This window comes from Tursiops truncatus, chromosome 7 (assembly GCF_011762595.2).
Source record: "Tursiops truncatus isolate mTurTru1 chromosome 7, mTurTru1.mat.Y, whole genome shotgun sequence".
Taxonomy (NCBI): Eukaryota; Metazoa; Chordata; class Mammalia; order Artiodactyla; family Delphinidae; genus Tursiops; species Tursiops truncatus.
The window spans coordinates 65,393,605-65,669,933 of record NC_047040.1 but is presented as its reverse complement, the minus strand read 5'-3'; the positions used below and the strand labels follow the sequence as shown (position 1 = coordinate 65,669,933).

General features: G+C 36.8%; 1 protein-coding gene and 1 non-coding gene across 2 annotated transcripts; one reads left to right on the top strand and one right to left on the bottom strand.

Annotated features, from left to right (window-relative positions):
- Positions 1–123,336: 123,336 nt before the first annotated feature.
- SCN9A (sodium voltage-gated channel alpha subunit 9) lies at positions 123,337–272,262 on the bottom strand. The gene is made up of 27 exons (XM_019923191.3): positions 272,023–272,262; positions 206,557–206,864; positions 201,556–201,674; positions 201,117–201,206; positions 200,423–200,551; positions 198,891–198,982; positions 197,691–197,900; positions 191,724–191,787; positions 190,005–190,146; positions 187,737–187,943; positions 185,685–185,972; positions 184,474–184,845; positions 181,598–181,727; positions 180,160–180,398; positions 177,968–178,141; positions 176,865–177,221; positions 173,364–173,840; positions 155,566–155,686; positions 145,963–146,117; positions 144,269–144,442; positions 141,470–141,592; positions 137,533–137,814; positions 136,690–136,743; positions 135,644–135,781; positions 129,776–129,880; positions 127,894–128,164; positions 123,337–124,825 (listed from the first exon to the last, which is right to left on the bottom strand). The coding sequence occupies exons 2-27, from the start codon at positions 206,812–206,814 to the stop codon at positions 123,633–123,635; spliced, it is 5,964 nt and encodes a 1,987-aa protein (XP_019778750.1). The 5' UTR covers positions 206,815–206,864; positions 272,023–272,262; the 3' UTR covers positions 123,337–123,632.
- On the top strand, positions 129,981–130,088 carry LOC117313126 (U6 spliceosomal RNA). The gene has a single exon (XR_004527587.1). It is a non-coding gene; the product is annotated as a U6 spliceosomal RNA (small nuclear RNA).
- Positions 272,263–276,329: the final 4,067 nt, after the last annotated feature.

The following is a 276,329-nucleotide window of genomic DNA, read 5'->3' as shown; positions in this document are numbered from 1 at the left end:
GAGCAACTAAGCCTGCATGCCACAATTACTGAGCCTGTGCGCCTAGAGGCCGTGCTCTGCAACAAGAGAAGCCACTGCAGTGAGAAGCCACTGCAATGAGAAGCCCATGCACTGCAATGAAGAGTAGTCCCCACTCACCACAACTAGAGAAAGCTGCGTAGCAATGAAGACTTAAAGCAGCCAATAATAATAATAATAATAATAAAGTCAGCAAGCTATGATACAGTTAATTGCAGCTTTGGTGTATATGAACTGCAATAATAAAACTGCTGCCATAACTATCTTTTGAGAGGTCTTATAGGGATCTCAAATTTCACTGAAGGAGATTCCCATTGCTGTGAGGTTTATGACCATATTTTTTAGGGGGTGACCAGAAACAAGGAGGGATGGAGGTCTAAATTTGTACTCTCTATCCATTAAGTGAACTAACGAAACTTTCAGAGGTTATTACAATCTACCTGCAATTCAGCTTAGGGCCTGGAAGAATAGAAAAATTAAATCAGTAAATTTAAATCAATGGAAAAAGAATATTTTGCCTTAAAATTTTACTGCTCCCATAAGGCATCAGAAAAATACTGGCATTTATTTATTTGGAAGTAAAAGTTTAGGGATAACAAGCATGGTGCATTTTCTAAGGGAAGTTTTATAACATCAATGTATGTATGGTTTTATTTTTAACTAATTAGTTTTTTGATAAAAAACGTGTAAATGATATAAATTCAAAACATTTAAAAAAAACAGTGTAAATTTTCCTTTCCATGTTGTTCTCCAACAATCAATTCCTGGTCCAGCGGTAACCACAGTTATCTGTCTACATATATTTTTCCAGATATGTAATAGGTATGTGCCAATCACATGGGTGTATGTATGCTCACACATTTTCTGTTTAAAAACACATACATAGAATATCTTGCTATACAAACTTTTCTGCACCCTGCATTTTTCACTTAAAATATATATTAGAGTTCATTCCTTATCAGTTTTTATAGATTCAACTCTTTTTATCAGCTGCATGGTTTTCCATTTTTTGTACATACTATAATTTATTGAATCAATTACCTAGTTATGGGTATTCAGGTTGTTTTCAGTCTTTTGTTATTATAAATAAAGCTGCAATTAATATATTTTAAACACATACTTTCACATATATGTGAATATGTTTATGGTATCAATTTCTAAAGTTGGAATTTGTGCAAAAAGTGAATCTTTAATTTTGATATTATCACAAAATAACTCTCTCTGAAGGCTGAACCAATTGATTCTCCTGACAACGATGTAACACGGTGCCTGCTCATCTCCATCCTCACCACATAATGTGTTATCATACTTTCAATACGTTCAACCTGACTGAGGCAAAAATGGGGTCATATAATTGTTTTAATTTGCATTTGTCTTAAAATGAGAAAAGATGAACTTATATGAACTTATATGAGCATATGTTTAAGAGCTATATTTTCTTTTCTGTGACTGCCTAGTTAAATAACGGTCCATGTTTTCATTTTCATTTTCTTTTCCTTTTTAATCTATAGCACCTTTTAAGTACAACATGAACCATTTAATTTCGGGATATGTGGGCTTTTAAAAAACATACAGTGTATGTATTTTGACTTTATGGTATTTTATGCTACAGATTAAAAACATTTTAATTAAAAAATGTTTAATGTTATGTGATGATCAAACTCTAATTCTTCTTTGGTTTCCAGATTTTGTGTCATGCTCAGGAAAGCATCCACGTCCCTCTGGAAGTGTGGAAGGACATATCATATATCATGTTTTCTTCTTGAATTTTTGTCATTTTTATGGCTAAGTTTTATAAATTTAAATCTTTGATCTATTTGGAATTTGTTTTCTATCTGGAGTGAGGTAGAGATCCATTTTTTCTAGTTGTCCCAACATTAATTACTGAATAAGCTAACTTCTCCACTAATGCACTATATATATATATATATATATATATATATATATATATATATATATATATAAAACCCCAAAGTCAACAACAAACTTTACAAGCCCTAGATATATTTTCATTAAAGTTAAGAAAAAAATCAACACTATACAAACCAATCCAATTAGATGTGAGAAACAATTATACTATTTAATAAGGATGAAGGAAGTAAAATACAGTTATTTGCATATTATATGATTGTATGCCTAGAAAACTCAATAGAAACATATGAAAAATTCCTAAAAGTGGTGAAAGAATTGAGGTGTCTGAGTTCAAAGGTAACATAAAAAACTCAATAGATTTTCTTTATAGGAAGAACACAAGTTTAAAAATACAATGGAAGAAACTAGAAGCTTTCCCACTCAGATTAGAAACAAGGCAAGGATGTCCCCTCTCACCACTTTTCAACATCATACTGGAAGTCCTAGTTAATGCAATAAGCTAATAAAAGGAAGTAAAAGGTATACAGATTGAGAAGAGAGAAATAAAAATGTCTTTGTTTGATTATCACACAATTGTCTATATAGAAAAATCCAAAAGAATTAACAAAAGAACTCCTAGAATTAATAAGCAATTATAGCAAGGTTGCAGGATAGAAGGTTAATATACAAAAGTCAATCGCTTTCCTATATACCAGCAATGAACAAGTGGAATTAGAAATTAAAAACACAAAACCATTCAGATTAGCACTCCCCTCAAAGAAATACTTAGGTATAAATTTAACAGATTACGTTCAAGGTCTAGATGAGCAAAATTATAAAACTGGTCAAAGAAATCAAAATACTAACTAAATAAATGGAGATATTCCTGTTCATAAGTAGAAAGATTCAATATTATAAAGATGTCAATTCTTCCCAAATTGATCTCTATTTGTCCATTGATCTACTGATCAATGAAATCTCAATCAAATTATTTTGTGGATACTGACAAACTGTTTCACAAATTTATATGGAGAAGCAAAAGACCCAAAATAGACAATAAAATAGTGAAGGAGAACAAAAATGTTGATAATTGACAGTATCTGACTTCAAGAAGATACAGCAATCAAGAAAGTGTGGTATTGGTTAAAGAATAGACAAATAGATCAACAGAACAGAACAGAAAGCCCAGAAACAGACCAACATGAATACAGTCAACTGATCTTTGATAAAGGAGCAAAGGCAATACAATGGAGCAAAGATAATTATTTCCAACAAATGATGCTGGAACAACTGGACATCCACATACAAAAAGAAAAAATGAATCTAGACACAGACCATATACCTTTCACAAAAATTAGCCTAAAATGGATCACAGACCTAAATGTAAAATGCAAAACTATACAATGCCTAGAAGATAACATAGAAGAAAAAGTAGATAATCTTGGGCAAGGTAATGACTTTTTAAATAAACACAAAAAGCATGATCTACGAAAGAAATAATGGATAAGCTGTACTTCATTAGAATTAAAAACTTCTTCTCTATGAAAGACAATATCAAGAAAATGAGAAGACAAGCCACAGACTGGGAGAAAATATCTGCAAAAGACAAAAGCTGATAAAGGACTGTTATCCACAATATACAAAGAACTGTTAAAACTCAACAATAACAAGCAACTTAATTAAAAAATAGGTCAAAGGCCTTAACCAACACCTCACCAAAGAAGAAATACAGGTGGCAAATAAGCATATGAAAAGATGCTCCATATCATGTATCATCAGAGAAGTGCAAATTAAAACAATGATGAGATACAACTACCTATCTATTAGAATGGCCAAAATCCAGAACACTGACAACACAAAATGCTGGCAAGGATGCAGAACGACAGGAACTCTCAGTCATTGTTATTTGGAATGTCAAATTGTACAGTTTGGAAGAAATTTTGTCAATTTATTACAAAACAAAACTTACTCTTCACATATGATCCAGCAGTTGTCTTCCTTGGTGTTTACCCAAATGAACTGAAATCTTATGTCTATACAAATACCTACACATGGCTGCTTATAGCAGCTCTATTCATAATAGCCAAAATATGGACACACCAAGATGTCCACAACCAGTAGGTGAACGAATAAACTGTGGTACATCTAGACGATGGAATATCATTTAGCACTGAAAAGAAATGAGCATCAAGCCATGAAATAACATGGAAGAAACTTAAATGCATATATTACTAAGTGGAAGAAGCCAGTCTGAAAAGGTTACATACTGTATGATTCCAACTATATAGCAATTTGGAAAAGGCAAAACTATGAAGACAGTAAAAATCTCAGTGGTTGCCAGGGGTTAGAGAGAAAGGAAAGTTGAATAGGTAGAGCACAGAGGATTTTTAGGGTAGTGAAACTGTTCTGTATGATATTATAATGATAGGTAAATGTCATTATACATTTGTCCAAACTCATAGAATCTTCAACACCAAGAGTGAAGCCTAATGTAAACTAGACTTTGGGCGATAATGATGTGTCAATGTAGGCTCATCAATTGTAACAATTGTACCACTCTGGTGTGGGATGTTGCTAGTGAACAGTGCTTGTGTGGGAGCTGGGCATATATAGGAACTCTACTTCCTGCTCAGTTTTGCTGTGGACCTAAAAAATAGTCTATTTAAAAGGAGGAAAATACAATTGATGAAAATTTCCTAAGTATGGAGTAAGAATTTCTTAAAAACTTTGAATAAACCTAGAAAGAAATATAAATGGATAGGAAAGCATATCCTATTCTTGGATAGGAATACTATATAATAAAGATACAAAAATTCCCTAAATTAATAAGGTAAATGCAACCCCCACAAAAATAACAAGAAAATTTTAGAATTATACAAATTTCTTTGAAAATTTATATGGAAAAATAAACACACAAAAATAACCAGAGAATTCTTAAAATGAACTTCAGTTTCAAGTTCCTCTTTACTGTGACAGCTGTGTCAGATAAAGGTGCTTAAAATTTCCAAATGATAGATTTTTTTCAGTAATTTGTTTATTTGTGTTTAGTTTAATTGCATTATAATCCAATAATGTAGCTTGTATCATTTCTGTCTGTTGGAATATATGATATTTCCTTTTTGTTGTAATAAAGTTTATTTTTTAAGTGACTTCACCAAGAACACAGAAAACAAGCTTATTCTTTGTTTTAAAGCTATAGAGTTCAACATATCTCAATTAAGTTTACCTTTATTCTTACTTACTTAGACTTTCTATATGCACATTTTTTTTGTTCTAGTTGATCTATTATGAATTGTGAAAGGTGAATTAAAGTCTGTTTTTAATGTGTTTCTATTCTGCTTGTAGTTCCTGTAATTTTTGTTCTATGAATTTTAATGCTATATTATTTGATGTGTAGACATTGCTTATAATCCAATTTGCAGTGGATTGAAGCCTTTATTACCTTAAATAGCCCTCATCTCACTTTAATTTCTTTCCCTCTGAAGACATCTTTGTCTGACATCATGTGGTATGTCTTTGCCCATACATTTGGTTTCATCCATTTCACTGCTTTAACACTTTCCTTAATGTGTATATGTTTAGGTTTTGTCTATAGGTGTGTTTTAAATATATATGACCATTTTGGACAACCACTGCCTTTCAGAGGGAATGCCACGTTAGAGATCATTGTCCATGAAGTGTGTGGACAGAACAAAACAGTGACTAAAAGCCTTCCTCTTCTCCAGAAATAGTCCATTTGAGAAAAGCCCTCCAGGAAAATCTCCCTGATTACTGGCTGTTAGTGCTAACTGGAGAAGTAAACAACCAGGAAGATAGAAGAAAAGCATTTTACACTGACAAATATGATCACTTCAAATGCATTACATAAAATTACAAATTAGTTTAGACACTGGAATTACATTTATATATGAGCAATTTAACCCATATTATAATGACATCATGCTGAGGTTAATGAAATTGTTTCTTCAACTCTAAGTAGACCTTATATTCAAATATTGTCTTAAAAAATTTTATATTACATTAATTACAAGAATAAAAGACATTTTAAAAATTATAATCTATCCCATAAGTTTACTTGTGGAATATCTAAAAACTGCCAAATATAATTAAATATTAATATTTTATCAGTAACATTATAGAAAAAGTTCTAAATCATATTTGGAATCTGTACATACTTTACTAAAAAATAGAGAAATAAATCATGAGTTTTTCATTTACCCTTGAAAGGGAACTTCACTCTTCAGTGTAAACATTTATAACTGAATACTTCAAATGGCCCTAATTTATGAAATTATACCTCATGAGATATGGGGGTAGGAACTCACAAAATCCGTGGTTGTAGTTTTAGCTTACACCTTTCTCTTTACATGAGAACCAGCATTTAAATACATCTTTGGGTTGACAGAGGAGCCCTTTCTCCTTTCAAAAGAGACAAAACAATATAACTTTCTTGGTGAGAAAAGACTTTGAAGAGACATAAATATTTTCAATATGAATATGCATTTAGACAAAATGAAAAAGAGAACTAAAAAAGAAAGAGAGAGAAATAACTAAGTAAACACAGCTGGGAACAAAAAAAAACCAGGAAGTGTATTATAACAGATAGCAAATCTGAAAGAATTTTTTTTAAAGTTGGGAATAAGTAGTGTAGCAGGCAATAGAAAAATGGAAGAAGACGAATTCTTTAGGAAGATAAGCAAAACAAAAGTAGAAGCCAATTAGATAAGAAATCCTAAAGAAGATAAGAAAAATCCAAAAGAAAATAAATGCAAGCCAGAGGCTGTGAAACAAAAAAGGTTGTAAAAAAGCAAAGTAGAATTTGTGAGTGGAAAGAAATAGTCAAGTAATAGCAATAGCGTAAATGATATTAATTAATGTGGGTGAAAGAAGAATAAGGGGAAAATTTATTAGAATGTACAAATATAAATGAAAGAAATGATACATCCTGATGACTCCAAACTGATATAAAAAGGGGGAGCTAAATCAAAAGCATTACAATGACATTTTAGTGAAATATTACACATTCTTGGAGGCCTTTGTAAGATTAGAGAGTTAATGATGATAATATTCTATACTAAGATTTTCCTAATTCATTACATATATTATTATAATAAGTTTTATTACTGGATGAGGTTTTGCTTCTTGATGCTTCATATCTCTCTTCCCCTTAGAAGATAACACATGCATTGCATATTGGACTTGAGTAAGCATTTATCACAGCCAACATATTTTCCTGAGGTAGCTTGGACTTGTGACCAATATGGTTTTGGTTAGCTGCATAGTACAGATAGAGGAGCTTCAATTAAAATAAACTTAACTCATGACATCTCACAGTTCAGACATCTTTGGGCATCTGAATTTTTCTACCCAAAGAGAAATATCTACAATAAGTTAAATCAAGCATTTCATTTTCAGTGTGGCATTTCACATAAAAGTCTTAAACATGAAGGCAACCTTATCAATGCTTTGTACTTGAGGAAATTTGGCCTTTTATAAGTTAATTACTATGCTACTTCTTTTGGGGAGCACCTCTGTCCGTGACTACACAGCTCTGCCCTCCAAACAAACTTCTATGAAGCTATAAGGTGATACTTTATTACTTATCTTTCTTAGTCCTCTGCTAATTTTTCTCTTTGGTTCAGAATCTGGGTGAGAAAAAGAGATGTTATTTAATGTCCCCTTAAAAGATTCCCAACTTCCACAGCTTTTCATTCTGATGCTATTGTGGATTTAGGTGAGGAATATATAAATGAGGTAACTTCTCATGGAATTTTTTTGGTTCAACAACGGTCTTAAATTCCATGTTGTTTTTAAAGACTAAAAATAATTCGCCTCTCCACTCGCTGTGCCCCCTCGCCCCAACATGGTAAGACAATTTTCTCACCTTTTCCTCCAAATTTCTACTGCTGCCATTATGATCTCTTAGAATAATTACTATTATTTTATGCCTTATCTGACCCTGGAAGAGATTTACAGGGGAAAAAAATCAATTGACTAATTGATGAGTAAACTAAACATACAGCCTGATGTTTTCTCAGGTTGTTGCTTTTAAGTTTTTCCTGACAGACAAGTGTACATACTATATGTAATCCTTCAAATAATCATATTTTAATGTTGATGTGGAAGAGGTCCCTCGAGTTTACAGGACAGGTTTTCAGGCAGAGGAGAATTAGTTTGCCTCAACCCCTGAATTTTTCTGAAAGGTTAAGTAAGTTACTTTAAGACCATCAAAGATAAGTAAATCATAAAATCAAGAAATAGCAAACGTTGAAAGAAAAGTTAGAAATCATCTAATCCATCCCTCTCATTTAATAGAAAACAAACTGCATCAAAGCAAAATTGACATTTCTTTGTTTAGATTTTGCGTGCTTCTTACTATCAAAATAAATATATGATTTGTCCAGGTCACAAGGTTATTAATGAACTGGATTCAGAAGTTTATTTCCTGATTCCCAAACCAGTGCCTGCCCATTTCTAATAGTTATGAGATAACTTTCAAGTATATACATGATTTTAAACTTAAGTAAAATGTATGCAAATATAATACAAGTAGCCATGTTAAATTAGTATTCATTCAATGAATTACATTTCTTGGAAAAACCCAAAACAAATCTAGTAAATGAAGTATTTTGGCAGAAATGGAAGCTGTCTTTAAAAATCTGAAAAACATGAGACACCAAAAAAAGGCGATCATAATATTTAAATTTAGAAATTGTATTATGCAGGTTTGAAACTTGATGAATTATCTTTCCACAGTCAATTTATATTTTACTTCTGTAACATTTTTATGTTTTGCTAAACCTATTTCTATTTACCACTGAGCAGATCACTTTGTATAATTCATCAGCCCCAATCAAAGGTTTTCTAACCAAAATTATAACATAACTATCCAACATTACGTGCATAGTTGATGTGTCTTGACCACCTTATACTATATAATATGAAGTGGGGAAAATTCATATATTTGCAATTCTGTCTTTCAAATGGTTTGATTCTCGAACTGAGGAGAAACCAAACAGACGCTTGTCAAAATGACTGTCAGCTCCATACAGCGTCCCATTACTATTCTGGGGACATAATTCATCTGGACGTGGCAGTTCGTGAGGAAGTGTTTCAGTTGATTTTGTGGTGTTTCTGCCACTCACTTTACAAGAGAATGTTACTGCCAATAATAATAAAAATAACTAGGCAAAATGTTATTCTTACGGTTGTGATCTCACATCATTATTTCTTAACACCCAGGAAAGAAACTGCTTTTACATAGAATTTCACAAGCCTAGGAAATATTGTTTTATGAATTTATTTTCTAGAAATAATTGGGTTTGGTATGTTTATAATTAAAGTCTTTATTTCATGTGGTTTTTAATAAGACCCATTTTTAGTATTACAACTGGGATTAACTACACAACATATTTCATCTACGTGTTTAAAACATTTACATTCTTTCAAAACTTTATTAAGCACCCCTAAATTTTCATGCTATATGCAGATTACATTTAAAACAAGGTCACATACATAACATACATCTACATGTACATTCATTCACTTCAAGAGTACTTTTCAGAGCATCCTAATAAAATGAACTACAAGCTACAAAATTCAGTAAATTCCCTAGTGCCTTTGTTGATCCAATATCAATAAACTACTTTGTTCAAACTGACAACATCATTTCTTGTTGTGTTTAATATTTTCTATATTTCTATATTTACTTCAGATGCTAATGCAAAGTTAACACAAAGAGTGCAATTAACACATGCTGTATGTTGAACTAAAATAAAACACTGCATTCTAGGCATGTTTGGAATCAAGAAATATATAACCATCACTTTTTATTAATAAAATTGTGCAATTATTGGGCATCTTTTGCCTTGAATTAACATTGAATTAAACATTGTTTAATTAATTAATGTTTAATTCTAAACATTTAATTAAATGTTTAGAAATACAAAAAACGAGACCTCATATCACATCAGTTGGAGTTAACTGAATGTAATACCAGTTTGGCAATAGGTTTGAAGCAGTATTTGATAAATTTAAAAAAATACATGGACTCATTCGTGTCAGTTCCCGTAATGTGCTTGACCACACATATACTCCTGTAGCCCACAGGCTTATACTCTTGCCCCACAGAGAACTCACCTACTCAAATTTAGCTCTAATAGACACCATCCTGTCTTTAATCCTATCTTTCTTTGCCCAGTGGAAAACTTTATTTGGCAAAATAATTTATTGGGTCTAGTCTTACAAGCAATTGCTATTTCTGGACTATGCCTTTATACCATTAATTTGTTTCCTAACTTCAGAAACCACTACCTAGTATAAGACATATCTTGCACTTAGTGCATTCCTGAGTAACAAGATACTTTAACAGTATGAAGTGCTGAAATGTATGTGTCCTAGACTTGGGCTGAGAGCCTTAGCCATTAGAAAACTCATTATGTGATGGCATAGTTTAGTGAAATATAAGTTTGTGTGTTCTGTTTATACATTTTTCTTTCTCTATCATTTCAAGCAAATTGAACTGTGAGGTCTTTATTACCTCAGGAACTTTAGTAGAGCAGTAAATCGGAGCTGCTTAAAGTCCATGCTCTTGGTAGAATCTTAAAGTCTCGTGGTAAAATCTTAAATGCATTGTAGACAAGAGGTTAGAAGTTCCAGAGCAGAGGAGACAGGGGAGAGAGTTGTACAGGTGAGTTGTGAGAGTCTCTAGACAGGGAAGGGGATGGCAGTGCCCCAGGCAGGTGATACAATCTCAGAGGGGACAGCTGGGAGGCTAGATCCTTGGCAGGGAGGCTCTTAGTCTTACCAAAAACTCCTGTACTAAGCATGGCACAGAGTAGCAGATTTTGTGAACTTGAAGGGGTGATTTGGGCACCATGATGGTATTCAGTTATGGTAAGGGGATTATACATCTCCACCAGCTGCCATGTTGCCTGCAGGCCCTTCCAGTAGGTGGGGCTCCTGGAATGTACTTCTTTGCCCCATTGTCCATTTGATCATGTGACTTGCTTTGGCCAAAGGAACATGAGACAAAAACATAGCCTTCAATCAAACAGAAGTTTTCACAGCAATGTTGTGGTCAACCCAGATTCTTATTCTTTTCCCTCTGCCCTGAGACTGACATGTCTCAAACAGGGGCTGCCCCTTCAGCCTGGGTCCTGGGATTGGAGGACACATCCCAGAACCGCCAGAGCCAACCTGCAGCCACTAAAAAGTTTGTAAATCACTGAGACTTCGGGGTTGTTTAACACAGCAAAGTTAACTAACCTGTCTGTGAGAGCCGCTAATCAATGGCCAGATTGCTAAATTGATTAAACAAATAATAAAGAAACATGGTATCTCTTAAACAACTTTTGACTGAGATTCAGCCTATCAGGCTCTACCTGTAGTTCTGTCATGAAGAACATAAGTATCATTAGGATGCTTTTTTTTTTTCTTCCTCTGAGAGATGCCAGTTATAAAAAGTCAGATGGCAGATAGCCAAGATTATAAACCTTGTTAAATTCAGGTTCTCTCTTTTTTTTTTTTTTTTTTGCGGTACGCGGGCCTCTCACTGCTGTGGTCTCTCCCGTTGCGGAGCACAGGCTCCGGACGCGCAGGCTCAGCGGCCATGGCTCACGGGCCCAGCCGCTCCGCGCCATGTGGGATCTTCCCGGACCGGGGCACGAACCCGTGTCCCCTGCATCGGCAGGCGGACTCTCAACCACTGCACCACCAGGGGAGCCCTAGGTTCTCTTTTTGATAATCCTACTCAGAATAACTGAAGGGAATTCTTTGGCACAGCTTTGATTCATTTGTATTAAGAATACAGTAACAGCCCTAATTATGAACAAATTATTTAAGTTAAAATTTCCATGTTAGAAGTAATCTTATTTTGGTGGGTGAGTGATCTGGTCACAGAGATTTGGGTGGATACAGAGTAGAAGACTCATTGCTCACAGCTGTGTCTGTGGTTACAGATTTGGACAGACTGTGAGGTGAAGGGCACTAAGAGCCTAATGTGTGTCTCCCAGCCCCGCTGAGCTGGGAATGGCGGAGGCATACCTCAATCCAGGCTACACACAGCAGGTTTTGAACACAGGGGATTCGTTGGAGCGCAGAAGTGCAGACGCCAGTCCCGTTCCTCTGCTCACTCTTCCCTTTCTCGTTGCTCATCTTTTCCGTCCCAACTCTCCTTGATTCCCCACCCCCTTCCTTTTCCTCAGCCCCCATCTCACTTCTGTTGCTCATCTTCCCCACCCTCCCCCTCCTTTGCAGAAATGTCAGGAGTCCGCTCAATTTTTATTTGAAAACCACCACCAAAAAGTAATTTAATATAAACCCCACAAAGATACAGACAGAATGAATGTCATTATTCTTGTTGCTCTCTCAGGCAGTGCAAGCCATTTGTGCTGACAGCCCTCATCAAAGTGGGAGTTCTGTAGCTGTAAGTAGCAGCCAGGGGACATGGTGCTAGAGTCGGCATTTGTCCTTTTATGGCTATGGGACAATAATGGGAGGAAAAAAACATCAGGCTTACTTGGTATGATTCCCTTTGAAGGAAAGTAGAAGCTGGCTCTAGCATTTTAACATAAGATGTCGGGGGTGGGGAGGGTGGGGGAATAGTTACATTCCCTCTTTGCAAATATCTACCTTGATCATTATTTCAGTGAAAGAATGCAATGTTTTCTTTCTTTTTTTTTTTTTAGTAGTAGAAATTTATTTCTATTTATTTTCTATTAAAATATAGTATGTTGTGCTGATATTCATAAAGGAACTACAGCAATGAATGGGTATCAACTATGAATATTACTTTATGGGGATGTATACAAATTTTTTTTAATAAGGATGTAAGATCAGAATAACCTGAAATCCACTGTTCCTGAAGACCATTCAAGCAATGACAATATTCTCTCTCAAAAGGTTTTTCTCTTAGGGATAAGACTGCTCTTTGTTTAGTGAAGTATCTTGATGAAATGTAACTATCAAGATAATATAGAAAAACAACATATCAGGTATTACTATCAGATACCTGATGAATGTATTTGTACAGACCATCTATTATTGCCCTTGTCAAACTGCCTTATAATTATTTGTACGTAATTATCTCTTATACTCCCCACACTTCAGACTATGAGATACTTGAGAGCAAGGAATGGGTCTTATCTGATTGTATATATTTAATCCTACCCTACAAATCAAACCACTCTTGAAGCTAGAAAAGGGTGGAATCAGATACTGAGTGGCAACGCTACGGTTACTAGCCCTGGAATACCATTGTTTTTGGTTTCCCTGCATTGTATCCACTTCTTCATAACCAGTTCTCATCATTGAGTTATCCTTGAATTATCCTGATTTGTGTGGAACATCATTTCCTCGTGGGACCTTTACCGGATCAGCTCAGAGGAGTTGATCCAGCTGATAGCCCCTTTCCAAGAATGCAATGTTTTCAATCAGTATGTAAACACTTTCAGGACTCACAGCACACATGATTAGACTCTGTTCCTCAGAGAAATAGAGTCCACCTCTTCGGTCGCATCTTTACTGAATGTCTAGGTGTTCTTAAGAATTCATAGTTATGTTTATTTTTATTTTGGGAGGACTTCCACCCTTTACTCCTAGGAGTGTTGCCTGACGGCTCAGGGTATGAAATAGTTCAAGAGAAGTCCCAGAGCTGCTGCAGCCAGAAGGGTGTGGAAATGGTGTCACACAGGAAGTAGGCTGGAGGGTGGAATTCTGCCCAGGGGGCTCCTCTTTAGCGTGAACTCAATTTGAAGTTACTCTTCCTGCTCAGAGAATTTGTATGGTACCATCTCTTCAGAAAGCAAAACTGCCAAGGGCAGAGCAGATATATTGAGAAATATAGCGCAGAACTGAGGGGCAGCTGGGTAGAGGCGGGATGGAACTACAGGGGGAAGAAAAAGAGAAAAAGATGGCGGAGGAGGGAGAGAAGAGTGTTGCACACAAATGAATGGCCCTGGGGAAGGAGGATTTGCTGATGGACACTTTCACTTTTCCAAACGGCTTGAAGACAAAGGGAACCTCCCTGTGTTTTGAGGAACCGAGACCAGGAGTATCAGAGCTGCCGAAATTCAGTTGAAAGAGATTCTGTCTATATAAAATCTGAACATTGGACACTTATAGACAAAGCAATAACATTATGTGCAGTTATTACTATGGACTCTTTGTTCAAAGAAAAACCCTACCAGTAGAGGGTAAGCTGAAAGAATTTACCGAAAATAGATCTTTAAAGATGAAAGATGGGGATGATTTCCTGATTCAAGGATTCACTATATTAAATTTTCTTTATATGTTATTTCTCATCTGTGACATACAATTATGATTCACTTATTTTATATACAATTATACTTATGTTAGCTGCTTTACCTTTCAGTCTGTGGTGTGAGTTCAGTCATTCTCACTACAATTCCTTCTGTAGTGTACTGGTCTGGGTTAAAGTGACCCTCTAGCTATTGCTATAGTTTTATCTAGATTGAGTGCCCACCAGCTGATGATTAGCACAGATTTGTATAGAGTGGCTATGACCAGATGTCCAGAACATCTGTCACAGCAGAGCCTTAGCCGGGACTATTCCTGTCTCTCTGTGCAACACATGATATGTGCGATGAATTCTGTTCATTCTTCAAATGTTTATTGAATGTATACCAGGTAAAAGTCACTGAGCAGGGCTGTGAAGGATATAAGTTCGCAAGTGGAAAAGAACAATATTGGGAATACTGGAAGGTAAGTAAATTCCCTTTATATGCTACTTTATTAAATAGACTTTAGGCCATTTGGCCCTTGAATTGAGAATTAAGCATTTTTTTGACCTTAATGAATTCACTTTTTTAGTCCCAGAGTGGAGGGAAACAGATGTTGAACATTGAAGCAGTAAAAACTGGACATCTCTCCCAACCCCACAAGTCAAGAGACTCTGTGTGTGTGTGGCGGGGGGGCAGTGAGCTGCAAAGCTGTTCTGAATTATTACCGATAAACCATGTTTTAATAATTGAACAACCATTGTGCCATCTGTATTCACAGTCTCACACAAAATTATCAGGCCAGAGTGATTTTTCTCTAATCTAGATGTTCATTTTAACACTCATTTCATTTAAGGATATTTTTGGTACATCAAACTGAATGTTAATAAACCTGTGAGACAAGAAAACAAAGTTCAATGCATGTCCTGCATTCTTTCTACCTAACCATTTTCGTGGTGCCAATGCCTTTTATCCAGGTGTCAGTGAAGAGATAGTTAAAACAAAAATTCCTAAAGAAAAGAAAAAAGCATGCTTTTTGGATCCATTTCTGCTCTTGCATCTCAATATATTTTTTAACATTTAAGTGCTGAGAAAAATGTCCCTTTTTGTTATCCTCCAGAGCAGGTGGCAGCTGAAGTTGTTCAATTATATGCTTTGTTAAATAAAACCTTATAAATAATGTAAAGATTATTATTATATTCAACTAAAGCTTACACTCAAATTATTTTTCCTTCGGCTTCAATTCCCAAATACATTTCACCTGCTACTTCACCCCCAGCCCCAGTAAAGTCCCAAAGCCCCTGGGCTAGGCACGGTATGATTGTTTTTTAAAAGTTATAGGGTTGGTCTAGATGAGTGCTTGACTTGTTGAGAAAATTGCTCACTTTTCTGGGTAGAGTGTTGGGTGGAGGAAACATAATGGTGTTCAAAGATCAACTCATCACTGGGGCTGGGCTGGCAGATGGGGGTAGGGAGAGCCAGGGCCAGCTTAAGCCATGGTGAATACTAGTAGCCGCCATGATGATTTAAGGAATCTGAATAGGGCTGACAGAGAGAATATGTGACACCCAGTTAAATCTGAACCTCAGATAAACAACAGATTCTCTTTTTTAGTATAAGCATACCCCATACAATATTTGGGGCATACTTCTACTAAAAAATTATCCATTGCTTATCTGAAATTCAAATGTAACTGGGTATCCCACATTTTTACTTGTTAAATCTGGCAACCCTAAATCCAAAGTCTTCTCTGCTAAAACTTCTTTTCACATTGCCTAACATTCAATTAATTAAAATTTTTGGGTCAGTTAACAAGCATTCTCTTTTAAAAGGCCAGTATCTCTGTGAAGTATATGAGTCGTTCATATGTCACTGTGAATTAAATTAAAGAGACTGCTTACTTCTCAATGTCTAGCTCATTTCTCTGAATCAAAATGGGTCAATCAGTCAGACTGAGGGGCTGGGAATTCTTTTTTTGGTGGGAAGAGGTCAAGTGTGTGGTTGGGTAGATACTGTTACTTTCAGCAGGAGTATACTTATGGATGAACCAATTTTAGTGGGGATTTTCTGACGGAATTATCAAATGCCAGGGAGAGACTATATAAAAGGATGAAATGGGGCTAAGAGTATAAAGTAGTAGTACCAGAGAAAGCCCACTTACTCTAGAATTTTTCCTGAAAACAGTGCTTAACTCCTGAGAGGAATCAGTAGTGGGATTTATTTTTCAAAAGTGGATAATGGTTAACAATAATGTTATTTAATTAATAATAATGTTAAAACCAGTGGCAAGTAGATTTTCACAAATGGTGAAGAGATGGCAATAAAAATAAAATTGCAAGACAGATCAAGTTAACTAATTTCATTGTGGCCTCAATATGTGTAAATAATGATGGTTATATTAAAAACACTGGCTTCCATTTTAAGTGGACTTCTCAAATAGAAGGTTCTGAAAACCCAGCTTTTGGTGTGGATGATATCTGCTTCCTCACATCCTGTATAGTCAGATCGCTAAGGATGAAACCAATAAACCTGAACAGCCATAATAACAAGGAGAAAAATGCTCTTACACATTTGCGTGAGACATAAACCTACAAACTTTTGAGAGATAAAGCAATTATATACTCCCTTCTACCTTAGATGTGGGACAATACATTCCCAGCAAAAATCAAAGGATAATATGAATTTGGCAACATTTAGCTCTTCTTAAAAAGAGTCTAGGCCATAAAGCCTTCCTCAGTCACCAGAGTCCACAGCCTGTAGAGTCTTTACCACCTACTGGGCACAAGACAGACATTTTCTTATAAAATGTAGCTAATATGCTATACTTTTAATTGTTACAAATCCCTTTCACTTCCCATAACACCCAGAAGAGTAATATGTACTTAACAGCCTTCCAAATTTTTTGATTAATTGAAAAATTGTTCATTAAGTTACATATTTTAAAGTGAAATCCTCCATATTCTAAATTCCAAAATCTAATATTTTATATTATCTATTGGTTTGTTCATACTGCTATTTGTTACTTGTAACCAAATAATCCAAGTTTAAAATTTCATTTCCCTAAGATTTGTGTTTTAAAATAATGCAATTTACCAAAACGAATTCAGACTACAATTACATTCTATTTCAATTACTAGCATGTTATTGTACCACAATCTGCATGAAACAGATGTTAGAACATAATGGTCTATCCTGCATTGGGGTTTTGTTTTTTGCCCCCTCTTGAACAATGACTTTTATGGGAAACGCAGTGAACCAGCTGTCTGGCTGACAGGGAAAGGTATACAATGAACAGCTTTGCAACACTGCAGTAATGCAGTACAGAGATGCTGCAAAGAGGCTGGAAATAAAATCATTTCTTTCTGGAGCAGCACTGCTGGCTCTCGGCTGAGATGAAAAAGAGATTTGCTTTTCCTTTCTTTCTTTTTTAGAATTCACATAAATAATCTAACAGTAATTCCCTTAAACACTGCCTACAAGGAAAGAAAATTGTTTGACAATTTTTAGAAACTAGAGACACAGCAGTTTTAAATACTTTTATCTATCTGGTAACCAAAGCAGAGGGTCCTTCAAGAAGAACTTAGATGCTACTGATTTGAATAAAGGGAAAAAATGGATAAATTTATTGTATGCTTTATTTAGTTTCAGCTTCATTTCCAGCCTAGAAACAGGTTTATAAAAACATCAAGGATTCAACAGCACTGGTAGAGGACATTAACTGAGCTGTAGGGATGGAGTTGACAGGTCTGATATAAGTGCAGGCTTTCCTCAGCACTCTGGGCATCTTTATAACCTGACAAATCTTGTTGGCTGCGTAGATAGGTCAAGACCCTTTTTGTTACTGCTCAATTGTTGTTTTTTCTTTTCTTCCACCAAAGAGAAAGGCAGAAAAGACAACTTCAGCATTAAGGAAAAAGGCATATTGCTCAAACATCCAATAAGAACTAAATCCCTTGGATCCTATGTTTTCTCCCACCTCTTCTAGAGGTATAAGCAAAATCATTCTATCTGATTTATGGGAGAACCAAAATGTGTGCCATTTACTGCGTTCAGTAAATGTTTTCTTGAATGAATGAATAAACGAATGAATTCAGAATCAGAGGCTGACCTCAGGTCATCTGCTCAGTCATAGGTCATTAGAAGGGTAACGCTACTGTCCTTCTCCCACATCTCATTCTAACATAGATGTCATCACCAAACTAAGGGAACTCAAACATAGAGCGATAATAAAAATTTTCATTCAGAGCTTCATTCATTCTCCTTTCTACAAAATTTAAGAATGTAACATTAAAGTTTAATTAAGTAAAGATTTTTTAATTTGTGGAGAACTAAAATAATATGGCATATTGCTTATGTATCAAACAGACACTGATCCTTGAGGATATATATGATTTTATTCATAAAAATCACCCGGGGAAGCTTTTTGAAAACACAAGCCCAAGGCCCACCCCAAGATTTTGTTTCAGAGGTCTGAAGTTGGGCCTGGAATCTGTTTTTAAACCACCCATCCAGGTGATTAAGATGGAGGGCTTATACTTAATCAATGGTCAAGTGTTGAGAAAAATTGGTATGGATGAATGGACTAGGTCAGGCATACTTTATAAATATCAAAAGCAAGCATTTGGAACCTAAGGAATTAAGTTAATTCATGCGAGTATCTGTTTATTGATTAGAGAGGAATCCATGATTCAATAATTTAAATGGAGGAAGGGTCGTTTATAACCTGGAGGTTTATTTTGTCAACCATGAAAGTTTTGTGGTGAGATCACAGGACCTAGAACGAGGATATCTCAGTTCAAATTTTGGTTCTAATCCTTAATAAAATTGTGACATTAAAAATAGTTTCATGACCTCCTTCAGTTCAATTCCATCACTTATAAAATGTGAATAATTCTTATAATAACACAGTTGGGGTGCTTACTCAGCCCCACGTGTAACCTGGGCTGAAAGATGAACCTAGACGAACATGTTTGCACCACCTGACTTTCCCATCCCTTCCCCACGGCCATAGCCTAGTAAGTGAAATGATCCCCCACTGATCACAGGGGGATCAATCCATAAGCTTAACTGAGCAGATAGGATTCTCTTTCTGGAGAATGATTAGATTGAAGTGGACTGAGTGAGTCAGAACATTATGGGAACCTGAACGGAGTGATACAGAGTTGAGGCTGGGAAGTACTATCTGGCCACGAGCAAGCAGAGGACAGCAGCCAAAGCAGCAAAAGACAGAGAAGCAGAGACAAAAGTAAGCATGCAAACACTGAGAAAGAGGGAGCTGTTGTGATCTGGCTCCTGACTTCTCAGTTCAGTTTAGTCTCTTTACGGCTTGGCTGTATTTTGGTCTATGGGATTTTTAGTAAATAACCCATTTGACTTACACTACCTTGAATATGTTTTTATTCCTTGAAAACAAGCGTTCCCTGACCCACCCCCTCACCAAAAAAAAAAAAGTAAAAACACTTTGCACATAACAGATTCTTAAAATTTTAACTATCTACCATATAGAAGAGAAAATGAAGGCTCAATGAAGTTAAGTATCACATATAATGGGGTGACTCGCCCCAGTCAGAGAGTTTGTAGGACATTTGAGATTTGAATCTGGGTCTACTGTTTCATAGTTCAATGTTCTTGTTATAAAACCAGAAATTTAGGCAACAGGGCTGATATTTGGTTAGAAACATTTATTGTCTCAACATGTTTTCTCAGTGAGAAATTGAGCCATCCTAACTTTTCTTAAAAGTAGACTAAAAGAATCCTTCCAGGCCAAATCTTCCTCAAAACATGGTCTAACATAATTTCAAGCACTTGGACAAATGCCTATTTGGGATATCAGATCTCTATGTTATAAAGAATGGATAAAAATCTTGACCAGAAAAAAAAAGCCTGCCGTTATTACTATACTTTAAACACTATAAAAGAAAGAAAAGAATGCCACTTAGAGAATGACTGATTTTGAAGAGACGTGTATCCTGATAGGTCTGTTAGAAGGGGTTACCTGCAAATGGCATCTCTGGGTCACTTAATGACTTGAGTGGTTGAAAGTGTCCTTTTCAATGATCAATTTAGACTTTGTAGAATGAATATCTGTCAGAATAAGTTTTAGTGCAGGTGACACTGAGTTGTGCCCAGCATATTAAATTGAGCCAAATTTACTTTCCAAATAAAGTCACAGTTTTATATGTTATTATATAATCTTTTGGCAGAAATAAGGAACAACATCCAGAACGTTGCACTTCAAAATTCAAAAAATCCTAGTACAAAAATATCTAGTGTTTTAGATGTTTCAAACTAGGGCCAAATGCAGAAAATAAGTTGGAGATGATAAAAATACCAGAAATTTCTATTCAGTTGGCAGAGACATAGAGTTGCTAGGCATATAGTAGAATGGAATTCAGCAACAACAAGAAAGATCACTAAATACCAATCGACCAATTAATCAAACACCAAAGAAACTATTAAACTACAACCATGCTCAGTTACATACTAGACATTGTAGGACTAGCAGAGATTTGCAGTGGGCTCCCTTTTATTAACTTTCCGGTGTAGACACGGGGGGTTATCTATGAACCCATTATAACCCTCCACCCCTCCCCTTTAACTATTAGAAGCACAAAGCTAAGTTGAGAACCAAGTAAAACTCATTATAACACTTCAGCGTTTGGGAACATCTAATTCACCACTCCTTTTAGCTTGTTTGGTCTTTACTATTTTGATTTATATTGTATTAGATTTTGTAAGTCAGATCAAATTACTTTTGAAAGTAGAAAAGAAATAAACAAATGAAGTTCTCCCTTGCTACAGTTTATGCCCATTTCCAGTGATTTATCTTTCCACAGAGATAAAAAAATCCAATCACATCTCCTTGTGACAAAGTTACATATATTTGAAGACAGTTGTCATTTTTATTCCTTGAAAACAAGTGTTCCCTGACAAGGGTTCAAATTCCCTGAAAACTTTAGTTTTCTCTTTTCCAAACTGAAAAATTTTCAACCTTTTAAGTCCCTATCATGGATACTACGTAATCATTGGCATTGCTCACTTGCTCCTTTCCAATTTCTGCCCAACTTCACTGATCTGCTTAGAGACTCTAAAGGAATAATAGTAATAAGAATAGCATAAAAATGATTCCTGACTTTTGCATACATTTTCTTTACAAATTACTGGGTCAAGTGTTTCAGTAATAGGGTATCTTTATTCACTTAACCTGTATCTTGCACAAATCAATTTGACATTAAAAAAAAGGATTGAAAAAATAAAATTGATCTTTAGATATAAAAATATCCTATGATCCTCTTCCTGCTATTAATCAGCAAAAACAAATATTTACTGACTTCCTGTTAAACATAAGGGTCTTGATTCCACCAACTTGTGACTAGTTTTTCTACCATCTTTTGATTTGTATAGTTTGTTCTTGATTCACAATATATTACACCTTGGCTGAACTTTACACTAGAATCTGTCTTGCTTTAATGAACCAGTTTCTAAAAGTTTCAAGGTTATTCTGTGTCCTATTCCTGTATCCCTCAGAGCTATTAATATGATTTACTATATACCATTTAAACTTTTATTCCCAATTTCAACATTGAGGTCAGTGAAAAGTTATTAAACAGTAATGATCTCTGGATTGATTTCAATAGTGTAATTAATATATTTCTCCCTGATATCATGGAATCATTCTTAACCATCTTGAATCACTTGAACATTACCCTAACAATTAACTTTAAATTAAATTAGATTAATAAGGCAATAATTGCAGGAAAGCAGATTCAGAGTTATTCTAAAGATTCTAAGACTCTATGAGTTTATTCCCCACCAGGGAAGCCCCACCCTGGCTTTTGATTCATGCTGAATACATGCCGTGTACACATTCATACCATAATCTCTTTTAATTGTGTATGGTAGTACTTAATAAAATATAAATTCTTTCATAGATGTCTTTTTTGACAGTCAAAGTGTATTGTTACCATCAACAGGCACTGAAAGTTCAACTCCTTTCATGTGGTGGTCCTTCATAATTCTTATATGAAAGTTGGAAATTAATGATAAAAGATCATGTACAGATATACAAAAGCCTCCCTGAAGCACAGATAAGTGATATCTATTATTTTTGTCTTAATCAACATGACTTTTTACTTTGTCACAGAAGGAAATTAAATTGGTCTGACATAATTTCTATTCACAAGGTATCAGTTGTTTTTATCTGTATTATTCTAGGTGACTATCAATTTTAATATATGTGTGATTTTTATTGTTCTGTTTTCTCATTTTTTAAGGCTATCTCAAGATATTGAATTAAGTTGAAGGTCCTAAAGTTCATTAATCATTTTTCTCAAACACCCCCAAATTTGCCCTTTCACGGAATTTATGAAATACTCTACATATTCACCATTACTGATGGAAATCTTCTTAAAATATTATATACTTTTTCTCTTTTTATTTAAGAGTTTATAAATATATGGTAATTACACTTTGTTTCTACTTTTAACTTATTTCCCCTTCTTGCCTGGAAGAGAATGCCTAATTCTGGATATCTCCGTCTCTGCTTCATCCTCTAGTCCCTATTAATTTGTTCCTTCCAAACGCCAGGGTTTGAAAGAACTGTTTCAAATAGGTGTCTATTAAAAATTTTTATATGTGAGGCCATCTAGATTTCAATTTGAAGCAAAAGATATGAAAAGATATTTGGAATGTTCAAAAGCCTATATATTCAATTGGAGGTTGAGTTCTAGAGGTTTGGAGAATTAGAGAACTTATATCCAGATAAATGGAATTGATTGTAGAAATATTTACGTGCAATCTGCATTGTTTAGATTGTTTTCTTCTCAAATGCATATAAACAATTCTCAAGAAATATATATGTATATATATATCTGTGTATATGTTTGTATGTACACTGAAATTAATATTAAAGTAGAGAATTACATCCTTTGAGTTAGTAATGTGGATGTGAGATTTGTAAGCCATTTACTAATTAAAGTTACATGAAAGAGAAATCTTATTCAACCTTTCTCATTTATAATTACAAGAGCCAGTAAGTAAATTTTTATGTTGAATATTAAAACTATTTGCCAACCAGAACTTCCCTGGTGGTCCAGTGGTAAAGAATACGCCTTCCAATGCAGGGGATGCCGGTTCAATCCCTGGTGGGGTAACTAAGATCCCACATGCTGCGGGGCAACTAAGCCCGCGCCACAACTATTGAGCTCAGGCGCCTCAAAGAGAGAGCCCGCGTGCTGCAAACTACAGAGCCCATGCGCTCTGGAGCCCACGCACCACAACTAGGGAAGAGAAAAAAACCTGTACTCCACAACTAGAGAGAGGCCCATGCGCCACAACAAAGAGCCCGCACGCCACAATGAAGAGCCCGCGCACCACAATGAAGAGCTCGTGCGCCACAACGAAAGATCGCACATCCCTTAGTGAATATCCCGAGTGCCGCAACTAAGGCCTGATGCAGCCAAATAAAAAATATTTAAAAAAAAAAACTATTTGCCAACCAAACATCTTTTCCATTTCTATATTTTAGAATATTGACATTTCAAAAGTTTTATATTGGCACATTACATAAAATAATAACAAAAATGTACCATATTAATATTCAAAATGAGAATGACTACATGCCTAAACAGCAATCTGGCTGGCCAATCCTTAACTTGGCATATATGTTAAAAGCTAAGAAAATGTTGTCTAAAATTTAAAACAGTGATATAAATAAGAAATATTTGAGTTTTAAAAAGTACAACAAGGGCTTCTCTGGTGGCACAGTGGTGGAGAGTCCGCCTGCCGATGCAGGGGATGCGGGGTCGTGCCCCGGTTTGGGAAGATCCCACATGCCGCGGAGTGGCTGGGCCCGTGAGCCATGGCCGCTGAGCCTGCGCGTCCGGAGCCTGTGCTCCGCAACGGGAGAGGCCACAACAGTGAGAGGCCCGCGTACCGCAAAAAAAAAATACTTTTGTATTACTTTGTTAATTTAAAGACAAAGTTTGAACATTTTAATGATAGTTATCTTTAAGAAAAGTATGTAAAACACTTATTCATAATGCAAAACATATATATTTGTATTCAGAAGACACAATTAAAAAACAAAATTTTTGCTAAATATATGCAGAATTATTTAGATAATGTAATAATTATAAATACATTATACCTCGTTATTCAGATATATATTCAGGTAGAGAGAAAACATTCAACAAATAAAGCTTCAGTAATTTTTTAATGCTATTTTTGTGTATAAAGCAAGACTTTTGAACTTTAAGGCGTGGTTCAATTCTATTTAAGAATAATTAATTCTTGGGTTGCCTAACAAGTTCCAAGTCTGATTTCGAGTTTAGGATACACATATGAAAGAATGGCTTCTGTTCCAGAGAAGCACACAGTCTACCATGAGAAGTATAACAGGAAAGTTATGTAAGTTGTGTTAAGTATAATAGGAAATTATCTATGGGACACAGAGGAAGCACAGATGAGGCTTCTTTGATCAATTCTTTCAGGATAGGGGTAGGAGCAGAAACATTGCTAAGAGAAGTTTCCCAGGTAGGTGAGAGCTGAAATGAGTTTTCTAAAATAAGAGGAAATTTGCCAGGAAGACAAAGGAAAAGGGCTAAGAACATGTAAGCCATTTAAAATTAATATGGTCTTTTTGATCACTTAGAAAGAAGTACAAAGTAGAAGGCTAACAGTGATTTAAAGCATCTATTAAGTCATGCTATGTACTTGATAAACATGAACTTTAGACTTTAGGAGACAATTTGCAGATATGTATTAGTATCATACTTTATAAATGAGAAAAGTCAGTAAAATAAACCTTAATCAAATTGATACAATATACAACTAGAGCTGGGATATGAATAATGACTCATCTGAGTCCAGCCCCTCGGTTTCTTCCACAGTACCATATTTGCTGGAAATATATCTCTGTTCGTGGCATAGTGACTAGCACTATGCTTATAAATATCTGCTGAGTGAAAGAATGAATGAATGATTTGATATCAAACTCAATTTAGTCAGTTAATTTTATCAGTGATACTTATGGGTAGTAGAGAGAAGAACTGAGCAGAAAGACAAGAGCCATAAACAGGTTTGTTGCAACTTTCTAAAGAAAATGATGAAACTAGATATTAGTAAAACAGGAATGTTTTCATTCTTAAAATGCAACAGTTAATTTTTACAGAAAACAAAAGGAGTAATCCCCATTTTCTAGACGACAAAACCGGGGAAGAAAGTGTAAGAGACAGTGATCGACATTGTTTAACATTACAGCATAATCTAGTAAAATAAGAACAGAAAAAAGTTCATTTGATTATCAGCATGGTTGTCCTTAGGCACCTTAGTGAACATATAAAAGTTCTAGAGTGCTAGAAACATAAAAACGATTGTGGTGATTTAAAAAGTAAATGGGCGGGCTTCCCTGGGGGCTCAGTGGTTGAGAGTCCGCCTACCGATGCAGGGGACACGGGTTCGTGCCCCGGTCCGGGAAGATCCCACACGCCGCGGAGTGGCTGGGCCCGTGAGCCATGGTCACTAAGCCTGCGCGTCCGGAGCCTGTGCTCTGCAACGGTAGAGGCCACAACAGTGAGAGGCCCACGTAACGCAAAAAAAAAAAAAAAAAAAAAAGTAAATGGGCAATGAGAAATGGAGACACTGACTGAGTCTCTCTTCAAGAAGCTCAACTATGAATAGGACAAGATGTTACAACAGCGAGAGGGCAAAGGAGCATTTTGATAAGAAGGGAAATACATCTTATATGCTGGAGAAAAAGAGCTAAGTAGAGGATCAAGACCTCTGAGAACATAGGTGTGGAGAAGACAGGGGAATTGGGAGGTTTATATAGAAGAAGAAGAGATGGTTCAAAATTCAGATCTTTATTTTGGAGAGCAGAGATACATAATTTCACCTCTCCTAATTTCTTCTTCATCTATAAAATGTAGGGTTGGACTATATAGGACAAGAGGGTTTCATAAAATGAAGGGTTGGATCAGATCATCTCTAAGACTCCATTTAACACCCATGTCCTTTTAACATTTTATATTTCTCCCCCTTAGGATAATCCCTTTTAAAAGTAAATTAAGGTGCATTTTATGTTTGGGATCTTCAACTGATGTTTCTTGGTCAACAGCCCTTAATAGAAATGTTTCTTCATCTTTAAAGTGAATTGGTCACTTTGTCTTGCCAGCCTGCTCTTTATAAGAAAGCTCAGGGCTGCTTATGAGAAAGGAAACAATTAATATCATGGTCCTGAGAAAGTAATTCCTCTGGGATTAAAAATAACAGAAGATACTTTATCTTTGGTGAACACTTCTAAAAGGAAATGAAACGATTTCTTGCTTTATTTCTGACATGTTTCAAAGAACTTCAGTTAAGTCCTGAGTAGAATATCTTTTATCTTCTATCTTATTTTTTAGGAGTTTTGCTATAGAGGAAAGAATATGAAGTTTTCTTAATTTAATGTTTTGTACATATTTGCTTGGTGTACCTCACCCCTAAGATAGTGGGCATTCTTCAGAAAATGGTAAATATTTTCACTTTTAAGAGATCCCAGAGTTAATGAAATTGTAGTCTGCCTATTATTGTTTTTGTTTTTAAAATCTTTGAGGTATGGCCATTTGTGAGTTAAAAGAAATCAATCATAAAAATTTTAAAACTGCTTTACCCAGGGTTCTCCCCTTTTGCCAAAGGATCATAAAGTTAAGAATGAGGGACTCCACTTAGTTGTTAACATGGCTAACACCAGGCCTGAATGTAAACCAAGGCTCTGGCAATCAACAAACGATTTTGTGAACTACAGATATCATGTATTTTAAAACTTCTACATACATAGTTATGCATTATTGAAAGCCTTTACATGAAAATAATCGTCACATACATGACCATAGGAAAATAGTTTAAATCTATCTCTTTTGGTTTACTTTGGCCAAAATAATCAATCCCTACAAAATCTGTTATATGGATAACTCAGTTTGAAACCAAGCACTTACTTGAACTGGAAATAGGATCAACAACACTTAATTTGGTCAATGAATGCCTAATATTTATTTATGAATGGGATGCTAGAACATATCCAATATTCACTAGTGAAAAAGCCATCTTCCATGATGCCATGTGAGGAGATATGTCACACCTGTCTAATTCTTTTTCAGGGATAGTGGTGTGAAATTAAGCTTTTATCACTCCTAAGGAACTGAGGAACTGTAAACTCAATAATATTAACTGAGCAAAAGATCTTATAGCAATAGGTACCAGTTGGGGAGCCAATCAAGGGACAGAAACCACATATAAATTTAAACAGGAAAACTTTAATATGAAGGATTATTAAGTTATTATAGCAGAGTAACTATAAAGATGTAAGGAAAGTCTAAAGAGTATTCTAGGGATGAAAGAGAGCACTCAAAGGAAGATAAACAGAGAAGCGTTCCCCTTCTTAAGGCTGTGGTTCAGACCTCATTGGAAAAGGGGTAGCTGAAGCCCTCTTCTGTACGGCAGCACAGTTTGCTGAGGTGTTCAGGCCAGGGCTGGGCCATAGTTGTCAGGCAAGCAAGAACAGCGCCCCAGAGCTCAGCCAACTTTGGTAGATGGGCCCTCACAGCTGTAAGCATGAGTCCTGGAGCAAGTGGCCTCTGTGTTGGGAGGGCTGCGGCTAGGTGGTCACTGAGCCCTCATATGGGTTCTGAAGTCATCATGGACTGCCCCAGCTGGGCTGTGGCTGGGGAAGAGTACCACTACATGTCACCATACACGCACATCTCTAATAGGTCATGCACCAGGAGCAAGTAAAAACAAAATGTAGCAGGGAGAGCAGCCCCTCCCTCCTGCAGTGTTCCTTTCAGTGCCCTCTACTGACAAAGCTGAACATCACGCTCACTGTACAGGACAAATGCTTAGGGAGCCCAATGCACAGTCACTGGCTAGGTTCCAAGGGGTGAACTTGGAGCTGAGAGACAACAAACAGGTAACTGGCATGTCATGTACAATGATTATTATTATTTGTAATTATTTCTATCACAGGCCATATTTCTTAATAGCTACATATGTTTCATTTATATTCATCAGTCAGATACTTACTGCTTATTCTTTGTGATCCCCTTAACTATTTTTATAGGCCACTGTAGAGCCAAATTTGCTGTCACATAGACTGTTAATCCCTTTATCCACCGGCACTTCTCCAAAATAAACAGCAAGTCATCTTTAAATTCCCATAAACATTTATCTGCAATTCTCACGTTACTTGCCAACTTCGACTTCCTATTATATTTACTTGCAAATGTCTCATTTTCTGTCTTAATTCATAAACACCTTGAGAACAGCATCCATCTCTACATTCTTCACTATACTATGCAAAGTGCTTTACTTGTGAGAGGCACACAATAAATAGTTTCTGAATTAATCAGTAATTGGAATAATAATGCCATCTCCCAAGAGTGAGAGGTGCAAGCACAAGAGTTAAAAGCTCAAAACCTATAACAAAAATCAAAACCTAAAATCCAGAACATTTTATAGTAAAGAACACTGTACGGTGAAATTTATGATTTACTGGAAGGTCTCAAAAAGTGACCAAATAGTTTTCTTAATATATAGACATCTGATATATATAAAGTAAGTAGCAATGGTTTTTATTCTAAGTCACTCTTGAATAAATAAGAAGAGAACACAACTTTAATAAAAATTGTTATCAATTCAGCTTTTGATTAGCAACTAATAGGACATTGGCCAATTGATTTTTGAAAAAGACGCCACGACAATTTGATTGGAAAAGAATAATTTTTTCAACAGTTGGTGCTGGACAAACTAGATACCCACGTGCAAAAGGAAGAATTTGGAACCATGCATAGCACCATACAAAAATTAATTGAAAATGAATCATAGATATAAATGTTAGAGCTAAAACTGTAAAATTGTTTGAGAAATACGAGTAATTCTTCATGACCTTAGATGAGGTAATGATTTCTTAGATATAACACCAAAAGCACAAGCGATCAAAGAAAAAAAATTGATAAATTGTACTACATAAAAATTATTTGTCGTTCAAAAGACAACATCAAGAAAGTAAAAATAAGCTAAAGAATGGGAGAAATCATTCACAAATTATATAGCAGATAAGGAATTGTATGCAGAATATATTTTTAAAAACCTCTTACAAGTCAATAATAAAAAGACAAAAAACCCAATATAAAAATAAGCAGAGGATTTGGATAGACGTTTGTTCAAAGAAGGTACATGAACAAATAAGCACATCAAAAGATGTTCAGCATCCTTAGCCATGAGGGAAATGCAAACCAAAACCACAGTGAGATACCACATCACACCCACTAGGACAGGTATAATCAAAAAGACAGATAATAACGAGTGTTGCTGAGGATGTAGAAAAACTGAATCCTCATATATTGCTGGTGGGAAAGTAAAATGGTACCTTTTGGAAAACACTTTGGCAGTTTCTCACAATGCTAAACATAGATAAATTATATAACCCAGTAATTTCACCCCAAGGTATCTAAGCAAGGGAAATGGAAACAAACATGCATACGAAAACTTGTATGGGAACATTCATAGCAGCCTTATTATAACAGCCAAAAAGTATAAACCTCCCAAATGTCCATTAACTGGTGAATGAATAAACAAAGTATGGTACATGCATACGATGATACTGATACATGCTGCAACATGGATGAACCTCAAAGACAGCATGTTAAGTGAAAGAAGCAAGACACATAAGATAATGGATTGCATTATTCCATTCATATCAAATGTCTAAAAAAGGCAAATGTACAGAAAGTAAATGGTGGTTACCTAGGATTGAGAATGGAAGTGGGAAGTGACTACAAATGGACATTAGGTTTCTCTTCAGCTCAATGGAAATGTTATAAAATTAAGTTGTACTAATGATTGCACAACTCAGTAAATATACTGAAAACACTGAATTATGAAAGAAGCTCATACCACACTGATAATCACGTAAGCAGTGATAATTATTGATTCCCTTTCTTTTCTGTTTACGAATCAGAAGGTCTCGATCATTTCTTTATCTTTTACTCCTCTAAAGGAGTTCAAGAAGAATTTTATAGAAATAATAACTACAATATTTGAATGATAAACATATTTCTTTACATAATTTTCTTTTCGCCTAAAGTCAAAAATGATTGTTCCTCATAGAATGTCTATTAATTACCTTTGGTGTTATGTTGCTATTACAATAGAGAAAAATCTTTGTTCAAAATTTAAGCTGGGGCTTCCCTGGTGGCGCAGTGGTTGAGAGTCTGCCTGCCGATGCAGGGGTCACGGGTTAGTGCCCCGGTCCGGGAAGATCCCGCATGCCGCAGAGCGGCTGGGCCCGTGAGCCATGGCCGCTGAGCCTGCGCGTCCGGAGCCTGTGCTCCGCAACGGGAGAGGCCACAACAGTGAGAGGTCCGTGTACCACAAAAAAAAAAAAAAAAAATTTAAGCTGAAATTTTGAATCCCATTATGACCAATCAAGGCAAATGTACAGAGACAGAAACAGTGGTACTGAATTTGCATTAAAAGAGTAGTACCTATAAATAAGAATATTGATTTTCTTAATATCAGTAGTATTGAGGTTTAGGGATGATATGCAATACGTTCAGTCTCAAAGAAGCAATGAATTCTATGTTTTTAAAATAATTTTTATATACCCAGTTTATATTTCTTACTTAGAATCCAAAAAAAAGACAGTATCTTGAAACCTAGGGTTATACATAGTCGGTCCTCAACACATATTTGTTAAGTGACTGAATAATAAGTGAGTGAATGAATGATTGAGAAAATTATTTCTTGCTCTGACCAACTTCCTGACTATTCTACTCCAAGGCCCAATAACTATGGATTCTAAAACATTTAGCATTTACAATGCTAAGACAGTGTTATTGGTCAGTTGCCCTCATTTGTCTATCAGATTGAGCAATCAGTATAGATGTTAATCATAAATATAATATGGAATTGATTTACTATAATTTTAAATAACTTCAGACAGTACTATAAAACATTATATTTTATATGCCAACCAGTCCACTGTTTTGTGGATTTTTGGGGGGTTTTTTTTGGTTAGGGAGTTTTTGACTTCAAGATGGCTTAAACTAAGGAAGTCCATAGGAAGAGAAGGCTTCAGGGTTGGTTCATTCAATAATTTCACCAAGGACCCAAGCTCTGTTCAAGCCTCTATTCCACCACCCTCAGTGATGGTTGAGTAAGGAGGTCTGCAGCAGCTAAGGGTGTCACATCTAGAGAGGCAACACCCAGAGGAAGAAGAAATACCATCTTTTGTTGTGGCTTTTTCTTAGGTGAGAAGTGAGTTTTCTTAGAAGCCCATTGGTGGATGTCCCTTATGTCTCATTAGTATGAGATAATGAGCTCACTGCTAAACCAACTATTGTCAATGGCAATGGGATCACCCTTAGGCCAATCAGTCCACTCCTAGAATTGGGAGAGATCAGTTTCCCCTGACCCTTGAATGTCCTGGGGAGAGTGGCACCTGCACAGAATTAGAGTTGTGCTAAGAAGAAAGAAGTGTCTATTACCACTACTAAATTCAGGAGAAAAAATAAATTTTTCTCAGGTCATTTTGAGTGACCTTGAAAATAACAACTACTTTCAAATCTCTGACGTGTAGATTATGTTCTGAGAACTAGATGCATACGCAGAGGTTTATTGCTAGAGGATATAAATTACTAGACTTTAAGACAAAATGAGTTGTTTTTAACACTGTAATGTTACCCTGGTTTGGGGATATAATGTGATTCTTCCATATCATGGAAGATATTAATGATTCTTTCTTAGATAATATCAAACCTATAACTACATACATTTGAAGATAAAATGAGAACTGTAAAACCATTACCATTTCCTTACCTCCCTTCTAAATCTCATATTATTCAATATGCTCGTTAAAGACATATTTTAAGGGACATTTTAAATCTCTTTAAAACTATATCTGGATGTCTAAGAAGAGTGTTATTTGCTACTGGAAAGTGGTAGAAAAATCAGAAACCAGTTAGACAATGCAATAGTTTTTGTATAGTTGTTCAATGTTAATATTTAATTTATTTTGTCTCTATTTCTAAAAGTAAGGAAAAGTTTGGGAAAATTAATAAACTAACGCAAAAGGATATATCTTGAACAAGTGGTGAGAGGAGGAGTGAATAAAAGTAGTGAGCCAAGCCCTATTTTCAACCTCTACTCTCAGTGGGGACCAGGAAGAACCAAAGGTGAAAGCTAAGGAGCCCACTGCACACAACCACGCACCTGAAATTGTTTGTCTCACATGTAAGTGTTAGTTGACTGTACCTTCTTCTTGTGTGCACTATGTGGACATTGTGCGAGTTCTGTTTCCTAATCAAGAAAAGCATAAGTTTTTGGCTCTGTTTTATACAACAAAAGATCTAATGACTATTAATAGAAATGTAAAATGCTTGGTATTTTTAATGTTTTATTTAAGTTTACCTCAAAAGTAATTATCCAATTAGAAAGAAACTAAATTTCTATGACCGTTGGAAAAATGAAACAAATGTAAAACACTATGATGGAATATTATGGAGCCATTAAAATTATCTTTTTGAATTATTTTTGACAGCATGAAAAAGATGTTTAAGATATAACATCTGATAGGTTAAAAATTGCAAACCACCACAGGAAGCCCAAGAAACAACAAAACAAAATCCCAAAAAACAACAAAAATAAAAATAATTTATAGGAAAATATTAAATATCAAAAGCAATACCTTATTATTCTTATGGGTAAAACATCACATAAAAGATTATAAGATTGCAAATATTATTTTCTTTATACTTTTAAAATATTCTAAGTTCTCTGTAATAACTATTACTAACTTTTATAACTATAAAAAGCTAATAATTGCATAATTTTTTTAAAAATTTGACTCAAGCAAAAACCAAAGTATGACTCCCAATGATTAAAAGAGAAGTAATAGAATTTCTCAGAATTGAATCATCATAAAATCGAAAGTTAAAAATAAGAAAATAAAACATATTCAGAATTACTTTGAAAAGGAGTGTTTAATCATAGCATAAATGGGCTCTGTGATAGGATTTTGGAATTTGCATAAAAATATTAAAATTATTATGTGCTTCTTAAGCATATTTTTACAAAAATGGTATTTACAAAAACATCATTTAAAGTCTAGAATTGTCAGATATTAAAGGTTACCCTGAAATGTTTTTGTTTCGTCTCATTTTCATTTAGCAAACATCTATTGAGTACTTAGGTGCCTCCCAAACTGAACTAGGCAGTGATGATGATCCTTAGTCACATCAGAAAATAGATGGCACCATACTGCAGAGAAGGCACAGTACAGCTTAGGGAGGCTGAGAAATAAGCACAGTAAAGTGCAGTTGGTGCTATTATCGAAGTCTGTACTGGGCACAGCCATAGCACAGAAAGGAAATGAATCATTCTTGAGGGAAGAAGAGATCGTGGCTTTTCAGGCAGAGAAAGAAGCAGTAGCAGAGGCTTGGAGACAGAAGCAGCTTCAGATATGCACAGAAACACAGTTATTTCTGCAGGACTCATAGTAGAGTAGATAGACCATGGGGAAGACATAAAACTCAACAGCTCACAGAAGCCAGCCATTCTGAAGAAACTGGGTTTTTACCCCTGGACATCGCTTATAAACAGTGGAGATTTGATGTGTCTGTTAGGTCACTCGTGACTGTGTGGAGGGCAGATTCTAAGAAGGAAAGGTGGGTACTTGAAAAAAGGCCAATAGAAAAATTGTACATTGTTTTAGTTGAGGGATGATGAAAACCCAAACAAGTAATGGAACATTTATCTTTCATAATATCTGATTTGCTTTGCAACACTTTTTACTTACTTTTACTAGAACTTACTGAGTTAAACTGATATGTGCAGCTCATATTACAGTAATGGCAAACACACGAGTATAATATGATAAATATTTTCCTTATTCAGCATAACTTCAAGGGACTCAGTTACCTGCATTATAATAATTTCAACTAAGGCATGTCCACAGTGCCACAGTGTAACAGACATAAATGTACCACAGAATAAGATGAATTATCAAATTCGTCCTTGTCATATAAATTTTTGGTCTCAGGACCTCTTTATATTGTTAATATTATTGAGGACCCCCAAAAGCTTTTGTTTATATGGGTTAAGTTTATTAACATTTACTATATTAGAAATTAAAATAGAGAACTCATGAAAATATTTATTAATTAATTTATAAATAACAATAAGAAAGCAACAGCATGTTAAAATAATATTTTAGGTGAAAAATAATCATAGCCCTAAAAGAAAAAATCTACTGAGATTTTAAAAATATTTTTTATTTATTTTATTTTTATTACTTTACTATATTTCATAAATTTTTAAATCTCTTTAATATCTGGCTTAATGTCTAGGTTCTTAAATTTGCTTCTGAATTCAACGTTATAATTTACATTTGGATGAAGAAAATCTGGCCTCACATGGATATGTAGTTGAAAAATTTTAACAGCCTTTTCAATATATGTTCAATATATTGAATATATTCAATATATATTTCAATACGTATTCAATAATAGTCTTGTGAATAGTCTTCTTTGATAGTCTACCAAAACTAGGCAAATGGAATCCAAAACCATATCAATGAACTTGTGCTCTGCTACATTAAAGTCTGTTGCTTTATCTTGCACTTTGAATAGATCTATTATCCATGTGTGATTTTGTATCATTATGCACTGCTCATTTGTAAAACATTGGTTGACTGAGTTATGCAGATCTTTGAAATGTTTGTTAATATCACCACTCATCACATCAGAAAATCCTTTAAATCTTGAGACGCTGTTGAACTTATGGTGGCAGATACAAGTTTTCCAAAGTTCTAATTTTTCTCTTGAATGTTCTCTTGAATGTTCCTTGGTAACAAATATCCTCAGTTATTTTTCTTGAAATGACAGGCTCACTTCACTCAATTTCAAAAATTCATCTGCCAGATATCCAAGCCTAGGTAACCACAATTTGTCTGTCAGTCATTTTTTCAAGTAAAAATGGTGTTCCATAGAAAACTGGCTAATTCAGCTTGCAACTCAAATAATTACACAAGTGCTTTTTTTTTGAGTCAATCATCATCATACCTTGGTTTGTGGAAGCTTTTTTTTTTTTTTTTTTGCAGTACGTGGGCCTCTCACTGTTGTGGCCACAGGCTCCAGACGCGCAGGCTCAGCGGCCATGGCTAACGGGCCTAGCCTCTCCGCGGCATGTGGGATCTTCCCAGACCAGGGCACGAACCCGTGTTCCCTGCATCGGCAGGCGGACTCTCAACAACTGCGCCACCAGGGAAGCCCGTGGAAGCTATTTTTTTATGTGTACTTCCCATTTCAGCACACAGAACATTTAAAACAAGTGTACTTATGTATCTAGATGAAATAGAATCAATACCTTTTCCTGCTTCATGTTTAGTAAAACTGGCTTTTAATTTTACTTATATATTTACTTACTTATTTTTACTGGGGGTGAATGGTACTGAAGAATACCACAACTACTAGTACAGTTTGGTGCCTTTGTCTTGATAAGTGTTAAGGCTAAGAGTTTTAATTGCTCTTGCACCCTAAGTGCAAACGTCAATATGGTGAAAAAGGCAAAAAATGTTTTTTCTTATGAAAATACTCTTGCCCTGAGGGACACCCTAAAAGGTTTCAAGAGAACTCAAGGAGGTCTATGGACCATACTTTGAAAATAACTGCTGAAATTGTGTTAATAATTTTTCTATTTTTTGGACTACATTCTATATGCATCAAAGGTTCTGAACATACTGAGAACACTACTGTGGAAATATTTTCACATAACCCACTGAATGGAGGGAGGGTCAGAAATGAAATGTAAAATCCGAGGATAAAACAAAATGCCTAGTAATGAAAAAAAAAATGAGAGTAAGGGAGAGCAAGAAAAATGTTGGCTCCAGAGAAGAGAAATCTGAGATTCCATTATTTGTCATCTTATAGAGAGTTTTATGGAGATCACCCTCTTCTTTTCTTTGCTTACTGATTTCTATTTAACTTTTTTACTATGTCCAAACTTCCTTTTCGGAATTTCTTCAAAGGACACTCTTGTCTTCATTCATACAGGTTGATCTATAATCCTCTGAATGCCTTAAATATTGCTGTGCAATCTGCCAGGCTCCTCAAATCACCCAAATCCTGAAACACCAAGGGCCAGGCAGCACAGAAATTATGGTATTCTAGACCTGAAACCAGTCTGTTGCCTCTTTGGTTTTGTACCAACACACTGACATACATAGCCCAAAATATCTGGCCTTTGTAAATGGCATATCACATTCCAGGGTAATATCAAAACTGCTGCCTGGGAACATCTGTCAAGTCTCAAAGTAACTCTTCCCAGGATTTTCAAATCCACTGAATTTCTTAGATTGAAATATTTCATGTGACAGAATTCTCTTAGTTTTCCCTCCTCTTTCAATATACACTTAGAAACACTGAACTCTAGTTCCTTTTTGTTCAATATTTGTCTGTAATTTTTAAATTATTAATATGTGCTTTAAAATAATCTAGATAGTCCCGAGCTGAGGTGCTGGCTCTGCCATTTAATGAGGAACTCTAGTCTGAAGGGCCGATAGCAAGGCCTCTGCGTGGGGCCAGCTATGAGCTAGTGAAACAGACTAAGCACAAAGGGCAAAAAGGTGGATGGGCTAGGCCTGAAGTGAGATTGCCAGATTTATGTCCTTTCCAGATGAAATGTGGATCCACTAGCAACAGGAGGTGTGAAGAGAGAGGATCTTCAAGATGGCAGAGGAGTAAGATGTGGAGATCACCCTCCTCCCCACAAATACATCAAAAATACATCTACATGTGGAACAACTCCTACAGAACACCTACTGAATGCTGGCAGAAGACCTCAGACTTCCCAAAAGCCGTGTGGCTGACAGGGTCTTTGTGTTCCGCTGGCTTTCAGGCCTGAGCCTCTGAGGTGGGAAAGCCAAGTTCAGGACATTGGTCCACCAGAGACCTCCCAGTCCCACAAAATATCAATCGGCGAGAACTCTCCCAGAGATCTCTGTCTCAATGCTAAGACCCAGCTCCACTCAATGACCAAAAGTTCCAGTGCTGGACACCCCATGCCAAACAACTAGCAAGACAGGAACACAAACCAACCCATTAGCAGAGAGGCTGCCTAAAATCATAATAAGTTTACAGACACCCTAAAACACACCACCAGATGCGGTCCTGCCCACCAGAAAGACAAGATCCAGCCTCATCCACCAGAACAAAGGCAACAGTCCCCTGCACCAGGAAGCCTACACAAACCACTGAACCAACCTTACCCACTGGGGGCAGACACCAAAAACAATGGGAACTACGAACGTGCAACCTGTAAAAAGGAAAACCCAAACACAGTAAGTTAAGCAAAATGAGAATATAGAGAAATATGCAGCAGATGAAGGACCAAGGTAAAAACCCACCAGACCAAACAAATGAAGACGAAATAGGCAGTCTACCTGAAAAAGAATTCGGAGTAACGATAGTAAAGATGATCCAAAATCTTGGAAATAGAATGGAGAAAATACAAGAAACGTTTAATAAAGACCTAGAAGAACTAAACAGCAAACAAACTATGATGAACAACATCATAGATAAAATTAAAAATTCTCTAGAAGGAATCAATAGCAGAATAACTGAGGCAGAAGAATGGATAAGTGACCTGGAAGATAAAATAGTGGAAATAACTACCACAGAGCAGAATAAAGAAGAAAGAATAAAAAGAATTGAGGACAGTTTCACAGACATCGGGAACAACATTAAATGTACCAACATTCAAATTATAGGGGTCTCAGAAGAAGAAGAGAAAAAAGAAAGGGACTGAGAAAATATTTGAAGAGATTATAGTTGAAAACTTCCCTAATATGGGAAAGGAAATAGTCAATCAAGTCCAGGAAGTGCAGAGTCCCATACAGGATAAATCCAAGGAGAAACACACCAAGACACGTATTAAACAAACTATCAAAAATTAAATACAAAGAAAAAATATTGAAAACAGCAAGGGAAAAGCAACACATAACATACAATGGAATCTCCATAGGGTTGACAGCTGATCTTTCAGCAGAAACTCTGCAAGCCAGAAGGGAGTGGCAGGACATATTTAAAGCGATGAAAGGGAAAAACCTACAATGAAGATTACTCTACCCAGCAAGGATCTCATTCAGATTCGATGGAAAAATTAAAACCTTTACAGACAAGCAAAAGCTAAGAGAATTCAGCACCACCAAACCAGCTTTACAACAAATGCTAAAGGAACTTCTCCAGGCAGGAAACGGCCTACAATAACAAACCCAAAACAATTAAGAAAACGGTAATAGGAACATACATATCGATAATTACCTTAAATATAAATGGATTAAATCCTCCAACCAAAAGACATAGACTGGCTGAATGGATATAAAAACAAGACCTGTATATATGCTTTCTACAAGAGACCCACTTCAGACCTAGAGACACATACAGACTGAAAGTCCGGGGATGGAAAAAGATATTCCATACAAATGGAAATCAAAAGAAAGCTGGAGTAGCAATTCTCATATCAGACAAAATAGACTTTAAAATAAAGACTATTAGAAGAGACAAAGAAGGACACTACATAATGATCAAGGGATCATTCCAAGAAGAAGATATAACAATTGTAAATATTTATGCACCCAACATAGAAGCACCTCATTACATAAGGAAAATGCTAACAGCCATAAAAGCGGAAGTCGACAGTAACACAATAATAGCAGGAGACTTCAACACCCCACTTTCACCAATGGACAGATCAACCAAAATGAAAATAAATAAGGAAACACAAGCTTTAAATGAGACATTAAACAAGATGGATTTAATTGATATTATAGGACATTCCATCCAAAAACAATAGAATACACATTCTTCTCAAGTGCTTATGGAACATTCTCTAGGATAGATCATATCTTGGGTCACAAATCAAACCTCAGTAAATTTAAGAAAATTAAAATTGTATCAAGCATCTTTTCCAAACACAACACTATGAGACTAGATATCCATTACAGGAAAAAAACTGTAAAAAAAACAAACACATGGAGGCTAAACAATACACTACTAAATAACCAAGAGATCACTGAAGAAATCAAAGAGGAAATCAAAAAATACCTAGAAACAAATGACGATGAAAACACGATGACCCAAAACCTATGCGATGCAGCAAAAGCCGTTCTAAGAGGGAAGTTTATAGCAGTACAATCCTACCTCAAGAAACAAGAAAAATCTCAAATGAACAACCTAACCTTACACCTAAAGCAATTAGAGAAAGGAGAACAATAAAACCCCAAAGTTAGCAGAAGGAAAGAAATCAAAAAGATCACATCAGAAATAAATGAAAAAGAAATGAAGGAAACGATAAAACTTAAAGGTGGTTCTTTGAGAAGATAAACATAATTGATAAACCATTAGCCAGACTCATCAAGAAAAAAAGGGAGAAGACTCAAACCAACAGAATTAGAAATGAAGAAGGAGAAGTAACAACTGACACTGCAGAAACACAAAGGATCATGAGACATTACTACAAGCAACTATATGCCAATAAAATGGACAACCTGGAAGAAATGGACAAATTCTTAGAAAAGCACAACCTTCCAAGACTGAACCAGGAAAAAATAGAAAATATAAACAGACTAATTACAAGCACTGAAATTGAAACTGTGATTAAAAATCTTCCAACAAACAAAATCCCAGGACAGATGGCTTCACAGGCGAATTTTATCAAGCATTTAGAGAAGATCTAACACCTAATATAGATCAATGGAACAGGCCAGAAAGCCCAGAGATAAACTCACGCACATATGGTCACCGTGTCTTTGATAAAGGAGGTAAGAATATACAATGGAGAAAAGACAGCCTCTTCAATAAGTGGTGCTGGGAAAACTGGACAGCTACATGTAAAAGAATGAAATTAAAACACTCCACTTCCTAACACCATACACAAAAATAAACTCAAAATGGATTAAATACCTAAATGTAAGGCCAGAAACTATCAAACTCTTAGAGGAAAACATAGGTAGAACACTCTATGACATAAATCACAGCAAGATCCTTTATGACCTACCTCCTAGAGAAATGGAAATAAAAACAAAAATGAGCAAATGGGACCTAATGAAACTTAAAAGCTTTTGCACAGCAAAGGAAACCATAAATAAGTCAAAAATACAACCCTCAGAATGGGAGAAAATATTTGCAAATGAAGCAACTGACAAAGGATTCATCTCCAAAACATACAAGCAGCTCATGCAGCCTAATATCAAAAAAACAAACAACCCAATCCAAAAATGGGCAGAAGACCTAAATAGACATTTCTCCAAAGAAGATATACAGATTGTCAATAAACACATGAAAGGATGCTCAACATCACTAATCATTAGAGAAATGCAAATCAAAACTACAATGAGGTATCACCTCACACGAGTCAGAATGGCCATCATCAAAAAATCTATAAACAATAAATGCTGGAGAGGGTGTGAAGAAAAGGGAAACCTCCTACACTGTTGGTAGGAATGTAAATTGATACAGCCACTATGGAGAACAGTATGGAGGTTCCTTAAAAAAACTAAAAATAGAACTACCATATGACTCAGCAATCCCACTACTGGGCATATACCCTGAGAAAACCGTAACTCAAAAAGAGTCATGTATCACAATTTTCATTGCAGCACTATTTATAATAGCCAGGACATAGAAGCAACCTAAGTGTCCATCGACAGATGGATGGATAAAGAAGATGTGGCACATTTATACAATGGAATATTACTCTGCTATAAAAAGAAATGAAACTGAGTTTTTTGTAGTGAGATGGATGGACCTAGAATCTGTCATACAGAGTGAAGTAAGTCAGAAAGAGAAAAACAAATACCATATGCTAACACATATATATGGAACCTTAAAAAAAAGTGGTTCTGAAGAACCTAGGGGCAGGACAGGAATAAAGATGCAGACCTAGAGAGTGGACTTAAGGACATGGGGAGGGGGAAGGGTAATCTGGGACGAAGTGAGAGAGTGGCATTGACATATATGCATTACCAAATGTAAAATAGATAGCTAGTGGGAAGCAGCCGCATAGCATAGGGAGATCAGCTCGGTGCTTTGTGGCCACCTAGAGGGGTGGGGTAGGGAGGGTGGGGGGGAGGGAGATGCACGAGGAAAGAGATATGGGAACATATGTACATGTATAACTGATTCACTTTGTTATAAAGCAGAAACTAACACACGATTGTAAAGCAATTATACTCCAATAAAGATGTAAAAAAAAAAAAAGAGGGAGGGGATATGGGGATATATGTATACGTATAGCTGATTCACTTTGTTATACAGCAGCAACTAACATAACAATGTAAAGCAATTATCCTCCAATAAAGATGTTAAAAAAAATAATCTGTCACCTAAGGCTTGTCATTAACCATCTCTTCCTCTTCACACAGATCCCTCCCACTACACCTTCAACACAAATAACTTCACATCTCCAAATGCAACAAATACTAATAATTACCTTCACTGCTCCAACCTGCCACCTCTGGCTCAATAGTGTAAACTGTTAATTTACTCTTGTCATCATTCTATTTGGTAATGATGATAACCTTATAATTTGATTTTCCCAGTTTGAGAAGCTTTATTCTAAATAGGTAAAAATTTATGTACATACTTGTCAGTATTTACAGGGATTTTTGTTTGTTTGTTCTTAGTTCTCAATCTGAGGTCAGTTCTTACTAAAACAATCCATTGAAAATAGTAGATGCTCCAAGAATATAAGATGACTTCCTCCAAATTTTGCTGAATTCTGAAGGGAGAAGTTATATTACCAAATTACACAATTTTCTGGACAATACCCTTTTGACACTTCAAAACTAACTTTATGTTAGATCCTTTCCCAAAGGTAATCTATTTGTTATAAATTTTTCAAAAATACTATATTATACATAGTATATAGAGGAGTTTTGGGCTGATGAAATATTCAAATACTCAACTGTTCCCCAAATAACTTTGAGTTTACTATTTTGATTAGAGATACAATAAACATCTTTGTACAAAATAGACTAACCCATTTCCATTTGAAAAATAATGTATGCTAACTTTTATGCTGATTTTGAAAGCAATACATGCTTATTTTAGAGAATTTGTACAAAAAATACTTTGTTATGTAAAATAAATTATTACCACTGATAATTTTTCATTGTAGGGGTCATTTTATCATTTATTCTTTAATACTTTCTTTTTTGCTTTATGTAATTAGCATGTATTAATTTGTTATTAGAAAAATAAGATGTAATATTTTATTTTTTTAAAAGAAAATTTTTACAAAAGAACATTGAAATTGCAATCCCATAAACTGGAGATAACTATCACATTATTTCCAGGTTTTTTTTTTCTAGGCAAAATATACTTTTTTTGTTTTCCACTGAAATCTAGAAATTCCATTGAAATACTAGATATCTATGTTTTTATGGTACTTTTTAATGTACCATTATATCCTGAATAATTTTGCATGGAAGTAAACACTCCTTGAAATATGGAAGCTCTTTAAGATCTCATTATTTGCACGGACGATGATTTATTTAACCTTTCTTGTAACATTGTGTATGTAGATTGTTTTCAGTTTTGTTTGGTGGAATCACTCTTTCCAAATAGGGAATAGTTTGGTGGGACTGTCAGTCAAGGGACCCAGTTCACCCTTAACTAAAGGGACAGAGTCACAACTAACTGTGACCAATCAGATGGTCACTTCCTGGAATTTTAATCTTAAATCTGAATGTTTAAAAAAAAAACAAAACTGAAAACAGTTGAATTGATTCATTCCAGAAGATAACAGCTTGTTGCAGAAACCACCAAAAAGTCAAAAATCTGGGCTACCTGACTGTCATAGTTTTCCTTACTCCTGTCATTTCCAGTGTCTAGATTTTAGCTATCCCTCGAGTATGTGAGCTGTAATAACTTTACAAGACATTACTCATATACTTAAATTAACCTCAGTCTCAGAGTCTTAGGTGTGTCCCAAATGAAACTGAGGTTACTTGAAACACTTTGAAATTAATTATTTTATTTATGTTTCTCCTGAATACCTAATATTTTATATCACTTTTTGTCACTTTTCTCATTGAAACAAATAAGAGCCTTAGCTTAGTAAACTTATCATAGATTGTGAAAATGAACATGACATTGTAGGCATACAAGTGAAATCAATGTCACTGCCATTTTGCTTCTGTGGACTTTATTATTCATCTTGTCTCGTTAAATGCAAACCTCATTAATTGCCTTTATTTGACTATTAACAAACACACAGACAACTCCATATTATCCAGTGGGAAGAAGGCATGAATAATGAAAGACTACCATTAACAACAACAACAATTTCATTGACAATAAAAAATGACTTATCAGTTTCAATCATCTTTGCTCATTATTTTAGCAGTCATAAGTATAGCCAAAGACGACTGCTATTGGCTGCACTGTGACCCCTTCAAAATTCATGTGTTGAAGCCCTAACCCTAGAACCTCAGAATGTGACTGTACTGGGAGATAGGGCCTTTAAAGAGGGAATTAAATTAAAATGTATTAGGATGGCCTCTATTACAATCTTACTGGTGCCCTGATAAGAAGAAATCTGGACACAAAAAGAGACACTAGGAATGCCCGTACACGCATGCGCACACACACACAAAACAATATGAGGACCCAGCGAGAAGGCTGCCATCTGCAAGTCAAGGAGAAAGACTTCAGAAAAAAAAAAAAAAGCCTGCAGACAACTTATCTTGAACTTCTAACCTCCAGAACTGTGAGAAATAAATTTCTGTTGTTTAAGGTATCAGGTCTGTGGTACTTCATTATGGAAGCCTCGACAAACTCATACAACAAGTAACCCTATTTGAAAGGCACACCTCCACCTCAAGTTCAATGTTTTCCCCTCAACGGTGCTTAGAAAGCAAGAGCAGACTAGCTACATATATTATACAGATAACGTTTGTATAAGTTTGGGAGAGCACGTGCAATACAGTAGAGATTTTCTTTAAAATAATTAGTAAGTAATCTTTCTCCCAAAATGTTAGCTCATTACTGAACTCTATACCATCTCCTTAAATTTCCAGTAGAGTCATTAATGAGTATGCTTTCAATTATAATAAAAAAATTTGACATGAAGTTAGGTCAAAAAGCATTTAACAGTTAAAGGCATATGGGACAATTTTTTCATACTTTAAAGTTATATGGATTCTCCAGAAGGGAGAATCTTACTGCTCATTTTTAAAGAAAAAAGTCACCCCTAGTACCCAGCACATGAAATTATTGCTAATAGTAACATGCTAAAAACACAGACGCACTTAAATATGGCATGGCCAACAAGATAAACAAGACAATTCAATGGGGAAAGAATAGTCTTTTCAACAAATGGTGCTGGGACAATTGGATGTCAACGTGCAAAAGAATGAAGTTGGACCCCTACCTCATATTACATATGAAATCTGGCTTGAAATAGATCACAGCCCTAAATGTAAGAGATAAAACTGTAAAACTCATAGAGAAGAAAGAGAAGTAAATTTTCATGACGTTCGATTAGGCAATGGTTTCTTATATATGACATCAAAAACACAAGTGACAGAAGAAAAAAATTAAAGCCAAAGATTATAGACACTTCATCAAAATTAAAACCGAGGTTGTAGGTGGAGCATCAAAGGAGGAAGAGGCCATAAGAGAGGCAAGGACTTTTCACCATTTACAGGGATAAACTAAGAAGCAAGGTTTATTCTAAGTTAGAAGAGAAACTCACATTTGCTAGAAAGGAGTGTTAGCAGGTGACTGAGAGAGTGGGAGCAAATAGTCAGGCAATAAAAAGATAAACCATTAGAATGTGAATTTTGAAACAGAAATATAACAACGAAAGGTTTAATACAGATAAACACGAGAGCTGATGCTTGTGTTTTACCGTATTGTTTTTAAATCCCATTAATATGAATTCATTTGCAAAAAAATGATTTGTTCAAACACTCTCAACACCTACTGTGTCGTGACCCCTCTAGGGGAGGTACAGACTGACTTCCATCCTTAATGTCCACTCCCAGCCCACACCTCCTCAGTTTGGTCATTTCAGGGGGAAAGTCCTCAAGTGCAAGCAAGACTGACTGGGTGACAGGGGCTGCTTTTTATTTTAACTGATAGTTTACAGCAATCTAACCAATGATCTCATTCAAACAGGTTTTTTATTTTTTCCACCAAAGAGTGTCTTTTAACTACTTTTAAGCCACTTTCACTGCATACCAGGAACTATGGCATTTTTCACAGAACTTTACAAATGGTTAAAACTTTGTGTATGTGTGAAAATGACTTGGCTTAGTTTTTTTTTTTTTAACCTAGTAACTTATCATTAAATATGGGACTTAAATTGACTTGACATTGCTCCTGGATATGTTTTTTATAAACGCCAGGGACAATTAGAGCCCTAAGCACACTCACTGAGACTCCACAGATCTGGCCCCATTTCCTTCCATTTCTTCTGCTCTCGTGATCACTCATGAGGCAGGTGCCATTCCTTATACCTGTCAGACACTGTGCCCTTTGGGACTTGTGTCTTCTCCCTTCCCTCTTCCCAGAATGCTCTTCTCTCACCTCATTCAGATAAAAATTACTTTCTGCACCTCTTGAACATTGTTTTTCTGACTATAGTTGCTCTGAGAATCAATCTCTTCCCCTCCCCTACCCTAGAGCAGTATCATCTAAATTGATCTGTGAAACATGCTTAATTGACTAATCAGAATTTCAAAGGGAAGTGATTACTTCACAGATCCCAGCCCCAAATAGCTGGGATTGTCACTCTGTCTCCACCCTCCCTATAATCTCTTCCTGCACCCCACTACCTCCACTTCACAGGTCGCTGAGAGATTGGGCCTATGCTCTTGGTATTTACAGGGAGGGAATGATGGGTTAGGCCTCTCCAACGACCCAGGAGGAAAATAATACCTTGTATGGGACCCCAGGCTAAAATTTGCAGGGATGCGTCCCTGTGTGAGCTCATACAAATATAAACCTGTGAGGAGTGCTTTCCCTGTAACATCCTAGAGGTAACTCCAAAAGAATCCCCAATTTTTCCCTTCCTTGTCTGCAACAACCAGAGAAGATGCTCGTCCGTTTTTCCTCTCTGAATCAGTGCCCTCTACACAAGGAACTAGAATGTTTCTTACTGGACTCCTCTTGTGAGATTCCAGAGTTTTCATTCCCTGTGTTGGTGGCAATCGTTTACTTCTGGGTCTCTCGTCTGTCCCTTTGCCCCTGGTATCACTGGTTGGTAAAGCCGAATCCTGGCTGAGATCCCCAGTGCCTTCCTGGATACTGTATAATTAATTAGGCCTCCAATTGTGCCTTCCCCTCCCCTCCCATACATGGAGAAAACCTCTCAACCATGACTTAAAGGGAAACTGCCCTAATAAATGAGTCTCCAGATACCAAATTTCCCAGCAGGAGGGGGCCATGTAAACGGAGACTATTAGTATTGGCAGCAAAATCCAGCATATTATTTTTACCAGTATGACCATTCCGGACATACTGGCCGCCTAGAGAGATATTTGAAAAAACAGACCAGCAATGTGAAGAGGGAAGAAAGAAAAAAAAGCCATACAGATGAGCTACAGTGAGTTTCTTGGAAACTAATTCCATTGCTCAGTTCATGTGATATAACCAGCCACTGGTGCTCTGTGCTGGTGGTTTTTAACGTTACCTCACCCTCTCCATGAAATTGTTTTCCTGTAAATCTCAGTGGCCATCCATTCCTGTCTACACATTATGTTCCTAAAATAGACACCATCTAAAAATCTCTTCGAGGAGCTTTGTGGAGGAAGGCCTAAATTACAACACTGCTCAAGAGGGATGCGGTGGCTTGACAGCAATTACAAAAGCAGCAGCCGCAAAGGAGAGGCTTAAAAGTTTTTCACCGGAGTTGTTCAGCTTCCCAAATGCACAAATGAGGGGAAAGAAAAGTGTCAGACACTGGTGAACGTGCAGGAGCTCCAAGATGCATCACCCTGGCGTGCCAGGTATTGCAGCAAATAGGAAAGGTAAGCGACCTGCCAACTGGACTGGAGAAATGAGAGCAGGGATCACCAACCTCAGCATGGAATTTTCCTATTTCTGTTTGGCATCAGCCTCTTGGGATGACTGAAAGTGCTTAATGGAGAAATATGTTCCGTTACTACACTAGCACATCAGAAATACCACGTGAACCTGGAAATCCATAGAAAAAAGGGGCCACATTTTATAGGTGTGATAGCAACAGCATTCGGCAATTCGCAAGTTTGCTACTGCACCTCAGAAATATTTAGTCACATGCACATATGGAGAGAATGTTACCCTACTTTGGCTTTAATCATTTCATGGGACATGTGAAAACGCACCTAACACAACTCTTTTTGGACTGATTTGCTAAAGAGGAGTGACAATTGTCATGAAGTCACTGAAGGGAACAAAAAGAAATGAGGGAAGTAAAGGCGGCGGGGGAATGGGGAGTGCCTTTAAACAAATACCTCAAACAGGTAGGAGAGAGGGGATCCATGGTAACAAAGACCTCTGAAAAAGCCTCACGTCCACCCAGAGACATCTTTTTTTGTGCTGTTTGGAAAAGCAAGACGGTTCACACTGGGAACTGAACAGCATCTGCAGCATCACCGTGGACAGTGACCTCTGTGCAATTAACAGTAACTCAACCTTTCCCATTTGGCATTCCAGGAACAACGGATTCTTTCCCACTACCCTCCAGCTCCTTTGTTAGCCTGCTCAATCGGAGTTACAGAGATTAACTCATTGTCACCTTCTGATCCAAGGCATGAGGCTTTCCTTCTCAAAAGCCCAGCCTTTGCCGTAGGAGCCTCAAAGCCCTGCAGTGCTCCGACCCCAGCAGCTGTCCCGCTGCCTTCCTTCTTCCTGTGGGGTTAACACTGAGATCTAATTTTTGCTCCATCCTTAGGAATACTACGACCTCTATTCACAGCTCGGCTAGTCCAGTTCTAAAGCACCAGTGAAGGAGGAGGGGGCGTCAAAAAGAGACCTTGAATAGGATGCAGGCAAGCAAAGGCAAGAACTGGCCAGGTGCCAAGCTATTTCAGGCCAAAGAATCCCATCTCGTATCAAAATGCTGAACTGCAAAACAAACCTGATTTCAGTTCGTGGAAGGTGGAGACAGGAGGGGGGAGGGGAAGGGGAGGAGAACAGAGGGAGGAGGGGGACCCGTTGGTCCGAATTCACATGCAAAAATGGACTTCCTGCTCTGCCCAAACTGTATTTCCACGGGCTCTTTTTTTCCCAAAATAACCGGAACGAACGTGCCTAAGATCGCGACGAAACAACCAGACAGCTTACCTGATAAAAAGGAAAATTACCCATCTGCAGTGAGGAAGAGCATCTCCCAAAGACCAGATGATAACAACGTGCCTTCAGTTGCAATTCAGATCCTTCTTGCAAAAGGTGACCAAGTATTTACAAGGGCTGCAGTCTCACTGGGGCAGGACACACATACACAAACACACACACGCACACATACACACATGCACCAGAGACCTCTGCAGTATCCTCTCGGCTTCATCCTCGCCTCACTCTATGGTACCTAATACAAATCAGCAAATAGCTTGTGTTTTTTTTTTTTTTAAAAAAAGGTCGAGGTAGCACCTTACATTACATCGCCATCTAGTGGCCAAACATTAAATATTTTCTCACCAGCCGGATTTCTGTGTTATTTCTCAACCTCTTTTCTCTCTCAGCCTCATCATTTCCCTCTTCCTTTTGACTCTCTCACTATTGCTTCCTCTGTTTCCCCTTCATTCCTAATTGCTCTATCATATCAAATACCTAATGACTGAAAGATGAAAACGTTTAAAACTAAATATAGCTATTTTCAAGTGTAGAAAATAACTTGAGTGTTGTTTTTGAATTTTTGTTAAAAAGTATTACTTTATTCCTACTCTGAATCATTATTATCTTTACAAATTTTAGAACTTGTGAATAAAACTTTGTCTTTTTTATTCCACCAGAAGAAAATTGGGAGGCCCTTTATGACAGATCAATGGCTTTCCATTGGGGATCTACTTGGAATTTTTCTCATTTTTAATATTGTTTTTTAATAGCAGGTTGTTTGTTATAGTGAAGAGCCCAGAGTGAGAGGATGTGAGCTTTACTTCAGCACTCACGAGCATGTGCCTTTGAGCAAGTCCCTGAACTCTTCTGTGAGAACTTACATTTCCCCACCTTCATCTGTGATTAGAGGTTAACAAGATTATTCTCCCACTCTGTCTATGGTTCTATTATCTTTTACTGCAATATATTTCCCCATTTTGTGGACACAACCTACAGCTTAGTTATAATAACATGTTTTAGTAAGCAAATATCTATTTTGACTCAAATTAAGTATTACCTATTGATAGAATTATGAAAGCCATGTGTATCAGGTTTTCCTAAAACAGTGGAGAATTCATGCTAAACTATTTATAACTCCAGGAGATGAGAGTGCAGCTTTCTGTGTTACAAACTGTACTTTAAAACTGAAGCAGTCTTTAGCATTTGGTCCTGCATATGCTCACAATTAACTATGTGTAGATTAATCATGTGGCATAATTTGCAATAAATATTTCATCCTGGTTGTCTTCTATCTAACCCACTTATTGTTGATAACTATTTTGCCTGTGCTTTACCATTTATTAAATGACATCACCTTCAATATTTAATCGTTCTATTCCTTACTATAGGACAGTGTGATAGATACTATTAATATTATTATAATTATTCCCATTATACAGTTGGGAATACTGAGGGTTTTCAGAGCCTTATTGAGATTTACTCAAGGCCACACCTAGCTTGCAAAGCAATAAAACTAAGGCTCTTGGTCCATTTGTTCTTTACAACATACTCAAAAGGCCTCCTTTCTTTCCCTGTTCTAGAATCACAGGAATGTAATTTGCATGTCTCTGTTCGAAAAATATCTACTAATCCTTATTTATAAATTACTCATGGGCCCATCTCCTTATCTATAAAAGAAAAAAATTAAGATCATTTCCTGTGCCAGCTCAAAAATCCTATACTTCCACAAAAGCTAGCCAAGGTAGCATGAACACTTAAAGCTATTCAGAGAATCTCCTGGTGGTCCAGTGGTTAGGACTCAGTGTTTTCACTGCTGGGGCCCAGGGTCAATCCCTGGTGGGGGATCTAAGATCCCGCAAGTCGTGAGGTGCAGGTAAATAGTGTTCTTCAGTCTCTGGTAGAGTCTGGGCAATGTTGAAAGGAGCTGGAGAGACCAGTGACCAATGGACCAATGTTTGGTAAATAATTACCAGGATGTTAGAGATGAAGAGGAAGTGGGAAATATGTGAACTAACAGGCAGTACTTTTTTAAATTTTAGACTAACATGTTACATATGAATGGTCCTTATAGTTTAGAGAAAATAAGAACACCCCTGACCACATGCTTTCATGCCTTCTAATTGCTTATTGCAGAGGTCAATTTTTTGAGTATCTGCTCATAACAGTCATCCTCCCAACAGCTCTCCCTCCCTGATCTCCAGAGGTGAACCTGGGCTCCTGGCTACAGAGGACCAGGACAAGGAAGGGTGCGACATGTGATTCTGGCAGCTGTGGGCGCCACTTCGCCCTCCCAATGCAGACTCAGGGCCAAGCGGGCCAGGGCGCTGAGACAAGGGAATCATGCAGGTGTGGAAGAGGAAATAGTGACAAAAGACAGAGCCAGAATCATCAAAAAGTCTACAAATAACAAATGTTGATGAGGGTGTGGAGAAAAGGGAACCCTTGTACTCTGTTGGTGGGAATGTAAATTGGTGCAGGCACTGTGGAAAACAGTATGGAGGTTTCTCAAAAAAACAAAACTAGAACTACTGTATGACCCAACAATACCACTCCTGGGTACATATCCGAAAAAGACAAAAACACTAATCTGAAAAGATACACGCACACCAATGTTCATAGCAGCATTATTTACAATCACCAAGACACGGAAGCAACCTACGTGCCCATCAACGGATGGATAAAGGTGAGAGATATATGTATACTCAGCCATAAAAAAGAATGAAATTTTGCCATTTGCAGCAACATGGATGGACTTGGAGGGCATTATGCTAAGTGAAATAACTCAGACAGAGAAAGATAAATACTGTATGATATTGCTTCTACGTGGAATCTAAAAAATACAACAAACTAGTGAATATAACATAAAAAGAAGCAGACCCACAGATATGGAAAAGAAAATAGTGGTTACCGGTGGGGAGAGGGGGGAGTGGGAGGTACAAACTGTTGGTTGTAAGATAGACTCAAGGATGTACTACTGTAAAACATGGGGACTATAGCCAATAACTGTAAATGGAAAGTAACTTTTAAAAATTGTATAAAATTTTTTTTAATAAATAAATAATTTTTTAAAAAGAGCCAGCAAACTCCTGATGACTTCCTGTTTCTGGCTCTAGTCTTTCCCCAAGTCAAGATACTTTCCTGATTTGGGGTGTCATGATAGTCACAAATAAACTCCATTGCTGCTTAGCTGAGCTTGGTTTCTGTTCCCCTAGGGAATCCTAGTCAGTTCACTCAGACTGCAGGAATCCAAATGCCCTAGCCCTTGAGAACTCTCAAATACTGCTCATAGTTTGGGCATCTGACACCTCACCTATTCACTTCTTCAAGCACCGGCTAGAAGCCAGGCACATTTCCAGATACAGAAGTTACATCAGTGAACAAAGCAGATCAAATTCCTCTACTAGTTGAGTTTCTTTACTCTGACACATCAGATAAATGGAAAGCCATGCTGTTTTCAGTGCACGCATCACCCTTCCACCTCTGTATCTTTGTTCATAATCTTCACTTGACAGAGCTTCCTTCCATCTGTTCATGGAAAATTCTACCAATGTTTTAGGTCACATATTCTTTTTTCTCTAATGTCTTTCTTGTTTTCTCAGTAGGTAGAATCTCTTTTCTCTTGTTAATTACAGAACAACTTCGTGTTTTATTTTGCAGAATGTGGTTATTTGTTAAGTCGAAAGCATTGGGAGTAAGAGAATAAATGCCTATTTTGACAAACTCTGGGGAAAAAAAAGGCTGGCATCACACCCATTGTACAATGAGTATATTTAACGAGTAGCCTGTCATTCTGTACACAAGACATTTCATTCATCAGAGCTGAGCCAATTTAACAACAATGGTAACTTTAAATATTCCTTATATTAGGCCTGGCATAAAGGCAAAGTATGAGATTTTTATTAAGTTAGTATAGTATACACTTAAACGCACATATTCCTAAAAGTTGGCAAAAGATAAATTAAAATGAGTCTTTACCTGTGTTCCCTTATAACACTACTGCTCTTGTCCCTTTTGGCTTTGTGGGAGAGTTTTATGTACATATTTGCCTCCCAGATTCTAAACTCCCTGTGGAACCAGTCCTGTATTTTATTTACCTTTGAGTGGAAGTTAATTTACTTAGATATAATTTTCTCTTTCCCACTATTACGTTTCCAGTTTCAAAGAATGAGCAGGTAATTTCCCCCCCTTTTCTTCCCACCCTGAATGTTAGCCATTCTAGGAGATCCTCTGTAATTTCACCTTAGAAGGTGGAAAGAAAGTACTGGCCCTTTCCTATGTGACAATACTTCTTAAACCTGTGAATACATGGACTTACTAAACTGGCTAAGAGGCTTGGGCTGTGCCTTTCCTATGAGAGAATTCCTAACAAGGCAAAGAGAATGAAAGCATAAGATGCCCTTTAGTCTTTGAGGCATCCTCTCTGCCATGAGGACTGGATTGTTCCTGTGGCACAGCTTTCATGAGGGCTAGGGGCAGCAATTCGCTGCTCAGAGCCCAATACAGAAAAGGAATATTGTAATGGGACATCATCACTGTCAATAAATCTTAGGTGTTAAAGAGGAAGAGAAGTCACTCAGGTGGAAAAAGCCATGCCATGTCTTTTTGCCTGTTAGTACTGAGACAGCATGGAGAATCTCCTGCTGCAGTGAGAACTCTGAAAGAGTTCAAGGACAGAGCTCAACATCAGAAGGCTGAAGAATCAGTGCAATTATTACTAATATTTATTAAATATTTATTGAATATTATTTAATATTTTCTTATGTAGAAAATAAAGGAAATTTGTTATTAAAACATGCTGCCTGATGTCCAGCTCTTGGAGTTCTGAACATTTTACTTAGCTGCCTTACAAAAAGTGTTAATTAACTCTTAAATTAACTTGAGGCCTGGCGGGAAGAAGGGGATCATCCTTGATCTTTGGCCAAAAATTTCCCATTATGTTTTGAATTTTGGATTCCCTTGTTCAGGTTTATAAATGACATTAGAGTTTTAAGGCAGAAAGTGTTTCTAGATTCTCCTGTAATTTGTTTGGGAATCTAGGCTCACTGAGCTGGTTTCCTTCTTGAAAGAAAGGGATCAGGATGCTGGTGTCTGGACAGTGGTCTGACCTTGGGATGGTGTCCCTTAGATATAGTGGTGTTGCCACACAGGCTGTGGGTGGTGACAGGCCTTCTGATGGAGTGATTTAATGATTCCAACATGGACAGAAAATACCAGAGTCAGAATATGAACCCAGACTTTATGATTCTAAATCCACAGGACCACTGTGTTATTACCTGGCTTCAAACCCTGGCTTTGCCCCCTGTGACTGAAAAATGGAACTCAGCTAAAGCACAGTACTAATGTGATACCATGGTAAACATCATTTTCCACTCCAGGGCTTTGCTTTTATAGGTATGAGTTTCCCAGTCCTTTTTTTGAACATGCAGCATTCTGCAAAGATTTACTACCAATTCCTTGCTCTCTCCCAAGCATTCACTAACACAGTGCCTTTAGCAGCCACTATTTTAGAAATAGAAATCACTTCCTAGCAGAAAATATGAACTCTTATCTAACTTTTCAGGTTAACTTATCCTTTTGAAAACGAGCCAGAAATAAATGTGGAATTTACTGACTATTAGATAAATAAATAAATAAACTTTAATTAAGAACACTCTTTTAGGAGGACTAGAGCCAATGAGTTTTTCAGCAAGTTTAAAGTTACAATTTCTTAACAACAGAAAATTGGCCTTTGGTTTCAGAACATTTTGTAGGTACTAGAAGGTAAACATTTAACACTAGTAAAGTCCATATGTCCCACTAGGAAAGAAAATCAACTATTTTTTCAAACATGATACCAAAATATTTGAGGGCCCCCCATTTGAACTTACTGAATCAAAGCTGTATGGGCTTGTGATTTCCCACTCATAGATTGTCATTTTTTAAAATCACCTACAATATATTGACCTTATATAATTGGAATTGTTTTTATTGCCAATTTTATTCTAAGATGTTTCTCAAATGTCTATAGAATCGATGTGTTTGTGGGCACACGAAATTTTATTAAAAGTTTCTAAAAAATTGTTAAAATTACTCCCAACTCTCCCTCTGGTAGTGGAGGAAAATGAACAGTAAGGGTTTTTCTTACCTCACCACAATGCTGTATTTTAAAGTGAGAAAGTGAGGGAGGGGATTATGATGGAGATCATCAGATTCTCCCAGATCACCAGATTCTCCACTCCTTCCCTGCTATTCCATCCAAAGCAATGAAAGCCAGAATTTAATCATAAATCCACAGAGGATTATTCCCAGGGTGGCAGTTACTTCTTGTTGGAAGGTTCACTGCAATTTCCTTTCAGCTACGTAGGTAGCCATTGGTGGTGGAGAAGGAAATAATGGTATTCCCACACCAAATAAACAGGTTTTACGGACAAGACATAATAATGAACAAACCTGATTTCTCAAAGGGAAATTAAATATATAAATATAAAGCATCTGATGAGATCAGCATTGTGATATTGTTTCAAGATGGGTATTAAATTACAAAACTACTTTTTATCATTTCATATAATATTATTCTTCCTCTGTTATTCAACCATCCAAGCAACACTCTTAAAATAACTCCATCATTTTACATTATATACATATATCAAACCATTATGTTGTATACCTAAAACTAATACAATGTTATATGTCAGTTACATCCCAATGAAAAAAAGCACTCTAGTGTTCCGTGGAAATGTCAATTTACAATCTTTTATTATTTGGGGGCCTGGTTTATTTTTGGTCTTTTTTTCCAGCTAAAGTGTAAGAGTATGCTATCAATATTTACTGAGGACGACCTCAATGTCATTTTTCATAACAACAAACTCTTTGCCTTTCCCTAAATAAGCCAGGAGCCATCATGTCTTCAATACTTTGCTTCCTTCCTTTCCTCTGCTTAGAGACCTCCTCTTCTCTGCCCACAACCCCTCCCTCTTTTATCTGTGCACGTCCTCATTGTCTGACCCTACCCCATAATCTCTTTGAGAGCAGGAACTGTTTTATTATTTTATTTCCTAAACATATTCCAGTGACTGTGGTTGAATGACCGTATTTTCTGAAGATGAACTGATGGTATCTGCTGATTACTGATGAATCAAAATTCCAGAATGAAACGTCACTATAATTTACAGGTAGGACAAAATAACATTTTCAAACCTCATAAAACAGAATGTCAACTGACATAAATATTATCTTCACCACTTCTCTACAGAGATGATAATTTTTGAGGAAGTGTGGAGCTGGCAAGTTCTTAGAGATTACTCAGACAAGGGATTTTACTTGAGGTATGAGGAATGATGTCAAGAGAAGTGATGTGACTTGACCAAGGTCACCTAGCTAGTTTTATCCCACAAGAGTCCATTCAATTGTTTTCCACAGTCTAACTATGAAGGAAATTAAAATTGAGTAGGTGTATCAGCATATAAGAAGCAAAATGGAAGTGAGTGGAGTATTTCTAGATACACCACAATTGATTTTCACTCATGTTTTGACAGATGGATGTGATGAAGTGTATGATTGCAGTTACTGTTTAAGAAGGTGACAGACTAACCAACATTGGTTTAAGCAAAGGATAAAGAAAGTGACCATCCTTCAGTCTAGCTCCACATACTGATCTTAAATATTAACCACAAGATGTTCAAGTTCAAGGGCGTGAGTATCAGGTACTCAGAGTGTAACATTGACAGCTTTCAGAAATGCAGACCCAAAAACAGTGCCAGGAAATATCCAAGAAGCAAATGGTCTTGAAGCTGTATAATTTCTTTGAAAAGCCAAAATGTAATCTAAAAGTATATTGTCTGTTTCTTTAGGCTGATAAACCATATATATATGGCAGTTATCTTTCATATATGAAAACAAAATTTAATGTTTCACATGCCTAAGCTTTATGCCTCTTTCTCTAAATATATAAAGGCTTCATAAAGCTTTGACTCTTGAAATAAGATCAAAGATCACAATATTTAAAGCATTATGTCCAGATCTACTGCCACAGGAGATTAAAGAGAGAAAAGAAATATCAGTGTAAATTAAGAAAATGCATGAACAGTTATAAAAAATTAAGTTACTGTGCTGGGTTCTCTTCTGTCTCTTTCCATCCTCTTAAGTCAATTAAACATTATGCTTGGTTTTCGCCTGATCTATTTCATACAGCAATTTCCCCCTTTGTAAAGATGGGTCAGTTAAAGCTAGTGTTAAGAAAAATATGCCTGATTACTTATTGGAACCAAAACATGTTTGCCATTTTAATATATCTTTAAATCAACCACATCACTTTATTTATTGAAGAGGTTTAATTAGATTTTTTTATAAAGAGGACTTTATTTAAACTAAAGGAAACAGCTGATATTTATGAAGACAACTCTTTATTTACAGAATAAAACTGAACTTTGCCAAAACTTAGCATAAGCAAACATGTAGTTCCTGTTCCCCTAAAGGATTCTTACTAACATCTTTTTCCTTTCATGTTCAAAGGCGGAAAGCCACTGACTTTACCAAAGAGCATAGCAAAGCTATTCATAATGTACGCATGTCATTAGGATTAGGTGCTGCCCTGTTTCTCTGGGAAATTTACACCTTTCACACAGTCCTAAGCAGTTCTGATCTTTAGAAATCCATTCACAAATGCACACAAATCACATACGATTACATCTCTCCTCCTCTCTTCCCTTGGGAAATGCAAGAATTCCACCTTAGGCCACATAATGGACAGAGGTTCTTCAGGGCCCACTTCAGGGCTTCACACTCTTTAGAATAGATTGGCGAGTGACTGGGGGAGAAGGCACATGAAAGGCCAGATGGTAATTACATTTAGCCTAGTCCTCCTAGAAGGCCTAGAAATTTTGTGGCCCATGAACTGAGTTACTACTCTTGGGATGGTCCCTATTCATATCAGATAGCACAGCACCGGACACCTGGGATCCTTCGGGTCTCAGGTGTGGGAGAGAGGTGCTGGGGAGCTGTACTCCCATGCCTATGTGCAGACTCCTATACCTGGCTGTCTACAGTTGGACTAAAGACAACCGGATTCATCTACTCATTATGGGATGCTAAAATGACGGAATCACTTTGTCTCAATGTTTTCCATGGCAACTGATACATAAGGAAGCTCAAAGACTGACACACTTGTTTCCATGTTCCATTCAGTCTCTTTGAAAGTCTTATATTCTGGTTGTTATCATTACCTCACAGTAACCTGTATTCCTCCTCTCTGCAGGGAAGAACAAGCTGAATAAGCAGGAAAGGGCTCCTTCTGGGTCTGCACCTTTTTAATGAACATATATGGGATGTGACCATTTACATTTACATTTCTGCTCCCCTTAGTTTTGCTGCAGCTCAGCAAATACAGAATGTGGATCTTTCCATGACTTCAGCAATGATAAAGCTCAGAAAACCATTTGCCCTACTTCACGTGGTAGCTGCTGCCCCACAAGACAGCAGTACCTTTATCCATAATTTCATCTGCCCAGATTCTCCTCTCCAGGGTGTCACAACAGAGCCACACTTCCATGAAACATCTATTGCTTTAAAATTGTACCTTTGATTTAGTCAGGATCTTGGCAGAAAATAGAGTCTACACTCAAAAGGGGCTGAATGAATACAATTTGATGGAAAAAAATGCTAAGTAGGTTCAGATGGTTGATGAAGCACGCAGGAACCAGCAGTGGAGAGAGCCAGACACCCCTGGGTTTTAACAGGCAAGGAGGTGAAAGCAGCTCTTTTGCCCTTTTCCTGTTTGCCCATTTAACGATTCACTGAGATTCTTCTCCCTTTTTTCCCTTTAAAAACTGCTGAGCAGAATCTTAGGAGTTGGTCTTGGGACATATGTCCAACTTCTCCCCAGATTGCCAACTTTTCTGGTTAAGGAATCTTTACTGTCTATTGACACTTGCCTCTTGAATTATTGGCTTTTGAATGGCAAGCAGCTGAACCCGAGTTCAATAACAGAGGAAACGGAAGCCCCAGCTCCCAGTGAGAGCGGGAGCTTTGGCAGACCTCAGCAGGAGGTTTACCAGAGGAGAATGCAGCCACCTAGACTAGAAAGTAGGGGGTGGGGGGGGCAATCCCTCAACTTTCCATCAATGCCTTCCTTGGGCTAAACTCAAAAGAACCCAGAAGACAAGGGCTCCCAGATTATGTCTAACTATGGAAAGTGGCCTTTGGGGACTGAGGGTCTTTCCGGAGACTCGCCCCTTGTTTGACTGCTACCTGACATTTCACCACTCTCACCATTCCCTTCTCTGGACTTCGCATTCTACAGCTGCTGCCAGGGCTCCAGCTCTTGCTGGGCTCTGGAAATGCTCTCTCTCCATTTGCATATTTAGTCCTCCCCACTGGTGCATGTCCCTGGGCCTCATCATCTTGTTTTGGTTCCTTGAACCTACTCTGTATATAGTCCCTTCATTCACATGCTCCTGATTAAAACTTCCATTCCTTTGCATGCACAGCAAGGATGACTTGCAAGTTCCACAGATGTGAAGGGCTGGTGGGAAGCGGGGAAATAACAATGTGTCCCGTCTTATCTCTAAAAAACACTTCTTTCTCTTTGCGTAGAAAACAAATGAAATTAAACTATTTTACGGAAGTGAATAAAATCTTCAGGATAAGAGATTCTGTTTAATACCCTAACCCTTAGCACAGTGCCTAGTATATGGTAGGTACTTAGACGTTAGTATTTTCAAATCAATTCTGATAATGATTTAAGAGGAATAATAATGAATATATGCCAGGACCTTGAAACCTCACGGCAATCTCATGAAATAAGTACTATTATTATTATCATTATTTTATAGATGAGGAAGCTAAGTTTTTGTTTTGTTGCTACTTCAAACAGTGCTGGTGCAGACATCACTTTACAGATGGTTTTCCCACTCGTACAGATACTCGTATCTGTAGATACATTCTCAAGAAATGGCTCTGCTGAGCGGAAGGGAATGTGCCTTTTAACTCTGGTGGCTATAACTAGATTTTCCTACAAAGGCATGGCACCATCTTAAACTCCAACAGCAGCGTAAAAGCCCTGTTTCCCACACCTCTGCCCTCATTAGGAATTATCAAACTTCTTACTTTGTTAACCAGGAAGTGAAATCTAGGCCAAGTCTTGACTTTGCCTGAGAGTTTCCTATAGGACTTTACTAGGAGAAACACAAAGATGTGTGGAGGAGAAAGAGAAAATGTGTTCCAAGAAGAGGAAATATTGTGTACAGACAGATTTCAGGTTGGGACTGTGGAAATGGTTAGAGTTTGGGTAGGTGGGTAGATGCCAGATCACATAGCGCCCAGCACACCTGCTACAGAAGGAAAGATGGAACCATGTTCACAAGGAAACCAGGAGAGTATGATGTTGAAATGCTAAAACCAAGTATTTTGGTTTTTCTTTCCACCAATGTGAGGGAGCCATCTCTTTCCTGTCAGAACACTGACAGTACTAGTAGTCCTTATAATTGGCTTATTTGCTCCTAAAACCACTTAAGTCAAGGTGGATGTGGGTATGAGAGGGCTGACTAATCGTCAGGAGGACAATGGTTAGAAAACCCGGAGACCAAAACATTTCTTTTCCTTCTGATGTCCTGATCGTGCTAATATAAAGTTTTCTCTAATGCTTTTACTAGAAACTGCACATTTCCCTTATCCCAGTATTATATAATCAGAGTAATAGTCTTTAGAAAATTTCATACAGAAAATTGATACCTCTTCTATTTCCCTTGTATCCTCAAATGAGACAATCCCAAGGAAACACTGACAACTCTTTCAGATATCCTATTTCACTACTTCACTTTTTGGACATAAAATATGATGTCACTTTATCAGAAAACCATAATTTCATTTTACAGAACAAGAAGGATTAACTTTTCACAAATCAGCTTATTTATCAGACAAATTCCAGATCATGAGACATATGTGATTAGTGATGCATTTGTAGGATAAATGATTAAAATGGCAGTATTGAGTCACTTATTTTTCTTTAATTATTAATGGATATATGAAATGGGTCTATTAAATCTAATCATCTTGGATTTGGTTGATATTTGGATGCTCATGTTCCAGAGTTAATCTCATTTACACAGAATATTAGAATTAGAAAAAAATCTGAGGAATTATTTAATTTATGCTCTCAATTGTCAAAGAATTTAACTTGGCTTGGTAGAAATTTTGTTTGGCTTTATCTTTAGGTCCAAACCATTTCTCAAAATAAATTAAGTAAATCAGTGTAATTTTAAGTTTCTTTTCCAGTCATAGGTACTTTCTCCCCATAGTTGTTCCTTCTACTCTGAAGAAAAATGTCTACATTTCCTAGGCTTTTCAAATCCCTCAAAGGATTATAAGCCTGATAATATAATTATGTAATTATCATATAATTAAATTATATGTAATTATATATAATACAATGATTGTATTATATTATTCAATATATTATGATAATATATGATTATATGTAATATAATGATTATTACCCTGATAATATAATTTTTAAAGAATAGGGGCTGACATATTAGAAAAAACAAGTAAAAATACTAGACATAGGGTTGGCTAGTTATCTTGGGATACTGCAATTTTAAAACTATCTTTAAGGGCAGGGTGAGAGAGTCCAGGTAACCATCCATCCTTGGTTATCCTTGTCCCACCTAATCTCCAGTTCCTGATGCCTCAGTTCTTTGAACATTTGTCCTTGAATCTAGCATCTTTTGAGTCCCAGATCCTGATATTGATATAAATGTCCTCTTTGCTCAGAAGATATTATACTAGGAGGACACCCTGGGACAGCTTGATATGTTGGGGACCGTCTGATGCCAAATATTATTATAAACGATTATTTTCTGAACACGTTTAATATGTGAACGACACTGCAATGAACCACTTGACATACATTATCTCTTTTGAATTCTGACAAGGGGATAGTACCATTCTCACCTGGCAGCTAAAGGGATTTTCAGAGAGGTTAAATAAATTATCCATGGTCACAGAGCTAACCAGTGATAAGGAAGGGGATTGTCTGACAAGACATTTATACCCCTAACTCTGCTGGGGTAGGGTGTAGCTTGAGAACTTCCACTCTCAACAGAAGACTCTAATATTGAGCTGAGTCACAGCTTCAGAAAAAATAGAATTCACATATACTACCCGTTCATTTGAAATTCATTGTATTTAACATCTATTTAAATTATTCTCTATTGTATAATTTTTCCCTGAATTAATATTCCAAAATGGAATAAAAGATCTTTTAAGTTCTTCTCCGGTATTTACTTTTAAGATCAAATAAAGATGGAAGTGACTGGGATCCTGGTGTTGAGAAATGAGTCATTTAAAAGAAGAATTTATATTTGATGTTCGGAATAATTTTTCATGCTGTAAATCTGAGAAACTCTGTATATCAAACCCAAAAGATTTCTGCTCAAGGTAAATAAAGAAAGCAGCATGAATGATTGACAGTTGCAAAGAGTTCCAAATGTACTGCAGCCATAAGTGAACCACTTCTTCCTTTTGGAATTTGATTTTTCCTTCTAGATCTCATTGGCAAGTTGCTATTTAATTGACCTGAGTGAATAGTTATGTAAAGTCCAAAATACAAAGGAACTAGGTAGCATTAAGTGACATAATGCAGGTGCCTATGATGAGTATAATAAATGGTGTGTTGAAATCATCCCATAAGCACTTTAGTAATACATATGAAGAACAATCAATTAAGCATATTATACAAATAAATGTATGATAAATTGGGGAAAATGTATTAATCCTAGAAACCGAAACAAAAAATTGGTAGTACATCTCAGTCCTTACACTGAGTGCTTTGGGGCAGGAAGACCCTTGAAATAGGTCTTTATCAGAAAACACTTAGAAATTATACTCACCAATATGTTGAAACTACATACACTAGGGAGTCTTGCCTCGTAGAATAGTAGAAAGAGAAGTAGATTTGACATCTGGAGATACTGAGCTTTTATTTTCTTCTCTGTAAAATGAAAACACTAATGGGACCTATCTTATAGGGTGGCTGTGGGTCTGAGAAAGGGCCATGTCTATAAAATTACTTGGAAATACAGATACAGTCATTCAAACATAAGATATTATTATTTTGATTAATCAAAATGTAGTTACCTGGCACATTTTTATATCTACGTTTTAGATTAAGTCCCTTAATTCACAGATATCTTAGAATAACACAATTTGAATTTTTAGTACAATATGTTTTGAGAAGAATTTCTAACTCTTGGGGGGAAAATGTGTGTCTGTGTGTCTGTGTGTCTGTGTGTGTGAGTGTGTGTGTGTGTGTGTGTGTGTGTGTCTCTGTGTGTGTGTGTGTGTGTGTGGCTTATCTATTTCCACCACGCATATCAGCTCCAGAAAATGCCTGGACTAAATTGCTGAAGTTTGAGGTAACAATTCATGGGCAGATATAATTTAAAATTCTGAAACTCTAGCATGCAAATGTATAATTTTATGGGCCAAGAGCGATCATTCAGTATGACTTCTAAAGACATGTAAATGAACTTGTTCTATACCTGTTCCAGCCCCATGACTTTATGATTTTGTGATTATAGAACATGACCTCAACTGCCTTCCAGGAAGAGGAGAAAGTCCTAAACTGAAGGTCCTTAATCTTCTAAATTCTTTGATGGGTTTGCGCATTTACATCCAGATATAAGAGCGTGGAAAGCTGGACTACCAGGCACACTAGAAGGAAAAGAACTTGCAGTTCTCAGAACATCTTGCAGGGAGGGGGTGGGGAGCAGAGATGGTAGAGAAAGGAAAGAGAATACGGGGAAGAGCAGCCCAAATCCTTAGTGAAATCTATTTAACTCAAAAGATGATTGGTATGCATAAATCCCTGGTAGAAACTAGTGACAGATGGAATCTGGGTCACTTTTTTAGAGTGACGAGTATACATGGAGCTAGGACTCCAGGACATAGAGGAGGATGCAAGATTTTAAGTCCCTGAGAAATTGCAGAAGGGTTTGGGGACCTCCACAGACTATGGAACTGGTAGGAATTTGAGACAGTTATGCCTAACTCTTCAAGGGGACAAAGAGCCTATAGCTGAGTTATACAAGTAAGACATATATCTATTTATTCATTTGGAATTTTTAACCTGACTGCTTCCAAAAGGAGAAATTATACATTGTTTTATTATTTAGTATAATAGAACTTTATGTAGAGGAGTTAACAATGGTTCTCAAACACGGGGAGGGGATGGTTAGGACGTGAGGAGGTAGGAGGGGCAATTTTGCCCTTAGGAGAGACGTGCTCATGTCTGAAAATATTGTTGATTGTCATAACTGGGGGTTGTTGCTGGCACCTTTTGGGTAGAGGCCAGGGATGCTGCTTCACATTATATGATGTACAGGACACACCCCACAGCACAATGTCAGTTTTGCTGAGCTGAGAAGCCCTGACTATGCCAACCTATCATTTTACAAATAAAAAACTGAACATCAGAGCGGGTCAGTGACATAGGCCAAGTCACACAGCAAGCCAGCAGAAGAGATAGGCCCTCTAGTGTTTTTCCCATCACACTATGTAACTTCTGAAAGCTAAAAATGGAACTGTTGGAAAATAAAGCTTCTTATGAACAAATTTAGGTTTAAGATGTACTAAGTAAATGCATAAATCTTTAAAACAGAGTACTGCTTACACTGGGAAATCTGGGCCACCAGGGAAATAGAAAACAATTATGTAACATATCTTTGAAATATATTCAATAATATAAAAAGGACCTATTCGAAATATATTATAGTAAGAACTATTTTTTATGAGATTTAACCAAAGCCCTGCCCAGCATAGCGGTTCTCAGCCTTTAGCAGCTTCACAGTCACCTGGAAGGCTTGTTAAAAGACAAATTGCCCCACCCCAAACCCAGAGGTTGTGACTCAGGAAATCTGGAACAAGGCCTGAGGATCTGCATTCCTAACAAGTTCCCAGGTGATGCTGTTGCTGCTATTGTTCAGGACATAACACTTTGAGGTAACACTGGCCTAGCATTTGGTAGGTACTCAACTGGCCTAGTATTGTAGGTATTTAAAAAACATAACTTCACCAAAAGATGTAATCTCACTTTAGCATAGATTAATTAATAGGGCTAATTCACATTTAGAAGAATATATCCTACTGATGGCCGAACCAAAACTAACTTTAGACCTCACTTAACTCAAATACCTTACTTTAGAATGAAGAAATTAATATAACTTTTAAGCTACATTACCAGAAAGAATTCCTTTTAACAATAGCCAATAGAAATAGTATTAAACAAAAATCATTTATAAACAATTAGAGCACTGACAGTGTTATCCTAAAGATATATAAAGTAAAAGATTGTAAGTACAACTAAATATGTATGCATTATTGTTAACATTATGTTTAGGAGGAATATTCTCAATGCCAAGCTAAGTAAAACCCAGTCTGATGGGGCCCTTATGCCAAGCTAAGTCTATGGGGAAAATGCTTATTGAACATCAATAATACACAGTCAGGCCCTGAGGGACCATAACTGTCTCCTTAAATTATTTAGAAAAACATGTACATGTTTAATCAATTAAATATAGCATAAGATGATAAGCAGTATATTCCCATCATAAATAATCCATGTGCCACTGTTAACCTTGATTAACAGAATGAAAAGTACTCTCAAAGAAATTCATTTTAGTAACACTCATTTTCATTCCATTCATTTAATTAAAAGAATGCAACAAATTTCAGATACTTTAAAACTACCTGTGTACCTAGTGAGTGTGCTCCAATTAACCTGCCTCATGCCGGTCTTCACTTAGAAACACCCAATGACTGAGTAGTCAGCATCCTCTTTATCTCTTTAAAATCATGAAGGCAGTTTACACAGCCTTTATTTTCCTAATCACAACATCCTGTCCAAGGCACTGAACTTTGCTTGCCAAGGGCACGCAGGAAGCGAAGCCCTCTCAAATGTGCTGTATCTATCTTCAACTTTTAAAATAACCACCTATCCTTTAAATCAGGTGCCATGTGTTGTCTCATAATCTCTGGTTAAATTTTATTAAATTTTTTTTCCCCAATATTACACTGCTGCCGCAATCTTACCAGGCTTTTCTGCAGCATTCAGTAAGAGTCTCCCGTTTTAACTAATTCCCGTACCAGGACACAGTGTGAGAGTCTAAAACAGAATCAGCATGATATCAGTTCTACTTTTGCTCAGAGAATAAATAAGTGTTCATGCTAAACCTGGGATAATGCTTCCAAGCACCCCATACACAGCAGTGTGAACGAATGCAGTTAATCCAACACTAGTCAGGCTTGTATCAAATGGCGCTCCTACTGCAGTATTCACCTTGGAATAAGTAGGCAGGATTTATTATTTGTTGAAGTCACATAACTGCCAGGTTATGCAGGCTCTGTTCTCATACTATCACAAACAATCACAACAGAAGACAAATACAGGAAAACATAAAGCTCATTTACAAGGGAAGCAAATTTGCAATCAGACAAGGGCAATGTAACAGCCAAGAACTGCAGTAAATCTCTTACAGCTAATAGCCCCATCTAATAATGCTCTCCTTCAATGCCTCTGAGCAAATGGATTGCATTCAGTTTAAACAATCAAATCCAACATGCATTCCTCGATAGTTAGAGATGATGCTTGATAAGCAAACTCTAATTTATGATTCATTTACTCTTTAACTGTCTTAAAGCTAGGATTGCTGGAAGACATCCTATGCTTATTCAAGCATGCTGACAGAACTGAAATCTCTTAGTAATTTCCCTCTACACCTCTCAGCATGGCTGACAGGCAGCTGCCAAGACTATAGCACATAAACCACTGATTCATGCAAAAAATATTTACCCCCAAAAGATGGAGTAAAAGCTCAGCTTCCTCCAGCTTCCATAGCCCCTGAAGTGTTAATCTGAAGGAAGAGTTCCATGAGTTTTCACAGGCCAGCAGTGTGTCTCCTACACTTGACCTAGACAGCCTTACATAACGAAGCATCGGAGCTGGGGAGCTTGCTGAATGTCATCACCAGCAAGAGTGAGGAGTATTGGCAGCAGCAGGCAGGCGGGCAGGCTGGGAGTTTGCATGGAAATCAAGAAGTCTTGTCTTTCTCTTTTCAAATGTTTTGGAAGGACAGTTAAGAATAGCTCAGAAACTGGTCCCGTTCTTTTTGTGGGGAGAATGACCAGAAGCATAGAAGCTAAGTCTTCCAGCAAGTACAAGATACCTCTTTCGGTGTTTGCAGTAAACCTAACAGAATGACTGGCTGTCTGTAAAGGACTGTGCCATGACACCTCAGATGAAGGGAATGGTAAAGCAAAGTAATGACTCAAAGGCTACCACGGAGCTTCTACCTTTAACTCATTGTGGTAAGTATAGGGGAATATGTGTATTTGTAATAGAGGAATACTTTCAGGTGTGAGTTGGTTTGCAGGATGATAACTAAAGGATTTGTAAAGAGTGTTCATGTCCCTTGAACATCTTATTGTAAGCAAGATGATAGCATTTATCATCCTGTGTATCAAATTCAGAATGAGGTGGGTTAAACTGGCTGTGTTTCATGTATTTCAGTTTCAGATATTTTCATGAAAGTAGTAAGAGAAGCAGGTACCTCTCTGTGGTGGTTTGCAGATAACTATCAAATGTGTTAATTACTTCTACTGTCTATACTAAAAAGATTTGAATTTCAGCATTCAGATTTTGCGTAAAATGAATCTTTTTTTAGACTTTGAAAGCAGTTTCTCAGAATAAGGCAAGAGGATCACTGTGCTTTTAAATAAGCTTTCTTAGACTCACTCCTGGATATCTGGGGGATACTTTGGAACAGCAAATTAAAAACAATGCACTCTACATCTAATTTTCATTCAATTACCTAAAATGCGTGCAATACAAGTTAGGTCCTTAAAACCTGGAAATAATAAAACCAGTCCTATATTCTGATCCTGAGTAAAGTGATATGGTATTATTAATATGATATTATATTGTTTAATTATATATAAAACTGTGGTTTTGTATGGGATATGGGCTAAGATATATAATTCCCAAGGCAGTAGAAACAGAAAAGAAGCCATGCATCTTTTAAAACTAATCTTAATGTCCTGTTCTTAGTCAGGAAACTTGTCTACTAATGCATCCCACCGAGAATACAGGAGGGAAATAAGAGAAGCTTAGGTCTACAAAACAACACAATAGTTTAATTCCACCCCATCACGTAACCCCTAAGGAAACAGAGGTAGAAAGAAGTTAAATGATGGGCTGATGGTGACACGAAGAAGTGAGTAGAAAGTGGTTTTCTTGATAGTCACTGGTACTTTGCTGACCATAACACAGTGAATAACTGTCCTTTAGTACTGGTATAAAGGCCTGATGTACAATAATTTTTTTATCATAGGAATGACAGAACAAAGTGGAATAGCATTAAATATCTGCTTCTAGCAGTATTCTGATTTTTGAAAAACACGTTTTGTAGTGGACAGAATGAGAAATTTTCTTCAATTATTTCTCACAACTGTAATGAACATACTGGTATGATAGTTAACTAAAATGTCAAATTATGAAATAGTATTCTGAACATTCAGCACTGGATACCATGTTGGTGGTTCAAGTTCTTTTATTTTGTTGATATTGATTGTGGTGCTCGGCTTATCTGTCTCTTGGAGAGCTAATGTACATGAAATAACCCATAGGAAGCAAAGGACTGGAAAACAGAATGTTTCAAAAGAGATTCTGTCTTGTTACTTTCAAGCAAACTGAGCCTTTTGTAGTCAGGCACTTCTTTTTCATTTTTGCATCCCTGCCCACAGCACAGGGGTTACTGCGCCCTCAATAAATGTTTGCTGAATGAATAAATGGAGGGGTGAAATGCATCCACATTGACCCTTCTATGAGAGTTGCATATGTTATTGCCAAGTAGAATTCCTTGGAGGAGTCATTTTAAGGAAAGTATAAGAATGATTTATGAATGTATGACTTAAATAAGTGCCAAAGTAAATGAATGCTCCTGAAATGCTTGTTTAGAATCTGCTCTTATAAATTTTTTTTTCAGTGTATTCCTTGCAACCTAATTAGATCAACTTGGTATAGGTTTGACAGCCCGTAAGAGATAATCCAACTTTCACTAGGTTAACCAAATAGAGGTTTTGTTTTACTCAAGTGACATTAAGTTGAAACAAGTGACATTAAGGTCAAATGACATTAAGTTAGGATTTCACAGTCCTGGCAGACCCACAGTCCTCAGGGCTCTAAGCTCATTTTTCCTTCCACTTGGCCATCCTTAGTATGTGGCTTTTATCCTCTGATTTGTTGCCTTGTGGTCTCAGAATGGCTCCCTCACCTCTTGCATCCTGACTGCATTCTAGGCAGGAGGACAGAAAGTGCAAAAGGCAAAAGGCAAAAGGCAAGTGCTAGCTGGATCAGCTTTCTCCAAGAGCTTTCCCAGAACAGACTTTGACTTACGTCTTCTGGGATGTAACTGTAAAAATGCCACCCCTCCTGGGGGTGGGGGGAGTCTGGAAAAATTGTGTTTTTAGCTGAACTCATTGCCACCCCCAACAGAGCTGGGGTTCTGTTTTTAAAGCAAAGTGAGGTGCTTCCATTCTCCCTTAGCATACAGTTTTGGTGATTCTGGGAAAATTCTGAAGTGTGATCATTTAGTTTAAGCTGATTTATCTTTCAAAAGAAGGAAAAGTTTTCTCATTTTATATCTGGCTCTTCTATGGAAAAAATTATCCTACTTTTGCAATAGAACGTTACCTGGGAAACAATGGATTTATAACTACACTGTCGTCAAATAGATACAAAGAGAAAACTTTTCAGAATGAAAAAGGGAAAATAATCCCATCTGCCATTTCATCTCATACTCAGCCCATAATCACAATCAAGGTTGTCTAAAGCTGTTTCTTTCTGGAAAGATTCTATAAAAGATGCTATAAAAAATTCTATAAAAGATTAAATGGACACTGAATTAAAGCTCTAACCCTTAAAATTTATGCAACTACTAAGTAAAATGGTGTCTCACTAATTTAGAAAAGAGGCTTTTCTTCATTTGTTTCAGTTTTGTCTGTTGTCTTGTTGGAATCAGCTAGACTGAAAAGCACATGGTGCCTCCCGCTGAGCCATGGAAAACTTTATCAGATAACCCAACTAGGTCACAAGAGTGCCTCTCTAAACCAGAAGCTGTTCTTTATATTGTCTGGAATAATACTGACATCTTTTAAAAAACCTGGAACAAAATGACCCCTCAAGCCAAAAGTTTTACTTTAAACTTATAGAGGGTTCCTGGGCACAGAAGAATAGAAGCTCTCTAATCTTAGAGGAAAAAAATGATGGCATTCATAATTTCTACCAAATTTAACTTTTAAAGGAAGATAGTTGACTTCTGAACCCAAGTCACAATCACCTTGAAATAACCTACTTGGAAAAAAATTGAATATTGCAGTAGCTTCTACGTCACTGAATAGCCATGAGGAGCAAGGTATTTATTTCACTTTCTTACAGAAATAAGTGAGGCAATTCTTTGCAGAACACCAAGACTATTCCCAGCCTAACTGGAAACAGCAAAAATAAAATATGTTTAGTACCTGGCAGGTATGAGTTTTACAAGTCGCAAACTCAAGAGAGGACAAAATTGCAACTTTCTTCATTTCCCTATAAATTAATTTAATTTCTATTTTACTGTCCCATTTTTGCCTAATGGCAGAAAACGTAATTATTTCTAGGTCAGCTCAATCACTTTAATACTTTTTCGGTTATCTCAGGTTTAGCTCAGTAAAATGTGAGACTTTAATTTTTGCCCTTTCTATTATTTAGAGTTAACACTAGCTTCGGCAACAAATACACCCAAAAGTCTTGGTAGCTTAGTACAATGAAACTGTATTTCTTACTCACGCAAAGATCTACGTGGTTGTTCCTGGTTGGCAGGCGGCCTTCCGCATGATGATTCATGGATCCTTCTTGCGGCTCCTCCTGCCTCTAGAGTAAGATAACAAACAAAAAGAGATCGTGAAGAGTTACACATACCTCTTCAGCCCAGAAGAGGTACACATGACTGGCTTACATTTAAATGGTGAGGAATAGTCACATAGCTCCACCTAGATGCAATGGGAGGCTGAGAAATGTTGTCCCTGGCTGGGCAGCCATTTTTCAGAAGGGAGCATAAGTTATTGTGGTCATCAAGATCTCTCTGCCTACTTTTCATCTTTGCAGTTGAAGCATCTTTTGAAAATATATCATCTTTTGCCAATTATTGTCTTTTGAGATTAAATTAGAGAACTGAGGGCTTCCCTGGTGGCACAGTGGTTGAGAATCTGCCTGCCAATGCAGGGGACACGGGTTCAAGCCCTGGTCTGGGAAGATCCCACATGCCGCGGAGCGACTAGGCCCGTGCGCCACAACTACTGAGCCTGCGCGTCTGGAGCCTGTGCTCCGCAACGAGAGGCCGCGACAGTGAAAGGTCTGCGCACCGCGATGAAGAGTGGCCCCCACTCGCCGCAACTAGAGAAAGACCTCGCACAGAAACTAAGACCCAACACAGCCCTAAATAAATAAATTTAAATTAGAGAACTGAGAGGATTTAACAGTGGGTGTAGCGGATCTCTCCTTGTGTTGGTGGCATGATTGGTTATATTTTGCACCTGGAAATGAGATCGCATCCTTTTTCTTCCACCTAAGGAGATCAGAGAAACTTTAGTACAGGTATTCAAATGTTTACATTATAGTACCTGAAATTCAGGTCTATAGTTTTACATTTTAAATAAAGTACCCCAAATTGGAACAGTTCCATATGCTATGAGAAACATGGCTTGTTTATATGAATTTTGAAAGAACGGTTTCTAAATCCATTCTGAACATAACATCCAGCTAATGCTTGGGTATCACTTTGGCATTTCAGGCAGGATGTAAGAAAATACAAGGAGGAAGGGTTGCAGCCTGTATCAGGAAAGCGAATTTCTCAGAAATCCTCAGCAGACTTCTTCATGGGTCTCACTGGCCAGAATTGTTATATGGCTACTTATAGTGGCAAGAGAGAAGCCGGGAAAGATAGCTTTCAAGTTGGATCGTTAGATGTTTCAAACAAAATTGGGGTTCTCTTAATAAGGAAGAAGGAGAAAAAGAATAACTGTATCTGTCTCAACACTAATAGCTCAATTAATCAGCCTGAGGGGATTATAAACTTATTTTACACTTCCCAGAGGGCTTAGTACAAGTGGTGTGTATGCGGGTGGGTGGTGGGAGGGCGGAGAGAGCGAGAAAGAGAAAGAGAGGGAGAGGGAGAGGGAGAGGGAGAGGGAGAAGAGAGAAAGGGACACAGAGAGAGGCATAGAGAGAGAACATGGAACTGAATGAAAGTGACTTGATATTATAAGAAAACTGGGGTGGTAAAGACAAAGATTCAGCTCTAGAAAAGAAAATTCTAGAGACCTCTGAGATAAACCCTAAATAGTTAAAAGGCTATTCTGTAATAATTAAGAAGTAGATTAGGTATCAGTAGAAACAGAGAGAAGTGGTCTGAAAAATATATTATTGATACATACCTGAAGCAGGTATGTTTAAATTAGTGCCCTTGAGTCTGTGTTGGAATTGACAAGGATGAGGCTCACTCAGTCCGTGTGGTAGTGGCCTAGAGGAATCTGGTTAAGTGATCTCTTTCCTTAGGGAGCTGGGGAAAAGCAATTGCACATCAGTGATGCCACAATCCAAAGTCCAGTTTGTCCATCTAAACGTGTGGACAATAAGACGGGCCAGCTAATGTGGTGACTAACGTGAATGGTGGCCAGTGCTGACGAGGTTTTCTTAAGCTCATTGTTGAGGTTTTGTATCTATTGCTGTCCTGCACTGCATCTGTTGCTCTGAATCAGATGACTTCCAGCAGGAGAAAAGGAGGAGAGAAGGAGAGAAGGAGGGAGGAAGGAGACAGAGACAAAGGGAAAGAGAGACAGAGAGATTGGGGAAGATAGAGAATGAATACGTTGATTGGTGTTGAGGATGAATCCCTAGGCAATCCAGAGACTGCTTTCATTTAAATTTGCTCTGTAATCAGTGGCTAACGAACCAGGGTGTTTGTAGATTTATAATTTTGCCTTTCCATATTTTCAGTCTTGGATTCTCTTCTAAAGCTGCTAGAATATATTCAAAGCAGGTGTTCTTCTTAAACTAGAAAGAGGCACCCTTCAGAAAAAAGCTTTATTTTCTCCTTCCTGGTTGCCATTCTTCTTTAAACACACACACACACACACACACACACACACACACACACACACACACACACACACACACACACACACACACACACACACACACACACACACACACACACACACACACACACACACACCCTGGAATACCTAAGCTTTTAGATAAGAAGGAGAATCATCCAGGTTGGAATATGTGTGTGGAGGGGAGGATGTGGGGAGAAGGGTACCTGGGAAGAAGGAAGAGACATGCTCAATTTTTGTCCTTTCTGGTGTTTTCTCGTTTCCAAGTTGGTTTCCTGGGTGGCATCTCAGCACGCGCAGCCCTGGTTCTTCATCAATATGTCAGGTTACCTCTGTTGTAGCCCTAAAGAGCTGCCATGACTGCACTGTCTTGTCTCTTCCAGAATCCCCACATTCTACTACCAGTCCACCTCCACACAGTTAGCCTTACTCAGGAATTTCCTTCCAGATCTATGAATAGTTCTCAGATCAAGTCAAAAGAAACAGTTTACTTTCCTTCTCACTTATTTTGGCCAGTGTTTCAGTCTCACTGAAACTTGCAGATATGAGAAATCTTTATGCTATTTCATGACTCTACCAATTTGCTCAGGTTGTTCCTTCTGTTGGGGTCACTTTTTTCCCCTCACCCAACACCCCTGGCTTTGCCTTTCCCATCATCAGTGAAACCTATTAGGTTTAAGGACGAGTTTTTTTCAAGCAGCATTTCAGATACCTCTACCCCATCCAGGTAGAAAATAGTACTGATTGTTGGGATATTACTGTGACCTATAAAGCCCTAGTGTGTTTATATGACATTTAGTAAATATGTTTGCTTCTATACCACTTCCCTCAACTAACTGGTCAACTACTTAAGAACCAGTACTGTGTTTTATTCAGTTTTGAATTTCCAGCACCTAAAATGAAGCCTTCCTGGGAAATACTATGCATTTAATAACCGTTCCATGCAATAAAAATTGTGATTATTAATAATAAAGATGAGGGGCAGAGTCAAGATGGTAGTGTGAAAAGAAACAGAGTTTGTGTCTTCCCACAACTAGGGCACCTGCCGGATGCTAGTGGGCAACCCCGACACCCAAGGGGACAGGAGGAACCCCCAAGCGAGCCGGTAGAACGTGGGGAGGACTGAGGAGGGAGGAGAGGTGGAGGCCGGACAGGATCAGAGCCCCTGAGGGGTGGCTGAGAGAGGGGAGGGGTTCCCACACCTGAAGGGACCCTTGGGGGGCTCGGATCAGAGGGGAGTGGGACTGCGCCCAGGGTTTCTCCTGTCCAATCGCCGCGGAAATCTGCCTGGCTCTCAGGCCAGGTCCTACGCCCTCAGAGGGCCCCTCTGGGATGGGTAGGTCCTAAGGTGTAGGAGGGAGGCCAGGAGAGAACAGGAGAGGCAGGTGGGGGGAGAGTGGAAGGCATTTGCCCCACCGACTCGGGCATGGGGAAACTGCTGAGCTCCCAGGCCAATCCCCTGCCCTCCAAAGCCCGCTCCAGGCTACATGGGTCCTGGGGGCATAGGAGGGAGGCTGGGAAGATCAGGAGAGGTGGGCGGGAGGGGCCCTCCAGGACCGGAGAACCTCAGACTCCAGGAAATATTCATCAGAGTGAGGTCTCCCGGAGGTCCTCATCTCAGCACCAAGACCCAGCTCTACCCAGCAGCCTACAAACTCCAGTGCTGAAAGCCATAGGCCAAACAATGAGTAAGATAGGAACATAATCCCACTCGTAAAAAAAAAAAGAGAGGGCTTCCCTGGTGGCGCAGTGGTTGAGAGTCTGCCTGCCGATGCAGGGGACACAGGTTCGTGCCCCAGTCCAGGAAGATCCCACATGCCGCGGAGCAGCTGGGCCCGTGAGCAATGGCCACTGAGCCTGCGCATCCGGAGCCTGTGCTCCGCAAAGGGAGAGGCCACAACAGTGAGAGGCCCGCGTACCACAAAAAAAAAAAAAAAAGAGAGAGAGAGAGAGACAGCAAAAAAATATGTCACAGATGAAGGAGCAAGGTAAAATCCTACAAGACCAAATAAATAAAGAGGAAACAGGCAGTCTACCTGAAAAAGAATTCAGAGTAATGATAGTAAAGATGATCCAGAATCTAGGAAATAAAATGGAGGCACAGATTGAGAAAATACAAGAAATGTTTAACAAAGATGTAGAAGAACTAAAGAACAAACAAACACAGGTGAACAACACAATAACTGAAGTGAAAAATACACTAGAAGGAATCAATAACAGAATAAAGAGGCAGAAGAACGAATAAGTGAGCTGGAAGACAAAATGGTGGAAATAACTGCCGAGGAGCAGAATAAAGAAAAAAGAATGAAAAGAATTGAAGACAATCTCAGAGGCCTCTGGGACAACACTAAATGCACCAACATTCAAATTATAGGAGTCCCAGAAGAAGAAGAGAAAAAGAAAGGGTCTGAGAAAATATTTGAAGAGATTACAGTGGAAAACTTCCCTAACATGGGAAAGGAAATAGTCACCCAAGTCCAGGAAGCACAGAGAGTCCCATACAGGATAAACCCTAGGAAAAACACACCAAGACACATATTAGTCAAACTAACAAAAATTAAATTGAAAGAAAAAATATTAAAAGCAGCAAGGGTTCGTGCCCCAGTCCAGGAAGATCCCACATGCCGCGGAGCGGCTGGGCCCGTGAGCCATGGCTGCTGAGCCTGCGTGTCCGGAGCCTGTGCTCCGCAATGGGAGAGGCCACAACAGTGAGAGGCCAGCATACGCAAAAAAAAAAAAAAAAAAAGCAGCAACAAAATACCATAGAAAGGAATCCCCATAAGGTTATCAGCTGATTTTTCAGCAGAAACTCTGCAGGCCAGAGGGGAATGGCAGGATATACTTAAAGTGATGAAAGAGAAAAGCCTACAACCAAGATTACTCTACCCAGTAAGGATCTTATTCAGAATCCACAGAGAAATCAAAAGCTTTTCAGACAAGAAAAAGCCAAGAGAATTCAGCACCACCAAACCAGCTCTACAACAAATGCTAAAGGAACTTCTCTATGCGGGAAACACAGAGAAGAAAAAGACCCACAGAAACAAATCCAAAACAATTAAGAAAATGGTAATAGGAACATACATGTTGATAATAACCTTGAATGTAAATAGATTAAATGACCCAACCAAAAGACACAGACTGGCTGAATGGATACAAAAACAAGACCCATATACATGCTGTCTACAAGAGATCCACTTCATACCTAGGGGCACATACAGACTGAAAGTGAGGGATGGAAAAAGATATTCCATGCAAATGGAAATAAAAAAAAAAAGCTGGAGTAGCAATACCTGTATCAGATAAAATAGACTTTAAAATAAAGACTGTTACAAGAGATAAGGAAGGACACTACATAATGATCAAGGGATCAACCCAAGAAGATATAACAATTGTAAATGTTTATGCACCCAACATAAGAGCACCTCAATACATAAGGCAAATGCTAACAACAATGAAAGGGGAAATCGACAGTAACACAATAATAGTAGGGGACTTTAACACCTCACTTACACCAATGGACAGATTATCCAAACAGAAAATAAATAAGGAAACACAAGCTTTAAATGACACAATAGACCAGATAGATTTAATTGCTATTTATAGAACATTCCACCTGAAACTGGCAGAATACACTTTCTTCTCAAGTGCACATGTAACATTCTCCAGGATAGATCACATTTTGGGTCACAAATCAAGCCTCAGAAAATTTAAGAAAATTGAAATTGTATCAAGCATCTTTTCGGACCAAAATCCTATGAGATGGGAAATCAATTACAGGAAAAAAACTGTAAAATCCACAGATGGAGGCTAAACAGTGCACTACTAAATTACCAAGAGATCACTGAAGAAATCAAAGAAGAAATAAAAAAATACCTAGAAATAAATGACAACAAAACATGACGACCCAAAACCTATGGGACACAGCGAAAGCAGTTCTAACAGAGAACTTTATAGCAATTCAATCTCACCTCAAGAAACAAGAAAAATCTCAAATAAACAATCTAACCTTACACCTAAAGCAACTAGAGAAAGAAGAACAAAGAAAACTCAAAGTCAGTAGAAGGAAAGAGATCATAAAGATCAGAGCAGAAATAAATGAAATAGAAATGAAGAAAACAGTAGCAAAGATCAATAAAACTAAAAGCTGGTTCTTTGAGAAGATAAACAAAATTGATAAACCCTTAGCCAGACTCAACAAGAAAAAAAGGGAGAGGACGCAAATCAATAAAATTAGAAATGAAAAAGGAGAAATTACAACTGACACCATAGAAATACAAAGGATTATAAGAGACTATTACAAACAACTATATGCCAATAAGATGGACAACCACGAAGAAATGGACAAATTCTTGGAAAGGTACAACTTTCCAAGACTGAACCAGGAAGAATTAGAAAATATAAACAGACCTATCACAAGTAATGAAATTGAAACTGTAATTAAAAATCTTCCAACAAACAAAAGCCCAGGACCAGATGGCTTCACAGGTGAATTCTATCAAACATTTAGAGAAGAGCTAACACCCGATCCTTCTCAAACTCTACCAAAAAATTGCTGAGGGAGGAGCACTCCCAAATTCATTCTATGAAGCCACCATCACCCTGATACCAAAACCAGACAAAGATATCACAAAAAAGAAAATTATAGACCAATATCACTGATGAACATAGATGCAAAAATCCTAAACAAAATAATAGCAAACATAATCCAACAACATATAAAAAGGATTATACACCATGATCAAGTGGGATTTATCCCAGAGATGTAAGGATTCTTCAATATAAGCAAATCAATCAATGTGATACACCATATTAACAAATTAAGGAATAAACACCATATGATAATCTCAATAGATGCAAAAAAGCTGTCGACAAAATTCAACGCCCATTTATGATAAAAACCCTCAAGAAAATGGGCATAGAGGGAACCTACCTCAACATAATAAAGGCCATATATGACAAACCCACAGCAAACATCATACTCCATGGTGAAAAACTGAAAGCATTTCCACTAAGATCAGGAACAAGACAAGGATGTCCACTCTCGCCACTCCTATTCAACATAGTTTTGGAAGTCCTAGTCACGGCAATCAGAGAAGAAAAAGAAATAAAAGGAATCCAAATTGGAAAAGAAGTAGTAAAACTGTCACTGTTTGCATATGTCATGATACTATATGTAGAAAATCCTAAAAATGCCACCAGAAAACGATTAGAATTAATCAATGAATTTGGTAAGGTTGGTGGATACAAAATTAATGCACAGAAATCTCTGGCATTCCCACACACTAACAATGAAAAATCAGAAAGAGAAATTAAGGAAACAATCCCATTTACCATCCCAACAAAAAGAATAAAATACCTAGGAATAAACCTACCTAAGGAGGCAAAAGACTTGTATTCAGAAAACTATGAAACACTGATGAAAGACATCAAAATGACATAAACAGATGGAGAAATATACCATGTTCTTGGATTGGAAGAATCAACATTGTAAAAATGACTGTACTACCCAAAGCAATCTACAGATTCAATGCAATCCCTGTCAAACTACCAATGGCATTCTTCACAGAATTAGAAAAGAAAATTTTACAATTCGTATAGAAACACAGAAGACCTCAAATAGCCAAAGCAATCTTGAGAAAGAAAAACAGAGCTGGAGGAATCAGGCTCCCTGACTTCAAACTATACTACAAAGCTGCAGAAGTCAAGACAGTACAGTACTGGCACAAAAATAGAAATATAGATCAATGGAACAGGAAAGCCCAGAGACAAACCCAAGCACCCAAGATTATGGTCACATAATCTATGACAAAGGAGGCAAGAATTTACAATGGAGAAAAGACAGTCTCTTCAATAAGCGGTGCTTGGAAAATTGGACAGCTATATGTAAAAGAATGAAATTAGAACACTCCCTAACACCATACACAAAAATAAAGTCCAAATGGATTAAGGACCTAAATGTAAGACCAGGCACTATAAAACTCTCAGAGGAAAATGTAGGAAAAACACTCTTTGACATAAATCACAGCAAGATCTTTTTTGACCCACCTCCTAGAGTAATGAAAATAAAAACAAAAATAAACAAATGAGACCTAATTAAACTTAAAAGATTTGCACAGCAAAGGAAACCATAAACAAGACGAAAAGACAACCCTCAGAATGGGAGAAAATATTTGCAAATGAAACAATGGACAAAGGATTAATTTCCAAAATATACAAACAGCTCATAGAGCTCAATATCAGAAGAACAAATAATTCAATTAAAAAATGGGCAGAAGATCTAAATAGACATTTCTCCAAGGAAGACATACAGATGGCCAAGAAGTACATGAAAAGATTCTCAACAACACTAATTATTAGAGAAATGCAAATCAAAACTACAGTGAGGTATCACCTCACACCAGTCAGAATGGCCATTATCAAAAAATCTAGAAGCAAGAAATGCTGGAAAGGGTGTGGTGAAAAGGGAACCCTCCTGCACTGCTGGTGGGAATGTAAATTGATGCAACCACTATGAAGAACAGTATGGAGGTTCCTTAAAAATCTAAAAATAGACTACCATATGACCCAGCAATCCCACTATTGGGGATATACCCTGAGAAAACCATAATTCAAAAAGAGACAGATACCACAACGTTCATTGCAGCACTATTTACAGTAGTCAGGACATGGAACCAACCTAAATGTCCCTCAACAGATGAATGGATAAAGAAAATGTGGCGCATATATACAATAGAATATTACTCAGCCATAAAAAGAAACGGAATTGAGTTATTTGTAGTGAGGTGGATGGACCTAGAGTCTGTCATACAGAGTGAAGTCAGAAAGAGAAAAACAAATACTGTATGCTAACGCATATATATGGAATCTAAAAAAAAAAATGGTACTGATGAACCTAGTGGCAGGGCAGGAATAAAGATGTAGACATAGAGAATGGACTTGAGGACACGGGGTGGGAGGGGGAAGCTGGGGTGAAGTGAGAGCGAAGCTGGGGTGAAGCAACGACATATACAGACTACCGAATGTAAAATAGCTAGTGTGAAGCACAGGGAGATCAGCTCGGTGCTTTGCGATGACCTAGAGGGGTGGAATAGGGATGGTGGGAGGGAGGCTCAAGAGGTAGGGGATATGGGGATATATGTATGCATATGGCTGATTCACTTTGATGTACAACAGAAACAAACACAGTATTGTGAAGCAATTATACTCCAATAAAGATCTATTAAAAAATAATAATAAAGATGAACTCCCTCTACTTTAAGAAGGTCAAACATATACAAATCCAGACCTATGAAATAGAAAATACTAGGAATAATGATACAGCCTTTAAAAAGATGCTTCACTTTGTAAGAGAGCAACAAATTTTCACTGAAAATGTCATTTAATAGTTGTCTTTACATTCAGTTTTTCCAGGAAAAATATATATTTCTTAAAATAAGCAATATCTGTACTTCAAAAGTCCAATTGCAGGCAATGGCTTGATTTAAAAAAAATTTAAAAACCTGTCTGTAGTAGCAGCTGTACTTTGACTGTTCTCTTCATGCTTTAAACCATATGTAAGAATTACAAAATACTTCTCTCTTTTGAGAAGCTAGATATTGGAAGTCTATTTGAAAACACTCCAAAAATTATAAAAAATGATATCTATTATTAATAGAGTTTAAATTTCATATTTTGGCCCAATATTATATAAGAGGTTCTAGTTTCCCTAAACTCTCACATTTGGTTTACTATTTTATTCTTATAATAACCCTGTGATAGGTGTTAAACAGATTTCACCACTCTACCCTGCCTTTTTTATTAAAAAAAAAGATGGAGAAAGTACACATACTCTTCCAAGATTCCTTCTAATTAATTTACTTTTGGAATTTATGTTTTCTCAGGATGGGCCTCAGTTCTGTTCAATAAAAATTTTTAGTGTATCAGCAAATCAAGAAGTCAACATACATTTCTTGTGTGCCACCCTTTATTACTTCTGCCAAGTTCTCAGGCATTTTTAGTCAGAATTCCAAACTAAGCTATTGTATTTGGAACACAATTTTAGAAATTCTGTCTTCAAATAGCAAGTCTTGATCCTCTCACACATTTTGATGTGAACATCTGTGAGTATATAGAACTCTAAACCAGCAGAGCTCCCTTTGTTTAAGGCCAGAGTTCTCCTGGAGGTGGAAAATTCAGGCTGTTGATGCTGACCTGGGTAACCCAGACCCATTTGTTTGTTCCTTCTGCCTCATCTCTTTCCTACTTCCCAACTTTTCAGTACGAAAAAGATTTGGAAAAATTTAGATAATTTGCCTAAAGCCACATAGCTAGTTGTCCCTAAGGCTTGGCCAACATATAGGGTTTCTTGACTAGGGTCAAATAAATGAAAAATCAATTATTGAAATGAAAAATAAACAACCCAGGCTCTTTTGGTAGATATAGCTGGATTACAAAAAAATTTTAAATGTGTTCCATTTAGCAAAACCTCTAAACATGTTCTTCATAGTGACGTTACATACGCTGAGTCATCCTCTTCTTCTCCCCCCACCCTTTTTTTTTAATAACTGAAGAAATTGAGAATGTTTGGCTAATGACAGTTAAATGTTCATCATAATTTATAGTTGTATGAATGTGCCTAATACTTTTAAGGAATGTTTATAACTTTATTCCCTAGAGACCTAGATGCTTACCAGATCTACATGAGGTCTGTAAGGCAGTCACTTATCTGATGCCTTGCTTCTGTTAAGATGGAGCCCAGATGCATCCCAGGTCGTGGAACTCAGCATGCAGTGCTCTTTGCAGCTCATCACACTGCAGGATTCTACTAATCAAGTATAGGGTCTCCTGGATGTGAGATGGAAAATGTGAATGAAGAATGTGCAACCCTAACCCCACACCTGTCACAGAGAATCTCTGTTATTCAAGCCTCTACCTGGATTTTGGTTGAGAAGCTCAGGATTTCAGAGATGGCTCAGAAGACTTGTGAAATCCAGTGATGAAAAGATCTTCAGAAGTATCAAGCTCTATTATTAGTCTGAGTAGCAATTAGTCCCCAGATGATTTTTACTTTGGGGAAGAAAATCTCAGAAGTGATTAGTCAACTAGCCCAACAGCTGCAAATGTCTTCAGATTTGAAAACATTTCCCTCTTTGCAGAGGACAGGCAGTAGGGCCCCAAATGCAAGCAAATTCCACATATACAAGGAACTACTCTGTCAGCAAGCTTAACTGGGTAGAAAAAGTTTGCTTCTAATTCCACTATTAAAGAACATTATAAATCAACCAATCATAGGATTTGGAGGTTGAAGGAAACCCTAATTTTGCTATTGCTCCACATGGCTAGCTTGACAAATACAGAAGCAGATGAAATTTGACTTTGATTAGTGCTCTTTTTTAAAGAAAAAATATTTCTAGGACACATTCCAACCCACAGTCTTTCTTTACTAATATAAGACAGGTTTTATTTTTGTTTTTTGTTTTTGTTTTTGCGGTACGCGGGCCTCTCACTGCTGTGGCCCCTCGCACTGCGGAGCACAGGCTCCGGACCCGCAGGCTCAGCGGCCATAGCTCACAGGCCCAGCCGCTCCGCGGCATGTGGGATCTTCCCCGACCGGGGCACGAACCCGGTGTCCCCTGAATCGGCAGGCAGACTCTCAACCACTGCGCCACCAGGGAAGCCCAAGACAGTTTTTTAATGTAATATGTTGTTTGACGTTTAATTTTTAAGCCCTAATTATTCTTTAATAAGCAATAACATTTGATATATACTAATGAGTGATAAAAGCACTTAAGCTATTTCATTTCTTAACATAAATTTATTTTGTAAAACAGAGCAGAGGAAATATTACCTGCATGAAATGTCACATCTTGACCACATTCTCTCTGTAATCCTGGTTCCTGAGCATTCAGGGCAAACTGTAGAGGGGGAAAATGGGAATAAAAATGTCTCACAGGATTGTCGCAAATTTTAGTGGGAAAATATATGTTAGTCACTGGGCATGGGATGAGTGGTCAGTAGTGTTTACTTCTATCCCTCTTGCTTCTCTCAGGTAAAGATGGGAATTTTGATCCCTGGTCAGCCAGAGGAAGACTATTTTTAACCAAGTAAACCTTCAGATTACACTACATTGAAAATCTTCTCTTTGACTTTTAAAAATTCCTTTTTTATTCTCACTTTTCTCTAACAGGAAAAGTGGGTGGGCTGGAAGTGTCCCTTCTTCCTAGGGAAAGCTCACTTTTAGTATGTGTGTTAACCAATGATCCACTGATTGAATTTTTAAAGTATCCTAGCTTCTGATATATTGATACTTAGCCATTTATTGTGTATTCAGTCTATTGGCAAGGAATATTTATTGACTCCCTACCCCACACCTGTCTTCTAAGAATATACAACTCAATCCTTTTGGAATGTTTAAAGTCTGGGGAATATATGCTGATATTACACTGTATGATCAGTGTTAAGTGCTGGATGTATCAAGTATGTTGAAATTCAAAGGAGAACAAGATCGCTTCTGCCTTTGGTGGTCTGAGATAGCTTCTTGGGGGAAAGTCGGATTTGGATGGAGAAGTGGAGGTGGGACTACCACAGGGAAGAATACAGAGAGGGTAGAGTGGTTGTTTTTGAAGAAAAAAGAGGAGGGAAATATTCCAGAAAGAAGGAATAGGCCTGTTTATCTGGACCTGACGGTTTGTGTACCATTATGATTAATCACAGGAACGGTTGCCAAGCTTTCACCATAAAAATATTCTCCAGGAGAATTCACCAAGTTCTACGGCTTATTAATGCCTGTTGATGCATTTTATTTTGCATATTCAATGACAGGTGACACTTTTTTTTTTAAAGGAATGAAGGCAATAAGATGTTCATTAGAGGACTGGTTTATGTGTGATATTTTAAAACTGAGCAATGTCACTACCCCAAGCAAATTATGAGTCTTTAGTTTTAGCATGTTTTCAGTGTCTTTGAAATTTCTAAATGTATGACTTGACATTTTTACTTAGTACATGTAAATTTATATTTATCAAGAAATTATGAAACAAGGCAGTGTAGTGCTGTGGCACGTGTTTTGATTTGGAATAAAAACAACTTGGTTTATAGTCCTACTTTTACCATTAAATAGTCTTTTCTTTTATGACCTTGAATATATTTCCCATCTGTGAATCTGTGTAATCATGTACAAAATAAGTGAGACTAAACTTAAGTGCATTTTAATCCCAAGTTTTATAGTTGTATAACATTTTTTTTAAAAACCACAATCCTCTTTTATTTTTATGACTTTAAAAAACCACATTCATGATAAATGGGACCTGCACATTTCAAATGTTTTTCTTCTTGGGTAGCAACATAATTTTTCAAGGGCTACATGGCAGCTTTTAGCCCAGTTATATCTTAATGTCAAAGCCAACATCCTAAAGAAACTTAGAGATAAAGGACAATTTAAAAGGAGTTCTTCTTTCTGTTCCTGGTAGGGGCTTGCAAGGAATCCTGAAATATGTGTAATTTAACATTAATTATAGCACTTTATGATATTTTGCAGTTTTAAACTGTATCCACTCATACAACTGAACTTGACCTGAGTGACCTTTTATGAAAGATAATAATGTATTCAAGGCTTACCACTAGGAAAAGTGCATGCTATGTGGAAGATGTATCCACAGGAGGCCAAGAGCTGATGGATGGCTGTCCCACTTATGAGTATAGTCCCAAGGTCCCTCTGGTACCATCTCTCTCAGTTCCCCAGAAGGAACACTATGCTCCCACTCTCTGTGTGTTAGAGAACACATTTGCAGGTTATCAACCAGCACAGAGCATTGATTAAGCATTGCTGATACATCTCTATCAACAGAAACCATGGGGTTGGGGGTGTGCTCAGAACCCCTGCAAGAAAGCCCAGGATACGCTTCTGCATAGATACAGTTTCTCACAGCCCTGAGAAACCCTTTCAGACATTTTCATAAGCCTGGGTCCTATATGAGCATGTAATTCTAGCTTACACATAAATAAATAACATCAGTGCTAACAGTACGTGCATTTTTGTTGTGAGGTAAACTTGTCCTAAATGCCTATTGCTATACATTTTTAATTCCCTTCAGAATAAATAGAAGCTTTTCTTTACAAAGTGGCTAATGAAAGATAAAGCCCTTTTCTTTTGTTTTTCTATCTGATGAGAAAAAATGTCTACATCTTTTTTAAGGTTTGAGAACATAGGAGACCCAATGTTCATTCCCCAAAGCAGATTTGAATTTTCTAGTTTTACTTTTTAATGTTTAAATGTTAGCATATTGTATCAACCAAAATAAGACTATGATTATAAAAACTATAATTCACAATAAACCTGCATTATATGATCATTTGGAGTTAGCCTTGGTTTAGTGTAAAAATCACAGCAAAACACAGGCAGACCAGAATCGAGCTTCTGGCTCCATTAATTGATAATGTTGTGACTTCTGGAAGTCGCTTAAATGTTTTGAGCCTTTGCTCTCATCTGTTTAATGGGGATGATGATCCAAAATCATAGGGTGGTAAAATAAGATAGTGAGATAATGTGTTTGCCATAACAAAGGTATTAGAAAAATACTACCCTTTTCTCACCTCTCCTTCTTAATCAAGTTGAAAGCACAGGGTAAGAATTTGATGAATCCTTCATTGAAAAAGAAAAATCAAGACCTCACGATTTTATCCTAGGCCTTCTGTTTTCCTTACTGTATACACCTTCCTGAGCCATCTGGATCTCTTTGTTGGCCACAGTTACCACGTCTATGCTGATGGCCCCCTGGTCCAAATCACTTTCCTGTGCTCCAGACCCTTTTATCTATATGCTTTTTAGTAATCTCACATACATGCCCTGTTAAACTCTACATTTTGTAAACTGAGTTTAGCATCGCCCTCCTGCCATTAAAAAAATGCAATAACAATCAAACAATTGCATTCTCTTGCTCTGTTTCCTATCACATGTACCTAAGCTACAAATGTGGGTTATAGCCTGGACTCTTCTCTAACTTTTTCACAACCAATTGCCAAGTCTTGCCCCTTCTACTTCTGAAGTATCTTTGAGATCCATCAACAATTCTCCATTCTTACTGCCACCACCCTACCTCAGGCCACTGTCATCTTTTGCCTGAATTTTTGCAACCAACTTTCAACTGGTCTCTCTGTCTATAGTCATGCCTCTCTCCAAGCTGTTGCTCATTTTACAGCCAGAAAAACCTTTCTAAATATACATCATATTGCATCTCTTCTGTGCTTAAAACCCACACTTACCATCCTTCTAATGGTTTAGTCAATGCATCCTTAATATACTTTATTTACAATGGAGTTCACTCCCTAGGCCCCCTTGAAAACTCAAGTAGTGTTGCAGCTAACAGCTCTCAATTCTGTCCCTCCCTGGGACTTTCCCTCAGCTGAAGAGAACCTACATGCATAAGGTCATACCCTCCCCAGAGCAGCTGGTATCCAGTGACAGCCCCATTCAGAGGCATAAAATTCCAACCCCCTGAATCCAATCAGAGACAACTCTGAAGGTCCATCCCAATTTCAGAGCTCCCTGGGGGATTGGCTAAAGACTTTGCAGTGACCATATAACAACCCAACTTCTTCCACGCACAGGGAGAGAGAGAAGTTGGGCAGTGGAACGCCCTCACTGACTCACAGGGGTTGATATTGAAACCTCTCCCCAGTAAACTTCCTGCATGAAGACCTCAGCATTGGAGCCAATTTCCAAGAGAAGCCAATATTTGGCACAAGACTCTCCTGTGGACTATTTAGCATTTTGGCCTCATACTGCATGACTTCTTCCCGTTGCACTCTATTTTTTATCTGGTCTCACCTAATTTCAGTTCTTCAACTATATAGTGCTCTATCTTTGAGCCTTGGCACTTGTCCTTTCCTCTGAGCTCTCTCCTCCCTCCTTCTTTTGGTCTTTGTTTAAGTGTCACTTCTTTCAGGAGGCTTTTCTGATCCAGATTCTAGTTAAGTGCATTTCCTTTGTGTTCGCCTGGTATTGGGTTGGCCAAAAAGTTCATTCGGGTTTTTCTGTATGCTCTTATGGAATGAACTTTTTGGCCAACCCAATATTTCCTTCCTTACAGCATTCATCACTTCCACGTTGTGTTGTTACAGCCCATGACCACATCTAGTCCGTATTGTTGACTGGCTATAGGTTCTGTGAGGAAAGGGAATTTTCACCATTTTATCCCAGCACATTTTATGTTAGTCTCTCAAACATTACTTAATCAGTAAAGAACAAGGTAATTACATATACATATATTCTTAAAAGTCTGCAAGCAGGCTAACTTTTTTCCCCTAATAAGTAATCCTTAAAACAGTTTCCTTTACCTGTCAGAGACAAGGATACCATCTATTTTGGCAAAGGCGGAGAAGCCCTTTGGGATGGACAAACTTGGCCACGTGGTCTTCTCTTTTCCCCAGATCCCACCTGCCAGAGCTAGAGCTGAGCCACATGATAGGCCCTTAGTAACAAGAGTGAGTGTCCAGCCAGTGTGAAGGCAACCAGACACTCAGCCTATCAACCATGGGCCTGGAGGTTTTCACACTCCCTGGAGAGCAAAGAATTGTCCAACTACTTTCTAGTTTAGCAATTGATGTGTTAAGTTTCTCAGTCAGTATTTAGTAGCGATTTGCATGTATTTTTAGTTTGACCTACATGATCTCATTTAAAATCCTTTCTAAACTTGACTTAAAGCCAATTTTTCACTTCAGATTTTTTTCCTTCTCTTCTGTCCCAAAGATACATATTTAGATGATCTTTGGTTTTAAACTACAACTGTTTGGTCAGCCTGTTAACAAACACTGGTGGTGGTTTCAGCTGCAGCCTCTTATGATTCTACATCATTAAAAACAATGTGATTATAAACAAATCAAACCTGCACTGGATCTCTCTAGAATCTGACCATTGTGTGCTTCTATCAAGTTCCTAAGCTTGATGAAAAAAACTATATGGTCTCTCTGTTTACCACATCTGGTCTCTATGAAGCATTGTGCTACAGGGGTGGGAAGAGTCTTTAGCAGACAAATATTGACCAGGGGCTGACAGGAAAGATGAAGGTGCCAACAGGTAGATTTCTTTTTCTTTTCCTCCTCTTACAGACAGTTCCAAAGCATAGTGCTGTATATAGCCTATCCAGAGACATCCCACATGGCTGAGTGACCAGTTGGTGGTCACTTGGTGAAGCAGGCCACAGCCATAGTGTACCACCTGACTTAACTCCCCTATCCTCCCAACTCACTGCCGTCTCTCTCTCAGTTGCTCTTCTTTGATTCCATCATGGCCTCAGGCTGTTTTCTAGTCAACCTTGGCTAAAATTAGAGCATAATCCCTTACCTACTGCTTGACGAAATAATTATGAAACACTGTAAATTCCAACCAACACTCCTAACTCCAGCTTAATACTTCTTTTTAGGCTTTATTGTCACTAAGAAAATAGTAGCTATAAGCAAGAGAAAAATCAGGAAGGCTTAATTGAAAAGCAGTAACAATGGTTTTCATTGGTAAGTTTATTGGAGATTTCTAGTTTCTGGTTTGTTTTCTTTTTTTTGTATATTTCTATTTTCATTTTTTTCTGAAGTGCAGGTATTTATGTAGTTAAAGGACTATTAAAAGAAAGCAAATAAAAATATTTTATTTTAAAATATTATAGCTATTATTTTTTTAATCTACTTTTAAGTATTAGTCTAAATTCTCCAGAAAGTGGGCAGAGAGAGAACGTACCTCAACACAATAAAGGCTGTATATGACAAACCCTCAGCTAACATCATACTTAACAGTGAAAAGCTGAAAGCATTTCCTCTAAGGTCAGGAAAAAGACAAGGATGACCACTCTTACCAATTTTATCCCACATAGTTTTGGAAGTCCTAGCCACAGCAATTAGAGGAGAAAAAGAAATAAAAAGAATACAAATTGGGGCTTCCCTGGTGGCGCAGTGGTTGAGAGTCCGCCTGCCAATGCAGGGGACACGGGTTCATGCCCCGGTCTGGGAAGATCCCACATGCCGTGGAGCGGCTAGGCCCGTGAGCCATGTCTGCTGAGCCTGCACGTCCGGAGCCTGTGCTCCACAACGGGAGAGGCCGCAACAGTGAGAGGCCCACGTACCACAAAAAAAAGAAAAAGGAAAAGAAAAAGAATACAAATTGGAAAGGAAGAAATAAAACTGTCACTGTGGATGATATGATACTATACATAGAAAATCCTAAAGATGACACCAGAAAATTACTAGAGCTCATCAATGAATTTGGTTAAGTTGCAGGATACAAAATTAATATACAAAAGTCTGTTGTGTTTCTATACACTAACAATGAACTACCAGAAAAAGAAATTAAGGAAACAATCCCATTTACCATAACATCAAAAAGAATAAAATATCTAGGAATAAATTTACCTAAGGAGGCAAAAACCTGTACTCAGAAAACATCTAAGATGCTGATGAAAAAAATTAAAGACAACACAAAAAGATGGAAAGATACACTGTGTTCTTGGATTGGAAGAATCAATATTGTTAAAATGATCATACTACCCAAGGCAATCGACAGATTCAATGCAATCCCTATCAAATTACCAATGGTATTTTTCACAGAACTAGAACTAATAATTTTTAAATTTGTATGGAAACACAAAATAACCTGAAGAGCCAAAACAGTCTTGAGAAAGAAGAACAGAGCTGGAGGAATCACGTTCCCTGACTTCAGACTATACTACAAAACTACAGTAAGCAAAACAGTAAGGTATTTGCACAGAAACAGACACATAGATCAATGGAACAGGACAGAAAGCCCAGAAATAAACCCACACACTTATGGTCAATTAATCTATGACAAAGGAGGCAAGAATATACCATGGAGAAAAGACAGTCTCTTCAACAAGAGGTGCTGGGAAAACTGAACAGCTACTGTTCAGCTACTGAACAGTTCTAATTAAATTAGAACATTCTCTAACACCATATACAAAAATAAACTCAAAATGGATTAAAGACCAGAATGTAAGACTGGATAGTATAAAACTCCTAGAGGAAAACATAGGAAGAACACTCTTTGACATAAATTGCAGCAATATTTTTTTGGATTCATCTCCTAAAGTAAAGGAAATAAAAGCAAAAAAAAAAAAAAAAAAAAAGAGGGGGACCTAATTAAACTTAAAAGCTTTTGCACAGCAAAGGAAACTACTGATAAAATGAAAAGACAACCTGCCAAATGGGAGAAAATATTTGCAAATGATATGACCAATAAGGGATTAATATCCAACATATATAAACACCTCATACAACTCAACATAAAAAAAGAAACCTGATTATAAATGGGCAGAAGAACTGAATAGATAATTTTCCAAAGAGGAAATGCAGATGGCCAACAGGCACATTGAAAAGATGCTCAGTGTCACTAATCATCGGAGAAATGTAAATCAAAACACAATGAGGTATCATTTCACACCTGTCAGAATGGCTGTCATAAAAAAGAAAACAAATAACAAATGTTGGCAAGGGTGTGGAGAAAAGGGGACCCTTGTACACTGCTGGTGGGAATATAAGTTGGTGCAGCCACTGGGGAAAACACTATGGAGGTTTCTCAAAAAACTAAAAATAGAACTTATCATATGATCCAGCAATTCCACCTTTGGGTATATACCCCCCCAAAAAACCCCAAAAAACCACACTAATTTGAAAGATACATGCACCCCAATTTTCATAGCAGCATTATTTACAAATGCCAAGATATGGAAGCAACCTAAGTGTCCATCAAAAGATGAATGGATAAACAAGATGTGATGTATATATTTATTGATACAATGGAATATTACTCAGCCTTAAAATAGAATAAAATTTTGCCATTGTCAGCAACATTGATGGACCTGGAGGGCATTATGCTAAGTGAAATAAGTCAGAGAAAGGCAAATACTGTAGAACATCACTTACACGTGGAATCTTAAAAATACAACAAACAGGTGAATATAAAAAAAAAAGAAGCAGAACACAGATATAGAGAAAAAACTAGTGGTTACTAGCGGGGAAAGGGAGCGGGGGGCAATATAGGAGTAAGAGAGTAAAAGTACAGACTTATGTATAAAATGAACTATAAGGATATATTGTACAACACGGGGAATAAAACCAGCATTTTATAACTTTAAATGGAGCATAACCTTTAAAAATCGTGAGTCACTATATTGTACACCTGTAACATATATTATACAGCAACTACATTTCAATAAAAAAATAATGATTAAAAATAATAGTATAGGGCTATTAAGTAGCCGATACTTGAATTATTTCTAGACTTTAGTTCCAGAGTCCACGCTCAATAAATACTTGTTGAATTAAGGAATCAATAAAACAATGAATGAATTTTTTTAAAAGTTCTTTCATCTTAGAAGTGTTATTCTGAAACCTCAGGCAGCTTTAACTTGTATCCAGTGAAGGAAAAACAAGCAAATGAAATACTTCTTTGATCAGAGTGCTCCACAAAGACTTAATATTCAGCTACTAATTTTGCAAAATTGGGTAAGGGATAGGAAAATCCTTAGGAAGAACTAACTGTTCACTGCTTAAAACTCATATTGTGTTACCACTTGCTATCCTTTTTTAAAAGTGTGTTATAATCTTTCTGAAATTTTAAAATGCATTAGTGTTTCCACATTTTTGTAGTTGATGTTTCCTGTGTCTAATAGAAGTACACAAGTCTTCAAGTTGAGATGATTCCAGTTTTGCTTTTCTTGCAGGCAAACACTTGAGGTATTTCCCTGCAGAATTTAAGACTGGGATTCCCCAAAGCAATTTCTTCCAGTTAATTGCTCCACTGTGATCTAAAAGATTTTTCTCTCCACTGCTGCTAGAATCTTGATGTAATCAGATAGTGAAGCAAGAGGTACTGACAACCGAGGCCGAGTGATGGCCTCAGCCTTGTCTTGGCACCTTTGTATGAAACAGGCTCTAACTACCAGCTGACAAAGAAGTCAGAGAGGTTGCTGCCACCAGAAAGCCCTTCCTGGAGTTAAAAATCTCAGGTCAGTAGTCTCCAAGAGCTTTGGAAGCTACATTGAGATTTCAGTTTCTTCTACACTCATCCCCCAAAACACACACTTTTTTGCACCCCCAAAAAGTAATATAAAAGGTATATACATATATGTGTGTATGTATAGAACATACACACACTAATCAAAATACATCCTAGTACCACATACATCCTAGTTCATTGTCCTGGGGATAGGGTATAAGAACATTTTTCTTAGAAGAAAGGACTATATATTTTAAAAGACATCCCCACAGAACTTTATTTTTGTAACATGCTTTCATTATTTTTCTGAGGTAGAAAGGACACTGTAAAGAACCAATAAAATTGCTAGCTTCCACATTGGTTTAATGTCTGCAGATGGAATTAAAAACACTTTAATGTGCCCTCCAGTGCAATGTTACCACTTCCTGGCCATGTTTAAATTGGGTTTAAGTGCTTCGATGTCTGCCAATAGCAATATCCATGTTAAACAGTGATTGTGAGGCACGTAAAATGGTTCACCAATGTTTTTGTCTGAAGTCTCCCATGCTGTCTTTATAGAGAGGAACTAAGTACAAGATATTGGATATTTTCTGTGCACAATGGATGAAATATTTAAATATAGTTGTTGTTGGGAAGGTGTAACATTCAGATGTCTTAACTGCTCTGTATTTTTCTCTTTTATTTGTACACAACTATGGTGAGCTTCACTTTGCAGTAGAACACATCTCAGTTTCCTTTTATTTCATGGCTAATTGGTAGAAAGGAAAGGGCAGATGTGAATCCATCTCCCTACTTAATCCTTAGAGCATCATAAAAATGAAAACTTCTCAGTCTTACTTTGTAGTCCCTTTGATCCAAGAAGTAAAATAATTGCACACATTAACTCACTCCTCCACAAGTGGTTAAAAGGTATGAGCATCATTTGTTTAGAAATCAAGCTCTAAATATTTAATAACAGATTCAAAGATGTCTCATCAGTTTAGTGATGCTATTCTCTAACTGAAGTACAATATTTACCTATGAAAAATGGGACTGATTTATTGTCTTATTTCTTGTGTTTATTAAAAAAATCAAGCAACTATTCACTGGTTCTTGACTCTGTTCCGCATGCTAAGAAAATGAAATGTTGATTTTTCTCTTCTCTACTTCTTTATGTTCCAATCGTCCTCTTTCTATGTCTAGGTTTATTAAACTCACTAGTAAAATAAAACATCTTGCTCAGTTCTGATAGTATGTGTGACCAGAATCATTCTTTAAAGCATGTTCATACTGAGACTAGCTCTTCTTACTCTAAGTGAATCTTATTTTCCCAATGATTTTTTTTTGTTTCCAAGAAGACACAAGAGCTTTGGGATGCACTGCTAAGAGTAGAATAATTAAATTCATCTTACAAAGTGAGCTTTGTACTCACTATTCCTTAAGATAATAGAAACAGTTAAAACTAATACAAATATGAGAAACGCATACTGTAGAAAAATTATCCTTTTTTAAACTTCATACAATTTGTGGTTTATTTATTCGCAGGTTTAAGGTATTATTCTTTTTCCAAGATAAAATTATTTGATAAATGTTTTGAAAATTTATGAGTACATCCAAATACTAAATGGAAAAAAAAAAGCAGCAGTTCTAATATCTTTGTGTTTGGAGATACCTGATGAATAAGTGGGCAGCTTTTCTCACTCACTGTCTGTGTCCTTAAATGCAATTCCACGCAACCTAGATGCCACTGGGGCACTAGAGATCCATGTCAGGTACAGCATTGCTATATTTTGTTATTTTTTCCCTTTTCCCCTTTACCGTGAAACAATTACCTTTCACATATAAAGCTCTCATTAAATGTAAACCAGTTAGAATGATTACCAACATGACCTTAAAGGAGTATCCAAGCAGACAGTGAGGCCTGTATCCTGAAAGCATCCTCACCTGGCAACCGGCCCACTCTCTGCACTGACCTGATGGAGCTTCTGATCCAAAAACTCATACTATGGGGTCAAGTCTGCCTCAAGGTTAAAGCCTCAATATAGTATTCCAAACTTTTAAATAACCTCTTTGCTCCGTGTCCATTTCACCTGCTTTATGTCTAAACTGATTATAAAGTTCATTCACCGGAATGAACCTTGTTCTACAAAACCTTACCATTATATTCCCTGGACTATAATGTACATCAGTTCTACCAGCTGTTCTTTAGTTGGAACCCTAGTTTCCATTATTCTTCTTTTGGTAAGAATGCCAGGCTTCACTTTGGGCAAATAACCTCTCCTCATTTTTGTGCAGTCAAGGCATCTTGTCACGAGGAAGAGTGAATGACTCAGGTTGGGCCAACTGGGTTTTCTCTCTTTAAATTTGGAACCTTGAGCAGGTTGAACACAAGGACAGAAAAAGTAGTCAGAGTCTGTTCATTTTGGAAGTGGTACTCTGATGGTACCAAAGTGGTATTTTGGCACTTTAGAGCCTTGTTCATAGCTTTTTCTCTGAGTCCTCTTTCTTTAGCCTTCCTGTGAATTTTGAACTACAAAATATCCTTATAATACATTATTTTCTCTTGAAGTTAGCCATAGCTGATTTTGTTGCTTATAACCAAAAGCTTCTAGCTGAAATATGCTGCTTTCTTGAGTGTAAGTCTGAACTGCATCTATATTCCTTATGGATTTCATCAACATAATTATTTCTGAATGTATACTTTTGGGAAAAGTTTGACAGTTTTAGAAATGGTTTCAGAGAGGACAGGATACCGGCTTGCATTTTAGGCCTAGTTAAAGATAAGAGTAAATTAAAATATAAGATTCCTGGTCGTGTAATAAGTATTTGTTTGGGTGCCTATGAAGAGCACATTTCTATGTTGGATTAAGAAGGGGATATAAAATAAGAAAAGATCCATATATCCATACTGAAGGAAGGTTTAATTTAACAGTCTAATGAGGTTGTATTAGACATAATTACAGAAAGTTAAACAAAAATGTAAAATATCTTAAATAAAAATTAAACCACAATACAAAAAATGTCATAAGGCAATCACAGGATTCATTCCCAAATGAGAGATAGAGACAAGTGCTATGATGTCAGAGGAAGGCGAGACACCTATGCTTTGAGGGATCTAAGAAAGTTTCATAGAGGCCTGGAGGAGATTGGGTTGAACTGGGCCAAGAAGGATGGGGTAACCAGTAGAGGAGTATTGTTAATTCAAGGGTATCCCTCAACTCTGCAAAGCATGCCAAACAAACCACAAGAGAGGACAGCAGCAGAGGATACATAATAATTCCCAAACTGGCCTCTGGCACACTGACACCTCACTCCTTTTACATCCTCCAACTCAACTCTCACATTAGCTTTCCGACTTTCTGTTCGCTCAGATCATCTGACTTGGCAACCCCTCTGATCAAATCTCAGGGCCCTTGATTCCCCCTCCACCCCCATTTTACTCGAAGGTTGAAAATTGCCTCCTTCCTCCAATATTGATTTTGGAGTGTCCTCTTGGTGATGCCCTTCTTCCAACTGGCTCCTCTCCTGATAGAAAACTGTCCTTTTGAGGAGCACCTCCTGGGTTCATGCCAAGCTTCTCTCCTTTACAGTCCCCATAGGCTGTACTCAAAAACTGTGAGGAGGTGGAGAGGCTGAGGGAAAGAGACTCCAGAGTGATAAAGTACAGGCAAAATAGCATGAGGCCAAGGGCAGAGGTAGAAAAGTTTATGATGTATTCAGGGGAACAGCTCTGACTGATTGAGGTGACAGGATTGAATGGGAGAATTGTGAAAAATTAAAATGATATAACGGGTTGGAGTTGACAACAGTGATGGAACCAGAATAATCAGTATGGATTTTATCTGTAGATAATGGGAACACACCAATTGTTTTTAAGCAGCACCATCTATATAAACATTGACTGGATTTTAGAAAGATTAATTTGGGAAGGTTATGACCGCTAGATTGAAAACAAGATACTCTTGCAATAATCTAGATATGAAGAGATGAGTCCTTGGCTAGATGGTGACAGCAGATATGGAAATAAGTGACTGACATGAGAGGCATAATAATGTTCCTAAGACCCCAAATGGTTTTTATCATGCTGGGCTTATGCAGAATAAATTACCAGTGATTATTCTACAGACTTCAGAGCAAGCCATGATAATAAGAAAAAAATGATTCTTACTATTTTATCCAGATTGGTTGTCAACAATAGACTGATCTTCAAAATTCTTCTCCCTGAGAGGCACAGACATAGAATAATAAGTATTGTTACCAAAATGGTGGCCTAGGAGACCCCAGCCTCCATCCTCCCACAAAGATCAACCGTGAGACAACTATCCATGAACAAAAACAGCTTTGGGAGAGCTCAGGAGCCCACTTCAGAAACTCCAGCAACACAGTAGAACAAAACACCTGAGAACACAAAATTGGAAGGAAGAACAGCTTTATTTTGTCTGTATTATTCCAAGCCCCAGGCTGGCATTGTTCAGCACCAAGAGGGAACACCCCAGGTAGAAAGATTTTCCTTCCCTGGGAAAGGGAGAATGGGGTGAGCGACCCACTTCCCCAGCCTTTTGGGGCACTGCATGAAGGACCCGCTTTTAGTTTCATGGAAGAGACCAGTATAGCTGAGATGTATGGAGATGGCTAGAAACAAGGAAGGAGAGCCGGGGCTATCAATGTCAGCCCTGTAACGGGAAAAACCATGGCTCCCAGTGACCTGCCCTGGAGAGGACCCTTGTAGCTTTTGCCACTGAAGAAACCAATGGCTAGCATAGGCACTGCAGACCTCCTGCAGATTTCACTAGTTTTTGTCCCACAGGTATTAGCATCTGCATACACCTACTGCCTGACTCCCTTCCTGTTTCCTCTTCCCTGACGCTGCTAGAGCCCAGGATCCTCCCCAGCAGCCATCCTAGGCTTCTGCATCTGTGCGAGTGCAGGATGCCAGCCTAGACCCCCCACAGCTGAGTTCCACCATCATGCCCTCACTCGAGGCTAGCCTCTAGCTGGGCTCCTGCACCTCGCTGGCCTGATGCTTGTCAGAGTCTGTGTTTGTCTCTGTGGTGAGACCCTGTAGCCACGGAAGTGCATACCAACAGCCAAGGCCACCAGAGCTGTGTGTGGGCTCGGCTTTGGTCTTAACTCCTATTACTGGCCTGCAGCACCGTGCTCAGCCGCGGCTAGCCTACCCAGTCAGGCACCTGCATGATCCCTGCCCAAATCCTGCCACCGGCCTTCACTGCTGTGCAAGTGCCTGGGGTGAAATCCTGCAGTCACAGGAGTGCACACAGATAGCCAGGGCCCCCACAGCTGCCAGAAAGCCCCTAGCGACCCTGGCTCTTGAGGCTGACCCTGGTCCCACCACTATGCGCAAGTCTGCCACCAGTCCTACTACTAGCCAGGTTCTTGCAGCTAGGCTCCGCAGCTGAGTGTGTACACACCACCTGTTCCAGCCACCACCACTGATTGCCATAGTCCCTCACTGCTGGACCTATAGGTGCTGCCGAGGACCCTGACAGTCCTAGCAAACACTGCAGACTCCCCACAGTGCTCATCAAGGACCACAAATTTGTCAAAGCTGTGGAACGTAGCAGCCTGAGCTGATAAGACATCACATCCCCCCATACTTGAAGCTGCCACATGCTCCAGCACTTGGTGCCCTGCACCTCTAGACCTGGGGTCACAGCATGCTCCAGCATGCCTCCACTTACAGGTAAAGGTCTTTTCTTACTGAAGTTAAATCCATAAAGTCTGAAAGAAATGATTTCTTCAAATGCACAGACACGCACACAAAGCTATAGGGATCACAATGAATCAAGGAAACATGACACCACCAAAGGAGTACAGTAAACTCAGGAATTGACACCAAAAGAATGGAGATAGATGAATTGCCGGACAAAGATTTCAAAATGAAAACTAAGCCCAGGGCTTCCCTGGTGGCACAGTGGTTGAGAGTCTGCCTGCCAATGTAGAGGACAGGGGTTCGTGCCCCGGTCCAGGAAAGTCCCACATGCCGCGGAGCGGCTGGGCCCGTGAGCCATGGCCGCTGGGCCAGCGCGTCCAGAGCTTGTGCGTCCGGAGCCTGTGCTCCACAACGGGAGAGGCCACAACAGTGAAAGGCCCGCATACCACAAAAAAAAAAAAAAAAAAACTAAGCCCAAATTTACCAGAAGCAGGGATATAACAAAGATCAGAGAAGAAATAAACAAAATAGAGAACAGGAAAACAATAGAAAAGATCAAAAAAAAAATAAGAGTTGTTTTTTGGAAAGAAACAAAATTGACAAACCTTTAGCTAAAAAAAGGAGAGAAAGAACTCAAGTAAAATTATGAGTGAAAGCATAGACATTACAACTGATATCACAAAAAAAACCACAAAGAATAATTATACGCCAAAAATTTGGACAGTTTGTAAGACATGGATAAATACCCAGACACATACAACCTACCAAGTCTGAATTATGAAGAAATAGAAAATCTGAATAGACCAATAACAAGTAAGAAATTGAATCAGTAGTCAAAACCCTTCCAACAAAGCAAAGCCCAGGACCAGATGGCTTCACTGGTGAATTCTACTAAACACTTAAAGAAGAATTAATACCAATTCTTCTCAACTCTTCCAAAAAATGAAAGAGGCAGGAACACTCACAACCTCATTTTTACAAGGCCAACATTACCCTAATACCAAAGCCAGACAAAGGTACTACAAGAATAGAAAGGTTGGGCTTCCCTGGTGGCACAGTGGTTGAGAGTCTGCCTGCCGATGCAGGGGACACGGGTTCGTGCCCCGGTCCAGGAAGATCCCACGTGCCACGGAGCGGCTAGGCCCATGAGCCATGGCCGCTAAGCCTGCACATCCGAAGCCTTGCTCCGCAACTGGAGAGGCCACAACAGTGAGAGGCCTGGGTACCGCAAAAAAAAAAAAAAAGAATAGAAAGGTAAGGCCACTATCCCTGATAAATATAGGTGCAAAAATTCTGAACAAAATACTACCAAACTGAATTCAAGAGCACTTTAAAAGAGTAGTACAACATAAGTAAGTGAGATTTATCCCTGGGATGCAAGGATGGTCCAACATTCACAAATCAATAAATGGGATATATCACATTAATAGAATGAAAAGCAAAAATCATATGATTATCTCAATAGATGCAGAAAAAACATTTGACAAAATTCAACATCCTTTCATGATAAAATCTCAACAAATTGGGTATAGAAGGAACATAACTAAACATAATAAAGGCCACATATTATAAATCCATAGGTAACATCATAACATTGAAAGATTAAAGGTTTTCCTCTAATATCAGGAACAAAACAGGGATGCCCAGTCTCATCACTCCTATTATAGTATTAGAAGTCCTAGTCAGAGCAGTTAGACAAGAAAAAGAAAGAAAAGGCATCCAAATCCAAAAGGAAGAAATAAAATTGTTCTGTTTGCTGATGACATGATCTTGTATATAGAAAATCCTGGACTTCACCAAAAATCTGTTGGAACTAAAAAAGAGTTTAGTAATGCAGGATATAAAAATCAATGTACAAAAATTACTTGTATTTCTATACATTAAAAATGAACTATCTGAAGAAAAAATAAAACTCCAATATCATCAAAAATGATACTTAGGAATAAAATTTTTTTTTTTTTTTCATACGTGGGCCTCTCACTGTTGTGGCCTCTCCCGTTGCGGAGCACAGGCTCTGGAAGCACAGGCTCAGTGGCCATGGCTCACGGGACCAGCCGCTCTGCAGCATGTGGGATCTTCCCAGACCGGGGCATGAACCCGCGTCCCCTGCATCGGCAGGCGGACTCCCAACCACTGCACCACCAGGGAAGCCCACTTAGGAATAAATTTAACCAAGGAAGTGAAAAATCTATACACTGAAAATGACAAGACATTGATGAAAGAAATTGAAGACTCAAATCAATGGAAAGATATCCATGTTCATAGATCAAAAGAGTTAAAACTATTAAAATAGTTTTACTTCCCAAAGCCATCTATAGATTCAATGCATTTCCATCAAAATTTCAATGGCATTTTTCACAGAAATAGAAAGAATAATCCTAAAATTCATATGAAACCACAGAAGACCCCAAACAGATAAAACAATCTTGAGAAAGAGCAGAGCTGGAGGCAGCACTATACTACAAAATTATAGTAATCAAAAGAGAATTATATTGTCTTAAAAAAGACACACAGACCAATGGAATGGAATCGAGAGCCCAGAAATAAGCCCATGCACATATGGTCAACTGATATTTGACAATGGAGCCAAGGATACTGAAAGGAGAAAGGACAGTCTCTTCAATAACTGGTGCTGAGAAAACTGGGTATTCACTTGCAAAAGAATGAAATTGAATCCCTATCTTACACGACTTACATAATTGTCTTGAAATGGATTAAGGACTTAAATATAAGACCTGTAATCATAAAACTCCTGAAAGAAAATATAGGAGGTAAGCCCCTTGACATAGGTTTTGGCAGTAATTTTTTGGACATGACATCAAAAGCAGAAGCAACAAAAACGTAAATCAGAAAGTAGGAGTACATCAAACTAAAAGCCTTCTGCACAGCAAAAGAAACAATCAACAAAATGCAAAGGTAACCTACAGAATGAGAGAAAATACTTGCAAACTATGAATCTGATAAACAGTTAATATCCAAAATATGTAAGGAACTAATAATTCAATGACAAAAAAATCCCCAAAACATCTGATTTAAAAATGGGCAGAGGATTTGGACAGATATTTTTCTAAAAAACACATGAATGACAAACAAGTATGTGAAAAGTTGGTTAACATCACTAATCATTAGGAAAATGCAATGTAAACCACAATAAGATATCACCTCATAATTGTTAGAATGGCTATCATCAAAAAGAAAAGAAAAAATTAATTCTGATGAGGATGTGAAGAAAAGGGAATACTGTTGCCTTGCTGGGTGGGAATGTAAATTGGTGCAGCCCCTCTGGAAAACATTATTGAGGTTTCTCAAAAAAATTAGACGTAAAACTCACATATGATCCAGCAAATTCACTTCTGGGTATATCTCCAAAGGAAATGAAATCACTATCTCAAAGAGATATGTGTACTTCCATGTTTAATGCAGCACTATTCACAACAGCCAAGACATGGAAACAACCTAAGTGTCAACTGATGGATGAATGGATAAAGAAAACGTGGCAAATATATCTATAGCAGAATATTATACAGCCATAAAAAGAAGGAACCCTGCCATTTACAACAGCATAGATGGACCTTGAAAGCATTATGCTAAGTGAAATGAATCAGAGAGAGAAAGACAAATACTGTATAATCTCGTATGTGAAATCTGAAAACGCTGAACTCATAGAAATTAGAATGGTGGTTGCCAAGGGATGAGGGGTAGGGGAAATGAGAAGATGTTGGTCAAATGCTACGAACTTTCAGTTAAAAGATGAAAAGTTCTGGTGATCTAATGTACAGTGTGGCAATTATAGTTAATGATACAATATTCTATACTTAAAGGTTGCTATGAGAGTAGAGTTTTAATATTCTCACCATAAAAACAACTACAAAATGGTAATCATGTGAGGTAAAGGATGTGTTTACTAACCTTATCTGGTAAACATTTCTCAGTACACACACACACACACACACACACACACACACACATATCAAAACGCCTCACTGTCCACCTAAATTTACTCATGGTTATATGTCAATTATATTTTAGTATAGCTGAGAAAAAAGAATAATCAGTACTGTAATATTATAGTAACTCACATTCTAAAGTCTACTTAATGAAGTTTTCTTCCAGACAGCAATATTTTCTCCAATTTTAATATAGTTTGAAGCATTTTCTTATAAGCCTTGGCCTCTGTAGAGGGCAGTTTGGTATTACTTTTTAATGATTAAGAATACATAGCCTTCAAGTATCTTCAGGAATGTGATATGAATTGGGTAGGATGCTACTTACCTAGTCATGTTGTAGTTTTGATTCAAGCTTTTCCAGATCCATTGTTGGAGGCAAGGAAAGCACATAAGTCTCTGAAGTGAGCCCTGGAAAACAAGGTATGATTCACGTTGCTGCCATATTCAGAAAGACAAATGCCATATCATTTTCTATGAATCATTTCAATTGTTTCTGAGCAGGTGACACATGGCAAATAAGCCTTACTCCATAGGAGAGGCCTGTGTTTGCTCCTCTGTGTGCTGGTATCACCGTCTTCCACTTCTCACTTACTGTGGCATAGACACAAATGCGGCCAGGGCAAGTGCTTTGCTGAATTAATCACTTAAAACTTTTTGTTTTGTGTTATTTTTAAAATAAACTAGAAAATATATTTTTTGTGCTGATAAAAGTAACTCATACTTCATTTTTTAAAAATGCAAGCTAAAGGTGAAATTCATAAAAGTACAAATATTCAGAAAGCACATCCAAATACCAACACTTAGAGACACTAATGTATGATGTATATGCTTCTACACATGTTTATGAATTTATACATACATGAACTTATAAGAGTTTTAAAGAGTTGAAAAATGGTTAAAATAAGTAGAAATGTTTTCAAACACACTCCCCTTTTTGGTATTTTCAAATACATACATATACACGCATTCCAATTGTGATTATAAGAACAATACATGAATAGATATGGGAGGGTACTTATGATGAAAATTTTGAATCTCATAGGGGTCTGCCCCAGGACCAGAAGCTGATTTAGTAAATGTTTGTAACTGAAAGTTTCTATACACATTTTATTGAAAAGTGCTCCCCTAGGTGGATTAATATTTGGAAGCAAGCCTGTTGATAATTTTGTCTTTGCTACCACTAAGAAGCAGCACACAAAATCCCGCTTCACTCCTCTGTCCACTGGAGTCAAGTAAATTAAATAGTATAGCCTCCATACGTGGGAGCAAGGAGTGGGGACTTTTCACCAGCATCAGTGCCTTCACTGGTGAGAGAGAGAAAGAAAGAGAGAGAGGCATGCAGAGATAACAGAGACAAAAAAGACAGAGACAGAGAGACAAAGAAAATCAGAGAAAGCTCTATAAGACGAACCATCCACCTCACTAAAAATAACTCAATTTCGTTTCTTTTTATGGCTGAGTAATATTCCATTGAATATATGTGCCAAATCTTCTTTATCCATTCATCTGTTGATGGACACTTAGGCTGCTGCCATGTCCTGGCTATTGTAAATAGAGCTGCAATGAACATTTTGGTACCTGACTCTTTTTGAATTATGGTTTTCTCAGGCTATATGCCCAGTAGTGGGATTGCTGGGTGGTATGGCAGTTCTATTTTTAGATTTTTAAGGAACCTCCATACCGTTCTCCATAGTGGCTGTATCAATTTACATTCCCACCAACAGTGCAAGAGGGTTCCCTTTTCTCCACACCCTCTCCAGCATTTATTGTTTGTAGATTTTTTGATGTTGATCATTCTGACCGGTGTGAGATGATATCTCATTGTAGCTTGTTTTTTTTTTTTTTTTTTTTTTTTTTTTGCGGTACGTGGGCCTCTCACCGTTTTGGCCTCTCCCGTCGCGGAGCACACGCTCCGGATGTGCAGGCTCAGCGGTCATGGCTCACGGGCCCAGCTGCTCCACGGCATGTGGGATCCTCCTGGACCGGGGCACGAACCTGTGTCCCCTGCATCGGCATGCAGACTCTCAACCACTGCGCCACCAGGGAAGCCCTCATTATAGTTTTGATTTGAGTTTTTCTCATGATTAATGATGTTGAGCATTCTTCCATGTGTTCATTGGCAATCTGTGTATCTTCTTTGGAGAAATGTCTTTTTAGACCTTCTGCCCATTTTTGGATTGGGTTGATTTTTTTTTGTTATTGAGCTGCATGAGCTGCTTGTAAATTTTGGAGATTAATCCTTTGTCAGTTGCTTCATTTGCAAATATTTTCTCCCATTCTGAGGGTTGTCTTTTGGTCTTGTTTATGGTTCCCTTTGCTGTGCAAATCTTTGAAGTTTCATTAGATCCTCTTTATTTTTGTTTTTATTTCCATTTCTCTAGGAGGTGGGTCAAAAAGGATCTTGCTGTGATTTATGTTGTAGTGTTCTGCCTATGTTTTCCTCTAAGAGTTTGATAGTGTCTGGCCTTACATTTAGGTCTTTAATCCATTTTGAGTTTTTTTGCGCATGGTGTTCGGGAGTGTTCTAATTTCATACTTTTACATGTACCTGTCCAGTTTTCCCAGAACCACTTACTGAAGAGGCTGTCTTTTCTCCACTGTATATTCTTGCCTCCTTTATCAAAGATAAGGTGACCATATGTGCATGGGTTTATCTCTGGGCTTTCTATCCTGTTCCATTGATCTATATTTCTGTTTTTGTGCCAGTACCATACTCTCTTGATTACTGTAACCTTGTAGTATGGTCTGAAGCCAGGGAGCCTGATCCTTCCAGCTCCGTTTTTCTTTCTCAAGATTGCTTTGGCTATTCAGGGTCTTTTGTGTTTCCATACAAATTGTGAAATTTTTGGTTCTAGTTCTGTGAAAATTGCCATTGGTAGTTTGATAGGGATTGCATTGAATCTGTAGATTGCTTTGGGTAGTAGAGTCATTTTCACAATATTGATTCTTCCAGTCCAAGAACATGGTATAACTCTCTATCTATTTGTATCATCTTTAATTTCTTTCAACAGCGTTGTATAATTTTCTACATACAGGTGTTTGGTCTCCTTAGGTAGGTTTACCCCTAGATATTTTATTCTTTTTGTTGCAGTGGTAAATGGGAGTGTTTTCTTAATTTCACTGTCAGATTTTTCATCATTAGTGTATAGGAATGCTAGAGATTTCTGTGCATTAATTTTGTATCCTGCTACTTTACCAAATTCATTGATTAGCTCTAGTAGTTTTCTGGTAGCATCTTTAGGATTCTCTATGTATAGTATCATGTCATCTGCAAACAGTGACAGCTTTACTTCCTCTTTTCCAATTTGGATTCCTTTTATTTCTTTTTCTTCTCTGATTGCTGTGGCTAAAACTTCCCAAACTATGTTGAATAATATTGGTGAGAGTGGGCAACTTTGTCTTGTTCCTGATCTTAGTGGAAATGCTTTCAGTTTTTCACCATTGAGGATGATGTTGGCTGTGGGTTTGTCATATATGGCCTTTATTATATTGAGGAAAGTTCCCTCTATGCCTACTTTCTGCAGGGTTTTTATCATAAATGGGTGTTGAATTTTGTCGAAAGCTTTCTCTGCATCGATTGAGATGATCATATGGTTTTTCTCCTTCAATTTGTTAATATGGTGTATCACATTGATTGATTTGCATATATTGAAGAATCCTTGCATCTCTGGGATAAATCCCACCTGGTCATGGTGTATGATCCATTTAATGTGCTGTTGGATTCTGTTTGCTGGTATTTTGTTGAGGAATTTTGCATCTATGTTCATCAGTGATATTGGCCTGTAGTTTTCTTTCTTGGTGACATCTTTGTCTGGTTTTGGTATCAGGGTGATGGTGGCCTCGTAGAATGAGTTTGGGAGTGTTCCTCCCTCTGCTATATCTTGGAAGAGTTTGAGAAGGATAGGGGTGAGCTCTTCTCTAAATGTTTGATAGAATTCGCCTGTGAAGCCATCTGGTCCTGGGCTTTTGTTTGTTGGAAGATTTTTAATCACAGTTTTAATTTCAGTGCTTGTGATTGGTATGTTCATATTTTCTATTTCTTCCTGGTTCAGTCTCAGATGGTTGTGCATTTCTAAGAATCTGTCCATTTCTTCCAGGTTGTCCATTTTATTGGCATAGAGTTGCTTGTAGTAATCTCTCATGATCCTTTGTATGTCTGCAGTGTCAGTTGTTACTTCTCCTTTTTCATTTCTAATTCTATTGTGTTGAGTCTTCTCCCTTTTTTTCTTGATGAGTCTGGCTAATGGTTTATCAATTTCGTTTATCTTTTCAAAGAACCAACTTTTAGTTTTATTGATCTTTGCTATCATTTCCTTCATTTCTTTTTCATTTATTTCTGATCTGATCTTTATGATTTCTTTCCTTCTGCTAACTTTGGGGGTTTTTTGTTCTTCTTTCTCTAATGGCTTTAGGTGTAAGGTTAGGTTGTTTATTTGAGATGTTTCTTGTTTCTTAAGGTAGGATTGTATTGCTATAAACTCCCTCATAGAACTGCTTTTGCTGCATCCCATAGATGGGATCCCATAATGATCCCTTGATCATTATGTAGTGCCCTTCTTTGTCTCTTGTAATAGTATTTATTTTAAAGTCTATATTGTCTGATATGAGAATTGCTACTCCAGCTTTCTTTTGATTTCCATTTGTATGGAATATCTTTTTCCATTCCCTCACTTTCAGTCTGGATGTGTCCCTAGGTCTGAAGTGGGTCTCTTGTAGACAGCATATATACAGGTCTTGTGTTTGTATCCATTCAGCCAGTCTATGTCTTTTGGTTGGAGCATTTAATCCATTTACATTTAAGGTAATTATTGGTATGTATGTTCCTATTCCCATTTTCTTAATTGTTTTGGGTTTGTTATTGTAGGCCTTTTCCTTCTCTGGTGTTTCCTGCCTAGAGAAGTTCCTTTAGCATTTGTTGTAAAGCTGGTTTGGTGGTGGTGAGTTCTCTTAGCTTTTGCTTATCTGTAAAGGTTTTAATTTCTCCAACAAATCTGAATGAGATCCGTGCTGGGTAGAGTAATCTTGGTTGCAGGTTTTTCTCCTTCATCACTTTAAATATGTCCTGCCACTCCCTTCTGGCTTGCGGAGTTTCTGCTGAAAGATCAGCTGTTAACCTTATGGGGATTCCCTTGTGTGTTTGTTTTTCCCTTGCTGCTTTTAATATTTTTTCTATTTAATTTTTGATAGTTTGATTAATATGTGTCTTGGCGTGTTTCTCCTTGGATTTATCCTGTATGGGACTCTCTGTGCTTCCTGGACTTGATTAACTATTTCCTTTCCCATATTAGGGAAGTTTTCAACTATAATCTCTTCAAATATTTTCTCAGTCCCTTTTTTTTCTCTTCTTCTTCTGGGACCCCTATAATTCGAATGTTGGTGCGTTTAATGTTGTCCCAGAGGTCTCTGAGACTGTCCTCAGTTCTTTTCATTGTTTTTTCTTTATTCTGCTCTGCAGTAGTTATTTCCACTATTTTATCTCCCAGGTCACTTATCCGTTCTTCTGCATCAGTTATTCTGTATTGATCCCTTCTAGATAATTTGTAATTTCATTTACTGTGTTGTTCATCACTGTTTGTTTGATCTTTAAATCTTCTAGGTCCTTGTTAAACGTTTCTTGTATTTTCTCTATTCTATTTCCAAGATTTCGGATCATCTTTACTATCATTATTCTGAATTCTTTTTCAGGTAGACTGCCTATTTCCTCTTCATTTGTTTGGTCTGGTGGGTTTTTGCCTTGCTCCTCCATCTGCTGTGTTTCTCTGTTTTCTCATTTTGCTTAACTTACTGTGTTTGGGTTCTTCTTTTTGCAGGCTGCAGGTTCGTAGTTCCTGCTGTTTTTGGTGTCTGTCCCCAGTGGCGAAGGTTGGTTCAGTGGGTTGTGTAGGCTTCCTGTTGGAGGGGAGTAGTGCCTCTGTTCTGGTGGATGAGGCTGGATCTTGTCTTTCTGGTGGGCAGGTCCACGTCTGGTAGTGTGTTTTGGGGTGTCTGTGGCCTTATTATGATTTTAGGCAGCCTCTCTGCTAATGCGTGGGGTTGTGTTCCTGTCTTGCTAGTTGTTTGGCATAGGGCATCCAGCACTGTAGCTTGCTGGTCGTTGAGTGGAGCTGGGTCTTGATGTTGAGATGGAGATCTCTGGGAGATTTTCGCCGTTTGATATTATGCGGAGCTGGGAGGTCTCTTGTGGGCCAGTGTCCTGAAGTTGGCTCTCCCACGTCAGAGGCACACCCCTGACGCCTGGCTGGAGCACCAAGAGCCTATCATCCACACGGAAAAACAGAAAAAGGATAAACAAATATATCTTTGCTCCCAAAGTCCACCTCCTCAATTTGGGATGATTCGTTGTCTATTCAGGTATTCTACAGATGCAGGGTACATCAAGTTGATTGTGGAGATTTAATCCGCTGCCCCTGAGGCTGCTGGAAGAGATTTCCCTTTCTCTTCTTTGTTCTCACAGCTCCCAGGGGCTCAGCTTTGGATTTGGCCCCGCCTCTGCGTGTAGGTCGCCTGAGGGCGTCTGTTCTTCGCTCAGACAGGATGGGGTTAAAGGAGCCGCTGATTCGTGGGCTCTGGCTCACTCAGGCGGGGCGGGGGGGGGGGAAGGGAGGGGCACGGAGTGCGGGGCGGGCCTGCGGCGGCAGAGGCCGGCGTGACGTTTCACAAGCCTGAGGCGTGCTGTGTGTTCTCCCGGGGAAGTTGTCCCTGGACCCCGGGACCCTGGCAGTGGCAGGCTGCACAGGCTCCCCGGAAGGGCGGTGTGGAGAGTGACCTGTGCTCGCACACAGGCTTCTTGGTGGCAGCAGCAGCAGCCTTAGCGTCTCACGCCCGTCTCTGGGGTCCGCGCTTTTAGCCGCAGCTCGCGCCCGTCTCTGGAGCTCCTTTAGGCAGCGCTCTTAATCCCCTCTCCTCGCGCACCAGGAAACAGAGAGTCAAGAAAACGTCTCTTGCCTCTTCTGCAGCCCCAGACTTTTTCCCGGAATCCCTCCCGGCTATCCGTGGCTCACTAGCCCCCTCAGGCTGTGTTCACGCCGCCAGTCCTCTCCCGGTGCTCCGACCGAAGCCCGAGCCTCAGCTCGCAGCCCCGCCAGCCATGGCGGGTGAGAGACAAGCCCCTCGGGCTGGTGAGTGCCGGTCGGCACCAATCCTCTGTGCGGGAATCTCTCCGCTGTGCCCTCCACACTCCTGTTGCTGTGCTCTCTCCTCCGCGGCTTCGAAGCTCCCCCCTCCGCCACCCACAGTCTCTGCCCGCGAAGGGGCTTCTAGTGTGTGCAAACATTTCCTCCTTCACAGCTCCCTCCCACTGGTGCAGGTCCCGGCCCTATTCTTTTGTCTGTTTTTTCTTTTGCCTTACCCAGGTACGTGGGGAGTTTCTTGCCTTTCGGGAGGTCTGAGGTCTTCTGCCAGCGTTCAGCAGGTGTTCTGTAGGAGTTGTTCCACATGTAGATGTATTTCTGATGTATTTGTGGGGAGGAAGGTAATTTCCGCGTCTTACTCTTCCGCCATCTTGAAGCTCCTCCCCTATGAAGTCTTGAAGAAGAAAAATGGCAGAGAATCAGAGGTGCATCTTTTAATGCCAGCCATGGCTGGTTTCCTCGGTTCAAGGCTACAGCCAAACTTCACAACATAAAAGTAAGTGGTGCAGCAGCAAGTGCAGATATGGTATCTGCCTGGGAATTTTCTGAAATGCTTCGAGAAATAATTGATGAAGGCATGTATTCACACAAGCAGGTTTTTAATGTGGATGAGACAGGACTGTACTGGAAGAGGATGCCAGACCAAAGTTACATCAGTAAGGAGGAAAAGTTGATGCCAGGCTAGAAAGCAGCAAAAGATAGGCTAACTCTGTTGTTTGGTGGCAATGCTTCCAGAGATATGAAGCTGAAACTTCTCTTAGTTCTTCATTCAGTGAACCCAAGAGTACTTAAAAACAGCCAAGGGCTCTCTTCCCGGTGTGTGGAAGAGTAACCGCAAAGCCTGGGTTACACAGGCCATTTTCCAGAACTATTTTTTCCACCACTTTATCCCCGAGGTAGAGAAATATTGCTTGGAGAAGGATGCCCCATTCAATATTCTTTTGCTGCTCGACAGTGCTCCAGGCCACACCCCATTCATGGACAACTTTCATCCCAACGTCAAAGTACTGCATCTGCCACCAAATACTATGTTGCTCATCCAACCTATGGACCAGGGAGTTATAGCGACTTTTAAGAAATATTATTTACGTCAGACTTTTCATCAGGCAGTAGAGGTGAGTGATGAGTCAGGAACAGCCTTGCGACGATTTTGAAAGGCATATAACATCTACAAGGCCATAAAAAACATTGACTTTGCTTGACGTGAGGTTACAGCCATCACCATGAATGGGGTTTGGAAGAAGGTTTGCCTGCAGTCTATTCATAATTTTCGTGGATTTGCAAAGGTGGATAAGGAGTCCAAAGAGGTCTTCAGCAACTTAGTGACCCTCAGCGAGAAGCTGGAGCTAGATCAGCAAGGGGACGACTTCATTGAACTCCTTGCTGTGCAACACAAGGAGCTTACTAATGAAGACCTGATGGAACTGGAAGCCCAGAGAAAGGATGAAGAGAAACAAGAGGAAGAAGAAGTAACTGAAGAACCGAAGAGATTCACAACGCAGGAAATGGCAAGGGGATTTTGTTTATTTGAGGGGGCACTGTTAGTTTTTGAGGCACAGGACCCAAACTAGGCCGGTACACAAAGGTTGCAGCAGTCGTTCAGAATGCAATCCAGTGCTACCGTGTCATCTATGACGAGGAAAAAAGAGCTACTACCCAGACATCAGTGGATCGTTTTTTCAAGAGGGTAGATAGAATTGAATCCAGCAAGGAAGCGGAACCTGTGCCATCACCGTCAGCTGTGAGTGAAATTGCAGCTCGCCCTCCGTCTCCTATTGCTGACTACCCTTCAGCTCTACCACCTCCCACCTCCTTTCCCTCTTCCAGTCAGTAACTCTTCTTGCCGGTTCACTCAATGTCAGCCCCTGTATGCCAGCTGTTGTTCTGTACTACTGTACTTTTCAAGGTACTGTACTGCAAGATTTAAAATGTTTTCTTTATTTTTGTGTTTGTTTTTTATGTATTATTTGTGTGAAAACTATTATAAACCTATTACAGTACAGTACTATATAGCTGACTGTGTTAGCTGGGTACCTAGGCTAACTTTGTTGGACTTAAAAGCAAACTGGACTTACGAACACACTCTCAGAACAGAACTCATTCATATGTAGGGGACTTACTGTATTTTTTTCCTTCTTTTTGTGTTTCTGTGTTTTTCCAGTTTCTACAAAGAACATGTTATTTTTGCAATCTGAGGAGTGAATACTAGATTTTAAGGAAATAATAAATGTGTATTTCTATAGTGCAATGTGTTCCCCCAATAAATCAGGCAACGCAGACCCCTTTGAAGTGACCAGCCTGGTGCAATGTGGTTAAGCAGCCTACCTGTGCTGACCAGACTACACAGAACTGGTCTGTGATCAGTGACTAGGGAATGTATACTCAGACTTAGTTCACAGTTGTTGTCATTTTAGTTTATACCAAATTAGCAGCAAGTGGTGCAAAGATTAAAAACCAGATACAGACACGAATGAGTGAGTGGATGCAGCTCCCCAGAGCCCTCCCCCCTTCAGAGGAACACCCAAAGAGAGCTAGCTATAAGTAGAGTGAGCAAGCTGTAAGGTCGCAGGAATCCAGAGCTGTAGGCGGGCTGTCTTTCATATCTTCGGAGGCCACGTCACAGTTTAAGACTTACCTACTACAAACAGGGCATGACTTGCTGTCCACAAGTTCACTTTCTGGATCCGTTTCTTACCATTAATCCTGCAGGGGGAGGCTTTTACAGTGATATCTATGCCACCTGTAGTTGTCTACGGAGGTGTCCCTGACCCGTTTTCCCTCACTGTTCTAGCTTGCTTGTTCCATACCTTACTTTTCTTTTCTTAGTTCTCCTGACTCTTCAGGCTACTTAAGTGGGACCACGACGAGAGGCCTATTTTAAGTATAGATCCCAATACTGTGTTAGTACTTCATAAAGATGAAACAAAATCCCCAGAAAGCTGAGTACTGCTCAGGGCTGTTCTAACAACTTGCGGTGAGGAGGAGAATCCAGGCACATGACATTTATAACAGAACCACGCCAAGCCTCAGCCCCCTCCCTACCCCCAAAGCTCCTTTCTGCCATATTGCTCAGAATGAACTCGGATTGTTGTGATTTTTTTTTTAACTACAAATGAGGGGAGTGAAGGATAATGAAGAAAAGAAGGGGACAAGAAGAAATTCGTTATAAATATTAATTGAGGGATAAATTAGATGAATAGATCATGCAGGATCTGGTGTAATTATGCCCAACTACTACTAGCTATTGTTACTGTTGTTATTATTATTAAAGACTGAAACTGTTTTCTGTTTTGTTCACTCCTTTTTTCCCCCAGTGCCTAGAATAGTATCTAACAAAGACGGCAGTCAATAAATATCTATTGAATTAGTTATCCTACCAAAAAATCATCGGTTATTTCTTTTCCTTGTACATTTCATATCAGAGAATGTAAGACCTTATTAGTGAGTTAGTGAAAATACTGTGTCCATTGGAGGTTCACAAGAGACTCAGTGATTATTTTGCTATTAGAGCATTTAACATCTTAATCTTTTATTCTTCTTTAGTTTCTTTACTATACTTCTGAGGTAATTTTCATATCCTTTCATTTCAATAAAACCACTTAAAATATCTCAACAGTAAAGTATTAGAAGAGACTAAGTGTTTCACTACCATATTTGTAGGATGAAACAGTAGCAGAAGTTTTATTCTTCTTATAGAGCAGTTACAGAGCAAAAAGTATGGTACTTCTCTCCAACACTTTTCTTTTACTATTCAACTAACTGCTTGCACTCACTTAATCCCAAGAGACATATTAATAGACTCAATATGTGTTGGTGTAAATAATATCCTATTAGACTCAATATGTCTTGATGTGAATAATATCTACTGTGGCCCAGAACATTCCAATGGGTACAAAAATGAATCACAATTTCCATAAAATAAATATAAAAAGTAAAAATAAAATTTCTATTCAAGTATGTCCCTGTCTCCCTATTCTAAGAAAAGATAGTGTTCCTCTTAATAAAAAGCAAAACAACAGCTATAATGACAATAGGCTGATACTGGATTTCTAAAATACTAACCTAGCTGTGTATATTAATATTCAGTTATATTGAACCAGTAAGTTATATTCTAAGGCTCAGATAGACATTGAAATACAATTTTAAATGGTCTACTATTTTACTGTATTGTATTAACTAAAGAATATGGATAACTTGTGCTATATTTGCCATCAGATACACTGGGCACAGGGAGAGTAAAACATTTCCATGAGATTTATATCCAAACAGTAAGTGGGTTCATAGGGTTTTTTTTCCCATTCAAGTACACATCTTTTCTATTCATTTAAAATTAATCTCACTTTTCATTCCTACTAAGCTAAGCCCATAAGCCCCCAAAGATCTCTTATACTTATTGGATCTAGATCTGCTATTGAGAATCTTTCTCTCTGCTGGATATTCCATCTCTAGGAACCACACTTTGTTCACGGGTCAGTTATCCATACTTTCTCATTGCTATTTTGGCATAAATTTCATAAAATTTCTTCCCAATTAGAATGAAAAGTTGGGCACAGAGCATGAAACATCAAGCCTGCCTGAAGTATCAGCGGTAGCAGCAGGACTGGGCGCCGGAGGAAGAAGTACCAAGCGGGAAGGAAGGGGAACAATGACTAAGGAAATCAGAGGGCAATATGCAAATACAACACCGTTCACTTTTACATAGCGGTGTTCCAGAGATTGGGCTTGATTCAAACAATAAACAAAGCAAAATTCTCAAGGAAGAAATTAAATCAAGTTTGTGGAAGCTTTCTAAATAAAAAGTCACCTTATTCTTTTCCTGACTCAGACTAGACTAGTTAATTTGTGAAGCGCGAAACCTGACTGCATTTTGGAGCCTGAAAACTCTTTATTTCATTGACCAGTAGATGGAGCCATTATATAAAGAATTTTTAAAACTTGACAGCCAAAATGGAACCACACATTCTCTCTTTATTATTATTTTAGACCATTTTATGCAATCTGAGTAGGCTGAATATCATTTTGTTCTTAACAATGGAAAGGAGGTAACATGTTTTAACCTCCCATATGCAGAGAAATAATATATTATTATTATTATTTTCCAAGTTTTTTTTTAATATACTGCTCACTATTATCTATACCTAAGAACAGGAGACAAAATAGAGAAATTAAATGTCATATTCAACTAAGTAAGGTCACACATTCAGTAAGTAGCAGAGACTGAGTGAGACCCGAAGGAGAGCTTCCTAACTCATAGCTCAGGCACAGTCTACTGGATCTCCCAGCTGGCACTCCAGCTTATACCAATCAACACACACTTGAAACAAGCTAGGACACTGAGGGAACCAGTGCTTTTCTTATGGGCCAGTTTTAGGAGGAAACACTGAGAGTCATGTGCAAAGAATATAGCATCCAAGGGTTAAAGTTCAGATCAACTTCTACTGGTTTTCAAACTTAGCTGTGCATTAGAATCACCTGTGGAGTTCTTAACATTCCCAGCACCCAAGCTGCACTCCAGGCTAATTAAAGCAGAATCTCTGGGTTGGGACCTAGACATTTGTTTTAAAGTCCCCAGGTGATTGCAACGTGCAGTGAAGTTTGAGAAGAAGGGATCTTTACCAGTGCGTTTCCATCTGTAATGTGTACACCAATTACCGGGTATCTGAAGCATCCCTGCTCTAATTGTGGTCACTGGATGAAAAGCCTCAGCATCATCTGGGAACTTGTTAGTAATGCAGATTTGGGGCCCCACCTTAGATCTAGTGAATCAGAAACTGGTCGTGCAACTCAGTGATCTGTGGTGATCTGACACGTACTAACATCTGAGAATCACTGGTCTAACTTGGGACCAATCTTCTTCTCTTTTCATTCCTGACAGGTGGAGACTCAATCTCCCAAAGGGATGGAACTCCTTCACTACCTCATTGACATTTTTACCATTGAAACTGATCCATTTTTTGTTTTTCACCAGAATTGCTAAACACATAGACACATCCTGTTACTCACTTTTTCTTTCAATGCCTGCTCCCTTGACGTCTAAGATATTAATGTTTGGAGGAAAGGGTCAAGAAAAAAAAAAAAAAAGAGCTAGCAAACAAAGCAAGAAAGAGGACTAGAGAGAGAGGTTCCAAGAGTTTGTTGGTGCACTGAACTCTGATTAATCTTCCACTCTAAAGATTCTCAATCCATCTAATTGTATACTTTGCATATAATTGATGCTAGCAATAAAATTTCCATCATCTGCAAGACATCCAGGATATTCAGAAGATAACCATGATCTTAAGAAGCAACTCAACATTTAACCAAACTCTTGTTTTGTTTATTGCTGAGGTTTTGGGTGGCTTTTTTGACTACCACTCCCTGAAACAAATGAGAGATGTGGTCTCTGGAATCAGAGAAATCTGGATTTGAACTCTCGTATTATCCTTTTCGTGATGTATAGCCATGAGCAAGTTACCTAAGTTTATGTCCTCATCTCTGACATGTGACTATCAATTTATGGGTTACTCTAAGATAGGAGAGACTGAATAGAAATTTTCCACTCTGTTCTTGACGCATGAGAGATGGCAATGGTGTGCTGGAGCCAGCTTGGACTGGCTGGAGGGGCCCGTGGTGCCCATCTCTTCCCACCTGTTTACAAAGTCCGTTGTGGACATCTCATTACCCAGCTTCTCCTTTAAATTTTTTTTATAATCTTCTTCACCCTGACTGCTATCACTGACGTGGGCAGATGCAATATTAAATAATTGCGAACAACTGCAGGGTAAACTCTTTGCACTGGCTGAGCTCTGAAGCAGGCCAAATAAGACAGCCATGCAAGTGGATTTACTAGGGAACTGCCACGCAATTTTCTGGTAATGGCTTTTGGGGAGCTCCAAATCTGTTCTCTCCTCCAGTGTCTCTAGGCTGTAGGTTTTCACTGTGATTGTAGGACTGTTGATTTTCAAAGGCTACTATGAAGTTTGCTGTTCTTACTGAGATATAGCCATTTTTCTTGAATAAATGTTCCTTTGGTTAATTTTGGTTAATTTTCAAAGTTCTGAAAAAGTTGATTTTGACAATTTTGCTTGTGCTCCTGTTCATTCATGGAGAACTGGATTTTCAGAAGTCCTTACTCTGACATATCCACTGATGTCCTGAAAGCCCAATTTAAATATAGGCAGAAAATGCAAGCACATACTTCATGAAAGAGGATGTTCAATTTGGCTCCTTAAGTTTCTATTCTTACACTATCTACTCTGCTGTGTGCTGGAAAGGTGAATTTCGTGACAGGTGTTTAATGGTCATATTAAGCCTTAACATACTTTTCACTGATTCGTGCAACATAGCTCTTGCATGTACTATTCCTCGAAAATTTTTTGCACTAAATGACTGATACTTTTAGTTGTGTGCCAACTTTGCAGCATTGTGTAATGCTGCTCACTTTCTCTTTCTTAATACTCTCTTGGTTCTCCTTAAAACTCTCTGTTTCACGTCTCAGCCTGCATATGCTCTTCCTGGTTCGTTTAGTCTGTCTTTAGATACTACCATCCCTGCAAAGCAATGACTCCTGGATATGTGTCTCTAACCCTGATGTCTTCATTGAACTACAGGCTATTATATTCAATTGCCTTCAGGACTTTTTTCTTTGACCTATAGTACCTCAAATTCAACACACTCAAAACTAACTCTTACTCACTTTTCAATACTCAGCTCTAGCCTACCCTGGCTAGATTTAACTCGTCTTCATCATGTTCGCATGGTACAATATGGAAGTAAAGCATCGTACTATCATTGTGGACTGATTCTTCCAAGATACAGTAGATGCTCAATATTATTTTATAGAATTTATTACTGAATCCTAAATTGAGAGATACTTCAGAAAATGCATAATAAATTGTTGCCCTTTTAAGTTTCTGCCACATCTTTATGTATTTTGGATCTAATGAGTGCCAGTCTCTGATAGATGAAGAAGGCTCAGAGAATAGAGTACCTTGTTCAAGTTTATAGTCACATTGTTAGTAAGTGACAGAAAGATTTAAACTCATGATATTATGTAATAGGCTGCTGCTGTGTATATGTGTGGCTATCTATATATTTTGGCAATCCTTAAAGGCATAAGATGATATTGCACTCTGAAAAGCAGAGCTTAGATTTCTTTAAGTGCTTTCAAAGTCATGTCTAATTTTCTTTATTGATCTTGTAAAGAGGAAGAGATTTGTTCGTCTTAGCTCTGCAGATGACAGATACAGGGGAGAAAAAAAGAGAGTTCTCTTACTCTTGAAGGAGATAACTAGACAGGAAGAAATGCCAATGGGAAAAAAATGCCAACGCCTGCCATTTTAAGCTGCCAGAATGATTCCCTAGCTTTGTTCGGGTCAATGGGCTTTGCTTTTCTATAGAAGCATTGGCTTCTTAAGACCAAACTAATCATGCCCGTTATAGCTCTTGGCATGAGAGTTAAGTGAAGTTTCAGCTTTATTTCAAAGGAAAAAAATATGCTTACCCACGTTCACTTCTTGCCTGCAGTCATTCTTCGGATTTCTCATATAGTATCATGAAGCTAAAGTAGATCATTTCCTTTGTTCTCCCTGGCTCCCTCCCAGATCACTTTCTGCCCATAACCCGGCTCTACACTCGGTATTCTGGCCGAGGTTTGTAGGAGGCAGACCCATTTACCTATCAAATAAACAGACTGTGTGATTCCTTAGAGATAAACATCTTTTCTTTTAGTTGCAAGTGTCAGGGCCAAATTAGATGACTCTAAACCAATTTTCAATCTTTGTGGGTCGAAATGAGATGGGTAGGGAAAGATGAATTTATAAAAAAAAAAAAAATTAGGCAGGAAAATGAAGCATGGAGAAATTCTTTTCCCACCTGTTTCCCCCAATTCTTCTCTTAACAGAACTGATTTTATTGAAGGCATCAACTATAACCAATATATCAATACAGGCTGAGTTGTTTAGGGAGATTACAAGAAAATTCTATCTTTACTGTTTTCTTAAAGGGAGTCAAAAGGAGATATTGATATTTAGGAGTTTGGTAGTTGTGAATTTCACAGGATTTTTAAGAAAAAAAATGTTTTCTGTGGAGCTTTGATACCTATGTCTCATTCATCGTATTTTATTACAAAATTAGTTCTTAATTTCCAGGATTGGGAAGAACATCAGGGACAATAGTAATATCCTAGCTTCAAACAGAAGCACACATTTTAACTATAAATTTTAATCTTTTCTCATTAAATATTTGGCCTGAACTGCCAAAGTGAAATAACTATTCTGTATTCTTGATTTCTAAATCACTTATTTGTAGGAGTGAGAAGTAAAATACCTACTAGGGCTGAAAACTTAGCTCCAGAGTGATTTTCTCTGGCAAAACAGCTTATAAATGATTAGAATGAATGGCTAGAGTATTTCTACAGTTACAAAATTTGCAGTAAAAGAATCTGAACAACCTCAAGTCACTGTCTTTAAGTTATGAACCAAAATTATGAAGCTTTTGAGAGTGGAATGTCCTGATACTCTTTCAAAGTATCATAAAAGAAAATAGTATGTAACATAATAATAGAAGAAATAGTAAAATATAATTTAACTCATATATACATGACTTATAATAAATGATAAATTAATATAATATTACTCTCTGATATTTATAATCATTCAGTTGTCATCGTTTTTGTCTCTCCTCAAATAAAATCTCCACGAGGGAAGGGATTTGTCTGTTTTACGTTGTCTGGAACAGGGACTGGCAGATTGAAGGTGCTCGGTAGATATTCACTGAATGAATGAACAATTCACATATGACAGTTAGCTCTTTTTGAACATAAACTGAATTTTGCTGAGTTTGACTCCCTTGAAAGTAATTAGGAGTCACAAAAGCTTTTAATTCATGGATTTGTTTCCATAGGCTGAGGTGGAAGTGAAGGTGTCAGCAGCTCTAAAACTCTGCAGAAAGACAAAAAGTAGATGGGGTTTGCGTGACGTTTTGGGGAAGGTTGGAAAAGTTCACTTTTTTGTTGTCTTAATTTGTCAGGAGTCTTTCCCAGACCTTGTCTTTGAATTGCGTTCTTTTCCCTCAATACTTTACAGCGGTTTTCTTTGGTAGTTCTCTTTTCAATTTTGCCAGGGGTCTAATGCAGTTAAAATCAATTTTATTTTAAATTCCCTAAGGTTATGAAATAGTTTGTTCTGCGTTGAAGTATTCCCATTGGTGTCACCTGCTAGTTTGTACGGTATGTTGCCTTTTCAGACTGGTTTCTTTCACTTCGTAATACGGTTTGTCTTCGCTTTTAATTATTTTGATAGGCCCATAAAGATATCCCAAGGTGTTGCTAGTCACCTAGTGGAAATTAACTAAATAGAAGTCATATTGTCTTGTATGAATTACAATCAAAACTAGCACATGCCAGCAAATATAGCCTCTGGAACAGGAGTAACTTTTCCTCAATTCCACTAGGTTTTCAAAATTGTTAACAAGCTCTGAATCATTTCTATATACTTATTGCCTATAGTTTTATCTATGACGTTTTTGCCTTTAAACTGCTTATGAAAATATATATTAAATATTTGAGAATCAAGTTAAAGCACATGACACAGACATGACACATGCCTCCTAAATCTCTTAAAATAGGCTTTCTTTTCTGGGATGGATTAATTGTTAATGTAGGTACCTAATTATACAACTCTTAGAATAATAAAGTGTAGCATGTTTGCTCTGTTGCTTGTTTATAGCTCTCAATTATTCATGTTTCTCTTCCTGTGTGCATTAAATGTAGTTGCAGCAAAGGTCTCCTCTGCTCTAATCAGTATGCAACTTTTCCCTCCCTTGAGAGAGATTATCGTGTACTCTGCAGCTCATTTTGCCTGGATTATGGTATAATATTATCTACAGCAAGGAAGAATTGAGCTGTTCTGTTGTAGGAACTTCATGTGATTGCCAATCAGGTTGAGGTGATGGTACTGTTGAGGGACTATAATTTTATTCTGCAGAGTGACTATCACAACTGCCAGTACAGAGATTCCCTAGGAATATTTTATACCTTTCTACACACCATTATACTAACACACAAGGTAGAAATAGTGGCCCAGCTCAACAGCAATTCTTTTTAGTATATCTTGTTTAAAGACAAATAACAGGACTGGATGCTCACAGCTGAACTAAAATAGAGGTTTGGATTGACTATTTAGTTAATATGGGAACTTCTACCTCCAAATACTCTCCTGGAAAAAGCTAAACCTTTGTAAATACAGTATGCATGTTTTCTCATTTTAGCATGTTGTTTGCATTCATAAATCTAAAAAAATAGTTCAATTTAAAAATATTTTGGTGCACTGAATGCTCACTACCTACCAACTGGGGGCATGAGACTCTCTGGGATACTATATTCACACTTACCCATATAAAATAGAAATATCATCATTTAACATTTATGGAGACTGCATTGTGCTCCTGTATGATGGAGAGGTAGCTTGGGCTCATACTTTTAGCAGCGAAGTGACTGTCGCACTAACTACTATTAGAAATATAAATTCTTGATTCTGTGTTGTCAGGCACTGTTCTAATTGCTTCATGTGAATTTTCTCATTCTACCCTTATAACCATATGGCAGCGTAGTACTATTATCTACATTTTACGGATGAGAAAGCTGAGGCACATGTTAAGTAATGTATTAAGGAAATTTGAAGAGTCCTGGCTTAACTGGTATCCAAATACAATTCTGGATCTAGAACCCAAGCCCTCGCCATTATGTATGCTATCTTACCTCTCAACACTATCACACAAAAAAGATACACGCTGTCATTGTGTGGCTAAATGTTTATATATTTTCACTTCCTGACTCAATTTTCTTCTCCTGCACAAACTCTATTGTAGATTTCAATGAATTCCTTTGGAATTCTGTAGTCTTTATCCCTATCTTTCTTACCCTGGAAAACTTCTCATGGAAGACACTTGAAGCTGTCCATTTTTCAATAAAAAGAAAAGAGTTATCAGTAGCTACAACTTATTTAGGGAGGCACTGAATTGATCTCCTTAAAGATTATTTTCACAAAAACAGAAGATACATGCCAACATGATTTAATTTTTTTGATGACTTTTATTTTTAGATTCTATTACAATGTTTAAGTCTCAAGTATAACTACAATATAATTTATGACAAACATTTTGAGCATTCATAGATATATGAAATTTGTAAAGAATTCTATGTAAACAGCATTATTATATTCACGGCTATTCACTGAATTTTATGAAGCAGTTCTTGATTATTTTCCTCAAGAATATAACATAATAAACCGCAGATATTAACAGAAATTGATGGCCTCTATATATAGGTCCTAAACCCAAGCCAATTACTTGGGCATTCTAATTTAGCTGGCCCTTTTTCATCACTCCCAGTAACATTTCTCTGAAATTGCTATTTAGAACTGCTTTATTTACATATGCATTTTATCTTAACTCTTTTTAACAAAGCTATTAAAATTCTATGAAATCATGCTGAACATTTTTTGGTTGAGGTTTTCAACAATCAGCATTTAGAAACAGCCCACAAATCACTTATATCTTTTGCAAACTATGTAACAGTCAAAAAGGTAAAGTGAGATTCACCCACTTTTATTCAAATTGTATGAATGGATTTGTATTCAAATCTGTTCACTTCAGTTTTATTCCAATTTAAATTTTACAGTGTAACTGCCATTCTATATCATTAGGTTAAATGAGTTCAATGATTGTGTGACTTAAATATTAGCATGACAGTGCTTTCTGAGGGTGGTATCTTATAATCAGTACCAAACGGTAATCTACATGAAAAGAGAAGTCTAATTTTCCTTCAAGCTTGTACTGTATTAAATGAGCTCTTGGTTCCAAATATTATTAGTAATTGATAAAAAGTCACAACTAGACATTCCTGGGAAAACATACATATACAAAACCTAAGCATGTTATATTGAAAAAAAAATTATAGTTCAGCATGAAATAGGTTCAGCATGAAACAGAAGTGTGACTTTGTAAGTTTTTTTTTTGAAATGCTAAGAAGAAATTGTGTTGAGGAACCAGTTGCCAATATTTTCTTCACATAAAAATCAGGCAATGTAAAAACATTAGTAGTAAATCACACATAAACCTACCCACTATACATCTTTTCACACTGTATTATATAAATATGCAAAGTGCAGTTATATTTATATAGATTTAAAATGATGAGGATAAACTGCATTCAAATTAAGTTAGTATTAATTTCTTAATTTAATGTATTAAAATATCTTACAAATGTTAATATATTTTGTATGGTTCTCTAATTAAATTGTCAAAACCTATTTTCAACAGACTTAGCAGGGATGTGATGCAATGCTCCACATAGTCTAGGAAAACACTGCGTGGTATCTTATATATTAAATAAAAAAGAGGCTCAAATAATGTAAGATGAGTGATTGAATTTAGGTGTAAAGAATCTTTGGCCCTAGGTTTAATTTCATATGTGCCTTAGGACAAATATCTAGATGTGATAATCTCCTTCACAGATGCTGAAAACATTCTAGATAGAAAGTTCTGTGGAAATTTCGCTTTCTTGGTTTTTATCTGTCTTTCTCATTTCTGTGTTTCTTTGCCTCTCTGCCTCTCATTCGCTACCTATACTTCTTCATCTCTACAGGTATGCTTAAATCTCCTTTATTTTTAACTAGCCAGAACAACAAAAAAATTACTTTAAGTACTTAAGATAGAAATATATTTATGTTCTTTTTTCATTTAAGAAAGCAAATGAATGAAATATTGTTGTATATATTTGCTTTGAAAACTCCCACAAAATCTTCTAAATAAAATTCTTACTACTTATGTAACTCGATTTTTGTGTGTGCATGAATAACTCGATAGAAGAAAGATCTCATATTCCTGGAATAAACTCATAAAAAATACATCATGCCTGTTTCTTTTCAAGCCACTATTAACAAGGATTTTTAAAAAACTAGATTCATAATCCTTGGTGGAAGGACAACAGCTAAAGCAAAATGAATGTGTGCTTGGTAAACTATAAGCTCAGGATATGCTATTGATTGATACATAATATACCTCATAATCATAGAATTTTATGGAGAAAGTGACATCTTTCTCATTTTGTAGATGAAAGCATAAAAGTTCAAGAGGATGAATGCTATTTCATCCTTTTCACACAAAGTCTGTGTTGAAAGCATGCCATACACACTTAGGATGGTGTGCAGGAGACACAGTTAATACTGTGCCCAAGTCATTATCTGCTCAAACATGTTCCATGGTATCAAATATCTACCTGCATATCTGGAAGCACTCCATGGAAGAGAAATATCAACTTTCCTTAGTGCTAAAGCATAACTCAACAATACTGAATCAGAAAGCAGAAGACGGTGACAAAAATGACTAAGAGTTGGGTTATTATTGGTATTTTGGGGCAGCACAGTCCAGTGTTATACTGTATACATAAAAGTGAATAAAGCTTTCTCCAGTTGCTTCTTTTCTCAATTACCTTCATTTTTTTCTTTCGAGGAATGTGATACATACTGAAAATAATTTTTTCATGTTCCACAGTTATTGTATGAACAAAGAAGGATATAGAAAAAGGCAGTCTATGAAGCACAATACTCTAAAGGTAACTCTTATCCTAGTTGGTATATGAGTCAAGATGAATAAAAAGCATTTGTTGAACTGACGAGCCTACATGTTTTTAATCCCATGGCATTTAATAGGCACATATAAACTGGTTTTGATGCAATATGAATAAATTTAAGCACCTCAAAATATAGAATGACCACTGTAGATGGATAAAAGAGTCTTGCCCCCTAATAATAACAAGATGTTTTAACTAAACATTCATTACTAGTATTCATTCCTTCCATCAGGGCACTTCATGGCAAAGCCAAGGGAAAATACTTTTGTAGATATCCAAATGATAGATATTTGCGCGCACGCGCGCGTGTGTTTGTATTTGTGTGGGAAACATGAATGTTTACAATCCTGTGAAAAGATGACAAGGCAGATGTGAACATTTTCTACATGGTCTTCTGATTTATTAAAAGTAAATAAAATTAAATCACCTTTGTTTGCTGTAACCAATAATCCCTGTACAGTTACTCTTAAGAATTCTTATAGATTCATTTACCAATGCAAAAATAGCCACTGCTAATGCTGCTCACCTATGTTAGAGAATCAGAGCTAGCGACTGCACTGACTTTGAGACTATTTTGATAAAAAGAGTTTTGGCATAGACCTCCTTAAAAGAGTCTTATTAACACAAATATATCACCTTCGCAGGCTGTAAACAATATATCAAAGTGAAGCTCTATTTTTTGCCTTCCTTGCCATCTTTTCCTTTGTCCTCCTTTTCTGTTTTGTCTTTTTCATATTTCTCTTTGTCTGGTTTTGTTACACTATCATATGAAGGTGGAGAGATGGTGGATGGAGTTCCATCTGTTTTTTCTGGACTTGAGTTCTCATTAACGTTATCAAAAACCATATCTTCTTTATTGGGCAAATCATCATCTCTGTCACCATCTTTTATGTATATACTTGATATGTTCTTGACATTTTGCCGTAAGCGATAACGTCTGTAAGCACGCTGAATGACAGTAGCAGACACATCTTCCTGTTTTCGTTTTAGTGTAGTTGTGATGGGTTCATAGGACACTTTAGAAGGATTTGCAGACATGAACCTTTCTTCCATCTGTGAACGAAGAGAGTCCATCTCTCCACTTTCACCCAAAACACGCTTTGTAAAAGCAAATAAGATGTCGAGACAATGGATCCGGTCCCCACTGACCATGGGCAGATCCATGGCAATGAGCTGGACTTTGTTTGGTTTTGCTACGAGAAGAGGAGGATCCAGGGCAGCTGCAAAATCAGAGAGTTTACTATATTCTATAAATTGGGTGGCATCGGGATCAAACTTCTCCCAAACCTCGTAGAACATCTCAAAGTCATCCTCACTCAGCGGCTCAGTACTTTCTTCAGTGGCAACACTGAAGTTCTCCAGAATGACAGCGATGTACATGTTTACCACGACCAGGAATGATATGATGATGTAACTGACAAAATAGAATATCCCCACAGATGGGTTCCCACAGTCTCCTTCAACTGAGCTTCCAGGATGAACTTTCCTGGGGTCACAATCAGGTGGTGCACTGTTGAGAATAGGTGCTAGCAATCCATCCCAGCCAGCAGAGGTGGTAATCTGGAACAGGCAGATCATGCTGTTGCCAAAGGTCTCAAAGTTGAACATGTCATTAATTCCAGCTTCCTTTTTAACGTAGGCAAAGTTGGACATTCCAAAGATGGCGTAAATGAACATGACCAGAAAGAGCAGGAGGCCGATGTTAAACAACGCAGGAAGGGACATCATCAAAGCAAAGAGCAGCGTGCGGATCCCCTTGGCCCCTTTGATCAGACGCAGGATTCGGCCAATCCTGGCAAGACGGATCACTCGGAACAGGGTAGGGGACACAAAATACCTTTCTATCAAATCTGCTAGAAACATACCTGGTGAAGAGGGAAGGAATACAAAGAAAATACTTAAATATCCATGCTACAGAAAATCATGACTCTAAATAGTTTTATGTGCCATCTTACCTCTTATGATTTCAGGATTGTCATTTTACATTGCAAGCAATTTCGTAACAACCCAAGGATCAAGCAATCCCACAGGAAAATGGTTAGAATTACTATTGTGAAATTTTCTCTCCCTTACTAAGTTTGTAGATCTTATTTTTTTCCTCCACAACGATTTTTTTAATTGTTAAGGGTAGAAAAATTAAATCTACACAGTAAAATGCTAAAAAGAAAATATAAATCACCTGAAATATCAACCAACCATTTACTACTGTTAATATTTTGTTGAGGACCACTCCATTTTTCTATGCAAGCACACAAACATTTACAAATGTAATCATGATATAGGAGCTTTTTTATGTCATCTGTTTTAGCTACTTCATCATATGTTATGGACATATTTTCATATAAATGACAACAGAATAATTCCTTATAGTTGTATAATGTTCTGTCCAAATAACCATATATTGAAGAATTTTATGTTGTTTCCAATTGTTTTGGCTGAGACAAATATCCAAGCAGGTATATTTTCTTTTAGTTGCATGGGCATTTTTTTTTTTTTTTTTTTTTTTTTTGCGCGGGCCTCTCACTGTTGTGGCCTCTCCGGTGGCAGAGCACAGGCTCCAGACGCGCAGGCCCAGCGGCCATGGCTCACGGGCCATGGGCATATTTTGATAATAAAAGAAGGTAGGTCAAACAGTATATTTAAAATTTTGTTATATATTGCAAGTCTATCTCCAGAAAGTCTGCACAAATTAACACTCCTAATGATAGTCTATGAAAGTGCTCACACTCCACATGCTCACCAGTGTTGTCATTTTTCTTTATAATTTTACCCATAAAACTTTGTGATGTTTAAAACATCTCATTATTATAGTTTATTTGCATTTCTTTTGGGAAAAAATAATCCAAAAATTTTTTATTATTTATTGGACATTTTGTATACTTGTTGACTATTTTCAACTTTCTCTTTTTGGCCTAGTCTAGTCCTTTGCCCATTTTTCTATTGGGAGATTTACTATTTTCTTACTGATTTATGAGGACTATTTTTCTATTACAAGTGCTAATTCTTTGTTGGCCTTAAATGTTACATTAACAATAGCCCTGTTTTTAATTTGTCTTTCAACTTTTTTTTTTTTAATTTGGTGGTGGTAGTGAGTTTTCCTCCATAGAATATTTTGATTTTTATGTAGTCATATCTATTATATTTTCTTCATGGAGTCAAGTTTGTCATGAATAGAAAGGACTATTCAAGCTTATGGTTATAAATCTATTTCTACTAGAATCCATTTTTTAATACATTAATTTTTACACATCAATTAATAAATCTTGATCCATGAGATCTTTTAACTGAGTAACTTAGTAATTCTCTATATATTGATGTTTAATTTTGGATTATTCATTTGAATCCATTGAGCTTCTTAGTAAACACTGTTTTACTTCATCAATGTAATAATAATCTTAATATCTAGCAATGTAAGTCACCCCTCATTACTCTAATTTTTCTTCCAGGTGAATTTTAGAATCATTAGATTTATATCACCAATTTATTATCCCCACTACACAAAAAGACGCTCATATTCTCATTGGGATAACACTGGAATTATAGATTAATCTCTTAAAAAAATGGTCATGATTACAGGGGGACCCTTCTTATCCAAGTACAAGAAAAACCTTTCAATTATTTTAAACCTTCTTTTGTTTCTGTTAGTTTTCCTCATAGAAGCCTTATACATTTCTTGTTAAAGTTGTTACTAGGTATTTTACTTTATTTTTATTGGAATTGTGAATGAAATTTTTCTTTAGGCATATTTTCTAATTTTTTGCTCCACATATAAAACAATTACTAACATTGGTATGTACAATTTAAAATTTGCACCTTCTGAATTCTAATTGAATCCATATTTTTCAGTTGATTCTCTTGCATTTTTAGAGTGCCATAATAAGATCTGGAAATGAAAATTTGCTCCATTGTTCAAATATACGTACCTCTCTGTTTTCTTATCTAATTATATCAGCCAACACTGTTACAAATAGAGGTGATAGAGGGATACACTTTTCTTCTTCCTAAGTTAACTGGAATGCTTCCACCATTTTGCTTGTTGTATGTGATTCCTACCTAAATTTTAATTTGTGTTTTTTATATATTAACTTTAATCTCACCTCTGGTGATAATACTCCTTTTTCAAAAATTGATTTTGAATCCCTATTCTAACTTATACTACTCAATATGGCAGTTTTAGGTTATGTGACTTTTAACCTTTCTTGTCCTGCCTGTTTCAGTATCTCCAAATTGAGTTTGTATTAAATCATCTCTACAATCTCTGTCTAAAATTCATAATTATGAAAATAAATGCAATCCTAAACTACTGGGCAAGGCATGTACAAATAATAAAAAAAATAGGATAGAAAAAACAGCTATGGTAATGAAATGAGAGGAAGTATAAAATCAAATACTGTGATTCACAGATATGACTGGGGTTGGTTGAGAAATGATTACAAACTTGACAAGTATGAAGCCATAAGAAATGAAGCTGGCATTTCTTCAGACCTTAACTTTTTACTTTGAGTTCAGGAATAATTTTCACAAAGAGTCACCAATATTCTGGCTAGTTATATTATCATTAATCAAAGGATAGTTCTCATATGTGTAAAAACCGGAAGTGATTTCAGATTCTACATTGGTCTTCTAAGACATACCTACCTATAGACCCAGCTGCTACCTTTGTGAAGGGTAATCTTGGAAATCAAATATCAAGGAGTTTTATGTGCTTCCAACAAACAGAATATGTGTGGCTTTGAGGCTTGTTGTGTGAACCTAGGAATTCTGACACAGAGGTATTTGTTTTTTTTAGTTTTGTTTTTAAGGTTCCTTCACTCTTTCAGTGTTACTAACTTACTCAAAAGTAAGTTTACACTCAAGAATTCAGAAACTTCTCTGAGTATGTGTGATGTTTAGTTTGATTCAAAATGGAAATCTGATTAATAAATGCTCTTACCTACAATGGAGAGAATCACAACCACAAAATCAAAAATGTTCCATCCTACAGTGAAGTAGTAGCATCTGAGGGAGATCAGTTTCAGCACACATTCTCCAGTGAAAAGGATAACAAAAACTACATTGATCCAATATAAAACTTCAGTCATGTATGCACTTTGTCCCTCTTTTTCTACCATCATGGTTACCATGTTGAGGCAGATAAGAACCATGATGGCTATATCAAAAGCTTGGTTTGTTACTAGGTCAAATATACATCCTTGGAATTTGTTCTGCAAAGAAACAAAAATAATAGGAAATGTACAGTAAATTTTGCAAGTAGTATCCATAAGTCATTACATTAGTAAAAAAATTTTTTTTAAGGTATCAGTCTTCAAAACTTGCATAAATTATCCCTGGTCATAGGTTCTTGCTTTGTACAAGAAATATTATTAAATCATAGAGTACATGAAAACTTTTTGTTGCTGTTGACTTTTAGTATACCAAGTCTTCAGCGAGCCTTGTAAACTAACATTTGCTTTTAAGCATATCCACCCCTAGTATGTTATACAGGAGTTGCCAGGATCACAAGGTAAGTTTAACTAAGAAAACCTCAGCTCTACTACCTCGAGTATTTCAAGGTAATAAAATGACATCTCTAAATTTCTACTTTGTCACGTTATTTTGACTAATGTGTTGGCACTGTCTTGTACTGATATTACTGCTATAATATCAGATCTATATTTTCCTATCTCTTCCATGTATAGAATATACATTTCCAAACATACCCATACTTAACACATCACCTTTCTTGTCAGTCTCACTGATAGTATTATGCTTTCCAGGAAACCCAATTTCAAAATCACTTTATTAGTTGCATAGGCAAGTTTTAAGGCACTGTATTCAAAGTCAAGTAGTGTACTGAAAAAATTAAATACCAGAGCTTTAAATTCATACATTATGATTCAGTAGGGTCTGGGTGAAACCTGGCCATGTGTCTATTTAAAAAGTGCTGGGTAATCCTCATGTAGCCAGCTGGTACTAAGTGGATTCCCATCTTTAGGACGCTCTGTCTACAGCCATGACTTTTGGTAAGGTGTGTTATGTTGAAAAGAAATTGAAAAACATGTAATGCATTTAAAATTATTTTAATTGTTAGAGGAATACAAACTATTCTTTAACTGCTAAGACTCACTATTTACATCTGAGCCTATTCTGGTCTTTCTTTGACCCTATGGTAAGATAAAGTTTAGATTCATGACCAGTCCAACTGCTTCTCTGGCTATTTGTTGTAATATCAGAGATCTACAAGGTTAGTTTCACCTGACTGATAGTCAGCCATCATTACATCATAAAGCCATCAAGAAAATCAAATTTCAATCAAAAGTACATTTTATTTTGATTCTCTACAGGCCATTTGTACTAATAGTAAGTTGTATAGCTAAGGTAGAGATAAAAGCATATATAGGGGCTTCCCTGGTGGGGCAGTGGTTAAGAGTCCGTCTGCCAATGCAGAGGACACGGGTTCGTGCCCCGGTCCAGGAGGATCCCACATGCCGCGGAGCGGCTGGGCCCGTGAACCATGGCTGCTGAGCCTGCGCGTCCGGAGCCTGTGCTCCGCAATGGGAGAGGCCACAACAGTGAGAGGCCCGTGTACCGCAAAAAAAAAAAAAAAAAAAAAAAAAAGCATATATAATTATTTTCCATTTTTATAGAAAAAGAAATTATATGAAGGCATATTACGAGCTGTGATAGTGTTCAAAATACATATGTTCAGTTTTATAAGAATTTTTCTTCAAAATATTAAAATATATGCATTCATGTTTAAGAAATAATTATATATTAAAGATGAATTGAAAATAATTTTAAAATTTACATGCTAAATATAAATTTTTTTTTTTTACCCCCGGACGAGGTATTGGCTTTTGAGGTTTCTTGGATCCCAGCTTTTTCATTGCATTATAATATTTCTTCTGTTCTTCTGTCATAAAGATATCTTGACCTCCAAGGTAAAGAAATAAAAAATAAATCTAGTTAAAACCAGAATCATTGTCTAGATCTTCCTTCAGATCATTATTCAGGTTAAAAATGTATTCATATAGAAATGAAGTGTCTTCTCGCTTCAGTAGCACATATATTAAAACTGGAACCATACAGAGATTAGCATGGCTCCTGATCTAGGATGACATGCAAATCTGTGAAGCGTTCCGTAGTTTTGGTGACAGATGGTGACACATGGTAACTAGACTTTTATGGTAATCATTTCACAATGTATGCAAATATCGAATCATTATGTTGTATACCTGGAACTAATATACTGTTATATATCAATTACACTTCGATTTAAAGAAATGAAATGCCTTTTATTATGTGCAAGGTAGCTATAAATCAAACCTGTCTTAAAGAATTACCTACGTGTAGGCACAGACTCTCCGTACGTAATGCAGTATGCATAATACACAAAATATATGGATTACATGCAATAATGATTGGCTCAGTTATCTTTTAGTAGCCTAACCTGCTATCTCATTTTATCTGCTACTTGTCTCACCAGGCATTTCATTGCTAAATAACAAATATATCAGTAGTGAATGATAATTTGGCTAATGTTTACCTATTAGCCATACTGACTCATAAAGAGTAGGAAGTAGGGGCCAAAAGTGGTAGCTAAAATAGTATTATTTTTATATTCACTTGCATTCATTTTAATATATCATATTCCCTTAGCAGAATAAATGAATATACTATATACATGTATAGCACATATCCATAAATACTGCATATACACACACACATATATTTGGCATACATATAATAAATTTATTTATTTATTTAAAAAAAAAAAACTCTTTAGTTACCTCTTTAATTCCAAACAAGGAATTTCAACATAAACACTTTATTGGGTGTAAACATTACATGTAATAGAGTTTTAGATGTTGAGAAAATTACCAGTAATCCAGGGTTTCTGACTTGAAGGATTTTCTAATTGAATATACAACATTTAAGATTCAACAGTAAATAAATTAACATCTAAATAAAGTTTTTGTTCCTTTCTACACTGTATAAGTCTAAATCTCACAAAGGAGGCCTAGAAACTTTGCCTATTCTTTTAGACTCCGTTAATTTCTTAAAATTATCTATAATTTATACAGATTCACGCATATTCCTCATCAGCCCACAATATAAACTTTTTAGTTATGGCATAAATTAGTACAATCCATGTAACTAGGAAGTTATTTTGGGGAATTTACAGTTCCGAAATCCTTACTTAACTTGTAGGGTCCTGGAGCTAAGGTGATCTGTTTATGGTTTCCCTTTGTTTTTTCTGGATTGCATTTTCTTATCAAATACCTAACGATAACCAGGCTTCCCCTTCTGTCTTTATGTGTTTTAATTTACATCTCCTCTAATTGATAGGAAGTCTTTGTGCAATTTTGGCATTCATCTATCTGATCTATTGATGCGTGAGACAGAACTTTCATGCCAATGTTAAGAGAAGCCCAGACCCTTTATTCCTCAGTGATGAGGGTTGACTATCACAGCAGGTCAAGAACTTACAAGAAGCTAGGAAAACACTGGGAAGATAACTCTGAATTAGAGGTAAAAACCAAAGTAGCAGGTTTTGTCTTCCCTTGATGATACCCTGGTTGTCAACATAATGAAGGATGGGATGAAGCTAATAGGAGATAACAAAATGCTCCAGTAGAGAAACTTGTGTTGTGATTTTATTTAACTGTAGCTTATACAGACCTTGGAAAATGCATCCCATTACTAAAGAATGGACTTGATGGGGAGGGGGAAGGGTAAGCTGTGACAAAGTGAGAGAGTGGCATGGACATATATACACTACCAAACGTAAAATAGATAGCTAATGGGGAGCAGCCACATGGCACAGGGAGATCAGCTTGGTGCTTTATGACCACCTAGAGGAGTAGGATAGGGAGGGTGTGAGGGAGGGAGACGCAAGAGGGAAGAGATATGGGAACATATGTATATGTGTGACTGATTCACTTTGTTATAAAGCAGAAACTAACACATCATTGTAAAGCAGTTATACTCCAATAAAGATGTAAAAAAAAAAAATTTAATATTTTAAAAAAAAAAAAAAGCTAGGTGGCAGACATTCTGTAAGTCAGGCTGGTCTTTACACTCTGTCAAGGCTGTATTATATAGTAGTTAAGAAGACCCCAGTTCTGGTGTAAGATCATCTTCGTTCAATCCCCATCTCTGTTGCCCTTGGGTAAGTTTTTTAATCTCTTTAAGGTTATATCATCTCATTATTACAAGAGTACCTCATTGGTTTGTTGTGAGGATCAATTAAGATACTGTATTTCAAACACTCAGTAATTATTTATAACTTCCGTTGTTGTTATTAACCTTCCAAACAGTTATAGTTACTGAAAAGGGTTGACGTTACTTAGAAGTTACTCCTATGTACCCAGGTCTGTACTAGTCATTTGTGTAAATACATTGCATACATTTCCCTTTTATAAATTGAACTCATTAATAACTTATGTTCTAATTTTCAGAAGCATATTTTCTGATGAACTATTAAAAACCCAATTATCACATGGATTTGTTAACGATGAAAACAGTGTGTGTAAGAATGATGGATAGTTGGCAAACTAGTAAAGTGGGGCTGGTGATTAGAAAGAGGTATGGGAATTTGGCAGGGTCCTAAACTGAGACCAAAGTGTTGAAGTTAAAAAGCATTAAGAGGCAACATTGCATTGTGGAAAAAATAGGCTTTGCAGTCAAACAGAACTTTGGATCCTGACTACCAATGACCTACTACTTGATTTGAAACAAGTTGTTTATCTTCTCTAGGCCTCGGTTTATACACTTGTATAGAGATACCACTTTCATTTGTTTGTTCCATGGATTAGATGAATTCATATAGAGGCCTCTAGCAGGAGACCTCCTCTGTAGTAGATTATTAATTGACGTGTTGGTCCTGTCTTCTTTCATTCTCTTAGTAGGTTGTAAAGAAACCCTAAACCATTCAGAAAGGGTCAGAAGATAAAAAGCAGCTTAGAATGCAAGTGAAACACTGGAAGAATGGTAGGGGATAACTGTAGCTGTCACTGCTTTGAAATTAGTAACTTTTGCCTGACGTTACTGGTAATGATGTCTACCCAACCCATCTTCCTGCAGTGGCAATTCTTGTTGTAAGAATAACATTCAAGAGCAAGGGGATCAAAGCAATTAGGGCTGTGGCTGTCCTGTCATGTCATACTGCTCTTTCTAGATCCACTATAATTTATTATATACAGGGAATGCTGGAGAACCATATGTATGTGCTTATATATCACATATACAAGTATGTAATGACTAAAGTAGGAAAAATAAATTGGAAATTAGGGTATAATTTGTGAAATTATTTTCAAGATTTATTAATTATTCAAGATCCTCTGCCTAAAGGCATGAATATATGATAATATGAATATATGATAATGCTAGCTAAGTTTGACTGTTAGATGTAAAATGTAAGAATGGAACATGGAATTTTAAAAATTCTTTGAAAAATAAACACCTGTTATTTGGAAATATAAGCATCAATAATATTTAATATTTGCTACATCTTCTTTCACCTGAGAATAGTCAAGCACGGCCACTGATGACATTTCACTGCATGTACACCTATCTTTTCTTAGATGCTAAGCCAGTATCTGAAATCACTTCCTCCTGCTATTCCAACACTCACCCTTCAAAGGTCTCTTTTCCTGTGGGTGGTGCTACAGCCACTGTAACTCTGTTAACTTTGAGAAAACTGAGACTTCTTAGACATTTTTTTCTCCTGCAAATCACAAACAACACTGTAGACCTCACCCCCTAAAATCTCTTAACTGAATGAATCCCCTATTCTCTATTGCTGCAAATGACGAATCTGGAGAATTAAGTGTGGTCTAGGTGGCAGGTAAAGCAGGGTCTGACCTAGTCTTTGGTCTTTCCCCAGTCATTCTCTGCATCATTGTTAGCTTAAATTTTTAATTAAAGCTGAGTTTTCATAATCTCTGGGAAAAGAGACTCTGGAGTTAGATGCATAATGAAGCTACTTCTTAGCTATCAGACCATGTGCAAGTCACACAATCCCTCTGAAAGGTGAAGTGGGGATACTGTGCTCTGTAGACTTATAAAATGTGACGAAGATTACTGTGTAAAGTACTTTACACACGATCAGACATGTCATCAAATCTCAACAGATGTCTACGTCCTGTTTATACGTTCTTCCGTACTCAAAATACCTCAATGACACATCAGATCCTACTGAAAAATATCTGACATGACTTTTCAGATCTGCTCTCAAGCAAATAAAGACCTCAATCTTTTCTATTTCTCTTCTCAAAACTCCATCCAAAGTGGATGGACTGGTATTTCTCCTGCACTGCACCTCCTTTGCCAGCACGGTGCATGTGCTCACACACTTCTCTGACCCTTCATGTGGCTTACTTATCCTTCTGCCTGCCACTTGCTTTGTGTCTTTTCATCCATCTTCCAAGGCCTGCTCAATTGTCACATATATCATAAAACTTTCTATAGCTGTATCTAGTTTTCCTCTGACTGCCCATTTACATTTTTTGTTGTTAATTTTCTTAACTGCATTTATCACTATGTCATATTATAGTATTTGGGGGTACAGCATAGGAAAGGGCCTAAGTAATATACAAGGTACATGGGATCAACTATTAAAACCCTAACACTTAACCAGGTGCATAATCGTGGGTAAGTCACTCAAAATCTCTGTGCCTTTCCCCATTTATCAGACAAAGTCTATAATAATAATTCCTCTCATGGTTGATGTTAAGGATTAAACTGTGTCCAATCCCCCTCCCCACCCCGTCCAAAAAAAAAAAAGGAGATATGTTTAAGTCCTAACCCCTCGTACCTCAGAAAGACCTTATTTGGAAATAGTGTCATTGAAGATGTAATTAAAATAAGGTCATACTGGAGTAGGGTGGGCCCTTAATCCAATATGACTGGTGCCCCTATAAGGAGAGGAGAGAGACAGAAAGAGAGAGAATGTCATGTGACCACAGAGGCTGAGACTGAAGTTACGCTGCCATAAGCCAAGGAATACTTGAGCTACCAGAAGCTGGAAGATGCAAAGAAGGATCCTCCTCTAGAGACTCTGAGGAAAACATGGCCCTACCAACACTTTGATTTTGGACTTCTAGCTTCCAGAACTGTGAAAGAATCAACTTCTGATGTTCGAAACCACCCAGTGTGTGGTACTTTGCTGTGGCAGCCCTAAGACTGATACAGTTGATGTGAACATTAATGAAACAAAAATCTCATTGTGTTTGACCTGCAAATCTTAACTTTAATTACCTGTGTCATTTCTTCTGCTATAATAAACTCCTTGAGCTCAGGAAAGTATCTTCTGTTGTTCTCTTTAAGTACCAACCCAATACATACCACACAGAACAGTGGCTCAGAACAGAATACAGTAACTACTTATGGAAAATGTTTTGAGTAAATAATTAGTTCGTTGAATTTTCTTAATCAATCCCCTACAGGGAACATTGGAAAATAAAACTGAATAGTTGATGTATTTCTTAAAAATAATTATGACTTAGGAGATGATTATTTTCTGTGCAGAGATGAATGAGATTAAGCATATCCATCATTGTATAGTAACCAATTACTTGGAAAATTAATGAAATTCTAATGAACTAATTACTAACTGATATCAAATTAAATTTAACATTTTATTTTTGGGAAAATAATTGTTAATTTCTTTCAGTGCAATGACAAAAACTTGAAATACTTATCTTCTTTTTCTGTTGGTTGAAGTTATCTATGATGACCCCAATGAACAAGTTCAAGGTGAAGAATGACCCAAAGATGATGAAGATGACAAAATAAATATACATGTAGAGGCTGTATTCATATATGGGCTGCCTGTCTACCTATAAAATTAACAAAAGTTAGCAGTATGTTGACAATAAAATTCATCATTTTCTTTTTCACATGGTTTGACAAGGTAATTCAAACAGTGCTATCCTAGGTAAACGTGGTTTTTCAGAAGCCATAGTGTTGACAAGGTTCAACATAATCATTCTTAAAAATTTATTCAACACTAAATAAATATTTATGACATGCTTACTATGAATATAATCTTCAAATTACTACAAAGGGCTTATCCACTGTAGTACTTATTCTCAGGTTGTAGGACAATTTAGTAAGTAAAGGACCTAATGCATAATTTTTATTTCCAGAAAAAAATAAAAGAGATATCACACTTATATAAATCTTTTTTTTTTCATTTGATTACAACGTCTTCTGTGGCTTTTGTGACAATATGAAATAGTCAGCAGTCTTCAAACTTTCTTAGTGTGTGACTAATTTCGCATAAACTCTTTCAAGGAACTTTAAAATATAAAAGCAGTAAAAACTATGAATAAAATATGTTATTTCCTTTTTATTTTGATAAACAAATATTTACTGAGCACTTATTATTGCCAGGCTGTGCTAAGCGCTCTACTTAACATTTTCTAGTTGGATCCTCACTCAGAACAATCCCATGACGTAGGCGGTGAATTACTTTCTTTTCATAAATCAATAAACAGGCTCAGAGAGATAAAGTAATTTGCTCGAAGTCATATGCAAGCTTGTCTGATATGGGACAGCCAGAATTTAAGCCAAGCTCTGTTTCCAAATGCTGCACAGGTAACCACTAGACTACCACCAGGTGGGTGTTCTTCAGTGTGTGTGCATATACCAAGGGCTCCTTGGAGCTGCTGTTTGAAAACAGCCTAACTAAACTAAGGAACTTTTCAAAATTGTAGAGTTTAGTGTTATGTTTACCAATACTTACGTTAACAGAATCAACTGCTGCATACATAATAACCATCCATCCTTTAAATGTTGCCTGTAAATATAAAATTTATAGAATCTGAACCTCATACTTTAAAATAGTCACAAGTGAGTTTAGTGTGTCTAATATTATAGCATTTATTAATTAATACTAAATTAGTGAGTTTTACTATACAGTCGTCCCTCGGTATCTGCAGGGGATTGGTTCCAGGGCCCCCCTGAAGATACCAAAATCTGCCCATGCTCAAGTCCCTTGCATTAGGCAGATGCGAACCCACGGAAAAGGAGAGCCCACTGTATTTCAAAATACCAATTTAACATAAGATGCTGTGTCAAGGGAAAAAAGGGGAAGGACACATCACAAAGTCACATCCTAAATCTGACTCCTAGTTAATTATTGCCAGGTTGTCACAACTGCCTGTGAGTTTTGTACATGAACTTTAATTTTTTCCAGAGTGGGGAGGAGAATTTTATGAATAACAAAGGAAACAATTTTTTTTCCATATCTTAAGGATTCTCCATACTCGTGGGAAGTCCTTCTCATTTCCCTGTAGTGTAAAAGTGCAGTCCAAAACATGACTATTCGTTTTTGGACGCAGTATTCAGATGGCACAGTGGCAGGGGGTCAGGTGACTCCAAAAAGGTGGATTAATAACTCTAAAATGCAACAGAACCCATGTTCTGTTTTCATGTTTATAGGCACATGTTCTAAAAAGACCAACTCTATTTTTAAAGTCACAAAGTACTTTATCTTTAATTTTTAGTTAATAATTATATAAATAATGACAGCTCCTCCATCCAGTGTGCACCAAAATGTCAAGCATTCATAAAAGGGCTCACTTACAACTTGAAGCAGAGACAGGTAACCAAGTCCAACATTATCAAAGTTCACTTTCAGGTTCTTCCATCGCACATTTTGACTAACATTCATGAGTGCAAAACACTCAGAACGATTTTCAACTTCACTTGTAGGAAACGGTGACCCATCTGTGGTGTTAACACACTGATAGAACTTGCCAGCAAACAAATTTACTCCCATGATGCTAAATATTAGCCAGAATATAAGACACACAAGTAGCACATTCATGATGGAAGGGATTGCACCTATGAGTGCATTCACGACCACCTAGCGTTCAAAAGAAAGAACGATTAGGATTAGTATGAATGTTAAATGGGCAACATTAATGAAACTCAATACAGAATCAAAGAAGTTAGAAAAGCCACCCTTACATGTTTAAGACATAAATCAACCAACACGTACTTATTGAAGGCCTACTGTGTGCTCATCAGGACAAAATAAGACAGGAGCCCCTTGATCAATGAGTTTACAAAAGTACATGAGGATCACACAGTGAAACTACTAGCAACAATACAGAACAAATCACTAAGATTATATGACAGCTTAAATAAATGAAAAAAATAAATAAAAAGAATAAACCAAAAACCTGATATATGTAAGGTGAAGCCATAAAATCTGCATGCTCTAGAAAAGAAAGAAATTTATAAATGTAAACAATTAAAATAAAATGTACATTTAATGGTTCATAGTCCTAGAATTACCAGTGCTAAAATTCTCCCATATAGCGAAACTACTAGTACGTATAAGCTGGAGTTAAGATTGGGAATCTTTTCACGGTCTGAATGCCGTAGATTTAACTGGTTCTGCTAGTTGTGTGATATGTAAACTTAATTAAGACCTTGGGACCTCTGTTTCCTCATCTACAGAATGAGAGCAATCTTTTCAAATTTATTATTCTAACTCTAAAAACACTTTATACATAAGCCCTTGGCTAAATATAGATAGTGCTGGCCTCAATTAAAAACAAAAAATACAGAATAGTTTATCTTTAATACTCCGTTTATTTCTGCTTTTCAGCATTTCCACTACTATTGATCACCAGTGCCTCTTGCCACCCACTGTTCCTTCATGGCGACCACTGTAGCATTTATCACCCTCCAGATTTTCTAAATTACCTCATCTTTCCAAACTTACTATCTTCTTACAGTTGACTTCTACTCTGAATTTGAGTGCAAAGGTGTTAAAGAATAACTTGTTAAGTAAAGAGCACGTGCTCCCTTTTTTCTTGCAATGTATCAAGCAGGATCCCTGACTACTTTTGAGATTGTCTAGAGCAGGAGTTGTCAAACATTTTCTTAAATATTTTTAGGTTTTGCAGATTATATGATTTCTGTTACCACTATTCCATTCTGCTATTGCAGCGAGAGATCATATATAAACAAATGGGCATGGCTGTGATCCAATGAAACTTCCTTTACAAAACAGGCATCCAGCCTGTAGGCTTTGGTTGTTGACACTTGGTCAAGAACAACAGTTATTACCCTGGGGCTCATGGGTAGACATGGACCTATAGAGGTTCCATGGGGGCATGAAATCATATGAAGAACATTATTATGGCTATGCTTTCTTTACGGAGAAATGATTTCTACTTTTATGAGATTCTTACAACGTACATGACCCCCAAAGGGTTAGGAAGAACAGAATTAGAGAGTAGAATTCCAAGTGGTCAGCTCTTATTCAAGCCTACATTTTCATCCTCATTTCCTGCTACCCTCCCCCTATGCTCATAACCTAGGCACGCTGATTCTTATAGTCACTGCTCAAACACCCCTTGCCTAGCCAACTCTGTCCTCTACCATCTCTGCCTGGAATGCCCACCTGCCTGTGACTTGGGGCCCATTCTTTCAGTCATGGCTGCGAGGTCACCTCCATATGAAGCCCCTCCCAGACCTCCCCAGGCAGCCACTTTCATCTCTACTCCCATAGCACTGTGTGCCTACTGTTTTATAGCAGATGTCACAGAATAACTACTATTCCCTTCTCTGTCTCTCCATGACCGCTGTCCTGGCTCACTCTTGGGGGACTGGGGTCTATTTACCATTGTACTCTTTTTATAGTACAAAATTTGACACACAGTTTTGGTGCTGAAAGAATGTGCGTAATGATGAGTCTCTGAGGGAGATGGATACATATAGTTCTGATGAGAAGCCATCTGGAAAAGTCAGTAAGTTCAAGAACCTCAAGCCTTTTTAAAGGAAGCTAACTACAAAATGCCTCCAATCATATTTCATTTATTCTTTAAAACGACCCTGCAATTTGAAGAAACATCCCTGTTTCGCACGGCTAATAAACGTAACTAAGTAGACATACTTGCCCCTCCAAATATATTAAAACATTCTCCTGCATCCAATTCACCTGTATATTAGATAAACAACAGAGAGCAAACAGGATAAAATAATGGAGTGGCTTAATCACTGAGGGATGTATTAATATCTTGATGGGGAAAGTATATTACTTGATCATGAGAATGTAGTACACGCTCTGCTTGAGTCCAGGGATCAGTCATAAGTTCTGAATAGATCGCAACATTCTACTAATGCTCAAAAAGAAAAATTAATGTCAACTACAATACTACTGTTCTGTATAAAATGAAACTTGTAATTTCAATTCTTACATGACCAAAAGTACTTGACTTCTACTTATGAAAAAAAATCTTTGCATAATCATGATCTTTCATGTATTTACATGGGGGCCAACATACACCGGATACACTAACAAGTAGAGGTTACAGTCATAATTAGGTTACACTCATAATGTAATGAAGATCTGCTAGACTAAAACACATCTAACATTCATTCACCTGAGGCTTCAGATTTCTGAGCCCCATTCCAGAGTTTATTACTCAGTATATCTGGGGTGGAACCTGGGAGTTTGCATTTCTAGTAAGTTTTCAGATGATGCTGACCACATTTAAGAGATGCAGTAAACAAATTGTTCAGAGACTACAGTTAGAGAGGCAGTCGGATAAATAAATAAGTACGATGCAATATAATGAGGATGTTATGTGTCTGAACATATAGGAAGGATGCTCAATTATACCTGGTGGTGGACAAACAAGGCACATTTAAACTGAGGCTTAAAGGATGAGTAGGTATTTACTATATTGATGAGTTAGGATTGAGATAGGGCAGGGAGAGACATTCCTGGCCAAGAGAATGGAGGAATGAGAAAGCAGGAATATATCTGGAGAAAAAGAAATTCAAGGAGAGAAGCACCAAATGAGGATATAGATTCATTAGAGAAAATAAAGCATGGATTTTATGAAGAAGTTGCTGGTTTAATACAGCCCTAAAGCTAAGTTGCTGGTAGTCATTATTTATCTCACCTGTTTGTTTCTGCAAAATGAATCTCTTTTCAGGTACTATGATGCCTACTGCAAATTAAGTAAAATCAGAGCTTTAGTTTTCTCAAATATAATTTGGAGCTATTTCCACTTTCACTGAGCCATGTATTTAAAGAATGAAATTAAAAGTGATGCCTGATGCTACTTCACTTCTCTGTCTTTTCTTATGCCCCACACCCAGGGTAGTTCCTTAAATTGTTTGAGCAGCACCTGATAAAGGCAAGTCCTTCGTGACTTGTATATGAGAGATACTGTCAGGACTAAGAGTGTCCCCTTCACCTGAGTTTCCTAGCATAGGAAAGATTGTCATTTAGGAAGGGAAAAGTCACTTATTTGAATCACTGCCTCACAATATAATATGGAGGCATTACTGTATTTGATTTAGTCTTTGTTAATCTATAGGCATTGAAATACTGCATCTATATGCACATGTATACACACTTATATACATAAACAGCACATATATACGCACATGTGTGTAAATATAAACAGTCCATAATTCCTACATACCCATTTTTTCATATCTTACACTCCATTAGGAAATATGAATATTATATTAGAAGTTTAGTATTTTCTTACCCTCATTCCTTCAAATCTAGATAAAGCTCTCAGAGGTCTTAAGGCTCTAAGTGTCCGAAGGGATTTAATGGGGCCAAGGTCTGAGTAGCCAAGAGTGTTTGCGACCAAAGTAACCAAAGAAACCTAAAAAAGAAGAAAAATTTCATTAATCATTTCAATGAAATAATAAAGCATGAAGAGAAAAAGTCAATTTCAAAGATCACTAAGAGCAGTTCAACAAGAACAATATGATTTTATACATAAAGTTATTACTTATTGTCTAAAAATTGGATAAGATAGATGCTTTTTAAAGGAAATAGATTTAAAGGAAAGTTAACCTAAATAAGATGAAATAATAGAAGGAAAGTAAGTTATTTCTTATATCTGAATAAAAAAATCACACATGCTTTTCACACTTCTGTAGTCAATGGTTTTGTACTTGCTTATTAATCCTGAACATTTAAGTAAAGCAACTATCAAAATTTCAATTGGAATAAAGCCCAGGGCATAACAAAGTGTGTGATTCTGAAGCTAAGTTAAAAGAGTGTGGCAATCACTCAACCAAATCTAAGTCCCAGTATAGACCTTTTTCAAAAGCACTCTGAAGACTTATGACTTTGAGATGAGGCAAATTCCCCAGAAGATTATTCTGACCTACAGTTTCTCAGAATTGGCACCAAAGATCTTCCTATCAATAATTAGTGGGAGAAAATCTCAATTGTACTGAAGAGAGCACACGAGCAGGTGATCTCACTGGCTTCACAAACAACATAGACACATAAGAACTTCGTCATATTAGACGGACCCTCCACAATCACCATCACCAGTATCCAACAGAAATTTGTGTTCTTATCGTAAGTTATCTCAGAAGAAAGAACATGGACAGAAGTAAAATCAATACATGTTTTGGTAAGGACCAATGAGCTCTTCAATGACCCAAGATCTGGATCGGTAAATGTATTCAGTCTTTGAATAAGTTCCATTTAAAATATCCATTGTTTCACACTGCGTGCAGCAGGAGGCAATGCCTAAGAACAATGTCCGCAATGCAGTTCATTGGAATTAAGTAATGACTGAAAGATTGAAGTTTCCCAGGAAAGATCAGGAGCAACAGGAGAGTCAAGTTCCTTATGTTTAACTATTGAAGAAGTAGAAAAATTTATTGCTTGCAAGTTCACTACTGCTGCTATCAGAAACACAGTGAACTGATTTTTGAATCAGGATGTGTTGAAGTGTTTTGCTCTCATACAGTTACTTCTAAATGTCTCACTAAATGTAACATAATTCTTTGTTTTTAGGTCCTCATGCTATGTATTCAGAATTACTAACTAATCCTCAGTATCACTCTTAAATTCACCCAGTCATTCAGGTCCATTATTTCCCACTTAAGTATGCTTTAAAAAATGTGTATTTTTTAATCAGAATAATAAATGTTCCTTTTTAATCAGAAAAAAATAAAGGTTTAAAATGTCTATGATAATTTGAATAACCCCTAAGGAAATGGTTAACCTGATCGCCAAACCATTGTTAAATGAGTGTTATTATATTGAATATATGTAGTCTGTAACTGAGAACATATGTATATGCATATATTTATCTATTTATGTATACATATGTATGTGCATGATATATGCCCCTACTGATGAATAATGCTCAATCAAATAAGTTTCAACTAATCAGGAAGCTTGCAGAAATCAAACAAATCCATCCTCTGAATATCAAATCAAAAGAATATCAAATCAGGTTCTGAAACCTGAATATGTACCAGAATCATCTGGAGATCTTATTACAAGAATTTTCTGCGTCCCAACACCAGAGTTTCTGATTTAGTAGCACTTGAGTTTGACCTGAGAGTTGGACCTGAGTATCTATAACAAGTTCCCACCCACATGTGCCAATGCTGTTGGTTCAGGGATCACACTGTGAGAGCAACTGTGCTAGATAAATTTCTCAATTTTTGAGAAATAAAAAAAATCTCAGCTCCTCCCCAAAATCCACATGCCTAGATTTGCACCTCTATGAGCAAGACAATTGAGTGGAGTTTTGCTCTCTCTGTTGCATTATGAAAACATTATATATATATAATTATATGCATTATGTGTATATATATATATATATACACACACAAACACACACACATATATAATTTATTTATTTAGTTTTTCCAAAATGTTAAATATTTCAAATTGAAGCTATATAACTTCCCTGAATTCTGCATATTACATACCCCTAAATATTGAGAAGCACTACTTCAGATTTTCAAATACAAAAAAATTTCATTATTAAATAGCCATAACTCTTTCTTAACTAAAAATAAATTCAACTCTACTTGTAAACGTTTTTTTTAATCTGAGATGAAAAGAACACTGACAATATTTTTTAAAGTTTCTGAATCTCATATATTTTATAATTTTTAAAAGATGCAATCATATTTACAGGTTAAGAGAAAAGAAATAGCCTACATTCCTTCTATTATTTCTTATTTTGGTTAACCTTTCTTTAAAACTATTGTATTACAAAAGTGTTCATCTTACCATTCATTTTTCTAGGCATTAACTATGTAACTTATATGAGAAAAAGGTGAATCAAAAAATAATCAAACATGAAATCATTAGCATACAGTATCAAAAATTAAATATCTCATAGAGGAAGTCTGAGAGAACATAGGAGATATAATGTATAGCTATGCCTGCCTTGGAAAAAAAATTTTTTTGCATATCACCTATCTAAATATGATAATATTTAACATTAGTGAAGGTTTTTGAGAACACTTATTTGTAAGAATAAATCCCCTTTTAAAATTTACTCAAAAGTACCTACATCGACAATTAAGAAATCCAGCCAACACCAGGCATTGGTGAAATAGGTTTTATAACCATATGCTATCCATTTTAGAAGCATTTCCAGAATAAAGATGTAAGTGAATATCTTGTCAGCATACTCGAGGATAATCTTAATGGTCTTTTTCTTTTCAATATATATATCTTCAAAAGCCTGTGAAAATAATATTCAGATTTAAATTTGGTACAACTTAAAGCTTATGATTCATGACAAAAACAGGAAATGAAATTCTGATAAAGAGAACACTGAGATATAATACTATTACAGGCCAGCTGTCTTTCTTCTGGTTTACAGTTACTGTGTCACACTTAGTTCTAGCCTTTGCACCAGTGCAGGGGGCTGATCACCAGAGGTCAAGAGAAAGAGAGTACAAAAGAATGAAATTATTTATAGTCCCCTAAAAGAATCATGATCTCTGACACATTCAGGGATTTCCACTCATCTGACTCCCCTTTTATCTTCCTTCAAATTAGGTAAGTCCTAGTAATTTAAGACATGATTCCAGGGTCAGCCCCTTTTATAAATCTCTCTAACCCTGCACTCTACTTCGACACAGAAGTAGGATTTAAGCTCTCTCCTTCAGCTCTTATGTGTTTGTACATTCCCAGTGCCTAGCACTGTGTCAAGAACACAGCAGGAAAGGTTTGCTAAATGAATGAATGCAGTAGCTTAATAGGGCTATAGAACACAGATGATGGTTTCTTCCTTTGAATTTTGCACCAATACTTTATCATTCATTAAAAGTTTCAGCTCTACAAATCACTGTTATATTTATTCCATCAATGTGACATCTTTTGACACTTTCCAAGAAATTTTAGTAAGTGATAGACGATGGTACTGTGGTCATAGCCACAAGGCCCGTGGGAAATAATCTGAATGGACTTAAAGAAGTGATCTCACTGAAGCCACTGAAAATGACTGCTGACCTAAACAGGTCTAAAGTATTATATTTTTCTCTTTCAAGTTTAAACAATATTCACTTTGTTGGAGAAAATGAAAGCAAAAGGACCTGTATCCTTGGTGGTAACACTGGACTACCTGTCCATAGTCATGGGCTTGTGCCATTCTTATTCTTCTTATTCCAAGTTCTTATATCAATACTTTAAAAATGATCCTTAGTACTTTTGGAGAAATGTAATCCTCAATATTGAAGAAAACAGAGAAGTTGGAACAGAGAGAATGGACAGATCCATGAAGATGCTGAGAGAAGGTTCTAGCAGCTAGCAGAGGTTATGAAAGACAATGGAACTGAAAGGCAAGAACTGAAGTGCAGCCCTCAGGACTCTTCTGCTTCCCTTCTCCGAGTTCTGGAGGAACATCTACCATCCTGAAATCCCAAGCAGACAACACTTCCTGCTCCAGAGCTTAATCATGCATATACTTCACTTACAAACACATTCCAATTCTGTATCACTTGTGCCTCTCACTTCCCTAATGCTCTCTGAGCTCCTTGAGAAAAGTACCTGGATCTTATCCAACTTTGCATTCAGGGCAGCAAGAATAATGCCAGGCATGGAGTAAATATTTACTGAGCTAACTAAAATTTTGTCCTTAGGACTGATCAGAGGGATTAATTTTTAAGTAAAATCATTTGCCATGATATTTTTATCTTCAACTCATCTATTAAAAATAATGACTTAATTGATCTAAGCCTTAGATGTCAGATCACTTACCAGAGCACCACTGCTAAGCAAGATCATGAGGACAATGAAGCTTTCAAACCAACTGTGCTCAACTATCCTATAGCAGGTCTTCCTGATGTTCCACCAGATTTTTCCTTTCCCTGATTCTGTGTTAACTTGGCAGCATGGGAGCCTCTGCACACAACCTGGCAAGAAAGACAGGCATGTAAAATCTGGATATTCAGAATACATAAAATACTTAACATACATTATTTAATGCAAAGTGCTCCCTACGATAGTTCCTCAACCAAATAATTTGTAACGCTTACACCTGAAGCTTCAAATAGTTTCAACTTGGATGCTGCCTTTTCTCATCTCTTAACGCTCCTTGGTGTTTTCTTAATACTTGTATCAGTAATTTCTAACTTGGGATGTATTCGTGTTTTCTGTTCTTCCCTACTTTCTCATCAATCTCCTCTACAGTGTTTAAACCACATATTGTTCTTTTTATGATTGCAGCCCTAATGTAATCCTAATACACAATGAGCAGTAAATAATTATTGGTTAACGAATGAAAATCTCAAGACAAAAATGTATTTCATGGCCTTCTTGATATGAATTTAGTCTACAGTCTGGTGCTGCTTCAACTCCTCTATAAAAAACCCTTTGAGAAACAGCATTCTATGTAATACTTTAAAAATTAGTAGAAGGTCTTATAATTCAGTTCAAAAGAAACAGATCTTGATTACAAGAAACAGATGAAACTGTTTCAAGTACTATAAGTTAAAAACAAATCTGACTCTGGAATCCCAGATGTAAAACACACTGCCATAAAAAACTGAAGAATATTTTATTTAAAGTTGTTTAGGTTAATTCATTCATATCCCCATCAAAGATTTATTGATTAACCTTTTTACTCAGCTGTGTACATAGTTTCTTTTCCTCAAGATATCTATTACTGTTTTTTGGTTAGGCGGCTAGATATAGAAATAAATGACTATAACTGGATAATGCAACTAAAATGACAGATATGCTGGGGTTATGTTTGATAGCTTGGAAGAAATTCACCTAACCTGGCTTATTTGTTGAGAAAGTGAGGTCAGAGGAGGTTTTCTAGAAGAGGTGGGACCTGAACTGAATCAAAGTAGTAGCCAAAAAGAGTGGAGTGGAATTCCAGGCCAAGAGGCAGCAAAATGTGCCGTGTACAGGACTTACAAGTAGTTCAGAATTTTGATGAAAGCAAAGTGTACAGAAAAGGCATGGATGAGAGATAAGGAAGAGAAACTGGTCAGATTATGGAAAGCATTTTCTCCCACCTTAAGGAGTTTGGCTATATCCTAAATCCTAACGAGGAGTAAGTGAAGGGTTGTAAGCAGAAAATTACATAGGAAGATTGTAATTTAAATAGATGTCTCGGGCTTCCCTGGTGGCACAGTGGTTAAGAATCCGCCTGCCAATGCAGGGGACACGGGTTCGAGCCCTGGTCCAGGAAGATCCCACATGCCGCGGAGCAATTAAGCCTGTGTGCCACAAGTACTGAGCCTGCACTCTAGAACCTGTGAACCACAACTACTGAGTCCGCAAGCCACAACTACTGAAGCCCACACGTAGAGCCCATTCTCCGCAACAAGAGAAGCCACTGCAATGAGAAGCCCACGCACACTGCAACAAAGAGTAGCCCCCGCTTGCTGCAACTAGAGAAAGGCTGTGCGTAGCAACGAAGACCCAACGCAGCCAAAAATAATTTAAAAAAAATAAAATTAAATTAAAAAATAAAATAAATTTATAAAAAAAAATAATAAAATAAATAGATGTCTCCAGCAACTGTGGAGGATAAGTTGGAAGAGAAGAAGAAGGAGGGGTGGGGAGCAAAGAAAGACCCAGAGCTAGAAAACCATTTAGGGTCTGGTTCAGTATCCCCAACAAGAAGGATAGATTTGGGCAGCTCTGGTTAGGAACTAGAGCAATAACAGAGTCAAGACATATTTTGGCCGGTAAAATCAACACATTTGCTGACTGATGGGATATGGGATGTAAGAGGAAGGGAGAAGCCCAGACAACTGGGTGGATATCAGTAATGAAATGAAGACCACAGGAACAGGAGCTGCTTGGGGTGGTAATGAGTTTGAGATGCCAGTGAAACCTCTAAATACAGACATCCTGTAGATATTTGGAGGTGTGAATCTGAAGCTCAGGGGAAAAGTCTGGGCTGGAAAAGAATGTGTAGGAATCATTAGCACATATGTGTCAGCTGAGATCAGGACAGTTGTTGAGGTCACACACAAAAAAGTATTTAGGATGAGGAGAGAAAAAGGTCAAGTCTGGAACATTCTGGGACAGCAATATTAAGAGACAGAATTCAGTGGTATGCTGGAGCCAACTCATACTGGTTCTTGACAAGTTATTGTTAAATTGCCAGGAAATTTTGCTAGCCTGTTGTTAAATGCAGCTGTTATAAAAAATTAAATTGTATAAACTTAAAAGTATAACTTACTTTAAAAAGGTAATAAATACTAAAAATATATTACTCTACATTTTACTATTATCTATGCTCTTGAATATATTTAAGCATTCTACCTGGTTGGTAGAATATGTTATACTGTTGGGCTACTACGTATCTCTTCCCAACTCTACATGCAGCAAAGTCACACCAGTAGTTTGAGATTAGCCATGGTGGGAATCTTTACAAAAGTCATCAAATGCTATAAATTCAGGCTTGTTGATTTTCTAGAGTAGAATTAAGAAAGTGATGGAGAAAATGTTAATAAAGCAAAAAGTATGCCATATTGGTAGCCATTACACTGTGAATAGCACAAAAAATTGAGGAAATATTCTTTCATTATTTGAATTCTATTATCTGATTCAGCAAATATTTGTTCACATCATTGATGAATGGGTCAAGTTTTGACACACAGCCTTTTTGTTTCACTCTCACCTTACTGATTAACGTAAATGAAAATACCAACCAACCTTCAGGTTAAAACTATACTTGTTCATCAGTTGCAACCACTGTTGTTTATAAATACAAAATTTTGGCAACATTCAACAAAAGCATTCTGTGGGAACCAATTAGCTATGTGAATGTTCAATGAAGGATGTTGATTATATTACTGCCTGTAAATTGTGTACCACATATCCTTTATATCAGTAAAATATATGGTAAACTGATGGATGTATGCATACTTTCTTTTTCTTGGAGAACTGGTTGTTAAACATTTACCTGTCCACCACTGGGAAAGGTGGAAGATGAGAAAACCCTGAAGGAGGTGACAAAGTTGGGGTGGGGAAAATGTACAAGAGGCTGCAATAAAAGAAAAGTCAGGGAAGAGTTCCATGAAGGACTGGTGAACACAGCTATGGCCAAGAGAGGCTCAGAGAGATAATGATTGAAATTAAAAAAAAAATTAAAGTTGATTAAAAAATAAATCATCAAAATTACTTAAAAAAGGAAGAATTTAAAAAGAGAAACTACAGTGAATTCTTCGCTTAAAAATTTTAGATCAAAAACCTCGTTTGGAGGGAATGTAGAAGGTGGGAAAGCAAGAATGAACAGCACTTTTTAGAGACTTGTTTTAGAAGTTTGCAAGTTAGGCACTCAAAATAATTTACTTGTCTATGAAACAATATATTTCATTAAAAATATTGAGCCTATCAAGTAATAACTTCATATAATCATAAGCTGTCTGTCCTGAAACAACAAAGGTAGAATTCTCTTGATGAAATACATTTTTTGGACAATGTCTTGTTATGGCTTCTTTTACGATTCTGTAGCGAAATTAATTCATTGATCCTTAATACGAGGTATCTCCTAGTACTTTAATTTCCAGTTTTATAGAAATGTAGCAAGTTATGTTTTTCTCCCAAGTCCGACATTTTTGCTAACAATTTTATGTGATCTTGTCCTTTCTCTCTGGAAACTTCTAAGTTCCCAGAAGGCTGAACTGTGCCTGTTATGCCCTTTCTTTCTGCTCACAGTACTTACTACAATCCTCTACATAGATTCACATGCTGGGATAGTTGACTTAAAAGACATAACCCCCCCAAAAAGAGTTCTAAAATAATCTAAGCATTAGTCATGATCTGAAGGGTCATGTCTTTGTGAATTCTAGAATTTACACAAAATTTGGATGAAACAGAAAACAACAACAACATGGTGAAAGGAAAATATACACATGGCTTCATTTATCCAATGTTAATTACAGTTCACATGACCTCAGATCCGAAAGAATTTATCTTCATTGTATCTAAAACAATTACTTTATATCTCAAATGCATTTAGTAAAGAAAGAATATTTTATAAAATGATATGAAAAAATAGTAAAAGGTAAGGCCAAAAATTGACACCAGATCATCTTTTTCAGGGCAAAAGAAAACACCAGATAGAGTGGAAAAATTTAAGATGGAATTTTTTTTATTAACTTAATGCTTGAGACTTTCGAATTTATTTTAAAAACAAAGATCTTGTGCAGAACAGAATCTATCTGCATCAAGTATAATTACCAGAGGAGAAAGTTATCTCTTTGGTTAAGAAGATTTTACTATTTGGGATTTCTTTTTGTAGGTCTTAAGGTGGAAGAGAAATATTATTCTTATGATTGAGGCAGGAAAAGGCACTATATACTCTAATTAGAAAAGTAAGTAAACTTTTTATCTGAGATGAAGGTTCATAAGTATTGTCCTCAGGATTTATCACACCTCAGAGAGTTTCTCTCTTATTTTGAGCAGGAGAATAGGACCACTGCCTGTCTAGCTTTTATGCAAAGGCATATCCCAAGAGATTTCCAACCTAGCTGGTTAGCAACATTATATCACACCTTCTTTTTTAAAAGGACTATTAATTAAATGTAAATACAGCACAGAATGTCTCAAACATTTTAAAATAGGTCCCCATGGGTAAATGCTATTTCTTTTGGGTGGTTTCATTAATTTGCTCTTGTGATCCATTAAATAAAATCTCTATTGTGTTTCATCATGTTAAACTAATGCTTTCAAATAAAAAAGAAACCACAGGCCTCTTCTAAGTTTAGCCATTAATAAAAATATAACAGCATGATCCGCATAATTAATATAAAAATTTATTAGGAAAACATGTCTTTAAACACTTCTTAAAAACTTCTAAATCCTTTAAAACAAGTTTTTTGTCCACATTTTCTTTCCAAAAAAAGAAAAATATAGGCACAAAGGAGTTGGTTATTGTGTTACTAAACTTAGAATTAGTTATTTTATAGAAAGTGGAACTCAGAACATTTTGGGGGAAAGTTGAGTTAGCTCCTCCTACTAAATTAATAGAAAATACATTATTTTAAGGAAAAGAGTGTATCCTTCTCACACCCTAATCTTGATTTTGTGAGTTACTAATTGTATAATCCAAAAGGAGTATAATATAAAACCAAGCAGAATCAGAGTCATGTCATGTTCATAATTATACAGATTGCAAAGACAGGTAGAATTAAGGACAGTGAAGAGCAGTACCAGATCTGGGGAAGGTACCTGAAGTCTTGAATGACAAAGCTAATGAAACAGAACTAAGGAAAAACACAGAATAAGAGGGAGGAGAAAAAGGTGAAGAGGAACAAGATGCAAATGAATAAAGTGATAGTTATGAAGTTAAAAAGGATCAGTGGATGTGAGGCTATGAACAACAAAATCATTTTAGCATTCGTCTTCACTGAAACACAACTATTCTGATTTAACTCTCCCACTTCCTTTGATTTTTCTGCTGCCCTTCAGGTAACAAAAACCTCTAGAGGCCAAATGCTACTGTAAATTGGCACTGGTTCTAGCGTAACACTTTTCAACCAATCACGACTTGGTAAGGGTCATTTCCACTATGAGTAAACAAGTTCCCAATTTTCCATCCTGTCAAGCCTACTCATTTTGAACTCTTCATGTGGAAACCATCTATTTCCAGTTTCTTGAGGCCTCAAGCTTGGTGTCATCTTTGACTCTTCTAAAGAGAAGAAAGCTTTAACACCCAATATCGAATCCACCAGCAAATCCCTTCAGCTTTAACTTGAAAATATACTCAGAATCTCAAACTCTCACCATCCCCAATACTCCCACAGTAGTCTATGCTCCCATCATCTCTCACCTGGATTACCGCAGGGACATCCAAAAGGTTTCCCAGCTTCTGCCCTTGCTATCCACCTATCTGCTCTTAAGATGGCATTTTGTAAGACTTCTAAATGAGATTATGTTTTTCAGTCCTCTTGAGATCTGGCCTCTACTGTGTCTCTAACCTCAACTTCTACCACCCTTTCCACCTCTCAATCTGTTCTACTCATACCGGCCTCTTGATTTTGTTTTCAAATGTGCATATCGCCACTTCAGGGCATGTGCCTTCATTACTCTGCTTAAAATACTCTTCCTTCATATATTTGCATGGTCCAATGTTATCTTTTTAGAAAGGCCTTCTCTGACCACTCTGTTTCTATGAGAGTAGGCTTCTACCCCTCAGTCTTAGTACTCCCATTTTCACTTTACTTCTCCATAGCATGTATCACTTATCGGACCTACTAAATATTTATCTATTTATTTGGGTAAGAAACATTGTTTTGTTTTCCCTGCTCTATCTCTGTCTAGTGCTCAGGTCTGGGCCTGGCAGACAGAAGGTATTAAACGATTATTCGTTGATTGGATAAAAGAATGATTAAGTGGATAAAGGGTTGAAGGGCTCAGAAAATTGGTTGCCCTGTTTAATTTATCAGGCTGAGCCTCTTAGCCCAGCAGGTCCGGTGAGTATAAAGTCTCGAGTGGAGCACAGCTGCTCAAAGTGATATGACTCAGAGATGTGTGTTTGCCAGTATATTTTCTTGTCATTTAAAAAAATATATTTATCTGTTTATTTACATTTTTATTGAGAACATACATACAGTATACTACACATATTTTAAGTATACAGATTGATATTCTCATGTAACAGCCATGTAGGTCATGATATAACATTTCCAAGCACCCAGAAATCACCCTCATGCCCTTTCCCAATCAGTACCCGCTAAAAGTAACCACTAGTCTGACTTCTACCTTTGTAGATTGATTTTGCCTATTCTTCTCCTATTTTGCCCATTTCTTCCAGCTTTACTGAGGTATAATTGACAATTAGAAATTGTATATATTTAAGGTGTACAACTTGATGATTTGATATAGGTTTATACTGTGAAATAATCACCACGATCAAGTTAATTGAATTGCCAACACCTCACGTAGTTACCAATTTCTTCTCTTTGGGTGCGTTGAGAACATTGAAGATCTACCCTCAGCAAATCTCAAGTACACAACACGGTATTGTTAACTACACTCATATTGTTGTCCATTAGATTTCCAGAATGCATTCATCTTGTACAACTGAAACTTTGGTTCTCAGTAAATTTTCAGTGGTCAAGACCACAATTCACTGAAAATGTGTTTCTATAATATCTCTTATATACTAGACTCAAATTAGAAGTTATGAATAATCTCCAAGTCATTATATAAGTATTCTCATTGGTATTTTATGGGATTAAAATAACTTTTGTAAAGTTTGATCTCAGTAAGATAGCACCTACAGTCTGAAATAGCTTAGCATTAATACTTTCTGCAGAGGGTTTAAGGTTTTCTAAAGCCCTTTTCTGATATAGAGCCATAATTTGTTTGATAAGCCCAACTTCTTTCTGGTTATCCTAGAATTTTAAGTCAGGGTCATTCATAAAATGTGTGGAAGAAATCTTGGTAGCATCCGTACAAATTTAAGTTTACATGGTACTAGTCAATTTAATTTCATCGTGATGCTGAAATACATGATGATACTCTTAAATGCCTTTAACATGAACACTTCTAAAGAAAACTCCATGTGTTTTGCTTATGGTACTAATTTGAGCTAACACAAATTTCTATTAATTGGGTGTCACACTTTTTTGCTTCTCACACACACAAAAAATGACATTTGGCTTTTATTTAAAGAGAATTCATGCATCCATTGTAGTTTGCAGATATCTTTATTTGCCGGTCATTTTGTTTACTGCATGAGTGTTATAGGAGACTGGTTGAGAAAATCTTGAAGAATGAAAGCGAGTCAGTGATTTCCACAAAAAACCACAAATGCTGAGAGTTTAAGCCCATGAGTAGATTGCGAGCCATTTAGCATCAAGGCTACCATTGCTTCTAGATAAGACTGTTAACAAAATACTTTAAAAACAGTAAGGAAACTAGAAGGAGATGAAAGACAGTACTGTGCTAATTAATTTATTAATGCTATCTCATTTAATCTCTCAACATCCCTATGATATGGATGTAAAATGTACCCATTTTACAGATAAGGCGTCTGAGGTACAAGATTAAAATGTGCTCAAGGTCTCACAGAGAGTTAGCAGTAGGCCAATTAGAACTCATATTTATCATGCTCCAAAGCTTGTATAATAGATTATCGTATTACATTGCAACCCTACCAAAAAAGGTTTGCGTTTTTACTTAGATGACACAATACTTGCTTAGAAAACTGCATACTTTCCCAAGTCAAGTTCAAAGTTACTGCTTTGAATAAAATCCCTGAAAAATTCCAGGAGTAGTAAGACGTTCAGTAAGATAGAAAGTGAAACGGAATGAAGAGAGGCACTGTTATAAAATAAGACACTGAGGCCAAATGTAAAGGGCCTTACATGCCAAGTTAAGGACTTCAGGTTTTATCCTACCAATGGTTCTCAAATTTTAGTGTGCATCAGAATCCCCTGAAGGACTCGGACCCTATCTCCAGAGTTTCTGATCAACTTGTGTGTTTTGTGATCAACTTGTGGCTAGAAAGGGAGAGGTTAGGACTGACTTAAAGTCTAGCTTGAGAGGCAAGATAGATCATGACGTCACTAAATGTGATAGAGACTGGAAGAAGCTGTAGATTACATGTGGAAACCCCACTGAAGTTTGTTTTGAACTTATTCAACTGTTGTTTAAAGACAACAGATGGAGATGAGCAATGGGGAGCTGTAGGCAGATCTGGAACTTGAATGAAGTCAGGGGTAAAGATAAAGATTTAAGAGCAACAGTACAGAAATGGTTGCTTACACCACAGACATGGATGAAACCGCTTAGGGCTAGAGAATAAGAAAAGTAGATAACCAAGCATCAAAACGTGGGGAAACGTCATTATTTAAGGTTTGTGCATAAAAAATAGTCACTAAAAGAAATAGGGGAAGAAACTCAGAATTCGCAGTGATGTAAAAGAAGAACAAAAGTAGAGTGTGGCCTCTGAAACCAAGGGAAGGAAGAAGTTTGAGACAGACTATGGTCAACTGTCTCAAATGGTTTCCTGACTGAGTAGCTCCAGCTTTTGATGAAAAGGACAACAGTACCATCTACCCCATTAATTTGTTTACTGGTTCCATGGAACTGAGAACATGAATTAAGGACCTAAAGGAGAATATGAACATCTTTCAGTAAGTAGAGTGCTATATAGTATAACAGCGTCACCGTCATAAATTACTGTTAGTAGCATATCATAAGTGTGGAAACTGAAGCTTAGAAAGCTCCAGCAACTTGCCCTTAGTCACAGAGCCATGACTGAATCAGCATGGAATAGAGTCTTCTGACTTTTTACTCATCAACCCCCAGTAAGTATTAGGTTTTAAGACCAAAGCCAAAACACTAATAAATGGCTGCTAACTGAGGTCTCAATTTTTCTCTTACCATCTGTAAAACAGGCCTCTGGCTCATCTGAATTTACAGGCTCAGCCTCTGCTTCCTCTCCTTCTCCTGGCACAGGGTTATCAACTGTGCTGCACTCAGAGGAACTCGATCCGTTCAGCCTCTAAAAAGAAATTCACCACCCCACCAGAGCGTTCATTTAGGGTTCATTCAAATCTTGCATTAAAACCATATTTGATAATCAGAGTCATGCAAAGTGTTATGAAAAGAGATTAACAGTATGATGGCCATAAAAACATATAAACATACATTGAGGTCAGGTCACCTTACAATGCATCTGTGCTTGATCTTTCTATCTACACATCCTGTGAAAAATACATTTCCTTATTTTTCGTATGCTAACAAGTTATGGACAGAATTAGTCTTAAGGTAATATTTTTATGTAAACTATAACATCTGCAAAGTATTGGCCACATTTTTATTTTGTTTTATGTTTAATATAAATTTGTATACACCAATAATTACTATTTTAGAACAACCAAGACCCTGATAGAAATAATATACAAGTGCCAAATTGCCAACACCTGATAACTGAAAGGTCAGATCTGACAACTGGCAGAAAAAGCTTGTTGGTACTTAAAATTTTTAAAAAGAATAAAATCAGTGTAAAATGAAATCCAAACATATTTTTTTCTATTAACGCTTGGATTTGAGAATATGTATCAGGATGATATAGATAGAAGGCCTTTCATCAAAACAAAAAAAGTCAAATACTGTATTGGAATCAAAATGTCAAAGACCATAGTAATTATCTTATCCAATACCACCTATTTCAGTGATAGAATTTCAGGATACAGTAGAAGAGATCATAAATATTATTTATAATGTCAAGAGATAGTGGCTACTAAAGTGAGCACCACATGCAAACTCTGAAACAAAGACTCCATGAAATTGAACATGGCAGACCAACACATGAGAGGAATGAACTCATTGTCATTATGATCATAAAACTGATCATAACACAAATTTTCCCCACCCAGAACTTTGTGATCAAACATGATGTTTACACACATACACATACACAGAAAGTTTTAGATAAAATACATACAGCAATTGTAGCAAAACTGTGTCAAATTTTCCTAATATTATTTTATAAGGGGAAGAGCAGCACATCAATGGAAGAGTTCAATTTTCATTCTCATTTGCTAAACGACATGTGAATATTGAAAACTACTAGTTATTATAGCATGTACTTCTCTTAATAAGATTACAGCTTTACTTGTTTTTTTAAGAATAATTCAAACAAATGTAAGTGCTAAAAATGAGGAAATACTTATTTCATTTAAATTGATTCTTCAATCTGTTGATTTGCATTAAGATCATAGGCCCAAACTAAAATATTAACTTTTAGAGAATGACTTTGGAAGCTAAAAGTATCCTTTATGGGTACCACATTAAATTCTCAGTACTATTATTATCACACAGTATTCAATATCAGTAAAAAAGGCATTGATAAGAATTGAACATAAGGAATGATGTAAGCAAAGTGGTTTGTATAACTGAGGTAAAGAATTATGAACACTATTAAATTACTACTTCTAATCTACATTGGCATAGCAGTATTATTCCCACATAGTCGAAGAGTTTTAGAATATTACGTTATTAACAGTATCAATATGAAATTTCACTTAAGAAGCAGGTTAAACTGATTGAATTAATCTAAAATTACTTAAAAAAACAAATAAAAATTAATTGTAAGACAATATCCTGTAAGACTTAAGGTTTTAAAATATATATTACTCCAGGAAACAATGGGGAAACTTATAATTATTAATGTGTCCTATTGTGCCAATTACCACAAAAACCCATTTTAAGTACCATATCTAAAAGACTACAATTATTTGATGTCTTCAATTCCTGACCTTTCAGTTGCAAGTGAACTGTCACTAGGGAATTGAAGGACAAGGCACTATGATTCTGTGGAGATGAGACCAAACATTTCCATGCTGAAAAGAAGTTATTGGCTTGGACCTTGAGGAAAAGCAGTGGGTGAAATAGCTGATAGAATACAAAGCTCCTCCCTGCTATTAGCCAAAATGCTGACAACTAGGATATAGTTATAATGATTTTTTTCTCACCTTGTAACAACTTTTAAATAAAATGTTTCAAATCTGCAGAACCCTGATGTATGTTAAATTAATGAAAGCATCTTCAACCTCAACATTTGGTTTTCTCACTCTTTAAAAGAGCATTAACAAAGCTGACTTATACCAAGTTAATTTATAAGTAAAAATTAAGATGATTTTATGACGTGTATTCTTGCCATTGAAGGCTTCCCCCCCCATAACTTTTATGGCAATATTTTGTCAATTAAATTCGGAGTTTGGCTCGGATCTTACATCATAAATGACAGTTATTCAAAATTATTCCTCACTGGAACAGAAATTATCAAAATATTTAATATGAACTATAATTTGTATCACAAGCCAAATTCAATGTTTAGAATGTTTTTAGGAATTCAATGTTTTCCTGGGAATGCATTAAGTATTCACAAGTAGCTATTTCAGTACTGTATATAATGTTAAATATTTATGGGCATGTCCTAGCAATATAGACAGTTTAGTTTTAATCTATTCAGCTTTTAAACTTCATACCTACTAAAGCAGAAGTTTCTTTAACAGGGTCCAAAAAGGACATTTTTAAATAGAAAGGCTAACATCTATTACAAAGGTTTTCTCTTGAAGGTAAATTCTTTTAAATCTCATAGTAGGCATTGCTAGATTTAACTATTGAATCTTCTTTTATTCTTATTTAGTATACAGTAAAGATCAAGTCAATCATTTGTATCATTTTATATAATTAATTATATGATTATTTTCATTTCTGTATACTCATTTACTATTTAGTTTTCTTGTGATTTTGGAAATGGAAGAATAGTTATACTATACTAAGAGCAGTGAAATAAATACTTCAGTATGAAAAAGTTCCCTTCTGGTTTCATAAATAGGTCATTTTAAAATTTCACATCGATTTTATTTTTAGTAAAATGTGAAATATACTTCTTGTCTATTACTTCTTTGCTTGTCAACAAAGATAATTCTTAATCTGTCGTGGTCTACATATTAATAGAAATAAGTGTAAAAACAGGACCATAAAGGTAGACTCACTAGTATAGTATAGAATAGGAAATATGCTATAGTTAGCATTCCTGACTTTTTATTAAATAATATGGTATTGACTGTAGGTACTTTCTAATTTTTTTATTTCTTTCCTTTAAATAAAACCTATACACTTGATTCAAAAATTTCAAATGTACAATAGCATGTGATGAAAAATACAAGTCCCCTCCACTCTCGCCCTGATTCTATTTCCTTTAGGTAATTACTATACTATATATATGTACTTTTTGACATGTGTTTCTATATTCTTCAATAAGCATCCATAAAACACTGAAGTAGTTTTGAAACATCCTACTCTTGATTATAAACTTATGTAGCTATTTCACTATTGAAAATATGATCAAATTAAAGCTTAATTATTCTTCATGGATCTCCTTTTGTCTTGAAGGTGTGTTTTCTACAACACTGCATATAGTTAGAAACTCTGTTAAATATAGGTGTCATATGAAAAACTGCCCTAGGCTGGTCACTTACAAATTTGTTACTGTCATTTCCTGAAATAGGCGATCTCATTGTAAGCCTATTTGATGCTAGTATAGGATGGTGGTTAATGCTAGTTGGTCATTTATTTCGAGAGGTATGAAGTAGGATTGTCTAATAACGTGACAATCTGGCACTCAAAATCAAAAACACTATCAACATATAGCAGCACTGTAGAAAACACAGAACTCCACAAAAGCCTTATTCAAAGAGGATGATTGGTGTTGAAAACATCCGAAAGATGTCATGTTTAAAGTACATGCTATAAGGCTGTTTGCTTCACACAACACAAGAAAGGTATTCTTTGAGTAGCAGAGTCTAGAATAGTTATTTTACCTGAACGTCCAAACAAAAAAACCCAAAGGACAGCAAGATTGAAAGAAGCAAATCAAAAGGAAAGGATGGGCATATAAGGGCAGAAAAATTATGGGAGACATTAGTGATACACTAAGCTCCACTGTATGTCAATAAACAAGAAAGACTTCTATTAGATTCAAATCAATATCACCCATCTTTTAATTTTATAGCCTAATTTTACAATTGATATCTATAATGAGGGCTCTGAATCTATAATGAGGAATGAAATGGTAAAGTTTAGAATAAAGGATCAAAGAACATTTACAGAGGAATTCCACAGATAGCTACTATGCTTGTTTTTCCAAGTTTACCGTTCTATTATGGGATAACTTGAATTTTAAAGCCAAAATATGCTTTCCTCTCCCTTGCAATTGTTAGGCTCTTTTTTTGCCTTCTGAAGAAATGCAAACACTACCCCTTTCAGCCTTTTAAAACTAAAGATTACCTATGGTATTACCATTTGTGGGTTTTTTTTTTTTTTATTTTGAGAGTAATGATATTTCGTTTCTTTACATGATTTGGCTTCTGGGCCCCTCAAAGTCCCTCAAATCCTTTTCCAGTCTCTCTGGAATTCTGCTTTCTCTCAAAATTATTTTTAAAAGGCAAATACCATATGCTAACACATATATATGGAATCTAAAAAAAAAAAAAAGTGGTTAAGAAGAACCTAGGGGCAGGACAGGAATAAAGACGCAGACATAGAGAATGGACTTGAGGACATGGGGAGGGGTAAGGGTAATCTGGGACAAAGTGAAAGAGTGGCATGGACCTATATATACTACCAAATGTAAAATAGATAGCTAGTGGGAAGCAGCCGCATAGCACAGGGAGATCAGCTCGGTGCTTTGTGACCACCTAGAGGGGTGGGATAGGGAGGGTGGGAGGGAGACGCAAGAGGGAGGGGATATGGGGATACATGTATACATACAGCTGATTCACTTTGTTATACAGCAGCAACTAACACAACATTGTAAAGCAATTATACTCCAATAAAGATGTTAAAAAAAAAAAAAGGCAATGACCAAAGTTAAAAAGTACTCCAGATACACTTCATCAATGGAAAATTAAATATTTTTTCCTCTCTGTGATCTAGATTTTCATTTCACTTCCATTTAAATTAGCAGAAAATAGTTTATTTACTAGTTACAGTAAATTCTTTTTTCACATTATGGGCAACTAAAACTCCAGCACTTTTTCATATAAAGGGCAAGAAAATGGAGTTTTTCCTTTCCTAGTGTTTTGTTTATCGCTACTAGAGAAGCTGTGTAGGCTTTTTGGGAATAGTTGTTCATTCAGCAGGAAATCTACTTAACAACTCCATCACATGGTCAGATGGTTTGTAGTATTAGTTGATGGAGAAATAATGAGGTCAAATCACAGTCACCACCAGCGAAATTCAAAATAAAGCAAATAGTTTACTGAAAGTTCCTAGTTTTCCCAGAATCTTCTAGCTAGGGTACTTTCTATTCAATAACAGGACAATTTACGGGGCTGAAAGATCAAGATCAAGATCTTGCGTATGAAAACAAACAAACAAATGCAGCAAAATTGGGCCATATAAGATCTGACCGGCTATAGATTTCTCAGCCAAATCCTACAGTATCATCAACTTCTTTCTAATGGAAAGGCAAATGGCATTCACCAGTAAGGTCTTGAAAGGTAAAGCAACCCCCGTTATTCAAAGGCTTTGTGCACTAACACAGAACTGCTATTTGCAGAGGATAGTTATTTAAAAAGCTGGAATACAGTGGGCCAAATCAGAAGAAATACCTTAAAAACTTTAGGAACGAACACTTAAACAGTTCTACTTTTGAGGCCTGCTAGGAAACTCCAAGTACGGATTGGAACACAAGCAAACATGACAGGAAAATGTGAGGTAAAAGCATATACTCTATGACTCAAGGTCACTAAATATTATTTATAATAAAAAAGGAAATGACAAAAAACAAACTACCTGTACATCTGAGTGATTAATGGTATTCCCTAAAACTACCCATAATGAGGAAGGACAAGGAAAGAAATTCCAATTGCAACAATTCCAATCGGAACGTTCCAATAGTTTTTAAATACCGGGGCTTCTAATACTGCAAACACAATGTAAAATAAAATTTGGCACAGATAAAATATATTTTTCCTAACCTTTATGTAGGTAGCTTCTGACAAAGAAAAGTATTGTATTTCAAGTCAATTTTTTGCAACTGAATTTTTGTTTATCTGGAGAACAACCACTCCTTAATATGTACCTCAAGTTTTCTAACAGTAGTTTGGTAAAAAAAAAAAAAAAAAAGTAATAATAATTTAGGAATTAAGCACACACACACATATATATTTCTATAAACAGTTTTCTCAAAAATTGTGTTTTAGCTGTACATATATAGATTCTATTGTATATGTGTACATCTTTACTTAGGTTCTAGGGGAAGGAAATTTACTGCATTTTGGAATAAAATGGTTCTCTAAAATATTGCCTGTAAATCACCATCAATTTGAAATAGAAAAATATGTCTTTTACCTAGGAGCACCTTTAAAATTAACTGCAAGTAAACTAGAACAATTATATGTTTCTTTTTAAATTTGAAACTCCTATCATTACTATTCCTAGAGTGTATCAATTTTAGGATAGAGTTTTGCTTCCATCATTGCAAACGGAAAACAATAATACAAACATCCTAACAATGACAGAGAAATTGAAAATATGAACTGCATTAAATATAAAAAAGGCAAGATTCTTATTAATGTGGATTTTTTTCCTTCCAAGGAATTTTAGAGTTCATTCATTCAACAGGTTATACTAAAATTAAAACAAGATATTATATCTGAGTAGTATATTTCTTTTATATGTGTTAGCCAGATACAGCAATCCATATTAATCTTTCTAATTTTAGGGACAGTGTTTCATGTCTTATTGACAGGTTTAGTGTTCACTTCGTAATATGTTCCATTTAAACCTCTTATCTTTCTTGAGGCTACATGTATATCTATCTCCTCATGAAATATATTCAGTCATCCCTCGGTATCCTGGGAGGTTGGCTGCAGGGCCCCAGCAGATACCAAAATCTGCAAATGCTCAAGTCGCTTATATAAAAAGGTGTAGTATTTGCATATAACATATGCACATCCTTCCATTCTCCCTTATACTTTAAATCATCTCTAGATTACTCATAATACCTAATACGATGTGAATGCTATGTAAATAGTTGTAAATAGAACGTATATGCATGTAAATAGTTGCTGGTGTACAGCAAATTCATGTTGTGGTTTTTGGAACTTTCTGGAATTTTTCCCCAAATATTTTCAATCCCGATTAGTTGAAACTGCTCATGAAGGATACATGGATACAGAGGGCCAAATGTACATAATCAGAAACTTAGTCTCATCAGTGTGTAAATCTGCTCTGGAATCAAATTAATCATTTCAGGCATTTACAACTCATTCCTTCATAGGCAGAGCCCAGTAAATTATTAATTGATTCATTTTATATACTGCCAAATAAAAATCAAATATTACTGAATTAATTAAAGAAATAAAGTCCTAGTTATCATTGTGCTTAAAATAATTTCAAAACATACTCAAAGTCTGGCCTAGAAGCTGGGTACTTTGGCTCTGTCTCCAACTTTCTACATGTGTACTCAGAAACTGTATGAGTCTCAATTTCCTTACCTGTGAATATACGACTAACACTAGAAAGGTCCTTTCCTGTTACAAGAATTTTATGTTTATGCCTGAAATATTTCTCCCACAAAAATTATTTCTTGAGTTTTAATTTACTGAATTTGAATGTGACAATTTTTATTTTTCCCCCCCCGGCTTTACTGAGATGTAATTGACATACAGCGTTGTGTAAGTTTAAGGTAAACAATGTGACAATTAGATACATGTATATATTGTGAAATGTTTACCACAATAAGGTTAGTTAATATGTCCTTCACCTCACATAATTACCATTTCCTTGTTGTTATTATGGTGAGAATATTAAAACTCTACTCTCATTGCAATAAACCTGACAATTTAGTATGACATACATCTATATATATACAGGTGACCCTTGAACATCATGGGGGTCAGGGCACGACCCTCTGTGAGGTCTAAAATCTGATTATAACTCGTAGTCAGCCCTCCGCATCCACCGTTCCTCAGCACCCTCTGTTCCACATCCGTGGATTCAACCAACCACAGATCGTGTAGTACTGTATTCTTTACTACTGAAAAAATCCCAGTATTAGTGGAACCACGCAGTTCAAACCCCTGTTGTTCAAGGGTCAACTGTATAGCTTAAATTAGGAGGGGAAGTTGATAGAGGTTTTTTAATTAAATGCTGCTTCAGTGGCTTCTGTTACATACTAACTTTTATAATCCAGCCAATAAAATTTATAGATCATGCACTTGAAATCACCTAAGGACATGAGAGATGTATCAAGGAATTAAGCAATAGAGTAACAAAAAACAATGGAATTGCCCCAGTGACATGCTGTGATGTCAATTTATCTATGGAAAAATTGCATATGTTTTAACTTTCTTGCAATGGGTCAGGCAGAGAGATTCTGTAGCTGAACAGCATGCATGACACTGAAAAAAAATATCATATACATATGTATGATTTTTTTTTTTAGGTAACCTGTGTAAAAGTGGTCACATATGTTTGTGCCTGGTTAAAAGCACAGAGCTGCATCTTGATGGATCCAGTTTGTTTTTACCCCTGTGAGAAGTAAGAAGGTCAGGTACTGAAGTCTGTAAATGCAGCATGATGGAACAGTTTAATCAACAGATTTGAAATGTTTAAAGACATATACCTGTAAGTAGAAATTAGTTATATTTGACAATGCATGCTATATGCTCAACGCAAAGCAATATATTTGAAACACAGTAATAAGATTAAATATCATTCAACACAGATTTAGAAATAATGAACTAAACAGTAATATAGTTCTGTTATTTAGGAGATGAATTTAAACACTATTGATAGAATGTGCAACGGCAATCTTTTGCATTCTGCTTGCTCTTCATAACAAACATTTTAAAATAAGTGATCCTCAATATTGGAATGAGGTGAGAGTTGAGAGTATGTGGTTTTTGAAGCATCTTCTAAAAGTAGCATTTCTTGATTTACTTTTAATTTTGATATTTCAAACAGCATTACAGGAAAGGAATGTTTTCAAATTTACCAAAATATAAAAATTAAGAAACATTGATTTAAATGTCAGACCAAAATGTCACTGCTTTTAGACACAAGAACAAATCCAATAAAGATGAAAATAATTTCAAATAGTTTGGAACCAATCTGCAAAAAAGAAATTATCTAAGTAAAATTCTGTAGGGGTGCTTTGTTTTGTTTTTGCAAGAATCTATGCATAAAAGATAGGATCAAATGTCAGCTTCCCCCAAAGGTATAATTGAAACTAATCCCTAAATCTTGCCAAATCAAAAGCATTTCTGGAGAAGATTATTATATTTTCTAAAATGCAGTAAAGAGAAGAAATCTAAACTGCCTGCAACTGCCTCTTTGTGGAAAAAACTTTATAAAAAATCTAAGGAGAGATAGACCTAATAACAATGTAATTAAAACCACCATATATTAAAAATAAATATTTAACGTTGATGACTACAAATATTTAAACAACTTTTTATAAAATCAATAAAAGGAATGAATTTAATAACAAGTAAGCACATTTAAGTTTCTCCAAAGATGATGGCTTTCAAAAATTGAATACTGAATAGATGAATAGGTGGATGGATAAAATGAATGAGTGAATCAGATGAACAACATGAATGTTTGTTCCTCTGCCTGGGATTTCCTTCTCCACCACATTCACACAATGAAATGATCTCCATCCGTTAGGGTCTAGCTTAGGTGCCACCTCCTTTCATGTGCCTTCGACCTGATATAATCCCTTACTTAATACATCCTCAATGGACTGGTTTATTATTCTCTTATGGACTGTACTTTGCTCTGCTCTGTTATATTATCAAAGTAAACTATAAGCTAATAAATTAACATTAAGGAGGATTAGACACTGAACACGAATCAGCAAATGCACAATACCATTAGAACTGAAAATCTGATCCTGAATTGCAACATTACAGAGATATAACAGAAAATAATTATATTCCTATCCACTCTCTTGCCTTTCTATGATATGTATTATGGTGGTTAAAGCTTGGAGCTCAAATTTTTAAAGAACCCTAGAAACATCAGTGACTAACCAGTATCATTTCCTAATCTTTTAGCATCTTAGTAAATATAGATTCATATTATCCACTTTCCTGGGTTGTTTTAAGGAGGAAAGTTATATAGCTTATATGAAAGTGGCTAATGTATACATTTTCTCCTTGGTCTCTTTGGTGCTTTCTTGTGTCCACTTCTCAAGTGCTGAGTTGATCACTTGTCCTCTTCCTTTCTATGGTCCCTGTACTGCAGTGGATGCTGTGGTGCACTGTCCCAGTCCCCCTTTCAGACAAGCCACTCATTCTTCCACCTGCTAGGAGTGTTGGCAGCTGAAGGCTCACAGCTGAGTCCCTCTCTGGGAATTGAAATACAGAAGGAAGCTGCCTTACTCAAGGTTACATCCCCTCCCCTGGCCTGGAAGAGTGAAGGGAGAGCCTGTATCCAGTGACGGACTGGTGCGGAGCACACAAAGTCCTGACCCCTTGCTTCAACTTGGGACTACTCCAAAGGGTCATTCCAGTGCCAGAGGTGCCTACAGGGTCAGCTGAGGCCTCTGCTGCAACTGCAGAGCATTTCAGCTTCTCCCTCTGTGCAATCATCTCGCTTCCCTCACTTCTTACAGGTGTTAGGTGCTGAACCCGAGAACACTACTCAGAGTTGGTTTCCCAGGGAACCTGACCTCAAAATTAACATACAAAATTCCAACCTGTCTACAACTCTGACTTATCTTCTTAAAACCTCCAAATACCTACTGCTCACCATCACTTAGCTACCTTGCACATAGCTCACAATTAAGATGTCCCCAAATTAAACTCTGTCTCTATCTTACCCCCCAAGTTTTCTTCCCTCCCCCGACCCCGTGTATTTTTAATAGCATCAGTATCCATCCAAGTCATCTACGCCAAAACTTTTGATTATGAGTTAATTTGTATCTCCCAAAACAGATATGTTGAAGTCCTAATGCTTGGTACCTCTGAATACGACCTTATGTGGAAATAGGGTCTTTGCAGATGTAGTCAAATTGAGAGGAATTCACTAGGGTGGGCCCTAATCTAACATAATTAGTGTCTTTATAAAATGAAAAGACAGAGATAGATAGGGAGAACTCCATGTGACAACAGAAGCGAAGATCAGAGTGAGGCAGCTGCTACACATGGGAGGCCAAGTATGAAGTACCACCACCAGAAGCTAGGAAAAGGCGAGGCAGGGTCCTCACTAGAGCCTGCAGAGAGCATGGCCCTGCCTACACCTCCATTTCAGACTTACAGCCTCTAGAACTATCTAAGGATACAGTTCTGTTGTATAAGGCCCCAAGTTTGTGATACTGTTATGACAGCCACAGGAAATGAATATACCCTTTGAAACAGCTCACAACTCACATATCCAGACCCTGAGCCCTTATTTTTGAACTTGCGGTGTCTTACCATTATCCCACACACCACCATCACTCCCTTAGACTGAGCCCTCATCAAGTGTGCTTGGGATGGCTTCAATAGCCTTTCATCCTCTCCCCTTTATTACACCCCCAACCAAACTTTCTCTAAAAGTAGAGGTTTGAGGGGCTTCCCTGGTGGCGCAGTGGTTGAGAGTCCGCCTGCCGATGCAGGGGACACGGGTTCGTGCCCCGGTCCGGGAAGATCCCACATGCCGCGGAGCGGCTGGGCCCGTGAGCCATGGCCGCTGAGCCTGCGCGTCCGGAGCCTGTGCTCCGCAACGGGAGAGGCCACAACAGTGAGAGGCCCACGAACTGCAAAAAAAAAAAAAAAAAAAAAAAAGTAGAGGTTTGCTAACAACAAAGTATAACAAAATAAGACAAAGTTTCCTCTTTCTGGTAAATAAAAAGAAACCTATTTCAATCTCTTGCCCATGGTAAGTCAAGCCATTTACTCTCTGGCTCCAATTTACCTCTGTCACTTACTACTTCCCAGCAGGCCATCCTCATGTGTATTTCATGGGCTTTTGTGCATCTGGATGCTTCCACATGCTGGGCCCATTACATCTACCAGAAAGGTGTCTCTGTCTCTCTCCGTCTCTGTCTCCCTCCCTTCCTCCCCCTCTCTTTCATTCTCTCTTTCCTGATGAATTGTCTTTTTACCATAAAACCCTCTTCAAGTGCATTCTCCACTGTGAAGTATTCCAGTTTATTTTCAAGATTATTAACCACATCTTTATCCTGCTTCAATATTTTTTCTAAAAATCTGTTTTAATTCTTTTTTATATGTTTAATTATAATTTCTGATTTCCATACATGTTTCTCTTCTAAAGCAGGGACCTTGCTTTACTCTTTATCACTTAAGACAGTGCCAGAGAGCAAGAAGACCCTGAGCCTACGTCTACTGAGGAAATGAGTACACCGATGACATCTTTCTAGTGTCCAGCAGGCAGAAGGCAAAAAGCACGTGCTTAGGAAATGTGAATTGAAAAAATGAATAGCGACAATTTACTGAACATGTACTCAGGTATTCCTTCACAATTTTTTTCTCTCACAATGATCAAAGTGAATGGACTTTGCTTCCTTTAAGAATAAAAATTTTGCATAACTGTGTTTGCAGTGTTTTAAATGACACTCCGTTGAAGGTGAGAAGTTTGATTATGTAAAATTTGAAGGTTTCATTGGTTTCCTTTCTTCAAGGACCTCAGCTAGCTCCATCACAACTTGGAGACAGTGTTTCAAAACACTAAAGAGCTACTAAGTAAAGCTGAGTAAAGTTTCTGTGTTTGACTGGAGGAGGAATGAATAGGGGATCTTTCTGTGCAGGAAAACTTTACACAGGATGTTTTCCTTTCTGCTGAGTACACAACAGGAGCCAATTCACTTAAGCCTTGATAATAGATACATTTGTCAAAAGAGCAGTAAAGAAGATTTGGGGTATTAGATTCAGAGCGAGTAGCTTCTCTGAAAGCTGTCAGAGTTTAACCACTCCAAAATCACATGAGGCTGTTATGTTTTAAAATATTTGGAGAAGTAAACTGGATAAATTTAACGTTTTTCCCCCAAATTTACATACAGTTTCAAATCAACGTCACAATTCTGTAAAATGGCTCTTTTTTTTATCTTTAAAGCAAAGAAATAAGTAATCTGTAATAACTGAAAACAAAGGGTCTCTTTAACTCTCCAAGAAAGACCTCTCCATTTTAAAAAATTTATTAATTTAGTTTTTTAGAACTTTCAATTTTGAGATTTGGCATGATTTTAAAAAGAGAAAAAAACTACACTTCTTAAGAATTTAGTTAAGCCAGATCACATTGAATCACTGCAGCTGGGTGAAAAAAAATTTTTCTTTTTTTTCTCTAAGCAGCTGTTAGCACAGTGCCTGGAGCATAGCAGATCTCAATAAATATTTATTGAATGAATGGGTGCATTTCATGCTTCATTTGAGGCTCATAATAATGAAGCACTTCATCGTTAATGGTGAAAATCTGCAGCGTGTTAATGTTTGCCTAGGGCTTAGAGGGCTGCCTCAGGTGGAGGCTGATTCTGAGAAGGGCCATCAGTTTAGAGTGTATTCTGAGAAGCAGTGACAGGAGTCTTACTCTCATGGGTCCCCTTGAGATGACAGTATGTCTTTCTCGATTCTGAGACAGACTCTATCTTCAGAGAAACGCTGACGTTCTATTGCCAATTACTGCCTCAAAACTCTTTTAGATATTTACTCAACACCTTATTTGAACTCATCTCTTTGGTCATTTGCTGGTAAGGTGTTTGATTACAAAATATTTTGACTTCAATCTGGAGTGTATATCTAACTGTCTATCAGAACACGGAAACCTGCCTATCTGAGAGCCGACACTAGAAGAGGACAGAAAGTCTCCATAAAATACAATGGGAAAAAAAGTATGCTAGGACATGAAAGAGGGTGGATTTGTTTTTTTGGATGCGGAAAGGGAAAGAGGAAAAGGTGTCAAAGGTCAAAGATATTCTTTCCCCCTGTTCAAAATGCAGATTCTTAAACAGGTAAAAGTGGAAAATACCCCAGCCCCTGAATAAAGAAAATGATTTCTCAGAAACCTGGATCAAAATAAACCACGGATGAATTTAGGTTCACTTCCTATGCAAACTCAATCCAGCACAGTGGCCCCTGGGAACCCTGCTGGTAAGGATTCTGAGGTTGCATCCAGACTTAGGCAGAGAGAGTTTGGAGGATACAGACCAGAACAGGCGTTTGTAACAAGCTCCTGTGTTTGTCTTTACACACTAAAATTTAACCTGTAGCAAATAGCTACTTACAGTGTGTACATGACTACTAATCATACCCATGATAATTGTTAATTGGGCACTTATTTTCCAACAGGCACTTGTTTACCTAAATCATTCAATCTTTATTACAATTCTATGTTGCATACAAGTAAACTAGAAAAAAACAGAGGTTTTTTTTTAAATTGCTCAAGATCATGGAGTTATTAGCAAACATGAAATACAGGATCTAAGGCAAGTATTCTATCTCCAGAGGATGCATTCTTCATCATACTCGAAGGTAGTGCTTAAGACTTAAATAACTTACATATATTCAATTGGGCATTATTTTCCATTGGATAATCATGATTTGCCTCTTTGGGCAAGGTTCATCAAGAACATAGAATCATTGTTTCAAAGATATCTGAGGCGTGAAAAATAAGAAAGTTACACAGCAGTTAAAAAATTGGGAACTCAAGTAAGAGCTGAAGATTAGGGGAATTAGAGCAGGGAGGTTAGCCTGGAAGGGCGTCAGAAGCACTTTAGGTGAATAAGGAAACTGTGGTCCTTATAATTGTGGTGAATAATGATAGTGGTCCAAATTGAAAAATAAAACCAACAAGTCATAACTAGGATCATTTAAATCTCAAGCTACTGGAGAGACAGGCTCTAGACACAGGGTGTCACAGTTGGCAACAGCTTAATATTATCTAACAAATTTCCTGTAGAGCTTGAAATTTCATTACTTCTCAAGTCCAGTATATAGTCAAGTAGGTTTGAATGTACTCAAGATGACACATTTTGAGATATGCCATGGAAAATGTCTTATGAAGAAGGATAAGCTTTCAAAATCCATAATTTAAAATCTGAACTTTTAGAGGCTAATAATGATGATGAATTCAATAATAAACACAACACCTAACACTTTTTTAGGGCTTACCAAGTCAAATACTGTGCTAAATGATTTAAAGAGACTAGCTTATGTATTCCTTATTACAACCTATGAAGTAGCCTCAAGCTCCTGAATATTATACCATGTAAACCACAGATGAATTAGAAAAAGTGTATTTTTTCTCCTGTAGTTATGACTATAATGTCATGAACAAAAACCAATGATAATTAAGAATATTAAAATGTTACCAGCAAATGGTCTTTGGATAACACAGTTTAAGTGCACTAAATTTCATGCTTTTTAGGAAGGATTTATGGGCTAGGTGGCAGAGTAACTTTATGGATGGTTAAAATAGTCTATTTCAGTAACCAAATAGTTTATAGACTAAATCATTAATTATAAAAGACTGCTGGATACTATGACATCACAAACTTCCTCTGGATACTACAGGGTATGTAAATTCTTCAGAAGCATGGCTCAGTATCCCAGGGGAGACAAACTGGGTATTAACCCCAATAGGAATGTGGGTTTTATCCCTGAAATAGACAATGACAGGAGAAGGAAAGTAGACTTATGAATAATAAGACTGGGATTCTTGTCTTGGCTCTGCCTTGAACCAGCTTTATAACTACAGATAAAGTTGCTTCCTCTTAATGGCTTTCTCAGTTAGGAAATGAGGTGCTAAATGGGGCAGGTCTATTATAGTCCCTTTACAATGTTATAATTCAACATACTAAGAATATGATGACTAAGGAGATCCATGTAGGGAGAGCCACAGGCTTTGAGAAAAGAAAAAACGACCAGGTAAGAAATGATTCCTCCCAAATATTAAGAGGAAAGCAGTATTTGGTAAACTCAACCAAGCTACCAAAGTGCTTTAACACCCAGAATCTCAAACTTATTCAGAAAGTCTGCCAGGCAGTTAGGGTTTTACAATTCTAGTCTTTGTAGGCAGAAAAGTGGGTAATTGAATTAGTTTTCATTTTCACATGAGACTAGCCCCAGATTACTGTTCCTGAGCGGGGTATGTGAAATCTAATTTTCTATCTTCAAGCCAAATCAACCACACCTTTTGAATTTTGGATTACTTCTTCTGTGTAAAGACTTTTTTAAATAAAAAATAAAATATTTGATTCCTTACTTTGTGATCTTGGAAATAATTTTTTTGGCTATGTAAAATATATATGTTCATAATTTATTTAATTATCTATTCATTCAATAAGTAAGTATTGAGCATTTACTCTGCACCTAGTACTGGTCGTATGGTGTGCATACACACACACACACACACACACACACACACACACACACACACAGCTGTGTATCTTTGTTCCAAAATCCACTATAAATTCATGGAGGATAGTTCTTGATATAAGGTTAAGAAGATAGAAGATGTTTGGGAAATACCTGTCAAATACTTTCAAATATGACCTAAAGAAAGGAAAAATATTTTAAAGTGATATCTTAAAACTTTAAAGAGATGTCATAAAAAATGCTTTGTGATAAAACTCACTTATGATTATTATATTCCATATTAATAAAAATACAGCTCAATAATGCTTTGAATATATGCAACCAGGTGTGGGGAAGGAGGATACAAAAAAAGTTTTAATAAAAGTTTCCCGTTTTCAATGAGTTTACAGTACCATTTGGTGCATACAATAATTTCTCAAAAAAATTAAGATACAAGGCTAAATAATAAATCTAGGAAAAGGCATAGAATTGTGTGGGGTTCAAAATGAGATCATATCTGTTTGAAGAGAAACTAGGAATGATGCAACAGCTACCACTTCTGAGCACTCTGAGTACTGTTCCAAGCATCCTACATGTGTTAATTCATTTAACCCTCACCTAACCCTATGCTGTAAGGGCTAATAATTTTACATGCGAGGAAGCTGAGGGCTATGACTTGAAGTACGTGTTTAGGATTTTGACTGAAGAAGGAAACCCCAAGCAAAATCATGCAGGTTGTGAGTGTATGTGGCCCAGAAGGAAACTGGCTTGGTTCAGGCACAGGAGCCCGAGCAAGCCCAGGAGAGACAGCTGGTCAGGGCCATGGTGTGAAGGCTTTATGTATGGTCCACAATTCAAATCTACATTGGGGATCAAGGACACTTCAGAGGAGAAGTATGATTAGGATTGAACCTAAGTAAAATTAATCAAACAAGTGGATTAGAGTAGATGGAAAATGGAGGCAGAGACACCAGTGGGGAATTCACGTGGAATGGTTTCGGTAAGAAGTAGAGAGGGCAAAGGCAAAGGTGACGAACAGGAGCTGTGGATTCAACAGACACTGTGAAAGGAGATGGTATATGACTTTACAACTGATAACAAACAGGGAATAAAGGAAGGGAAGACTTAAAGATACCTGGTACTTTCAAATTTTGCTAAATGGATTATATCAGTTATGAAGAATCAGTAAGTAAAACCTTACCATATGAACCTTCAGGAAGCTACAGTATAAATTCATATACACACAAACTACTCATTAGTATGCAATATTAGAATAAACTTAGGACAGCAAAGAATCTGAAATTTTAACTCATTTCGTACTAGTTAATAACATGAAACAAAATGCGTATAAAACAATCTTACCCCTTTGCTGTATTCACTATCTGAATCACTGCTAAGTTCCTCAGTATTCATAATTTCCAAATCAGATTCCCCGGGTGCAATTGGCACTGTCACTGTGAGGCTGGCATTATGAATAAATGATTGACAATCACTTTCTTCCACCAAGTATTTGTCCATGCTGTTTCCAAAACCACTGGTTTTATCTTTTTCTTTGTGAAAATTGTGATCCTTGCTCATTTCAGCAAGTGTGTGGTTAGAGATGTAGTTTTCCTTCTTATAATTTAGATCTTCTGTTCGTCTTATCTCTTTGGAAATCTTTGGCTTTGTGGAAAATCCTTTTAGAAAAAATTCACGTAAGGTTTGTTTCACATAATTTATTCCCTTCTTAATTCTAGCCACTGCAGTCTGGAGGTTGTTTGCATCAGTGTCTTCTTCAATTGCTGTAAGATTGTCTGAACTAAATGAGCTCAATAATAAAGCAAGAAATAGGTTGAGGACCTATGTCAGGGTGAGGATAGGGTGTGGAGAAAAAGGGAGACAGGAAATAAAAACGAAAATAAGTACAGTTTTCTGAAATACAGGCCAAAATCCAAACCAGCAACGAAGAGCCCTGCACTTCTTCACCCATAGATAAGAACATATGATAGGTGTAGAGGAGAAGCTAGAGTCCTCATCAGTCTCTCCATGTCTGAGCTTCTGTGAGCTCTGGGGAACAGAGGTCAGCCATACCCTTAAAGGGTATGAGGAGCAAAGAGAATGCTCCCTCACCATTACCAGGATGTCATTCCTAAGTTCCTTTCTACAGCAGGAATCCCTTGTCCAAATTCCCTTTTATGGGTCTAAATAGCTCTTCTAACACTACCTTTAATTGATATTTGTTACCTGTGAAAAACAAGTAGAACAAGAAAATTGTGACTAGTGTCTATTGTGAAGGTTACTTAAGCCAAGATCTGTGTTCACTTTTCCCAGGAGATAAATGTCACTTATTACAACAAATGGAACACGTAATACTTGCAGAGCACCTGTAATAAAATATTCTGTCCGAGATTTTTGCCAACTTGCAACTTAATGAGGCTTTTTTTTTTTGGTTGCACTGTGTGTTATGCAGGATCTTAGTTCCCTGGCCAGGGATCAAACCCGCGGCCCCTGCAGTGGAAGCATGGAGTCCTAACCACTGGACTGCCAGGGACGTCCCTTAATGAAGCTTTTAAAGCAAAGAAAAAGACCTGCCCATTGAACCCAATTCAAATGAGACAATGGCATTATGATTGGGTGGCTTCACTGCCAATCATTTTCGCCCCGGACAACTCCAGGTCAAGACAACTCCAACTTGAAGCAAAGTTCTGTTTGTGTGCAAACTATTTCTGTTTTTCCTCCTGGAAGTAAGGGTCCAGGTGAACTGAACATTGTGGGAAAAAAAAAAGAATTCTTACAGAGGGCTAAAAATACGTAAATCATATTTTAAAAGTGTTTTATATAAAAAACAAAAAGATAATTGAAATAAACTTTCATTTAAGTCTCTTCATGGCCAAAAACATCTACCTCACATTTAAACAATCAAAATTAGACCAAACTGAGGAAAAGGGACTCACCCCTGATTTTGGTCACACCTAAAACAATTTCTCAGAAATGTAAGTAGAAAAGCACAAGTTAAAAATGTCTGTGTTGGGCTTCCCTGGCGCAGTAGTTGAGAATCTGCCTGCCAATGCAGGGGACATGGATTCGAGCCCTGGTCTGGGAAGATCCCACATGCTGAGGAGCAATTAGGCCCATGAGCCACAACTACTGAGCGTGCGCGTCTGGAGCTTGTACTCTGCAACAAGAGAGGCTGCGACAGTGAGAGGCCCACACACCGCAATGAAGAGTGGCCCCCGCTCGCCACAACTAGAGAAAGCCCACACACAAAAATGAAGACCCAACACAGCCAAAAAAAAAAAATGTCTGTGTTAATATGTCTAGTTTAAGAGAAGAATCTGAGAGGGAGGGGAAAAAGAAAAGCATAGAAAACAATTTGATGAACCATTAAGGAATTCAGAATTGGTTATTTTCATTTTGGTTTTTATTGTCAATGAAAAATATATTTCACTATGAAATGCATGTTTGTTTATGTGTATGTTTTAATAGGAATGTTGATGGGAAGCCAAGGGCTCATTTTACCCTTTAGTCTCCCTAATCAATGCAAATGTTAATAGATTTCTTTTTTTCCTTCAAATTTTTAATTAGATTTTATTTTTCCAGCTTTACTGAGATAATTGTTATACAACACTGTGTAAGTTTAAAGTGTACAACATGTTGATTTGATATCCTTATATATTAGGGAATACCTCCATCATGTCTCATAATTACCATTATTTTCTTGTGGTGAGAACATTTAAGTCTACTCTCTTAGCAACTTTCAAGTTGGCATGTGGGCTGCAAGGACAAAAAAAATGAGCAACTTATATTCAAGCCAGTGGGGAGTGAAGGTACTAACCATATGGCTATTATCACAGACAACCTCCTGGGATACCTGATGAAGAGTCTGATGCTAGGTTGACCAACTAAACCAAACCAACATGGTGGCTTTGAAAATTGAATTGAGTCATTGAAGAGCATCTTATCCCAATTATCTCCTGCCTCTAAGCTTGAAAATTCCTACCAACAGGTACGTATAAGAAAGGAGGAAACAAACAGTGAAGGCATACAAGCTAGGAAAACACTAATGGAGAAGCAGATCACTTGTAAAAGAGATGCTATAGAGCAGTGGTGGGCAAATTTTTCTGTAAAAGGGCCCGATAATAAATTATTTAGGTTTTGTAGGACAAAGAATCTCTATGGACACTACTCAGACCTGTCTGTGTAGAGTAAAACAGCCAAAGACAATATGTAAATGAATGAGCATGTCCGTGTTTCAATAAATTTTGCTTATGGAAACTGAAATTTGAATTTCATATAATTTCCATGTGCCAAAAAATATTTTTCTTTATATTTTTTTAACAATTTAAAAATGTAAAAAACATTTCAGTTTTGCAGGGCCATGTAAAAACAAGCAGTGTGTGGGATTTGGCCCATGGGCCATATTGTTTGCTGATACTTGTTATAGGTGCTAGTCTTATATGTGACTTTAACAGAGCAGGACTAGTCCTTCCATTTGCCTTGTTCCACTATAACTTCAGTTTTGTTATTGTTAATTTAATCATATTCTGTTTACTAGTATAGCTTCACGTTGGAATCAACACTTAAGAGACATGAAAACCACAGATGTAATTCATATGACATCACTATCAAAATTAAAGAATAAAATAGAACACTTTCCATTAAAATAAATATTGTGAAAAATATAAATATAGGTTATCTGGCACAGAAATGTAGACAATATTTCATTTTCTTTTCTGTTCTTCACTGAATTAAAATAGTCAATATTCCATTATAATTAACAGTTTTAGATCTAATTAATCCTATAATTATAAAAGTAACTGATCAAATCATAATGTAACAATTTTCTATGGAGAATTTTAAATGTATGAACATCAGATCACATACCACCAGGTTTCCAATGACCATGACCATCATGTAAACAATAAGGCACATGGCTTGACCGGCGACCTCCATGCAGTCCCACATGGTCTCTATCCACTCTCCACACAGCACTCGGAACACAATCAGGAAGGAGTGGAAGAAGTCATTCATGTGCCAGCGTGGGAGTGTGCAGTCTTCATTGATCTTACAGACACATTCTTTGTAGCTCTTACCAAAGAGCTGCATGCCGACCACGGCAAAAATGAAGACGATGATGGCCAACACCAAGGTGAGGTTACCCAGAGCCCCCACTGAGTTACCAATGATCTTGATCAGCATGTTCAGTGTTGGCCAAGATTTTGCCAACTTGAAAACTCGGAGCTAAAAGTCAACACAAAGCTTAATATTAATTTTTATGAAAAAGTTCTCAATGTTTCTAATCTTGAATTTTGTTCCAAAATTTACTTCTAAAATATTGTCATTATTACCTAGCTAAAATCGATTATTTCTACTTTTCATTTTCATCTACTCTCAATATTCCTGTTATTTTGTTATACTTGCCACCATATAATTACCACACAAATTTTGAAGGAACTGTAATTTTAGTTCAGGATTGTTATAGAACCTCTATCAGATATTATACCCTTTAAATTGAAAATTTATCCTTAATTCTATTTTCTGATACTTTCATAATTTTTTTCATGCTGACATAGGGAGAAAGCCTAACATGTTAGAGGAAAAAAGCATTAGAAAGTCTTTACTTTTTAATATTTTTGATATCAGAGAACAATTTTGAGGGTATAATCTTTAATTATCAAATACACAAAGTAATGAACATATTATAATGGTTGAAATTCTATAAACCATAAGCTTATTGCGATATAAATCATTGCCCTACCATTATACTAGCATACAACTGAGTATGTCTTCAAGATCCTAAAATTAAGATATGTCTGTGATTTTGAGCTCTAAGTACATGTTACTGAATGGGCTTTATTTTATTAGATATTGAGACCTAATCTTGTCTTTTGATTCAAACCTCCAAAAGTTTTAAATGATAATAATGCAAAACCAAAGAAACACCCCTTTATATATAGAATATAATGGTAAGGTTGGTCTATATTTACCAGTCTGAATGATCGTAGAACTGACAATCCTTCCACATCTGCTAGAAAAAGCTCCACTAAACTTAAAGTCACAATAAGACTGTCAAAAATATTCCATCCTACTTGGAAGTACTCATATGGATCCATGGCAATTAGTTTTAAAACCATTTCAGCTGCAAAGATGCCAGTAAAGACCTACATGAAAAATATAATATTTTTCTAGTATTATTAGAAGGTATGGAATCAAGCTAACGATAATAATGACTATATGTTTAGCATTTACTGTGTTTCAGACAATGTGCTAGATACTTTATAAACATTATTATTTCATTCAATCCTACAAACCAAGTATCACTAGTCCTATAGCTCTAATACAAGCATCGAAGGGTCATGAAGCTCTAACTCACCTATCAGCTCTCATCACCTTTAGATAGCATCATAGAAAAGCACACTAAAATTTCAGATAAATAAAACCTTTGAAAATTAACACAGGCAATCTTTGCAAAACAAGTTTTGTGCGTCAACAAGTTATTCTGGAAGATAATATAAAGGAAACAGACTGATACAAAAATTTTGAACCAGGCTTTTCTCCTGATCTGACTACTCTTAAGGTAATAAGGAACAAACTGACTCACTCTTTAAAGATTTATCAGTAAAGGAAAAAGTATTTAATTGATACAGTAGCAGGTAAAGTAAGACTGCCAAAGCTTTGACACAAAAGTGCATCACAAAACATCATTAATTCATGACATGGCATCTAAGGACTCATTTAAAAAGGCAACAGTGAAAGACTTATGAATCATTCGGGTACAATTTGATTCAAAGAAACTAAGCAAAGAAGGTTCAAAGGGAAATAGTTAGCTCTATAACTGCGTGAGTCATTTTTAAAATAATGCAGCATCAGGAAGACTAGCAGGGACCACCCAGACTTGGGATCGTAGTTATAGACAAGAAACATGGTGAGTCTCTTTTGGATTCACAGTGATGCAGTCAACTCAGTAAGAAGGTACTGATTTTCATAATCTGGACCTCTACCAACAATTAGAAACTAGACAGTCCTGCCTTTTTCCAGTGAGGAATAGAAAGAAAGAAGAATGCTAACTTAGAGCACATGAGTTTTAAACATCCTGCCTGGGAACATTCATAAGAAATTTTAGAGAGACGATCAACTCAGAAACACTCTTTGACTTCAAAGATCGATTGGTTTGGGACCACGGCAAAAGTAAAATTATCTTATACAGACATTTGCAAAGACATCCAGAGTTTTTTATGATTTATGAAGAGTCATAAGTTGGGACCTTTTGGCTGTGAAATAGTACTTCTGCCTGGTTCATGCAGATTGTTGGAAACTAGCCCTTTCTATTTGCCGTAAGGCAGTAATTAACTTGAGTGTGATCAACACTGCACATTAAAGAGCATCAACTTTCTTACTAGAATCCTTCTAGTCTGCCCTTATGTCTTCTGTGTCTAGTTTAATCATTCTAGTTTCTAAATATTCTTGTTCTTAAGGCTTGTTTCTGCTGATTCATTGAAAGCATGATGGTGATGATGACAATAGGTTTGATTTGTTGAGTACTTACTATATGCCAGGATGATGAGTAGAAAGTTTTTATTCCTCTCAATAATATGATATATAAAATATTATTATCGTTATATTAACGAATTATTATTTTATAAAGTATAATTATATAAATGAGAAAATTAAAGATTATAGATATTAAAACATTTTCCCAAGGTGATATAACCAGTAAGAGGCAAAACCAAGATTCAAACTCAGGACTTTGGGCCTCCAAAGGTCTAGATTCTTTACCTATTATGTCAAAACAAAGTATCCATAGCTTTTCTGAAAACATGTAGGGTATGTACTTACAAGGAAGCTGCAGTGTAATTATAAAATGGGTAAGGAAGTATCAAATTTTCAAAGTGTTGCTGCTAAGAGACACGCCAGCAGAAAAACAGAACACACTATCAACTCCCAAGATGTGACTCGTTATGGAAATATATTGTTACTTATAGGCCTCAATATTACTGCAAAATTATTTAAAAATAGTAACTATCACCAGAAACTTGACTCTGTACAATGATTCATACTGTGAATTCTGGAGATGCCTAATTACCTAGCTAAATATCCATCTGACTTCAAAAAAAGAAACGACAATCATGACAAACAAAGAGAGCAGCTCTGGGAACATAACTCACATTAAGAGACTTACCAAATTTCCCACAGTGAGCACGTTTTTGAATTCATCAGTCATTGGGTGATGTTCCATAGCCATGAACAGAGTGTTTAAAACTATGCAAATGGTAATAGCAAGATCTACAAAAGGATCCATTACAATAAAATAGATAAGTCTTTTGAATTTTATCCAATATGGAGAGCAATTCCAGATCAAGAATGTGTGTGCAAATCTGTACCACCAAGGTGGACATTTTTGTCTGGACTCCTCGAGTTCTGGGAGAAAAAACAACAGAGAACACCAAGTCAATCATTTGCATATTGTACACTTTTTATTCCTCACCAGATACAAATCAGCAGTATACTCTAACACTGAAACAAGTCTTCTGTTTAGACTTTGCAAATTTAACAGTACTGTTTCTATGAAAGCATAGCATGTTACATACGAATCTTAGATCACACATTCATTTACTAGATCAACCAAGGAGAAGGCAGTGAAATTAATGAATGAGAGCAGATATGGATATCTCTGAGAGAAACATATACTTAACATATGACAGTAAACAAGAGAAATGATGTTTTCTTAATGGAGATATGTATATTTTTAAGATCAATGTATGTATACCAGTATACATACTTTCCCCTGTGTCCTTAACCCATTACAACAATAATACACTTCTACTCTCTCCAGGAAAAGCTCTTGCTAGTTCACAGGTGAAAACAATCCCAGAACCAAGAGACTGGAAATAATTTATAGAGTGACTCATGCAATAGGCACTAAACACCATTAGCCCATTTAGTTCTCATCATAAATTTAGGAGGTGGGTGAAAACTTTGACTGGGCCCATCATGGGTATGTCGGGGGATGAGGTGGTAGCCCATGGACAAGGTAAGACCTGGGGCACATTGTGGGGAGAGAAGGTGGGAGCCAACACATTTTTTAAATTGCCACCCTTTGACCGGCCACTACTATTCACATCATATTCTCTGAACTGCTTTCTCTAATTCCTTTGGATCACAATCTTAACAGATGTCATGTCACATATTACCATTTTGCAATTTTATAGAAGGTGCTCAGAGGCAGCACTGTATAAACACCTGGAAGTTTGTATTATTTTCTCACATTTTAGAAAGATGATCAATTCCAAGAGACTAGGTAAAGTTTCGAAGAATACATAGTGAGAGAACCACACAGGCCTGGGTTAACCTCCCTTTCTTCATTTAGTACCATAAAGCTATCTATCTTTGAAAGGCATATCACCCAAAGCCTGTCTTTAATCACAAATAACTTTATCCACTTTTTAAGCACATAAAGACAATTCCTTTAGTGTCCATTGGTTAGCCTTACCATTGTTTATAACCATTTTATATTCTTTGAATTCTTTCTAAGAACTTCCTATATCTATTTAAGGCTGACTAGGACTTACCTGAATTTTGTTAAAAATCTGTATGGTAAAGAGAATATTATTCCATACCTTCTACAGTGTTTGTTAATATGCTTGCCCTACTCATTGCCCTTTGTCTGAGATTGGGATCATTCAACATATCCTCAGAAAGGAGGTAAGAACTGGAACGTCTTTTCTTGTGTATTTGATTGTTTGTACCCTGAAAAAAAAAAGATGATTAATTACAGTTTTAAGAATGGAATTCTAATAAATTGTAGGTAGAAAATAAAATCTTGCTCACATAGTTGTAGTGAGTAATTAAAAGTAGAGTCTAGATTGTTGATTTGAATCATGGCTCTGCTACTTACAGGCTGTGTATCATAGGAGAGTTACTTAACCTGTCTCCGTTTCATCATTGGTAAAATAGGGATAATCATAGCACTTGCCTTACAGTCTTGCTATGAGTATTAAATGAATTAGTACTTAGGAAATAAAAAATAAAATGAGCTGCTTTCATTGTTAAATTCACTATCATTATCTATCTTTCAGGGTTTCCAATTTATTCAGATAGTTTTACTATGTAAGAATCGTACATGTAAACAGCTCAACAATTGTTGTAAGTGGCGTGTGCGTAAAGAGGTAGAACCTAGATTTCTAGGTTAAATTAAATTTCCGTAATTATCCTTTGTTAAGGTTCAGCAATAACAGAGGCAACTGTAATGATTGTTTCTCACTGCCAAGGAAGATCTCATGAACTGCTCTGAAGCTATGAGGATAAATGACTCAGTTGGAAAAGGACAATTAAGACTGATGGAAACTGTAGGAAAATGGAGAATATAAGCTCCATCTAAAAGAGGTGACCACTCTCCAGCTCTAAAGGATTGCTGCTATGCAGGAATATGAGCTCAGTCTTACCAGGTATACCCATTTTCATGTGAAGATGTCTTATTTCTAAATCTTAGCAACTAATTCAAAGTTAAAACACTATGCCAGTTCAGTGCAGGCCAACAATACACACACACACACATATCTATACATACAAACAACTATACAAGTCTACATTTATCATCTATCTATCTAGATGTGTGTGGTATGTATGTACATGTGTATACACACAAACACACACACCATTCTACATATATATAGATATACAGATCTAGAGTTGTAAAGTTGTACAGTTGTTTAGATATAGTTATATTTGTGTATATATTAAAACACTGACAAGCAGGCAAAAATATATGTATGTGTGTATGTATGCATGTATGTGTATGTGCAAAGACACACACACATATCTGCAGGTGGCTTTATATAGAAATCTTTCTATAACCATGTTTTCTCTGATATACTCTCTAATTTACTGACTTTCCAGAAGCAGAGATTTCTTTTTCCCCCAAACAATCAGCTGTGTTGATTAAATAATTTGTTCTCCATGTAGACATGTCTCAGGTGTCAAGTTTATATTATTTCTCATGCAATTTTTTCATCTAAACTGTACATTATTCCACACTATTATGTTTTGCATTTCTATTGAATCTTAAAGTATCCACCAATTACTCTAGTTTTGTAGTTTTAGTTTCAGGATTTAGAGTGCTACTGATTTTTCTGTGGGTAAAAATAAAGTATTAAATGAAACATTTCATTTAAAAATAGGAACTAATCTCCAAATCTGATACACATTATATAATCTTTTACAGGTAATACACATTGTTGAAAAGCAAAACACAACAAAGATCTGATTCTATGGAAACTTAACATGCTCGTTTGATAAGGAAAAATACCTTCACAGAGGGCTGAAGCTGTATCATGCAAGCATAGAGGTCACAGGTGACCTAAAAGCACATGCATTCTTTCAAACCAAACGAAAATATGTGTGTGGCCATGGGTCTGATGGAACTTTATTCTCACTTGAAATACTACATTGTCTGCAACTGTGAATTTATGAATAGGTAGCCCAAGTTCAAAGTCAAAGCCTTGCTGATACTGAGTAATGCAGTGTAACATAGTGAGTGGCCTTAAGAGGTTACCTAGATACTCCATAAACCAGAAAGACTTTCAAGCCTCATCACACCCTTTTCTCAAACCACTCAATGATTCCTAAACTCTTGAAACTGTTGTTTTGGAAAGGTGTTTTGTTTTTGTCTTTATATATATACGTTTGCATTTCTGTATGTGTTTTGGATATTATGTTTTTATTCATAGGTTCCAGATAAAAGAGTTTTGTTGTTTTTTAATGAAAACAGTAAGTTTCATTTATGTATGGGAAAAAGCACAGTTATTCTAAATTATTTCCAAGAAGCCTACCACACATTGGAGAGGAAGTATGGTGGTTAAAAGCACAAGCTTTGAAATAGAGGGTCTCTGTTTGAACTTTAGGACTACCATTTATTAGCTGAGTGACCTTGCACAAACTGCTTTATTTCCCTGTGCCTCAGTTTCCCCATTTGTAAAACAGGGATAATAATATATCACCTCATAGGGCTGTTGTAAATACTAATGTGTCTGCTATTATTATTACTATTATTGATTATTAACAACTCAAATAAGATCCTTGCAATAAGGTATATATTAAGTAGTGACTCGAAAAAAATAGCAGTAGGTGACAATCCAAATTTCCTTAGAGACATGGGACCTATTATCAACTAATAAGATCAGCATTATCAATGCACTTTGTGCTGATATATAGATCTTTTATAAATTATTTTCTAAGGGGATGATTCATAATCAAGTACAGTAACAGAAGATAAGTACCTTTTTTCAAAAATGGGGTTTTAAATATCTTGGAATTAGATACCTATAACAATAGTATGAGGACTATGTTAATCAGTTAAAGGTGTGTTTCTAACATAAAAGGTATTGCAAGATGCAGAGGCATTCACAGGACCAGAGAGAAGGCACCTCCAGCAGAGAGACTGATGGATGCAAGAGTAAGGGCCGAGCCATGCCTGAGGTATTTAAAACGTCCTTACACTGTCATCAGAAGTTGCCTTATCTATTATCACCTCTGGCAGAAGCTGTCCATTGGGGAGCATGAGGGCTGAGGGTCCATCCACCAAGGAGACCACACCATTGCAGTCCACGGCGCTGTGCATCTTCCTGTTCACCGGCAGCCCTGGGGGGGACCTACTGGCTTGGCTGATATTACTGCTGCGCCGCTCCCAAGGTCTGTGGGGCACGAACAGTGAGCCCCTTCTGCTCTCATTGTCCCCAAAGATGCTATGCTCGTCGTCAGCAAATTCAGTCTCAGATCCAATATCTTTTCCTCGACCTTTGAAACTAAAAAGACTTGTTCTGCTACTTCGCCTTGCAGAAAACAAGGAGCCATGAATGCTGAGTGGTGACTGCAGAAAAAATAAGAGATGACACGTATCTGCTGAAGCACCCCAAAACAGAAGTTCATTTCCCATAACTTCCACTGAGACCACTGGCTTGAGGGCAGGTGGCTCTGTACAGGTTTAAATGAAACTGCATATTCTTTGGAAGTATCTAATTGAATAAACATTAGTGCCTGCTATATACAGGACAAGGTGGTAGGCATAGTGAATAATGGAAAATGGGTATGACAGGGTCGTTACCTTAAAACTAGCTTGGACTGCTCTTGTCATATTTCTTTTTATTGATATCACATGTATTCAAGTTCTGTCTCCCCAACCACATTATGAAATCTTTGAAGGCAGGGACTTTTATTTTGTATGTATCTGGAAGGGTCTTACAGACTTAAGTAGTAGAAGATAGAAATTTTAAATGATGATGTAGATAAAAAGGATAGGAATTCTGTGTGGGTAACTGAAGAGCAGATTGGGAAGAGTGGAGAGGACAGAGGAATCTTTGTGGATGGGTGGCACCTAAGCTAATGGATAAAGAATGGGTGGTCCTATGCCAGGAGGCAAACAAGGAAGAAAATCATCCCACTTAGAGGAAACCATGTGTAACAAGTAATAAAGGAATGAAAATATAGGGCATGTAGGTGAGAGTAAACAATCATGGGGGATTGAGGGTACATGAAGGTTGAGAAAGGTAGGACTGAGGTGAAGCCAGTCCATGGCATTGACAAGATGTGGGTCTTGTTCTGTAGTCAGTGGCTACAACAATTCACTCCTCTCCTGAGGTCCCTTCCCTCAGAACACTTTGCTCTATGATGCCACCTCTGGTGATATGCATGTGACGGTGTCAGTGGTACCTGGTTAGGGGTAGAAAATCTCTTTTCACGTGCTCGCCTATGACCTTCAACACCAAGGTGGAAACTTTTTCTCCTGATGCTCTCCTCGGATTCCGATTTGGACAATTTCTCATCATCTCCCTTTTCTTCCCCAATGGAGAGTTTCTTTTGATTATTTTTCTTTCTTCTGTTTCTTCTTTCTTTAGCACTTTTAGAGCTCATTTTGGATGTTTCGGAAGAACTCTCGGAGAGGCCCATTATCCGGCTTCTCTCGATGCTTGTATATTCAGCTGCTGCCATTGCTATTGCCTGTTGCACCAAGAGGTTACACACACAGTGAGTCATTTCCAAAGTCTGGGAAACCCTATTATGGGGCACCTGTTTACTACAAATTCAGTTACATGGTTCATGTAATCACGTCCCTTGTAAGGGAAGTAATGTCGTTTTCTTTGCACTCTGAATAGAGAGCTTACAAAATATATGCTTATTGCTTCTCCTGCATTGTAATAAAGCCATACTGTGCCTTGGAGTTAAACTGTTACATACTATTACTATATAGTAAAGCAATTTAAGTAGTATATGTGGAATTTTAAATTGTATACGTACAAGTTTTAATTTTAGGTAATTCTGGGTCATAAAACACATAAACCATGTAAAAGTTTTAATTTTAGGTAATTTAATTTTAGGTAATTCTGGGTCATAAAACACATAAACCATGTAAAAGTTTTAATTTTAGGTAATTCTGGGTCATAAAACACATAAACCATGTGATAATTCATTTGTATATCTTGTTCGGGTATATCTTTTATTTTGTATATTGATAATATTGATTATTATCAATAAATTCAGGTACAGCTATACTTTAATGAAGAATGAATTATTTGCAAATAAAATAAATTATTACAGAATAATATCTCAAGAAAATGAAAGAGCCTTTTAGGGGTTCTCTAGGAAATTCCTGGGATAGCCTAGTGCTACCCCTTTTATAAAAATTAAATTTTTATTATTAAAATAAAATAATCCTTGTAAAAATTTGGAAAATAAAGATATTGTGAATAAAAAACAAAAATCAGTCAGAAACCTACATCCTAGCAATAATTGGTGTTAACATTTCTTCCACTCTTTATATATATAATTTTTAAATTGTTTGTATCCTATATTCTATTTTGTATTCTACAACTTAATATATTGTTATATTAATACCTTTTCCTGTCATAATATTCTTAAAACACATCATCTTATGGCCGAGTAATACTCCACGACACAAACATATCATAGTCCTCTTAACCATTTTCTAATTTTTGGAAATTTAAATGCTTTCTGATTTTTAATATTATTAAAATACTGTCCTGAACATCTGTCTGCTTCAAAGTTTCTCCGCATCACAGATTACTACCCTCCCCCAAATAGGTTAGATTGCTTGAAGAGATTTGCTAGGTCAAATCATCAAACACGTGTGGAATATTTGAAATTTTGGTTCTCTTAGTACAAGCCTCCTCAAACTTTTCCACTGAAGTACCCCTTTGGAGGCAGGAGTAAGGAGAAATCCTCAAGAATTTGTGACTTAACCTAAAGTGGCCACAATCATAAGTATGATTTTCTTAACATCTCACACGTTATCTTAAAAACCTTGCAACATTAACCAAAACTGATGAACATTTTGCTTTCTACCCCACAGAGTATCTAACTTTAACATCAAATAATTTTCCCTAAACATTTGTGTACAATTGTTACTCTGGGGAAATACATCATATACGTTCTGGGACTTTGCATAATGCCATACACACAGAGAAATTGTGAGTAACAGGTTTAGGAGGAAGAGTTTAGAACATTCTCCTTGCTGGAGTGAGCTGATTATGTGGGAAGGTGGAATGGGGCAGATGTCAGTTCTAACTCAATCCAGAATTGCTTCCTTTGACCACACCAGAATGAAAATTCAGTTTTCATTTATAAAAATGAAAGGAAACCAGGAAGGAAAATCTCCCTGGGGAAGGCTGAGCATAGGCCACAGGGCTTCTGCTGTTTCCGCTGCTTTTCTACTTGTAGGAAGAATTTTAAATCAAATAACAATACCTCAGCTTCCTCTTGCTCTTTTTTAAGTCGATCTAACATCTGTTGAAATTCCAACTCTTTCTGCCTAGCTTCCTCGATGTTTGCCTGGTTCTGTTCTTCATAGGCCATGGCAACCACTGCCAGGATCAAGTTTATTAGATAAAAGGATCCCAGGAAAATCACCACAACAAAGAAGATCATGTAGGTTTTCCCAGCAGCACGCAGTGTCTAGGGAAAAATGGTAATTATTATTTTAATAACACAAAGGGTTTTTTCGGTAAATCATTTCAACTTGAATGGCATATTAGGTATGTAAATCGTACAGTTCTGTATACTCTCATGTTATCAAAAACATAAAGGAATAAAATTGTATCTTCATCGAAAACAATCAGTATTAAAATACACACTTTTTCGGTACAAAAGATATAGCAATTAATTAAGCTTGTACTGAAATTAAGTGTGATTCTTGACTATTAGTAAGCATAATAATAACCCTGGATCTTTTCTCCCCTAATCTGAAAATTACTCAAAAACTAGCTGCTTTACTCATTTTCAAATTATAGGACTAGATAATTTCCATAGTATCATTTACTGATAAAGTTATATCTTTAAGAAGTATTAATGATTATGTTAACACAAGGTAGATAGCCTTATTGTATGAATTTATGCATTCATCTTTTATGTATTTTTAATTAACATTTATTAAAATTTTTAAAATGTAATACATGGTAAAAAATTCAAATGGTACAAACAGATATTAAATGAAAAATAAGTCTCTCTATTCTATCTCTGATGCGTGGTAACTCAATTGCCTTTTCTATCAGTTACTGTTCTTACTGATTTCTTCTTTTGGATAAATTCTTTGTAGTGGAATTCTTAGGTCAACAGGTATATTCGTTTTAATTTTCATAGAAATTGCCATGATATCTTCTCCAGTGGTTCCCAGAAATGTGTGAGAAAGTCTACCTCCCCAAATCTAGTCAGACAGTATTTCTCCTTTGATCAACTTTTTGATTTTGGTCATTCTGACAGGTGAAAAGTTATATGTCACTCCAGTTTTAATTTGCAGTAAAGGTGAGTATCTTTTTGCATACTTAAAAAGTCACTTGTATTTCTTTTTTTTCCTGTGAAGTAAGATTTTTATATAATTTCTACATTCATTTATAATATTCTCAGAAATTAAACAGACATAAAACAGGCCAAAAGAAGAATCTGTAGCAATTTGAGAAGTGATTCATTATTTTTTATAATATAGAATAATCATTTTTGATCTCCTTCCTCTTGGGGTTGGGTACTGATAACATATAGGTGAAAAGATAGAGCCACAATCCCAAGAGGATCACATGTAAGTTAAAGAGGAGATGTTCGCATGAATGAAGAATTCCAGTACAAGAGATGGATGCTATAAACTGAAGAACAAAGGGCATGGAGGTGTAGAAGAAGGAACAAGTGAGTTGAGAGAGAAAAACTCAGAGACATGAATTGAGTCTTCCATTGTCATATTAGTTTGCTCAGGCTGCCATAACAAAATGCTATAAATTGGGTAACTTAAACAACAGAAATTTATTTTCTCAGTCCTAGGGGATTGAAATCCAAGATCAAAGTATTGGCAGGTTTGGTTTCTCCTGTGGTCTCTCCCCTTGGCTTGTGGATGGCTACCTTCTCACTGAGTCCTCACAAGGTATTTTCTCTGTGTGTGTGTGTATCTCTACTCATATCCTAATGTTTCCTTCTTATAAGGACATCAGATAGGTTTAGGACCCACCCTAATAGCCTCATTTTAGTTACCGCTTTAAAGGCCCTAACTCTAAATATAGTCATTCTAAGGTACTGGGAGTTAGGACTTCAACATATGAATTTGGGGGAGATACTATTCAGTCCAGAACAACTGTACATGGGAGTGCACAAAATAAAGAACAATGAGCACAGGAGAGCCTGGTGTTTAGGGCACTGCAGGCAGGGAGGCAAGTGTGGAAAGCATAGCGTGTGTAGGAGTGCTGTGAGAGAACATTACAGTATATTTCTTGCTATTTACCTAGGACCCCGTGGGATGCTATATTCAGAAAGAGGGAAAGAGATCTAGAGATCAAAAAGCCCAGAAGAGTAAGAAAATAATTTATGATTTAAGAACTATCCATTCTAATAGTGCTGGAAATAGAACATGTCTAATTTTAGTACTAAGACAATAGAGTTTTCTCCATTCTAAATGTAATAAAACATCTCATATATAAGGCTGGTAAGGAACATACATCAGATTTTTGTGCAATGAATGTTTCTCTTGGCACTCACCTGTTGGTAAAGGTTTTCCCAGTAATCCTGGGTCATTAGCCGAAACAAGGCTAAGAAGGCCCAACTGAAAGTATCGAAGCTCGTGTAGCCATAATCGGGGTTCTTGCCAACCTTCACACAGGTGTACCCTTCTGGACACTGACTACATGTGAAAAAGGATATCACAAGTCAGAGTACCTTCAGGATGCAAGCTAAAGGGTACTACAGAGAAGTCGGAAACTCAAGGTTTCCTTTCCAGGGGGACAATATTGAATAATGATTAAGAACACATTATTTGGAGTCAGCAAGAACTGGGTTTGAATCCCATCCTTACTTTTTACTAGTTGTTGACTTTGTCAAATTACTTAAAATTCTCCAAGGCCGGGTTCCTTCTTTCTGTGAGACAAGATAATAATACCTACCTCCAAAGGTTAAAAGTTGAAGGAAATATATATATATATAAAATATATTATTTATATATAAATATATTTATATATTTAATATATATTATATTATATTAAATATATATAATATATATTATTTGTATATAAATATATTATCATATATTAATTATATATAAATATATATTATATAATATATAATAATATATATTATTTATATATATAAATGTATATATTATTATATATAAATATATATTTATATATACATAAATGTATATATTATTTATATATAAATATATATATTTATATATATAGTCTTATATATTTTCCTTCAACCTCCAAAGGTTAGGACTGTTATTAAGTTTAAAGAAGAGAATGTATGCAAATTACCTAGCCTAGTTCCTGCACATAGAAAGCATTTAATAAATGGTAGCTGCTATTAGTATCATCATCAACATCAATCATTAAGACTTGGAAACTTTCACCAGATGTCATATAGTAGTTCTTGTACCCAGAAAGATTGATATATAGGCCTCAAATAAAATTGTCACCCCAAATTATTCTTGGGGTGAATTAGAATCAAGAACAGTCAATAGATAACAATTGTGTAAGTACATAGAGATTTCTAGTTAAAGACTTTTTTTCTCTTTAAAGTTAGTGGATTGGTATCCATGATGTCAAATAAACACAGTGTTCTGAGGTGTCTTTAGGAGCAGCAACCTTATCTTGTTTGTTTTTATGTTCCCACTGTACCCAGAGCCTCCTCCTGGGCAGGGGGCAGTGCAAGAACAAAGGCCCTGCAGCAGAAATAAAGTCGGTGTGTGGGAGAAAGAACAAAATGGGTACTTACATAAACACGACATTCTTAAAATATCTTTAACCCAGTCCATGGGATCCTTTTGTTTAGAGTGGCCAAACTGTCACTGCATTCTGTCACCTATGAACCATACTTGATGGGAGAATGAGTATAATTTGGGGATGGAAAGAAAAGTTGATTTTGTCACTCTTCTTCCCAGAAAGAAGAAAGGCTGGAAATTATCCATCCAACTTTTGGTGGGGTTTTTTGGAAGTAATTTTTTTCTACTTTCTTAGGATGTATATGATTTGTATCTTGTTTTAATTCAAGCACTACCTCGAAGTATTGCTTTCAAATGTATGGTATGCATTAACCATGAAAGTTTTAAACTCTGGACTCACTGTGGGACAGAATGAGTCAAAAAATGCCATGAAATATATGAAAATAATATAGAATCAAAGGTTCTTATTAGCAAACTGATTGAGTTTGATTTTTCTTTTTTCCCCCAGCCTTTGGACTAAACTGAAAACAAATATTACGTACCCTGAATCGGTGCTGAAACCACAAAGGAGAGCATCTTTGGATCCCTCCAAGTAATAAAAATATTCTGTTCAGGAAGAAATTGAACAATATAACATTATGGAGTGTAAGCTTTAAGAGTGACACAGCAGGTCAGTTAATTAATATAGATATATTTACAAACATATTCAGGCCCAGTGCCAGGCAATAGGCATTCACTTATTTATTGTATTCTTATATATTTTCCTTCAAATATTTGTCGATAACCTCTTATGGGCCAGGCAGTGAATATGATGACAAACATGATAAATAAGATCATCAATTTTATGAAGCTTTCTTTATGTTTAGGTAAGGGTGGAGGTTGGGGATAGAGAAAGACACTTAACAAGTAAATAAGTAAATATACAAGGTATTTTCACATAGGGATAAATGCCCTAAAGAAAATAAATTAAGACAATGTGACAAAATGTGGTCAGGGAAGTCTTTTCTAAAGAGATGACATTCGAGCTGGAACCTAAATGCTACAGAGAAGACAGCCATTCGAGGACCCTCGTGAGACATCTTGACAGAGTGAAGAGCAAAGAGCAAAACCCCAAGGTAGAAATGAAGTTGGTATATGGAAACAAAAAAGCAAAATGGCCAGCCCAGTTATAGTGCAGTGAGTGAGGAGGACTGTGGTGTCAGAGGTAGGCCGGGGCCACGTAGCAAGGCTTTGCATGCCATGGAAAGGAGTTTGGATTGTAAGTGTGATAGGAAGTAATAGAAGTAGGAAGTAGAGATGTGAGACAATAATTAACATTTCTGAATGTTGCTGTGGCTGCTTTGTGGACTATGGACTATAGGAGGGCAAGTGTGGAAGCAGGGATACAAGCTAAGTGACTACAGTGACAGGTGACATGGCTATGATTCAGAGAGTAGCCATGGATACAGAGAGAAGGGGATAGAATCAAGCTGACGGGATGTGTTGACGGAGTGCATGTGGGGTATGTGGAAGAGAGGAGACACAAGGATGTACCAGCTGGTCAAGAGTGGTACCAGTTACTGGGATAAGGAAGAGTGGGGCACAGAATGGCCTGAAGGACAACCAGGAGCTCCGTTTTAGCTGTGCTCCACGTGAGATGATTATTAGGTATTAAATTATGTTTGTCAAGTAAGTGACTGGATTGATATGAGTCTTGAGGTCAGTGAAGGTATCAACTATGGAGATACAAAGATGGGCGTCATCGTCAGGCCATGGGACCTGATGAGCTAACCCAGAGAGAAAGTGGAGCTGGGGAAGGGGAGGGAAAGAGAAGGAAAAGAGCCCCCAGCTCAGCCCCAAGTATTCCAGAAGGGGTACAGTTGGCAAGGCAACACTATTAAGTGAAGGAAATTTATTTTCTGAAATTCTCTCATTGTTTACTCACCAATCAACGTCTATTTAGGACTTACTAAGTTCTGGATGTTGAGGATACAGAACTGAAATAAATGTACATTTTCCCCTTTCATGGTACCCTCTGTGCCCATTTTCAGGTGTAAAGGAACTCATAACTCTTCCTTTATTTACTATAATGACTTATTCTTAATACAGGGGGCTGATCCAAACCTATACAGTAAAGGTATAAAGGACAAAAAGAATTTTTTTAATAAGAGCCCAACTTCCTATCTGGCTCAAGTCAAAATAAATAAAGATGTAATTTCTAGGAGGCTCTGGAGTAACAGCAGAACGAAGACTTTGAAGTCAGATGTACTTGGATTTGAATATTGTTTCTACCCCTTCCTATGTAGGTAAATTACTTTATCACTTTAAGATTTAGCTTCTGCATCTGTAAAATGTGGATAAGAACACCTACTTTGTAGAGCTGTTGAATTAGTACTAATAGGCTATGGCATGTAAAACACTTAACACAGTGACCCACGCTTTCTACATCAATGCTAAAAGAGCAGCAGCTCTTATTAAACAACTTCAGATAAGACTAACTGACTTATATGCCATCGTTTGGTCTTATGTAGAAGATACAAATATTAGAAGACACAAATAAACCAATAAGGCCTCTTAGTTTCGGGTGAAAACTCTCAGTGTTCATTTTTGCAGAAAATCCTGTGCCTTGGGGAGGGTAGGCATGGCAGAATGAGGATGGAGGAGGTGATCATGCAACGTTTTATACATAAACCTCTGAGATATTTTTATTATGGAAGGATTACTTTAGAGTTATCCTTTAAAGAAATACCAGTTCACATTTACCAATCACTGAGGAGCTGCTTTATAAAAGTAGGCTCTAGAGCTGCCTGTACGGGCATGTTGCAGGGCTAACATAGTCAATTCAACACACGAGTGGTGAAAGGTGAAGCAATGGGAGTAGCTCACTCTGGTCTTGTAGAACACTTGAAAATAATTCCCAAACAAATAAACAGTAAATTATTAGGATAATTAGCCTCAAGAGAATTTAAGGTTAACATGTAAAGGGAAAATGTAATACCAAGAGAAGAATTCCTCTTTTGCACTGCCAGCCAATGATCCCACCTCACATTTTTCTGTGGAAATAAAAGCCACTGGGCTTGACTTAATCCTCCTCTGATTACGCTGGAGCCTGCTCTTCCATCTTTCCTCCTGCTTCTATGGTGGAGATGTCTCTCCCCTTCGCTCTCCCACTTTCTCAAGGACTTGCTCTCCCCCGCTCTCCTGAATTATTAATCCATATTTTACTACTCATTCATTTCTAGCACTAGAAAAACATCCCTATCAAAATCCATCTTTTAAAAAAATGCCGGCCATTGCCCCTGTTATTCTGATTCCCTTACAGCCAAATTTCTTGGAAGAATTGTCTACACATACTGTCTTCTCTTCTTTCTGACATCTTATTCACCCGTCACCACCTTCATCCAACCTTGTGTCCTACCGCTCTACTAAAATTTGCTCATGAAATTCTCTAATGACTTCCATGTTGTTTAAGCTAATATACATTTCTCTATCCTCATCATCCTTGATCTTGATCTTAATCCTTGATCTTGCAGCGTCATTCAACACAAGCACTCCCTTTTCTCAACATACTTTTTTCTCTTGATTTTCCTACTTATATCTTTGCTTCTTGCTTTACTGGCCACTTTTTCTCTGCATCTTTTTTGGGGTCCTCCTTTCTACCTGCCTTCTAGACATTAGGGTTGTGGAGATGAGCATCTTCTAAACACCAAATTTGCTTTAAACACCAGGTTTCCCATTGTCTACCTACTTATAAACATGAGGATTTTCAGAAGGATGTGTGTATGCGTGTACATATCTTTTCCCTTTGCTGATTACTTCGAAGTGTATATCTCCAAACTAGGCATTTCCTCTGATCTCTATGCTTAAATCTCCAATTGTCTACTTTCTATCTCCACTTGGATATCCCAATGACATCTCAATTTTAACTGGTTAATAGTGACTTTCTCCTACAAACCTGCCCACTCTTCCCTCACTTCCCATTGCCACCTATCCAGTTACTGTGCCAGAAACGTAGATGAGATTCCCCAAGCCCTTCTCTCCTCTCTAATTCATCAGTGAGTTCTATAGGTGTCATTTTGAACTCACATTTTTCACTTTCTGCCGCCACTCTAGATGAAACCACAACTTTGTCTTGTTTGGAATGATAGAAGCATCATCTTAACTGGTCTTCCTTTTTCTAATCTACCATCTATCTTACCCAATCAGCTCCCCGTATGGTAAAGTGATTAAAACCACTGCATTTAAAATAAAATCCAAACTCCTTTCCATGGGCTGAGACATTCTTCATGATATGACCCCTGCCTTTTTCTCTAACTTTCTCTGTTGCCATTCTGCCTCTCCTTTGCTAAAGTCTAACCACACTGCTATTCTCCCATTCCTTAAACACATGATACTCTTTCTTGTCTCAGGGCTTTTCCACAAGCTCTTCCTTCTAATTCAAGGAACAGCCCCCATTTACACCTACACTATCTTATGGCTTCTTATTATCCTTTAGATCTCTGCTTAAATGCCACCTCCTCAGAGAGGGCTTCTCATTTAGTTGGTATCTCAGCCCCTGAGATTTATTTTCTTCACATAGCATTTGTTATAACTTGCAATATTTTTTGTCTGTTCCCCTCCTTTTACTCTTTCATTCTCCCTAGAAGATAAGCTCTGTGGATGCAGAGGCTGAGGTTATCATACTCACTGCTACAGGTCCAGAAACTTGTACAATGCTTAGCTCAGGGAAGCACTCAATAAACCCATGTGATGAATACTTGAATAAATACTGCAGTGAGACTGGGCTTCTATGACACAGAAAACAGGTAGGAAACCAAACTCGGACTGAACACAATCATCTCTGCTGTGAAACTATATTTCAGAAGAAAATCAAGAATAATGTATAGAGTTGAGGGAGAAGATTGTGGTATAAAACTTCATTGTTAGCTAAGCTGTCATTCACTCATGTGTGAACCCAATATGAAGATATACTGCAAGATCCAAGAGCTTTTTCTACGCCTTTTGAAAAAAATTGCTTGAAGCAATTCCAGAAAGTCAAAAAAAAAAAAAAATCACTCAACGTATGAACTCAGGAATGAGACCAAGATTCAGAATAAAAGGACTGGTAATGATCCTAGTTAAAAAAAAGTCAAGTTTAAGTAAGTGCTGTATGTAAACTGATTCATAAAACAAAGTACAAATGTCAGCAATTACCTGTAAGCTCTATAACTTGCATGGTATATAAATTAAGAAATAAAATCCTTTGGAAACTAGAAATAAAATTTAAGATCATATTAATAAAAATCAGAAGCTGAAAAAATAAATTAAAGAAAAGCAAAGGAAAATATGCTACATTCCTCATCAAATGCTGGTAGTAAAAAAAATATACATTAAAAATTTTACTTTGAAACCCTTCAGTTTTCTTGTTTTAGGCTTCCTTTTTTTCAGTTTTCTTTATTTACAGTCTTTTACTATATTAGCTAGGTTTTATTTGCCTTTATATTACTCAGTGAGTAGGAAAAAACACATTGAGTAAAGTAAAAAAAAAAAATAATGATGTATACGACTCTTTATTATTTAAGGAGAATTAACACCTGACCTTTACTCCCTGATCTCCTTCTATCAAAGGCACTTGCATGTCCACCTTACCTCTGGATCTAATTATTAAGGTTTATGGGTTCACGTGGGCAACATCTTACAGACACACTGCAGGTGTTAGACAGAAATTACAATCTTGCTAGATTTCATTCTCACCCAAACTCATCAGCTCTGGTGAGAGAAACTGTGTTAGGGGATAACTATTTAGAAAACATGCCGTTTATGCTTTCTGTAGGATACTCTAAAATACACTTGTGAATTAAGTAGACTTCTGAGACTGTGCGTACAGATCATCGTAAATGGTATCTACAGAACTAGTTCTGATGATGGTCATTAGCTAGATTGAGGGCAGCCATTAGAAAGAGCTGTAAAACTCATCATTGGTTATAGTATGAGGATAGTGTTGATAAAGCTGAATAAACTGTTCTGCTTATACAAATCTTTAGAAATACTATTGAGACAAACATTTTAATATGTGATAATATTATCATTATAACATGATTAACATGACTGTACAATGTTATAGTTATAAGAAAAATACAAGGGTAAAAATATAATTATATTACTATATAATAAATTATACTATAAAATAAACGTAAGTATAAATTACTCAATAAAACTATAGTATATAAATATATAACTTATGAAATTTAATGGTCAATATCATTAATTCATAGCTAAATTTATTTTTCTAGAGCAAACTTATTCTTTTTTATCTTACAGAAATTGAGAATTATGCAACTATCCCATGTTCTTAATACCAGAACCGCTAGAAAGCTTAGATCCAGGGAAATTTATGAAAATATAACATGATCCAAATTCACATTGCAGCAACTTTCTCTATATTTGAGTGATTTTGAAATAATTAAAATGAAAGCAACATTCCATTGCCAGAAGAGAACAATGCTCTTAGCCTTATTTCAACCTATTAATAACTACAAGGGCATTCTTACTTCCATAGTCTTCTTCATCGAGAGTATTCAATATGCTTTCTATTGTTTCATTATTTTCAAGCAGAGTCCGCACACATTTTTGCTTCAGGTTGCCCATAAAGAGCTGCAGTCCAATCAGTGCAAACACGCTCAGACAGAACACAGTCAGGATCATGACGTCAGAAAGCTTCTTCACAGACTGGATCAGGGCCCCTACGATGGTCTTCAGGCCTGAATACGAGGAGGAGAAATAGGTGTTCAAAATGAAATAAAGCCTCTGAATGAGAAACGAAAACAAAACACAAGCTTTCCTAGAAATGCATGCATTTTATCAAACCAATGATCTTAAATAACCTAGTTGGAAAAAAGTCTACCAGCTCAAAAGGGTGGACTTGCTGTTTTATATATTTTGTTTCTGTATATTACAGCAAGTGATTAAAAACTTGAAATATTTCCAGAGAATAACCAAACTGTCAAAATGAATAATTTGGTTGCTCAAACCATATCCACACTCACTTGAAAAAACAATTTTTAAAAAGTGTCAATTCAGTGAATGTTTGTCAGACAAAACATCTCTTTATAACGACACCAAAACAGAAAAGAGGCTGAATTGCAGCACACAGTGACAACTTACTAAATTTCAGTTAAGAAATGGTTTGTTGAGGAAAGAAAAAAACATTATGTCATGCAATCCTCCCCATGCTGATATTTTGTATCTCTTTTCTTAACCATATGAAAAGGAATAAAACAAATTGAAATTTTCATTCCTGGATAAGCAAAATGGAAAATGAACTGTTAGACAGGAGGGAAAATTTCAAGTTGAGATGTGAACCAAATGGCCATCTTCATCGCCTAAGACTCATGCAACTGATTAAACTCAAAGGCTGACTTTTAATAACGATTGTGAAAAACGTAAGAGATCAAATTTAATTAAAATTGTGTAAGAGAAAGTTTTTCTTGTTTTTCCTTGAAAAGATCAAAGTCAGCCCCGGTGTTTAACCCCACTCTCACCTGGAATGACTGAAATTGTTTTCAAAGCTCGGAGAACTCTGAATGTTCTCAACGCTGAGACATTGCCCAGGTCCACAAACTCTGTCACATATCTGTAATAGGGGAGTTTATACACAAACACGGTAACAACACACACACACAAACAAAGAACAACTCCCCAAATAGTTGGAGTTATGAGTGGCCTAATGCTTCACACCAATTACTTCTTACCTGGGATTACAGAAATAGTTTTCAAAGCTCTCAACACTCTGAAAGTTCGAAGAGCTGAAACATTGCCTAGATTTACAAATTCTGTTAAATACCTGTAGAATTAAATCAGAGTTATTCAGAATTTAGATAGAGTCTATGATACTTACCTGTGCCTTTAGTCAAGGTGTTTCCTACGCTTGGAACCTCTTATTTAAATTTACAGTTCTGCAAGTCTTTTGCTTCTATCATTACTAATTTAATTTGATTTGATTTGAGTCATTTGATGTGAGCAAAATACAAACGTATTATTAAAATGGTTTCATACACATAAATGCCTAACTAAACAATTAAATGCTTCAATTACTAAACTTCAATATTATGGTAATATAGATATTTAATATTCTATAAAATACCAGCAGCAAACCTAGACAACTGTATGCTAATTCAAACAAGCCAGACACTAAAAGGTCATATATTGTATGATTCCATTCACGTGAAATGTCTAGAATAGGCAAATCCACAGAGACAGAACACAGTTGAGTGGTTTCCAGGGACTGGCGGCGGGGGGAGAAGGGAATGGAAGTGACTGCTCTCTGGGGTGACGAAAATATTCTGGAATTAGAAAGTGATGATGGTTGCACAACTTTGTGAACATACTACAAAACACTGAATTTTATACTTTAAAAATGGTAAAGCTTATGGCACATAAATTTAAAAAAGGAGACCCCTGAGAAGATGCAGCCTTCTTTGACACAGTGTTGTCTTAGCAGGTGGTGGGTGGCAGTACAGCAGTCTTATATGACCACAAAAAGCCAGCCTGAAGGACAGAGGTGGGGCAGGTGTGCGGGAATTGGAGACTAGAAATCCCAAGACCCTTCTGTATTGTCTAAATCCCTCCAATGAACACGTATTACTTTTACAATTCAAAATGACAGAGGGAAAATACTGTATATAGGTTTGAGATTTAAAAAATAAAGAAGTGTTTCTGACAAATATATTTAGGAAAAGAGCAATATGAATAAATTAAAATTATATCTTAATGTGATACTTTTCCCTTGAAAATAAACTGTGGATGCCTATGTAATGCATACACAATGCATTGATGTTAGGTTTAGTACGCAGTGACAGCCCTTATAAAAAGATTTATTTCTATATTTTAATATACTTATTAGCTTTTGAATAATATAGGTTAATTTAAAAAAAGAGCACCGTACTTATAATAAATGTCTGAGTTTTTTCTTATAGGTTTTACCAGATTTTAAATAAGAACTTGGAAAAAGTGTGACCCTAACTGGCACTACATATATTATCTATCCAAGTACTGAGCATGGAAGAAGACCATCTATCTTAATGATGTCACACATTTTTGAGTAGAAAATGCTCTAACTGAAAAAATATTAATATTTTTTTGATGACTAACTTTCATACAGTATCCTTTAAATGCAATCATTATATGCAGGAAAAGTCAAACCCCAAAAGTCTGTTCTTACTGGAATACTGTGCTGTCTGAGACTTTCATGAGTTTGGCATTTCAAAAAACTGAAAGTACTTACGCAAAAACAATGACAATAAAATCAAGCCAGTTCCAAGGGTCACGAAGGAAAGTGAATTCTCCTACACAGAAGCCTCTTGCAAGGATTTTTACAAGTGATTCAAAAGTATATATTCCAGTAAAAGTGTACCTAGGCACAAGAATCCATTGGGATATTAAGTGTGAAAAGAATACAATACCATGTGAATCTTTATAATTAATTTTTTCTGATCAACCAAAGGAAGGCATCTATTGGAGTATGGCTGTTGGTTTATGGACCCATTCTAACTATTAGAATAAACTACAGTAAAGGTCCTTCCAGAAAATCTTAAAATGTACATATCAGAAACACTCTCAGAAAGTAGAGGTATTTAAAAATTGCTAAGAACACAGGTATTAGGTCTGCCTAGAAAATTCCTGCATTGTTCCTATCAGAAATATACCCAAGGACAAGAGATATGTGGCATGTCTAAGAACAAAGCAGGGCATCTGATAAGGTCTTTTTTCTAGAAAAGACTGTAGCACGTATTATTCTATTCTAATATTAGCAGGTTAATATTGTAGGGGAGAGAAAAATAATTGAAAGAAAAGCAACTATGTAACATGGGAAGATAAACACCACAATATTTATAGATGCAATAACTTCCTGGTATAAAAAGGAAAGGATAAAAATGACCATACTAAGACTACATTAAAATGTACTTAAACCCACTTACTCTACATTCTTGGTCCAATCTGGAGGGTTACTCATGGTCATAAATATGCAATTCGTCAGAATAGTGCACATGATAAGCATGCTGAATGCGGTAGCTTAGAATCAAGGAATATGATAAAAGACCATGGTAGGAACTTTGAATATTTGATAAAGACATTTGTTGAAATGCTAACAATTTTTCCTTAAAAAAAAATTCTAAGCACGTCTATAGACTTAAAAAAAATCTCTTTGAACAAGGCAGTAATAGACAAAAGCAATTTTTCCTAAAATACTAAAATTGCCATTCTCCCAATCTACTCACAGATCTACACCAAATTATATTGAGATTGGTAAACCAGAGTCTTTTCAGGTACAAAAGGACTAAAATCTATATTTTTAAAAAAATAACAAAAAACTGCATTTTAAAGAACCATTGTAAGTAAGCATTTTAAAAAGGATATGAGTGTACTAAAATCTTAATAGATATTCTTCTGAGAGGACTGAAAGGAGAGAGGATGTACAAAGCAGGTGTGGCATTGAAACGGAAGATTGCTTTCCCTTTGTTCAAAACTATGAAAGTCTGCAGGAGTAAAAAGAAAACAGTATGAATCGAGACTCCAAAATTTCAATGTAGTAGATTAATATCTGCAATTTACCTCTCCATGTGGTAGGGTCATATTAAAGAAACACTGCCATCAGACTCAAGCAATGCAGCTCTTCACGTCATGTTGGCCAATGAACTCCAAGTCCATTGTCCATTTCATCAGTAAAGTAAGAAGTGAGCCATTTATGAGCATGTATAATTTAGAGCTTTCAAAATACAGTTTTCACTTTTTCATATCCCTTCAACACCCAAATCAGTAACAATAACTTGTGGCCACTGTAAATATTTTAAAATACAACTTAGTTCTTTCATTACATTGCATTTTATGCAAACCAAATAGATACTAGCTATCCTTGATTTTTATCATATCACTGACAGAATTTTAATACTTCTTGGCTATTGTCAGGTTTAGTAGCAAATGTACCAAAATATGAGTTTTCAAAAGTATTTTCATAAATTTAAGGAATATTAGAGTTGAAAGAATCCTACTACTCAGTATGATTTTCCTATTTTAGATGTTAATACCAATAACAGCTAAAATAAAAGAACATAAAGGACTTGCTTGCTACTATCCATGGCAATTTTTTGAAATAATACGAATAGAACCAAACATTTAAGAAATATGTCATGTAACCTTTGCATAATGAGTGACAGTTTCCATGTCTTTGGTATTTAGTTGAAAAATTTGAAACCCAAACAAACAAACAGCAATAACAACAAAACATTAAAACAACCGAAGGAGTTGGCTTGGAAATCAGAAAGACCAAGTTCAAATCCTTGTCTTATTTTTCTGTGGTTGGCAAACAAATTCCTTGTGTTATCTAGAAGACACTAATTTGGTCTTTTTTTTGTTGATTCTGAATTTTATATAAGTTTATAAGGGAGCTTTTGGTAATGAATATTTTTCACCAAACTGGAGATGTAACTTTGGGTAATCTTGCTTTTGTATGTGGCAGAGCCCCCAAGAAAACAAACAGAATCTATTATTTTCAGATGCCCTTTTATATTCCTGGTCCCTTGTACTATACCAGTTATGTATAGTAAATTAAACATAATTTAACATAAAGTTCACTTTTGCATTGAAAATTAGTTTTAAAATTAATATCTCACCTTTGAGTACAACTATTGTTTTCTTAAATCTCAATACACTGTGCTTTTTAAAATTCGTTCAGCCATTATATTCTACAATTGTGCAGTGAGCAACTATGGCATAAGAGGCAATGAAAGGGATTTGAACATAAATGAGGCATGAGTTTTGCATTCAAGGAGCTTCCTAGAAAAGTGATAAGAACACAATAACTCTAATACAAGGCAAGATGTGACAGGTAGCATACAGAGAAATACAAATGGCAGAGCATGAGAGTAAAGAGGGGGCGTGGTCACATGTCTGTCAGAATAATCAGGGGACTTCATGAACCAGAGGTCATCTGAGCTAATGTGAAAATCATATTACTGCCTCAACTTGGCAAGATCAAGTTACCTTGTACTTGATATTAAAAAAAAAAGAACCGGTTTACTATTTTTAAATTCAGATTCCCAATTTTCATTTTCATTAAAAACTTCTTTAGGATTGTCTAGGTTTATAAACAAGCAGGAGTTAATTACAGGTGGGAAAAATAGATATGCCTATGAAATTTTGGGTAGCAGAATGAGTCTCTTTAGCAAAGTCTAAAATCCTACTAGGAAATGCATAGATGTCAAGGTCTGAATAAATTTTTTTTAATATTGCTCACTTATTTAATAATTTATTGAACATAAAATTAGAGAATTAAGGTACTTAAAGAGTATAAACGTTGGAGTTGGACAGATAGGATTCTAAATACCTGATCTACCATTTCACAACTTGAGAGCTAGCACTTCATGTCTGTGAAGCTTTTAAGTTCTGGTGTATTGTAAATTCTTAGTAAATGGTAGGAACAGCTGCTGATATTTTGGGCAACATATAAGGCACCAATGATATGAAGATAATAAGACATTGTACCTGTCCTCTTAATACCCACAGCAGAGGGTGATTGGTAATTTATTCTTTCTTAAAGACACAAACTTTCATCTATAATAAAGGCACTGCATAAAACTATTCAAAAGCACTTAATATATTCATCACACATGAAAATGAAGCCCTAACTTCTATCATTAGTTTATTAAGTGTCCTTTTTTTTAACAAAGCATTGATAATTACGCTCAAATATAAGTTAAAATCTGAACCCAGGTCAAATCAGGAGTCATTTAGATTTTTAATCCAAGCAGTGATTATAATGTAGCAGAAATAAAGTTCTTGTCAATGAGTGTGAATAACCCGAAACATTAAGGAATCAATCCACACAGAAGTCAATCCTGAAGTTGCAAGTGGAAGTCAAAACTACTTTAATCAAGAATGATTGAAGGGTAAGGACATGGCACAAAAAGCTGATCATTTAAAGCTCGAAACCAAAAAATTAAAATAAAAAGACTCGGTAATCCCTGTGGGTATTTACTCATCTGTTAATAGAAGACTGTGAAAAATAGATCACTTCGTCTGACCTAGCTCTACCCAAGTACACTGATGCAGATGTGCGTTAGGCTTTTAATGTGGTTGGCGTCATATTTGAAAGGAGCTGGGGCCAAGGTGAGGGATTGGAGTCCCACCCCTAAATATTCTCCATTAAAGTTGTCTACCACATACCCAAAATGATTCCAATAGTTAATCCTCCATCCAAATACAAACATTTTCTCCTTACCTCCCAAGTCACTTTAAGCCAATATTAGTTTATATCTCTGAATTGGGATTTATTTCAGAAAGATTCCTTTCCTCCTTCAGGGGTTCCTGGTTAAGTAACATCCAGGCCCCCTTGAGAAATGGGAAATGCAGGAGGTATCCATGAAGAGCCAGGCATTTTTCAGGATGAAGTAGTAAGTAAAATGAGAAAGTACTTTTTATATTGCCGGTTTCATTATTTACCCATTCATTCTTCCATTCATTTTTGTAAAGCTGTGAGCATGGTGATTGCTATACAACAGAAATTAAACTAAGAGATGTTATACAACAGAATATTTCAGTAGGGAGTCAAATCAACTTGAACTAAAAAATTTGTGACAAAACTTACTAGCATGTAGCATTTTGTAAGTTACTTATTTTCCCCAGGTCCTTTGTTACTTCCTGTCTTACCAAGTTATAGTAAATATGTGTGTTAATTTGTATAAAAAGTCTAGTGCCTGACGCAGAGATCCAGAATACATGTTAACATTCTTCCTTCCTGTGTCAGAATACTGATTGGTTAATTGGAATGCTGGGTAGTATCTCAAAGGCTTCTCAGGTATTCTGCTTTCTCCTTCTGTGCTGTCAGCTTGCTGAGATGCTGGCTTTAATGTGAAGCAAAATATTACATATTGCTATTCAGAGCAATTATCCCAAAGAAGATGTGTTTCTACCATCAAAATTAACTTCATCACATTTTCTATTTCTATTTCTTAAGACATTTCAGTGCCCTTTATTTTATTTGCTAGATGTGTTATCAATAAATAATCTCTTTTATTTACATCTTAAGTCAAAATGGTTCTTTTTAATGGACTTTATCCTGCCTTTCTTGACCTCTTAAAGATAACTCTGCAGTTGCCACGCAGCAAGGCATTGTTGGAGAAAGTTATGGAACCTGCTGATCTAATCCTTTACTGTCTCCTCTTTGTCAAGTTCAATCTGGTTGTATCTGCTACTGTCTCAGAAATGACTGTAATCCCCTTCTCATTTTCTTGGTAGAATAACCTTTGTAGCAGTGTTTCAAACTCTCCCCTTAATGCAATCAACACCTTCTCAGCTCTGCTGCTCTCAAGATTGACTCGCAAAGGACAATTTCCACTCCTGTAGTATGGAAAATATTGATATGATTTAACATGCATTTCCTCAGATGTGCCTACCTTTACTTCAACATATCAGGACTCAAATTCATCCTCCTATTTGCCCTTCAGGGCTCACACAGTAAGGCTTCACTCCATTTTTCTAATGCAAATACAAGCTGACCTGTGGTTTATCCCTTGTCTGTTAACATCAGCAACTAGCTACTTACTCGACCCTCTGTATTTTTCTCTGAGAATAATTTTTCTCCACTTTCAAACGTGCTATTTATACCCTACATTGAAACGGCTTTCAATTTATTCATTGCCTCAAGTGACCATCTTTCTGGTGGAAATTTCTCAAATTTTTCAGCATGTATCGACTGCCACCCACTTCCTCTTTTTACTTGCTATCCACCACTATCTTGCTTTTATTTCCATCACCTAACACAAACTGCTTCCAAAAAGTTACCAACTCATCCTCCTTGTTCATTCCAATAGCCTTTCTCCAGCCTCAACTTTCTGGATAATTTTATGAGATACTCTCTTCCCTTTTTTTTTTTTTGAATAATGGAAAACTTTCTGATTTATAATGTCTTGCCTCTCTGACCATCTCAGACTCTTTCTCTCCAACCCCCTAAATGAGTGGCTCTCTAAATCCCATTATTAGTTGAGTGATTTTATATATTCCCATGGATTCACCTGTCACCTCCGTGCAAATGCATTCTGGACATATCCCCAGGTCTTACTTCTCAAACTGACAATTATTTTGTTCCTACCAGGATGCACTTATGTTATGTTCCAAAAGGCAGAACATTATACGAAACGCTATTAAATTTAAAAAAATCAAAATAGTATGCCAGTGACAGAACCAGTTTTGATGAAAAATTAGTAAAAGTACATATTCTGAAAGAGCCTACATATGTATTTAACTAAACATTTTTGTCATGACGTGGCTTTTCACCAAATTCCACTTAATCTCAATTTAAAATATCTTTCTGTACAAAAGAGGTAAACAGAGACCACGCCATTGCAGGCACAATAAACTCACTTTTTTGTCTGCATAGTAAGGGTCCAGGTCCTCCAGGGGCTCCGAAACCATGCCCTGAGGGATGTCCCCATAGATGAAGGGCAGCTGTTTGCCGGCTTCCAAGTCACTGCTTGGCTTTGGCCCTTCTTCGTCATCGTCTTTCTTTTCTTCTTTGGGTTCCTTTGTTTTTCCTTCAGCAATACGTTGTTCAATGAGGGCAAGAGACTGTTTTGTGAAGTAGACAAAGCTCTGAGGTCCTGGGGGAGGCAACATTGCCATCTTTTCATCCTGTATATTTTATTTCCCCTTCAGCTCCTTACATAAGAGGCCTAAGTAGAAACAAACAAAGCCTTAAGTGGTTGCCAGCCAGGGACGGCACTTGAAAAAAATAATAATAGTAATAGTAATAATAAAACAGATTTTGGTTTCAACTACAAGAAGCACTGTGTTCACAGAATTATCATCATGTTGAATGAGCACTTATTAAGTGACTACTACGTACATGACTTATTTTCCATGCTCTGTAATGATCTTTATTTAAGAATTTGAACTTAACACTTCACAGATCTTAAAGTGATAACGTAATGAAAAATATGTTTAATTCCCTTTATTTTTCATCTGTATTTACTCGTAGTGCAATTCAATTCAACTTTCCTTGTTTAAAAATCTTTATGACAGTGCTTCTGACAGCACTACTCTCCAGGTTCCCTTCTTGCCTCTCTCGTCACCTGATCCTCTTCTGTCTGACATCTCATAATATACTCACACCCTCTGCTTCTCTTTCTTGAGGAAACTCATCTCTGTGAAGTGAGGTGGTGGAAGATTGTTTTACTCTATTTTACACATTTAGATTTTCTTACAATAAATACATATACCTTTATGAATCCGAAAAAAATACATTTCCATTCTGAATTAAAAACAATTTAGGCAAATGTTTCAGAAGAACAAAGAAGATAAAAGGAATTTGGGAAAGGTTTGGGATAGATTCCATTTAAAAAGTGAAAACACTATAATAGGCATTCAAATTATGACTTCCCTAATTAACTTACATGTGTATACAAAACATTACAAGAACTACAGGAAAGAAAAATACAAAATAAAAAATGCAAACTTCTATATATTATTATTTTGGAATGTTCTAAATAAAAGAGCATAAAAAATAACTGTTCCTATTTTAAAAATAACAGACTTATTATTTCAATGAGTCAAGATAACTTCATAATTCCTCCACTGGAAAATAAAAATGAGTCCTTCTGCATTAGGATTGCCTGAGAGTTGGGACACACCAACTTCTAGTATGTTAACCCACTGTGAACAACTTGAAAGGTTGTATATTAAGTGATATCATGACACACAGAGGGAGGATAAGCTAAGAGAAGCCACGGTCTGTTCTTTTATTTTCCAATGCGAAACATAAAAATTAAGCAAATCACAATAGTGACAACACAGGTTATATAGATTCAGAAAAAGTAGTGAAAAGAAGCTGAAACTAATTATTCTTTAACAGATTTCTCCTATTCCCATGTCAAACAAAATTTACTTCAATTATGTTTAGAGCAAAATGGATGACTTTTCCCCTTAGTTATTTGGGTATGGTATAAGAATAACCCTTATCAGAAATCTATGTATTTTTTTAAGGTGGAAAACCAGCTTAAAAACAACAGAAACTCATTTTGCAATGTAAAATTATAGAAAGGATTATAATGCAAATTTAGCTTTTCTGAAAAAATGCATTTTTATGTTTTTATCACATAAATGAGTCTGGTTTTTGCCATGGTATGTATCAACATATTTCTTTTTAAATCTGCTAACCCATATTCATTTAAAATGTTTTTACCAAATAGTTAATCTGGGCATGTTCCTATATCAGATATTTAAAGCTGTGAGAGTAAGGAGAAAACACAGTTTTTGTCATTAAGGACCTTACATTCTAAAAAGGAATACCAATCATACCAAATCATATAGCAAAGACAAGCCTGATTTGGCCATACTACAGGAGAATACAATCAGCTTAAATAACTCACAGCCTTCCTTTATACCCTGATGTAGACACAGAGAAAGAGATATAGGCATGTGCCAGGAGAGAGGGTACCATAGGTAATAGGAAGTGGCGAGTTCCTGCGATTTAAGTACAAAATTTCAAACATTACTGACATAAATTCCAGGACTCTTTTAGGAGCCTCTCCAAACATGGAGAACTCAAAACATCTTATAAATAGTAGATATATAGCAATAGTTCATGGGAGAAAATTTGCTGAAAGCCATGCAATGGCATATTTGGAAATAAGAACACATCTCTACCTATGGGTTCAGAATTATGGAATTTTATAATTATGAAAAAGAAGAGCAAAGTCAGTCCATTCTGCTGGCCACAAGCAGCTAAAATTGTTGCTTTTGAACAAAATTCATATAGTTAATTGACTATGTGTCTGCTGGTTTGCCCTGGGTTTTAAAGTATTTGACTAAGATTATTTATTCTGTTATTTCTATAAATTCAAACCAGTAAGAAGAGGCATATATTTTGATGGAAACGAAAGTTGAGAAGAATTTCGAAGAATGTAGTGAAAAATAAGGGACACTGCATGTGCACATTCAAAAGCAGGATAGAGTGACTCATGAAAGAATGAATCATGACTCAGCATTCCACTACTAGGTAAGTACTCAATAGAATTGAAAACATGTCCCCGCCAAACTTGTACCTGAGTGTTCATAGCAGCATTACTCTTAATAGCCAAAAAGTGGAAACAATCCAAATGTCTGTCGACTGACAAAATGGGGCGTATCCACACAACAGAATACGACAATAAAAATAAATAAAATACAGATACATGTTACAACATGGATGAACTCTGAAAACCCCGTGAAGGTGGCCAGACCCAAAAGGTCACATACTGGATGATTCCATCTGTATGAAATGCCCAGAACAGGCATACTCTCAGAGACAAAAAGTACATTGCTATTGCCAGAGGCTGGGGGGAGGGGGTAGTGAGGAGAGACCATTAATGGTTATGGGGTTAATGGTTAATAGGAATGAAGTTTCTTGGGGAGGTGATAAAAAGTTCTAAAATTAGATAATGGCAATGATTGCACAACTCTGTGAATATGCTATAAACTACTGACTTTACACTTTAAAGGATGATTTTTATGGTATGTGAGCTACACCTCAATAAAATTATTATAAATGCTTTCTAAAAAAATTGAATCATGAAATCTGTGAAAATTGCCCTGAGCTGAGAAGAGAGGTTTAGGAAAATGGAAACAAATGCACATACTCAACACCATTCACTGTATAAGTCTCTGTAGTCTCAGTATAAACAGGGGATTGCTCTTGGTGTAAGATTAATTCAGGAGAAGCTAAGGTTTAGTTCTAGCCCTTGAAGGCCAAGCCTGGTACAGGTTTTAAAACTGTGGTCATAAATCAATCTGAGAAGCAAGGCGGTGAGTGTAGTTGCCACTTGGGCTTAGGAGATTCCTCAACACTTTTGGAAATCACAAAGGCGAGGAGGGGTTACTTGTGTCAACTGACTTTCAGTGTACACATACATGGTCTCCTGCGGGAAGAGATGGCTGAAGAACTGGTATTTTTGTACATCTTACATTCAAATGAAGGTGTCACCTCTTTCAAGAATTATTTGACAGAAATCCAGGTAAGTAGATGTCATGAACTCAGATGTCCAGTCACCAGCTCCACTCTTTCAATATTCTTATTCTCTTTTTCCCTCTTTTTCTTCTCCTTGCTCATGCACATTCTCAATATACAGTTTCTGAGTCACTACAGTATATGAAAATAGCAAGGATGGTGGGTGATTCAAGTCAGTGGTACCACTGGGACATATTTTCCTCAGGCTAAATTGAAGGAAGACACTAAGCACCTGCTTAACATCAGGGCCTTGAAAAGTTAAGTTGAAGAGACTCCGGTCAGATTCCATAATCATCCTCTAGTTTGGAGGGTAGAGGGGAAATCACTGCCTCCTGTCGGGATGATGGGAAAAAATAATGTGTACCAAATTTTGAGGGTAATTTTGCAATATCTATCAAAAGCCTCAAATATGTTGATTCATTTTTATGGCCAAATAACCTCCCTTCTAGGAATGTAACCAAAAGCAATAATCTCAGATGTCCTCAAACATTTATGAAGATGCTTACTGCAATGTTTTTATAATATTGAAAAATTGTAATCAATCCAAAAGTCTAACAGTCAGGGTTTCATTAAATGAAAATAAACATACAATGAAAAACTGAGTGGCATTTCAAGAGTGCTTTTAAAGACTATTTAATAAATTTTTAAAATCTTATAAAGGATAATTAATACAGGGTACATGTACACAAACATATATTTATATTCATCTTAATTTTTAAAAATGTATAGAAAGGAACTCTGAAATTAAATACACTATATATTTGATGAAGGTCATTCCTAGCTGAGGGCTTATGAGTTATTTTTATTAATTTATTTATACTTATTTTTCAAATTTTAACAATAAAAATGTCATGCTTTTTTATCCAAAAAAAGGTACTTTAAAAAGAAGCACTTAAATTTATTTGACCGGATTTAATATATTTAATGAAATCAGCCTCTGTTTATTCTTTCCATGTTTAGTTTACAATTCTGAAAATTACTATGTTTCCACTTATTAATCACTATGACTGCATCTTCTTCAGAGTAAGATCACAATATTGCACATGAAGACAATATTTTTGTGTTCTCATGACTATTTTGAGAATCTCATAATAGAAGATACTTAACTTCTCATAATAGAAGATACTTAACTTCTGAAAATAAAAACTGAAGGTATTATCCTTGTATCTAGGATTTCTTACATTTATAATAGGTATGAAAATATTTATTCTGAACTCTTATTTTCTAGCTATTATCTATGTATGTATGCATTTCTCTCTCTCTCTCTCTCTCTCTCTCTCTCTCTCTCTGTCTATCATCTACCTATTTTTATCTCATACATCTTTTCCAGTCAAAGCAATGTCAGCTTCCAGTTCATGATAATGGTCTTGACCCATGTGTTTACCACCCCTTGGCTTCCAAATTCCCACTGCACTGAAAACAAAGATGCACAGTAGGGAACAGTTTCATGACATCATTGAACACCAAAAAAGACACTAAACAGCTTTCACAAATCTGAAGAAGAGATAGCAGATGGGGTTACCCCAGTGAAGAGATCAGAGCAGAAGGCACAGCCTAAAACACTCATCTGAGAATGTCAGAACAGAGAAAGAAACACTTCTTCCCAGCACAGAAGTCACAGAGTTGGCACACAGGGCAAGTATGTCAGAAAACAAACTGACTAGCCCAGGGATTGTCGATTTAACAACTTGCAGGTCACATTTCCCACTACTCCCTCTATATTCAAGTATAAAGCAGCAGAATTTATCGCCAGGCTAAAACCAAAAAGTTAATCTCTGAATTAACTGAGATAAGACCCCTAGGGTGTCCATTTCCATTTTAGCTGAAAGCAGAGTGGAGACTGGGGAAAGGTGGACTCTTCTTGCCCATACATCCTAAAAGGAAGCCAGCCTATCAACACACCAGACACACACAGAGAGCTTGCCATCATCCCTCTCTTTCAAGGGAGTATTTGTTTGGAAAACAGGCCTACATAAAGGCAGGAGAAATCCTGACCAACAACAGCATAACCTTTCATTTATAACTATTAATAGATAATTAAGGATAAATTGGTAATCAAAGACTACCAAACATGAAACTGAAGGACTAAGACGAACAGACCAAACTCCTAACTCTAGAAGAAAGGAAAAAGCAAACATAGGGGCATATTAAGAGTTTAAAATTAGTATTTCCAGAGAAACCTGAGAGGATAGAGAATCTATTACAGAAAAGAATAGGCTACAAAAAAAAAAAAAAAAAAGAGGTATCAAAACAACAAAAATTCCTAATAATTAGAGGCATGATGGTCAAAATAAAAATTTCAATAGAATGTTTGCTGAAAAGAACTAGAAGTCAGAATTTTAGTTACCTTTCAAGGGTAGTTTACCAGGAAGGGGCATAAGTGAGCATTCTAAGGTGTGGAAATGTTCTGTATCTTGATCTGTGTGATGGTCACATGGGTAGGTACATATGTAAAAATTAATGGAGTTCTATACTTTGGATTTGTGTCAAAAAATTCTCCTAAAAAGTAGTGCAAAAGAGCAAAGGAAAGCTCAAAATAAAATTCAGGAGATATAGAATAATCCAGGGAGTCCCAACATCAGTCTCATTTGAGCTTCCAAAAGAGGGAGCAGCAAACGGAAAAGAGAAAATAATAATTTTAAAAAGATAGAAGAAAATTAATCAAGAGTCATCAGGCTGAAAATACAAAAGAAGTTCAATTAAAAAGGTCGATTCTAGTGAAAATTTAGAATTCCAATAAGAAAGACAAGATTTTGAAAAAACTCCACATATTAGATCCATTGTTTTGTTCTCTTTAGGGTAAATTGGAGACAATCTGAAATTTATTTTATTAATATCTTCCTTTCAAGGGACCAATGTGTCACACTGCAAACTCCCACAGGGTAAGGAATGTCTCTTCTACTTTCTTTGCTTAGATGAATATAGAAAGCTTTATTAGGTGACACCTATGGTTGGCTTGCTGAATGTATGATTTCCAATGGTATCAATTTTCACTGAATCTCACACCAATTCTTCCATAACTAGGTATGGATACTGGCATCATGTTAAACAATATCAAGAACCCATATTATAAAATTAATGAGTCTTATTCCCTACTATTTTCTTAAATACTACTATTTTAAAAGCTCTTTTCACTTAGGTAACAGTAAAAAGGTGGCGCAGTGGTTAAGAGTCCGCCTGCCAATGCAAGGGATCCGGGTTCGATCCCTGGTCCAGGAAGATCCCACATGCTGCAGAGCAGCTAAGCCCTGAAGCCACAACTACTGAGCCTGCACTCTAGAGCCCACGCACCACAACTACTGGGCCCGCGTGCCACAACTACTGAAGCCCGCACGCCTATAGCCCGTGCTCCACAACAAGAGAAGCCACCGCAATGAGAAGCCCACGTGCCACAACGAAGAGTAGCCCCCTCTCGCTGCAACTAGAGACAGCCCGCACACAGCAACAAAGACCCAATGCAGCCAAAAAAAAAAAAAAAAAAAGGCAGCTAAGTGTCATTTTTCCCTATTGCTGCCAAAAAATGTATGTCAGAATGAAGGTATACTCTGTTTTGGTTCCCAACCTGGGTGTATAAAAGAATCATCTGCATAACTTAAAAACTACAGCTGCCAGGGCTTACCCAAGTAATGCTGAAATAAAATTTTTGAGGGAGGGTTTAAGTTTATCTACTTTAAAAAAGCATAAAATATTGATGTGATTCCCCTTTTAAGAACCATTTTTAAAGCAACAAATGCACTAAATCAAAAACAGCAGATGAATACATATAAATTAATGACCAGGTTTTATTATTCAATAAGATAAATCAAATGCAATTAAAAGCACACAAAAGTTTTGGATTTTGTTTTATTTGAAGGGTATGCAGTAGGAATGTAAAATATGACAAAGTCTCCATTTTAAAATTGAAAAGATAAACATAAATTCCATTCAATAAAAACAACACATTTTTTGAACTCTGAATCTGTATTATGCTCAGTTAAAGAAAGAAGATTTGGAATGAAGGGAAAAAAGGAGGAAATGAAAAAGGTTGAACGAGAGAAGGAAGATGATAAACTGAACAGGAAAGGAGAGTGTAATAGGGTAAAAGGGAGAGAGACTAACAAAAATACCCTTGGTCCCTTAGCTCCCTTCCGACAACAAAAAAAACAAAGCAAGTTCTTCACCATATTAATTTTTATTTTTAATTCTCAACATTTTAAGCATCATTCATGTCCTATTACTTCATCTCTATTAAGACAAGAACCCCAAATATCAAATTATTATGTTGTACACCTGAAATTAATATAATGTTATATGTCAATTATTCCTCAATTTAAAAAAAGCTGATCTTTCAACTTTTAGGAATAAATGACAGCGCTGCAAAAAAAGAAGACAAAGATATTAAAAGAAACATGTTTATCAGCTTAAGAACTAAAGGTATGTATTAATTTATGAATGCTAAATATTTAGCAATGTACACACTTTAAAATTTTTTTTTCATTTTACATAAGTTTCTCCAGTTTCTCTTCAAATTTGAGTTTCTGCAAGACATTGAAAATATGGCTCAATTTCCAAAAATGTAAAATGGACAAAATCCTTCATAATATATACCATGAAGTGCACTTGTATTCAATACAGAAAAACTCAAACTGGTTTCAGTAGCTCACAGATCAGTCATCATCTTGACCTTTCCCATCACAATCCATGTTCCACATTTTATACGTATTGACCCTTTACAGATGACTTAATTTCTCTGAGCCTCAGTTTCCTAGTTTGAAAATGGCGTTAATAATCACTGCCTCCAAGAGTGGTTAGGTTTGGCATGGTTAAGTGTATATAAAGTGTTTAGGAGAATTTTACACATAGTAACCATATATGGTGCCGTTAATATTATTAACTTGTCTCATGTTTCCATTTGAATTCCTCGCTTTGGTCATTTACATCATACATTTGTAATTAAGATCTACTAATTACAATAAACTTGAGGATATTTCAATTTATAGAAATTTATTAGCCTTTTAAACAAGAAACATAGTTCACATATATGTATAACACAAGCAGAGATTTGATTTAGAGACATGATTCAAGTGCAGGTTCAGGAGCCAGAAATCCTAGAGTTTGAATCCTGGGTTTACTAGTTACTAGTTATGTGATCTTGTATATCCAAGTTATGCAACCTATCTGAGCCTAAAAGACACTGAAGCATTTACAACAGAACCAGTTACTTTGTAAAACATAATGTTAAACACTACAAATATCCCCAGAATGAATCTTCATTGCTCAGAGATTTAGACGGCTGCTGAGTTTCCTTTGTCTAAGTAAATTCCCATTATTTTGCCTTTGCTGCCTTGAACTTTATATCAACATTTGTGAGATAATTTTTTATTTAGATGAAATTATGTGGTTCAAGAGTTATCATTAAGATGTTTTTTTCTTTTTTTTAATTGAAGTGGTATTTCTGTACAGGCTCGAAAGGAAGTGAATTCTACCACTTGGTTCATCTTCTGAGAAGCATTTAAGTATCATTAATGGAGTCTCTGAACAGAGTACAGGAATGATCCTTTCCTTCAAGCAAAGAAATATCAGTCTCTAGAAAGTTTTAGGGACCCTGGGTACCTTCTATGGCTCTGAACATACTGTTCCAAAAACTGTATTCTTGTAGTCATGTATCAGCAGCAGCCATGACAAAGCTGCTTTGGGGGATTCCTTTAGTCCTCAGGGTCCTATGAAGCCCCTCACATAGGGATAATCTCTGAGAGTGAGATGGGTGTGGGTTTCCCTAGATGTTTACAGTCCAAACTGGGAATCTCCCAGAAATCAATGAAGTGAACCCCAACACCAGTTTTTACTTAAATGTGGAAAAGGGAAAAAATGTGGTCTGTGCCCATTATCTTATGCTGGTAAAGGTCCCAGTGGCCTCTGTTACCTTAGCCCCACGGCAGGTGCCTAATACTGGAACTCTAAATGGCAGTTCCCAATTGATTTATTAATGCCAGAGTGTCAACTCTATTGTGGTTCATGTAGGATATGTGTATATCATGTCCAAATAATTTTGTAACAAGAAATGGGCTTTTGTAATGATTATCAGCATACTTTGTCTTACCCATGTAATATATATTTAAAATTAGAATTATTCTCTTAAAATATTTCCTATGGAATACTTTAGCAGTTAGTTTCATTTGACAAGTTTCAACATTTCTTGTAGAGATCAGGTAATATTTGAATTTCTTATTTCTTTGTGATTGGACAATTAAAGATATGATATTTCCTCATTTCAAGGAGCAGGAGAATAATTACATGTTCATAATTCTATAATAAACTCAGGCTCTGTTTTATATTCCATCACTGAGTCTCTTACCTATAGCTTACTTAAATTTATATAAAATTAAAATAGATCCAATAAACCATTTTGAAGATCTGCCAAAATCTGAATCAACTTTGGTCAAATCGAAATTATTTCAGACAGTGGGCAAATGTAAAAAAAGTAAAATAGGATGTTATATTGATCTCACTGTTGTCAAATGAAAAATTGCTTTGAAAATGTCACTTGTCTAGAAACAGACAGTGATATTTTCTCACAGGTAAAATTTTAGCTGGAGTACCATTCATATTTTTTTTTTTTTTTTTTTTTTTTTGCAGTACGCGGGCCTCTCACTGCTGCGGCCCCTCCCGCTGCGGAGCACAGGCTCTGGACTCGCAGGCTCCGCGGCATGTGGGATCTTCCCGGACCGGGGCACGAACCTGTATCCCCTGCATCGGCAGGCGGACCCCCAACCACCGCGCCACCAGGGAAGCCCTCGAGTACCATTCATTTTTAAAGCCTTCTCAAGGCACCATGGAGTCCATACACAAGCATTTTAAAGGGCAATTTAAAATAAATCATACCTCACATCAACAGTGATAACTCATGTTGATGATATGTTCTCTTGATATATGATGAGAATGGTGCTTTACTTGTATAGTCGTCCTCCCCAAAATTCAAAACTTTGATCCTAATCATGAGAAAAACATCAGAAAACCCCAAGTCAGGGACACTCTACAAAATACCTGACCAGTACTCCTTCAAATCATCAGTTATCAAAAACAAGGCAAGTCTGAGGAACTGTGACAGCCTATAGATGTCTAAGGAGACATGATGGCTAAATGTAATCCTGGTATCCTGGGCAGGATCTTGGATGAGAAAAAAGGACAGTGGGGAAAACCTAGGGCAATCTGAGTAAAGTATTATTACTTAATAATAATAATGTATCATTATGGTTTCATTAATTGCAAGATATATACCATAAAAATGTAAATTGTTATTAATAGGGGAAACTGGGTATGGAGTACATGGGAACTCTGTACTACCTGCATAATTTTTCATAAACCTAAAACAATTCCAAGATAAAAAGTTCATTTAAAAAAAAAGAGACAACACAGGTGTAAAATTACACTAATATTATGTAAAGTTAACAATGTATCGGTAATTTTATTTTATCAAGTAAATACATTGCCATTATTTACAATGTACCTAAGTGATAACAGACCTACAAAACTGAGCTACTTTAATTTAAATGGGTTATAATTAATACATAAAAATATTTTGCATAGTAAAAAACAGCATCGCTTTGATAAACAGGAGATCCATTAGAAATGCTGAACAATTTTTAAGTTATTATGCTTGGGAGGGTAATTTTTATAAACGTGCCCTCTTGGGTAAGGAATAAGCTTACAACTTATAAACATAGATTTAGACTGGAGTCACAATGTCTGAGTCCTAATTATACTTGAGATCATTATGACTAAGTAGGCTAAAAAATTCATCTATAAGGGATTCATATGTGTTTTCTTTTAGAATAAGGGTAATTTAGCTCACTCGGTAGTGTTAAGCATACCAAGTATTTTTTAAGTTGTTAAATTAATGCATTATTATATGTCTGTCATGATGATGCAGTTAAGCTATAAAAGGCTCTCTTTTGGTTTCTGTATTACTTTAGAAACTGTGGGGTAACACTGCAATGAAGGAAATCTATCTGACTCAGAAATTCTCATTTTACTGGCTTCTAAACACCTGATAATAGTCAGGGATACACTTAATTAACCATTTCTTATAACGAAAGTCCTCTGTTGCCACCATAGCATTTTAAAACCCTCATCTATGTTCAGTGACATCCCCTTTACAATTTTTCTACTCATAAAATCTAAAATCCCATGATAAAAGAGAAAGTCATCATCAGGAGATGCGAGAGGCAACCTTTACTTCCAGTACGAACTGTTATGATATAAGCTCTCTTTTATCAGAACTACAGAACTTCAGATGAGTCTGGAAGTTCTGCTCTACATCTTGGCACCAAAGGAAACACCTGGATCCTTCCTATACCCAGCTGCAGTACATGAGAGGAATACCCAGATCATACAAATCCTATCTGTCAGCGACAAGGAAGATGAAGCTGAAACACTCAAAGATAAGAGGAAGTGTACATTAATCATCCAGTAGCTCTACTATTTAGATAAGAAAGTGAAAGCTGCTGGAGGACTGAATCTGGAGAGTATAGGGAAAAAAACAGTAACTAAACCAGGTTTGAGTCCATTCCTGGCTGCTCCCTGAATTGTAATTAGAAGGCCTCTCAATAGACGTTCATTTTGCTGATACGTGAACACCTGATAACATCACTGGAGGAAGGCAATAGACACATATGCCCTGGCTGTACAAATTTTGTTCCATTCATGGCAGGATGACCATGGCACTTATGTTGCGAAGCAAGATTTTTTGTCAAGAATAAATGCTACATCACATCAGACACCAAGACATAAATTGGGACTGTTCTGGGCAAACTTCGGTATGTGCTCATCCTACTTTTGAGACAGCCTAGAAGTTATCAAAAAGGACCTAAGATCCTTACAAGGCATTCCTTTGTAATACTTTCCTTTTTATGGGAGCACATAAGACTAACTGTCTTGATCATTATTTGTCTAGGTGTACCACAGCTACTGTGTGCTTTGCTGAAAGACAGACGTTATGGCTGCACAGCAGTACCAAAATAAACGTAGGCAGAACTTAAATCTTAAATCCTTAAGAATTAATCATAATGACATTGCTACTCTTTGGGAATCCTACATCTTGCTTAAATGACATCCCAGGGAGTCTTCTAGGCTGGGACCTCAGATAACTAAAGATTCCCAGCTTCAGGTGCAGGCTGGAAGCACCATGGGTTATATTCAAATACTGCTTGGCATTGCATTTAATATGCAATAAAAGGTCTATAGAAACCCTTTGACTAATCTTTTAATTTGCTGTCTTATATATCTGTCTAATTTTCATCAAAATAAATACATAATTTTAGCTCTAATTTGGGCAGAACGTCTAACACTTCCTATCAGTTTATCATTTTTGAAAATTGTACGAATTTTCAAATTGTCAATTGTTCTACCTCTGTTGCTTTATCTTCCTCTTTGCCAGGTCACGGTTCAGTAAAACCAGTGGTTGTAATCCATTATGTTTAGGGATTTAGGTGATGGCCATATTATTTGTTTCGTTACCTGAAATTTAAAAATTAACCAAAAATTTTTCACTTAAGTAGGCAGTAAGGAGACTAGAATTAAGACAGCCTTTATGAATCTATATGCAATCCTCTATTTCCTCAATTTGCTTTGAACTTTATATAATTTCTTACAATGTCATCAGTAGTCACTAAATATAGTACACTTTACCATTTAATTGCCTATCTTCATTGTGGATTTATCTTGTGCATATCCTAGTAATTCCCCACATCTAGCTGGTACTAAGGAGCCTTCCCTTACAAGATGGGTTAGATGAACTAATATGTGTCATCATTGAACTACAGCCCATAAATATATAGCTTCACTTGACTGATTGTTAGAATTAGGTGTCTCTAGGAATCTTTAAGATTATATGATCCTAGAGAGCAGTGTATCCTTAGTCTGTAATTGTGCTTAGAACAAAGTAGACCTGCCACTTGGTTTTGTAGTCTCGTGGTCACTGACAATCCAGAACATTAGAAGGTATAAAAATATCCTTCTAGAGTGAACAGTTCTGTGTTTTTACCCCATTGCTGGTTGAATGGTTTGTTTAGTTTGGAGAAATTCATGGAACTATATATTTAGGATATATGTACTTTTCTGTAAGTATATTGTACTTCATGGAAAGTTTAAAAAGATGAATGTGAAATTTAAAAACTTTTTTCAGAAAACACAAACTGAGAGAATTCATCACCATATGAAAATATACATTAAACATTAAAGGAAGTTCCTAGGCAGCAGGAAAAGATCCTAAGGGAAGAAGAGTGGAAATACAGAGAGAAATGAAGAACATCGGAATGGGTATGTGTCTGTGTATATAAAAAGAAAAACTGACTCTACAAAAATGAATGACTATACAAAGCAATAATAATTCTATATCATGGATTTTAAGACGATGTAGAATAAAATGCATGAATGAATTCCAGTTTATATATTTTCTTGAATCCATCATTACACAAACTAGATTTCCTTTAATCTTATTTAATTTTTACTTATTTCAGCCTGTAACATTTGAGTTTTATTATTAAGGTAATTGTTCTCAGGTTTCAAAAAAAGAAGATGGAATTTTCTTCTCTGTTATGTAGAAAACACTGTCCATGAAGACCTTAGTGCATACTGTTGTATAAATATTACTATTTTCAAAGTAGCCTTATTTTGAAAGAGCCTTCAATAACTGAAAATTAGAAAATGAATCTTAAATGAGCAGCCATCAGTTAAAGTATTTTCAACATGATTATTTGTATTAAAATTTATTTTTAAATGCCATCACAATAAACTGTCAGCAGAATTAACAGGATGTGCTTTGGGGATTTTTCTTTATTAAGCTACAAAAGACAAAGCAAGAAGACCTAAATATTACGAATTCCTTATTGGTCAAATTATTAAGACAAACTGAAGGTAATCCTGATTTTAAGATCACCTCCCAATAGGTTACACCAATAATAACTGTTACATGTGTGAAATCATATGATGTTAATATTCCTTTAATATGTCCATTCCATTTTACTTACTGTTCAACAAATATTTTTAAACTGATTACTAAGTGTCAGACACAATACCAGGTTCTGGGGACACAAGTACAAAATAGGCAGCCTTGGTCCTTGTCCTCTGGGACCTACAGTCTATTGGGGAATATGGGAAGGCAAACAATTGCAATCCATCTATCATATGACAGTAATGAGAATATATGGAAAAGGCACCTGACCTGGACTCTGGAAGGAAGATTTTGGTCGAGGAGGGAAGATCAGTAGAGGTTGGGTGGTCTGTACTATGACTTGTAGCCCCGATAAGTCCTCTGCCTTGGCACTCTTTATTTGTAAGACTGTTAAGTGCCTACTATGGTCCAGGAGCTGTCTTTGTCATTTTTTAGGTTTGTCCCTAGCCTGATCGTCTTCTCCACACTCAGCTTTTCTAAGCAATAAAAAAAATCATCTCTGGGGCTTCCCTGGTGGTGCAGTGGTTGAGAGTCCGCCTGCCGATGCAGGGGACACGGGTTCGTGCCCCGGTCCGGGAGGATCCCACATGCCGCGGAGCGGCTGGGCCCGTGAGCCATGGCCGCTGAGCCTGCGCGTCTGGAGCCTGTGCTCCGCAACAGGAGAGGCCACGGCGGTGAGAGGCCCGCGTACCGCAAAAAAAAAAAAAAAAAAAAAAAAAAAAAAAAAAAAAAAAAAAAAAAACATCTCTGGCTTTGTCCTTCCATGGACTCTGAAATGTATAACTTCATAAGCTCTTTAGAGTCTATTCCTGGATTTATCTAATCTCAGGCTATTCTAACTTAAATTTTTTAAAAGTTTGCACAAAGCTTGTAAAGATTAAATCATAATTTATCTGTACTGTGCATAATATCAACCATCACTGCATTCCATAAATTTTTTGTTTTAACCTCAGGTTTGGAGAGTTAATCTCCCCAGATCATGCCCATCATCACCACTGGCCATGCAAAGCCTCTATTATTATTTTTTTCTTTATTCAGCCCGGTATGCCAGTCCTGTTTACTCCAGCCCCTTCCCATTCCCATTCTCATCCATACGCAACCATCCTAATGAGTTTACTGTGCATCTTTGTGTTATGTTTTCTTAAAAATTGAATATTACCTTGGATGCAAGTATCTTAAATTTTTATAAATTTTGTGTTATACACCTCATTCCATTTCTATTTATTTTAAACTAAGCACTATGATTATAAGATCCATCTGTGTTACAATAAGTACATCTAATATGTGCTTCTAACTACTTCTAATATTCCAATGTATATTATCAGACATTTTACCTATCTACTCTCTTAGTGAGAACACTTGGGTGCCATCTAGGCCCCCCTACCTCTCTGGGGACCCAGAGACAGATCCAGGTTATTTAATCCTGTAGCCTATACAATTTCTTAGCAGGAGGATTGAGGGAAAAATGCGAATTACAAATACAAATTAGATACAGAAATTAAATGTATTTCCATTAAAAAAAAAACTAACCAATACCACAAACACCATAAATTCCAAAATTTAATGAATTAACTCCCTAGTACACCTCTTTTAATACTTTTCCTCCATTTTTGGCTTCATTCTGGTTGACCATCTCTACACAGGGTAACAATTTTTTAATGAGGGAAACAGAGGCAATTTAGTCTTTCCTTTAGTATAACTAATTGGAATGTGTCTTGGTAATGGCATGTCCATTTTTAGTATTACTGTCAGATTTGGGAAAACCTCCACCAAGTTCCTTTCATATTTGAGCTTTAAGATACGGGAGCATTTGCGTGTCCTTGTTCAACGGCTAATCTTATATACTCTGAATTGACAACACTCACTAACCACTTTGTCATCGATGTCCTCAACGTAGTGATATACAATGAATTTCATGTTATCTCATGTGTTCGGGTATTTCATGGCCAACCAGCAAGAAATTTAAGTATTTTTTCCCCAACATATTTATATGATTCACTCTTCTTTAACTGGATTATCAAACAATCCAAGAGACTATTTAATACTTCTATTAGAAATTCACCTCTTCCTTTTAGTGAAATACTGTTTCTTACTTTTGCTTCTGATATGACAAAATACTTGCTATATTTCATTGTTCAATGTTAATATATAATGATTTCCTTGCTTTTTACAATTTTTGTTTCATATTCCACTAATTTAATATCTAAATTTTCTCAGTACTTTAATACAAAAAGTTAAAGATGAAAAACAAAGTGCCTTTCATATATATACATATATTATATATAGTTAATGTGTCATTTTTAACTTAGAGTATTCTTATATATCTTTCTAAATTGCAATTAAACTGTCATATTTGAGCTTTATTGTGTTTGTGGATAAATATCTTGTACCTCATTTGTAACTGGGTTTCTCAAGAAACCCAAAATATATATTAAGGATATATTTTGGAATTTCTTCGTACCTATTTCACGTAATTTGGGAAGCTTTATAATAGGCAGAGTAAATAAAATTCCAAGTTGGCATCTGTGTATCAAATATGACATCTATGAAATGTGACCAGTAAAAAACAAAAACATTTAACTGTTGAAAAATACCAAAGTAATCACAATTTCAGTTACTGGGAAGCTCCTCTGGCAAGATTAAAGAGCTGAACATGGCACCTATTCTATATACTTAGTGTTTTTATAAGAGTGTGTGTGATAAATGTACATGGAAGTAAACCCCATAAATAAACTCAAATTAAATGTATCTCCAACTCAACTCCTCTTTGCTACAAACCAGATATGGTCATGGCTACTCCAACACTACTTGATAGCAGGGAAAATCATGGTAATATCGATAGTTAAAATATCTTACTTTTGTAAATCTTACCAAAATAGGTAACATGTGAAAACATTGCTAAAGCTCCTCCTAGATTAAACTTGATTATTTCCTCATTAAACTCACTTCTGTCACCACCACAAAATAACGTTGTCATGAACAACTTTGTATGCGTCCCTTTAGGGAGCTGTGTAAGAATTCTTTGGCAATCTCCCGAGGTAGGGAGCATAATTGTTGGGTCCTAGGGTACATATATACATAATTGGACTAAGTAATGCCAATTTCCTCTCCAGAATGGCTGCACTTTTCTATTCTCCCACCAGAGAAGGTTCTATATCTCTACATCCACACCAACATATGGCATTATTCAGTTTTTTAACTTTTATCAGGCTAAGAGGTGAAAAACCTATCACTTTTCAAACGGAGTTACCATTGCTCTGGTCAATAATGACGTTGAGCATCTCTTTGTATGCCTACTCACTTTCTGGGTTTCTTCTTATGTGAATTCTTTGTTCTTATCCTTTTTCCAATTTTTCTGTTATGATTGTTGTCTTTTACTGGTTGATTAGCAGGTGTTCCCATATAAACTAGACTGTAATACCTCAGTTTCAGAATTGCAAGTATCTTCTATTCTATCATTAATTTTGTCAGTGGTATCTTTTCTTCATTGAACAGGTATCTTTAATTGGCCTTATTTTAATGTTCTGAAAGTCTTGCTTCATATAGGCTTCTTCACCTCTCCTCCTACAAAGATTTCCTATAGTATGTTTTCATCCATATTGAGACATGTCCTCTCCTTTTCTCTCTACTTGAGGTTAACTTACCTATACATGATCGTTTAGTCTTCTACTTTATCAATTTTTCCAAAAAGCCAATTGACACACTGAATAATTTATGAAGGATTTATACCTTTATAATATTTGTCTTCCCATCTGAAGAGGTTAGATAATTTTATATGTCCCTTATTAGAGTTTAAATTTTTCTATGTAAGGATTTGTATATTACTACTTAAATTAATGAATTAATTCTAGACACTGTATAGTTTTGTGTTGCTATTGTAAATGAGGTCCTATTTTAAAAACACATACATTCTAGTTGGTAATTGCTACTGATTGGACTTTATATCCTGTGATCTTTAATTTTCATTTCTAATAGTTTGTCAATTATGCTTTCTGAATAGATGATCATATCTTCTGGAATGACAATTTTTTCTCCTTTTATTTCTTTTTCTTTTCTTGGAGCACCAATATAGAGTATGAATAACCACTTTATGTCAGATACTGCACAAGATCTGGGAATTCAATGATAAAAAAGACAAAATGCCATGCCCTCAACTTTAACTGCTTCTTTTTAATATAACTTACTTTTAGTGCATTACCTTTCACACTTATGTTATCTTTTCATAATATACTACTTCATAGTTCACTTATCAAATTAGAGAATAGGCACAGTTGGGTATAAATCACTTGGGAATTCTCTGAACTACAGAATGATAACTTCACAAATTAGAAAAGCACCACAAATTATCTATTACCTTGGGGAGGAGGGACATCCATTGCCACCAGATGACTTAAACTCAAATGTAAAATGATACTTTATTTAATCGTTATACTACTTGAGGTAAATGCCTTCCTTTGCTTCAAGTATATAAGGTATATCTATTCTAACCATTCAGTCACTCAACGTCTGACTGCACATACCTGATCACTCTCGCATAATCAGATATTAATCTGCTTCATTTTTAAACCCCAAAGCAAATTATAGGTGTGTCTATGCATATGTGTGTGTATGTATATATATTTATATTTATATCCAGCAGCCAATCTTCCTTCTTAACTGGAGTGAACAAGGATCTCCCCTTGGGAGCAGTGGTGATGGAACTCGAGCCCTACCTCTTGCTGTGGAAATCTAAGGTGAATTATCCTTCCTTTCTACTCTTGTTAGTATGGCAAGGCCACATCTCCTAAACTAATCCGAATGGATTAACTTTCCCTTTACTTGGATCCTGGAATGAATGAAGCCAAAATGAAGAAAGGTCTAGTTGGAATTCCTTTGTGCAACTACAGTAGAGTCCAATTCCGGCAGAATCATCCAGCAGTTCTGTCCTGGCCAGATGAGTCTGCCGAACAGCCTCTAGCCCTCCTGCTGGTCTGCTCATCTCCCCAGTCAGCTCGTCCAGATACCCAAAGCCTTCCAGTGACTGTGTGAGGATCCAGAATCTTTCAATAAATCTCCCTTTGGCTTGAGATAGCCAACGTTTATTTCTCTTGCTGTCAACCAATATTCTTGTTCAATAAGGGAAAATTACTTCTTACTCACTGTGTGGAAACTAGGTTATGATAAGAACAGGCTAATTTTAGACAGGGCAGTTTTGCTAAGTGATTAAAATACTTCAAAATTAAATTTTCTTTTAAAGTTACATTTTTAATACATTTCAAAATAAAATATTTGTAGTTTTTCATCCTCAGGAAAGTCTGGGACATACAGGAATATTGCGATTATGAGAAATATAAAGACTAATAATCAAGTAATTTAAATAATCATAAGAATGCTATATTATTTGATCTTGGCCTAAATTAGTGGTTCTCTCAACATGGCAATTCTTCCCTACTCACCTCTCAGGGTTCCCAAAGTTAGGAAATAAAAAAATCACAACATTCAGTTAAATTTAAATTATTTCTAATTGCCTATGCACATTTTGAGATAAATAAAACATATATACAGAGCATACTTATTCTAAAACTTCATTCATTGTTTATTGGAAATAACTGATCAGTATCTAAACTATATACATATATCTTTCCTGAATATCTGATGATTTGGCTTTCATTAACAGCCCCTTGTTTTGCAGAATTTTCTCCTAAAATTTCTTGCAGTTAGAGTCTATGTTCCATTTACACTGTAACACAGCTGCCATAGTGGTCACATCCACTTATTTCATTCTTTTGTCCACTGAACATTCATTAATGAGAAAACATGGTCAATATTAGCCTTACAAGCTGGGATACTGAACACACATGTATATAAAGTTAGAAACAGCAAGGCTCAGAGTTGTTATCTTTCATGACATAAATTGCTTTTGTATTTTTCAGGACTAAGTTGTATCTCTTGATCTACAACTTGTTAAAATGTTGCCTACTGACAAGAGCAATGTCATGAATTTTTATTCTCTTCTTTGACTACACATGACTTCAATTATTCCCATTCTGGAAGAGTATTTAGCAATATTCATATACAAGAATCAAATTCTTCAAGAGGTAGAATCCATTTCAAAATACAGTCATGAAGACTGTTGTAAAAATCATTCCCTTCAAATGGATTTTTTTCCCCACGTGTTCCTAAGTAATGTTGTCCCTTTTAAAAACAGCCTTGGCATTTAATGAGTAACATTTTCACTCATTTTTTTCATTCAATAAGTTCTTTAAAGCAGTGGAGTACTTCAATAATACTTTCTACTCTTCTTTCAAACAGCATAATCCTACTGTAAAGAGAAATTGAAAACCATAAACAGGGAATAAGTAGGCTTCACACAATGAGCTATTTAAAAAGTCAGCAAGAATTTGTGGGGCCTTTTCAGAATTAATGTACGATTTCAGTGCTTCAATAGTCGAGGATTCTCTCCACCTCATTTGTTAGAGAGCCACTAACTTTTAGAATGCAAGAGAACTGAAGAATAATGAATGCAAACAAAAACACAAAAATCCTCTAATCATTCTGTTCGAACAGAATCCTAAAATAAGAAAACAATTTCATGACAATTACTTTGCTGTCAATATAAAGGACACCAGATGTTGTTCATCATGTACAATACGGCAGAATAGCTAACACCACCCAGAGGCTCATTTATACTTTGCTTCAACTTTGAATAAACAACACACCTTTAGGTAAACATTCACCAAATTATATTTGTATTGTCTCCACGAAAAGAAGTACAGGGTTTTTTTGTTGTTTTTTTTAAAACATCTTTATTGGAATATAATTGCTTTACAATGGTGTATCAGTTTCTGCTTCAGAAGTACAGTTTTTATGATTAACTCCTAACTCAATAAGAGGGAGGAGTGTTTGTTATGGACATCTGGTAGGAAAAGTCTAGGAAGGCTGCTAACAGGAAAGCCTCCTACAGCAAAGAATTATATGGCCCAAATGTCAACCTTGCTGAGTTGAGAAACCTATGCTTAAACCACAGTTTCACCTGTAGGCCTCTCTGATTTAGCCCTGACCAGGGTTCTCAGGAACTTACTTGCTAATTTGGCTCTAACTGATTTTTACATTATCTATTTGCTGTTTACATTGTAAACCCCGAGCAGATGGCTCAGTTTTTAGTTCTCTATCTCCTGAAGGGTATTATAGGCTGTCAATAAATCCAAAGCCTCCACCATTTTCATTTATAATCATTACATTGTCATTACCTTTGGTCCAACCTTTGGTACTCCTATTGTAGTACTCTCTATAGAGAATATCTGTGCAGAGCTATAGACCCTAGACACTGACACTAATTCACTTGGGAAATAGTCACCATTTCCATTATATTTAAAGGAACTATGTCCTTGAAAAAATAAAGTGGAGAGAAAGGGGGCTGGAGAAGAAGGTAGATGCAATGACTGTGAATTGATTTAAGCAGGAAAATGATCAAATCTGTATTTTGTAAAGCTCAGGTCTCCCACTGTGCAGAGGGTGAATTTACGACACAGAGATCAGCTGGCAAATGAATGTGAAACTGTAGCATATCATGATATAGAGGTGTGGTCATATTTGAGAGATAATGAAAAGTTAGAATTGACACTGGAATGTGGGACCCTAGGAAAGAGATGTGAATCAAGGACCACTTTCAGGTATCTGACTTGGTCAACCAAGAAATGCTCTCATAATTTCCTATGGTAGGAAAACTAGGAGGATGAGGCTTAAACAAGGGAGGAAAAATGATGGTTCCAGTTTTGGTCATCATGTGTCTGAGATGCCTGGAGACATAAAGTATACAGGTCCAATAAATAGTCAGCCATGTTGTTCTAGAACTCAATCCATTAGCCTGGGTTGGAAATAGTAACTTTGGAGTCACCAGCACAAAGAACTATTTGACACTGACCAGGAAAATTTCTACTCTTAATAGGTTAATAGCCTTTAAGACTTATATACAAATTACCATAATTCAAGGGATGATATAATTACTTGAATGGAAGTATTTCAAAAGTACTTTAGAAACACAAGGAAGTAGAAGTGGGTTGGAGCTAGTACAAGAAAGATAAGTCAGAATTCTGCAGAAGTACATGGTTGAATGTGTATTTCTCAAGCCTGGACTGTCTGAGCCAGGATACCTTCTTTTTAATCCTGACTTCAAGACTTAGAAGCTGTGTCACCTTGGTCAAATTACTTAATTGGGCATTTCAATTTACTCATCTGTAAGATGAGTATGAAAAGGATGATGGAGAATTAAACGAATCAACAAATATAAACTCTTCAGAACTGTATCTGAAACAGTAAGACCTTAATAAATGCCTATGATGACTGCTGTTATTATCATTATTAATCAGGCAGAGGGAACAAAGTGAACCAGGGCATTGATGCATCAAAACATGCAGAACAAGTTAAGGAAATGAAGAGAGGTCTATGGAGTACTTGGTAGCACTAAACCCAGGAATAGATGGTATGAACCAGAACTTGCTAGCAGCAGAGTAGTAGTGACAGGCATTCCCCTTCTAAGGGAATCTTTTTAGCAATTTTTATGCCATCACGTAGTAGGAAGAGTACTAGTAGGAACCTTAAGAAACCTATATTTCTGTCCTGGCTCTTACTCTTGTCACTTAATGAGACCCTGAGCAGGTCACTCAGCTTACCCTGGTGCCAGTTATCCCACCTAGAAAACACAGAATTTAGATGGTGATCTCTAAGTTCTTTTCTGGTCTAAAAAGTTAATTTAAATAGCTTTTCTGAACCAGTAATACTACCAGAATATGTTTAACTTGTTCTGAATAAAGAGCACAGTGTCTATAAATGATTATTTCATAAACCCTTCAGTATTACTTGCTAGTGAGACTGCTTTTTGAAAAAATAAAAAAAACCCAAATGGGTCCATTATTTGGAACAAAAGAGGAAATGTATGTGTTCTAATATTCATTCTCACTTTTTTTCTTTTCACGAGAATCCCGGGTTATCTGCCCAACTGAAAAACCATATTTACTCAGTTTTCCTCATAGGTAGGGGTGTGACTAGTTTTGACTAAATAAAGGTAAGAAATGTTAATGGAACTTCCTTGCAGATGCCTGGAAAGGGAGAAGTTGCATCTTCCCTTCTTTCTGTTGCCTTGAATTTGGATATTAGCACTCCAACAACCGTCCTGGACTATAATGTGAACTTCTGGTTGGAAGTCAGAAGTAACAGAGCAGGACGAAGGATCTGGGTGGATACCCACTGACTTTGTGCAGCCACTGGACCAGTCCTGGATGTCTATCTTGGCCTTCCATGAAGTGAAAGCATAACAACTTGCAAGTTTGAGCTACTGTGTTCAGGTCGCTATTATTAGCAGCTGAATCTAATTCCAAATGACACGAAAGCAATATCGAATACCTATCCAATCAAGTGATATTAATTTGATTCATAAACTGATTAATGCTGAATGAAATTATTCTTAATAACATCATATACAACATTGAAACACATTTTACATGCTTCTGTTCTTTTACATTTATCAAACTTTATTTAATTTTTCATAATTATTCCTAACTTTTAAAAATTATCTTAGTGTTTGACATGTTACCACACAGGTTGGTTTCCTCAAAAAGCACAGTTCTTATGAAATGCAGAGGGCTATAAAACCAATCGCATAATTGAATAACTTTAATACCATAATTAATACTATTTTTCCAAAGAGAAGACGAAGCACAGAGCAACTAGATCTTAGGTGCCATTTGAGAGGAAGTTCAAGGTACAGCAACATATCAGTTTCACTTATAAGAAAATCTCAAGGACTATACCCATGAATCCAGAGGTAATATTTTAATAAGGTGCCAAAAATTACAGTGCATACAGACCTTGGTTCAAATGGTCTGCATGCAAATGGCTATATTAAAACAATTTTTCCTAATTGAAGTTTTCCAAGACCAACAGTGCTAAAACCTATTTTATAGCTTAGAAATAAAAAGCCAATTTGAATACTTTAAGAAGACTACATTAATTACTATCTACTGAGGCTCAACAATTACTAATCATCTTGATTTAATATGCAAATCTCAGATGGCAATGATCAGACTCATTATTCTGAAAGGAACAGGGTGCAGCAAAGCCAACATTAAAATTTAACCACTACAGACTTTTAGGATGCAGCAAATACTTAAAAATGCACCTCACCTTAACAGGGCAAAATACTATTTAGTGCCTTGAACACATTCTGCTTTTCCATGACTACATTTAGGATAATCAAAAAACCCTATATCGTACATATTCCAGGCATGAATTATCCTGGTTTGTGTTGGGTTTGTTTTGAGGCTTACTGTTTGGGGACATGGTGTTTTTAAGGCTGTGACAATTAAAATTCTGTGATGGGAACAGATTTAAGTTTTCATTTGCAAACCAACCATTATAAACAGAGTGGGAAACATGGGTAAGATTCTAGAGAAGTTCTCACAGTTTTTGGCCATGACCCACAGTGCAATCTATGTTGTACACTGTGGCTGAGTATACACATGGTCACTTATATTTGAAACAAAGTTTCACAAACAATATATATTCCTACTGTTAAGTAATACTCACGGGAGGTTCTCTCTTCTAGTCTACCGCTCACTGTCTTTGTGTATGTGTGTGTGTTAAATCTACACACTACAACTCACTAATCCCATTTAAAAATACTACTCTACAGTGACTGGAGCTTAGAGGAAATCTAAGTCAGACCTCTCAGTTCGCAAATATGGAAACTGAAGTGTCATCTAGAGGGTGACTTTGTCCAAGATGACAGAGCTGTGTAAAGCAGAGTCAGGACGAGGACGAAGGTCTGCTCATCCCCAATGTAGAAAGAAAAGATAACGTTAGATAAGGGATGTTCATGTTTTTAAACGTTCAAAATGTAGAAGTTTATGGCTTAGAGTATGTACCCGTCACAGAAGTCTTGGCATCTGAATCACCGGTTTTTAACTGATGACTCATTTGGCTTTGTTCAGCAGGCTTGAGTCTAGAAACTCAATCAGCAAGTAGTTGATCTAGTAAACTGCCTTTGTAATTAAATAAAACAATCTCCAGAAACTTCATTGAGGAATGTCTACCCATCAGTAATACCTAGAAGCTACAATTTGTTGGGGAGCTTATGTCACATTTCTGTCACACTGCTCTTTGAAAATCAAATTTAAAATGACAGGCAGGTTGCTTTTAACTTCCTTAAAGGCATGCACAAGTAATTGCAAACTCTCTGATACTTAATGTGTCAAAGAAAAGGCTCATTTCGTAGGCAGTAATCTTTTATTGATAGGAACATAATTTGGGAATTTCTAAATTTGTAATTTGGACTTTAATTAAAGATTAGTAAATATGCAAAAATAGGTGAGGACAAGAGAATATTAAAGAAATACCTTGGGAAGGAAACATATTTTGTTGAAGTACAACAAATCTATTGGTCCTTGTATTTTTACAGGCCCCCACCCCTAAGTGTAATGAATTTATGAAGATGGAAGAGAAGCTTATTAAATCTATTACTTTTCATCCCAATATTTGATATCGAGTCTCTATATTTAAATAAAAAAGAAATATATTAACAACAAAATTGAGTCCCTTGCATCTAAGTGTCTACTCAATAAGTATTGGTTAATGAATTGTAAATTCACCACTGCAACGAAGAAACTTGATGTTAGTATAAAAATCATCTTAAGATGACTTTTATTCAAATAACGTCTATATAATAATATGGCAAACATTTTAAATGAGAACGTTAGTGAGGAATATAAGTACATACAACATCTCTTATGATATTTCTTTTTGAAACTAAAGTCCACTGTCTAGAGAGGTAGCATATTACAGCTAGCAAATCATAAGCACTCTTGTGACAAAATCACAGGTCCAAATGTTGGCTTCACACTGTCGTATAAAGAGCAAGTAACTTATTCTCTCAGATACTCAGGAATTCTACATCCCATATCAGTGGTGAGGAACTTATCTGGCTAATCTGTTAGGAAGAAGGCATGAGATAAGCATGTCGACAAACTGGTTAGTTTTATTCTACAGCATTACAGCAAAAAGAGAGAGAGGAAGAGAGGAAGAAAGGAAGGAAGGAAAGAAGGGAGGGAGGGAGGGAAGGAGGGAGGAAGCGAGGGAAGGGAGGGAGGAAGAAAGGAAGGAAGGAAGCAAGCAAGCAAACAGGAAATCTGTCTCCTTAATGAAAATGAGTGAAAACAAAATTCCCCATTAATACAAACTGAAAAGAATGTACTTTTAGAAATTTTATAATTTATATCGACTGCATTTGACATGGGTTTTCTCCCAAGCTATACAATTTTAACACTGATATATATGACTTAAAAGCAAAGACATATGCATTTAACCAAATATTGTTTCCACATCTATTCCACCACGACCTCTCATTCAGTTTTATTTTCTTTCAACTAGTACTACTGATTCTTGGTTTTCTAAATTTTTTTTTCTTCAGTATTTAAAAATTTTTTATTGCTATATAGTATTCCATCATATGAAAGGTTTACCGTTGTTTTTTAACATCTTTATTGGAGTATAATTGCTTTACAATGGTGTGTTAGTTTCTGCTGTATAACAAAATTAATCAGCTATATGTATACATATATCCCCATATCCCCTCCCTCTTGTGTCTCCCTCCCACCCCTCTAGGTGGTCACAAAGCACCGAGCTGATCTCCCTGAGCTATGCGGCTACTTCCCACTAGCTATCTATTTTACGTTTGGTAGTGTATATATGTCCATGCCACTCTCTCACTTCGTCCCAGCTTACCCTTCTCCCTCCCCATATCCTCAAGTCCGTTCTCTACGTCTAAATCTTTATTCCTGTCCTGCCCCTAGGTTCTTCAGAACCTTTTTTTTTTTAGATTCCACATATATGTGTTAGCATACGGTATTTGTTTTTCTCTTTCTGACTTACTTCACTCTGTATAACAGTCTCTAGGTCCATCCACCTCAGAACAAATAACTCAATTTCGTTTCTTTATATGGCTGAGTAATATTCCATTGTATATATGTGCCACATCTTCTTTATCCATTCATCTGTCAATGGACACTTAGGTTGCTTCCGTGTCCTGGCTATTGTAAATAGAGCTGCAATGAACACTGTGGTACATGACTCTGGTTTTCTAATTTTTATTTTATCAGGTTTCTAATGTTTTAGATTCAGTCCTCTCATCCCATTATGAAGTTTACTTCTTGATGTACAAAAGTATACCAAGAACATGGTTTTGTGTATTTGTTCTATATCTTATTTTTTTTTTTTTTTTTTTTGTGGTACGTGGGCCTCTAACTGTTGTGGCCTCTCCTGTTGCGGAGCACAGGCTCCGGACACGCAGGCTCAGCGGCCATGGCTCACGGGCCCAGCCGCTCCGCAGCATGTGGGATCTTCCCGGACCGGGGCACGAACCCGTGTCCCCTGCATCGGCAGGCGGACTCTCAACCACTGCGCCACCAGGGAAGCCCTATATCTTATTTTTATATCAACATTTCTTCATATTTTTTGACAGACATTAATATGCCAACATATTTCTACAGAACTAATTTCTTTTGGAAACACCGCTTAATTGATAGTACCTTTTTCAGAGAAAAAAATTAAAAATACATTTCCAATTCAAGAGTAACACAGATTTATATAAAGATATGCTGAGTTACAATAGTTTATAATTTTCACAGCTCTTTCTCAGCTCTGAAATATAAAATGCAACTATCCTTTCCTTAATTTAATATAAATGGTGACATCAAGGTTTAGAGTTTAGTATTTGCAAAGTCATGTTGAAGGAGATATTGGAGCCATGACTAGAAGTCAAGTTTTGAGCTTTGAGTTCAGTGCCTTCCACCACTTCATTCTGCTTAAGATAGGTCATTTGGATAGTAAATGGAAGAATACGCAACAATAAACCTAAAGATATTTGCTCTCAAAAAAAAAAAAAAGTCAGTTTAGCCAATATGTCTAAATATGTACATGGGTCTCTCTTTTTTTAAGGCTCTCAGAAAGACACACTGATGAGAGTTCATGGGAATGAACGAGGTCTATCTGTGAATAAATTCTTAGTTCACCCTTGCTGTGGCAAAAATGGAACATCCAATTACAAAGTCTGAGAGGTTTCCTATAGTTAGTGGCTATTATGTTTCTTTTGCTCATGACACAATACAGAGGAAAAACTGGGAGAGGAATTGCTGTTTCATTTCTTTCTTATTTTCCTAATTGCCTTTTTTTTTCTAACAGTTTATATTTCAAGGAAGCCAAGCCATAATCATTTCATTAATAATATTAACCTGTCATTTCATTCAGAAAATATGAGGCAAGTTTTGATCTTAATTTTAAGAAAACTAGGAGATTCTGGTCTCTCTTTTATTGTTTTGTAAGCATACTTGCAGAATAATGAGGTCAATACACAGGAAATGTCTCAGACTTATTTCTCTGTGTGTTGCATAAATATCTATCAAAATAATAATTAATTGAGAGAAGACTGCGTATACTTTCCAAAAATCTTATCATGAAGATTCACTCCTTGACATTTGGGAAATTATGATGTCTTACAAATAGAAAAAAGAAGAGCAAATAAACATATATGAACACATATGTATATATATATAATATAATAATACATTATATTTACTTTAAAATAATTTAGAATTATTGGGTTATTTCAAGTTTGTGCAGGAAACACAAATGATTTAAATCAGAGGTGGGCCCAGTCTATTCAGTCAATGCCGTATGGAGATGTTTGTGTCTGGTCACTTGCTGATACACTGGGCCAATCAGGACCCCTACAACACGCCAATAGGCAATTCCTGCAGTTAGTTTTCCTGCCTTTTCTTAAGATGATAATACATATAGGATCAAGTTTGCAATCCTTATCATTAAGAAAACATCCCAGATTCATTTTTACTAGGAAAATAACAATAATAATAAAGTGAGCATCTCCTACATGAATTTATACTATCGCTAAATTTTAAAGAATCTACATGTGCAACTGTAAAACATTATATAAATTAAAAATATGTACATATAAGATTGAAAATTTAAAGACAAGAATTTTAAAAAAAGTCTTCCAGCATCCTTCTTAGATGTGCATAATCCACTTGGAGACGGCAGATCACGCCTTTCCCATGTCCAAAGCATAATTTGACCAGCTCAGCTCAGGCCTCACATCCATCGCCAAAACTTCCCTGGAGAACCATGGCAAACACGTCCCATCTATTCCTACCTTTATACTGCAAAAATACTTACAGTGCACAGAGTACTTCTGGTTTTAAAACTAGCATTTTTTTCAGCATCAAGATTAATTGTAACATCTTCTGTGCTACACCTTTCTAGATGCTGTGAAATTAACTACATAATTTAGTGCAGGCGAAATCTGCACTAAATGTATATTTATATGAAATAATTATAAGACTATTTTTATTGGTGTGGTGAAAAAGAGAACACATAAAATTTTTTGTCATATCCTTTGCTGGTTTTAGAGGAGAAAATTACGTCTTTGGGATAACCCATTTAGAGTTATGATTGGTATTTTATTTTGAAACAAAAACAAGGAGTCTTTACATATGGAAACCCCAAGTTTTTAGGAGACATTACATATGTCAGTATTTTACAGAACTGGAAATGTTTGTGTTTCAAAAAAGAAGTTCCAGTTGATGCAAAATACATACCAGATACCTTTTCTGGGAAAGAAAAAATTTTAAATAAAATATTGCTTTCTTTTCCCCCAAGAATTTTTCTATACATTTCAAAATCGGCCAAGAGAGAGCCTTTGGATTGAGGAACATAGTTATTGTATTAGGAACTATGAGTCAGACAAACCAGCTTTTGAAGTCCAGCTCTATCATTTTCTGGTTGTGTGTGATGGACTAGTGTCTCTACTTCTCTAAGATCAAGTTTGCTCACCTAAAAAGTGGAGACGACAATAGTGCCTTTCCTCATTATGTTATTGTGTGCATTACAATAGATACTGCAAATAAAGCCATCTATTTATATAGATGACTTTATAAGATAAAGTGATGAGGGGGTGCTGAACACAAGAACCACTCAATAAAATATTAAAGCTCAAATTGCTAAGGCTCAATTCTATGCTTATGTGGATAATACGCTAGGGTCAAGGAGGAGCGCCTGAGAGTATAATATGTCTTTTCATGGAGAAATAAATGCTAAGTGTTCCTATATGGATCCAATCCATTGCATTAGCTTTAGTAGTATCGTATTTCAATCAACCAAACTAAACTGGCACAGACACATACTTAATTGAAAAATTATTAACCACATCATATTATTTAGAATAAATGAAGCATCTTTAAAACCACATTTTGGTATATTTTTTTACCTTTGTAAAGCTTTTTAGTATTATTATTTCATTTGAATCTAACAACATTGCACTGCTAAAAAGGATACCATTAACCATCACCTAGAAGTTAACAGAAGTGTGAAACATGAGAAACCACAAAGTAAAGCCTTTTGGTGAGAAGTTATCTTATGAAACTAAGGTTTATAATTTTTTACATTGGCTTAGAAAGGGGTCCTCCTAGTCATCTATCATCAGACTCATTCAACCTTATAAGAGTACTGGGCTTGGTCAAAAGAAACTAGAGAATAAACCTTAAGAAGATGTATCCGGGCTGTATACATAATCATCATACTAGCAATTCATCAGTATGTGGTAGACCTTCTGTCAAAGACAAAACAAAATTTCCTATTGCTTGGATTGTTTCCTCCACTGCCAATAATATCTAATTTATTTTGAAATTGCTTTTAGTGATCCCTTTCATGTGTGTTTTATGGAAAGCCACCTAAAATCCTTTGTGCAAGCAGGAAAAACTAATCAAGATAACAAACCCAGAGATGGAAATTTCCACTGCTGATGTCACAGCTGTGCCTTTAGATGAGAAAATCCAAACTACGTGGGAGGAGAAAGTCACTAAACATAAAATTCTCTGCGTCTGATGTGAACCAGGAGTGCAAGTCAGAAAGCCCTGAGTCATGCCCTTTGTTGTCTTGCCAAAGCAGCTTTTCCTCAAGGCTCCGAAAGAGAGCTCTGACCATGTTTCAGACCTCATAAAATTGATAAATTAGATTTGAGCTGATTGTATTGCAAATATTCCCCCAATTACTCCAAGAATTAAAATATCACAACTGTCATGTAAGACGGGCATCAAGTGCCCTAAATAGAGACCTCAGCTCTCATCCGTATAGAAGAATGGCCAGCAAGTTGCTGCTTGATAATACATATCTTGATTTAATAGTACCCAAAATTCTTTCATAGAATCTCTATTCTTAGGCTATCTTTAGGTCATTTCATGACAAAATTGGTACTGGGTTGTGGTGTACACAGCTTAGAAAATCGGCCAGTGATGAGAGCTTTTACAAAACTGTAAATGCCATCAGCAAAGAATATGATTTTTTTTTTTTTTTTTGCGGTACGCAGGCCTCCCACTGCTGTGGCCTCTCCCATTGCGGAGCACAGGCTCCGGACGCACAGGCTCAGCGGCCATGGCTCACGGGCCCAGACGCTCCGCGGCATGTGGGATCTTCCCGGACCGGGGCACGAACCCATGTCCCCTGCATCGGCAGGCGGACTCTCAACCACTGCGCCACCAGGGAAACCCCAAGAATATGATTTTTGAGAGTAGGTAGAGTTTGGTTGTGCTATAGAAGAAAGCTAATATATACATAAAGCAGCTACTCTGTGTTAAGTACTGTGCTAGAAATGTAATCTTTTCAGAAACACTATGAATGTGTTATTACCCTCATTCCAATTCATGGAGACTTAGAGAACTTCTTTGATACTCCTAGAAAGGGGCAGAGGCAAGCTAAACTCAGTTCTCCCTGCTTTGAAAGTTTTCACCACATTGAGGTCAGTAGGCTCTTTAAAAGGTGAGGGGAAAGAAAGCTATGGAAAATGGGATGCTGACATAAAGGTGTAAGTTATAAGAAAACACACAATACAAATAGGTATTTCAAATCAATAGAGGAATTAAAAAACAATGAAACAAAACCCAAAGAAACAAAAAAAAACAAACAAACCCAGGTATATTTGCCAGAAGGTCCTGTTGAAGGTGAAAGTATTTGTTGCTTTCCTTCTTCCTGAGCTCCCAGAATTCCATGTTGCCGTGACTAGGAATGAGGATGATATCCTTGGTTACGTTTTCCCCTACTACCACCTCCTCCCAAAATAAAACTAACATTGCCTACCCTGTATTTTAAAGTTCTCACCCAAGAGAATATCTTCCAAAGATATAACTTTTTAGAAACAAGACTGTTTAAACACAGGTATTATGGATTAGACTTCCCAATATTACTGAAGAACAGCTAGACCTAGCACCCTCGCTAGGGAGTATTTTAAGTGCAGAATACACTTAAAATTGCCACCATGGAACATGTGATAAAGTCCTATGTCATTAGGTCTGCTTGTTGGGACTTATAGGCTTGGGAACTTCTGTCATCTGCCTTGAAACCACCAAGATGGAGAATTCTGTACTGAAATATCAGTAAGGAGTGTCTCATCTTCCTGCTCTTCTGAGCCTCTTGATTAACCTGTGCTGCTGTGGTAGATAATTTGTCTCACCACTTGTAAACAAACAAGGAAAGAAGCACCAGTGGTGCCCTGACACTTGCTCCCTCTTTCCTGCCTTAGCCAATTTCTCAAAAGGAAAACATGGTTGGTCAGGGGATATGAAAATGGAACAGATCATCAGAAAATCTTCTCATTATTTAGGCCTATTCTTAATTCCAAAATTTAATACCAAAGATCATAAATCTTTTGCACGAAACTTTTCTCTTTTTTCCCCAAATGAATCCACCACGACTTGGCATTTATCATAGATCTTTTCAGTCTTGCCTTCGGAAACTGGACACCTTTCATTCATCTCAACAAAGAGGATTTACTAAAACATTAAGGATACTTAATGTTTTAAAACAATTCAATACTGTACGTATTAGACATTTTAAAGTATACAATGCTTTGGCCGTGTTGACAACATAAAGATGGGCCTCTAGGGGCATTTCTACCTAATGAATGGGCGGTGCTCAGCTCAAGCTGGAAAACAATTTACCACCTGTTTGTGAAAGATATAGCTCAGCTGCTACCTTGACAACAAAACCAAGCACACTAGTGACCTGAGGGACTGCAGAGATACCTGCTATTGTTTGATACCGAAAGGAACTGGAAACTTACTAAACATGGAACAGGTGCAGAGAAAACTTATCATTTTCTCTCTATGGCATGGGTTCAGGTGGGAATCGAGCTCAATGAAAAGGGTATATAATATATAAATGTACACGATCAAGAATATGACTTCTAGGGCTTCCCTGGTGGCGCAGTGGTTGAGAGTCCGCCTGCCGATGCAGGGGACGCAGGTTCGTGCCCCGGTCCGGGAAGATCCCACATGCCGCGGAGTGGCTGGGCCCGTGAACCATGGCCGCTGAGCCTGCGCGTCCGGAGCCTGTGCTCCGCAACTGGAGAGGCCACGACAGTGAGAGGCCCACGTACCGCAAAAAAAAAAAAAAAAAAAAAATGTTTTTATGTATTACGGTGACCCTGAATCAATAAGAATGGAACTTAGAGAACACAAACTAGAAGCATTAGTACTGCAAGTTTGTCTAAAATCTTTAGGCACTGGCCTACCACTCTCTCCACCTTCCTATCCGATTTGTCCTCTCCCACTTCTTAATCTCCTCTGGGATCTTATATTTTTGGAGTATTCTCTCGTTTCCACTGACACCTACAACTCCTGGATCAAAGCTTAAAATATTTTAATCACGTCAAGTAACTGTTTAAGAATACAGATGAAAATATGTTCACAATATTGTCCTAAAAATCCAGGAGGTTCATGAATCATTGCTCTTAGAAAGCCTCTGACACCCAAGGGATCTATTTTCATGCACGTGATCACACTGGGAGATCAGCCTTCCTAGGGGATGATGTACCTTATGGACAAGTTGTATTTGTTTTTCCTGGCACAGTAAAGTGTTATGTAAGTGGACCCCCAATCGAGGTGAAAAGCCTTGAGTTCTGTGCATTTAGGGTGCCTCTCAACCAAGTGTTTCATAATTAACTAATTAATGCTCAAAACGCACCTGGGGCACTGTGAGTACTATTCCATCATCCTTCCTGAGTTATAAACACATTAAGGCTTTATGTGAAGTCACCAATAAATGACAACACTGAAAATAAACCCAGGAATTACTGTCTTAAGTGCCTTGACTTGACTGGTAGACTATCCTCCCCTGACCCCACCCTTCACACGCATTTGAAGTTCATGTCCCAGAATTTAAGGGATACATTCTGATCTACAGCTTATATAATGAGGTCATGAGGAGACAGAAAAGGATGAACATTTTTTTAAAACTATAGGATAGGGCTGCCAGATAAAATATGCGGTACCCAGTTGAATTTGAATTTCAAATAGACCCAGGACCTACATAAGGAACTGGCAACTTTTCATGACCATGATCCAGAGGGACTAGGCCTTTTTCTTTCAGTATAATAAGATGGTGGGTACTCAAATCAGGTGCACACGCAGGGAGAACACATGGGGGAGAGATCGCCTACTTCCCAACTGTCATGCTGTGACTCTCAGAGAGGACACCAGGAAGCAGTCAACTCATGAGCCAATGGAAATCAGCTAAGATACCACCATGTGCAATTATTTGTTGATTATCATATGGACTGTTTTTTTACAAACTAAGAACGGAAAGGCTTTCCACTGTAAAAACTTGAGAAACAGCTATTTTCCAGCCTATATACGTCCTTCAGGTTCAGCAAACTGGTATCTATTTTTCCTATACTCTTATATTACCCGACACTGTTAATCAGTAGCCAGTACTAGAAGTAACAAATATCATTCACTATCTAGGGATACAGAATAGACTCTTAATATCCAATCAACAAGTCCTACTGATTATTCCTCCTAAACCATCCCTAGATTCATTCCCTTTTACATCCCCACAGCTTTTCTCTTTATTCTTTACCTCTTATCTGCATTATCACAATAGTTTCCTAATGTCTAGGTTTCCAGTTTCTTTTCCTCTAATCTACAGGCTACACATTAGTATCAAAGTGGTAAATAAAAACTGATGACTTCACTTCTCTACTTAAAAATCATCGATGGTTGGTTTATGAGATTAACTACAAAGGCCTTTCTTAAGTGACCCCAGCCTCATTCCATGAAATTCAGGCCCACCCACCTATTCAGAACTCTGGTGAAGTGGCTCTGGTCCAATGGAGCATTCCCATTCATCCTTCAGGAGCCAGTCCAAGGATTATTTCACCCGGGACCACTTTCCTTAAATCTCCAAAGTAGTTACTCTCATTGTGAATTGACATCTTATTCATCTTTCAACTCCCAATGAGGCACATAGTAGGCAGACAACAAACATTGATTCAATGGTTATATACTTTTTTCTCTATTCCATACTCCAGAAAAGATTAGAAAAAGCTCAAAACTCAAGATCCCAATAAAAGAAAAAGAAAAATGTCCCAAACTTATGTAATGAGTTCTCCATTTCTCTCTCATATTTATTACTTTCTATACAATCCATTTTATTTATTTCAATTTCTGCACTGAACCACATATTTTACTTACCTACTGAGTACCTTCCCTTCATCTCCCAGTTTTGGAATATTAAATGAAACATTCTCAATGGTCAGAGAGAATTAAAATATTGTCAATTCTGCAAATTATAATATCTCCACTACATTAAGTTAGGGCACAATTTTACTAAACACTCTAAGTAGACACTGAGGGCAGTACACTATAGGAGCCTAGAGTCATCATGTACATAAAAATGTTTCATAGTAACATGCTAGGTCTGCTATATTTTCAGTTGAAAGCCTTTCTACCAATGAATGGCTCATAGACTTGACTCTAACTTGCTATGCTATAGCTAAACTATGCTATAGCTAAACTATAGCTAAACTACCAAGAACATTTATACTAGTACATCTGTAAGGTTCCTTTCTGTACGAAGATTCTGATTCCATTTTTCCTACATGTATAATTTACAGGTAATTTGAGTGTTTTACATAACAGCAGACATTATTATACAGGCTAGTGAAGACAACTTTCCAGGCACTTCATATGCGTTCCTGTCTGGTTTTGTTTGTGACAACTTTCTCTGTGTATGTAATATCCCCACCACTTGGTCTCATGATAGTAGACATCCCTATATGTGCTTTAGAACCCTATAAATATGTGCACAAAACCCAAGAAAATCAGAGCTTCACTTTCTCATCTCTGCTGACTTTGAGGATTTGGAGATTTAAGAATATGAAGAGAAATCTTGATTTGGGGGAGAGGAATTAGTGTGTATAGAGGTGTGCTCAGGAATTCACTAATGAAACTTTAGAAATGACAATTACTTTCGATCTAGTTTTTAATTGTGCTTTCTATGATGCTAGACACAATGAATTGAGTGCTCAGGGATTCGTCTGTAAAGTGAGGAAGTTGGCTATAATTTTTGAGGATACTTTCAACTTAGTTATCTATGACTCCATGATTGTAAACACATGCTCTGTCAGTCATCTTGCAGTTGTCTGCTGATGGTCACCAGGGAAAAAGTGAAAGATTATTCGTCGTTTAAAAAGAACATTCTAGGGGCTTCCCTGGTGGCGCAGTGGTTGAGAGTCCGCCTTCCGATGCAGGGGACACGGGTTCGTGCCCCGGTCCGGGAAGATCCCACATGCCGCGGAGTGGCTGGTCCCGTGAGCCATGGCCGCTGAGCCTGCGCGTCCGGAGCCTGTGCTCCGCAACGGGAGAGGCCACAACAGTGAGAGGCCCGCGTACCGGGAAAAAAAAAAAAAAAAAAAGAAGAACATTCTAAATGCATGTATTACCTCAAGTACGTTAGTAGCAAGTATACTAATATAACATGGGCAGCATATTATTAACCAAAAGATGGTTATAACTAAGAGTAAAAAACAGGAATCTCTAGATTAGTCAGTCAATGCTATTTGATGGTGATATTTCTTTATAAAGCTAAATTTTCTTTAAATGTTATTTTAACATAAACTTATTTGGAAAGCTAAGAGGAATCTGCATGAACACAGACACAACAAAATTTTTTTTCTAAATAGATATTTAAGATGTGTATACCTAAAGTGAAAAAAAACCTAATTTGGGGACACAAAAAGCTTCCGCTGGAAGAATTTTTTAAAAATAACTGAACTGTGAAATGCCTAAGAAATGAAGAACAACAATATAAAACAAAAACAGTGTGGGGGAATGAGCAAGTCAGAAATATTTCCTTTATAATGTTTTATCAACCACACAATTACTTTATGGTTCACAGAAAATCAGAACTGCATCAATCTTGTCACAAAAAAATGTCTCCCTGCAACTGAGCTGAGGAATTTAGAGCTGATACATGTCAAAGGTAAAAACATGTTTCTTTTTTCAAGCAGGAGAGATGGGTCACATGATGATGTTCTATTGCAATATCTTCATGGCTCCCTTGCCAAAGGGCTGATGTATATTTAATCACTTTATCTAATGGATGTGATTTCTCAAGTCACAGTTACCCATTAGGAAAGCTCTCTGGTTCAGCTGAGCACTCTGATTACATTTCCTGACTGTGGTTTCAGAAAGGCAGAGCTAGTGGAGAATTCCCTGGCTGACCCGTCTATCTTTGCAATAGACAAGCAAATACAACAGGATCATCTAAGTCATTAGGCTTGTGGAATGGGTAGAAAAACCACGTGGATTTACGATGTCCAAACCTTTTCTGCCAGGTGCCCATATGGTTAACTTTAATTACCAGAGAATCGATCTTTTGGTTTTTGATTTTTGTTTTCAAAATGCCTTATCCTTCTCGATTAGAATGGGAACAAATCTCATTGTGGAGTTTTAAACAATTACTATGAAGCACCTCATCAGCATAGCTGATACCACCTAAGAACATATTTATATGAAAATAATACAGTGACACTTAAAAAGTCTTTTATTCCAGTACAGTGTAATAATGCTTTTAATGTTGTAAGACACAGTAAAAAAAAAAAAGTATATAAATAAACGTATATTATATATATAGCCTAGCCCCATTATAACCGATATTATATTATTAAATTATATATGATATCTCCTATATCACAAATACTCTTGTCTACTGTCCTTCTTCTGCATGTTCTTAAGCAACATGTACAATGTTGAAACTATATTGACATAACTAGAAAAGAAACCTTATACCTGTAAGATGGGGGAAAACTGCTAATTTGGAATACTGGTACATTTCCTATTATAATTTCACAGATTATCAGTTTTACACAGTCCTACTTTAGATAACTTAATAGAAAATTTAAAATAGATAAATCCATACTGATTTAATGATGTACTTTTAAAGACTGTTCTACTCAACAAATATTTACATGGTTGACATGTGTATTCCTTTGCTCTGAGACAAGAAATAAAGCATCTAAAATATGATCTAAACAAGTGAAATTCAAAAAATGAAACACCATGGCAAATTAACGATGGTGATACATTTTTTAAAAAACCTACCATAAGGGCAGAGTACAGCAAGACTGAAACGAAGAAACCAACTAATGCCTTAGCAAGGGCCTTGTATATCCTACACTGAAGTAAAGGAGTATTTAGGAAAGCAATCCTCAACCACAAACTGTTAATCATTAACGGTTAATCATACATGTGTTGCTGGATGGATTTTAATGAATTCATTAACTGAATATATTGTAAGATATTCTCCTAGATCTTGTCAAGGTAGTTTTGCCCCCTCAATTATAATAATATAGTCAGACTTTCAAACGTAAAAAAAAGGAAGAAATTCCAAACAGAGGCTATTTTAGGAATCTGAGCTTTCCACCTGAAAGGGGGCTTCACGTTTCTGTACTGCTCTCTTCTGTCGCCTCCATCAATTGAAAATTGGGTGTCATTTCTGTGCATGTGAGATGGGACACATTAGTGGTTTTCAATTTAGCAGTATCAGGGGCTGTTAGAAAAAGGAATTATTTTCTCTAAACCAAGATTTAAAACTGTTAAGGACCCTATCTTTCCATTTTATCTATTTTTCTTATTGAAGCACGGCAAGATTTCTTTTGGAAAAAAAGAAAAAACAGTTATGCTACAGAAAATGCTGGTAAGTATTTAGTTGGGTAGTACCAAGTAAGTTTGGATCAGTTATAATATTCATTCAATGTACAAGAGATCCTGCCTTTACAATGGGAAATTCAGTGATTTTCCCCTGCTTAAAAAAAAAAAAACAAACAATCCTCTATAGCTGACCACGGCCTACAGCATAGTCTGCCATGGCTTTGGTTTGGCACAGAATGCTTTTCCTAGCCAGGTGCTGACAGCCTCTTTTCTTCCCCTATTTGCGTCTACATTCCAGCTACATCACTCTACATTTCATTTGCCAAAGGGCAGCGAGATTATTTTATGATCACTGCCTTCCCATGCTGCTCCCACTATCCAGTTTCAACTACCCAGATCATCTGATTACTTATCTTTTAATAATCAGCTCAGCACCTCTTATATGAAGAGATCTGATCTCATCGCCTACCTTTCTTCCCTCAAATATAAATTCAACTCTTCATCAGCTTCTCCTTCTCTCATCTCTCCTGTCTGACTTGGGCTCCCAACTACCACCTAGTGCAGATTTTTATCATATTTCTTATAATGCCTCATTTCTTTCATTAGTCTCCATGCCTGTCTTCTTCATCAGACTCTAAGCTTCTTAGATAGGAAACTTGTCTTAGGCATCTTTTATCACTAGTGTATTGCATGGTATCTAGACATCATAGGAACCTGCTGAATGACTGATAAATGACAACTTCTCCTAACCCAAATATATGAAGAAGCAAGAATCTTGCCTTTAAGGTAATGTATACATCACACTGATTTGTAAGCAAATTTTAGTTACTATTCAACGAAATTACTTAAGAGTTTTCAAAATTTTGAGAGGATCTTCAAATATAATAATCAATAACTGTCATGTCATTGACTTTACATCAGAAACTTGAAAAAAATGTATGGCACTCTCAATTTTCCTTTTGCTCCTCATTAAAAAAATTAAAAAACATTCAGAAACGAAACAATTCCTATCCTTATATGTAGCCTGATGTGTGTAAGAAATATAAAATTCTGCTGTTATACTCTGTTTCTCATTTTAATGATACCAAAATAAAAACTACTGCCTATCTGCTTGGGTTTAATCAAAGCAGCATTCAAACAACCAAAAACAGTAAAGTTAAAAGCTTGATCTGATAGATGAGAAGGGAGACCAATATGGTGGACATCACCTAATTAAATGTAAAATTCTTCAATTCTGAATTATACTAGTCATGCATAGTCACAATTATACTAGTCACTCTTAAAAATTCATTAGGAATGTTTTCCCATTTCACCAGTGCTTAAGCACCCCCAAATTGCAAATACTTTACATGAAACACTTATTTGATTAAGGACAAATCCCCAAATGTCTGGATCTCTAGCAAAGTGATAACTTAATTGTTTCAGAAACTTAGGCACAGATGCAATAGTAGATTAGTGATTCATTCTAACTTAAATTTTGCCATTAACAATGCAGTTTATTTAAAAATTTGTAGGTAAGTAACAGGGCGAAGTTATACAGAAAATATTTTATTATTGTTAAATCTGACATACAATACCTTGAAGAAAGTTGTGCATATAACTAATTTAAGGTTATTAATATAGTTGAATATAAATAGCAAATTTTCATTGGTATAAAATTTAGAAAATACTGAAAAGCATAAAGATTAAAACAAAATGAATCTATTCAGAAAAAATTACTGACAATATTCTGAAGTATTTGCTTTGTGTTTTTACGCACATACATACAGCAAAAATGCTTTCCAGAAAGGCTGTAAAAATTTACGTTCCCTCTAGCAATATATAAGCATATATTTTCCATACCCAAACAATATTAAATATAGTAATTTAAAAAATGCTTCCCAATTTGATAGAAAAAAACATTTAAAAATGTGCATTCCACGGAACATTCCTGTTTCTTCTTTAATAAATCTGCTTATTCCCTTGGTCCTTTTTCTATGGGGGTTTTCATCATTTCCTTCTTTGATAAGGGTTTTGTTTGTTTGTTTGTTTTTGTGCGGTGCGGGCCTCTCACAGTTGTGGCCTCTCCCATTGCGGAGCACAGGCTCCGGACGCGCAGGCTCAGCGGCCACGGCTCACGGGCCCAGCCGCTCCGCAGCATGTGGGATCTTCCCAGACCGGGGCATGAACCCACATCCCCTGCATCAGCAGGCGGACTCTCAACCACTGCGCCAACAGGGAAGCCTGATAAGGGGTCTTTTTATGCTAAGGATATTGGTCCCTTTGCATAAAAGTTTCTATTTACTTATTTTTTGCCAGTTTGTCATCTTTTAATTTTTGTCTTTGGTAAACCTGGTTTTTGAAAATAGACTTACATAATTGCTATCTAAAAAACTATACAGTGACTTTATAATTAAAATGTTCACTTTTTATGCATACGTATTTTTTCCTAGTGTGATAGCAGAGTTTTATTTTCCAGATATATTTCTGGGAATCACAGGCCTAGGAATGAGCTATTCACACAGTCCCTGGAGTCAGGTCTGAGGCTGAGACAGGTTGCTCATTTTACCTCGACTGGATTCATCCAATTCAACCTTTGCCTCTCCTCTTTTCTCGGTGTTTGGGTCACGCACCTCCTCCGATCTTCTGTATAACCTTGTCTGCATTTGGAATTTTCTAGAGTGAAATTTCTTTAATTCAGATGACTCTATTCTAAATAAGGCTAATAATAATAATATATATTTTTATACACATTATGGTTTGCTAAACACTTTCACCTGCATCATTCATTCATTCAAGTTCATTCTAGACATATTTTTGAGGATACACTATTTGATTATAACCCTAAGCTTCAGAGCAATTAGTAACTCCGAGAATAGAATACTTTTAAGTTGAATAGTTGGGTCAAAACTACAGGTTTATGACTCAGTATTTTCCCCTCAATAGTGTTCTTATATTTGTTTTTGAAGACTAAACACAGCCACAAAACTCAAAGGTATATATAATGAAAATTAATTCTCCCTCTCTCCCTTGTTTCCCAGCCACCTATACTCTTACCATAGTAGGAGGGAACCACTGGTACCAATCCCTTGTGTATCCATCTAACGTGTTTCTATAAACACATAAATACCTATTAATTTTTCTTTTCACACAAATAATACCCTGTATACACACTGCTTTATGTTTTGCATTTATCACTTAAAAGTATAACCTGGAAGTATTTCCATAATAGTATGTATAGAGGCACCACCTCTTTTTTCCAACAGTTTCATAAATTCCTATTGTATGAACATATCAAAAAATGTTTTAACATCTTTATTGGAGTATAATTGCTTTACAATGGTGTGCTAGTTTCTGCTTTATAACAAAGTGAATCAGCTATACGTATACGTATATCCCCATATCTCCTCCCTCTTGCGTCTCCCTCCCACCCTCCCTATCCCACCCCTCTAGGTGGTCACTAAGCACCAACCTGATCTCCCTGTGCTATGCGGCTGCTTCCCACTAGCTACCTATTTTACATTTGGCAGTGTATATATGTCCATGAATATGCCAAAATTATTTAGCCATTCCCCCTTGTAGAACATTTAGTTTTTTTCACAAAGCTATGATGATTATCCTCTCATATATAGCTTCACAATACAGAACTATATTTGTGAGACAAATGCCTGAAAGTGGAATTACTGGGTCATAATTGTATCTCTGTTTTTAATTTGGAAAAAGATAATATTGCCAAATTACTTTTCATAGAGGTTCTATCAATTCATACTCCCCACAATATGTCAGGAATTGTTTGCACATAACTTCAACACAGAGTTTTTTAAATTGTTTTCATCTTTGCCATTTTGAGAAGTGGGAAATGACAACTTCCTATTGTTTTATTTTGCATTTTCTCTTCTGAGTAAGGTTGGGGATCTTTTCCTATCCTTAGAAACCATTGGTTCTTCCTTTTCTGTGAGCTCTCTGTATACAGCCTTTGTCCGTTTTTATAATGCGCTATTGGTCTGTTCTTATTAATTTAGGAACTCTTAATATAATAAGGAAATTAGTTCTTTTTTGTGGAATAAGATGTAAATATTTTTAACAGTTTGCTACTTTTCATTTCTTTTGGTTTATGGTGATGTTTCCCCTTCAAAACATTTAGTTTTTATTAAACTGAATTCAGCAATGCTTTCTCTAATGGCTATTGTGCTTTACATTACCTTAGAAAAATTTTCTACTTTAAGATTTTGAAAAAATTCAACGTTTTCTTCTAGTAACATTTTTTCTTCCTGTGGTTTATATTTTAAATATTTGATTCATTTGAATGTATCCTGGGATTAAGTTGTGAGGTAGCAATCTGAATTTATCTTTATCCACATGGCTACCCAGCTGTCCCAATGATACCTATTAAGTAATATTTCCTCGCATCTACTTGACATGCCACCTTTATAATTCTCATATGTAATTATGTCTATTTCTGGACATTATATTTTCTTCCACTGCATTATGTATTATACCAATATTACACCATTTTAATTACTCTAGTTTATAAAATCATTTGATATCTAATGGGGTAAGTCCTGTCAGACATTACTCTGTATTTTGTATATTGTCCTCGCTAAGTAGACTCAGTTCATCTAATTTCAGAGTGAAAATCCTATTTTTATTTTCATTGGGATTACAGTAAATTTATAAGTTAACTTAAAAAGAACTGCTGTCTTTATATGCTATAACTCCTTTCCTTAATACCTTCTCTTTAGACCATAAACACAAAATATACCATCATAAGAAAACTGAGCTGAGCTGGCCACCCACTTTAAAGCCCCTAATGTTAAGTAGAGATACATCATCTATAAATTAAATATAATAATCAATAAATAAGCGATCAATTTAATTATTTTATGATTGCTGAAACCTTACCATTACATCCTTTATATTTAGCACCATGTTAATCATATTAATAAATTGTCAAAGTGATTATTATTTCTTAGAGCTGTATAATTTGGAGGATGACAAACACTTCAAACGAGTAGCCCAATATTCCACATCCCAAAATCACTCAAAGAGTTTTCATGACATTTTATAGCATCTGATCAACTGATACACAAAAAATTTTAAGGATTGTATGTGATAATTTTATACTAAGAGTAGCAGACAGATAGTTAGGGATTTATTTCTAGACTCTTTGATGAGGAAAATTATTGAAATATTGTGATCTGGGTCTTTCAGACAGCCTGTAATGATTATCTATGTTATACTTTAAGACAGAAGTTGTCTCTATGTATGGGCTTACAAAATACAGTACTCCTCAAATTTATAAGAAATTAAAGTTTATAACCTCAAAAAGTATATTACCTTGAGGGAAATAAGATGATTGTCAATGATTGCTGGCATATCTGAAATTTTTAAAAGAAAATTCATGTAGTCCCATTTACATGTGATGTATGAAGGAAAAAGGGAAAAGATTTCTTTGCTCACATTAAATTTTCTCTGTCAGTCAGAATTCTTGACAGCACAAATCATCACAAACTTAGGTAACTTCTGGGGTCACTGAAGTATGGCTGCAGAAGAGGTCCTACCCCTTTTTATAAAGTGTTGTATAGTGAGTTCATTTGCACTCTGATTATGCATATACCCACCTCCCCCAAAACATCAACATGGTTTTGGAGAAAGGGCATAATACCTTTGATGCCAGGCAGGGTTAGGTTTTTTGACTTCCCTAATTATAACACATAAGTAGCCTTGTGACATTATGCAAATTCCTCATTCATGAAGAAGGGAAAGTAGCTGGTTATTAGGTAAAATAGAAACAGTTTCTGTGCCTACCACAGTGCCTAGGCTAAATATTAGCAATATTCATAGTTCTTAAATTTGTGGCTCCAGAGTGAGAGAGACCTGGGTTCAAATTCCATCTCTACTGCTTATTAGTTTGTGTCCTTGGGCAAGTTAATTAACCTCTCTAAAGCTTGGTTTCTGCATTGGAAAACAGGGCTGGAAATAATTATCCAATAAGGTCATTTTAAGGGAAAAAACGAGACACTGCATTTTAAACATGAAGCACATTTCTTAGTACACTTTAAGTGTACAATACATTCTAACCATTCATTTAGCTTATTTCCTGATAATGTTTTATGTGCACAAAAACTCGAACCGTTATTATGAATGATTTTTATCAACTTCCTTATCAATAGATTTTGCACACCTAACGTTCTTAAGAAAGGAGAATAAATTTGGTTACTTCATAATAGATAAAGCTTTGCATTTATCTACACACAGAAACTTTTCTTCTTCAGGATTGCTTTTTTTTTTTTAGGTCAAAGATATGTGTATTTGTAATTTTGAAAGATATTCCCAAATTGCTCTTCTTAGGGGTTGTACCTGGTTTTTTTTTTTAACTTTTTATTTCACACTGGAGTATAGCTGATGAACAATGTTTTGTTAGTTTCAGGTGTACAACAAAGTGATTCGGTTATACATATACATGTATCTATTCTTTTTTCAAATTCTCTTCCCAATTAGGTTGTTACAGAATATTGAACAGATGTCCCTGTGCAATACAGTAGGTCCTTGTTGGTCATTCATTTTAAATATAGCAGTGTGTACATGTCAATCTCAAACTCCCTAAGTATCCCCCCCACCTTTCCCCCCTGGTAATCATAAATTCATTCTTCAAGTCTGTGAGTCTCCACTTTCAAGATATTTTAAAGATTAAAACTAAACTATGATCAACCAAAACGACAGTGCTTTCTCCCAACAGATGGCGATATACGTCATACAGTCATCTAGTCCCTGCCTGACATAAGGCTCATTAGTCTGTCCATGCAGTGTACACAGAATGTGTGTATTGTTTTTAAAAGGTGATAAAAATTATTAAACCAATCAGACTTGTTAACTGTAAATATACTGAGAGTGTTAAAATATGTGATAACCAAAAAATTGGAATTTGATGAAAACCAATGTGGAAATAATAAAATAATTGAAAGTATATGAAAATAAGGAATGTGGCAAGTTCATAAAAGATGAATCATCTGACATTAGAAATGGTTCTTTAGGCCTGAGAAGGATCATGCAATAGGTTAAAAATGCTGAGGGTAGGCAATAACCAGCATGATACACAGAAACATTATTTAAAAAAAAAAATAGGGAAAAATTTCTAGCAGGGGTCAGAGGATTATTCTTCATTAGTAGTGGATGCTCCAGAACCTAATGCTAAAGCAAGAGAAGGCCAGGTATTCACTCAAGAAGGCAAAAATCCAAGCATAGTGACCGTTGCTGATAAAATATTCCTGGCAGGCCAGGAATGGTTCAATAGACTCAAAGCCCTGTAACTCAGTAACAGAACAAGTGAATAAAGTAGCACACATGCCAAGAGACTCTTTGGAATATTTGTGGACATTATCAAGAAAAGTTGTCAGTCTACTTATAAGACTTTTGGTGTAGACATTTTTTTAGAATGCATAATGGCAGGGAAAGGAGGTTTTATGATTCTAAAGAAACAGCTTATTAATGGAAATTCATCTAGGGATGGTAAAGAACCATGGAACGAATCACATGAACTTGCGGCCATGGCTCACGGGCCCTGCCGCTCCGCGGCATGTGGGATCTTCCCGGACCGGGGCACGAACCCGTGTCCCCTGCATCGGCAGGTGGACTCTCAGCCACTGCGCCACCAGGGAAGCCCAAGTATGGCTATTTTTAAAGAGGGGTGAATTAAATGTATGATAATATCTCTTACTTTCTGCCACTTTTAAACAGGATTTTCAGACTCTCATAATAAATGTAAACAGGCTTAGAATAGTGGAGAAAATTCCAGATTAGATACTGGCCACTGAGTAACAAGTAAGTGGGGAGAAAATAATTCCCATCCTTCTTCAAATTTACATTCCAGTAGATATCTGACCAGAAGACTTGTATTCTGAGATAAGGTGAGTGTTTAGGCAAAAAGAGTATACAACAATTCAATGGCAAAGGGGCTTAACTTTTACTTATGGGTTTTACTTCTTTCCGCTATTGTTCTAATTAATGCATTTAACTGTTTATAAACAAAAAGATGTTCATATATCATATTTTCATGACAATATAAACCGTACATAGTGACCTTGAGTTTCTATCAACAGTCACCATTTTTCATTTTCTGGTAGCTACCCAAGGGGAAAGGTGCTGCTATAGGACTTAACCTCCACAAGGACTGTCTAATGGAACAGAAATACTTGTGGTACAAACTCTAATCTTCAAACCTCAGTTCTCAGCAGCAAACTCTTCTAAAACACTTCTAACAAAATTGATTGAAAAATTAGTGTCTTCACTAAGAATTAAGGGAAAGGGGAAAGGAGATTTTCGAACTTGCTCTTTATTAAAATGAATCTAAAATTCTAAATAGTAGAAGCCATTGATATACCAAACACCTAAGGAAACAAGACAGTCTTTTTTTCCCATTCATTTACTCGTCTGTTTATTCAATCAAGTAGTATTGAGCACCCACTCTGTGTAAAATATTGTGCTATGATTGGGGGGGTTATAACTGTAGCAAGACAAAATTCTTGCTCTATTTAATCATATCATCTAATACCTAGGATCAGAATATAAAGAGCTCCTGAATCTATTATCTAGTGAGTAAGGAATCAGAATTCCTAAACTACATAGGAAGGGACTAAACCCAAACGTTTTTCAATGATAAGATTCGTCAAAAGGATGAATGAACCCAATCAGAGACTAGGAGCATGTGAGTATATAATATTCTTTCTGCACCAGGGATCCCTATTTGTCGCTACTCTACTCTTTCAATAATTAAAGCATTTTAATCCTAGCATACAAGAAAGAACAAATGAGATGGGGGTTACTGAAAAGAAAGGTAAATGTTCAGAGTAAGGAATATTGAACTAAAAACCAAACCCCTGGGAGTGATGGGTGAAGGGAAGCTGGAGATTCTTAGACTCTACAATGTCTATAGGAATGGAAAAAAATAATCAGCAATGGATCACAGACCTAAACTTAAGAGCTAAGACTATAAAACTAAAGTAAGAAAACATGGGGTAAGACACTGGATTTGGCAATGATTTCTTGGATATGGCACCAAAAGTACAGGCAGCAAAAGAAAAAGAAAATTGGATTTCATAAAAATTAAAACTTTTGTGCGTCAAAGGACACTGTTGGAGAGTAAAAAGACAACCCAAGAACAGACAAAATATTTGCAAATCATGTATCTGATAAGGGATGAATATCCACAATATATTAAGGACTCTTAAACTCAACAAAAACAAACAGCCCTATTCTAAAATGAGCAAAGGACTTGAATACACATTTCTGCAAAGAAAATATACAAATGCACATGAAAAAATATTCAACTTCACTAATCATTAGGAAATGCAAGTCAAAACCACAGGGAGAGCCAACTTCACACCCAGCAGGATGACCATTATTTAAAAAGAGAGAAAATAAATGTTAGCGAGGGTATAGAGAAATTGGAACCATTATGCAGTGCTGGTGGGAATATAAAATAGTGCAGCCACTGTGCAAAAGAGTATGGCAGTTCTTCAAAAAATTAATTATAGAATTATCTTATGATCTAGCAACTCCACTTGTGGGCATATACCCAAAAGAATTAAAAGCAGGGACTCAATGAGATATTTGTACAATGGTGTTCATCACAGCATTATCCATAACATACAAGCAACCCAAACATCCATCAGTGGAGGAATGGATAAATAAAATGTGGTATGTACATACAATGCATTACTATACAGCCTTAAAAAGGAAGGAAATTCTGATACATGCTATAACATCAATAAGCCTTAAAAATATTATGTGAGGTGAAATAAGCCAGACAAAAAAGGACAAATATTGGATATTTCTACTTACATGAGGTACCTGGAATAGTCAAATTCATAAAGAAAGAAAGTAGAATGCTGGTTACCAGGGACTGGGGGGAGTGGAAAGCATGAGGAATTATTATTCAATGGGTACAGAGTTTCAGTGTGGAATGATGAAAAAGTTCCGGAGATGGACGGTGGTGATGGTCGCAAACAATGTGAATGGACTTAATGCCCCTGAGTTGTACACTTAACAATGGCTGAAATGGTAAATTTTATGTTACGTATATTTTACTGCAAAAAATTTTTTAATTTGCAAAAATTTGCTCAGAACTGTAGGGAGGAGAGTCAGGAAGATACCAAAGTCATGGCAGTTAACAGTGGGTCAACCTCAATGGGATTCAGATGTGCTTCTCTGGTATCTATTTTGCCAGGCAAGACTCCTTTATATATATGCAGTATCATTATTTCTCGAGAAATAATTTGCACAATAGATATAAAAATTAATCAAAATATGCAAAATATTACTGTACTCTTGCCATGTTTTAATTTCCAGAATTTAAACATTTAAAGATACTCTCAATTGTAACCTCTGTCATATTAGCCCTTCTTTCCTCAAATGGCTTCCAAGAATCTAATCTATTGCAGATGAGAAAAGAACATAAAACATTTACATATAAATCACAAAAAATGACTGAAAGATGAATTTTATATGGAAATTAGGAGTTTCCCAATCATATATTTGGATTGTGTGGTACCCACGTCCAGAATGGGATCCAGTTTTTAAAGAAAGCACACTTCATCCCCTCCCAAAGTCTGTCCCCTGCCAGTCACTGTAATGTTGACATCACACAGACCTCTAGGCAGACTTAGTAATCTTCTCCAAATTAAGAAAAGGTTCCCATCTTCTACCACTTTCCACCTTGCTCTCTGCACTTCAGTCACACTGACCTCCTTGATGTTCCGTAAACACATCAAATATGCCTTAGGGCTGTTGCCATCTCTGCTTCTTGTGACTAGAATAATTTTCCTGTCGCTTAGTAGTTGGCTCCTTCACTTCCTTACCTCCTTCAGGTCTCTGCTCAAATAGCACCTCTGAAAGGCTTTTCTAACCACCCTTAATAAACAATGCCTCCTTCCCTCAATTTTCTCTGTCCTGCTTTATTTTTTTTCACAGCGTATAGTATAATACAAGGTCAGGAAGTGGTGAACATTTGTTTACTTATTCATTATCTGTCTCAAAACTAGCAGGAAACCTCTACGTTTTGTTCAATGCTGCACGTACAGCGTCTACAGCAGTGCCCTGAATAGCTACTCAATAAATACTTGCTGAAGGGAGTGAACAAAGGAAGAGGGAAGGAAAGAAGGAATTACCATTTACTTTCAGAAAACATATAAATGCCGAGAATAGTGAGGCTGAGAGTTCTAGGAACAGACCTGGAGCAACTCAGCATCTCTTTACCACTACCCTTGGGATCTCTGCCAGGTCCTCCCTCCCCACAAACCTCAATGGCACTAATACAAACTTGGATTCGAACTCCTGACCCACACATTTTGGAGGCCAACCAGATAGGGCTTAATGATTGATCATGAGCTCAAGACAAAGCAGTTGGAAATTGTAGTTCAAACTTTTTTTTACTATCTGATTACCAGTCCACCTCTTAAGCAAATCTTTAGAGATGGATTTGGGCTTCAGCCTTTTTAATGCATCAACTTGAGTACATGTCAAAATATTTGGGTTCTTTTCTGCAAAGGAGGCTAAACATTGTCACCTAGAATTGATGAACCCACACTGGGGCAGAAAATAAGCAGAAATGCTATTCCTTCCCTAAGAAATAAGAAATATGAATTTACCTAGTAATGGTAAAAAGCTAGGCAAGAGAAGCATAAATTATTAAATTCTTGTTAACTTATTCCTCCTATATTCTTAGAAAGCATTCAGTTCCAGTGAAAAAGCTATTTTTCATAAAAGTCAAGCACCTGGTTGTATAGTATGTATCATTTATTCATGCAATATGTATCAAGAATGACTGCATGTATGGTACCCTGCAGGGGCGCCAATATGAACAAGTTATGGTCTCTACCCTTAAAACCTTAACAGCCTAGTAGACAAGCTGCCAATCCACAACCATTAGAACAGATTGAGACATACCGTAGAACTCAGGGGTCCAATTTCTCATGATTTTCATATCTCACTCAAAGAACAGTATCTAAGTAGATAATAGATATTAAAAGAACATCATCTGCCTTAGAAAATTATTATAAGTATCATGTAAAATAAATTATTTTTCCCCAAATGTTTTAAAACCCTTAAGAGTAAGCACCCTGAATCACTGATGTTAAAGAATCACTGTTATTGATATAAATCATTGATTCTTTGTTACAATAAGTACTGAGCTTTAGGTTAGGACATACGAACACTTTAGATGAACACTGTCTTCTTCTTTCCTTACCCTGCACAAGATCACTTTGCTTCCTCTCCTTCTCCATCCTCTAACACCCAGGATCTCATGGGTACAACTCCACTCCCTGTTTCTACTCCATTTCATAGCTCATAGCTGAATGAACCTGCCCGAGACATTTCACACACTTACCCTTTTCAATGACACTACCCCTCTTCTTTCAATTTTTGTCTGCCTTGGGAAAGTCCCCTTTCCTGTCTTTGATTCTCTCATAATAAAACTAAAAAAACCCAATACACTAATTGTGGCCAAGTCAAGTCAGAGTAATAAAGGGACACCCCTAGACCAAGAAAGCAAAGGTATTCAATGTCTAAAACAACCTCAGGAACACTTTAAATGTATAGATACATTTCATAATATCATACTGTCTTCAAACTTCTACCTAAATCTCAATTGCAGTTTAATACAAATGCACTGCCCAAGAATCAGTATTCAAGGGGAACATTTAACCAATATTCAACCTTTCTTTTTCTTGTTCTATAGTATTGTAATTACAGTTTGCTATGTTTAATTGCAAATGTATTCTTTCAGCTCCATTATGGGTTAAAAAGGCTTTTGTGGCATACCTGGTAACCAGGCGTACCTGTGTGGGATATTTGCAAGTGTAATCTTGGGAAAAATAAGATTTTATTTCCATTAAAAGTAATATATATGTTATTCAAGTTTAGTAAACACGGTGAGTCTTTGTGAAGGTAAGGTAACTCCTGAGCCTTAGTGTTTACTCACCTCAGAGGGCGGTTGTGGGGATTTAAAAGGAGCATTTGCAAATCCCTTAATGCACTACTCGGCATAAATGAGACCCTCATATATGAAGCTGTTAAATTAATGTTAGTATCAGTAATATTAACAAGATGTAAACTGTGCTGTCTATATACTGTTACCAAATATCTAGCCAACATAATTGAACACCTCCTTATGTGTGAGACACTAAAATGGCTGCTGTGGATATATATTTTTTAATCTAATTTGTACAGCAACCCTGAGAAGTAGACACTACCAATTTTATAACAAAGTTGCATTTGAGAAGTGAAAGTATTTGACTAAGATCACATGTTCAGCAAGAGAGATAACTAGACAAACACGTTTTTCACTACCCAAATGTGAACACAAATTTATTCCTCTGTGCTTTTAACATGTTATAACAATATTTTACAATGATTCTGAACTATAGGAGGGACATAATATGAATTTTCGAAAGAGTTTCTCTGCACAGCCATGCCACAAACATTCATTCCTGAAAGTCTGTCAGACGATCTCATGGGATTATAAGAAGCTTGCTCCCAGCTGACCCCTGAGGATGCCATTTCTTTTCTCCCTACTTGAATTACCTTGAGCCAAGTTTGTCCAGGGTAACAAGAATATATATGCATTTCCATTTGTGTGGAAATCATCACTTCAACTTTGTAATACTTGTTCCATGAAAGGATCGCCTATGAAGATTGGTCCCATAAAATTTATCTAGAAGGAATGTTAACTTTATATCATCAGCCAGAGAAAGTGAAAGCATAATTTACCAATAAAATATTCTATTTATTCTATTTAAAATGTACATAGAGTTAGTAAATTATCCATACTCTAAGCCCTAAAGGAAGCACTGTCCATTGGACTTGAAAGAATAATCATTTAGTGGAGTTTAAGTCAATACATAAGGGAATATTTCATTATCATATAACATTTCGCTCACTTTCCCCTGTTTTATTTTCATGTATGGATTTGTATATCTACTGTTTACTTCTATTTACTCCTTTTTTGAACTTCTAAGTAATAGGCCCTGAAGAAGATGACATGTTTTTAATTACATTAGATTCTAAGATATATATTGTATGAGTGACTAATATAGTTGGCAAACATTACATCTAGTGAAATCACCCCTATTTTTAAAAAACAATCAGATGACACGGGAGTTTTGTTTGGCGTATAACACAAAGAAGATTTCATTAAACATCTACACAGAAATGTCTTTGTACTTATACTTTAATGCATCTATCTAATCTTACTAATTCTTCTTTAGAGGCTCAATTTTCCAATTATTTGTGTTAATACTCTGACCTAATAGTGGGGCAAAATTTGTATTACTGGTATATAGATCAAATGTTTTCAAAGATGAGATATAAGAGAGAAAGGGCAAGAAAAAGGCATTCATTGCAGGGCAGAGATGGTAGGTTAATGATACTGTAAGTGTACTCACTCCCTGTAAGACTGAACCATTTCCAAGTGAACAATCATAGGCGCAATTAAAGTTTTATCATATTTTAATAAATGATTCAGAGAGCTTTGTAAAAAATCCAAAGAGACATTTTAAAGAAAGTTGTGATCAATAATGGCAGTCTCTCAAACACCTGACACAACAAAAGGAAGTCATAAAATGAACAGCAATGAAATTACAATTAAAGTCATGGTATTTTTTTTTTTTTTTTTTGCGGTACGCGGGCCTCCCACCGCCGTGGCCTCTTCCGTCGCGGATCACAGGCTCCGGACGCGCAGGCTCAGCGGCCATGGCTCACGGGCCCAGCCGCTCCGCGGCATGTGGGATCTTCCCAGACTGGGGCATGAACCCGTGTCCCCTGCATCGGCAGGCAGACCCCCAACCACTGCGCCACCAGGGAAGCCCCATTCATGGTATATTTTAACAATAATAATATATGGTACTTTTGGCTCCCAGTTATATCAGTTTAAAAATCCAAAGGTATTCAATTTCCTGTATTTAAGAAGCAATGACAGAATTTTTTCATTTAAAATACAGTTGTTATTTTAAAGAGAAAAGAAAGAATTATTTTCTCAGTGGGGCTAAAAAGATATAAGATCATCCAATTCTATATACAACGTCTACTCAAATTTGTCTGTGGCCGATGAGGTTTATTGGCACTGTTCAAGGCATTCCTTCCTCCTTCCCCTCTTTCATGGTCTGGCATTTTTCCTCACCACTCAAGGGTTTCATTCCTCCAAACTTCATTTTACCTTTAGCTGCCAAGAGCTGATGGCTTTCCCTGTTGCCTAAAGCAGTTTCCTTCTAGCTACACAGAGAAGGAAGAGAAAGTTAAACCTTCAATGAAGAAATTTCATTTTGCAGAATGCAAAAGACACCAAAACTGTTCTCTCATATTCCACAAAAGTAATCTACCCACGTCTGTGAATGCTCTCCTAAAAATTCTCATATGAAAATCATTTTCATGCAATCTTAGACTATCCATTTCATTATGACCTTGCCATCTTAAACAGTAATCTAATCCTACAAAGTTCTCAAGAAGGAAGCCCTAATACCTCCATGTGAGAATGAATTAGCTAATGTGAGATGTGTAAAATGGAGGCCCAACTTCAATTAGTGCACAGATGTATTCCAACAGATTACAACAACCACGTTGTGCCACCATAATTGCAAAATTTAACCAAATCCCTGGTGACAATTCGTGAAATAGTTTAGTCCTTCAAAAAGAAACATGATTGCCAAATTCTTTACCAGAAACAAACAAATATGGTTAGACACTTGCTAGATAAAAATATCATTAATCAAAGCTGACTGCTTAACCAAAAGCTAAATTTTCAACCAAACAGTAATAGCAAAACTACTTATTTGTTTCATATATTTAAGTATAGTCTCAAAAAAGGAGGAGACTTACCGTCACACAAAGAGTGTGTGAGGAGATTGGTTCAAGACAGTAGAGTAGAAGGACGTGCTCTCACTCCCTCTTGCAAGAACACTGGAATCACAACTAACTGCTGAACAGTCATCGACAGGAAGACAGTTGGAACTCACCAAAAAAGATACCCCAAAGACAAAGTAGAAGCCACAATGAGACGGTAGGAGGGGCGCAATCACAATAAAATCAAATCCCGTAACTGCTGGGTGGGTGACTCACAGACTGGAGAACACTTATACCACAGAAGTCCACCCACTGGAGTGAAGGTTCTGAGCCCCACGTCAGGCTTCCCAACCTGGGGGTCCGGCAACAGGAGGAGGAATTCCTAGAGAATCAGACTTTGAAGGCTAGTGGGATTCGATTGCAGGACTTCGACAGGACTTGGGGAAACAGAGACTCCACTCTTGGAGGGCACACACAAAGGAATGTGTGCATCGGGACCCAGGGGAAGGAGCAGTGACACCATAGAGACTGAACCAGACCTACCTGCTAGTGTTGGTGGGGGTCTCCTGCAGAAGCAGGGGGTGGCTCTGTCTCACCGTGAGGACAAGGACACTGGCAGCAGAAGTTCTGGGAACTACTCCTTGGCGTGAGCCCTCCCAGAGTCTGCCATTTGCCCCACCAAAGAGCCCGGGTAGGCTCCAGTGTTGGGTCTCCTCAAGCCAAACAACCAACAGGGAGGGGACCCAGCCCCACCCATCAGCAGGCAAGTGGATTAAAGTTTTACTGAGCTCTGCCCACCAGAGCAACACCCAGCTCTACCCACCACCAGTCCCTCCCATCAGGAAACTTCCACAAGCCTCTTAGATAGCCACATCTGCCAGAGGGCAGACAGCAGAAGCAAGAAGAACTACAATCCTGCAGCCTGTGGAACAAAAACCACATTCATAGAAAGATAGACAAGATGAAAAGGCAGAAGGCTTTGTACCAGATGAAGGAACAAGATAAAACCCCAGAAAAACAACTAAATGAAGTGTAGATAAGCAACCTTCCAGAAAAAGAATTCAGAATAATAATAGTGAAGGTGATCCAAGACCTTGGAAAAAGAATGGAGGCAAAGATCGAGAAGATGCAAGAAATGTTTAACAAAGACCTAGAAGAATTAAAGAACAAACAGAGATGAACAATAAAATAATTGAAATGAAAAATACACTAGAAAGAATCAATAGCAGAATAACTGAGGCAGAACGGATAAGTGACCTGGAAGACAGAATGGTGGAATTCACTGCTGCAGAACAGAATAAAGAAAAAAGAATGAAAAGAAATGAAGACAGCCTAAGACACCTCTGGGACAACATTAAATGCAACAACATTCGCATTATAGGGGTCCCAGAAGGAGAAGAGAGAGAGAAAGGACCCGAGAAAATATTTGAAGAGATTATAGTCGAAAACTTCCCTAACATGGGAAAGGAAATAGCCACCCAAGTCCAGGAAGCACAGAGAGTCCCATACAGGATAAACCCAAGGAGAAACATGCCAAGACACATAGTAATTAAATTGGCAAAAATTAAAGACAAAGAAAAATTATTGAAAGCAGCAAGGGAAAAATGACGAATAACATACAGGGGGACTTCCGTAAGGTTACCAGCTGATTTTTCAGCAGAAACTCTACAAGCCAGAAGGGAGTGGCATGATATACTTAAAGTGATGAAAGGGAAAAACCTACAACCAAGATTACTCTACCCGGCATGGATCTCATTCAGATTCGATGGAGAAATCAAAAGCTTTACAGACAAGCAAAAGCTAAGAGGATTCAAAACCACCAAACCAGCTCTACAACAAATGCTAAAGGAACTTCTCTAAGTGGGAAACACAAGAGAAGGAAAGGACCTACAAAAACAAACCCAAAACAATTAACAAAATGGTAATAGGAAAATACCTATCAATAATTACCTTAAATGTGAATGGATTAAATGCTCCAACCAAAAGACACAGGCTTGCTGAATGGATACAAACACAAGACCCATATATGCTGTCTATAAGAGACCCACTTCAGACCTAGGGACACACACAGACAAAGTGAGGGGATGGAAAAAGATATTCCATGCAAATAGAAATCAAAAGAAAACTGGAGTAGCAATACTCATATCAGATAAAATAGACTTTAAAATTAAGAATGTTGGGCTTCCCTGGTGGCGCAGTGGTTGAGAGTCTGCCTGCCGATGCAGGGGACACGGGTTCATGCCCTGGTCTGGGAAGATCCCACATGCCGCAGAGTGGCTGGGCCCGTGAGCCATGGCCGCTGAGCCTGCGCATCGGAGCCTGTGCTCCGCAACGGGAGAGGCCACAACAGTGAGAGGCCCGCGTATCGCAAAAAAAAAAAAAAAAAAAAAATTAAGAATGTTATAAGAGACAAGGAAGGACACTACATAATGATCAAGGGATCAATCCAAGAAGAAGATATAACAATTATAAATATATATGCATCCAACATAGGAGCACCTCAATATATAAGGCAACTGATAACAGCTATAAAAGAGGAAATCGACAGTGACACAATAATGGTGTGGGACTTTTTAACACCTCACTTACACCAATGGACAGATCATCAAAACAGAAAATTAATAAGGAAACACAAGCTTTAAATGACACAATAGACCAGATAGATTTAATTGATATTTATAGGACATTCCATCCAAAAACAGCACATTACACTTTCTTCTCAAGTGCACACAGAACATTCTTCAGGATAGATCATATCTTGGGTCACAAATCAAGCCTCAGTAAATTTAAGAAAATTGAAATCATATCAAGCATCTTTTCTGACCACAACACTATGAGATTAGAAATCAATTATAGGGAAAAAAACGTAAAAAACACAAACACATGGAGGCTAAAAAATATGTTACTAAATAACCAAGAGATCACTGAAGAAATCAAAGAGGAAATCAAAAAATAACTAGAGACAAATGACAATGAAAACACGACAGTCCAAAACCTATGGGATGGTGCAAAAGCAGTTCTAAGAGGGAAGTTTGTAGCTATACAAGCCTACCTCAAGAAACAAGAAAAATCTCAAATAAACAATCTAAACTTACACCTAAAGAAACTAGAGAAAGTAGAACAAACAAAACCCAAAGTTAACAGAAGGAAAGAAATCATAAAGATCAGAGCAGAAATAAATGAAATAGAAACAAAGAAAACAAGAGCAAAGATTAATAAAACTAAAAGCTGGTTCTTTGAGAAGATAAACATAATTGATAAACCATTAGCCAGACTCATCAAGAAAAAGAGGGAGAGGACTCAAATCAATAAAATTAGAAATGAAAAAGAAGTTACAACAGACACCACAGAAATACAAAGCACCCTAAGAGACTACTACAAGCAACTCTATGCCAATAAAATGGACAGCCTGGAAGAAATGGACAAATTCTTAGAAAGGTATAACCTTCCAAGACTGAACCAGGAAGAAATAGAAAATATGAACAGACCAATTACAAGTAATGAAATTGAAACTGTGATTAAAAGTCTTCCAACAAACAAAAGCCCAGGACCAGATGGCTTCACAGGTGAATTCTGTCAAACATTTAGAGAAGAGCTAACACGCATCCTTCTCAAACTCTTCCAAAAAATTGCAGAGGAAGGAACACTCCCAAACTCATTCTATGAGGCCACCATCACCCTATGAGGATACCAAAACCAGACAAAGATACTACAAAAAAAGAAAATTACAGACCAATATAACTAATGAATATAGATGCAAAAATCCTCAACAAAATACTAGCAAACAGAATCGAACAACACATTAAAAGGATCATATACCATGATCAAGTGGGATTTATCCCAGGAATGCAAGGATTCTTCAATATACGAAATCAATCAATGTGATACACCATATTAACAAATTGAAGAATAAAAACCATAGATCATCTCAATAGATGCAGAAAAAGCTTTTGACAAAATTCAACACCCATTTATGATAAAAACTCTCCAGAAACAAGGCATAGAGGGAACCTCCCTCAACATAATAAAGGCCATATATGACAAACCCAGAGCAAACATCATTGTCAATGGTGAAAAACTGAAAGCATTTCCTCTAAGATCAGGAACAAGACAAGGATGTACACTCTCACCACTATTATTCAACATAGTTTTGGAAGTCCTAGCCATGTCAATCAGAGAAGAAAAAGAAATAAAAGGAAGACAAATTGGAAAAGAAGAAGTAAAACTGTCAATGTTTGCAGGTGACATGATACTATACATAGAGAATCCTAAAGATGCCACCAGAAAACTACTAGAGCTAATCAATGAATTTGGTAAAGTTGCAGGATACAAAATTAATGCACAGAAATCTCTTGCATTCCTATACACTAGTGATGAAAAATATGAAAGAGAAATTAAGGAAACACTCCCATTTACCACCGCAAGGAAAAGAATAAAATACCTAGGAATAAACCTACCTAGGGAGATAAAAGACCTGTATACAGAAAACTATAAGACACTGATGAAAGAAATTAAAGATGATACCAACAGATGGAGAGATATACCATGTTCTTGGATTGGAAGAATCAATATTGTGAAAATGACTATACTACCCAAAGCAATCTACAGATTCAATGCAAGCCCTATCAAATTACCAATGGCATTTTTTACGGAACTAGAACAAAAATCTTAAAATTTGTATGGAGACACGAAAGACCCAGAACAGCCAAAGCAGTCTTGAAGGAAAAAAACGAAACTGGAGGAATCAGATTCCCTGACTTCAGACTATACTACAAAGCTACAGTAATCAAGACGATATGGTACGGGCACAAAAACAGAAACATAGATCAACGGAACAAGATAGAAAGCCCAGAGATAAACCCACGCACCTATGGTCAACTAATCTATGACAAAGGAGGCAAGGATATACAATGGAGAAAAGGTAGTCTCTTCAATAAGTGGTGCTGGGAAAACTGGACAGCTACATGTAAAAGAATGAAATTAGAACAATCCCTAACACCATACACAAAAATAAACTCAAAATGGATTGGAGACCTAAATGTAAGGCCAGACACTATAAAACTCTTAGAGGAAAACATAGGAAGAACACTCTTTGACATAAATCACAGCAAGACATTTTTTGATCCACCTCCTAGAGAAATGGAAATAAAAACAAAAATAAACAAATGGGACCTAATGAAACTTAAAAGCTTTTGCACAGCAAAGGAAACCATAAACAAGATGAAAAGACAACCCTCAGAATGGGAGAAAATATTTGCAAACGAATCAATGGACAAAGGATTAATCTCCAAATTATATAAACAGCTCATGCAGCTCAATATTAAAGAAACAAACAACCCAATGCAAAAATGGGCAGAAGTAAATAGACAATTCTCCAAAGAAGGCATACAGATGGCCAAGAAGCACATGAAAAGCTGCTCAACATCATTAATTATTAGAGAAACACAAATCAAAACTACAATGAGGTAACACCTCACACCAGTTAGAATGGGCATCATCAGAAAATCTACAAGCAACAAATGCTGGAGAGGGAGTGGATAAAAGGGAACCCTCTTGCACTGTTGCTGGGAATGTAAATTGATACAGCCACTAAGGAGAACAGTATGGAGGTTCCTTAAAAAAATAAACATAGAATTACCATATGACCCAGCAATCCCACTACTGGGCATATACCCAGAGAAAACCATAATTCAAAAAGACACATGCACCCCAATGTTCATTGCAGCACTATTTACAATAGCCAGGTCATGGAAGCAACCTAAATGCCCATCAACAGACGAATGGATAAAGAAGATGTGGTACATACATACGATGGAATATTACTCAGCCATAAAAAGGAACGAAATTGGGTCATTTGTAGAGACGTGGATGGATCTAGAGACTGTCATACAGAGTGAAGTAAGTCAGAAAGAGAAAAACAAATATTGTATATTAACGCATATATGTGGAAGCTAGAAAAATGGTACAGATGAAATGGTTTGCAGGGCAGAAGTTGAGACACAGATGTAGAGAACAAACGTATGGACACCAAGGGGGGAAAGCGGCAGGGGGTGGGGTGGTGGTGTGATGAATTGGGAGTTTGCAATTGACATGTATACACTGATGTGTATAAAATGGATGACTAATAGGAACCTGCTGTATGAAAAAATAAATTAAATAAAATTCAAAAAAAAAAAGAGTGTGTGTGTGTGTATACATTCTAGTGTAAGTATGATGCTATCATTCACCAACGTGAATTTTGAGCCCACTCCCCTTCCCCAATAATAGTGATGGACTTTCCTGTATTAGTCCACAGTGTCTCTCTGAGCCTTCCCTAGTGAACACTTTGCATTTGTGAGATAATCTGCCCCTTGAGTCTGGAGTAAACACCAATTCGGATCATGTTGGCACCTGTTGACCATACTTCCATCAACTGAGCCCACTCAAGTGGCCATATTTATTACAAAACATGATTTTAAATTTAGTGATTATTAAGCGACCCTCAAATTTTGGTAAAACATACAGATTTAAACCTAATAAGGTCATCATTGTATATTAGGAATCACTTACACTAAAGTCATAAAGTCATTGGCTTATGCACTCCAATGTTTCTTCAAAATACATTTTAATCCAGTTATGGTCACTGCCTTTCTAAGGGTGTGTTACAGTCTACTTCCCTTTGAATACCTTAATGCCTACACTGCTGAGAGATGGGAATACATCTCAGGATATTTTAACTTTACCTCCTCACAATCATAGTACTGAGTGTAAATACACCCAATGCTCAACAAATAAAAAAGAAATTGAATCCTAAAATTCGTAAGTTTGCAAGGTTAGTGCACTCTATGATGAAATAAGTCTTAATCTTCGTACTTAATTATTTACATAAATATCTAGGAAACCCCTACTGCTTCATTGTAGGTACTGTTATGGAAGCAGTGCCCGTTCATTTGGAGCACTCGATACACAAATCCACAAAATCCACAAAATACCCACATGCTGTAATAAGCACTATGGAGGAAGAAAACAAGGAAGCAAGACAGAACCTAACAGGTAACAGCTTACTTTTGACAAGGTGATCAAGAATGATCTCTGTGACGCAGAGACCTTTGAGCTGAAGTTTAAACTTTGCAAAGGAGCTAGGCATTTAAAGAGAGGAAGGAATAGTCCAGGCACTGGGAACACTTGAAGAGGCCTAGGGAGTGAAATTGTTTCATGTGTTTCAGGTACTAAAAGACCAGGGTGGGGACTTCCCTGGTAGCGCAGTGCTTAAGAATCCGCCTGCCAATGCCAAGGACACGGGTTCAAGCCCTGATCCTGGAAGATCCCACATGCCTCCCAGCAACTAAGCCGGTGCACCACAACTACCAAGCCTGCGCTCTAGAGCCCACGAGCTGCAACTACTGAGCCCATGTGCCACAACTACTGAAGCCTGCGTGTCTAGAGCCCGTGCTCTGCAACAAGAGAAGCCCCCGCATTGAGAAGCCCATGCACTGCAACAAAGAGCAACCCCCGCTCATCACAACTAGAGAAAGCCCACGCACAGCAATGAAGACCCACCACAGCCAAAAATAAATAAATTAAAAAAAAAAAAAAAAGACCAGGGTGGCTGGAGCATATAAATGAGTGGGAGATGCACTCAGGGAGATTGTAGCGGAGGGCCAGATCAGAGAGTGAGCTGTAGGCTACCAGAAGGAATTTGTTATTAATCGTTTTGTGTTTCTGCATTTATTCCTTTTTTCTATGTAGTTATGAGCCACTGAATGTTCTTAAGGAGAGGCATAATGGCATTGCTTTGTATGAAGAGTGAATCACAAGGGAGCGAACTATGGAGGTAGGTTAATGTGAAGGCTGTAGCAGGAATCCAGGAAAATTATGATGATGCCACTAATTTGGTGGCAGGGTAGATATAGAAAACAAAGTGGAAGAGGTACAGCTGAGAAATATAATTGAACAGAGATGCGTTTGGGAGATAAGATTGAGAGATCTAAACATGGACTGATTAGGGATAAAATGCCGTGATGAGGAACAGAAAGCAATCAACACTTGGTGGATGGTGGAACCATTAATCCAGATGACAAAGACTGGGGAAAAGGATCTGAGACAAGAGTTTTAGGGAAAATCATAAATTATTACCACTATGATGTGAAGAATGACCCATTCATATTAATAAACTTTAAGTTCCTTTACAGGGTTAGAAAAATAACATATAATTCTTCCCAGTACTTCACACTCTCTCACATGTCTAACAGGAAGAGACATTAGGTAAATATTAATTTTTATTATTCATGAAAAATGCAAGATTCTGTTCTTTTTCCTTGCCACAGAGAAAGTTGGTTGGTCACATTAAATAAGGTGAATAGGACCCCAATGATTCCACCTCTGAATTTCTTACATTTTCTTTGCTGCCAAAACTCTTCTCAGCAACAGGTAGCAAAATCACAGAAGCACTACCACAGGAGGGCTCCCATGGTCTCTCCTGGTCCTGAGAGTCACAGAGGCAGGAGGATGCTCTTGGCAGAGAGCCAGACCTGACTCATCTTTCTTCCATAGAAGCATCAGGTACCCTGTAAGCCCTGCCCTGCACCATAGGAATCATGGCAAACCATATACCCGGCTTTTATAAGAATATGTCATGGTGTCCCACGATTGCACAATGGTTCACGTTCAAAAGGGGACCTCTAAATAAAGAGGTACTTTAAACAGCTACAAAATACAAAAACGTACCTTAAGCAAAACTACTGTCGGTTGCCTGATACAGGGCACATCCTTCATTACATCAAATGCCATATTTTGTCTAGCATTTTGTTTTAAATAAGCTGTTCTAGCAATCATGATCATTCCACACACAGGGCTCAGATAAGGCTTTCAGATAATAAAATTTGTTAAAGATCCTACTTAACATAGTTTCTAAAAAAGTGAATTCTAGTTTAAATTGTTTTAAATGATGGAAAAATAAGTTAAAGACTTTTCAATAAAATGGACTGTTTAATAATTGGACTTGGTTTGCAGATGATATATAGATAGGTTTTATTGACATTAAAGCAAAAATCATAAATATATATTTTAAATTACCAAAGAAAGACAATACCTTTCTCCTGCCCATAGAGAAGCATGAGAAATAGAAAAGAACATTGTGTTTCTGAAAAAACCTGAACCTTCTAGCACTGACTTCACACTCAACAACTGAAAATCCATCATTCTTTTAAAAGCCTATGTTGACTTGGTCTTTATCTTATTGAAATGAGCTTTTTAAAACCTCCCCTAAGCTTCTCTCACATAAAAATTGCTCTTAGCTTCAGAGGAGATATAAATTATTTTGAATACTGCAACTGTAATAAAAAAAACACTAAAATAATGAGAAATATGTTTGCTGTAATCACAAAAGTTGGCACTGAAGTTTCTAGTATGTTAATCTCGCTTTAATCTTTTGTCTTTAATAGAAGTGACGAAAACAACTATTTTCTTCTTAAACTAAATGACGGTTTCAGCTGAAGCCGATAAAAAGTTAAAATGATTCTGAATCTCATCTGAATTTCACTATAAAATGCACATTCGTTTGAAAAAAAACTGCGTCGAGAAATGGGGCTAAGCAGTCCCGTCAATCATTTGTGTTTGTGTGCTCCGAAGGGGTTCGGCGCATCCTCGCCGTCTCCACAGGTAGTGTCAGCTCTGTTGGTTCTGCACGCTCACATTTGCAGATGGGAAAAAGAACACATGCTTTTTGCTCGTAAAGAATACGACCTACCCCTGGAACCGAAACCCATCCAACGACTCAGCTAGCGTAGACAGAAAGAAATAATAGTAAACCATGAGGTGCAGCTAGCTGCCTTGCCTTTCCACATTTTCTGAACCTGAAATCCACACCGTCAAAACTGGCAAAGGACCGGTTGCCTTTCCAGCTCCTCTTTGTCCAGTCGCTGGCACCTCCTCGCCTAACTTCTCCCCTCTACTTTCCAGGTGGCATTAACACCGGTCGGCCAAAACACGACAGATGTGAAATCAGGCACAGGTGGGTGTGGCGGTCGAGGCGAGCACTGGCGAGAGACTGGCGGTTTCCCTCCCCGCCATACCGGAGGAACAAGAGAAAAGGCACTTACTTGCAACCTTGCCCGCCGACCATGCTCACCCAGTGCGCACGCAGAGTCTGGCGCCGGGTAGGGGGCGGGCTTCAGGGACCCTTCCTCGCTCCCGGCCTCTCTCCCGCGGCGTCCCCTCCGCTGCCGCTGCCACTGCCGCTGCCGCTCCCTCTTTCTCTGGGCTCCTGTTGCTCAGCGGACGCCTGCCACTACCCGCCGCTGGCACCCAGCCCCAGCCGGCCGAGCCCGCGGAATTGGAAACCAGACACCGGACGCAGCACTGCGGGCGAGGGCCAGCCCGGAGACTGCGCCCCTCCTTCCGGGGCGCGCCCAGGGAAGCAGCGGCCCCGCCCCGGTTCTCCGGCCCCTCCTCGCTCCCCGCCCTTTCCCCACCCTCGCTCCCCGCCGCCCTCCACTCCCGCAGGGGGCGCGGGGCGGGGACCCAGCCGGCGAGGTATTGGAGATGCTGCAGTCTCGCTACCGTGCGCTAGTAGAAGGCAGAGGAGGGGATGGCAAGACCGTGCACCCTCACCTACCCCATTGGGTGGGGCGCGCGCGTGTGTGTCCAGGAGCCAGAAGAGCCCTTCTCTTACCTCACTCCGCCCCCATCACCCCTTCCTCCCTTCCTGCTCAGCAGAATCTGCTGAGATTTCCGAGAAGTCACTTACTGCGGCTTGACGGGGAGCTGGAGAGAACTACGGGCAGAGGAGGTGGGGACCTATGGCAAAGGCCCAGCCATTGTCTCCTGGGCCCTGGGCTCCGAGGATTCAATACTGGGAATCGGTTCCTTCCCTGGGACTTTGCCCACGGAGGCTGGGTTGGTGGCGCGCTAGACCTGTCTCTAGGCTGCGATTTTTCTTTTCTTTTTTATGATAGATCGATCGGGTTGCCAAGTCTTCCAGGGAAGCAAAGAATGCATTTTCTTTCAAAGGCGGAGAGAGGAGCCCAAGTCGCCGTGGGTGGAGAGGGGGACCTGGGGCAGAGGGGACTTGCCTTCCCGGACCTGGGACCCGCTCATCTGGTTACACCATCAGTCATATAGGTTCTGACTTTCAGAGCTGGGTAGGAGCGACTGTGAAAAGAAATCTTTCTAAATCATTTTGTGCGATGTGTGTGCGCGCGCGCGTTTTCTACAGCAGCCTGCTGGGAGGAAGGGGATGAAAACAGGATAGAATTATCTTTCTCAAAGAGAAACAGGAAGTTTCCGCCAAAGGGAAAAATCGAAGGATTAAGACGTTGAGGCAGGGTAGACTTCCGGATCCCGGCCTTATAAAATGGACAGATCACTTAGCTGTATAAATATGAATGATGGGCTTTTGCAGCTATAGTGTAATTTGCTTCCACTCCTATTATGGAAATGATACTTAGTGGTAAACACACAGGATACCAAGTCCCAGGGTTTACCTTTCTGGGCCGCTTATTGAGCTTCTGAGATTTGCCCTGGGGCTTTGGACCTTAACATTCTTGATTTGTAAGATGTGCTGTTGAAGGAAGGAAACTGTCAGTTTCTGAGGCTTTCCACTGAAGAGTGAACTGGGTCACTGGGACCTAATTCTCAATGCCATGTCATGGCCAAGTCACTTTCTCTTCCTTCATTGTTTGCAGACATAAGAAGAAGAATTAACTGTACTAGGAGACACAGCCTTTTTTATTAGATGCAGTAAAGCCACTGTCTTTTCTTACCACCTTGAAGTGGAGTCTCCCTTCAACTAAATTGTCTGATGCACAGTCACTGAGATGTAAGATGAGCTCAATCAACCCTTTCCCTTACAGCTCTCTCCATTTCATTAGGGAATAATCCATATGACATTCAGAATAATTAGAACCCACAGAATTTCAAATCCATGTTATTTTTTCCTTAAGAAGATAAATTAGAACATTAAGGCTCTAGCTGATTAAGACAAAGAAAAACTGATCAGTGCCTCTGAAATTATAAAATTTATTAATATGATTAACACAGATTTGACCAAATTCCAAAATAGTCAAAGCTTTAAACAAACAATCAAGAACAAATCAAAGTACCATATTATAAAATACAGTATAGAGTGAGTTTACTGGATTTGTTATTCCTAGAGATGGTGAAAAATGAAGACAAAAATAGAGTCAAGAGGAATTGGAAAATGATGGCGCCATATGGAATGATAGGAAATTAGAGTCACTTCTGGTGGTTAATATCATGTAGGACCACCCAGAAAACTTCACTTGGGATAGTGATGAGATACTAGACTGGGTGATCCATTGGTTCGATGAAGTGTAGCAGGTTTTCTTAATGACCAAAATTTTTTCCCACCTGTGTGGTAGGAAAGGGATTTGGTATCCCTCTCCCCCTGCCACTAAGAAAATAATAAATAATATATACCATGCTTTGCCACTCTAAAAATCTGTTCAATATACCTAGGTTCTTATTAGGGGTCTTCAAAAATAAAACCTCCTTGGTTTGTCTGAGGGGTCCCTGGTGGGATTTTACCTGTGAATTCATTGGCAAAGCATGGTGTACCTTATTCATTATTTTTTCTAATTCTCTTTCATCTCCCAACTATTTATTTACCATCCATCTATTTACTTTATGTACCATTTTCAGTCTTGCAAGAATTTGTAATCTGTTGCCTATAGTCTATGCTGTCTGTGTTTTTATTGCTCTTTTGGCAGTGCTGGGATTTTTTGTCTCTGTTTAAATTCAGAAAAAGACTCTCCAAGTCTCCTATTGAATATTACACTAAATACCCCTAAGAATTCACCAAGCACTAAGTGATGGTGTCACATGTAGACATAAGTAGATAGTGCCATTGAGAAGGTTAAAGCGTAGGCTTGAATTATGGGAGGCAGAGAAGAACCCAGTTGAGCCAGCCAACAACCAATAAATTCTTGGACTATTCACAACTGATATTCTATGATTTGGGTAGAAAAAAGTAGGGATGTTTATACTTTGAAATTGACTAATATTATACTTCAAAACCAGAACAAGAATGAAGAATTTTGTTTTACTTGGTAGTAACATGGAAATCCACACATCTATCTTTTCCACAATTGCCACTCCAATTTTCAAAACTACAGAAGTTTCTGGAAAAGAGGTAGATAGGCAGTAATATGAGACAATAAACTAAGCAATACAGTACTGGCAGAGTTTTCTCATTAAATAGGATTAGAAATATCTATTTATCTTCTAACATCTGCTACATGGCAATGTTCTAATTTGAGGAAAAACAATTACACTGTTGTGAAAATGGAGGAATAGAGCTATGTTTTTGTGTATACATAGCTAAAATGTAGGGTTCAGGACTTCCCTGGTGGCACACTGCATAAGACTCCATGCTCCCAATGCAGGGGTCCTGGGTTCGATCCCTGGTCAGGGAACTAGCTCCCACGTGTATGCCACAACTAAGAGTCCGCATGCCACTACTAAGGAGCCCATGTGCTGCAACTAAGGAGCCCTGGAGCCATAACTAAGGAGCCTGTGTGCCTCAACTAAGGAACCCACCTGCCACAACTAAGACTTGGTGCAACCAAATAAATAAGTTTTTTTTTTTAAGTAGGGTTCAGAGACTTTCCTGGTGGTGCAGTGGTTAAGAATCCGCCTGCCAATGCGGGGGACACAGGTTCGAGCCCTGGTCCTGGAAGATCCCACTTGCCGCAGAGCAACTAAGCCCGTGTGTCACAACTACTGAGCCTGCGCTCTACAGCCCGTGAGCCACAACTACTGAGCCCGTGTGCCACAACTACTGAAGCCTGCGCGCCCTACAGCCCGTGCTCCAGCAAGAGAAGCTCTTGCTCCTACAGCAAGAGAAGCCACCGCAATGAGAAGCCTGTGCACCGCAACAAAGAGCAGCCCCTGATCCCCGCAACTAGAGAAAGCCCGCGTGCAGCAACAAAGACCCAATGCAGCCAAAAATTAATTAATTAATTAATTATTTTAAAGTAGTGTTCAAAAGTAGAGTTTCAAAGTAGGATTAAAAAGAACTAGAGCTATAATTAAAACATGGTGCAATAAACAAGGAAGATTATCAGACATAAGCTGAAGTGATAAGATGGACAAATTATGCATAACGAAACAACAGAAGAAAAGCAGTTTCCTAAAAATGTATCAACATCAGAGTGTTTACTGATCTAATTTGACATGGTCTTGGCCGTTGTGCCAGTAAACTCATGTAAAGAAAAATAAATGTGTTTTGTTTTGCATGTAGTAGATGCTCAGTAAATATATTGATTGATCAATTATTCATGAAGAATTCCTCTCACAAGGTCAAACAGCCCACGGATGGGTCCTTTACCGGAGCAATGCTTTTGTTGATGATGTGCTTTCTTTGGAATTGTTCTTGATCAAAACCACT

Bases quoted from the DNA above. Each gene is read 5' to 3' on its own strand.
- SCN9A (XM_019923191.3), bottom strand. From the start codon at position 206,814: ATGGCAATGTTGCCTCCCCCAGGACCTCAGAGCTTTGTCTACTTCACA. The intron at 187,944-190,004 runs GTGAGTGCCAAG...ATTTTTCCCTAG, and splicing joins GGGAAAACCTTTACCAACAG to ACACTGCGTGCTGCTGGGAA. The intron at 185,973-187,736 runs GTATTGTTATTT...TTGGTGCAACAG, and splicing joins AAGAGCAAGAGGAAGCTGAG to GCAATAGCAATGGCAGCAGC.